The 288,358-nt window shown below is 34.9% G+C and overlaps 1 protein-coding gene across 2 annotated transcripts; it reads right to left on the bottom strand.

The window, feature by feature from the left end:
• Positions 1 to 103,374: 103,374 nt before the first annotated feature.
• LOC149548443 (ethanolamine-phosphate cytidylyltransferase-like) lies at positions 103,375 to 256,907 on the bottom strand. 2 transcript variants are annotated; one of them, XR_016354028.1, is made up of 10 exons: positions 256,280 to 256,751; positions 189,720 to 189,955; positions 150,520 to 150,701; positions 149,972 to 150,043; positions 140,098 to 140,165; positions 139,690 to 139,810; positions 112,657 to 112,722; positions 112,425 to 112,547; positions 104,505 to 104,688; positions 103,375 to 103,781 (listed from the first exon to the last, which is right to left on the bottom strand). XR_016354028.1 is itself a non-coding variant. In XM_089792512.1 (9 exons), the coding sequence occupies exons 1-9, from the start codon at positions 256,600 to 256,602 to the stop codon at positions 104,617 to 104,619; spliced, it is 1,263 nt and encodes a 420-aa protein (XP_089648638.1). In that variant the 5' UTR covers positions 256,603 to 256,907; the 3' UTR covers positions 104,337 to 104,616. The 2 variants fall into 2 exon arrangements, 1 of the variants encoding a protein (XP_089648638.1); XM_089792512.1 differs by lacking the exon at positions 103,375 to 103,781 and having other exon boundaries at positions 104,337 to 104,688; positions 256,280 to 256,907.
• Positions 256,908 to 288,358: the final 31,451 nt, after the last annotated feature.

Genomic DNA, 288,358 nt, shown 5'->3' with positions numbered 1-288,358 from the left:
TCGCTACGTGAGGCCTTTGCACCCCTATTTCTTAGCGCATGTCTTCGACACTTAGCCTTTCTCCATCATGCCTTGTCCTTGTTACCTTGGTTTGGAATTGGTCTTTGTCTAGGGGGCATAACTATGTTAGCTTTGGTCTCTTGGATGTGTTAGTCTTCAAGACACCTCATAAATGGTTTTTTTCAACACCCATTAACTTCAAGTGTTTTTCAACACTTATTGGTTTGGTCTTACCCAATTTTGTCATGTGATCTTACCTACTTGCAAGAATTTGGTCCTTGTCCTCAGAACTTAGTATCAATTAACACACTTAAATTTTAAATGCAACACTTACTGCTTGACTTATGTCACGATCTTTTCTTTTTGTGCTAACTATTATTGATTTTTGTTGAGTGTTCTTGTCTAATAAGTCTCTTCGTGATGCATAGGTAGAGGACTTGGGGCATGAGGCATGCTTTTATTTGTTTTCTGCTTGTGGGTGTGGTCCTGAACTCTAGAGTGTCTCTTGTTGTTCCCTTGAAACACTTAAGAGATTTGAGGCATTATCCTTGATTGTTTTTGCACAACCATTCTTATGGTCATCTTGGCATCTATGCCTTGATGTGAGCATGGTTTTGCTACATTAAATTGGGTAAGCTAACAACAAAGACATCTTGACCTTTATGTCTTTGATGCTTATGTTAGAATCTTTCCACATTACAATCCGATATAAATTACATTCATATCTTCATAGTTGCTCTTGTGACTAGTGATGATTGTGTAATTTTTTGATGTCTTTTAATAATGGCCCAATGATAAAAATAAGTTCTTTTGCATTCTCTAATGAATGATGAACACAAAAATCCTATGTTACAGTTGCTCTTTTGCAAGTACACCATTGTATTTTCATGTAGCTTGCATTATTAGACTTCATATTAGTTTTCATTTTTAGGTTGCATTATGATTTTGAGAGGGTTTTCCCTTCATCTTTATTGTGGACTTTTAATCAACTATGGTCATGTTTTGATCTTCATTTCCTTATCTTCTTTCATGATCTCAATCAAAATTTCTATCTTAAACAATTGATTGATTTTGGGGCATTTTCTTTTCTTCCTTCTATTTCTTTCCATATCTTCCAAACTCATATCTTCCATTTTCTTTTTCCTCCACTTCTTTTCTTCTAAATCACCTTTGGGGCATAATATTTTTTGCTTGATCTACTTTAGTTCTGTGATTCTTATATCTTTCATCTTACATCAAGAACTTTATATTTTGTTTGATTTGATCAAATTTACCTTTTTTTTTGTTTCTCCTCTATCTCATTTCAATTTCGATCATGAGCGATTAGTAATTATCAACTTCAATCCTTGATTCAGATTTATCAATTTTATCCTCAACTTTTTCAAGTCAAAATTTATTTGCATTGTTTGTCTTGATGTGTTCCCGAATTGACCACACATCTGGGTTGTTTTGTGATCCCAAATTGACCTCACACTTCAATTTCTTTCTTTGACTACATGTATTCCCAAATTGATCACACATTAGTTAAAGAGGGGCAAATGTATGTACCCTAAAATGGTCGCCTAGACTATGGGCCCCTATTATTCAATTTATCAATTTATCAAATTTCCTAAATCAATGGTGTGTAATATTTTATTAAATCAATTTCATTGATCAAATTCAATTATTCTATTTTTCTAAGGTTGATCATTTTATCCTAAGTCTTATTTAATTAAAATTAAATCTCCTCTTTTAATTAAATAAAATAAGTCCCCATTTAATTAAAAGAAAACCTCTCTTTTAATTAAATAATTCATCCACATTTAATTAATTAAGAGAAAACCCCCTCTTTTAATTTAATTAAATATCTCCTATTTAATTAAAAGAACTTGCTCCCTTTTAATTAAATGAAAATCCCACTTAAATATCTCTTTTTGATCAAAAAGGAAATAAAATAAATTCTTTTATTTAATTTCTCTAAACTTAAATGCACATATTTCTAAGTGGGACTTATCTTTCCACTTTCTTCTCAACCACTCCTCTTTTCTCATTGGTGGATCCTTATTTCACATGGATCATTATTTCTCCACCCTTGATTAAATCTTTTTCCTCTCAATCTAGATCGTCCAATCTTCTTTATAAGGGAGAGCCCTCTCCTCATTTTTGAGAGACCCATTATTATGCTATTGTTATGTTGCAAGTTTGGAAAGTGATTTTTGAAGAAGTTTTGAATATTAAAGCTTTTGTGGAGAACTTATATCTTCTTTTCTCATTCTCTCTTGCATGCATGGCTTCCATCATCATGATCCATACTTTGATTTTCATGTTAGCTTAGATATTGCATTGATAGATTAGATCTTGCTTTCATAGATTAGATCTGCATTGTTATTTCTTTTCATAGATTAGATTTCATTTCTTGCATTGTTTTGCATTGTTATCATTTAGATTAGTTTTTCATTTCCATTTTCATGCATATTAGATCATTTAATCTCTTTTTTTGTTGTGTAGTTGCATGGGCACAAACTAGGTCAGACTGAGGGCCTCCATTACAAACCCCTGTACCCCATGAATAGGGAGCTATGAGTTGACATTCGAGACCTCATTTTTAAGAAATCTTGAATATAATGAGTCATAGAAGTGTGCCTACATTTTAGGCATACAACCGTTAGGATAAATAAATCATTTTCCTCTTATCCAAAAAGAAGCATCATTAACTAACCTAATAAAACCTCCATCACAATCTTCAAATTTTACAAGCTTATCTGTATCACCAGTCATATGTTGTCAACATCCTCTATCAATAACTTGTTACTTCCCTTCTCAACATATGAAACCAAGGATTTTCCTCTATAATTGCAAGAAAAAAATAGATTCCTCACTAGCAACATATTCTTGATTAATCACACTTTCATTAATAGCATAATAACTTGGATGTCCCCTATATCTAAATTTCTTACATTTCCCCTTATACTTATGATCTTTAGTAATTTTATTAGGACATCTAGATGCAATATGACCAATCTTACTACAATTAAATAATTTAAGAGGTAGTATTATTTTCATACTTACTATATCCTTTAGGTAGCATTCTTTGAAATATATCTTTTAGCACATTTATCTTCCCTTCTTCTTCTTAAATCTCTTCCAATCTTTAACATATCTTCAGCATATAGAAAACTTTATGAACTTGCAGAACTTTCATAGTCAAGTATTCTTCTATCATTATTTTTAGTAGGACAATATTTTATATTTGAAAATTATGGATTTGAATGAAGTCTCAACCTTTTTAATTTCCTTCTCAAGGGTAGTCAACTCATATGCACAAAATCTTCTAACCAATGTGTCTCTAGAAATATTTCTAATTATTGTTAGTTTTTTAATAGTATCTTATCCTTATGTGGAGTCTTCATCTACAAAATCTTTTGGTTTGGTTAGTGCTCCTTCCCATAGAATGTCATCACCTAGGATTAAGGATCCTTCTTCTTTGGAGGTGCCTCATGCTCGAATTTCTATTGGAGTTGATTTTTCTAATCTACCTCTCTCTAGTTTTGAAGTTTCACAATGTTAGTGTTGATCACTTGGTTTTGGTTAGTGTGTGATCATCTTCTTGAGATCCCATTTGTTTTTGGATAGTCTCTCCCATATATCACACCCTTCCCTATTCTTGGGGGTACTTTCTATGATGAGGGTCTTTCTATGGATTCCCTCCTTCTATGAATTACAAGGAGTGGAGGGGGTTCATCCTTTGCAGTTGCATCCAAGAATCCCATTCATTCCAAGGATGTTGTTGGTTCATCCAAAAAAAAATTTGTAGGTGGGGGAGGTTAGTCTAAGCCTCCTCCTTTTGTTGATTGTCTTGATGGGTTATGGTTTTGATCTTTCCTATATTGATGGTATAGATTATGTTAAATCTCTTCAATCTCTTTATTTCATAGTTTGCGAGTCTATTGCCTTCAAGTTACCAAAGGAGACAAATTTGGGGATTTCTCATTATTCTAAAACTTTTCTCCACATGGGGTTACTTATTATCTTTTAGGGTTTATGGTAAAATATTATTCACTTCCATAAATGGATTGCCCAGAATTGGGAGCCTATACAATTTGGTATTATTCACATCTTCCCTATGGAAAAATGTTATATATTGCTAAATTTGATAATGTTGAAGATAGATCTAGGGTTTTGTGCACTCATTTTTTTAGGTTGGAGGATAAATACACGTTGATGATTAAGCCATGGCACCCTAGGTTCAATCCCTCTTCAAAACTATTCAACAAGTATCCTATCTGGGTTAGACTCTCCAATCTTCACCTTCATCTTAGGAAAGATTTCCTATTGTAGGAAGTGGATGAAGCATTGGGGGATTTTTTAATGTTGGATGATTTCTTTTTATGATATTTTTCATTCTAGATACACCTACATTTTTGTGGATTCAGATATTTCTAAGGGCCTTTCAACTGAGATTAGGATTTACTCTTCATTGGGTTCTTGGATTTAGCCTCTTGATTATGAAGGTATCCCCTAAATATACTAAATATGCTTCTATACTAGTCACATATCTTATCATCATGGATTACAAAGAAAAAAAAATTCTTCTTGGTGGAAGGGTGTCTCTTAAAAGCATTATACAATTCAAAAGAAGAGTTCTCTTAAGGTTGTTGAGCATGATTCACCTATGGATATTGTTATGGCTCAGTCTCCCCCTATTGAAGTTAGGTCTTTGGAGGGTATTGATTCCATTTATGTCATTTCTTTTGGACTTCTTGATCAAGATGTTCCTAATTGGTTCATTGTTGATCCCTCTAGTTGTCTCTATTTTTCGATGGCATGTCCCTAAAGCTTCTTCTTTCCCTTCTCATTCTTCTATTGGCTTAGCTTCCTCTTCTAGAACTTTTTTAAAAAAAATATTTGTCTCTTCTTTTCATACTTCTTCTATCCTTGCTACTTTGTTCTTGGCCACCCTCTCAGAGATGAGGTTTTATTTTGGATTTGATCTCTTTGTAAGATGTGATTGCTAAGGTGGAAGAGGGTTTGATTATAGTTAAAAGTAAGAAATCAAAGTCTCCTTAATCCTCTTATTATATGACCTTATGTTCCCATAATGGTAAGACAAAAGGGAAATCTTAGGTGTATTTGTTTCTTTTGGGTTGCATTTTGGTGTTTCTTGTTTATTTATCTTTATTTAGCAGTCATTTTGGTTCTAGAATGGCTTTTTCTCTATCTTGCCAATGTTGTTTTTAGTTTTATTCCTCTTGGGTTGTTACTGCTTATAGATCTTATATGTAGATAGGTTTCAAGTCCCTATAACTTATTTATTAACTAATAAAAAATACTTTGGAAAATATCTTAAAATATTATCTATAACTTCTTCTTTTGTTAAGGTTCCACCACTACATCTGATTGAACAAAATAGACCATTTATCATTTTCATAAATGAGGTAAAAGTTTCATTTTCAATCACTTTCATGTCTTCATATTTTCCTTTCAATTCTTGCAATTTATCTTGCTTCACATATTTATCACCTTCATAAGTAGTTTCCAATTTAGTCCATAACTCATAAGTTTTTCTATATCCATAGATATGTGAATATTCATTATCATTTAAGGAAATGATAATTGCTTCTCTAGTTTCCAACTTTTTATTTGCATGAATGAGGTAAAATTTTCATTTTCAATCACTTTCATGTCTTCATATTTTCCTTTCAATTACTGCAATGTATCTTGGTTGACATATTCATCACCTTCATAAGTAGTTTCTAATTTATTCCATACCTCATAGGTTGTTCTACATCCATAGATATGTGAATATTCATTATCAGTTATGGCATTAATAAAGGAATTGACAATTGCTTCTCTAGCTAATATGTTTTCTTTGAGTTTCTCCTTCTGTGCTATGGTAGCTTGTGATAAATCATTCAATACAAAATAACTCTTCTCAATTTTAATATGTCAATATTCATCTCTCATGCACATTAGGTAGGTAGTCATATGATCCTTCCATATCAAATAATTTGCACTGTCAAACTGTAGACTCTTTTCCTCAAACTTTCCATATCAAATCTCCTTCAAGTTGTTAATCTCATAGAAAAGGACTTGTCTTTGATACCAATTGTTAGTCCCAAAGAATGAAAAATCAATTAAGAGGGGGCGGAGGTAAATCTATTGTACAAACTATATGTTTAAAATCTCTCAAACATAAACAAATTTGAATGATAAACATTAAATAAAAAATATCAACACATAATACAAGAACACTAGTTTTTTCTTGAGGAAACTAGTGAGGAAAAACCTCAGTAGGACTCTAACCCACAAGATTATGGTCTCTACTAATAGTAGTTCTAGGTTAAGAGCATGAAAATAGAGAGAAAAAGTGTACGCATACACCCAAAGTCTTACAATTGAATAAAAAAGGATCACTTCCAAAATCTTACTGCTTACATTATAATCTTAGATCTATCCCTTGGTCAGGTTCAAATAGCTTAACACAATTACATCAAGATGGACAAGCAATCCATTATAACCAAAGTAAAAAATAACATCTTATATACCTATATAGTTCTAATTAAGTATAATTCTCTCTTTGCATATCATCCTATGATACTTTCACATTCTTTACTCTCTACACACACTCACAACTACAAAATTATCTCTCATTTATAAAAATTACAAAGAATAAGCATTCACTAGGTGTAATAGTTGACCTAACATATATTTAAAATCTCTCAAACATGAACAAATTTGAATGATAAACAATAAATAAAAAATCATCAACACATTATAAAAGAACACTAGATTTTTCTTGAGGAAACTATTAAGTGAAAACCTTAGTGGGATTCTAACCCACAAGATGATGGACTCTACTAATAGTATTTCTAAGTTAAGAGCATGAAAATAGAGGGAAAAAATGTACACATGCGCCCAAAGGCTTACGATTGAATAAAAAAGGATCACTTCCAAAAGCATAATGCTCACATTACAATCTTAGATCTTCCCCTTAGTTAGGTTCGACGAGCTTAATGTAATTACATCAAGATGGAAAAGTAGCCCATTATAACAAAAGTAAAAAAAACATCTTTTATACCTATATAGTTCTAATGAAGTACAATTCTCTCTTTGCATATCATCCTATGATACTTTCACATTCTTTATTCTCTCCACACACTCACAACTACAAAATTATCTCTCATTTATAAAAATTAAAAAGAATAAACATTCATTAGGCATAATAGTTGACCTAACATAGTAAAAGATATAACAAATATGCTCAATCACCAACATGATCCAAAATAAGTTGAATAGGACTTAGAGAGGACCCAAATCATCAACCATGAACACATTGCACCATCACCAGTCTAATATAAAGAATTGCAATACATTACTTTATTGAAATTAAGTAGGACCTAAATGAAGAAATATCCACATGCTACCAAAATATCAATTTTGATCTCTTCAATCAATAAGGACTACCACTTCAATCATTATATAATCCAAGAACACAAACGCATGTTCTTTCTAGCTAAGGGACAAAACTTCACAACATTCTCTCTAAAATATTCCTCAATTAACAGGATGAGCCCTTTGTGGAGAATGAGCCTAGAACTATTTTTCTTGTGAGCACTGAGGCTATTTAACAAGGAGAATTTCATGTAGAAAAGGAAAGAAACCCTATCCTTGTATCTGAAATAGTTTAAGAAAATAAAATGGAAATTATGCACTCTTTTAGACTTCTCATCAAGAATGAAATACCCATGGATGAAGGAAAATACATCATTCCATAGACCCTTAATGTGATCAAGATCGAAGAAATCTCCTCCTTAACCAATTTTCTTTCTTCATAGGGGTTTTTCAAAAACTTCTTTAGAGAAAAATTCAATATTTTGGTCTCTTTTTTAAATTGTATTTCCCCAATAGGGAGCCTAGTAATTTCTATTATAAACTATTCAATAATGGACACAAAAACCTCATACAAAGTCACTTCCTCCCTAGCCCAATTTTTTAAAACTTCTTCATTGATATGGGGTTTGTAGTCCTATAATTTCTCAAGGTGACCAGTAACCTTAACTTTGAGAAGAATTTTCCAAACTATCATTTTCTCTTTCTAGTGCTTGCAACTCATAGGCTCTTGCTTCCTTAGCTCACCAACCATATTGAAACCCATGCTAATAAAATGACTTCTAGGAAGAGGAAAACTTTTGCAAGAAAAGGACTTGCATATTTTCACCCTTATTTCCAAAATCACCCACAATACATGCCATATTAGGAGGCTAGTGATGAAGGGTACCTCCTCGTTAAATGATTACCACCATCATTAAAGTTATAGCTACCTTAGTATGTCAAAAAATTCTTAATTAAACTTTGCTTCCAGTACAATTGTCACATCAAACTATAAAAGCACCTTTAAATCAACTTCATTGCTTAAGTCATCTACCCATGATAATGACCTATCCCTACACACTTCTTTGTTGGAAATCCAATCAGATACCTATTACCTTCATGAGAAATATGGATTATGAAAACTTTTTCAAAATTATTAAGAAGACCTTTAATTTCCCGAATAATCATTTCAACATTCCATGTTATGGAATAGTTATTATTTAGCATGTTGACAATATTCAAAGAATCCCCTTCTAGCCATGAATTCAATAAACTAGTTTCCATAGCCCTATAGACAATAAATGAAGTTATTGACACTTCCTCCCTGTGACTATTAGAGGAACCAATAGGAATAGGCACAACATCCACCACCCTACTATTATGATTTCTGAGAACTCCACCATACCCAACTCTCTTTTGGTTTCCTTTGGTAGATACTATCAAAATCAACTTTGAGCCACCCAATAGAAGGTGATTTCTAGATAACTCCCTCTACTAGTTTTATCCTTGACATTTTTGCTTCTCATAGGGTATTTTATACGAAAATCACCTTTAATATTGGTTTGATTTAATAATTTTTCTTTAACAACCCTTAGGATTTTGTGGCCTACCACCCAAGCTAGATATTCTTTATCTCTAAAAGTCCTATTATTTCTTTCTTTCTAGAGCCCCCAACAGAGGTGAGGAAGAGAAAAATTCTAAAGAGTGCAAACTTTAGGACAACTTGTGGGGCATATCCAACTTTGAAAACATTCCAAATGGTTCTTGGGTTGGACCCATTGAAGATTCTAGTACTCAAGAAGGATATTCTAGATATTGTGACTAAAATTACAATAGATGAAGAGGTGATGACTATCTTGATTCACCTTCTTACACAACATAGAAAATACCGTTTTATGAAGATTTTCTGTAGTTAGGATTTTATTTTGAAGAAAAATCCAAAAGAAAATTTCAATCTTTGGAACAAGGCCCTTTATCCAAGATTTTGACCAAGGAGGTTGATTATCATTAATATTAGTCCTAAAAATAGAGGCCACTTTATAATTCCCACTTGGATCTATGCCCTACATTATATAATCCTCCTAGTCCAAGTTAAGGAAAAAGGGATTGAGAGAGATTTGGATAGAAATTGGGTTAGGCTTGATCTCCACTAGATTCACCCAACCATCATTCTTCCAATAATTAGAAACATAATACCCATAGATTTTCTTGCATCTTTCAATATCATGATAAATATGAAGTAAAGGATAATCCATGATCCAAATATCCTCCTATAACTTCACCTTTCTGTCATCACAGATCTTTTATATGCACCCTTTTTGAAGAATATCTTTGGCCCCTTGAATAGCACTCTAGATGGTAGAAGAGTTTTTTATCTCTGGATAATTTATAAAATTAAAAAGAGAAGGAAACTATAAATATATTTTTGCTTCCAAATAGTACTCCATTCCTTATCTTCTTGATAAACTCTCAATCCTTGCTTCACCAAAAAAGTTTTATTCATATTTTTTGTGTTCCTAATTCTAAGACCCCCGTCACATTTATGCTTGTAGACATTACCCTAAGCAATCAATGGAAGTCTTTTCCTTTCTTGAGTACATGTCCATAAAAAGTTCTTTTGGATCTTTTCAATTTCCTCAGCATATTTTCCTATAATTTTAAAGAGGCTTAGGGCATAGGTAGGAAGGCTTTGAAGAGAGGATTTGAGAAGAGTAACTTTACCAACTTGACTAAGCCTATTTCCTTTCCAACCTACTAGTTTCTTATTAAAATTCTCAACCAGTTTCTCCTAAAAGGAATCTATAGGTTTTTAACCTAGCGAAAGCCCAAGATAGATTCCCAACAAGTCACCAATAGAACATCCCAAAATATTAGCAATCTTCATTTACCTTGGGATAGGAGTATAAAGGAAAAATATAGAACTTTTCTCCAAGTTAACCAATTTCCTTGAAGCATCAAAATACAAGTTAAGAGCCCTTTTAAAGCTTCTAGTCTCCTTAATAGAAGTCATACCCAAAAAATGTTATCATCAACAAATTGTTCATAGGAGTAGGATTGAAGTTGTGAGCAAGGATTCATACCTTGAATTTCCCTAGTCTCCATAAGAGCTCTAATATACCTTCCCAAACATTCAACCATAATAGTAAATTTTTTTGGGAGAGATTGGGTGCCCTTGCCTTAGCCCTCTGGAGGGTTTTAAAAGGCTAGAGGAAGCTCCATTAACCAGCACAACCACAAAGGCCGTAGTAATTAGTTTAAAAATAAATTGTTAGCATCTTTCACCAAATCAAAAAACCTTCTTAACTCGCAAGAGGAAGCTCCATTCCACTCTATCATAAGCTTTCACAATATCCACTTTTATAGAAAAACCTTGGCTATTAGAGGAAGCATAGAATGAATGTTTTCATGCACCACTATGATAGAGTTCAAGGTTTGTCTTCTTGGTAAAAATCTATTTTGTTTCTCAACTATCAAATCGGAAGAATCTTCAAAATGTGCAAAGTAAAAACTTTAGAAATAATTTTATATATTGAGTTACAAAGGCTAATGGGTCTAAAGTGTTCCAAGGCATCTGCTTCCACCTTTTTGGGAATCAAGCATAAGAAGGTAGAATTAATCTACTTAAGAATTCTTCTAGCTCCATATAACCTCTTTACTTCATTACAAAAATCTTTTCCAACAACATTCCATAAAATCTAGAAGAAATAATTAGGAAAACCACTCAGACCAAGGGATTTATCCCCTTACAAAGATTGAACAACTTTCTAAATCTCTTTCTCAAAGCTAATAGAAGTTAATATAGAATTCCTCTCTTTAGAAACAATTTTAGGAATAAATCCAATTAGCTCTTCCTACTTAATTCTATCAATTTTTTGATCAATGGAGAGAAGAGAAGAGAAAATGGACACCAGTTCACTAGCAATCCCCTTTCCATTAGTGAAAACATTCAAACCCACTTTCAACGTCGTTATATGATTGGTTGATGTATGTTTGATAGTAGTCAAGTGGAAAATTTTGGAATTTCTATCCCATGTTTGTAGCCAAATAGCCCTAGACCTTTGCTCCAAAAGGTCTCTTCCTTTGACACAATGTTGTGAAAATTAACCATCTTTTCATTTCTTCCACTAGGAATTCCTCTGAATAACCTTCCATTTGAATTTTATCATGTGTAAATAATATTATGGTTTTGAAATTGTAGTGACAAAACACTTAGTCATCATCTAGCATAATTAATTGGTCATCATTGTAACTGAGCTAATATTTAGGTCGAGTGCATAGTGCATACTGAGTGATCAGAGCATGTTGAGCATAAGCCTTCAGATAATACATATCAAGTGATATGATAATTAGTGCCAATCACTAATAGGTGTCAAGAAATCAATATGTGTCAAGTCACTCAAGTACTAAGCATATAGTGTATGTCAAATAGTTAGTGTATGTCAAGTGGTTCAGGAGTCGAGTAAGCAACACAAGCGCACATTTAAGGCCAAGCATCATAAGCCTATTGATGTTGAGTAACTAGTCAATGACATAGATGTTTGTAATGGCACAAACTTCTATGTAAACAATTTTTGGCTTACATAATCTTAAATTTTTAATATGAAGAGATAAAGATCAAGTCGTGTCACACATTGTTATGCAATACATACAACAACTCAAAAATAGGGAAGCATTAGGAAGCAATAGCAATCAACCAGAGTTGCTAATTATTACCTAAGATCATCCTTAGATGCCTACTTAAAGAGGTAAACCCTAAGGGGCAGAATGTATGTGAAGGAGGATACTAAGGAGAGTATCTTATGTAAAAGATGCATGGAGAAGATGGATAATTGAATGAGTAGTAGACCAAAATTAGTTAAGGAGAACATATCAATTATGAAGTCAAGTAGTGAAAGGTCAAAGAAGATATATTATATTAGGAAGATCAGGATACAAATTGTAAAGAGGAGATTTGACATCTAGTAGAAAAGTGTTAACCAAAGGATTAGGTATTGAATCATTTTAATAGGTGATATAGGGTAAATCTCTTAACAAATTAGTCCTAACAAACTTTTGTAAATCTCCTAAGAGAGTGCTTACTTAATTTTGAGTTTAAATCCTTTAGTTGAGGTGAGACCTAATAGTCTTTACAAGCCTTTGATAGAGAAGACCTCTCATAGGATACATCATATATTATGATCAACACTTTGTAGCCATAATTGGCCACACTTTAATGCTACAGTAGTGAAGAGATGTGGGTGTTATTCCCACCCTAGTTTTACCTTCTCCTTGGAGGGTTTCAACATAACCAAAATCTTTTGTGTTATGTGTTGATTTACTTTATGCTATGGATGTGATGCATGCTTACATATTTTAGTTTACATGTTAAGTTATGACATGGGTGATGATGAAATGTTTTAGAGGTAAAAATTTTAAGTGTTGATTCACACCCCCCCTCCTCTCAGAACTTACATTCCCATTACTATTTCCAACATCCTGGATATCTTTAAGCTCTATCAATAACTTGATTTTTTCCTTGAAGATATCTCTAAACTCACTCATATTCCAATTGTTAACTTTTTCTTTTACCTAATTTGTTTTGCAATACAAAAGAGAGAAGTCCCATCCACTTTAATATAGAACCAACTTTTGCAGATCTAGGCAAAACCCAAGTGATGAGTCTAATGGGAAATTATTTTTACCTTTATTTGAAGTAGCCATAAAGACCAGAGGAAAATTATTAGAGGAAACCTTAGAAATAAAAGACAGAGGGCACATAAAATTCTAGACCTAATCAAGGGAAATAAGGACCCTATCCAAATGAGCTTGATTATAATGTTCCCCCACCCCCTTATTTGTCTAGGTGAAGCTAATATCTTGAAGATCTAGGCCCATCAAGCCTTCTCCATTAATAAAGTCTATCAAATCCAATCTTCCTTCCAACTAACTTGGGTTACCCCCATTTTTTCATGCTAATAGAGAAGAACATTGAAATCCACCATCAAAATCTAGCTACCATTATAATCTTTACTTTTAAGATTAGATAATCTATTCCATACCTCTTTCCTCATATTATTGTTGTTGGGAGCATAAATATTAACCAAATTCTAGTATATGCCCATATTTAAATGTTAAAACTTGATTGCTATCAAATTCTTGTTAGAATCAATGAGCTAGAAAGAAATAAAAGATTGATTCCACATAATCATAGTACATCCTAATACTCCTTTAGAACTACTAGCTAGCAAAATACAATTTTTGAAAAACCTTAGCTTTCCACTTTTTCTTTATCCATTTTGGTCTCCTAAATAACCAAAATATCGAGTTTATGATCTCTAACTAGATTTCTAACCACATCCATCTTATGGAGACTATTTAGCCCCCTTATATTTCATGAAATTATCTTCATTTCTTCTTAGGAGTAAATTCTAAAATAGTAGCTTGCTTTCAATCATCTATATTTTGCAAACTCTCCACTTCTCTCTTATTCTTGAGATACTTTCTTCCCACTTTACTTGGAGATCCAACATCCACCTTCACTTTAGGAGAGGTCATTTCCAATTTCTTCCTCATAGTAGAAACTCTAGATGATGACACTGAAGATCATGCTTCCTTCTCAGTTTTCTTCCTAATGCTAGACTTCTATTTTTTATCATCTTTGATGATTATTTAATTTGCTTGCTTAAAAAAAACTTCAGGATTTGTATCAGGATCTATTTCCCCCAAATCATCTTTAATAATAGGTTTTGATAATGCAAGGTTACCTTCTTCAAGAAATTTATACACACCATATCCCAATATCTCATTTTAATTCTCCTCCTGAATTTTCCCTTCCTTGCATTCATCCTCCAATACAATATCTACTTAGCATTCAATCAAAGTTTGGGACAAGTGGTCTAGATGAACCTATCCAATTTCTATCTCAGCATCATTCTTGATGGGGGGAGGAAGAGAAGGCTCCTCTATTCTTAAGTCCTTATCTACCTTCTCTTTATTTTATTTTTGTTTCCTTCTCTTTCCCATTTTTATTAGAACCATCTATGCTTCTCTCACTAATAGTGAAATGTTCTAGAGATAAAAATAAATAAAGTGTTGATTCACCCCCCTCTTCCCCCCCCGCTCAGAAATTACTTTCCCATTGCTATTTCTAACAATTAGTATCAGAGCATAGTTCTCTAGAAAGTAAAGTTTGACAACTTTTGAGGAAAGATCTTGAAGATGGAAGTCTACAAATTGGAAAAGACTATTGAGAACCAGAAGATTGAAATATAGTTTTCCCTACATCAACTTAATGAGGCAAGAGATGAAATGCAACATTCATTGAAAAGAATAAAGGAATTGGTGATTCAACAAAATGACACTTAATATAAAAAAGAAGACACTACTAGATTGTTTGAGGATAAGAACTCTAAAGAATTTGATGTAGAAATTGCAAATATGATGGAAAAGAATAATGCCCTAAATCAAGAAGTCGAGAATCTGAAAAGGGAACAAGAAACTCAATCAGTTATGTTGTGTAAGATTAGTGAACTGGAAAAGAAATTTGAGGAAGACAAAGTCATGATTGAAGAAGATAAAAGAATGTTGGCAAACTTGTCACATCCCCATTTTAAGATAGAATTTTAATAATAATTAGATAATGAAATGTTATTAAATAAATAATTAAATTATATTAATAATAATAATAAAATATAAAACAAGGAAAAAATAATTATTTAATATATATTATTAATAAAATAATATTTAGTATGATATTTTAAATAATTAAAAATAATAATAAAATTTTAATGAGTAAAGAAAGAAAGAATATTAAATACAAGAGACAATATTGTAGAAAGTATGTTAACTTTCTAAATAGAATTTAATAATAAATAAAATAAACACAAAGAAGTAAGTAAATAAATAATATAACATAGAATAATATAAATTAACTAAATCTAATGAAAAGTCAAGAGATGTTTAACAAATAGACATGACTCCTTAAAATTAAGATATAAAAGGGAGGAGAGTTTATTTTAGAGAAAGGGAAAAAAGGAGGAGGAGAGGAGAGGAGTTCAAAAAGGGAAAATAGAAGAGGAAAGTAATATGAAGAAAATAAGTGACTTTCTGAAAAGGTATCAATGATATTGAAAGGATGCAAACCATTTGAAAGAGTCATAGTTATGAACAGTTTTGACTCCTCAAAACTATTTTGATTATACAGTATTGGGAATTTTCCAAGGGATTTTAGTTATGAAGTGTTGTGACTTTTTGAAAGGGTTATAACTATGAAGTGTTGTGACTTTTCAAATGATTTGTATTATGAAAGGTTGTGACTCTTGAAAAAAAAGAAATGAAGAAGTATATTTTTTTTCCCTTACCTTATAATTAGAAAATGAAAAGTTTTGGAAAGTAAATATAGAGTTGAGACAAGTAGAAGGAATAATTCATTGAAGGGCCAACTAAGGATAGAGCCACATAGACCAAGAAAAGAAGAAGGTAAGAAATGTATTTTTATAAATTATATTTAGTTAATTATGTTTATGAATTTATTTATATTAATGAATATAAGTTAGTCAATTATTTAGTACATATATTTCTTACAAAATGATTAAGAACCCATAGTACCAACATAAGGACATTGCTCGCCTATATAAATGGCTTTGTGCTAGTATAGAGTCAAGAGTCATCTTTATATAAATGGCTAAGATGGGGATTGATGGAATCTTATAGTGCTAGTACAAGAAGTGAGATCCTCGTATAAATGGCTATTGTGCCAATGCGAGAGATGAGCAAATTGGTATAAATGGCTAGATAAGAATGAGATAATGACCAAAACTATGGCAAAAATAATATATCTATAATTGTTAGTATTTAAACCTAACATTTATTTTGAAGGTAGTAGTATTTCAAATCAACCCTAATAGTGGAGACATTATAGTGGTATCAGAGCATGATCTTGTCATCTTGTATGGGTAAAGAGGAGCTAGAAAAAATAATTTATATAAAAGACTAATGTAGAAAGTAAATGACTATTAGAAAGGATTCAAACATATCCATGATAGAAACTTAATAATTTGGACTAAACAAAATATATATTTCAACTCAATAAAAGAAATTATCTAATTGCTTGAGGACAAGCAATTTGAGGAAGGACGGACTGTCATATCCTCATTTTAAGATAGAATTTTAATAATAATTAGATAATACAATGTTATTAAATAAATAATAAAGTTATATTAAAACTAATAATAAAATATAAAATATGGAAATAATAATTATTTAATCTATATTATTAATAAAATAATATTTAGTACGATATTTTAAATAATTAAAATAATAATATAATTTTAATGAGTAAAGAAATAAAGAAAATTAAATACAAGAGATAATATTGTAGAAAGTATTTTAACTTTATAAATATAATTTAATAACAAATAAAATAAACACAAATAAGTAAGTAAATAAATAATATAACATAGAATAATATAAATTAACTAAATCTAATGAAAAGTCAAGAGATGTTTAACAAATAGACATGACTCCTTAAAATTAAGATATAAAAGGGAGGAGATTTTATTTTAGAGAGGGAAAAAAAAGGAAGAGGAGGAGCAGAGTTCAAAAAGGCAAAATAGAAGAGGAAAGTAATATGAAGAAAATAAGTAACTTTCTGAAAAGGTATCAATGATATTGAAAGGATGCAGACCTTTTGTAAGGGTCATAATTATGAATAGTTGTGATTCTTCAAAAATATTTTGATTATAAAGTATTGAAAATTTTTCAAAGGATTTTAGTTATGAAGTGTTGTGATTTTTTGAACGGGTTATAACTACGAAGTGTTGTGACTTTTCAAAAGATTTGTATTATGAAAGGTTGTGACTCTTGAAAAAGAAAAAATAAAAAGGTATTTTTTTCCTTTCCTTATAATTAGAAAATGAAGAGTTTTGAAAAGTAAATATAGAGTTGAGATAATCTAGAAGGAATAATTCATTCAAGGACTGACTAAGGATAGAGCCACATAGACCAAGAAAAGAAGAAGGTAAGAAATGTATGTTTATAAATTATATTTATTTAATTATGTTTATGAATTTATTTATATTAATTAATATAAGTTAATTATTTAGTATATATATATCTTACAAAATGATTAAGAACCCATAGTGCCAGTATAAGAACATTGCTTGCCTATATAAATGGCTTTGTGCTAGTATAGAGTCAAGAGTCATCTTTATATAAATGGCTACGATGGAGATTGATGAAATCTTATAGTTCCATTGCAAGAAGTGAGATCCTCATATAAATAGCTATCATGCTAGTGCGAGAGATGAGTAACCTTGTATAAATGGCTAGATGAGAATGATATAATGGCCAGAACTATGGCAAGAATAATATATCTATAATTGTTAGTACTTAAACCTAACATCTATTTTGAAGGTATTAGCATTTCAAATCAACTCTAATAATGGGGACATTACAGTGGTATCAAAGCATCATCTTGCCATCCTGTAGGGTTAAAGAGAAGCTAGAAAAAATAATTTATATAAAAGACTAATGTAGAAAGTTGATGACTATTAGAAAAGATTCAAACATATCCATGATAGAAACCTAATAATTTGGACTAAACAAAATATATATTTCAACTCAACAAAAGAAATTATATAATTTCTTGAGGACAAGCAATTTGAGGAAGGGCGAACTATCATATCCCCATTTTAAGATAGAATTTTAATAATAATTAGATAATACAATGTTATTAAATAAATAATAAAGTTATATTAAAACTAATAATAAAATATAAAGCAAGGAAACAATAATTATTTAATCTATATTATTAATAAAATAATATTTAGTATGATATTTTAAATAATTTTAAAAAAAGAAAAAATTAACGAGTAAAGAAATAAATAAAATTAAATATAAGAGACAAGATTGTAGAAAGCATGTTAACTTTCTAAATAGAATTTAATAATAAATAAAATAAATACAAATAAGTAAATAAATAATATAACATAGAATAATATAAATTAACTAAATCTAATGAAAAGTCAAGAGATGTTTAACAAATAAACATGACTCCTTAAAATTAAGATATAAAAGGGAGGAGAGTTTATTTTAGAGAGGGAAAAAAAAGAAAGAGGAGGAGAGGAGTTCAAAAAGGGAAAATGGAAGAGGAAAGTAATATGAAGAAAATAAGTGACTTTCTGAAAAGGTATCAATGATATTGAAAGGATGCAAACCTTTTGAAAGGGTCATAATTATGAACAGTTGTGACTCTTCAAAAATATTTTGATTATAAAGTATTGGAAATTTTCCAAATAATTTTAGTTATGAAGTGTTGTGACTTTTTGAAAGGGTTATAACTATGAAGTGTTGTGACTTTTCAAAGGATTTGTATTATGAAAGGTTCTGACTCTTGGAAAAGAAGAAATGAATTTTATTTTTTTTCCTTTCCTTATAATTAGAAAATGAAGAGTTTTGGAAAGTAAATATAGAGTTGAGATAATCTAGAAGGAATAATTCGTTGAAGGGGTGATTAAGAATAGAGCCACATAGACCAAGAAAAGAAGAACATAATAAAGGTATGATTATAGATTATATTTATTTAATTATGTTTATGAATTTATTTATATTAATGAATATAAATTAGTTAATAATTTAGTACATATATTTCTTACAAAATGATTAAGAACCCATAGTGCCAGTATAAGGACATTGCTCACCTATATAAATGGTTTTGTTGCCAGTATAGAGTCAAGAGTCATCTTTATATCAATGGCTAAGATGGGGATTGATGGAATCTTATAGTGCTAATGCAAGAAGTGAGATCCTCATATAAATGGCTATCATGCTAGTGCAAGAGATGATTAACCTTGTATAAATGGCTAGATGAGAATGAGATAATGGCCAGAACTATGGCAGGAATAATATATCTATAATTGTTATTATTTAAACCTAACATTTATTTTGAAGGTATTAGTATATCAAATCAACCCTAATAGTTAGGACATTACAAAACTGACTTGAGGAGAAGACATCAGATGTGCAAAAATTGGCAAACATGCAACTAGACATAATGAATCAACTATTGATAACAAATAAAGAGCTGAATAGGAAAGACATTGAGATTGAAACTATGAAATCATAGAATCTCCTATTGTAGAATGAATTGAAATTAGAAAAGGAATATATTGGAAGGTTCAATAAACATAGTGAAGCCATAAAGTACTTTGAGAAATTGATGAGCACGTCAAGGAAAAATGATGATACTACTAGATTGGGATATTCTACTGTTGAGGAAGAAGAATCATCTAAAAATGGTGAAAAAAGGAATAATAAGGGAAAGACCAACAAACCCACTTATCATCATTGTGGAAAATTAGGTCATACAATAAATGTCTAGAGGAGTAACATTAGTAATCAAACCCCTAAGTAGAAAAATAGAGGAAACTACTATAACTAAAAGAAGCAAGGACATCAGTCACATGAATGCAGGACCAAGACCATCAACACTTAGAAATTTGAATGATATTGTTAAAATTGTCAAAAGTATGGACACAAAGCATATGAATTCATATCTAAATCTAAGTGGACATAAAACAAGAAAACAAAGGTACATCATCATGGAAATTCTTACAATTGGGATTACAACACAAGGAACACTTGTCACTATTGTGGAGAATATGGTCATGTTGTTTTAAATTGCATCAGGATTTACTTTAGAGACAATTTCAAAAAGTGGTTAAATGGAGAGATTGTATGCTTTAGTTGTCTTAAGGTCAGTCATGCAAGTAGAAACCATCCAACTTGGTCACTTGCACCAAAAAATGAATTCAACAAAGGAAAAGAAAAGGTAGATGTTGAAAAGACAAAGATGTAGATGAATAAGAGATGGAGAAAGAAGGAAGATTGTAGTACATCAAGCCAAGATGAGGTCACTTTATCCAATAGATTAGGTGATCACATGACCCCTAACTAGGAAATCAAAGGTATGTGTGGAACTAATATCTAAAATGATATATTTTGTATTAGTTCCAAGCATTTGATGAATGAAAAGTTGTATCAGCATGAATTAAGATGCAATGAAGTAGTTAGAAGAAAGAGTTAATCTATTGATATGTTATATTTTGTGTTATTTTCAAGTATTGGAAAAATGTAGTTACCACCGAGTTATGGAGGTATTTCAGTGGCTATCAAGATTTCTATGTTAATTGAACATTTTGAAAATTCTTTAATGACTGAGCTTATAATTGTGTAAGCTCTAAGAATTTATTGCAAGATTTTCAAGGTTATATAGTCGATTTTCAAGTCATTTGCACTTACAAGGTGACTGAAGAGAAAGAAGGTGAATTATGAAGAGGATTTTAGTGACTACAAATGAGATTCTACTATAACATGACACTATTTCATTGATTCAAAAGGTATTTCACTAGCGTCGAGTTACATTATTTCAAGTTTGCAAAACCAAGATAGTGAAAATGGTAGAGAGCTCTTCGATGGTAGAGAGAAAGGAAGGTAGAGAGATTATGAATGTTCATTTAATAAATAATGATGTGTGGGAACCTCTAAATTTTAAATCCATACTTGAAATCACATAGAAAGGAGACTTGTTAGGTGCTATATCGATGATCCCATCAAAGGTTTTGATGATTCACAGTGTTAGGTGTTGTTATATGTGAAAGATTCATGAAGTTGGAGACCTAGAGATCAAGGAGACCTAATAGAGGTTATGTGAAAATTGAGTCTTGAATGAGGAGAAAAAGATTTTAGAATGCAAAGGGTTGATGCATGCCCTAGATTTCCCTTAGATGTTCAAGATAGAATGGATAAAGATAGCGCTAAGAATAATTCATGATAATCAACTATGGTTAGAAGATCATCCTATTAGAAGTTCTAAAAGAATTATTTATAGGGTAATAGGATATCCTATCCTAGATACACCCAAGACTATAAGGAGTGATGCCAAGGAAGTAATTGAGAAGAATACTGGATCAGTATGGAATAAGAGGGGTAGGTCAATGGATACTATTATAGACACTATAATTGCATTCGTAGTACATGTGATAGCACATAGATTTTACTAGTCTAGGAGACTCAATAGTATACCATGTGGTTTTGTGGACTTAGGTTACAAGATTGTCAAATTTGATCACAACTATGACCTAGCTGACCTACAACTTCAATAATTATTAGAAAACCTAGAAGCTATCAGAAAGGAAAAAAAATCACAATGTAAGTTTGGTTCAATCATTATTTGCATATTCTTCTATGTTCAAAATACTTTTCCTACATTTGGAAAAGTAGTTTAGAAGACCAATCAGTTAATTACATGAAAAATAGGGGAGTATATTGAGCAATTAGGTGAAAATTTTGATTCAGTAATGAGTAGCTATTTTTAAGACTTTAAGAAGTCAATGAAGTATAGATCAAGGATTCTTGTGTCTCTAATGGAAGAACATTATAATGATGTTTGTTTCCTAGTAGATGCCAACTATACATATGCTTAGGCAACTATTCCAAGGGTTATATGGTTGAGACAATTACCTTATGAGGTAAATGTTGATGAAGCATCAACAACCATCATTGCATTGTTGGCAAAAGAAATTGACAAGGATGCTACATCATTCGACAATTATGACAAAGCCAAGTTAAGAATTAATATAAACTGACAAACTACCACCATCATCAAAAAGAAAAAAACAATGGTAAAGAAACTAAAAGAGAATTTTATTTAAGGTGAAGAAGAAGTAGAAGAAGATGGTCAAGGACCTTTATAGATAACACAAGGACAAGGTGAAGATCAAGCTTTAGAGAATGACAAGGAATTCGAGCAAGGACCCAAAGAAAAAGGAAAGAAGAGAAAAGAACAATAGAAGAAAGAGTGGAAACCTAAGAAGATAACAAAGAAAATAGAATAGAAGCTAGTTGAACCTTTGACAAGGTCAAGCACAAGGGCTACCAATATACAAGCCAAGGAAGCACAATCTACAAAAGGGAAAAGTAAGGATTACACAACATAGCTAAGTTTACTTGCTAAGAAACTAAGAAGAAAGTATAAGCCATAAGAGGAATCAAATGATGAAAGGATAAAATCAAATGACATCAGCCAATTCAAAGTGGTAAGTCATAATCCTTCATCTGATATTGTCAATATATGTGAGAATGTTAAAGACAATGCAAATTTATCTGGATTTACACACATTGGTTTTGATAAATTAGATAAAGGAGACCAGAATAATGATGAAGAAGCTATTTATGACATGATGGCTACTTTTAAGAAAACTCCTTTAGGTATTGCTAATTCTATTCCAAAAAGTCTATATGAGAGAGTTGAGAAGAAGTGGAAATTTAGTATGGCTACTAAAAATTAGAAAATAGAGACAACTCTAGCTCAAGTTATGCCTAGTCTATACAAGAAGAAAATTACCAAATCAATAGAGAAACACAAAGGGAGATTTATTCCTAAATACAGAGCTTTTCATATTCTAAAGAAGCAAATTGAAGAGGTGGTAAACCAATGTACACTACTTTGGAAATCAATTTATGGTTTAACCACACAGACTATAGAAGATAAAGATAATATAGTGGCAGAAAAGGTTGAGTTAGTAAAAGAGAAAGGTGAAACAAAAAAAGTTATGGAGGAGAAGGAAGAACAAGATAAGGATGAAACAAAGAATGGCATACATCAGGACAAAAATGTTAATTTATCTGACATCAATACTCCACAAGGAGAGAAAGAGAGTCAATAGGACTTTGAAACCATTGAGTAAGTTCTTGGTAATTCTACATAGAATGTAAATCCACTAAGTGAAGATGATTTAACAAAATTGCAACAAGAATCCTTCAATAAAACAAGACCATGCATTAATCCTGTATTGGCGAGGATTGATGAATTTGCAAAAGCACCTACTAAGACACAATAGAAAGACACATCTATTGTGCCCCCACTTATTACAGAGGAAAAGGAAAAATATTCAAATGAACAAACAATATCACTAGATAAGGTTTTGGAGAGGAAATATGAGCTTAAAAATGCACCATTTGCAATGCCAACAATTTTCATTGAGATGAAAGAGAATGAGGTAGATACACCATCCATATCACTGCCTAATCTACAAAGTTTAGGTATACCAACACTTGTGGTAATTGATAAGGAAATGAAGATAATAAGGGTAAGGAAGCCATTCCTATACCCACCTCACCAAAGCATGTTGAAAATCAAAAGGAGGTTGATCAAGAAGAAGAGGATAATACAACTGCTGAAATTGAGGAGCAAGTAACAAATCAAACACTGGTCACTTTGCTAGTCTTTTTAACTTCTCCTAGTAGCTAGACACAAAGTACTCAAGCCACACCATTGCAGATATCAATGCCAAGTACAAGTACACCAAAGAGTGTTAAAACTACATCACTAGAGGATGTGAGTTTAGATGAGGTGATTGTTCTACCATAGTTTAATCCAACAACAATCACATTGGAAGAGATGGAGATACTACAAGAGGCCCTATAGAGTAAATCAAAGAAAGAGAAGCTTAGAAGAGAGCACAGATAAAAATAGGTTTTGCATGAGATAAAAGATATTTTTATTAATGCTTTTGATATTTCAAATTGGTTGTCCAATAAACCTACCTTAGAAAAACTTGTACAATAGTTGATAAGATTAAAGATTATGATATAGAGACGAGTGTAAAGTTATAGGAATGGTTTTAGATGAAATTTTGCACTAAGGTCATGGATAAGATATGAACTAAAATGGGCAATGTGAAGAAATTTTTGGAGAACATTTACTCTCTATATAATAAACTATGAAATATTGATATCTTTAACCAAGAGACTCATTAATAAATTGATACATTGCAAGGTGATCTTAGGTCTACTGGATCCTCATTGGTGACATTTCCTGGCACTAGTCAATTACATTTTCAGAGATTAATGTTGACACAAGGAAGGCTTGTCAAGTTGCAAGAAAAAGATGTAAATATAAAATCAACTCTTATCATCATATAGTCCATGTTGACTTCGCACATGGAAGTTTTATAGAAAGAACTAGCCTTTGCAGAGACATTGATGAAGAAATATTCCCATCTTTCTACACAAGAAGGTCTAGTTGATATAGCATAAAATCTAGAAATACAGATTCAATCACTTGATCCAACCAGAGAGAATTGGGATTCCACATTGGGAATCATAATTGAAGTACACAAGCCATTCTTGGATAAATTTATTGTTAGTGTACAACCCTCATAGATATAAGTGTCAAAAAAGGGGATTTTGAAGATTTTGAAGATATTGTCGAAGTAGATATCTACTCAAAAGGAGTCATAGAATAGAAATAAAGTACTTACTCAGGGGGAGTAAGATAACAAGGTAACAACATCATTATTTCAAATTTTGAAGATTTTGAAATTTTCTATAGACATTGAGTAGAATGTGTCCATTGTCTGACTTATGCATGAAGAAAGAATATGTATGCCATGACAAAGTTTTTTATCCACTCCTATCAAATGGGGAGATTGTCAATCTCATTATGGTTTTTACATTGTAGTGACAAAACACTTAGTCATCATATAGCATAGTTAGTTAGTCATCACTATGATTGAGCTACTATTTAGGCCAAGTGCATGGTGTGTCAAGTGAACTGGGTGAGCTGAGTGATTAGAGCATGTCAAGCATAAGTCTTCATAAAATACATGTCAAGTGATATGATAGTTAGTGTCGAGCACTAGTAGGTGTCAACTAGTCAAAAGTCACTCAAGTGTCAAGTAGATAGTGTATTCCAAACAATTAGTGTATGTTGATTAGTTTAGGAGCTAAGAAAACAACACAAGAGCATAGTTAAGGCCAAGCATCAAAAGCCTATTGATGTCAAGTAACTAGTTAACAACATAGATATTTTTAATGGTACAAACTTCTATGTAAACCATTTTTGGCTGACATTATCTTGAATTTTTTATATGAAGAGATAAGGATCAAATCATGTCACACATCCTATGAAATACATGCAACCAATCAAAAGGAGGGAAACATTAGTTGACAATAGCAATGAACCAAAATCATTAATTATTACCTAAGATCATCTCTAGATGCCTACTTAAAGAGGTAAATCCTAGGGGGAGGAATGTATGTGAAGGAGGATACTAAGGAGAGTATCTTATGCAAAAGAGGTGTGGAGATGATGGATAATTGAATGAGAAGTAGAGAAAAATTAGTTAAGGAGAACATATTAGTTGTGAAGTCAAGTAGTGAAATCTTAGAGAAGATATATTAGATCAAGAGGATCAAGATACAAAATGTAAAGAGGAGATCTAACATCTAGCAGAAAGGTGCTAACCAAAGGATCAAGTACCAAATCATTTTAACAAGTGATATAGGGTAAATCTCTTAACAAAGTGGTCCTAACAAACTTTTGTAAATCTCCTTAAAAAGTTCTTACTTAATTGTGAGTTTAAATCCTTTAGTCAAAGTGAGACATAATAGTCATTGTAAGCTTTTAATAGGGAAGACGTCTCACAGGGTAGATCATAGATTATGATCAAAACTTTGTAGCCATTATTGGCTACACTTTATTGCTATAGTAGTGAAGGGTTGTGGGTGTCATCCCCACCCCAATTTTACCTTCTCCTTGGAGGGTTTCAAAATAACCAAGACCTTTTGTGTCATGTGTTGATTTACTTTGTGCTATGGATGTGATGCATGCTTACATATTTCAGTTTACATGTTAAGTTATGAGATGGATGATGGTGAGATGTTTTAGAGATAAAAGTTTTAAGTGTCGATTCACCACCCCCCCCCCCCCCCCCCCCCCCCCTCCCCCCCCTAGAACTTACTTTCCCATTGCTATTTCCAATATCCTAGATATCTCTTAGCTCTACCAATAACTTGGATTTTTCCTTGAAGATATCTCCAAAATCACTCATATTCCAATCCTTAACTTTTCTTTGCATACCTAAGTTTTTTGGAAATATGGAAGAGAGTAGTCCCATCCACCTTAATATAGCACCAGCTTTTGTAGATCTACGAAAAACCTGAGTGATAGGTCCAAGGGGAAATTATTTTTACCTTTATTTGAACCAGCCATAAAGACCAAAGGAAAATGATTAGATGAGACCTTAGAAATAAAACACAGAGAGCACATAAAATCTTGGGCCCAATCAAGGGAAATAAGGACCAAATGAGCTTGATTATAATGCTCCCCCATCCTCTTATTTTTCTAGCTAAAGATAATACCTTGAAGATCCAAGTCCATCCACTAATACATTTGGTACCAAATTGCAATGGCAGCGCCGTTGTAGTTTTTTCGTCATAACATTGTCGTCGTCGTAATTGCGATGGTAGATCATTGCAATTGTGACGACAACAAGGTTGTGATGGAAAAATTGCAACGACACTGTCATTGCAATTTGGTACCAAATGTATTAGTGATCAAGCTTTCTCCATTAATATAGTCCATCAAATCCAATCTTCCTGCCAACTGACTCAGGTTACCCCCTATTTTTTCATGCTCATAGAGAAGAACATTGAAATCCTCCATCAAAATCCATCTATCATTATAATATTTACTTTTAAGATTAGATAATCTATTCCATAACTTTTTTCCTCATATTCTTGTTATTGGGAGCATAAATTTAACCAAATTTGAGTATATACCCATATTTAAATGTTGAAACTTGATTGCTATGAAATTCTTGTTAGAATCAATGAGTTGGAAAGAAACAATAGATTGATTCTACATAATTAGAGTACCTCCTAAGGCTCCTTTAGAACTACTAGCTAGAGCAATACAGTTTTTGAAAAATCTTAACTTTTCCACTTGTTCTTTATCCATTTTGGTCTCATGAATAACCAAAATATTGGGTTTATGATCTCTAACTAGATTTCTAACCACATTCATCTTATGGAGACTATTTAGCCCCCTTATATTCCATGAAATGATCTTCATTTCTTCTTAGGAGTAAATTACAAAATAACAACTTGCTTTCAATCATCTATATTTTGCAAAATCTCCATTTCCCTCTTATTCTTGAGACTTTCTTCCCACTTTACCTAGAGATCCAAAATCCATCTTCACTTAAGGATATTTCATTTCCAATTTCATTCTCCTAGTATAAACTCTAGATGATGATATTTAAGAACATCCTTACTTCTCGATTTCCTTCATCATGTCAAACTTCTATTTTTTATCATCTTTGATGATTACTTGATCCTCTTTCTTTAAAAAAAAACTTTAGGACTTGTATCAAGAACCATTCCCACAATAAATAATATTTAATAATAGGTTCTAATAGTGCAAGGTTACCTTCTTCAATAAATTTATCCACACCATATTCTAAAATCTCATTGTAATTCTCCTCCTGAATTTGCCAGGAATTGATATTTGGTCAAGCCCCCAGAAATTTTCCAACAAGAGTAAAGTCCATAGTTGATACAAAATAATCAACAATGAGGTCCAACATAGATATTTGGAACTCACATTTCTCCCAACAAGAATTTAAAACAAGGGGGAAAGAGGACTTACCCGCTAGTTTTCTACCAAAAAATGAGGACCATTTCCTACTGTCGAGATCTTCTACATTATTCTTCAACCCAAAATTACATGGTTTCTCAATCTCTTGATTGATCACATGTGAATGACCCTCTCTTCTATGTTTTAGAAGTGGGGCCTTGAATAGACCTTGGTCAACATGGTTGCAGAGGACATCTCTCTATGCATTCTGAGAATCCCCCTCTGACTTATCATCCTTGTCATCTTCTTTTTCCTCATTGATCCCTTCTATATTACAAGATACATCTCCATTTTTGTTACTTGCCACCACAATCCAACCTGCGACCACATCCCCACCTAGAATCTCCATTCAAAATTAGTCATTGTTACTCTTATTTATATATGATTGATACATCAACCTAGATTAAAGGATTTCAATACTGATAGAATGGTTAGAAAGTAATAGAAACTTGATCTAACAAATACAACTCACTTTACAAATATAGATCATAATTGAGTCCAAATTTTTGACTCATTGATTGGCCTCCATTAGCATCTCCATCACTAATTCACTTCGCATCCCTTCAAGAAATCACTCTTCACGTCAGCACTTAACTATTCATCCCTCTTCTCTAGTTTTCCAATCAATAAAATCAACAAATGTTCCAACCTTGTTAATGTCTTCACTAGTTCTGCTAACCTCTTCAATTTGATCCCTTGTACCTCCTTAAATAGGTAATTTTGATCTTTTTCCACTTATAAATCATCGTAGATCTTAGGTTTTCAATCAAATTCAAAATATACAATGAATATGTCTTGCTTCTTATTCATCTTCTTCTTTTCTAGAAACTTCTCTTTAAATTAAGTCATTGATCACTCACCTAACACTTTCCTTGTATTAAATAATCCAGGTCATCCATCCTTATCTTTAACATGCTTTACATATTCCAAGAAATCAACTATGTCAACTGGAAATCATTATGTCCTCATAATCTATCAAATGTTGTCCCTTAGCCAACACTAGGTTCTGACACTTGGTCATCACTAAATTACTTGTTTGCTACTAATTGTTTTGAGTAGCACACTCTCTAACACTCTATCAATACTAATACTTGGTCGACGCTATATTTTTCTCATCTTATACTACCAGTCAGTAAAAACTAGCATCACTTAATATAAACTTCAAGTTCCTTTATTCTACTCTTTTGCTTGGTCAAGCCTATGCATTTGGTCATTCTTTGATCACTTCTTCTAGGCTTTGTTTCAACTATCTTCCTCACTTGTATTATGATTAAACAATCACATTATCCTGTCAAAGTCTAACTTTTAAAGTGCCCATTTTAGTTCCTCATAACTCAAACTTTCATCTAGGTCATTTTGTTATGTCCTTCTCAAATCCTCTACATCAATCATCTTGATATGTCACTCTAGTTAGATAGAAATTGTCTTACCAATAAGTTTTGACATCAACGAAACATAATAATTATCTCAATTTTGGTTTTCAGCAATCTCCCTCTTTGGCATTGATGCAACACCTGTAGTTACCATGCAATCCAAAACATTTAATTTATTTGAGCTTCTCCCTTTGTATCAATATCAAACATTCATTAATATTCTTAATTTCATTCTGATTCTCATCTCAGTGTCCAACAATCTACCTTTTTTAGTTTCATTATGATTCTCATCCATGCATCTCTAATATGTAGCATATTAACTCCCTCTATGATATTAGATCATGAAATCAATCAACTTCTTTTATATTTGTGGCAACAACTTGCATACATTCTCCCTCTTTACAACATCTCTTATTGAATAACTCTCTCTTCATCTATATCTCTTCTCTCCATATGATAACTCTATATTATCTCTCCCTCTTTGGAAACAATGCCAAAGACACTTCATTTTTATCATACATATTTATCATGTAGATATCTTAATGTCATTTCTTCTCTCTTGATTACTTTAGGAAGCTCCTAAAGTCTAACTTTTCGAATCAACTTGTAAGATATTCTGATCATCTCATTTGATGCAAAGATCCATCTCAACTTAACCACCCTTAGCTAGGGGAATCACCCCTAATTTACCTCTAAGATACTCATGTACATCTTTAAATAAATCCTTAGTGAAAATATCAACTATTTTCTTCTTAGTATTCACATATTCCAATATCACTTCTTTATCTTGAACTAACCCTCTCAAGTAATGATACTTGATAGTAATATGCTTGGTCTTTGTGTGCATTATAGGGTTCTTTGATATATTTATAGGACATGTGTTGTCACAATAGATAATAATGGAATCAATAATCTCTTCCTTCATCCATTTCAACAATTACTTGATCCATGCAATATTAGAATAATTTATTGTTTCTACCACATATTCAGCTTCAGATGTTGATTATGAAATACAATTATACTTCATTCTTGTCCACGAGAATAATCTCTTTCCTAGAAATAAAGCTCCACCATTTGTACTCTTTATGTTATCAACATGGCCTTCCCAATCAGTGTCTATGTACACTTTGAGTTCAAACTTGCTATTCTTCTTGCAATATAAGCCATAGTCTTTTGTTCTTTTCAAATATCTCAATATTCCTTTCACTACCATCATATGATTTTCCTTAGGACTTGCAAAAAATCTTGCAACAATTTTAACTTCTAGGATAATATTAGGTCTATTATGAACAACATATTATAGTTTTTCAATCATTGGTCTAGTAGTTATAGGTGTGCTGACTAGTCTTGAGTTTTCCATCCCAAAAAAAGTTAGCATCTCCTTAATGTATTTTGATTAAGTAATGTAGATACCTTGCTTCATCTTATATACTTTTAAACTAGCAAACAATTTAATCTCACCAAACATAGACATTTCAAATTCCTTCTACATTGCATCTACAAATGATTTGAATAATGCAACTTGTCCTCCAAATATGATATAATAAACAAAAAATTCAGCTAATAGTATCCCTTTACCACCTTTAGTCTTCAAATATAGATTATTGCTATCATTAGTTCTTTCAAATCCAATCTTTACCAAATAATTGTGCAGTCTTTGATATCATGCTCTAGGGGCTTATTTCAATCCATATAGAGATTTTTGAAGTTTTTCTTCTTGTTGGGATAAACAAATCCTTCTGGTTGTTCAATGTAAACGTCTTCTTCCAGTATTCCATTCGAAAAGGGAGATTTGAAATTAATTTTGTACACTTTAAATCCTTTGTAAAAAAAATATGCAAGTAATGTTCTAACTCCTTCCAATCTTACAATAGGGAAAAATGTTTCCCCGTATTCAATACATTCTTCTTGTGCACATCCTTTGCATACCAATCTAGCTTTCTCCTTGTGAATTCTCTTTTTCATTTAGTTGGTTCCTCAGTACCCACTTGATTCCAATAACATTCTTGTCCTTAGGTCTAGGTACCAATGACTAGGTTCTGTTCTTTTCTATTTGTTCAATTTATTCATTCATTGTTTGAATCCAATCTTCATTATCCAAAGCATCTTTTGTTGATTTAGGATCAAACTCAAAAAGTAAACATGTATCACTTCTAAGTATTTTCTTTTTCATAAACCTATAATCTTTGTTTCAAATGATTTGTTCAAATGCATGACATTTTCTCACATACTTTGCTAGAATAGGTTATTTTCTTCTTTATTCTTACATAGGTTCTGTTGAAAATAATTCGTTAATTGTGTATTGTCTTTGATGTTATACAAAATATCATGTCTTTACTAGTCAGTGTATGCCAAGCTCACTTGGGTGATGAAGATAGTTTCTTGTATCTACCGAGCATTTCAGTGTTTTCCAAGTTCTAAAGGAAGTGTCTACCAAGCTCACTCAAATAACAAAGAAAATGTTGGATGTAACCAATGTTAACTAAGCTCACTCAGTTGTTAGTAAAGATGCAGTGTTAACTCACTTTACTTGGTTAACACAAGAAAATCATTTATGAGTTAGTGTTTACCAAGAAAGGTCGGCTAATGAAGGATTTTATTATTTTGGCATATTGAGTTCAATGGATTTGTTTATTGATTTTAATCAAGTAAAGAGATGAATTTAATTATTCTATGTTAATTTCAAGCTGACTTGACAATGGATATGATATGAGTATAAGGTCAAGTTAAGGATTGAATGTGTGCAAGTGTATAGAAGAATAGAAGATGCTAAGAGAAACCAAATCAGAAGGATAAGAATAATATCCTTGAGGAGCGGAAAAGACAAATTTGATTAGGAATGATCAACTCTTCAAGCTAGAATTGAGATCTGTAATTAGAAATTTAGTTGCATCATAAATTAGGTCACCTCATCATTACTCTCTAACCATTGTAGCATTGATCTAAATCTCTTAATAGAGTTGGCCTAATAGCTATTTGTAAATCCTCTAACAAGGTGGCATTTCTAGATTGAAGCGTCTAAAGACCTCTAACAAGGTCACTCCTAATAGAGTGATTAAATCCTCTAATAGGGTCACGCCTTAAAAAAATTCGTAACCTTTAATAGGGTTGGCTCCTAATAGGGATCACTTTAGAAGATTGAAAATCAGTAACTAGTTGCAATTGGTGGTTTTTTCCAAAATTTTCACATTAAATATTGGTGTCACTTGTGTTTATGTTATTTCTTTCATGTGTATGAAACTAAGTTAATTAAGGATAATTACATATAATATCCTAAGATTTACATATTATGCATTTACCAAGTCATATTTGTTATTTTAGTGGTTACTAAGTTACAACATACTATCATTATTAACCGAGTGCATGTGTGTTTGCCAAGAAACAATATTTTTTAGTGAAGTTTATATTCTATGCTGATATCTAAGAGATCTGGAATTTATTTTAGTGGTAACTAATTCACCCAACCCCTCTTAGTTACTCCTCTTATATTTCCAATAATTGGTATCATAGCTTTTGGTGCTTGTGGAGAAGGTTTCAAGGACATGAGATAAAGATTAGGATGTCTCATAGAAGGGATATCCCTAAGCTAAATAGAGAGAACTTCAAGACATGGCAGGAACTCATGAGACTGCATTAGGCAACCATTGGAGACTCAGGCCTAATGTACTTAGACACCAAATGTGTGACACCTATTGGAACTATGACTGTTGAAGAAATTGCAGAGAAGAAGATTTATAATATTATGATGATTGATATTGCTTCATCTCTCAACTATGCCAAATTTGGTGAAGTCAAAGATTGTTGAACTTCTTATAAGATGTGGATCAAGATGAAAGCCATCTATGGAGGAGATGATAATGTAAGAAGAGCTAAAGTAAAAAGTCCCAAAGGAGAATCTGATCAAATAAATACGAGACAAGATGAGCACATTGTAAAGTACAATGAAAAACTCAAAGCCAATGTTTGTACAATCAAAGCTTCAGGAGGAAAGATTGAACATGAGATAGTGGTAAGTAAGTTTCTCATAACACTTCTTCCTATATATGCAATCAGAGTATCAACAATTTGAGAAATGAGATGCAATCTAAGTAATGATATAACATTAGATGCAATAGTTGGAATATTGACATCATTTGAGCTAGATAACTATGATAATTATGTTCCTAGTTCTAGCAATCTTGAGTCTACATTTGAAGGTAAGTTCTCACTCAAGAAGAAAGCTAAATGGTCAAAAAGAAAAAAATCTAAAAGTGAAGAAGAAGATAGGTTTGATAGTGATCTTGAAACTATTGAAGCATTACTTGCAAGAAGGTATCACAAAGGCAAAGGAAAGTATAAAGGTAAAATTTCTTTAATTTGATTTTCTTGTGAAGAAGTTGGTCACATTGTTGCAAGGTACCCAAACAGAGAAGAAAAAGATGAAAAGAAGCACAACAAGTTCAAAGGAAAGAAGGATTTCAAGAACTTCAAGGACTATAAGGATAAAGGTAAGAAATCTTGTTATATGGTTAAAGATTCAAATAGTAATGATGATGATGAGATGGTCTGTATTGCTATAAAATATGAATTTGGTGATGAAGAAGATAAAATGACACTTATCTCTCATGTCAGAAAAAATGATACATGGATTATTGATAGTGGTTGTTCACATCATATGACCAATGATAAAAAAAAATTGAACATATAGAACACTATGTTGGTGGAAGTGTCAGATTTGGAAATAATGAACCATGTTGCATAAAGGGAAAAGGTTGTATCTCACTAATCAATGAACTTAGATGTGATAATGCTTATTGGGTTGAAGGACTAAAGAATAATATACTGAGTGTGGCACAATTGAATAACATTGGATTCAAGATAGAATTCATGAATGGAAAGGCCAAGCTGCTAGATGGAAAAGGGAATATAATTGGGTCTAGTAACCAAACAAAAGGTAACTTATTCTACCTAGATCTTAGTGAAAGTTCACATTTCATTGCTCAAATAGAAGAAAGTTGGTTACGACATAAAAGGTTGTGTCATGTAAACTTTGATAATCTTATCAAGATAAAAATAAACAAAAGAGTGAGATGTAGTCTTAGTTTGAGAAAAATTGATATGGGCCAATGCAAAAATTTTCAAATTGGTAAGATGGGAAAAACAAGTTTCAAAAGCAAGAACTATCATTCTGAAAAAGTCTTGGAGCTTATTCATACAGAATTATGTGGACCTATTGAAATTGAAAGCTATAGTGGAGATAAGCACTTTATTCTTTTTGTTGATGATTATTCTAGAATGATAACTATATAGTATCTAAAAGATAAGTCTAAAGCATTTCAAAAGTTTAAGTGGTATCTGACAAGAGTAGAGAAGGAAACTAGAAAGAAGCTGAAGTGTTTAAGATTAGATAGAGGTGGTGAATTTATTTCCAATAAATTCAATAAATTCTACACTAAAAAGGACTCAAAAGATAGGTATCAGTTGCTAGTACACCACAACAAAATGGTATAGCTAAAAGAAGGAACAGATCCATCACGGATTGTGTGAGAACTTTAATGATAGAAACAAATGTTGCAATCAAATACCAGAAGGAAGTAATCAGTGTTGCAGTGCATACCTTGAACATAGTATAGCTAAAGAAAGACTCAAATCAAACTTCTTATGAACTATGGTATGGTTGCAAACCTAACGTAAGTTACTTGAAAGTATTTGGCAAAAAATGTTATATCTTGAAGGAATCTAGGAAAGGTAAATTTGATGTCAAAGCTGATGAATGTATAATCCTAAGATATTCTTGCAAAAGTAAAGCATATAAATTTTTGAATTTATCCACTCATAAGATCATAGAAAGTGAACATGTAAGAATTGATGAGTTTGCAAAACATAGTGAAGAAGATAGCAACAAAGAACATGAGAACTATAGAAAGTTTATCTACTATGAACCTAATACATTGCCAAATCTAATTGGAAGTTAGCTGACTTCACCTCCCAAATCCCTAAAATATCTAGAAGCTACCGAGTTACATCTAATGCAACCCAAGTCATAGTCTAAAGGACCTAAGTCACAATCAGAGGCTACTAAGTTGCTATCAAAGAAAATTGAGTCTGAAGGACCGAAGTCACAAATAGTGGGACCCGAGCATGATACAAAAGATCATGGTGAGGCACTGGAACAAGTCCTAAATCCCAAGTACCTGGGTTGGAAAGATATGTCAGAAGGCACTATGTACTTGATCAGATCATTAGAGATAAGTTAGATGGAATAATGACAAGAAACAAATTGAAAGGTACATGTTTTCTTAATAAATTGGAACCTAGATCAGTTAGAGATGCTTTGGATAATGAAAGCTAGATAGACGCAATGACTAAAGAAATAAAATAGATAGAAAGGAATAAGACCTAGACTCTTTTTTCTAGACCCAAGGATAAGAATGTAATTGGCACAAAGTGTGTTTTCAGAAATAAGTTGAATGAAGATGGAGAAGTTTCGAGAGAAAAAGAAAGGTTAGTATGCAAAAGTTATTCTCAAGAAGAAGGTATTTATTATGGTGAAACTTCTACTCTTTTTGCAAGATTATAAGGTGTTATGGCTTTACTTTCTTATGTTGCACAGAAAGGATTTAAAGTTTATCAAATGGATGTGAAATCTACATTCTTGAATGGAATTCTTGAAGAGAAAGTTTACATAGAATAGCCAGAAGGTTTTTTTGATCCTAGAAAAGGGATATGGATTGTAAACTGCACAAAGCATTGTATGGTATCAAGCAAGTTCCCAGAGCTTGGTATGAAAGACTTCATAACTACTTGATAAATATTGGTTTTCAAAGTACAAATGATAAAAATAGCCTATACACCAAAGAAGAACCAAACAAGAAGATTGTGTTGGCAAATATATTTGTGGATGACACATTGTTCACTAAAAATGATGACTTGTGCAAAGCTTTTTCAAAATAAATGAGTAAGGAATTTGAGATGTTCATGTTTGGAGAGATTAAAAAAATTGTTGGATTGCAAATTCAATAGAAGAAAGATAGTATCTACATTACTCAATCCAAATATATCAAGCAGATACTAAAGAAATTTGGAATGAAGGATTCAAGACTAGTTGGAGCACCTATGTCTACTAGACATAAGCTTTTCAAGAATGATGTTTCCAAGGAAGTAGATCAAACCTCATACAAATCAATGATTAGTAAACTACAATATGTAGTGCATACAAGGCCTAATATTACATTAGTAGTTGGTATGGTGGAAAGATTCTCAACAAATCTTAAAGAAAACCATATGATGACAATCAAAATAATCATGAGGTATCTGAAGGGTACTGAATGTTAGAAATAGGGATTACTGGGGGGAGCGGGGGGAGGGGGGAGGTGAATCAGTAATCTACAAACTTTAGTCACCAACTAGATATCATTTCTTACTTTAAACCATATATAACAAAAATAATAAAGTAATGTTGAACAGTAATAGTAACCATGCACAAAGATAACTCATAACACCATATTTTGTTAACTAGGGAAACTCTAACCAAGGGAAAACCCTAGTGGGGATGATACCCACTAGATAATATACTGATATATAAATTCTTTGTTAGAGGATGGACCTTGTTAGGAGTCAATGAGAAAATTTAATATGAGTCCCTATTAAGAGACTTTGAATCCCTGTTAGGAGATTCCAACCCTGTTAGGAGTTTTCGTATAATAAATGCAAGTGATCCCACTGCCCATATAACACTTCCAATTACAAGAAGAGCTCACTACCCAAACAAGTAATTAGACTTTTGGAATATAGAAACTTTCTTAGTTCAATCATGAATCTTGAAATAGCTTCACAAACTTTGCATAAATCTCTTTCACAAAAGTTCACATACAATTGCTCAATATAACTTCTTCAAGATAGCATGATTACACACTTGAATCCACAAGATGTCCTTTTCATATATACCATGCCTTTATCGAAATTTTTGCTAGGTCAACTAAGACCAAAATGCACCTTTCCAACTTAGATTAAACATCTAGGATGTCAGCTCTAATTGGACAAGTAATTATTTTGTAAATAAAATAATCATTTCCTTCAATTCTACTATCTCATTTCATCAAAACACAAATATCTCTATTCTGTACAATTCGTACTAACTTCTAAGGTTATACACATCATCACCAACATGTATACTATCTCCATCTAACTTCACTAGTCATAACATGACGTCAACAACAAGTTATAAAAAAAAAAATACATTATTGTATATCAAATTCCACACTTAGACAATTTTCTGATTATCAAAAGCTAAGTATCTTTGTTTCCAAAGTTTCCTATAAGCATGTACATTATGTGTTTCCATAAATGAGAAAAATTGCATATCTCCATTAGCCAATTGTCAACACTAAAGACTATGGATTATGGTACAAGAAAGGAGGACATTTAGATTTAAAGGCCTTCATAGATGTTGACTGGGAAAGAAGTGTTGATGACAGGAAGAGTACTAGTGGTGGAGAGTTCTTTCTTGGTAAAAGACTAGTGTCTTGGAAAGTAAGGAGTAGAATTATATTTCTTAGTCTACAATAGAAGCAAAGTATGTTGCAACAACAGTTAATTTTTTCAATATTGTTTGGTTCAAGCAACTATTGGCAGGTATATATGAAGGTAGAAATCAAAGATCTAGTGGTTATCTTATGTGATAATAGCAGTGCAATTAATATATCAAGGAACCTAAGATGCATACCAAGACAAAGCATATTGCAATAAAATATCATTTTCTGAGGGAATCGGTGCAAGATAAAGAGGTAAGATTGTAATATGTGAATACTAAAGAACAAATTGAAAATTTTTTCACTAATCCATTACTTAAGGATGCATTTTTGTATCTAAGAGGTAAGTCAGTGGTTATTCCCCTATCTAAAGCTCACTAAATGAAGTTTAGTGATGCATCAACTAGTGCATGTTGAAGATCGGTCAAGTTGATGTAGTATGTAAAAGGGAAGATTGCATATGAATCATAACATGAGGTACATTGCTATTCACTAAATATTGTCTTTGGAATAAGATGTCAAATAGGGAGAGTTTTTTGTCATATTCACAGAAGTTTTATAAAGAGGGAGATTTCTGTGATGAGGGAGAATTCACAAAAATGTCAAAGAGGAAGAAGTTGGTATGGTATCAAACAAGGAATGTTTGCTAATAGAGGGAGAAACTAAAGGCAAAGGAAGTTCACATTGATAAAAGGAGTTCTCATAGATGAGAATCAAAATGAAACTAAGGATATTATCCTTACTATTATTTTTCTCTAGAATTTCATTGTATTATGACATGTTGTTTTTCCATCAAGGCCAAAGTGGGAGATTGTTGAAAAGAATTGGTTAATTGTGTATTTCCTTTGATATTGCACAAAATGTCACATCTTTACCAATAAGTGTATTTTGAGCTCATTCAAGTGATGAAGATAGTTTCTTGTATCTATTGAGCATTACAATGTTTTCCAAGTTTTTATGGTAGTGTCTACCAAGCTCACTCAAACGTCAAAGAGAAGTTCACAAAAGATGAATGTTAACCGAGCTCACTTGGGTAACAAAGGAAATGTTGGATGGAACTAGTGTTAACTAAGCTCACTTGGTTACCAAAGGAAGTTAGCAAAGATGCAATGTTAACTGAGTTCACTTGGTTAACACAGAAAAACCATTTTTGAGTTAGTGTCTACTGAGTAGGGTCGGCTAATGAAAGATTTTCTTGTTTTGGCATATTGAGTTCAATGAATTTGTTTGTTGGTTATACCTGATTGAGAATATGAATATTAATTATTCTAACTTGTATTCAAACCAACTTGAAAATGGATATGATAAAAGTATAAGATCAAATTGAGATTTGAATATGTGCAAGTGTGTGGAAGAATAGAAGATGCTAAGAGGAACCAAATTAGAAGGATAAGCAGAATATCTTTGAGGAGCTGAAAAGATACATTCAATCGATAAGGATCAAGTATTTGAGTTAGAATTGAGATCTATAATCAAAAATTCAGTTGCATCTAAATAAGGTCATCTCATTGTTACTCTCTAACTATTGTAGTAGTGATCTAAACCTCTTAACAGAGTTGGCTTAACAATTATTTGTAAATCCTCTAACAAAGTGGCATTTCTAGATTGAATTGTCTAAAGACCTCTAACAAGGCCACTCCTAAAAAGGTGATTAAATCCTCTAATAGGGTCGCACCTAATAGTGTGTTTTGTAACCTTTAACATGGTTGGCTCCTAATAGGGCTCACTTCAAAAGAGTGAAAATTAGTAACTAGTTACAATTGGTGCTTTTTTTCAAATTGAGTTTTCATGTTAAATCTTGGTGTCGCTTGTGCTCATGTTATTTATTTCATGTGTATACAATTAAGTTAATTAAGGTTAATCATAGATAATATCTTAATATTTTCATGTTAAATGTTTTCTGAGTTATAGTTTTTATTTTAACGGTTATCGAGTTACAACATATTATCAGTATTAATCGAGTGCCTATGTGTTTATCAAGCAACAAAATTTTTTGGTAAAGTTTATATTTTGTGCTAACATCTATAGTATATGGGATTTATTTTAGTGTTAATTGATTCACCCCTCCCCTCTTAGTTACTCCTCTTATATTTCTAACAACTTCATCTTGAAAATTAATTTCAAGATCATTTTGTATTTCTGCTAGTAGTTCTAGTTCAAGTTCTTCTTGCTAAGCATTTTCTTCCTAATGTTCAACATCTTCCTTGTGCATCTTAGCATCATTCTACTAATGTTTGAAACCTACAATATGTTGTTAGCATAAATGTTGATGATACTAGTTTGGGGGAGTATCCTAAGTATTGTAAAGTATTGACATGTTGCATTCATGACTATATTTATCATTGATGTCAACATAGTATGTTTTCTGTAAAGACTAGTTGAGTAGTAGACATTGATCTTAGTCATACAGACAATGGTTTGATTGTTTGGTGATGTGCGATCATGGAAATGTTCAACACAATATTCTGATGATGAGGTTCAATGCGCAGAGTCTAAGTCAAAGATGTACATAAGTTGTACCTAATTTATACAGAGTAGTTCAGAGATAGAGAATTTGGAAAGCGGTTCCTAATATTTTTTCACTATCTTTCATATGAAATGTAATCAAAAGATGCATAGTCAAGAAGTGACAATGAATAGTCTATTGATGATGTTAGCAAGTGTGTAAGCCTTAGTATCACACATGTGAAGTTTTGTATAGATTATAATCTAACATTGCTATTGTAATTATAATTAATTAATTATCTTATTATAAGTAATTAGGAAAGCCTCAAGGCTGACTCAAGAAATTATTTTGAAAATATGGTATAAAGGAAAAAGGTTTTCCTTGTACAAAAAGTGAGTATGAGTGTGATGATCATTGTATGAAGTAGGAAGTGTGAAAAGGAGTAGAGTGTTTGAGGAATGTGTGTAAGAAATTCAAGGGATTATTAGATGTGAGATTTGTGATCTAGTTACAAGATATGAAGGATTAGAAGTCTAGTTGACAAGACAAAGATAGAGGAAAGAAGTAAATTTCATTTCTATTATTCTACAAGGAATAATAAAAAGATCATTTGGATAGTGGGTTCATTAGTCTTAACCTTGAAGTTGTTTAGGCAGTGTGTCCAGCTTCTATAAATCCTAACACCATTGGTGTAATGCCTCACCAAGGGATCCAAAAGAATTAACTTAAAGTTTTACTAAGTTTTCCAAAAAAAAAAAAATTTGAATCATGAAAGATAAACCATTCCTATTAAACACATAGTAGCAAAAGCAATAATGTACCCCGGATCACGCTAGAGTTACCCTGGTAATCTCTCAATAGACCCCGGCGCCCTAGTGATCCCTATGCGGCCACTAGTATCCTCTTGTATTGACGAGGCATACTACGAAATGCAAGGTTGCAACCAAACGTTCTCTCTACTCCCATCCTAGTCTGTACTAGCACTCAAAGCATGAGCAAGAACATACAATTATCTTATTAGGTTAATTTTAATTCTTATTTAGTGTAATGTTTTCACTTATTAATAAAACTTACAATGAGTTACCCTGGTAGCCACTTACGGCCTTGGCCCCCATTGCAAGCCACTTCCCAACACTACAAGTAGATAACCTACCCTAGGCTCATGGAATCACAAATCATGAAATCACCTCAATCCTATACAAGCGACTGGAAAAATACCAAAAGATAATCCACAATAAGAACATCAAATCTCCATGAGCAACTAAAAAGCATCCATTGATAATCATGACCACATTAGTTCTCTATTAGCAACTGAAAGTATCAATGATAATCACAATATCCATCGATTCTCAACAAGCAACCAAAAAGGCATCTCAAAGCAAATAATACTGATTGAAGACTCTAAAATGGTTGAGTCAAAACATGTCACAACATGACAACATCAAGAATAAATCAACACTTCAGTCCCATCAAGGCCACTGGAAAGTAATCCAAGTATAACTGATTGATGACTCAAAAATGATTAAGTCAAGTATTTCATATACACCTCAGCTTCACACAAGAAAACTAGAAAGCAATAACAATCAGTAAATACAAACATCTCATAGAGCATACCATCACATTACCATGGTTGGGTTTTAAAAGAATTGACACCAAATAACATCAAAATGCCATCACATTCGCATAAACCCACGAGCCTCTAGTAGACATCCTATAACTGGTCAACAATCTAGTCAACCCCAAAACATGGATAGCATAAACAAACAAGATACAAACACATATTTTAGTTTGCTTTTGCAATCACATGGTTAAGCCAAATATGAGGTTTCAATTTTCATTCAAGTATATTTTCAAGTGTATTAAATTCATCATTTATTCTACCAATCAACCCATTTATCTCTTTGAATAAAACATAGGATTATCCCTCCATTATTTTAAAATAATTTTCTAAAAATAATAAAAGAATAATTATTTACTTATTTAAATCATTGAACTAGTTCCCATTGACTTTTAGATAAAATCAGTCACCTTATTTCACTAAAATTCAATATTACTAATTGAATAAAATTCCCTTTTTCTTTTTAATTTCACCAAAAACAATTAAAGGATAAGTAACCACCTAATATTAAAATTATAAAAAATATCGCTCTTTGATTTTCAAGAGATTCATCTTGACTCTATTATACCAATATAACAGCTTCCCTTAATTCTAAGAGCATCTCCCATTATGTAACTTAATTATTAATTTAATTTAATTAATTCTTTGATTAATTAAATTAATTAACAATTATGTAACTATATTAAAACTCTATGATTATCAGTCGACAATAATCTCATAGATTAAATTCAACTATACTCCACTCCATTAACATTCAAATTAGCAATTTAATAATAACTTGTTAATGACTAATAACAAGTTATATCAAAAATAAATCTACAATATCAATTTCATCATTATTGCTAATGAATTCTAATATCGATAACAATAATTAGAAACTTCAATTTATAACAATCCCTATCAATTAGCCTTAATTTAATTAAGCTAATTATTAATTCTACAAGCCAAATTTCTCAAATTCAATCAAACTAATCTCTCTTTTCAATTTAATAATAATTAAAAAATTATTATTAAATTAATAATTTATAGTTAACATTGTTAGTATATCAATTATAACATCTAACATTTATAAACAACAAATATTAATATTAATTAATGAGTATGTATATACGTTAAATAATATTTAATAACATATTTTATAACTAACAAATATACATTATCAAACTTAAACCTTTGTTAAACTTGATAACATTAACTTCTAATAATTAAAACAAACCATTAGTGCAAAGCGATTTCTAAATCACTGCAAGCCTTAATAATAATAATAATAAAATAGTTATTGCAAAGCGATTAATAAATATTAAAGAATTAATATCTAAACTTTATAATATAAAAAATCAACTTACATGCGATTCGAAAATCGCTGGAGGCTTTTTAAGCTATCGACCTAAATCATGATCCATGTAGCTTTTCCAACGCAAGTACTGCGTACGTAGCAGAATTCCATGCAAGTCAACAACGACTATGAGAGGAATGGGTCGGGAGGTTGGGATAAGTAGACCAGTCATTCAAAACAAGACGTGGAACATGATTGTGATATGTATGCACACTTATGCCATCTCTAAAGAAAATGTGATAATTCCATAATACTCAGGCTCCTCTCTTTTTCCAATTGCTTCTATATTGGGCTCTCTTTTTTTCTACATGCGTTAACAACTTAGGAAAAAGGATACACTACTTTTTACCCAAATGTCTATAAAAAGGATACATGGAGTGCAATATCAAGGTGAGAAATATAATTCAAATTTACCATCTCCGAGACCATCTAAGGCGCAATATCAAAAATCATGCATTTCTTGAATGAATATCTATATGTGTCCAAGCTTTGCTAGCCAACAATCATTACAACTGTGTTGACATTTTGTCAAACATTTCACACCCCTCTCTTGCATTTGGCTTATATTTTGTTTCCTATAAACAAATAATTTTGATACTTATGTTATAATTCTTTAGAATAACTAAGAGGGGGGGTGAATTAGTTATTCAAGATCCAAATGCCCTAATAAAACTTTTCTACAAATCCTTAATGGCACATAACTAAAATTATCATGCATGCACTTTGAACATTAACCAATCATGAAAAGTAAACATGCATCACACCATAACACCAAGAATTTGATAACCCAGAAACCCTCCAGATAAGAAGGTAAAACTGGAGTGGGGATGATACCCACAAAATAACTGCGTAATTGATTTTAACCACTTTTGATGGTCTGCCCTGTTAAAGGCTACAACACATTGTTAAATGTGACCTTGTTAGAGGATTTCACCATACTATTAGGAATGGGCCTGATTAAAGGACTTTGGAACACTCACTTGGAATGTCACCCTATTAAAAGATTTAAAATATGGCTATTAAACCAACCTAAGTCCATAGGATTTATCTTAACTGTTACAATTGCTAGAGAGTAACAACAATGGGTTTTGATCTGATACAACTTACAACATATCTTGCATATTACAGATCATACTTTGGTTCAATCCTTTGCTTGGCTTTAATCACTGCAGCTCTAAAAGCTTGTCATCTCAAGCTTCGTCATCTTGAGTCTTCTTACTCATCATACCAATGCAATCATATCTATGGTCACCTATTGAAGCAGATTATATGTGCTCTCTTCCACCTTAGCACCTTCTTTAGCACTTCATAATTTCATGCTTGACCACCACACTTTGCTTCATGACCTTATGACTCCTTAAATAGAAATTTGGAATACCTTTCTCGCTCAATTCTCCCTCTAAAACTTTAGGGTTTCAATAGGTTAGGTAAGATACAATGTACCTATCCTACATCTTGCTCTTATCTAGAAACTTCGTCTAGAATCCAATTGTATTTGCCAAAAATGGTTTACAAAGTGTTCTGTGCCACCAACTCATCATACTTATCTTCTATTTGATTCACAGAATTCTAGATAACTACCATGTCGGCTCAGATTTTGTGAATCTTTTATTTTCAAAATAATGCAGCAACTCAGCATTATTGATTTACTGATGCTTGGCACCTGAAGAAATTCTGTGAAACTTGACTCTTGAAATCTACTCAGCACTTCAATATCACTCGACACTTATATCTTGCTCGGCACTTATATCTTGCTTCGCACTTATTTATTTTATGCTACTCGGCACCTAAAGACCACTCGGCATACACCAAGTTGAACTTTACTCAGCTTCAACTAGAAATTTGTTCGGCACTAACTAGCTTGCTCGGCTCTTGATCTTTAATATATCTTGGTGTGTCCATCCTCTGTGTCTTAGAATATGTCATCAATACACTATTTCATCAATGGCTTAGCTGATCCTTACACTTCATTTCAACATCATAACTTCAACCTTTCTCTAGGTACTCTAGTTACATCTTATTGATTGCCACCTCCTTGTCAATCAACCATCTTATAGTATTTGGATCACTAAAGCAATTTTCATTCCTACAAGTGGCAAGTTTGACATCAATGACAAAACAATGATTGAGAACATTCTTTACCAGTTCCATTACTCTTTATTCATGAGCTTTTCAATCATTTCCAACAACTTACCACCAGTTTATAGGCTTTACGATTGTAACATATTTTGGGATGTTTGCATCTTAAATGCTAACCCTGATTCATCCTCAGTTAGTATTTATCATTCGCTTGATCATGTTCTACAGTTGGAAATGTTGATAGGTTTTTTTTTTTTTTAAGCTTCAAAAGTGCTCGAGCATTTTACACAATAACTTCGTGTTTGGGTTACCTGTTCTTCAATGCGACAAATCAGACTTCATTCTCTATTCATACCTTTAAGGATTCTTAGAAAAATTAGAAGAACTGAATAAATTTTTCTTCCTATGTCTCTTTTTGTGTGTTATATGTGTGACTCTCTGGCTCAAGCTTGAATCATTATTTTAATTTTTCTTGCTACTGGGCTGAAGAATTACTGATGTTCTCATCAAATGACTTTCTCAAGTTAAGAGTCTCAAGGATCGAGAACGTGGATTCTTTGGATACATCCCTTTGAACAATGTTTTATGAATTTCATCGACCATTCAAATTTTAACTTAGAATCTCTATTATAAATTTTCATTCCACTTTTAAATTCAACCCTTGTCTAATTAAATTCTCAATTCTATTTTAATTCAAACTCAAACCCAATTCAAAACCTAATTTCTTTCATAAGTGAAACTAGGGTCTTCTAATTGGGTTTTCCATTGATTTCTTTGCTCACAAGTAGAATCAACATGCATATCAATAATCCACAATATAGAACATTCATCACAAGAATTATCCAAGCAGTCATCTATCAAACACGATGAAGGCAGGAAGAGAAAGTGTGCAAATGGAATATGCAAAAATCATAGGTGCACCTGGATATTTGTGCTAATTTGTTATGCCTCATAAGTCCATAGAAAAATCCCTTCCTTCTCCAACATTTGTCATTCTTCCAAGAATAAAACCAACCAAAACCCCCAAGTGACTAGAAGTGCTTGTAGAAGCATATGAGCATGTAGAAGCATATGAGCTTCTTGAATGCATGTAAGCTTGTCCATACACACTAGGAGAGCCTCTATATAAAGGCCTCTAAGATGCATTAGAATGTGTCTAGAAAGAATTAGGAGATAAGCATGACAACTAAGCACATAAATTCCACAATAAGAAGATGAACATGATGAGGCGTATAGAATGTTGTAGACACCATGTGCTCAAATAATGCGCTGACTCCTAAGTGTAGACAACACGTGCATAATTAGAGTGCAAACTCATGTGTTGTCAACATGACAACTCACAAGTGTTCGCATACTCCTATGTGAATAAATATTAAAATAATGCACATTACTAATTAATATTCACTTTTATTTATTTACTATTAACTTATTAATTTTAAATCTCATGCACTTGTCATGTGGTCATGAAATTTTAATAAATTAATTTCTTTTCCATTTTTAAATTTATTTTTGAAACTTAATTGATAAAATATTTATTAACTTAAATAATATTATTTATCATTTATTTAAAAATAAACTCTAAATATATTATTATTAAAGTAAATTAATATTATCACATTCCAAATTTAAACTTATAACTTTTATCTTCAAATTTAATTCTTTTTATTCAATTAATTTTCTAATTAATTAAATAAAATAAAATATTATAATATTATAATAATTTTTCATTAAATTAAATCATTAATTAAATCTTTTAATTAGACTTAATTAATATAAATTCACTAAGAAAGAGTTCGGCAATGATAACAAAATGCAAACTAGGGTAGGCACTACAATTGGAATCTCCTAACAGGAACTCATATGTACTGAATATATTCATAGACTCCTAACAAGGTCCATCCTCTAAAAAGGAATATTTATTTTAGTACATGATTTTATGGGTACCATCCATTAGAAATAGAGATTACTTTTGGGGGGGGGTGTGGTGAATCAGTAATCTACAAACTTTAGTGGCCAACTAGATATTACTTTCACAAAAATTTGCTCACTTTCCAATTCACAATTACATAATCATAAGCACACTAGATACACAATAGCACACTCCTTATCACAAGAAGTCCTTTGCATAAATAGCATGCTTTTACATAAAATATTGTTGGGTCAGCTAAGACCACAATTCACTTTTTCAAGTTAGAGTAAACATCTAGGATGTTAGCCCTAATTGAACAAGTAATTTTTTTGCAACCAAAACAATTATTTCCTTCAATTCTATTGTCCTACTTCATCAAAACATGATTAACTTTGTTTCGTATAGTCTGTACAAACTTTCAAAGTTATACACATCATCACCAATATGTATACTATCTCCATCTAACTTCACTTGTCATAATATGATGTTTGCAATATGTTATAAACAAAACAATACATTGTTGTAAATCAAATTCTAAACTTAGACAATTTCCTGATAACCAAACACTAAGTATCTTTATTTTTGAGGTTTCCTATCAACATGTACATCATGTGTTGCCATTAATGATAACAATTATATATCACTATTAGCCAATTGTCAACAATCTCCCCCTTTGGCATTGATGGCAACAAAATAGGGAAAATTGGCTAAGTGACAAAAACAAACTATCAAAATAAACATTACATCTATTACAACTTTACAAATATGCTCCCCCTTTCAATATACTTCATACTGCATATGTATCTCTCCCCTTTATTATCCAATTTTTTTTCTTTCTAATTTTCTTTTGCTATTACTCTCCCTTTGACATAAATGACAAAAGTCTCAAAATGTCAAGATTCTGTCCAAAACTGTCAAAATTTCTTGTCCTTGCCTTTATGCTGAAATAATCTTCATACAATCATCAAAAATAGCCTTCAAACTGTCCATACCTTTGTTCCATGTTTTTTTGGTAAACTTTGTTGATGTGAGAATTGCACATAATGCATATGATACAATCTCAACTACATTGATATCTGAATACAAAAGATCTGTATATGTTTCTTTGGCCTTGACACATTCTTCTAGCTTCTTTTCAACAAATGATAACTTTAGAGCAATAGATTCTCAGAAATTAGATGTTCTCTTCAATGTATGCTCTTTCCAAAGTTCCATTTTCTTGATCTTGCTGTGATTACTGGTAACATGATTCTCAAAATCATTAATTTTGCTAGATGGGTGTTGGATTAGGCTAGATAAAGCCTCTAGCTCATCCATATTTGTCTCTATCTAATTGTCCAAGTCCTTAGTTAGTTTGTAAGATAAGGTACACTTAACATACAAAGCTTTCCCTTCCTACTGACATTTTCAAAGTTCTTTTATGCATGTATAAAGATTGACTAAGTCATTCTTGATATTCTGGAAAATGGTGCTAAACAAATTAGCGTCATGGGAAATTTGAGCTTTTACCTCTACAACATTTAGCAAATTTGTAAACTCTTCATCAAAAGACTTTAGCATTGCCTATGCTCTCAGTTCAGGATCTGACTTAGTATGTTATACAGTCAAAGTATTGTGCAATCTGTTAGTCACTTTCATGAATGATCTCTACAAACTCTTCACTGTCTTATTTTTCTATAGGATTTTGGTTAATGATGAAATCAGACCAGTCTGATCATCATCATTAGTGGCCAAACTAGCAAGAGAGAGCAGAGTAAATGAACTAGATGGTTTAGTCGCATCCTCTCTCTATTTTTTTGTTGCTTCCTTAGCTTTCCTCTATTCCTCTTCTTTCCTTTCATTTTCCTCTCTTTTTTTCTTCTCTTCTAATCTTTTCCTCTCTTCTTTCTTTTTTTTCTTTTTCCTATCTTCTTCTGTAACTCTGCTATTATCTTCATCTTTCTTTATTTTTCTTTCATCCTCACGCAATTTCTTCTTGGCTTCCTCTATCTTCAGCTTTTCAATTTCTATCAGCCTCTTTTCTTCCTTAATTTGTTTCAACTTCTCTTCAACATCTTCAGTATTAGGTACATTTGGTTCAAAACCACCAAATGGATTGGTATCATCAATGTTGATTATAACATTGGTTTTATCAATCTTCATAGTAGCCCCACTAACTGATACTTGCGTAGTTCTAGGAACTAGAGGAGTTGTTGTCTATGATTCTGACAACATCTAGCTAATAGTTGTAGTCTCCTTCCTCAATTTATCCTTCCCACCAACCATAAATAAGAATGACCTCAACTTATTTCTCAAGTATGGTGTATTCAGCAATCTCTTTATCTCATCTTCATCATCAATCTTGCAGATTATCCTTAGCATAGACTTCTGAAGTTCAAGGTCTTCTTCTCTTGTTGGAGTTTTCTTCTCTATGAGTCTCTCATAGGATTTCTAGTTCACTACTCCTTTTATATCCTTCATACTTAGATCATTTGTAATGATATGTCTTACAGTAGATATATCAATTTGATCGTTCTCAAAATTATTATAAAGATCATAAAATTTGTTCATCTAAAAAAAGTTTCCCTCATTGGCAATCATTTTGTTGATCTTCTCAATCTTTGGCTTCCATGGTTGCCAAGCTTTGTCTGTTGCTTGTTAGGTGGAGTCACCTATTTAGCTTACTTGGTTTCCTATTCCTCAACCTCTTCATCACTACTAGATTCAATTGTCAATAATGCTTTCTACTTCTTCCAAGTCCTATAGCCATCTGTTTGACTCTCTTAGTCTTTGTTGGTACTACTTTAGCCAATCTCTATGATTTTCTCTTATGTTCACTAGGTTGAACATCGAATATTGCTGCATATGGTATACTTTATCCTGAAGTTGTCTCAGCAACTAAAACTGACAAGGTTTGTATATTCAATACACCTTGTTTCATAGTCTGTCTCATAGCCTCAAACTCACTTTTTGTCATTCCGGCCTCAATAATGCCTTTTTCATTATTGACTCAACCTTCTTGTGAGATGCCTTCTCCAAGATTTCTTGATGAGCATGTTGTGTGACCTCATCATACATGCCAAATCTATATTCTGCCTTATCTTTCTCATAATTCAATAATAGATCAATGTAGCCAACTGCAACATCATCGCTCAACTCATAGCTCAAAGGATCCAAAAATGTTTCTTGAGGTTCTATTGCTTGAATGTATGTATAGTCAGTATCAACTAAAATACACATGTCTTTCTTGAACCTATCCACAATTGCAAGTGAGATCCTAAACCTTTGTTTCATCTCATTTTGGAATGTTCTTATAATCAAATTTCCACTATCCAATACCTTGTCTATAGAGTGTCTTCTACATACCTCTGATATCTTCTCCATAGTGCATCTATCACTACTCATTATATCTATTACTGAAAAGTAGGGAAATTTTTTCAGCACATAAAAGAACATGTGATTTAGCAATGATTGGAATCTAAATACACCATTCTTTGTCCTCTTAATCTTTTCAAGGTTCTCCAAAAGTTGCATTCTCAGAATTTCACTCAAATTCACTTGTTCTTTCTCAACACAAATCTTGTAAGTTGTGTATGTAAATCCTCATGAAAGTTCATCTATCTTAGAACTTTCACAAATTGAATAAGCTATTATTCAACTAAGAAATCTTGCATCATCCTTCTTGATGGAGCTGATTACCATAGCCTTCCCATTATAAACTGCCTTAGTGTAACTTTCTACTTTCTTCTCAACTAGTTTCTCTCCTATGGTTACACTGTCTTGTTTGCTAAGACTATTTACCTCATGAATAGGGTTGGTAGAGATGTCTTCTACATTATCTTGCATCCACAGCTTGCCATCATGAATCCTACACAATATGATTTGAGTCCATTCATCTGTATCTAGTTCATAGTAAAAATGATACTTAAACAAGTCCAATTCACTTAAATGTTCAAATTTGACCTTCACTATCATGTTATGGTTAAATACCAATTCCATATCCTTATTCATATATTCACTACCAACTGAGTCAAACTTGCAATTCAAATAGTTTTCTACATCTTCCAGATAGACTACGTTGTTCAAAGTGAGAGACAATGTAGATTTAGGGTTTCCTTCACTAGGTTTTATAGAAACTGCCTTAAACTTAGGTCTATCCTCATTCTTAACACTGTGAACAATTGACATATCCATAATTCTTATCAAAAATATCTCTTATAGAACAATTTTTTTGAAAAAATGATAAAATACCACTTTTCAGAAATAGGATTTTCTTCGAAATCACTATGAAAAGTCACTTTATAATGCTCTTCACTTTGAACATGTTCACAATAAAGTAAAATCAATTATGTACTCCATTTATGCATCAACTTGAAACTTGCATTAATTGCATACTTCACAAATATGAAAAAGTTGATATTTGCATTCTGCAATCAGATAACTATCCATAATCATTTGTTCGATCTTCAAATGCCACTCAAGATTTACTATAGCCTCCTTCCATCATGAAAATCATCCTCAAGACTTCACATCATGATATTCTCTGCAAAAATGTACTTTTCATCTTCTGTTATAGAATCAACTCTTACTGTAATACCAATAACTCTAAATTTCATTATAACTTGTTTATATGAGCTCCAACTCACAAGCAAGCTTAGTTACCATCTAAACACAACTAGATATACTATTTCCCAACTTCTCTACCTTTAATTCAGTCTTTGACTAATGTTTTCAAATTTTTATGCTGTGAACAAGCTTAATTCAACTTTATTGAATCAAACTCAACAGCTGCCTTCAATCTTGTTGTCTCATCATCATCTAACTTTTCTTTTGAGATATCTATTTCTTTCACGAATGCTTCATTAATATATTCATTATTTCTACTAGATTTAAATTTCTTTTCATGGTTCCTTCTGTCATTTCCAGAGATTCTTCCATCATTCCTTCTATTTCAGAAGTTTCTTCCATTGTCCCTTCTATCTCTAATGTTTCTATCTATTCCACACTACCTTGGTATGCATCTGAATTTATTGCATAACTAACATATAGGTGCTCTACTTCTAGGATCCTATTGATCATCAAGTGCATGACAATTCTGGGTAATGTGTTCCAAGTTTTTAAACTTATAACACATGATTTTTCTTTTCTCATCATAAGATCTTCTTTCTCTCAATGTCCTTCCATTAGATATTCTTCTATCGATAGGGTTAGTATTTATAGACATTGTACTATTTCTTCTATCATTATCATACTTATGTTTCCTACATTCAATTGCATTATGACCCATACCATGACAATTATGACAATAAAAGTCCTTAACATGATTAAATGACTTATTAGTACAATCTCTTTCCATATGACCTATTTCATTACATAAAAAGCACTTACCTCTAAATTCATACCTACTTGTCTTGGGGGTCTCCACTTACTTTGGTTCATCCAAGATTTCAACATCCTTGATTTGCTCAATTTCTTTAGTTTTCTCAGAAGATTGACTTGACTCAATCTTATCATCAGATTTTTCTTTTTCTTTTAGATCTGATCTAATCTTAGGTTTATTTGTAGACATATTAATTAAATAACCAAGATTAGTCTTATCATAAGAAGGTCTCTATATAGACATAGAATCATCAAGCTTTTCTCTTCTAGAATAAAGTTTCTCAAGTTGTTGTTTGCACTGTGTCAATTCATCTTTCACAATAGTATTGTACTTATGGAGTTCTTCATGATCTTCTTTTAATGTTTCAAACTCAGATGTTTTCTTTGCCAGATTGGCTCTCATATTTGCATTTTTAGTCTTCAAATTAGATTCAACTTTGCTAAGATCATTTTTTAAAGTCAACTTCAGATTTGTAATTTCCAATTCATGCTTCAAGATTTTATACTCTATCTTCAACTTTGAATATTCATCATCAATAGTTCAAGATTCGGTAGATTCAGGCTTGGATTTTAGATGTTCAATCTTTTGTTTCAACTGAGCAATGTATACTTTGGAGTCTTCATATCTGTCCTTTAGCTTATCTCTTTATTCAGTAAGGAGATCAATTTATTCAAGACCTTCTTTGAGGTACTTCATCAATTGTTTCATATCCAAAGGGATCTTACTTAAGCTATTAAGCCTCTTCAAAGTAACTGTGCTTTGATACCAATTGTTAGAAATAGGGATTACTGGGGGGGTTGGGGGTGAATTAGTAATCTACAAACTTTAGTCACCAACTGGATATTACGTTCACAAAAGTTCGCTTACTTTGCAATTCACAATTACATAATCATAAGCACACTAGATACACAATAGAAAACTCCTTATCATAAGAAGTCCTTTGCATAAATACCATTCCTTTACATAAAATACTACTAGGTAGGCTAAGACCACAATTCACTTTTCCAAGTTAGAGTAAACATCTAGGATGTCAGCCCTAATTGGACAAGTAATTGTTTTGCAAGTAAATTATTTTTTAATTCAATTTTGATATCCTGCTTCATTAAAACACGATTAAATTTGTTCTATACAATCCCTACAAACTTTTGAGGTTATACACGTCATCACCAACATGTATACTATCTCCATCTAACTTGTCTCTGCAACATGTTATAAACAAAACAATACACTGTTGCAAACAAAATTCTACACTTAGACAATTTTATAATAACCAAACACTATCTTTATTTCTGAAGTTTCCTATCAACATGTACATCATGTGTTTCCATTAATGACAACAATTACATATCACTATTAGTCAATTGTCAACACTATCCCCACTGGCTTTTTCTCTTTAATCAAAGGTTTCCCTAGTTAACATATCTACTGTTATTATACATGTATGAGTATCTAGTTGTTGTTTCTCACTATATTACTTATATGGTTAAAGTTTATTAAGGTTGATAATTGTGATATTAGTTGTATAACTAATTCACCCACACCCCCCCCCCCCCCTCTCGATTATATTAGTGGACTATATATTCTAACAATTGTTATCAGAACCTCGGGTCCTTAAAGGATAAGCCTAATAGCTTTGGGAGATCAATGGAGAATTCCTTTAGAAAGGATAGTTCTAGATTTATGGGGCCAACTGTAGTGCCTCTCCCATTTGACTTTTGTGAGTCATCTTGATGGATGCAACCTTGTTGATCTCTCCTTGAGATGGGATCATGATTGGGACCATGAGTAGTCTATACCGTAGAGGTGATTTGATGTGTGTTTCTATATTAGTTGCTTTGATTATGCTTATGAGATGATTTATGGTTCACTAAGGTGTGTGCCAGTGCTTACCAGGATTGAGATGGTATCATGAAGTTTTTCCGTGATTACCTTGAGATGTGTGCAAAGATTGCACTGTGAACTATTACCATGCTATACTAGACTAGGTTCTTGTAGAAATGGTTAGTCATGTTTATGGCTATGTTCACTTATGTATTTTAAGTGTCTTTTTATTGTTCTTTAATCAACCTTTATTAAATGCTTAAATGTTTAGAAATGGATTGTCCATTTGGATTATTTGGTAATGTGTTGCGGACATTTACCTTGTTATATTTTGATCTAAGAGTTACATGTTACTTATGTTTTTCATTTGAGAGGACATGAGGGTCAGATGTTATACTTTGATTTTAGTATCATAGATTTTAGACTGCTATGTTGTTCGGTTGATCATATTGCATGACGATGCCATTTTGAGATGATAATGTGTTTTATGGTGATATCTAGGTATTTGGTATTTGGACATACCTCTGATTATGTTATGTGATGGATTTAATACTATGGTTATTTACTTCATTCCTGTGTTCTTATGCTTTATGTGAACGTGAGTGATATAAATAGATTATTTTAATATAATTAAATAAATGGTTAAATTAGGTGATTTAATGCATTTATTGCTTCGGCTATGTTATTATATGCAATTGCACTTGATCGTGTTGTTTCGTGTGTAGGATTTATATCCCTAGCAGTGGCACATGGAGTTAGTGATTCAGCCATTTATATTTTACTAATGTCATCCTTGTATGGTTGATGTATCCTTATTTTAATTATTTAATTAAACCTTTCTGTGATTATTAAATCCAAACTCATTTTCATTATGTGATTAGACTAGTGAGCGTGTCTGTGCATTTAGATTTTCGAATTGTCGTGAAATTTGTTAAGGAAATTTACGTGTTTTTGTGTTTTCAAGCTTTTTAATTGATTTATTTTAATTTTTGGTATCTTTTCCATAGATGAATTCCTATTTCTAGGAATAGCATATTTTTGTTTGGGTCGATTCGAGGTTTAACTAGGTTGGCTAGTTAATTGCCCTAATCAATTATTCACTTGAAAAGTGAATAAATATCTAAAAAGGAATTTAATTCCTCACTTCTCACTTTTGATTTAGAAAGTTTGAGAGTAAAACTCAAAATCCTCTTCATGAGGATTTACTGTTTTGTTTGTTGTGGGAGCTGCAGGCATGGGATCATTGCGAGGTTGAGCTCGTTGGATACAGCTTGGAAAAACCTTGAATTGCCGTGATTTTTAGCTACTTCTACGGGCTATTTATTTTATGATTCAGATTCTTGTTTTTTCCTTTTGGCTGTGAGGTAGGACTTTCCTATTTTATTGTTTCTGCTCCATTTTTGCTTCTATTTTTGGTAACCATTTATTTGGAGGCTGAGAACTAGTGTTCTCCTCTGTTTCTGTATGCTAGTTCTACCCGGTTGGACAGGTATGAACATTTCCCTATTGTTCAGGATGAGGGTTTGGAGTTTTATGCCATTATGCTAGCCATTTTTACATATGGTATCCAAACTTGTTTATTTTTAGTTTTTTGGGGGTTTTGCACCCAAAGGTCAAATGGGTTTTAATTTTAAAGTTTTTCAAAATTTTGGAGTTTTTTACCTCGTTTTGCATGCCACCCTATTTTCTTGATTTTTTTTTTGGTACAATGTGGGTCATGGACCTGGATGATCTATTTAGATATTAGTTAGACCACTATTACACTTTTATGTTGCATTGGGATGCATGTCACACCTATACTCTTGACTTTGTGTTCGATTGAGTAATTTTATACCTAGTGTTATGGTTTCTTTTGGACCTTTGCTTTTGTTTTGTGGACACTAAGATTCATGTAGAATCCATGCTCTTGGATTGAGGCCAATTGAGTGAGTTCATGATTTTTGGTCTTGTTGCATCATTGGGATTCGTATAGAATCCATACTCCCAGATTGAGGCCAATAGAGTGATTTCATGATGTATGATTTTATTGGCTTTGGATTTGTGTAGAATCTATCCTTCTGAGTTGCTTTCGGTTGGGTATTTTGTTTTGCACTATGTTCTCATCCTGTCTTTGTGTTTTGATCTTCATGATGGTGGTGCACCACACATGAGTACGTGCGCATACATTTTTCAGGTGACTTGTGAGGCCTAATCTTCCATGGTACTTTTGGAAGTTATGATCATTGGGGTGGGGATGGGAGTATGCATTCCCACGGGCACTTGTCATAGTATGAGCATGGGTAGGGTAGGGTAGCATATGGAGGGGGCTTCTATCTCACAGCCCAGCAATCATGGCGCCATGGGTTGGCAGAGAGAGCTTTATATAAGTGATAACTAAATAAAATATGTGAATGGTAATAAAATTTAAGATAATAAAATGTTTGAGCACCCGATTAAGTTCGAGGACGCAATGTGTGAGCACCCGTTTAAGTTTGAGGACACATGATCTGAGCTTGGGCTTTTTGATGCCAAGCTACTCTCCATGATGTCATCCCCTACTTAGTAGCCTATTGAGTGTCTAACTAGGACTTGTACTCCTTGCAGTGTCTTAGGTTCTTGATTACAGCCATCATACTGTCTGGCGTGAGTGTTAGCCATGGGTGTTGTTTTATGTGTTTGTGGTTGGATCATTATCTCCATCAACATGATGAGTGTGTACCTATGGGTTCCACATGGTTGGGAGGCATAGCTACCTTCACCATTGCTAGGGACAAGTGTATAGAGATAGTTGTGTATCCTAGTGTGATCATCGCTAGATGTGTTCACTTGATGCTTCGAGTTTCAGAGTATGCTTTCCTGTGATTTATGCTTTCATTGAAATTCTTGGATATCATGTTTAGATGATGTTACTTTATTTGATGCATTCCCTATTATGATGATTAGCATGTGATAGGAGATTTTATCTACTTGTAGGGTTATCTTGTACTTTTCTACCAGCATGTTAGATTTCCTTATACTTATAGTGTAGCATATTTTAGTATTGATATCCCTATTACAATAGTATCGATGATCTGATCAATGGCTTGGGATGTTATGCGCGGGGATGGCTAGGATCCATGATGGTCTTATGATTCTATTGATAGTTGGGAGGAATCGCGTACTTAGTTTGGTTGTTCAATTATTATGGTGTTATTTTTGTACATTGCGATATTGTTTATGTTCACTATGATGTTTCTTTCAGTACATTCTATTATTTTTATGATTTAGATTGATAGATGTTCCTCTTTCTTATTCCTTGGCATATTGTTGATTATGCACTCAAGTGTTTGCTCCTCAATCTATGTGGATCCGGTACTCCCTAGTGTAGAGGTTTTGAACTCTGTTTTTCTCTGTTTTTCCCCTTTTGTGTTTTCCTTAAGTGTTTTTGTGTTTCTATGGGTGACATTTTATCAGCATGGTGTGACACAAAAATGTATCACATGCCCATTGAAACTTTTTCATACGTCCCTGATTCTATCGCATGACTCTTGGAGAATTATCGTGCGATACTGGAAAGTATTGCACCTCCTTATAAGATATGTCGTACGACACCCTTAAAGTGTCGCATGCCTTAAGGAGAAGTATCATCTAGTCCCTGAAAGTGTTGCCCTCCTTCTTTAGAAATGTCATGCAATACTTTTCTATGTTGTATTAAAGTATTGCCTAGTTTTTGTAAAAACCTGTGCGGGCAGGCAGTGGGCACTTTTTGGTTTGGTCTGAACTTTTTGAGAGTTGATTTGGATACCCTCTTCAGTGTTCTTCAACTCTATGGTATCGTATTTTGATTTTAGTTGTGTATGTTTCTATAGTCAGTCTTTTGGGGTTTAAAATATATCATTTTATGTCAACTTATACTTAAGATATATTTTAATAAATGCGACGATGCATTTGAGATAGGTTTCAGACCTCTCAGAGATAAGATAAAGATTCTAGGAAATTTCAAGGCTTCAAAAATCCAGACTTAGCCAATTTTCAAGGCTTTAGGATTTCAGACTTAGCCAAATTTTAGGATTCTGCATTCTGCCCCAACCTAGTGTTTTGTTGATGAGTGGTCATTTTTTTGAACCCTCATCTTGTGTGTGGTCGTTGTTGGCTTTTATTTGCGTGTGTCAGTTTGGTAGTGGCATTCAGAGATTTTTTGGTTGCTAGGATTGTGGTGAAGTCTTCTGTTGCGATCTTTGTGATCCCTATATGATGGGGTCATGTGCATTCATACTTGTAAAAAAAAAAAATCTTGGCTTGTATTGAATCCTTGTTCCAACGATCTTCGGGCTAGGCATTACACCAACTATGACGACTGAAAGGAGAAAAAGAAGACTCATTTTTTATTCATGGGTCTGGGTTATTGGATCTTGACAAAGAGTGGGAAGATGATTGTGAAAGAAGAACAATTTGAAGAATGTAGTGAGAGAGAGAGAGAGAGAGAGAGAGAGAGATCTATTTATGTAGAACATGAGAGCTAGAGAAGCTCTACTATCATCTCTTCCAAAGAATGAATATAGTCAAGTAAAGTCACTTCAAACATCTCATGAAATTTGGAAAGCAATAGAATTTACTTTTGAAGGTGATACACATGCAAAAAGAATTAGATTGCAAATTGGATATGTGCATTTCAAGATGCTAAGATGATAGAAGATGAATTTGTAAGAAGCTATTTTGGTGGAATGTTAGAAATTTTTGTAGGAATTCATTCTCATGGTGGAACCAAGGAAGAAGATTAGGTAGTATGGAAGATCTTGAAAAACTTGACACTTCCATTCAAGCAAGTAGCTCAGATGATTCAGCTATTGATACCCCACACTATGGATTTCACCAAGGAAATGTTGATTGAGAGATTAGAAGCAATAGAAGTAGATCTAAGATAGTCTGGAGATCTAGCTGGAGTTTGAACAACTTTATGTGCCCTGAACATTTGACCCAATCTGACAAGGAGTGCAAGCACATGTGGAGATTTTATTGGTAACAACAAATCTGATGAAGACAAGAAGATTGAGGAAGGTATAGCCATTCTTGTGAGAAGAGAAAAATATGGTAAGAAAATTTTTAAATGTTTTACTTGTGATGAATTTTGTCATCATGTATCTAAATATCCTAAAAGAGAGAAAAATTATAAGTAAAAGTTCAAGTCTACAAGAGATAGAAATTATTTGTATGCAAATGAAGATGAATAATCTGATGAGAGATGTCAAAGTGAAAGTAATGACGAATAGGGATTTGTGGCTATCAAGGATGATGATCTTGATAGAGAAATTAGAGAAGAAAGAGCTCTAGTTTCCCAAGTGGAAAAAAAATTGATTGGATGATTGATAGTGGTTGTTCACATCACATGACTAGTGATATGAATAAGTTTGTTAAGTTTAGGAATAATGATGAAGGCATTATTAGAATTGGTAATAATGCAACCTTTCATATAATAGGAATTGGATCCATTACTCTTGATGGTAAAACTAACACTGATGATGTTTTTTTTTAATGGATTGAAGCATAATTTTTTGAGTGTTGGAAAAATTTTGGAAAAGGGTTATCAATTACAATTCACTAAAAAGACCTACATTATCAAAGACAGAGATCGTAAGCTGATTGGAACGGGAACAAGATCCAAAGGTAATGTATTTTAGTTGAATCCTACTAAAATGACATGTTTGGTAGCTAAAGTGGACAATTTTTGGTTGTGGCATAGAAGATTCTATCACATAAATTTTGATAATATTATGAAAGTTAGTAGCATGTTTGTAGTCAGAGACTTGCCTAAGATAACAAAGCCTACTAATTTTTATTTGCAAAGAATGTATTTTGGCTAAATAGAAGAAAGTATCATTTCCTAGAAAGAATTTCACTACCATGGAGAAGTTGGAGATCATTCACACAAATCTGAGTGGTCCTTCAAGAATAAGAGGATTTTATGGTGAAAGGTACTTTATGATTTTTGTTGATGATTTCACTAGAATGATGTGGGTATCATTTCTTAAAGAGAATTTTGAAGCTTTTGAGAAGTTTAATATATTTAAGACTAGAGTTGAGAATGAATCTGTTGTTAAGATAAAGTGTTTGAGATTAGATAGAGGAGGAGAATTCATCTCTAGAAAGTTGAACATGTTTTGTGAAGAAAATGGAATCAAAAGGCAACTATCTTCACCTAGAACACCTGAGTAGAATGGGATTGTTGAAAGAAGAAATCAATCAATAGTAGAGGCAACAAGAGTAATGTTGTTTGAGAATGATGTTTCTAAGATATTTTGGAGAGAAGAAGTCAATATAGAAATACACACTCTAAATAGAGTATAGATCAGAAAAAGTATGAGCAAGACACCTCATGAATTATGGTTTGGTCATTCACCATTAGTTAAGTATTTCAAAATATTTGGGAGCAAATGTTACATTAAGAGAGATGATGACATTTGTAAGTTTGATCCAAGAAGTGATGAAGGTATGTTTCTTGGCTATTCATTGAAAAGAAAGACATACAAATGTTTTAACTATAGAACTAAGACAATAGTTGAATGCACAAATGTAAGGATTGATGAAAATTTTAGAACTATGGAAAAGATGGTAGATTATAATTCAGATGAAGAAGAAGATAACTCTAGAATTGTTAGACAAAATGTAGGAGTTTTCTTTAAGACTAACAATGATCTGCAAAATGATGTGCTAATTGTTGAGAAAAAGGAGAGCAAAGATCTGAACCTAGAGATGAAATAAGAGTTGAGATGAAAACTCCTACCCCTAACAAGAATCTGACAAAGATTCACCATCCTAAGCAGATGATCAGAAGAAAAGACAAAGGTGTGATGACAAGAAATAGAGTTAATGAAGAGATTATGTCTGATTTCTCAAGTTGAATCTAAGAGTGTAGATGAAGCATGTAAAGATGATCATTGGATTCAAGCAATGAAGGAAGAATTAGATCAGATTGAGAATAATGATACATGGGAGTTATTTCCTAGACCTAAAGATAAGAATGTGATAGGAACCAAATGTGTATTAAAAAACAAAATGAATGAGCAAGTAAAATTTGTGAGGAACAAAGCTAGACTTGTATGCAAGGGATATTTGTAGCAAGAAGGCATAGACTATGAGGAGACATATGCACCTATAGCCATATTGGAAGCAGTAAGGATGTTCTTGGCTTATGCAAGAAATAAGAAGATCAAAGTTTAACATATGGATGTTAAATCAGCCTTCTTGAATGGAGAACTTGAATAAGAGGAATGTATCAAGCAGCCTAAAGGTTTTCCTTTGACAAAAGACAAAGACATGGTATGCAAAATAAAGAAAGATTTATATGGTCTAAAGAAAGCACTAAGAACATGGTATGCAAAGTTGAATAGTTATTTGGAAAAGCTTGGATTTGTTAAAGGTACAACATATAGTAACTTGTATTTGAAAGAAATTGAGAATGGTTTGATAATAGTAATATTTGTTGATGACATCATATTTGGAGGTAGTGATGAAGAAAGTGATAATTTTGCTGAAGAAATGAAGAATGAGTTTTAAATGAGCATGTTAGGAGAAATGAAATTTTTCATAGGATTGTAGATTGTGCAGAATAGTGATGACATTTTCATTTCACAAGCTAAGTTCCTGAAATACTTGTTGAAAATATTTTGACTAGAAAGTTGTAAACCTATTGGTACATATATGATAACTAGTTACAATTTATCTAACAAAGATGAGACACCTATAGTAAAGTAGAGGAAGTACAGATCCATGATTGGAGGTTTGCAATATCTGACTCACACTAGACCAAATATAGAAAATGCAATTAGGATTGTAGCTAGATTTCAAGCTAATCCTAAAGAATATCATTATGCAATAGTAAAGAGGATATTCATTATGGTATTTGGTATGATAGATTGAGTGATTCCACTCTACGTGCATATACTAATGTGAATTGGGTAGGCAGTATGGATGATAGAAAGAGCCCCAGTGATGGAGAATTTTTTCTTCAAAGAAGACTGGTTTCTTGGCCAAGCAAGAAGTGAGATTTTATTTTGTATAGTATAGCTAAGGTAGAGTATGTTGCATAATAAATAGTTGTAATCAAGTTATGTGGATGAAGAAAATGTTGAAAGATATCAAAATTGAGTTTGCAAAACCTGTTATCATTTCCTATGATAACACAAGTATAGTGAGTATGTCTAAGAATCCTATATTACATTCTAAGAGTAAGCATATATCTATTAAGTATCATGTGCTAAGAGAGAAAGCAATAGAAAAGGAGATCAGATTAGACTATGTGAGTAGTAAAGATTAGATTGCAGATATCTTTACAAAGCCTTTACCTAAAGATACATTTGAGTACTAGAGAGGTATGCTTGGGGTTATGCCCCTACCTACTTCTAAGCAGATGATGTAGTAAGTGCATTAGTCCAGTGATACATAGCACTATTGTTAGACTGGGTTGGATGTTGATGCTTTCCATATGGAGGAGTAGCTGTGATGAGCAAAGTTATTGAGGACTCTTGGTATTTAGTTTTGAATAGTGTCTCTGGACACTCGAGTTGGTTGAAGAATTAGAACAGTGTATATTAACAATTGGTATTTTGCAATTGTTGAAGCATTTGACATTGATGTCAATGGGGGAGACTATGCATGAAAAACTCTCCTAAGTAATGGGGGAGAAGAACTCCTAAAAGCATGGGGGAGAGATATTTCTTTAGAGAGATTTAGAAAGATTCATGTGAGAAAGTAGAAGATATGTACCTAATGTGTTGAGAATTATTTAGTGTGTGAACAACTGATGTGAATCCTAGAATCTAGAGGATTTTAAATTTGGTTAAATCAAAAAGATTTGAGAAAATGATAGTACCAAAAATAGAATACTATTTGGTATATTTGGAACTTAGATGTTTTCATCTATGTTTTCATCAATGCCAAAAGGGGAGATTGTTAGAACGAATGATGATGATACTACTTTGGGGGAGTATCCTAGGCATTAGCAAGTATTGACATGTTGCATTCATGACTGTGTTTTTTATTGATGTCAACATTGTTGAGATAATGGGTGTTGCACACATTGCATAATATTGTTATATTGTATTATTTTATTTTATTATGTAATGTTGCACCTAGATGGGCATGCAATATGTAAAGATTCTTATGGGATGTATTTGATGAGTTGTATTATAACATTGTGATAATATTTCATGTAATTATTTAATATTAGGGAGAAGAATTAAATTTTTAATATTAAATGTGGGGTCAATGGTTTAGTTAGCACATAGTTTATTTAATACCACTCAATGGTTTTGTGGGACTTGCTACTACATAAGTAGCCACAAGGGTAGTTGTAGGTGTGAGAAGACAAAAAGGAAAGAGTCAAACAGGACAAGGCTTGATAGGTTAGCCAAGGGAGCATTTGTGAAGGTTGGAAGCATGGCATGGGGAATGTGGATTCATGCTTGTTCACATAGATTGCTTGGTAGTGGCCATGGCTTTGAAGGCTTCCATCGCTGTATTGCAATTTTTTTTTTTTGTTGAATAATACATGGTGATGGATGTCTTTGGAGGCTAGGTTTTTCCCTCAATGACAGTTTCTCAGGGTATATCTTGTGTCACTATATTTGTGGGTATATTGTATATTCTCTTGCATGTGAATTTCAATTACAAATTTATTTCATATCTATTATGGGTTATGTGGAAATAGTTATATTCTTTGTTGCAAATTTTCTTACAAGTGGTATCAAAGCTATGGTTGTATTATTGTAACCCTAGATTGAATCCATGAGAATGCATGAGAGGATAAAAGAAATCACAAGATATATGAGTTGTTTATTGGAGATATGAGGGTTTTGAGTTTGCTATTATGATGAGACATTAGTAGATTTTGGGCATGTGAAATTGTTGGACAAAAGAGTTTTTCAAATGTTTCATTTAAATGAGGGGTTTAGGGGGTAGCTTGTAGAAATGATCTCCTAGGTAAAAACAACCTTACCATTGGATCTGAGTCGACGTTTCCATAAATTTTGATATGTAATATGCCCTAGTTTGGTCATGTTCAGAGGAAATGAAAGAGTTTTTTAGTTTTGGCCCATGATGGCTGTCAAATTTAATCTAATTAAAATTTCCATCACAAAAAAAAATTGCAGTGAAAATGGTAAAAAGTCTATCTTAGTAAAGCAACCATAACTTTCTCTCAGGATATTAGATTTCAAACTTCTTACAAGCATTGGAAAGCTAATTCAAAGCACTACAACTTGGTGTAGGTTTGGTTCTATGATTTTGACATTTTTTTAGTTTTAAGAGCCTAAAAGTTAGATGTTATTTATTTTGAGCACAAATTAGGGCATAATTTGGGCATACAAAGTCAAATTTTGGACTTCGAGTCGTCAACAGAAAGCTCTTGAAGAGCTCTACACATTGGTATAGATTTAGTGCAGGTTTGACATAGTTTATTTAGTGATATATTAATCTGAATAGTTTATGATATATATTGACAATGGTAGTATTTTTGTGAGTTTATGACATTGTATGTTTGGAGATTTAGATTTGATGTCATTGTATACTCAGTTCATATTTTAGATTGGTCTCATGATGATATGATTATCAGTGTTTTGATTTGGATATGTATGATGACTTGTTGGGTCTACACTTACAGGTTGCATTTATGACTTGGTTATGGGTTGTCTTTGCCCACTGATCTTTCATTACTGATGCATATTCAAATTGGTGTCTTGGATTTGGGTTGTCTATTCCTTAAGTCACATGATTTGCTAATTTTTCATGTAGAAGGGATGAGATGTTGTTACCAAGTATAGTCATGGTGGAGGATTGTGGTTGACTATTTTATGCTGATAGGTTGGACATTGAGGGTCAGATGCTTGGTTCATGGATGTGATCATGGTGCCATAAATTTTGGCATGACATGATTGGATATATAGGTACATCCTTAATGTTTATTAGATTCCTAATTTGGTTATGGTGGTAAATCTTTTTGGTTGAGGATTGTGGTTATTTGGTTTCTTTTGAGGAGCTCATGATGTGCACTTTGAGTTCTTTGATGGTGTTGATGTCTTGGTTGATTCTCATGGTTAGAGGATGGTATTTTGATCATGATGTCATAGATAGCTTGGATACATAGTTTAGTGAGAGCTTGTGATAGTGATGAGGTAACAGTGCATGATTATGTAATGAACCCTTTTTGGAGGTCATTCGTTTATTTACGACTTTGTCTTTTATTTGTATCCTTTTTTCTATATTTTTCTTGATGATCCTTTACTCCAAATTTTCATTCAATATATATATTTTTTAATTTGAGGAGTTGTGACTTTTCAATATAATAATTATATTATAATAATATAATTATTTAATTATTATTTATATTAATATCACAAAATATAAATTATTTATTTATAATAATATCATAAAATATTTATATTATTATATATATTAATTTAATAATATATCAACTATATTATTAGATTATAATACTTTATTAATATAGTACGTTGCTATATTATATTAGATTATTATTATTATAACACGATATGATATTATTATATAATTATAATGTAATATTACTTTATAAAAATATTATTAATTTAATATCATTATTAATATTAATTTATATAAAACATTTATTTATTACTAATATGGGGGCATCACAGTCCTCCCCTCTCGAATTTGCTTGCCCTCAAGCAAAGACAACTTATAAGACTAACTACATGTAATGTTACTATCCTTATGATGTAAGAAAATATAAGCATATATTAAATATAAAATTGATGCATAAATACATGAAGCAAGCATGAAGTAGACACATGAATGCATGAAAACACAAAGCATACATGATGAAGATAGCTGATGCATGAAGGCACAAAGCATACACGATGCAGACATATCATACATTATTTGTTGATTCTCTATAATTTTATTTTTACAATGAAGTAGAGTAAAAGGAATTATTTATAAAATATACTTCCCCAATACACCTTTTGATCATGGATCCTATAAATGCAAATAATTATTAGCATATAATAGCTCCAAAGAAAGATGAGTCTTGTGATTATTCATTTTCTCATTTACATAATCTTTTGGAAGGAATCTTTCTCTCTCTTTATTATGATCATCATAAGATGGAAGACTTATAGTGCCAAAGGGAGCATGAAATAGACTACAAGTGGTTCCCTAGAGGATATCTATCATGTGCCCAAAATTACTCTGCCTCTCCCTCCACAAACTCCCTACCTTAAGATATAATAATGTGGATGAGAAGATGAGTGTTAATCTAATGAACATAATCATTTGGAAGATTTTTTCATATAGGGTATAGGAATATTTCTCTCTCCCTATTATGATCATCATAAGATGGAAGACTTATAGTGTGAAAGGGCGCGTGAAACAGACTACAAGCGGTTCCCTGGAGGATATCTGTCATGTGCCCAAAATTACTCCACCTCTCCCTCCACAAACTCCCTACCTTAAGATATCATAACATGGACAAGAAATAGACCCCTATGTACTAGGTTGAAATTTAAATGGTCGTTGGATTTTTTTGCTGCCCTAATCACACTAAATATTTATTATAACCTCACCAAGATCCACTGTATGTATGATATACATGGACCTAGGGCTCTCGGCTGACAGCCTTATTATTGGACTGATGTTTCTTTTTTAGGTAACGTACTTGCTTTATCAAGCACGAATTATAATGCTAGGTTGTATTTTCAAGCTATTCGTTGTTTCTTAATTCTTTTAACTCAGTCACCAAACATTTTCAAATCGTCCCAAAACTTCCACCGTATTTGCTAATGGTAAGCATCCCATCAATTAAATGATTTTTTATTACACGTCATCCAACGTACTTGCGCTAACAGCCCTATCGAATCCCACTTATTATGTATCCCTCCACGCCACCTTTTCTAGTGGTATTCATTGGGTGTCAATGAACTCGAACTTCGTACTAAGTTCTCACAAAGATTATTCATATACTCCATTGCACAAGTTCTCGAAGCTTCGCATCTCCTTTAGGAACCAAAATATTTTCTCTCTATGTTGCTCGGCTTCCCTGAAACTTTTTTCTTCATGTAATTATCGTAATATTTTTTGATCTCATTTTATTATTTTAATAAAACAAATTCATTGTATTTTTAATTTAAAACTCCTGGTGGCATCTGCAGGCTCCAAATATTTGGTATGAATATTGTTTGATCTTTATATTCATCGCTTTGAACATTTAGTAGCCCATGTATCTGATAGAATACTATGATTTTGATCGCTGCTTACAAAGTTCAAAAAATATTGACTTAATATTAAAAGCATTGAACTCGCTTTGTCTTTAAAAATACCCGGTGAGTCTAATCATTCGCTGCTTTACTAGTATTTCATTTCTTCATATGATTGTTGATGCATGGTCATTGAAGTCATTGTCTTTTTAATATTAAGGACGACGGCTCCTTTACACAACATTGCACATACTTTCTCATATGTTGTCTTCACAATTGCCATATTAAAAATGATTCCTTCTATCCTTAAAAACAATTTGTAATATCATTGCTATTCTTACATCAGGCTCCATCAAACTTTATATGTAGTTGTTGGATGATTATTTTATCATTGTATAAAATGGTTCATATTTTATTTTGATACCTTGTATTTCAATTCTACTACAATATGTCAATGGTGAAGACATCAATAGATTACTTTTCATCTTGCTACTAAAACTTGATAGTTCTTCAATCACCGCATAGAGGCCATATGTCTTTTTAGTCAATTCTCGTGTACTTTTGTAATGTGCTAATGTAACTAAGATATGCTACATCCTTTTTATTTATATCTTTCTATAAACATAAATATTTCTATTATGTTTATTAATAAAAGTGTTGCATGTATATTAAATCACATGTGTATCCATTCAATTTTATCTATTTGCAGTTTTAATTCTCTATTACTAATAAACAAGAACATAGACCCTTGTATTCGTCATGCAAAATATTCAGAAATCAATTAAAAATGCCTATCCCTGAGAGTATTTTGCTTTCTTTTTTCCAAATTGCCTTCTTATAGAAAATGTTTACAATCAAGAATACTCTACTTTTCATTCCTTTCCAGCTTATAAAAACCCTATCTTCTTCTAGCGCAATACTTATTGCCATAAAACTTCATTGTAAAATCTTTCTTATGTAATTATTTCCATTTTGAATACATATTTTTACGTTCATATTCTACAAGATGGAAGGATCATGCTCTGATACGATTTGTAATGAACCCTTTTTGGGGGTCATTCATTTATTTACGACTATCTTTTATTTGTATCCTTTTTGCCATATTTTTCATGATGATCCTTAACTCCAAATTTTCATTCAATATATATATATTAATTTAAAGAGTTGTGACTTTTCAATATAATAATTATATTATAATAATATAATTATTTAATTATTTATTTATATTAATATCACAAAATATAAATTATTTATTTATAATAATATCACAAAATATTTATATTATTATATATATATATATATTAATTTAATAATATATCAACTATATTATTAGATTATAATACTTTATTAATATAGTACGTTGCTATATTATATTAGATTATTATTATTATAGCACGATATGATATTATTATATAATTAGAATGTAATATTACTTTATAAAAATATTATTATTTTAATATCATTATTAATATTAATTTATATAAAACATTTATTTATTACTAATATGGGGACATCACAGATTAGTTCTCGGTTTGGTTTGTATCTTCTTGGTTTGGAGATCTTGGTGCTCACTTGGTACTTAAAATTTGGTTGTGTGAGTGTAGACCTGGAGGATCTTTATGTAGGAGATAAGTTTTATGATGCCATAGGTGACTTGGTACCATGGTTGAGTGGGATTTTTTTGGCATTGATATATTTATTGAGTGTTTGCAGGTGTTGGAGATATGTCTTAAATCTTTTTGCTACAAAAGCATCTTTAACATTTACATGGTACACTTGGTTATCTTCATAGTGTGTGAAGATTGTTAGATCTTGAGGACTCATTGGGTTCTTGGTTATCTTCATGGTGTGTGGAGATGGTTCTTCATGGTATGTGGAGATAGTTTTCTTCATGGTGTGTGGAGATGGTTGCATCTTGAGGACACATAGGGTTCTTGGTAAAGGTGTGGTTTATGCTTTCATTTGACATGTTATCCTTGGTGTTAAGATGGTTTTATTTTTATGTCATGATACACTCTTGATACACATGTAGAGTTTTGACATATTATAGTATGTTCGTATGGAGCATGTTATCTCTTTGTTTCAAATGGTAATATCATGTTGTCATGTTTATGTTCCTAAGGCCATGGTTAGAACTTTGGCATTGATCTTGGTTCAGTTTCTTGGTATTGAGCACATTGATCAAAAGTTGGATAGTTCATGATATTGCTATGTTGAAATTAGAGTTTGCATGGATTGATTGGTTACAGGTGCTTATGGATACGTAGAAACGGTGGTGATGCTATTTTTCTTGGATTAGAGAATTATTTGTTGGGATAGTTGATGGTTTCAATAGGAAGTCCAAGGGGCATTCACCTGATATGGACTTGAGAGGAGAATTTTCTTAGATGAGTCTTGGTTAGAGACTTGGAGATCATTCTCATTCCCCACTCTTGGTCTACTTAGTGGTTTGCTACTTGACAGGTATAGCCCATTGTTTCTCTAAGGTGCATTATATTTATGCTTATATTTCATGGATATGTATCTTGAGCTATGATACATGAGTTAGTTCTAGAAGGTTCATTTGAGAGATTGTTTAGCATTGGTTATCTCCTTGTGCATATATTGTTATGCTAGTTGAGTTTGGGAGATGGTTGTATATTGGGCATATTCCTTGGATTAAGAATGGTTTATGAGTTTGATCTTCTTGTGAGAGGCTTACATCCATGATTAGTTATATGGTATGGTTTTTGTGTTGTTGTGGCTTCTTGTTGGGGTTTTATGGAGGAGATCATACTTGCACAGTTTACATCTAGAGGTGTGTGTAGAAGGACATGATACAAGTTATAATTTGCATGGTTTCTCTTTGGTCTTGGTTATATTCCTAGATGTTCATTTTTTTTTACATTGGATTTGAAATTGGTTAGAGATTGTGATCACTAGTTTGTGCTCATGTATGTAATGTGAGAGATGACACGGTTATTCCTTAATCTCTTTCCTCTATTGGTTATGGGGATCTTGGGAGAATGTTGTAGATGTTTTATGAGAGTTGTTCTTGCAAATTATTGATTTATGTGTTGTTGATGTCCTTGAGACTACATGGATTCACTTCTTTGTGATGTTGTGAGTGGATTGGTTATAGATTTAGCATTACCTTTGTAGTGGGAGCTTCTTGGTATATATGTGGCAAGTATTGCTCTTGAGACTTGTGATTGCATGTTTCAGATTGGATATGTTGATGATGTGAGATTCACTTGGTATACCTTTGGAGGTATGGATAGTTGGATAGGTTTGGCACTTGTTGTGGGTGTTATTTCAGCTATGGACAACTATGGATACATATGATTACCTTTGGATCATATTTTTTGTGCTTGGCATTTTAGTTGGTATAGGATTTTATGATCTTCTGATGTGACAGGTTGTGTGGCTTTCTCTTTGGATGGCTGCTATGTATGTCTAGTGGCAGTGGCATAATAAAAGGTGGCTTCGTTCATGTTTGAGATGCTGGATACTTTAATTTTTTTGTGGATATTAGGATGGAGCACTTTGTGTACTTTGATCCATGATGGTGGATGTGCTAGGAGGGATTGTTCCCTTGTTCATTTATGTGGGTACAAATTGACCCTATGCAATTTATACAACAAGTGGGAGATTGTTGAGATAATGGGTGTTGCACACATTGCATAATATTTTTATACTGTATTATTTTATTTTATTATGTAATGTTACACCTAGATGGACGTGCAATATGTAAAGATTTCTATACTATATATTTGATGAGTTGTATTCTAACATTGTGTTAATATTTCATCTAATTATATAATATTGGGGAAAAGAATTAAATTTCTAATATTAAATGTGGGGTTAATGGGTTAGGTAGCACATAGTTTACGTAATACCACTTGGTGGTTTTGTGGGACTTGCTACTATATAAGCAACCACAAGGGTAGTTGTTGGTGTGAGAAGACAAAAATGAAAAAGTTAAGCAGGACAAGGCTTAGCAAGTTAGCCAAGGAAGCATTTGTGAAGGTTGAAAGCATGGTATGGGATGTCTGGATTCATGCTTGTTCACATAGATTTCTTGGTAGTGGCTATGACTTTGAAAGCTTCCATGGTTGTATTGCAATAGTTTTTTTTGTTGAATAATACATGGTGATGGATGCTTTTGGAGGCTAGGTTTCCTAGAGTATATCTTATGTCACAATATTTGTGGGTATATTATCTATTCTCTTTAATGTAAATTTCAATTAAATATTTATTTCAAATCCAGTATGGGTTACGTGGAAATAGTTATATTCTTTGTTGCAAGTTTTCTTATAAACATAGTATGGTTTCTATAAAGACTAGTTGAGTAAAAGATAGAGATATTAGTCGTACGGACAATGGGTTAATTTTATAGTGATGCATGGTCATGGACATGTTCAACACAGTGTCATAATGATGTGGTTCAGTGTGCAGAGTTTAAGTCGAAGACGTACAAAACTTGTACCTGATTTAGAAAGAGAAATTCAAAGACAGAGCATTTGGAAAGTTGTTCCTAATTTTTTTTCTATCTTCCATCTAAAATGTAATGAGAAGATGCATAGTCAAGTAGTGACAGAGGACAATCTATTGGTGACATCAACAAGTGTGCAAGCCCTAGTATTGCACGTGTGAATTTTTATATAGATTGTGAGACGATAGTGCTATTGTAATTGTAAATAATTAATTATCTTATTATAATTAATTGGGAAAGCCTCAAGGCTGACTCAAGGAATTATTTTGAAGATATGTTAAAAAGGAAAGATGTTTTCCTTGTTTAAAAAGTGAGTATGAGTTTTGTCATCATTGTATGAAGTGTGAAGTGTGAAAAGGAGAAAAGTGTTTGAGGAATGTGTCTAAACAATCCAAGGGATTCTTGGATGTGAGATTTGTGATCTAGTTAAAAGATCTAAAGAAGCAAAACTCTAGTTGATAGGATAGAGATATAAGAAGGAAGTACATTTCATTTCTATTATTCTACTAGGAATAATACAGAGATCATTTGGACAATAGGTTCATTGGTCTTAACCTTGAAGCTATTTGGGCAGTGGATCTAACTATCTTCCACAACTCCTAATAGGGTTAGCACAACTCCTAATAGGGTTGGAATCTCCTAATAGGGATTAAAAGTCTCCTAACAAGTACTCGTATGTACTAAATGTATTCATAGACTCCTAACAGGGTCCATCCTCTAACAAGGAATGTTTATATTAGCACATCATATTGTGGATACCATTCCCATTGGGGTTTTCCCTTTGATCAAAGGTTTCTCTAGTTAACATATCTGATGTTATTCTGTATGAGTATCTTTTTGTGGTTTCTGAATATATTTCTCATATGGTTAAAGTTTAATAAGGTTGGTAATTGTGATATTAGTTGTATAACTTATTCACCCCCCCCCCCCCCCACCCCCGCCAGTTATATTGGTGGACTATATATTCTAAAATGTGTTGCTTGGTAGCTTGTCACTGCAGCTCGACATTCATAGTTTGTTGTTGCTTGATAGTCTTTTTCTCTTTTTTAGATAAGTTTTAGGGAATACCTTCATTGAAATATATGAATGTGTTATAGTCTTCAAGTTTTTTCTTGCACTCAACTTCATTTTTTTTGCATATTCATCAACTTTCACATTTTCACTTTCCACAACTTTGTTAATATTAGAATTCAAAGACATATAAGCTTTGCTCTTAGTAGAGTATCCTAGGATTGTGCTTTCATCACTTTTAACATCAAGTTTTCCATTTCTATTGTCCTTCAATATGTAACACTTTCTTCCAAAGACTTCAAAATATTTCACATTAGGTGCATACCCATACCATAACTCAAAGGATGTAACATTTGCACCATTCTTGACTTGCACTATATTCAAAGTGTAGACTGGCATACTTACAACTTCACTCCATTACTTTTGTGACACATTATTCTCCATCATCAGTGTTCTAGCACAATCTATGATTGATATGTTTCTCCTTTTAGGTATTTCATTTTGGGGAGGGGTCCTAGGTGTTAGCATCTAACTTTTGTTTCCTCTATCATTTCAAAGTATGTTGATTTCATTAGAGATGAATTGTCCTCCTTTATTAGATCTCAAACACTTCATACTTTTACCTGTTTTCTTTTCAACTCTGGCCAAATACCACTTCAACAATTAAAAAGCATCAGATTTTTCTTTTAGAAACACTACAGTGATCATTCTAGATTATTCATCATCAAATAGAATGAAATATTTATTTCCACAGTATTTTTGCACTCTAATGGGTCCACAAAGGTCAGTATGAACCAATTCAAAAATATCATTAGATGAGTATGTCTTTTTCTTGAAACTAGACTTAGTCAATTTTTTCAATTGACATTGTTTACACATAGCATTATTAGGTTTCTTCTATCTTCATAATCTCGTACTCTTTTCATCTTACTAATACTTACCAAATTATCAAAGTTTACATGACATAAACTCTTATACCATAGCCATATATCATCATATATGTCTCAATAGATAAATCTAGATAGAACAAGTTACCTCTTCTCTGATCTCCACTTCCAATTAGTTCACTAATGGCATCAAATATATTTTTCTTACTATGATGAAATTCAATTTTATATCCTAATTTTCTCAATTGTGAAAGACTCAACAAATTATAGTTAAGTCCTTCAACCTAATAAATATTGTCACACTTGATCTTATGAGTCAATTGTATGTATCATTTACCTTTCACAACACATGGTGCATCATTACCAAACTTAACACAACTACCTTTGTATGGTTCTAGGGTTTCAAACTTACTTTTATCTCTAGTCATGTGATGTGAGCAGCCACTATCAAGTATCCATCTATAACCTTTACTCACATATGAAATTAATGTAATTTTCTTATCTCCATCAGAATCCTCTTTCATAGAAATATAGATAAATTCTTCATCATTACTATTGGACTCATTGGCAGTTTCTTCTTCAACAATATAATAAGATTTCTTACCTTTTTATTTGTAGTCATTGTTTCTCCTATTGTCTTGGGCATATCTTGTATCTTTGAACTGTATTTCCTTTCTCTCATCTTTTTCTTCTCTGTCAGGACATCTTGAGGAAATATGACCAGCTTTATCACATGAAAAACATATTAAAGAAAGTTTACCTTTGTATTTTTTCTCTACCTCTTGGAAGTCTCCTTGCCATAAATGCTTCAAACTCATCAAGATTTTCATCAGAGATATCACTATCACAATTCACACATTTTCCTTTTCCTTTCTTACTAATAACCAATTGAGATTTGAAAGAATAATCAATACTAGTAGGAGTGAAATTATCAAAATTTGACAATTTAAAAGAAGTAACCCTACCAACTACACCTTCCAAAGTTAGGCTATTACCAAGAGTCAATCTCAATTCTTGTATTGCAAAAAATCTAATAGCATAAATAGGAAGTAGGGTTCTCAATAAATTGTTGATCACAGTTTCATCATTAATTTTTCTATTTGATCCTCTTATAGCATTTACCACCTCTTTGATTATTGTACAATATTTTCTCCTTCTACCATTATCGTTTAATCATGTTTAGCTCTCAAGATTTATGATTTGGTCTCAAAACATTTGTGTCTACTTCATAGATGGTTTGCAGAGTATCCCAAAAAAAATTGTTTTCTTACATTATTTTATGTCATCAAGCTTGGCATAGCTTAGGGCTAATGAAATCTACAACATAGCTTGGTTGTGCTCTTGCTTCTCTTTGGTTTGTTGAGTTGTCTAAGAAGTTGGTATCACCACATATAGATGTTCCACACAGTGTATTGCTCCTTTTCCAATTCCTTCCATATGCAACTTCATCAAACTCTTCCATTTAGGGAAGTTCTCTTTCTTCAACCTTGGAACCTACTTTTTGTAAATCTTGATCTTTAGCTTCAAGTACCTTCAAATATTTCTCTACAAGAATCAGTGATCTAATACCAATTGTTAAAATGATTTAGAATAATTTAGAGGGGGTGAATCAGTTACCCTTAGGTCCATACGTACCAAATAAAATTTTAATCACTTCAAGTAATTCAAATCTAAACATTTACTAGCTCAACCTTTATAGAAAATAATCAGAAACATAAACTTGCAATTCACTATCCTAATAGTAACAAACTTGCAGAATGTAAAATATTAACAACATACCATCTCAGATAACATCCGCATAACAGGGATGGAAGGACCTTTCCATTATCTCAAAGGACCTCAAACCAATCATGATCATGCTTAATTCCTTATCCCTAAGCAGTAATAAGGATGAACTGGTTTGGAGGGATACTGCCAATGGGCTCTATTTGGTAGCCTCTGGGTACTCTACTTTATGGAGCTTTAAAGAGTCTCCCCCTTGGTCGAGGGCTTAGCTCTCAGGCCTCATGCCAAAAGTCAATATGTTTTTTTGGTTGGCTCTTCAAGACAAAACTCTCACTCAAGAAAATCCCATCAAAAGAGGCCATATCATGCCTAGCAGATGTGTTTTGTGCAAAGAAGAGTCAGAGACAGGTAATCATTTGTTCATTCACTGCTCTTACTCCAGGACAGTTTAGGGCTTCCTCACCCAAGACCTTGGGCATAGCTCGTGCTTTCCTTCCAACATTATAGACTTTTTCTATCAATGGCATGGCATGTTCAATGGGTCTACCTTGCAGGAAATTAGCTCTTGGCTCCTGCCCTATTTTTGTTGGAGCATATGGAAAGAGAGAAACAATCAGATGTTCAGAGATAGGGAGGAGCCAGCTTTAGTTGTTGGAAGGAAGATCTTCGGTAACATAAAGGATAATTTTTTTTGTGAGGAAGGGGGGAGTTTTTGAGATAGGAGGCATTAAAAAAGAGAAGGTAAAAGATAGAGCAAGGAAAAGATAGGAAGCCAAGTGGCTCCTCCCCCCTGAAGGCTGGCACAAATCCAAATTCGACGGAACCTCCAAGGGCAACCCTGGATCCTCGAGTAGTGGAGGTGTGATAAGGAATGAAAATGGAGATAGTATTGTGGCTTTTACTCTCCCATTAGGTTTCCAAACAAATCATTTTGTGGAAGCCAACGCAGCGTGCAATGTTGTAAAACTGGCTTTTGAAATTGGGGTCACCAATTTATGGCTTGAAGGAGACTCAAATAACATTATAAAGTGCATCAATGGTAATTCATATCCATCTTGGATGATTGCAAATCTTATTGATGAGACTAGAGAGACCCTTGCCAAATTTAATAGAATCTACGTCACCCATACTTTCCAGGAAGCAAACCTGGTTGTTGACAGGTTTGCGAATATAGGGGTCGGCACAGACCAAAAAATGACTTGGCTTCCCAAAACTTGTTTGCCAGTGGACGTTAAAAGTTTGATCAACTTGGATAAAATCCAAGGAAGTACGAAGAAAATCAAGCTTTAATTATGAATATGAAGGGGTTAATACTTTTCATAATATAAGCATGGGAAATCATAAATGCAGTAATCCATTATTGATTAATCGACACACTTTGTGGGTTGTTTATTGCAATCGCTACTAGGGAAACAGTAGGGTTATTTTTCTTTGTTCTTTTCTTACTCTGAAAGGTCCATTTTAGTCACAGAGTGAAGAGAACATGAGTAAAGTGGGTGTGCAGTGTGCAAAAATGGTTGGCGAGAGATGTAGAAAGGAGCTGATGGGGGATTTTGAGAAATGGAGAAGTAGGCTAAAAGTGTGGGAAAAGCTTGAAGAGGGTGGGGTTACTAATTATATCATGAAGTTGCATGGATTCGATCAAGAGGTGACCAAAAGCATGGTGGGGTCCTGGAAGGATGGCAGGGTGGAGGTGAATGGTATCCACTTCTAGATAATGGAGGAGGTGATTGCGGCTGTCATCGAAATCCCTATCGAGGGTTTTAAATTCTTCAGGGATAAGAAGCTCCCAGCCAATGCGGTTAGGGACTTTGTGGAGAAAGAGAAGGAATTGACAATGCTGAAAAAAATTAACACCTACTATGTCCCCGACTCCATGAAGAAGCAGTGGAGGTATGTTCTAAAAGCTATTATTGAGTACATTACTTTGGACCCTAGGTTTGATAGAGCCCGAACCCACCACTTTTTCATTTTGAATCATTTTTGGAATAATGCCAAAATTTCTTTTCCTTATTATCTGTTAACCTCAATGAGTAAGGTGGTGGATAGCTTCAAAAAGAAGCCCATCGCAAACTCGGCTCTACACAAGGGGCTGATGCTGCTTATCCATGAGCACTTCAAAGCTTAGACTATAAGCATCGCCCCCCCTCAGACAAAGAATGTGGAGTCTGGTAGTTCTAATTACTCCTCTGACTCGGATGAAATTTAGAGCCTCAGCTCTAAGAAAGGAGGGATCTCTTCTTCGGGGAAAGTGACAACTTACCTTGCTAAAAAATCACCCTCCCCCTTAACCCCTAGTAGAAAAAGCCCTAGGGATCTCGGGTAGAAGCCTTCAGAGAAGGCAGAGGAGGGAGACAGCGATGATGAGGAGGAGCTAGAGTCTAAGGAGGTGGTTAAGGAGATGCAGGAGGAAATTAAGGAGGAAAGTGGAAGGAAGAAAGGCAAGAGGGAGAGTTTGGAGGAAGTGCATTCTCAATATGAGGAGGCATCTGTGTTGTCACTTTCTCCTGTCCATCTCCATCTTGAGGAGCAGAAAGAGGAGAAAGCTAGGTATGCAAAAGGGGAAGTGTAGACTAATGACAGGAGTAAAATGTGGATCAACTCCAATGTCAAGACTTCCAAGATGGGCATCTTCAAGGAGGCCATAAATCCCCAAATCCTCGTGGATAATCAAGAAGAATAGCGGCTGGAAGAACTCATTGATCCAGCAATTGTGGCTATTTCAAAAAAAACCAGGGAGACAGGGATGAACCTCTTGAATAATGCTCGTAACAGTATGATTGATAATTTCATATCAATCAAATAGCTTTTCCATGAGCTCGAGGAGGTCAAAGATTAGGTGAAACATATTGAGGCAATGAGGAAAGGGATGAATGCCAACAAGAGGATGGATTCGGCTGACAAGCTCAGTCTGGCAGAAAAAAAGATACACAACCTAGAAAACTACAATCACAACCTTGTGAATCAGATGTTCTCCTTGTTAAACTCCATTAACAACAACATCATCTCTCTCATGGGCTAGATCAGAGACAGAGAAATGCACAATGATGAGGATGGAAAAGAAAGGGATGAGACCAGAATGGAGGATGACTCTGCAAAGGACAACTCCATTCCTGATCAAGACTAGGGGAACCAAAGGGCACAATAGATGGAAGCAGAGGAGAATCAACTAGCCTTTGAGGCTGCTCAGGTTATGCAAGAAAGGGAGCGAAAGAACGAGGAATAACTCTCGCCTATTCTTTTGTTTTTCGTTGTCTTTTGGCTTTTTGTTCTGGCTTTAGGCTGTGGCTTTGCTTGTCTTTTTTTCCTGGTCTTTTCTCAGAGCTCTTTCCTTTGGTTGGGCTTAATGCTAATTATCAGCCTATGAACTTAAAAAATTTTGGTTGGGCTTTCACGCTTATTATCAACCTTTTTTTGTATTAACTATTGGGTTTCAGGTTCGCTGTAAAACCTGTTTATCTAATCAAAAACATCCACATAAGTATAACACTAGGATTTAACGTGGAAATTCAATTTGGGAAAAACCACCTTCTGAAGTGGCCTCTATTAGGAGCCAACTTTGTTAAAGGTTACAAAACACAATGTTAAATATGACCTTGTTAAAGGATTTAATCACCTTATTAGGAGTGGCCTTGTTAGAGGGATTAAGAACATTCCATTAGAATGTCACTTTGATTAAAGGATTTACATATGATTGTTAGGTTAGCCCTAATTAAAGAATTTCAATACTGATACAATGCTTAGAAAGTAACACCGAGTTTATCTAAAAAATACAACTCACTTTGCAAATATAGATCATAATTTAGTCCAATAGTTGACTCACTGATAGGTCTCCATCAACATCTTCATCAAAAAATTTCTTGGCATCCCTTCAAAAAATCACTCTTCATCTCGACACTTAATTGTTCAACCTTTTGCTCATGTTTATTAATCAATAAAATCAACAATTGCTCCAACCTTGTTAAGTTCTTCACCAGTTCTACTAAGCTCTCCAAGTTTAGCCCGTGTGCCTCCTTAAATAGGTAATTTTGATCTTTTTTCACTTTAAAATCACCGTAGATCTTAGGGTTTCGATTAGATTCAACACACACAATAAATATGTCCACCTTCTTATTAATCTTCTTCTTTTCTAGAAAGTTATATTTAAATTAAGCCATTGATTTCTCGCCTAACCCTTTACTCACATTAAATAATCTAGGTCATCCATCCTTATCTTCAACATGATTTACATATTCCAAGAAATCAACTGTGTCAACTAGAAATCAAGATTTTCTCACAATCTGTACAATGTTGTCCCTCAGCCGACACTGTGTTCTAACACTCGATCATCACTAAATAACTCGGTTGCTACAAAGTGTTCTATTCAACACACTTTCTAACACTTGGTCAATACTAATGCTTGATCAACACTATATTTTTCTCAACTTATACTGGCACTCAATCAACTCTAGCATCACCCAGCATAAACTTCAAGTTCCTTAATCTTCTTCTCTTTTACTTGGTCAAACCTATGCATTTGGTCATTCTTTGATCACTTCTTCTAGGCTTCAGTACAACTATCTTCTTCGCTTGTATTATGATTAAACAATCATATTATCTTGTCCAAGTCTAACTAATCAAGTGCCCATTTTAGTTCCTCATAACTCAACCTTTCCTCTATGTACTTTTGTTATGTCCTTCTCGAATCCTCTTCATCAATCATCTTGATATGGCACTAGTCAGATAGCAACAATCTTACCAATAAGGTTTGACATCAACGATAACATAACAATTGTCTCAATTGTAGTTTCCAACAATCTTTAGTACCAAACATCAATAGCATTGAAATGTCAAACTTAATCAATTCAAATGATAGCTTGATGTACTCATAATCATGAACAATTACAACTACAACTACAATGATAAGGCACAATGGTAATATTGGCATCACAACCTCTAAATCATCAAATCCAATTCATATAGAACCAAATATTCAACCTCTAGACATTGGAACACTATAACACCAATAACCAAGAACTTGATCAAAACTCATTTACACGACCATGTGAACCTTTGTAAGTTATAAAACATCAACTCCAAACATCTTAGAGTCTCCAATAAGAATAGCATATGTAGATCTTCACTTTAATGGTTGAAACGTCCAAATTATCAATATTTGATACACCTAAATACACTGTCTACAATAGAAATTAATATTTTGACATAAATGAAAAAACATTAATGCCTTGGCATATCACAATAATGTCCATCAAACATTTCTTGAAAATATAAATCTCACCTCTCTTCTCTTGCAGTTTGAGTTTGGGCCTTTGAGTAGGGCTTAAACCTTTGTGCTTTGTGGTTGTAGATTTTTGTCTTTATAATTAGAACCTATTGTATTACTTGTGTTGTTGGTGGTGTGACAATTTTTTGTAAGATATTTCTTTTGTAAAGGATTAACCCCCTTATTTTTGGTCTCTTATTAAAACCATCTAACACATACATCTAACCATCTCCTCAACATATAGCAACAACATCCAATGAGATTATTGTGAAAGAAATAAATCTACAACACTATGCTCTCTTTTGAAATGATTCCTTGTTCTCACAAGGGAGGTACTAAACGAAAATTTCAATGGTTCCCTATTGCGATTATTAGTTGATTGTTGGCTTTTGTAACAATTTTGTTTCAGGTTGTGGGAGCTTGTTGATAAAACTCATTTTGTTGTCTCGGTTCCATTCTTTCTTGTTTGATGGGCCTTTGTGGTATATCTTAAGTAATCCATTTGTAAAGGTTCTTGTGTCCCCTTCAAAGCCTAATTTATGCTTAATGAAAATAAAAAACTTAGGAAAATATATCCATATCCTAGATACTGGTGTGACAAGTTTTGTTTTTTTAATTAAAATTGTGCTCTTTCTTTGTATGTATTTTGAAGTAATTAGCACTTTTGAAAAATGTTGATTACTATAGAAACTAAGTTATTGAAGTTATGTAAAAATAATCATGATTTAGTTTTAATATTTTTAAAAATAATATCTACACAAAAGAATTACAAATGATTAGTCTGTTTAATCTTTAAATTCTAAATAATTTAGTTTTTATACATGCTAGAAAGTGAAGTTTTAGTACAAAACTTTGATTTCAACATCAAAGTTAGCCAAGAAGTATAACCTCATATTATGGGATCAAATGGGAGAAATTACTACTTAATGAAGTATTGGGTAGAGTTTCTAAAAGGAAGGTATAAGGACAAGGTGTTATGTGATATCATCCATATGGACGTATGTCATGTGTTATTTGGTAGGCTTTGTAAATATGATGGAAAAATAATACATAATGGTTAGAAGAATATCTCTATTGGAGGATGGAGTTACTTACACCTTAGCACCTTTGGCAGAGGAAGATAAAGAACAAAAGATTGGCACAAGTAGGATGTTAGTGGGTCCAAAAGATTTTTTAAGTACAATAGAAGAGGAAAAGATAGGTTTTGCAGTCCTGATAAGACCTAGCATTATTATCACAACAAAAATTCATGAGTTTCCTTTGGAAATTCAAGAATGTTAAAGTTTACAAATATAGTTGTGGAAAAGCTTCCAAACTCTTTGCCTAAAATAAGAGATAACAATTCACATGACTTCGTGCCAAGACCTACTCTACTAGATAAAGAAAATGACACCCAAAAAAGAATCAAGAAATTAAAACACAAGTACATGTATTACTTGAAAAAGAGTTAATCAGGGAAAGCCTTAGCCCTTGTCCAATCTTAATTATTCTGGGACATAAGAAATGAGTAAGTGGAGAATGTGTACTAACTTTGGTGCAATAAAAAAATAGATATAGATTTTCACTACCAAGAATAGAAGATTTAATGGAGTGTTTGGGTGGGGCAAGTTACTTCTCGAAGATAGATTTTAAAAGTTGATACTACCAAAAAGGAACACATAATGAGATGAGTAAAAAACAACACTCAAAACAAACGAGGGCTTCTATGAGTGTCTAGTTATGTCATTTCACATTTCAAGTGCACCTAGTACATTCATCAGGCCCATTAATGAGGTCCTTAGATGAAACATTGGAAATTTTTTTGGTGTTTAACTTGATGACATATTGGTTTTGAATTCTAAAAAAGAAGGGCATTTATATCATTTCAATTTCGTGTTAAGTGGGCAATAAGAGAGAAAAAAATGTTGTTCAATCTCAAAAAAAATGACTTTACAAAGACAAAATTGTTGTATCTTGATCGTGTGATCTCCAAAGGGATGTTTAAGATGAAACCAAGCAAAGTAAAGGCAATATTGGAGTGGCCTACACGTAGATTATTCATAGAGGTAAAACATTACATGGCCTTGCAAGTTTGTATAGAAAATTTATCCTAAATTTCAATTATATATGTGAATCTATCATAGACATCATCAAGTTGGATAAGAGAATGAAGTTTATGTGGACTAGACAAGCTAACAAGAGTTTCCAATATCAGAAAAAGAGGGTTGAGCAAGCTATCTTGGTTTTATCTACCTTTAAAAAAGTCTTTTAAATAGAGTGAGATGTAAACAAAGAAGTATTTTGATGAGAAAATTAAATGAAGTGCTCTTCATATGACTTAAGAGATATATACTATAGTTCAATCACTACAAATATGGAGACACTCCCTTCTACCTAAAGAATATGTGATCTAAACAAAAAATCACGCATAGCAATTCATCAATAGCCAAGAAAACTAAATGAAATGCATATTATGTGGGTTTGATACCTACAAAGAATCACTTCCACAATAAAACACAAGGGGGATACTAACAAGGTTGTTGATGTTCTAAGTAAAAGAGCATTAATGTTGCAAGAAATTTAGTTACAAAGTGTTCAACTTGATGGAACCTTAAAAAGTTGTTATTCAAAATGATTCATTTCTCATTTTTGGAGCTTTGCAATAGGTAGAAGTGTAATTGAGCAATTTTTTGTTCTTTCAGATAGGAGAAATTTATAAGATAGTGAAGATCTAAAAATTTAAAGTATCAAACAAGCAATGAAATGGAGGTTTTGATTTCGCAATTTCAGAAGCAATGTAATCAAGCTTGTTTGATTTCACAATTTTGCTGAGCATTAGATATTGGCTTTCTAATTTCATGATTTTGCATCAAGCATAATCCTACTAGTATGCTTTCTTGATTTTGTGGCTCATCATTTACTAACATACCAATTTCGTGATTTCTTGAAATGAGAAGATGTATTGCTTTGATTTTGTGACTTCGCATGAGGGAGAATTCTTTAGAGTTGTAAATGCAAAAATCAAAGTTTAAAAGAATTATAGAATCATTTATTCAGTTTTATGACAAGACAAGCATGCAAAATAACTAGGTATATTTCATATGTCTTAAATTCTCACTAAAAAATATGTGACAATTTCTTTATACTTGTGTGTGTGAATAGGTGTTTGAATTTAATACATCTCCTGACCATTGTTAAAAGGTGTCATGCCTACACCTAGTTTTCTTTTTAGTTAGGCCAACTTTATGTTTATGCCTGATGATCAGTAACATTGTTTTCCAGATTGTTGGATATTATTTCATACTCGATTGTATGATGAGTTACTTGGTACTAGTTATTTCATGTATGCATGATTGATCTTTGGTGATGATACTTGTATACAGTGATTCCAATTATTTCATGATGGTGGTTAGATGGATTATTGGTATGCATTTTCAATGGATACTTGCTCCATACATGCATGTTTATGGTGTACCTATATGTTTACTCTATGTATGATGTTTCTAATATGGTTGAGGGAGTTATAGTCACTTGCTAGTTGGGTTAAACACAATGCACCACTTCCTACCATTGCCTGTTTAGTTTAAAATATATGTGTATATAAATGCGTGCAATTTATGCAAATTGCAGGTGCCAACTATAGACTTCCCTGAATTGCTAGGATGAGTGTACCATATCGCAATATCTCAATGGTAAGAGAGGGGACATAACTCTTGAATCTAAATCCTATCCTTAAGCCAATTTTCCTAGAAAGTAGCACAAGTACCTAAGTTGTCTACCCTTCCAAATTCATCAAGTGACATAAATTTGTGATTATAACCCTTGAGTTTGATCTAGTTTTTTGTATTTTATTATGGGTTTTCATTTCAGTCTTGTGGGTCTGTGATTATTTTCTGTTATAATTAAATCAAATTAAAAGAATAATTAATAATTTAATTTAATGGAAATTTTATAAGGAAAATTCAATATTTAATTGTATTTAATTAATTGAGAAATTAATTAAATAAAAGAATTAAATTTAAAGATATAGTTAAAGTGTAATTTTGGGCATATTAATATTTATTGAATTTAATAATAATATATTTAGGAGTTTTTTTTTCTTTTTTTCTTTTTTTTTAATAAATTTATTGAGGGGTAAATGCTTTGACCTAGAGCTATGAACCAATGATGCCACAAACAGGGGACCTCATCCCCATGAGATTCGAACCTTGATGGCAAGGATAACAACACAACAACTTAACCATCTCAACATGCCACTATTGGCTTAGGAGTTTATTTTTAAATAATGCTAAATATTATTATTACTTAAGTTAATAAATATTTTATCAAAAAATGTCTCAAGAATTAATTAAAGAGATAGAGAAAAATATGTAATAGAGATATTTTAATCAAATGGAAAAAAGGTAGTGTATTAATATTAAAATATAATTAAATAATAAAGGTAAAGGGCCTTTTTGTGTGATTGCACAATCAAAGCCCTAAATTGGGAAAAAAACTCTTTATTAGCAATTTAGAGTTCATTTCTCAAGAACTGGGTTTTGGAGAAGCGGTTTTCCAAGAACAAGAAAGGGGATTGTTTGTGTGCTTCATGCATTTGTTGTATTAGCATCAGATTCAGGTAGAATTTTATGGGTTATTTGCGCAATAGTTTTCCATTCTTCAAATTCTTGTCTTCTTCATGCTAGTATATTTGCTTGCAGAATTTTAGATTTGGTTGAAACCCTCGTGTTGAAATTATTGTTCTATGTTCTTGAATACCACTTTGTACAAATTAATTTAATTGAAACCCTTGTTTGATTGTTTTGGTAATTCGTAATTGAAAGTTGGATTCAGGTAGGGTTTGGAAAAGAAATCAAAATTTAATATACAATGTTTGATTGGATTATTCATATTTGTCCTATTAGATCTATATGAGAATTTTTTTTTAAATATGGTAATAAAAATTACCAATTATCACATATTTTGTGTTGGAAAAAGTGGTTATTTTTAAGAACTAAGGGGGGCCTTTTTTTGGGTTTGTTTTATTTTTAAAGGAAAATTTAAAAAATAATAGTAAATGGTGGGTGGTGCCACCAAACCCCCACCCACCCTTGGATCTCGTAGGGGTTGCATGGCAGCTACGATTGATGTCGTACCAACAAGTATTGCCTTTATGGCATTATGCTACTGCTATTGCAGCAGCAACGCTATCGTGGCAACTATTGCCTTAAGGCCAGCAAGCCATAAACATTTTTTAGATTTTGTTTTTTTAATAGTTTTTTTTTTAAGTATTTAAATTTTATCAAAATTTTATATTTTAGTAAATGTTTTTTATATAGTTTTAAAATTGTTATTAATTAAATTAGTTAATATAGTTTTAATTATTATTGATTAATTTAACTAATATTAAATATATTAATAAATTTAAACTATTTTTTATTAGATTATTTAAAAATTAGGGTTATTAATAAATTTGTATTAATTTATTTATAATTTGATAATTATTATTTTAATTAATTTAATAATTATTATTTAAATTACTTTATAATAATTAATAAAAGTATTTGTTTAATATGTTAGTTATTGCAAGTTTCTAGATATTGGATTTTGAATTGTTCATTATTAATTGTATATATTTGGATTTTATTTTTTAAATCTAATAGTGATTTAATTAAATAATAATTTATATGTTAAGGGGAAATTTGTCAATTTTGGTAAAGAAAATTGAAACCCTAGTCGTTATTGAATCTTTGTATCTTGAAAAATGAAACATGTAAACTTGAAAACCTTTGGTGGAATTTGAACTTATGGGTTTTCAAAATTGAATGAATTATGGAAGTTACATTGTGATGTACTTTTGTGATTTTTTTGTATGATTTGGGGGTTCACATTTTGACTTAGTTCTTTGACCAAATTAGGATGTTTACAAGAGGCTTGGGGATTTGTTTTGTGGTGTCATGATGATGTTTTCTATACGATCTTTTATACCCAACCTTGGTGATGTGTCCTGTGTTTCTATGATGAGTTTGATCTATTGGTGGTTATTGCTTTCCAGTGTTCAAGTGTGGAACTGAGGTGGATGGTGCAAGTTTTTTGATATAACCTTTGAGTCTTAGATCAATTATCTTTGGATTGCTTCCTAGTTGCTTCTATAGGACTGAGGTGATTATGAGTTATGGTTTTTAGGTGATGTCATGGTTTTTGTATATGTGTACTTGATTTTCAATCAATCCTGTTAGGATGATTGTATTGGTAAAATCTATGATTTTGATCAGTGATGTTTTCAGTACTTTCTAATTGCTTGTTTAAGAACAGATGTGTGGCTTCTAGTCGTATGAGACCTTTTTCCTTTACTGTGATTAGGGTAGTTTATTTGTATGTGATGTCGGGAAGTGACTTGCAATGGAGGTCAGAGACCTAAAGAAGCAGCATGGGTAACCCATTGTAGGTTATTTTAATAAGTGATAGCATTTCATTAAATGAGAGTAAAATGAATTAATAAGAGTCATTATTTTGTCTAACTCATGCCTCTAGTGCTAGTACATGCTAGAATGGGAGTTGAGAGGATGCTTGGTTGTGACCTTGCTTCATTAGTATGCCTTGTCAATACAAAAGGATACTAGTGTTGCATAGAATCATTAGGGGGGCAGAGTCTAGCCAAGTTGCTTGGGTAACTTTAGAGTTGGCTCATGCGATGACACTAGCCCGCTTACATAATAGATTCCTACGTGTCATTGTTGCCTCTGGGTTTAGATGTCATTTGTGCCTTGGTACCTTTGAGGCAGATTACTTTCAGGTTTTCCTTGACCTAGATGTTGGATTTGACTTATGAATTTGCTATCTTGTTTGGGACTTGAGACTATCGCCTCAGCGCGATGGGCGTTAACCCTTTTCAAGTTACCACGAGGTCAAGTGGTAGTGCTTTTTTCTTTTACCATTGAGATCCAACAGTTCAATGTCATGGTTGGAGTTCCTTGTTATGTATTTCCTTTCATTATGTTCTTGTGTGCTATGATGGATGGTTATGCCTATTGTATTGTATTTTATTTCATGGATCTTAAGTGATGATGCAATCAATTTTATTATGTATATTATTTTAATCTTTCATACCTAGTGACTTGTACAATGGATGATTGTGCATTCTAATTATTGCCAAGTGGCATTCGGGATAATTGTATATTATTTAAATGAATTTGTACTTATAGTTACTCTTTAATGCGGATGTGTTATATATTGATTTTCGTATTAATTAAACTTAAATGTGATTCAACGTCATGGGACCCTTAAGAATTGTAATTTTTTTTATAGTATGTGCTTATGTGTATGTTATTGCTTCCACTATTTTATATATGTTGTTGTTTATTATCTTTAAAAAAAATGTTTTGCAAACTTAGTGAAACTTTAGGTTATTTTATTTTGGGTTCCCTGACAGTGTGTTACAAAAGGACATTGTGAGGAAATTCACTAGCAACATTCTTGTAGTGTAGTTTTTTGTGTTTTCTATTGTGGTTTTTATAGGATATTACAATATGGGATTTTCAATTCAAGCATTCAATGCAAAAGATGACCCAAAACAAGTTATGTAGCCAAATTTAGCTTTGGCCAAGGAAGACCAATTGGACATTCTGAATAGTATGTATGCAACCACTTGGGAATTACAGACAAGCTATGAAAGTTATTCTAGTGACACCTGCAAGTTGGAGCTTGAAGAAGACAGGGCTGAAGTTCAAGCCATTTTGGCTAAGTTATGAGATCTTCAAGGCAACAAACATTTTAAAGAAATTCTTAACATAATGCAAGAATTACATTTTTCTTTAAAAAATTCTCAACTATATTGTAAATTTTGGTGAATGTTTACAATTAGTCATTAGTTAGTTTCTTTTGAAAAGGTCGAAAGCTTTTTGTAGCGTTTCATTTTCTATAAGAAAGGTTATCATGAACTTAGAAGCTATAGGATATAGTATCAAATAATTCGAACAAAAAGATACAGATAAATATTGTATGCAGTATAGGATATATATTGCAACTAGTCGTACCCTAATTGTACTTATTTTTTGAATCAATAAAAATGCCATATTTTCTATTCCAAAGATTGAGAATTGATCATCAATATTGCTATCTACAAATTGTCCTTAAGAATTCATATTATTGTTGATAGAATGAAATTGGAGCAAACCTTGAATAAGCAAAAACTCATATGCATGTGAATGTTTTGCATAATTGGTCTTCATCTTTTGAAGTTAAACTCAATTTTCTAGGGTTCTATAACTCTAAATTCTTTGTCCAACAATTGATGGTAGCACGTATGTCTTTAAATAGTTTGACATTTTTAGTAAATATTGTAAGTGACTTTATTCTCTTAATAGAAAAGGACTAATCTTTTGTTCCTTTCAAATAAAATTACAATTTTGTGGAAGGTGATATCCTTTATCTCATCCATTTGATCCATACTCTATTTCATATCATTATTTATATTTAAAACTTTCAAATTTGATTTCTCCTTGAGAAGATACTTGCCATCTCAAGAGCATCTTCTATAAAAATTTGTATTTGTGATTTTCTCCCATTTACAAAGGTTGGGATAGAAGGTACACCTAGCTAGGTTCACAAAGTGTGGATATTGAAATATTTAGTTTTGATCTCCGAAGTTGGCCAAGATTGTGTTGAGATTCCTAACATTGAGAAGGAAAGGCTCATAGGAATTCAACCAATAACTTTGAGAAACTAACAGATCGATGACTCTACTGGGGAAGTTGCTAACAACTATCATTATGAAGTTACCCATAAATTCTAGTTTTTGCAAACTAAAAAAAAAAAATTCATACTCTACTAGAGGGGACAGCCTAGAAGATCCAATGATTGATCCTCTGAGAAGAGGTGGAGACTTTATTTTTAATTTATGAACATATGTGTTCATGAATGATCAGATGTTAGTTGTTGAAGAAAAGTTAAGTAATAGACATCTATCCCTAAAATTTATATGGGGGAGAAGATCAGTTAATTTTGGAATAGAATATCTTGAATGCACTCCTAAGAAGAGGAATAGAAAAGGGGAAAAAAACTATTGATATGTCATTCACAGGATATAAAAAGTTTTTTGATGTAGAAAGAGAGTACTATGTTGATGATCAAAATAATAATGAACAAGAAGAAGAAAATCCATTTCATAATTTTGGTTCATTCATTAATCAGGAACAACCTAAATCTCATCAACTAGATGATGAAACTGATGAGGAATGATATGATGAAGATGAAATTAATGAAGACTTTCAAAAGATCACAAAATCTCTAAGGAATATTCCTAGTGAATTATTGGAAACAATAGGTCTCAAGAAGGATGATATCATCAATCCAAAATGAATGGGAGAGAAGACAAAAAAGGAAAAAGGTGAGTCCTCTAAATACATGCCTCCTCATAAGAATGGAAATTCCTCATTTAATATTGTATATAAGAATTCTTTGTATAATAAATGTGAAAAGACAAGTCATTTCCCTAATCAAAATAAGAATCAAAGGGATTGGCCTAATGGTGATTGGAGAAAAGATTGTACCAATAATCACAACAACATGATTAATAATCAAAAAGACAAAACTTTCACCACATAAATCAAGGAGTAAGGACCCTAATGGTTATTGAGAGATATAAACAATTAGATTTCACTGGAATAGTAGGTTTCTCAAACCCTATATCAAATTATTTTGTCATGCCCTAACTTTTAAAAGGCCAAAAACACAACCAAACATTTTTATTTTTATTTTATATATATATATATATATATATAACCACTTCAGGAAGTTGAATCTTGGCATGTGCATTTGCAACTAAGTTATTGAAAGGTTAGGAGTTCAACACACATCCACTCAAGGTATGCAGGTAGCAGTTATGCTCATAACATGTTGCATACCATTATCGAGAGTGATCTCTATATAGGATGGTCGAATGTCCAATACAATTTGCCATCCAGAGGAAGAAAAATTATTCTTTCAAGTTCATGATACTCATATTTATAAGGATCTATTAGTTTGTCAAACATGATGTATAGAAAATAGTATTTTTACAAGGTTCGATGGTATAATCACTGATAAAAAGGGTATCCAATAAGGTTATTATCCTGACCTTAAATATATGGTTGCATTAGCAAAGTATCATGTGAGAATTTGTTCTAAACAAGGATTCATAGTCACATTGATTGAAATGGTTATACGTGATAGCATCCATATTCATGTTGGACCTCGAACTCTATTAACAAGGTAGGGTTACATTATATGATACTCTTGTGATAAGATGCATGCATATTTGTCTCTTGCATCTCATCCTAGTTACTCAAGTATAGTTTTAAGTCCTATAGATAACATATTAATGGAAGTTTAATTTTAAGCAAATGAGTATATTAATGGTGTACACGCCCTATTCCTAAAAATGAATTACTATTAGTGTCACTGCATGCACTTATCGAGTGATTATATTAATGGTGTACTCGCCCTGTTCCTGCAAATGAATTACTATTAGTGTCACTGCATGCACTTAACGAGTTCTTATATACAATCCCCAATATATGCATTCCAAGAATTAACTAGGCACATCATATGACAATATAATATGTTGCATTTCTAATTCAACCCAATGTTTCTCATTACAGTTAAATAAGTGTATATAGAATGAGTTATACCTATCTAGGTTGACATTCTTATTAGCTTCATTAAGCAAGTGTAAAGTTATATACAATTACTTTTTGTGTGTTGCACTTTCTTTTATAATAACCTCCAAGTATCCTATATTATCATTATATTATTTTTATTATTATATTGTACCAATATTGAATAATACAATGGATATTTATCATACACTGATTTCAAACAACTAAGCCACAAGTTTATGCATCTAATAATTCTAAATTCCACCAAGGGGAAATAAGCCTATACTCTACTTATCACTTTATCATTTAAATAAGTCTTATCACTAGCTAATTAATACTCTCTACCCTAACCCATCTATCGTTCACTAACTACACATTATATTATAACCTCACTCATTAACACTAATAGTCTTCTAACTCACTAATAATTACAGCCCTATACCTAATATCCTAACCCCTTGCCAAGCACTCAAAACATGTCCCCATCTTTTAAAACATCCAACATGCCTCTACGCACGTGTCTCCACACTAAAAGAGGCAGCAACTTTTACTAGCCAACCCAGGGCCTTTTTAAGTCAGAGCAGGTCAGTGCTAAATGCGCTTGGGAATTTAAGAAAGCGTGGGAGGGGGAGATGGGAAGGTGGGTCCCCTCCCTCCCTCTTACCATTCAATTTTTTTTTAAAATTTACCAAGTGAAGGTCGTCTACTTTATAGGTTAGCACCTCTTGGTTTAATTTTTTTTTTTTCCTTGCTTACTATTTTAGTTTTTATGTCTCTTTCAACCATCAGGTCAACCCTAACTAGGGAATTGACTCCTAATTCCTTTCTCACTACTTATTTTAAAATGATGTTGATTTGTACATAACATAATAATTACCTTGGATTTCTTTTTCTTATTTGTTTTTTTCATTTAGGAGATACCTTGGCATATTCTCTTATTATTTTAATAGTCTGTATTAGCTGGGCAATATTTCCATTTCTTTATACAAATTCTACTGACTAAAATGTGCACCTATAGCCAGTTATATCTTACATCTTATATATCCAATACCATCTATTTGGTTTTCTTCTTCTATAGTCTAGGGTACTTATAATAAGTTATTTCAATGATACGTTAGGGGTTACTAGATATGTTATGATAGTCTATATTAATGAACTTATTGATTCATTTGGACAATATCTCCATACAAAAGCACATGCAGAAAACATAACAGAAATCTTATATGAACAAAATGTTTATTCTTATCTTGTGAATACTGAAATTTAGTAAACCAATTGCTCAAGATCTAACTTTGTATTCACATGCAAGGATCCATTTCAATGATGCATATACACTTATTATTCAAGAGAGTTGAAATGATGATATCATTCAATGAAACTAATTCTCATACTATGGCTATTCTTCCATGATAATTAAATTCAATCTTGCAATCTGCATAGAAGTATAGGAGCTCAATAACTTTAAAAAACAAGATAACTTATCTACTTGCACACAATACATGCTTCCTCCAATAATTCTTACAATGCACAAAAGGTGGTGAACTCTTCATAGTATGACAACACAATGGAAATGTTATTCACTAAACATGGATGTTTCACCAAATCTCCTTGTCAATGAGAAGCAATAACACTACTCTTGCAAAACATTCAAATGCCCACAATAAGATGGAGTTTGTTCACAGCCTCAACTCGAATACAACAAAGAATGTCTTCATCTCCTATGCACATGGAAAGACAATAAGAGCTCCAAGTTTTCAAGATCATCCAATAAGAACCTGCAAAAGAGGGATAAAAATGATGAACCATGGAGGCTCACCTCCCAACCTAAGCCTCAAGGAGGCCACCCACCGCGCCAAGGGAAACAAGGCTCAAACAGGATACATCCAAACAACATCTCAAACAAAAACTAACATGATCACAACATTTTGCAACACAGTTACAACCCCAACCAAGGTTTGCACTATGATTCACAAACGGAATCATAAACATTGGGTGAAGGTGGGCTCTCCAAATAGGAGAATGCCATATCCTTATGCATTAACAAATCTTGCAATTGCAATATGCCCAACAAGGCTTCCAAAAAACGCATGCCATCCAAGGCTATCAATAATCACATGCCTCAACAAGGCTATTCATACTTACTCTTTTCACATATCCTCACTTATACCTCCCATAGAACAATAAAAAGGCATATGGCTTCAATGGAGCCCATACTCCATGAAAACTATCCCCTCTCCAAGACGAGGATTTCTCAACTTCAATGTTGAGCCCAACTAACCCCTTCACCCCAAGGCTTCTCTTCCCTCCCAAGGGTGAGTGAAGCCTTCACACCCAACACAGCATTCAATCCACAACCACAATCCAAGAAAACAAAACCAAATGCAAATAGATCCAGCATGCTCACTCACATACACAACACATTTACAACATGCACCATATCAACACATAGATTCTACAAGATTCACTCTTACAATTCTCGTCTACAACTTCCATGAGATGAAAGAAAACATGACATGAAGCACTAACCTCCTTCCAAGCTATGGGTATGAAATGGTGGTCAAGATATTTCCTTCCTTGACTTCCAAACTTCCTCTCCCAAAACCCTATCTGTCTCTACAATTAGAGAGTAGGTGAACAACCACTAAGTTTGGCACAAGCTCCCTAAAAATACCTCTACTTCCAACCCCACCTACCCCTCTTACATCCTTGTACCTTTCTACCAATAAGAACTTAAGCAAGTGGAGGGGTGAGGAAAGGAGTCATGTGACACTCTGATTTTCGAATTGGCTTGAAAATGACTAGTTTAGAGGGTCTCCTAAGTCCCTTAGGCCAACTTATAGTTATATTTAGTTCCCCAACCTATACTACTACCATGTGAGTGACTTATTTTCACTAAAATAACACTTGGGAACCGCTTTTAGGCTCTCTAAAGCTCCTATCAAATTCTAATTTGAATTCCATCATGAAGGTGACTCATCCTAACACTCTCCAAGATGGGTTTACTTAATTTCATAATGGGGATTAAATTTAGGTTAAGTGACTTCATGCCCAAAACCTCTATATGACATGTCATTTACACATAGACAACACAAATGTCAAATGACACACACTAAAACACTTTACACATCACGATGGCATGTCTCCAATTAGCCATGATCTTTAAACTTATAACACCCATGCTCAATCACATTACGAAATAAACACAATACAACAAGGTTTTGAATCTTCCAAAGATTCACCTTGGCTTTACCATATTCACATAGGTTTAAATCTTGTTTCCCCGAATAATTCCATGGTTCAAGTTTCCTGCACACTCAACTTAAACGTCAGTAGTTCAATGGAAAGATATAGAAATACATGCAGAATAATCCATTATCACATTAACACATACAATTGATTCTCCTTTCTAATCATTTCCATAAAATATTCAAAACATTGCAATATTAACATATGGGTATCAACCTTTATCTTCGTTATCATAACAAAACTACCATTGTAAACACTATCACCATACCTATAATCATGAAACACTGAAGTCGTATATACTAAATCATTAAAACATATAAAATGGATTTTAGTATATATGTCCTAAGTGAAAATCACTATTATGCAGACTTGTTAACTAGTATCCTTCCAATCAAGTTAAACATAGTGACATTCCTAGCAATACCACTTTATCACATTACAAGAGGTTTGTGTGAGTTTCTAAGGTTAATTCCTCAGACTGCTAGAATGTTTCCATAACTATGTCTTCATAATTTAAAACCAATTTCCGAATGTAACATATGTCTTGTTGTCATCATAACCTACATTCATTGTTGTTCTTACTAGAGTGAATGTTAATTTATCCCTTCCTATTTGCCTTGTAGATCACACCTTGAATCTCGTGACCAAGTTCTTAGCTTGAACATATTAAGTCTCGTTTTCATGTGGTCTTATCTTATCGACCTAATGTTATTGGACAGGGTATCAACCTTATAATAGTCAAAATCTACATTAGTCTCTAATAGGATCTCATAAATCATTGTAAATAATGAAATGTCAATCATGGCCTAATTAACTCCTAATCATATTCATTCCTTATGGTTTATAGTAGGGTACAAGTGTGGGCCTCACATATTTGAGAACTGCTATACCAAAATTTTCTAGAGAAGAAAATCAATCTACTAAAACATATGTGATTAATTTAAAGAACATTGTTGAAGAATTTTAATAACATAATGAAGATTTTTTTATGAAATTATTTGTCCAATCATTAACCAATGATGATGCTAAATGGTATAGAGGGCTCCCTGAAAAATCTATATCAAGTTGGCAAAAATTTGTTGATTTATTTCTTGACCAATTTGGAAATCATATTGATACTTCTTTTGCCTCAAATGAATTAACTGGCATCAAGAAAAATATCAATGAATCAATATTTGATTTTTATTTTTTTTAATTATAAAGTTTTAAACAGAATACCCCAAGATATTAGACCTATTAATTCATTCCTAATAAACTTTTACCTAAGTTCTTTTGAAAGTAAGACCCACTATGAGATAAGGTCACATAAAAAAGCACATTATAAGAAGCCTTTAAGGTTGCAATGAAAATTGAAAATGATAGAGAGGTTGCAGGTAAGTTTGGTAAAAGAGATGACCCAAGATTATTTGATCCTAAAAATCCTAAGCCAAATAAGAAGGGAGATAATATCAATAAACTTTTGGGTATGATCAAAGATCTCCATGCTAGGTATAATAGGCATTAGGTAACAAGATCTAATAGGAATGACAAATCATATTAAAAGTCAGATAGATATAAACTAGTAAAGAGAAATGAAACCCTTGATCCTTCGAAGAAGAAGAATAATTATGTTGAAATTGGTCCTTAGAGTGAAGCGTGTAAACTACCTCATATCCCATAACAATGTGTGGTAGCAAGAACTATATTGGAAGAATAAATTCATCATGGAGATGATCAACAAACAATTAATGCATTATCATCTAAACCTTTTTGCACAGAAGATGATTCACCTAAAGAAGAATACATTCCTGGTGTTTGTACAAATAGAATAAAGCATCACTAAATTCAACAAGTTTTTTCTAATAATGATGAAAGGCTTGTGATAAGAACACCAACTGAAGAAGAAAGAAGGGATTGTATAGTTGTAGCAGTTGAGAAAGTAAGGAGTAATTATAGATTAAGAAACAAAACTATAAACCCAAATATAAGTAAGAAGACTGAGATGTCCACTCAACACAAAAAGGACAACGATAAAGTGATGCCCTGAGATCAACAATAGACTAACCCCTAACTAACTCATTCTTTGGTTGGTAAGCAACTAGGAAGTAGTAACTCAATCATTTCTAATGCTTTGCAACAATTAAAAGTTTCAATGCCATTCTTAGAAATAGTTAAAATTCCTGAGTATGGAAAAGAAGTTATGAGTATTTTGTTTGAAACTAACAAATAAAGCTATACTAATATTATGGAGACATTGGTTGTTTATATTGGGACAAATATCAAACAAAATGCTCCACATGACCCTTTTTACCTAACTCTATAGATTAACAACAAATTAGTTAGAAATTGCATGGTAGATTTAGGAGAAGCTACAAACATAATGTCTATTGAGGTTATGAAGGAATTAGGATTGGAAGTAGATATCCCTTATGGAAAGTGTTATGCTATGGACAATAGATCAATACTTGTAGTGGGTGTGATAAAAATGTTGATTTTAGATTCCCAGCCTACTCTAATCTCCTATAAAACAAATATTATTGTGGTGAAGTTCCTACCTATTATGGCATGTTACTTTCAAGAATGTGGTCGAATTTAGTTGGACATATACTGTAGGACTTGTCCTATGCAACTATTCTTATAAATGGTCAAAATATCAGAATTGATAATGAGCCAAGGTATGAATATATTGTTGAAAATCTTCACCTTGATAATGGAGTAATGTTTTGTCAAACTAGTGTTGATAACTTCAAGTGAGTGTAAGTAAACATGTTCAAGTTGTAGAAGATAAGGTTTTAATGCAGGAAGAAGATAATGAGATATGTTAGATGCATTTTGATGGAGTGTACAGTAAAGAGGGCAATGGAGCTAAAGTAATCCTTACATCACCATCAGGTAAAATATTTAGGCCTATTACTTTTTATTGAACTTTGAATGCACAAATAATATTGTTGAATATGAAGCCCTAATTCTAGGATTATACATTGCTAAGTTTCATAAAATAAAGTTTCTTTCAGTATTTGGTGACTTGAAACTAATAATATATCAAATTAGAGATAAATTCATGACAAAAAACTCAAGTTTGAAAAGATACATGAATTATTTGAGGGAGTTACTTGAATTTTTTGATGCATTTTCAATTAGTTGGATTGATAGAACAAAGAATTTCTTGACTGGTATGATGGCTAATTTAGCCATCAAACAAATTGACATTCCATTGCAAGAAGTGGTTCAAGTTGAGATGAAAAATAGACGGTTTGTCCATAATAATGTGCATAATTGGAAAGTCTTCAGAGATGATAAAGATCTATTGCAATTTTTGACATGCAAGGGAGGCTATAAAGATGTTGATCTTGATTGGAGTTATCTTGTTGAAATTCAAGATGAAAAGGAAACTATTTTTGGGGAGGAAGTTATGCAACTTAAGTCAAACAAAATACCAAAAGGATTGGTAGCTCTGAAACACATCTTTCATGATCAACAAAATCTCAAGAATCATACACCTATTGATAAACAAGAGCGGATTGAGAAGGTTTATCTTGGGAATGCTCCTTCTCCTATAGAGGTTTTTATTGGAAAGAATTTATAAAACAAAATAAGATTAGAATTAATTGCTTTATTGAGGAAATATAGGCATGTATTTGCATGGTAATATGATGAATTAAAAGATTATATAGAAGACTTGTTCCAATATGAAATACTTTTAAAACCAAATGTCAAACTTTTTAGACAATAGCAAAGACCAATAAATCCCATGTTAACCCCTAAAATGAAAGATGAATTGGTTAACATGAGACATGTTGGGATAATTAAACCGAATACCCTAATACAAGAGACAAGCACCAACCAAAATATGAATTGATTAAAATAATAATAAACCTTAGACCACCACACAATCAATTAGGACCAAAAGCCAATGCATTACTCCACAAGTAATAACATGTTCTCTATTATTCAACACACATTCTACTGGCCCAATGAACATGCACACACTTCCTTCAATTGCACATACTTTCTCTAGCACATCAATCTAAAACATTAGTGCATTCAATCATCTAACACAAGGATTATTTTGTTACATCCATTTTCTTGTAAGTTGAATCTTAGCTTGTAGAACTCTAGAATATGATACTCATTATGTAGTTCTACTTAACTTCCAAATTGAAATCCAAACAACAAAATTGCAACGAACAACATGATAATACAACTATAAATATATTGTTTTTGAGCAATCAACTTAAAAGCCTACCACAAACGCTTTAAGCTCGAAGACCATATGAAACTTGACTATGTGATTTCCAAAACTCAAATGCTCTAATATGACATGACAATAACTACAATCTTCTAGATGCATTAACATCAATGATAGTATTGTACAATAACTTTGACATCAATGGAAACCCTTTGCTCAGCACCCTCAAGATTTTTTGATAAAAATTTTAGAAGCCCCCGATGAAGTATCTTGGAACTAATTAGAAACAACTAGTGGATTATAAATGTGTCATACGATTACACTACTCATTCTACAAGATGTAATGTGAAGAATCATTTAGATTGTTAAAATCTCATAGCATGTCACATGACTAGATTTTATGTCCCAAGTACTCTCATTGGCAATGAGCAAGAAGTACTCACATTGGTGGCAAGAATGGGTGACTATAGTTGTCGCACTAGAAAATCAATTCTAGATTTATCCATGTATAAGGTCCTCAAAGCAAATATCACAATTTATTAGTGGTTCAAAATCCCCAAGAAACTACTTGATCATTATTATGATAGTGATAGGGTGATCAATGTGCTTTATTTGATGCCCTCGAATATAATTATGATATAATACCTAATGGTCATGTCATTGAAGTTTTAGTACATTTATGTTCATGGTTACTTGGTTTTGGAAAAAGTTCATATATACTAACAATCTAAATGATTCTTCACATTACATCTTGTGGAATTATCTCCTACTTATCAAAGTTCATATATGTCTGGCATTAGATTATCTACGCTTTCCAAGATAAATACCTCTAAGCTTGACAATAAAAGGTGAAATGAAATATCTAAAAACATGTATAAAGGTACCCTAAAAAAACTTTCTTTACTCCAAATTAAATAATTCCACGTTTCTCACTTGTAATTCCACACAATTGTTCACTAGACCTAATTAAAAGGGTAATTAAAATTCTATATTTAGAGCAAACAAGTTCAAAAAGAAAATTATTTTGCATTGTAAACTAGGATCTACCAATGTATTAAGAAAGGTTTTGTATCATCAAGTTATATATACATTCTCATTGTGTTGGAAACAACAAATCCAAGCTTATCATCTACATAAAAGTATTCTCTACTTTTACCTTGTGCATTATTACCACCAACTTAGTCTAGTCCATTTTTATTTTACTCTAAGTATGTAATTTCATACACTCATCATCTAAAAGTGCATCTATGTTACAAGACTAAAATTATTTTTTGGATCCTTAAATTCATGCACAACAATATTAGTCTTCTTTCCCTTGATTCACAATGACCACCCTTCATCAATGTGGATTCACAATTACAACCCTTCATCTATGTGTGTGTGTGTGCACACGCGTGTGGGTCTGTGTCTATGCGCACGCGCGTGTGTGTGTGTGTGTGTGCCCGTGCGTGTGCCCGTGCCTGCATGTGTGTGTGTGTGTGTTTGTGTCTGTAAATGTATATGTGTGTGTATAATACATATGTTATATTGTGATTTATATTATTAATGTATATTAATTAATAATGATTAATCATAGAGACATGTCTCTTCATGAAACATGTCTTCTACTCTTATGTCTATAAGAGATTGGGATCTACATTTGGAACATACCAATTACAATGGCAGTGTACTTACATTTGCAAAAACCTATCCATGTTACTCAACATGATATTGGAGTTGAACTACATATGTAATGAAAGATTGGATAAGATCATGATCACATGCCATCCACTGCCTATCATAGTTCTTGTCATAGTTTCTTATAAGTTTGTGATCACACTGCCTATCATAGTTCCTTCAAAAAATTTCGTCAACAATCAACCCAACTTGGTCTATATCACAAATGCAAGCTTGGGCAAGTCTGTGCATACAATCATGGTGACATTCCATAGATACCAAGGAAGTATCAATTCTTTTACGCATTTGATGCACCTACTTTATGCAAGGGGATTTTTTCATTACTTTTGCTAATATGGAAGGGATCATGTGGAGCATATTACATGCGAATGAGGAAGCAGGAGAAGGCTTTCAATTTTTTTACAGTTCAAAACAACTTCGAGGAAGCGTAGTAGTGTTGCAATGACTATGCTCTTTTTTAGGAGCATCTGGTTGCTAGTCTCACATAGAAGGTGTCTTCCATCACTCGTATTATCAATGAAAGCTTTGTATCTTGCACACACCAATTGGCCCTCACTCTTCAACTGCCCAGAGTTCTCTTCTAGACATATTATGTTGTTGTATCAATTACCTAATGCATAGTTGCTTCTTTGCCAAGGGCATTTGAACCATCTACAAATCTCTCCTTGATGAATGAAACTCAATGTATGAGTTGTAGATTCATTCATGTGGCACAATCTTACTCAATCAAGATATTGGCATACTACGGACAAGTTTGAAAAAATGGAAGGACAAGTTCACTTCTATTGTTAAGTTAAATGAATGTTTGGACCTTCAATGGACGAAAAGAGCAAGTTAGAACATAGAAAAAAGTTGTTATATTGATAAAAATATTATTCAACAGTGTAAAAATAAGTGGAAATTTTAAATTGTGGGGAGAATAATAGTCAATCTTCCATTCCCACTTGAACATTATTTAGAGGGGAGATGTTCGATTCTCAAATAATCTAAGACAATTTTTGAATCTTCATGTGCAGATAAGTATTCTTATCCTTTACATTTATCTACTCTTTGTAGTCTCTCTTATTTGTAATTTTATACATACTATAACAGTTATTTGTCTTGATCATTTCTTTTATGTTGAGGATATTCTTACAGGAAAAGAATGTTGGTACCTTACGTATGCTACCAAATATTGTGCAACCTCAATCTAATGATAGTAGCTCCAAAGACCCTGATGATCAAGATGGATAAAAAGAGGCTCTTGAAGAAAACATCTTTGATGATGAGCTTATGATATTCTTCTACATTAAGGGGGAGTATGACACTTCTTCTAAAGCAATGCAAGAGCTTAATACTCAGACGGTGTCTATAAATACATGTATGTGATTGCATAATTTTGATGGGCCTACTCCTATGTATATCATGAGGAAGTGATGACTTTTCACCAAAAAATTTTATATCAAATTCAGAGTGAGTCTGAAAAGAATCCTTGGGGAAGAGGGCCTCTAAGGGAGTAACCACTAGACCTGACTTCCCAAGATCATTTTTCAAAGTGAGAATTTTTGAGGTGCAATCCTTTGTGAATGATATCTTCTATATGAGAAGTTCCAAGTGAAATTTATTGTAATGTGTTATTCTCTGTGAGAGAGAATTGAGGTGAAAGCCCTTATACCACCCCCTCACTTGGTCCATGGTGGTTACTATTTCACATATGATATGTAAAGAAGGTGGCAATCTTTCATTGACATATATAAACAGAAGGTAAGCATTGTAAGATGACAATTTTTTAAATTGTAGACCTGCTATCATGATAAACTTCATTAAGTTGTTGTCTTAGAGTGTTGAAAGTCATGATAACGAATGTATCATAACAGACTTCGTTAAGTTGTCACAGAAAGATTAAATTTTTGCAATTGTTTGTTATGAAAGGTGATGATCATTCATGTGTGAGATCACTATCGTAAGGTGAAGACCATATCAATAGTTGATCTATTTCCTAACACCAAAATGTGTTAGAGCAAGTGTTATCATGATTCTTCGAGCCGAATTTTGCCGAACACCTTGATAACCAACTTATCATGGTTCTTCGGGCCGGATTTTGTTGGGCACCTTGATAATCAACTCATTATGGTTCTTCGGCCTGGATTTTACTGGATACTGTGAAAATCAATTGTTATGGTTCTTTGGACAGGATCTTGTCGAACACCATAACTTAAATCTGTCATAGGCCACTTAAAGTGGTATTTAAATCTTGTATTATAATTGTTTCAATTTTTTTTACTAAAGTGGGAGTGTTGAGAAATTTATCCTTATAGTGAATTGAATATCATACTAAGATGATATCTCTTCATATCCTTAAAAACATAATGTGTTCTACAAATCCCTCCTAACTAAGAGGGAGTGTTAAGATTATAGCTACAGTCGGATTGATTTAATCATAAGATAGATATATATATATATATATATATATAAACTAATAATGATTAATCATAGAGACATACATGTCTCCTACTCTATATTTATAAGAGATTGGGCTCTGCATTTGGAACCATTTCAATAAATAACAATGGCAGTGTAATTACATTTGCAAAAAAAACCGATCCATGTTACTCAATAGAAATCCTATCAATAAATCTTTCTCTTGGAAATCCATTGTCCACTGTATTGTTTTTCTTAAATGTACATTTTTTTTAATCTGTGATTTGACATAAAACAATTCCTCCTATGAAAATCTAGTTAGTTAATATAACAAACTCCACAATCTCCAAAGATAATTAGATTATGTTCATACTAAACTATCTATAATTCTTAAAAATGTAGAATTCATTAGAACATGATTTATTTTTGTGCTACCTGAATAAAAACAAATGACAACACTAAAAGGCAGTAAACATTCACAAAATAGATAACGATAAAGACAATGTTAAAAGAATAAAAGAAAAGGAAAAAAACACCAGATAAATTCAGAGTTATTAACGCTCAAGAGCAAGCCCATGAAGTGGATTTAACTCAAATTTTACTTTATCCTTGTTTACTAGCTCACAAACTCATTAGGAGCATAGCTGAAATTTCCTACTTCAATTTATGCAGTGCTCACTCTTGACTACAATGGTTCAATTTGGCCCTATTTATAAATGTTGGAGCATCTCCTTCCACAGCTAGGAGGATACGAAACAGAATTGGATCACTCATTTTAAAATTTGTTTCCCTAGTCATGACAAAACCATCAGTAATCTTCAAGAGGCAGTTTTACAGGCATTGCAGCAATTTTAAACCACCGCAGCTAGTTCACTTCCACCATGGCGTTCTTGCCCTAGGAACAAAACCGTGATCTTGTTATTGGGAAAAAGATTGTTTATATGACATTTTACATGAAAATACATAACCATGGCATATACTAATTAGCTACATTATCACGACAGTATTTTGACTACCTTATTACAACCTGGGTAAGAAAAAAAAATTATTTACAAACCTATTACTGTGTTCTTGAGCTAATTGGGTACGGAAAACAATAGATTTACTAGTATGCTTCAATAAAGTCAACAACTAGAGTTAAATGATTAAATCAAGCATAAACTACAAACGTATACGGGACGTCACTAAGTAGAAGACATGAACCTTAGCCCCAATGCATCAATCAAAATTTGTGCTTACACTGCAGAAAATGCAATGCATGTTGACAGATCCTCATTATTTCTGAGTGAGCATAAGAAACTAAAACGGTTACTTTAAAAACTTATGTATGAAACATTAATATTGTAGCACAAACCTATTTTTACGTACTTGCCTGCTGTACAAAACTCCAAAATGCATCAAAAAAACTATAAAATGTTGCAAAATATTATAATCAAATCCTAAAGCTCAATTTGCGTTAACCTTCCTTTCCGACTTCATAAAAATAAAAAATTTGAAAAAGTGTGAAAAAATTGTAGTGGACATTGAACTGCTGCAAATTTTCATGAATTCCTCACAAGAATAGATGCAAAGAAATAAGCCTTTCCTAATATATGACAATCGCAAACAAAATTCTTACAAGATTTGCCCATGGGTCGAACAGGTAGATGCAAAAGTGCATCAAAATGAAATGCCACAGCCACCATGCCACATGAGATTTCAAATTTAGTTGTAGATCTTGCATCAATATACTAGTCACCACTAACGTATGTCTTATCTTCATAATACCTCTTCTCGCTTTCAACTTTTTTCTCATTGCGCTTCTGCAAAAACAAATTATTAGATCCTTTACAGGAATAACATTCTCTACCACTCAAAAAAAAACATCCTAAACAGATAGAGATCAATACTATCGTTAACATTTTGGTAAGCTAAAAGGTGTCATAAAATTACAAGAATTAGTATTTAGACAATCATTTATCCATCTTGTTATAATGTGTAATCAGTATTTTAGATTTTCAAGTGACCCTCTAGATCTTACATAAATTAAACAAAGAAAAGAATCACTCAACAAATTCAATTTCTGGAATTTATCTACTATATTTCATAGTTCCTGAGACTAATGAAGGGTCTGAGACATTGTTTCAACCTCATAAGAAAGAGTTGGGCAAGGCAGAAAACGATAACTAAGGTGATGAATGCCACAAGTTGTGATGTATGTCTAGAACCGTAAAATACTTTAGTCAAATGAAAAAACAACTGGATAGAACACGGTAATGTTTGTATTTGAGTTGGTAGCAATTTTGCATGGGCTGAGGTTGGTTATGCATATGTCATGAAAATTTTCACTGTAGACGAGTGTTTTTTTCGTAATATAAGTGGCCATTTCGCTTGTTAACAATGAGTAAGAGTAACAACTGGAGTCAGTACCTCTTCAATTCCTTGTTGATTGGGATCTCATCATATAGATAATTTTGCTCTTTCCTAGCGTCATGGAAAAGTCAATGCAAAAATTGTCAAGGATAAACTAAAGAAGTCCTAAAGGAGAAGAAATTGCAAGACTAAGATGGCTTAAGGCAACAATCAAGCATGTGCCCTTCTCAATATAAAACTTACGGGCTTTGATCTTCACTATCAAGTGCACCCCTAACACAATCACATGCACCTATACACTAACTTTTGAACAAAAATTTCTTTATATGGGTATGTCCTTTATGCTCACACACCTAAAAATGGGATTTTAAAACTTCGATGTAAGCTAAAAAAACATTCTTTTTTGAGGTGTGCACATGAGAAAGGGAAATGATACAATAATTTAAAACATGATTTTCACTTACTGAGTTGTGCCCTACTCCACAAATGTGCACCATTGCATTGAAATCAATTTTTATTCTGAAATCATCTATAAAGAGATCTACCCCTGCTCCACAATTGTGCACCTTTGTATTAAAATCAAATTTTATATAGAATTCATCTATTTAGAGATATGCCCCTGCTCCCTACGCATGCATCTGTGTTCTGCACTTTTGAATCTTGATCTTGAAAACAGATTTTCACCTCTGCTGGACTCGTACCTATTCTCCACACACACCCCTATTTCCTTATTTAAAAGTGTCCCCCTACCTATTATGTGCACCTTGTATATTACTGAAATTTACGATTCCTTTGAAGGCATGCACCTATGCATGAAACTTATTGATTGAACACTCCAGAAAGTCAAGGAACCTTTGATAAAGCACACACTTTGGGAGTAAGCATGCAGTTTGATACCATATTTTGTATTCGACTTTGGAACCACTGATTTCCTATAATGAAGTGTAGCCTCACATCCCACTCACACACCTAGAAGCGTGCCATTGAGTGGACAGCTGATGTTTTAAACTGAAACTCATCTCCTTTTACATGTGTGCACCCACTTTAAAAAGTTTTTAGCAGATTGAAATTATCCCTGTTCTGAATGTTACCATTTTATAACAATCATTGTGTTGAAATTGGAACAAAATTCCCTTATCAGGGTGCTCTATTGTCCTCTTTTTCATGACGGTCAACTTTGGGGGGATTAGCCTATTTCCTAACCCTCTTAGGCTAGTGGAGTTGTTTAGAGGGCCCAGTTGGTTGAGCTAGAGGCTCTTTTCTCACTCCAATGTCAGAGATGTTCAGAATTACTCCTCATTTGTGTTTGGTGCGCTTACTATTTATAGTAAGTGATTATTTCAGGAAAGTCAAGGTTACTATTCTAAATAGGACACCTCAACAATTGATGGTAGCATGAAGTTGCGGGGACATCAACAAAGCTTCCAGTTTGGGACTGGCTATTTATAGTAAGTCCATTGATGGTCAGTGCTATTTTTTGGTAGGGCATCTAGGTGTCTGAGTCAGGCAGTGAGCACCTAGATTTGGAGCGAGTTCTTAAGAAAGTTTAATGAGCTATTAAAGCCATTAATAATCATTAATTGAATTCCATTTAATTAATGATTAAATATAAAGTTCATATAATAAAGTATGCTCGAGTGAATGAAATGCTTATTAAACCATAAGTATTCGGAGAGAAATATAATAAACTATTATGTTTCAAATCATGCCAAGAAAAGCAAAAATGTTCAAATGCCTAATTTTTGTTTTAAGGCATGAAAAGAGTAGTTTAGAAGCTACTGATCGATTGGGGTTGATGGTTATAAATGCATTCAATGCAAGGTGGAAAATCATTCTTTTGTGCATTTGATGTTTTGATGAAATTGTGAGATGTGTTTGTGACAACGGTTTACAGAAGGAAGGGCTTGAGAAACTGGGAATTTCTTCACCTGTTGTGCACTTTGAATTAATTGAAAGTGAAAACATACCAATGAATTGTGCTTGGAAGGTCGTTCATTCCAAACCCATCATTGTGCTTACATTGTGATTGAATCGCGGATTGATGAATTTGCTTGTTTTCTTTCAGTCTCTGACTTTTTTCAAGGGTTTCAGCATTACTGGAGAATTGGGAATTCTTCACAATTTTAGCACTCTGAATTGGTGAAATACTGAAAGCTTTTGTGCAATTGAGAAATGGTTTCAGCCAGAAGTAATAAATGAGCTTGAATTCAGAGTAGTTTGGTAGATTTTACGACTAGTTCGAAGGATATCTGCAGGTTTCAATTGTTTAAGCCTTAAGGTAGTAGAATTAAGGATCAGAGCTTCTATAATATATATTGGAGAATTGCAGTCTCAAAAAATTGTTCGTCAAGTTGGAGAATCAACTAGCCAATGGGTTGAAGAGGTGGTTCATTAAGGAGCTATTTCCCTCATTGTGGAAGAAGATGAAAGAGGTGCCTCTATCTTCGTGCACTAATGCCTATGATTTGGGCAATGGACATTGGAAGTAAAAACAAGACATCTTCCCAAGGGAGGAGAACAAAAAAGGTAGCACAGAGAAAGATTTTCAAAATGGTTTAAGCCTAATGATAAGATATGATGAGAATGATGAAGGAATTGAAGGTGGAGAAAGGAACCAATAAATATACTAATCAGCTATAGTATATTCAGGGAAAAATCAAGAATACAAAAGGTAATTGTCCAAAAATGATGTTCCCTCTACTTGCCAAGGGATGGGTCATTCAATAAAGGAATGTCCTTATAATTTGAGGACTAGAAGTACACAAATACTCAAGACACAGGAAGAGTTCACTCCATCAAAACCACAAAATGTATCACCAAGTAGTTATGGAAATGAACAAGAGTGAATTCAAATACTATATGACTCCAAAGGACATCCTATCATATAGTTTGACAATGTAGCAAATGGGGCCACTTTGAGAGAGACTCCCAAAATAAGAGAGAACATACATTTTTGTGCAACTAGCGTGGCCCAGGTGACATTGTAGCCACCTACTACTTAAAGAAAAAGGGCATTAATATGTTGGACATGTAGGAACAAGACAAGGCAATTTTGGCAATCACGACAACACAAACAAAGAAGGCGGTGTATTCAAACTCTTTTAAGACAAAGAAAGGACTCCAAGAAGCCAAAGCATAAGTAGAACAAGTGTTGATGAAGTAATGAATAACCTCCAATGGACCTGCAAGTATGTCATAGTGATCAAAGTAGGAGAAAAAACTAGGCAATAGGTTGGAGAAAAACATAGGCAATAGGTGCAAGAAACAACCCTTTTCAAACTATGTTGCAACTAAGAGTGCCCATTACAAACACAATAAATGACAACATGATTAGCCAAAACCAAAGTAAGGCATGAGAGAACATTGAAACTACCACTCAATGGCAAAGAGACCATTGGTCCCATGTTATTGATGGCGAGCATCGAGAGGAAATCAATTCTCATCAAGATGGAAATAATGGGGAAGAAGCTGACAAAAACCATCATCAATTGAGGCTCAAGAGTAAACGTACTTCCAAAAGATACTTGGAAATGCCTCAAAGACCAACACTCTCCTCACCTAACTTCCACTTGGCAGATGTTGTCCAGCACAACATCAAGACATTAGGAACATTGATGGTAAAACAAGTAATCATTGGGACAACAATTTCTTTTGGTCATGATAGTCATCGCATTGCAAAAGAGGCAAACAATGCACTCCTCGAGTGAGGATGGCTAATTAATCCAAGGCGGATCACCAATGGAAGTAGAACACACTCTCAATCGAGGTGAAGGGAAGAAGTACATCGACCTTAAAAACCATGTTGTGTGCAAGAACTCGGTGTCCTCCAAATCAGATTTTCTGTCAACGGAGAGTTGAGAATGGAGAAAATAAGGAAAGGCAATCAAAGGGGTGCTCGAGCTAGCATAATGTTCTAAAGATGAGATGAGTTCCCTAAATGACCTATTACATAGGCAAATAGAGGACTATTAGGTATTTTCGTTAACGTGTGATTTTTTGGAAGCTACAAAGACGATAAACCAATGGAAGCATGTAGAATTAAGGATGATACATCAAACAATATGAATAGAAAAATACGTAAAGTGGAGTACATGAATGATTGTCAAGAGAAATCAACTTCACAAGAAAAGAAAAAAAAGAATGAAGAATATGTAGAGGCCATCATTGAAATGATAAATCCCACTCTCTGCAAGGGTTTGTTTATTTTTTGTAGAAGCAGTAGAATGCATCCTTGGCAGTCGTACAACACTTACTTTAAGCCCTTTGAAGTTGTTTCAGTAAAAGCATAGCTTCACCAAATCCAACCAAAGCAGTGCCAACAAAAGTATTATTGCACCTATACAACCTAAGGTTCTTGATGTATGGAAGAGATGGCATCTAACTAGTACAATTTTTGCTCTTCTCATATTGTGTACGACCTTATCACTCTCTACATCGTATGATTTTGTCAATACAATACTTCATCTTTAGGTTCCTTGTATGACAGCGTAAGCATACACATTAGTCCATACCTCTATTGTGTAATGTTCGTCTCTCTACATAGTGATCATCTTGTTCAACGAATGACAAGAAAATACCAAATTGTGCACTGGAGCTCATCTTCACAATATAGCATACCAGTCTGAGGGTAGGAATCATCTTCCCTTATGGCATACAGGCTCCATGGTCGAACCTACACAACATACAGTGGCTATTGATAATGCTCCTTGGCGTATGACTATGGACCTTCCTCACAACAATGTATGGCATGGTCATTAATCATACAAAGAATTCAAGACAGCATAGTATGGCATCATTAACGTTTCACATTGTATGACAACAACTCTATTCTACAAAAATCTTTTCCTTGTATGACATCATGTGTTCATTCATGCACGTCTTCCACAACTTCTATATCACCCCTCCATACAACTTAAGCATAGAGTGGAACAACATGCCCTGAAATTTAATTGGATAATAGAACTTGATCATGAATTTGACATGAAATCTCCATTTTCCAAATTCTTCTACATTATTCTTGGCATCTCAAAAAGTCACGAAAACAATGTGCAAGTTGAGACATCGAACCCTATGAATGGCACTGCCCCTCGACCTTTGTTGGGGATGCTGCCCCATGGCCACCAAATGATTTGTGAAGTGTGTTACAACTTTTAATTATATTGCCTGATGTATACTTGTCATCTAGAAGATGACTTTTTCTTTTGGGAGGATGATGCAATTAATGTACAATGCCTATTGCTATGTTTGATAACATTAGTTATCTACCAATATATTAATTGTCAAAGTTCAGTCCATTGTCACTCTTGGTTAGTTATATGTGTCAATGGGTTGACATTTTTGTTCCTCTTAACAACCATCGAGTACTCCAAATATGTTGTGTCGACAGGGAAGGTAGTATGGTATAGTCAAATGAACTAGAATCCTTGGCTGATCTCTGTAATTATTTCATAAGAAAATAAAGATATATTTTAGTCCTATATCTGGTATGCACAGCCATCTTTATTCTTACTTCGTGCATGTAATTTATTCGATATAGTAGTGAACAGTTAGTTCCCTGGGTCAAATTTTGGTGATCTAGCCATCATGCTGAATCACACACCCTAGAGATATTTCACTGTATACCAAAAGATAGTTCCCATTTCTGTAAAGAGAAGCCACCATTCCTCGGGAACTTGGAGGGGACATCTCCTTTTCTCAGGGCTTAATAATCTGCTTCATTTGGTTCTTTTCTTAAATAACAAATAAGATGACCTTTTAAGGAAAATAACCAGTGTAACAAAGGGATGCGTCCCCCCACCAAACTGAGATGCACCCGAGACAGGGGATGGCGTCTTGACGTCTTGAGCGGCGCCACTTAGAGCACCACCTCCACCGGAGACAGCGAGACATCTCTGTGTCCCCTATGGGTGCAGGGGGATGTTAGGGGGCGACGCTGGGACATCTCCTGTAGCAACAAGATGGGGGAAATTAAAAAATTAAAAAAATAAGGCATTACTTCAATATTTTTCTGGTTCTACTTTTGTTATAATGGGATGTGAGGCCCATTCCTTCCTCCTCCTTTGTTCAAAAGCCTTCTATTCCTTATTTTTATTCACATTTGCATTTCTATATCTGAAGATTGATATATATTATAAATTTAAAATTATATAATTTGACACTCTTTCATTTGCTGATGTTCAATGTTCATTGTTTTTCATTTGATTATGAATCATGATGTTCTAGTTCAAAACTTCAATGCAATGTTCAATGTTTAAGTTTTTACATCTTTAATCTTATATTGTATAATTGTAGTACATCTTTTCATAACTAGCATTTGAAGTATCATATGTATAGTATATAGTATATACACCCCTGCTCCGCCCGCCACCCACCCCCACTTCCCCTGCTATTGTCCCCAAATCAAGGCCCCTCTATCCCCCCATCTCAGAAACTTGTCCCGCCGTCCCCCCATCTTGCAAGGCCGTATAACTATGAAAATAACATTAAAACCCCCTAAAAAGAAAAAAAGAGGATAACTATCACTGCAAATTCAGTTTGTTCTGTTTTACTATTCAAGGGTTTGTTTCTATTATTTTGTTTAAGTTATTTATATAGCCATCATTCCTGCTGTCTTCGAAATTCAGAAAAAACTTTTGCCAGACCTAAAACTGTCTCCATGTCTTTAGCTCCCCCATCCCGGAAATTCAGAGAAACACAAAGGGAAGTAAAACTCTGTTTCAGAATTATCATGGGTTAGATTTCACATTTCCTTTTGCAATTTTCTGTCCATGATAAAACTGCACACAGCCTTTGCATTATGTGAAATCATTAATATTCTGTTAGAATAAAGAAGCCTCCTAACAGTGTAGGCATTTTGGAAAACTTTTACTCTCCATATAACCCCTCCGACATCAAATTCTTCAATAGTTTTTTGTAATAATCTTTAAAACATTTCTTCTTAGCATTAAGTAAAACAGGGAAAATGATATGTTGATGAAATTTATTGTACTAACAAAAGACAAATATTCATGCACAAATGTTATAATCCAAGTTTCAATCTATGGATAAATTTCATCTCTATCATAATTATTTTCCTTGCTCTTTCAAAGATATGATAGTTTTAGACCATTAGAAAACAAAGCAAAGAATAGCAGTGCATAAGTGTATAAAGTTAGAAAATGATGCAAGGATACAAAAGGCAACAAACCTGATAAGCTTCACGATTAGCAACAATCCTTTTGATAATTGTAGTAGTTGTTATGTCCAATGGGCTTTCTAGTATCTTAAATATTCCCATACTCTGAGGTGCTTCATATGGATCAACTTTGCCCTGAAAATTGGTTTGTAAAAAGGATCATCATCCTGGCTTCAATATAAGTACAAGAAAATCCAGAACAAGTCTGTTTTGAACATATGATTCAAATAATGCCTTCACTCACATTCAAAGGATTTTCAGTCTCAGCAACCGTGCCACAGACAACTAATGAGATGTTGAAGGTTGTAATCTGCTCAGACATAATATGAATTTTTTTTGCAGTAAGCATTTCTCTACATTTGAAACAAGCAAATTAAACTGGTGCATATAAAGTTCTTTCCTGCAGTTATCCAAATTTAAAACCTCACAAAAATTATAGCATAGAACCTAAAGTATATTTGCTTCTAGATTTTAAACAATGTACCAGGAAAGCTTAACCAGTACTTCAAAATTTATTGACTAAGATTTATTTAAATTTTATACCTTTTTTCAAAACAATTTGAAAACAGCCATACATATATACTTACGTGCATAGGTACATATATATAGGCACACACATAAGCATCATGGGTATAGCATGGAAGAAAGAGTAAGTCACTAGGTTCACTAGAGGATCCTCTGTGGTTAACATAAAAGATTTGGTTCAAGCATGCTAAACAAATGTGAGCCCAAAGTATTCAAATCCAAATGCCAGTCAGAGAAATTAGCCCCAAAAATCAAACCTCTATAACAAATCAGCAGTCTCAAAATATTTTTTTCTGATATTAACCATAGTAATTAACAGATGCAGGCAGGAATAGAAGCGAAGATGCATTTTCAAACAAAGGATCAGAGGTTCAGGAATAAGGGAACAGCTATCATATGTAAACCTATAGTTACTAGGAGATGTGTGTATGCTTTGGGGAGGCAGGGACCATCCCCTGTACACCCTAAAGGTTGAATGCATTTCTCCATGGCTGGGACCAGTCTCCTACCACTGAAAATGTAGATAAGGATAGAACAGATGCATTGAAATTTGCATCCTTCTATTGATGCTCTATCCCTTACTTCTATTTTTAATGCAGGCATTGGTTTGGTTGTATAGATGTCACATCGATATATCATGTGAACTATGACATTATGAGTTCTGATGATTTATAAATTATTTTGAGTATTAAACCAAAATGTTTCTATAAATAACTACAGGCTGCAAAGTTGATCAGTGCATAGCATACTAACGAGAATTGCCATGAAATTGCCTAAATCGCCGGTTTGGCAATTCCATTCATGGTTCCCGATTTTCTTAGAACCAGTGAACCAGAACAGCAATTTCATTGCATGAATTGCCAAATCATGCAATTCATGCAAAAAATCACCTTTGTGAATCGAGAAAAATCGGTAACACGAGAAGGCAAAAAGTCAAGTCAGATTTTAATAAAAACACATCTTTTTTTAATCTTTTTTTTGCCTTTCCTCTTTGTTTTAACCCTGAAGGCCCTTCTAATTGTTTAGCATGAGTAGAAGAGAGGAAAAGTGAGAGAGTAGAAGAGAAGAAAAACCACAGGTTTGCAACCAACAAGAAGGACGAGAACCAAAGAGAACAAGAATCCATTTGGGCAAGCCATAAGATTGCATTGGGAGCATTAACGAGTCAATAGCAACACTGCTCAACTCATTTGCAAGAGGTAATTATTGATTTTGTTCGGTATGTTAGTGTATTGTTCATTTTTTGTTCTTTTTTTTTTTAATTTTCATTTGCAAATCTTGAATGTTTTTTAGTTTTACTAAATTGCAAAGTAGGCTTTGCTATTTTGTTTATTACTTTGAAGCTTTGTAATGTCCCCACTTTAGCAGTTGACCAAGTGCGTGCGCGTTAGCCTTGTTCTATATGGTCCCGAAGGCTAACGAAGGGTTTAAGGGGATCCTGGAGTGTTTTGGCCTAGTCATTTCCAGTTTGGGCCAAAACGAAGTTGATTTACTCAATCTCAGGCATACTTACTATTTTTAGTAAGTCAGCAGGTCACAGTGGAGGTCAGTTTTGGTGATGGGATTTCATACTCTTCGGCGAGAGCTTTCCGATGAGCTATCACTCGCATTATTCGGAGTCCGATTGCTAATAGATTTTAATGCCTGAAGTTTTATTAAAGTAATATCTTATTTAATTGTAAAATATTAAAGTGTTACTTTAATATTTATTTTATGGGGATGTGTACCCAAGGGAGACATAAGGGGATATTATAATATATATTTTATATTGCACAACTTTTATCCCACATTGCCCATGTGAGTTGAACGGACCCTTGGAAATAGAATAAAAGGAAGCGTTTGTGGTTTCATTCGACATGGAGAATATGAGAAGAAATTGGTGTATGAGTTACAGATTTGCTCTTGGCATTTGAGGACGTTCATCCTCTCTTGTGACATTCTAGACGCCATTCCCTTGGGGTTTGGCCTTTGGAATTCATTGCTCTCAGCTTCCTTATCAGGCAGTTTGGGCGCATTTCTAGCTGAAGACAAACCATTCCTGTAGCGCAACACTGTTCAGTTCCTGTAGCACGTCACTGTTTGTGTTCCTGTAGCGCTGTACTGTAGCAGCGCGTACTGTAGCAACAGCGTACTGTAGCAGCGCGTACTGTAGCAGCGCGCACTGTAGCAGCTGCATACTATAGTTTAGTTGGCAGCAGATTAATGTTCTGGCCAAGGCCATCACTCTTTGAAGTGAACAATATACGCGCCATTCTATTGCTGGAGTATTTAGTGAGTTGTTTTATTGCCAATATTGCACTTAATTTGAAAATCATTATAAATACAGTGTGCTGGTTATTTTCAGTTGTGTGTTTATGCTTTCATTTTCATAGTTATGTTACATGCATAGATCTTTGTTAAAAGAGCACAAAAAGGCAACAATACAATAAACCATCCCGGAGTCATAAGGGTTGTAACACAAAACAGAGAAATTAAGGGCTGCAAGCAAAGTGTTTGACGGAATTCCTTTATAGCTGTGATTTTGTTTAGAAGTGAACTTTGGGGTATCCATTACAGTGGTATCAGAGCAGAAGATTCTGCCATCTTGTGGGAAACTTTCTCCAAAACATATTGCAGAAATAAACAGGTCCAGAATGTATGGTTGAGCATGCGACAGGGGCCTTATAATTTCCGCAATACCAAAGCAAGGCAAAATAGGATTTCAGACTTGCAGAGCGAACAGTCTAGTTCATCCGTGCAGGTGGACATAGAATCCAGTCATACAGACACAGAGGAGATATTCTTTGATCAGGATAGCGACATGGGTGACCGAGATGACAGGAATACAGGATTAGGCGGAGGCAGGAATGTCGGTCCAGATCAGGGGGAGGTAATGTTCAGACAGTTACTGGATACATTAGAGCAGGGGCAGCGTATGCAGCAAGAGCAGAATAGGCGAATGGACATGATGTTGCAGCTCATGGCTAGACAGATGGGTGTCAATATTAACCCAGGTGATGCCAACAACAGAAACAATAACAATGAGGGAAACAATAACAATGGAGGCCAAGGCAACAACAATGGTCCTGAGAATAACATTAATGGTAATAACGGACACGGTAACAATGGGAATGAGGCTGATAACTTTAGACACATTGCATGCCCAGCTCGGACAGCGAGCTCGAGACCTCTTCTACCCACCTTCCCACCTAGAGATCCGGTTCAACCAGTAAACGAACCGCAGATTACCGAGTTACAGGACCAGTTCAGGAGGGACTGGGAGGCTAGTGGACCAGAGTTTCAGGCGGATATTTCCCTCAGAGATTATATGGACTTGAGGATGAGACACATGCCTAGAGCAAGAGGGAGGAATCAAAACTTTGAGCTGAGAAAGAAAGTTGGAAAACTTTCTTTACCTTATTATGATGCTTCAGGGAAGACGACTGCACGAGCTTGGGTGCAGAAGGTATATACATACTTGCAGCTCAATCCTATGCCTGAGGAGGAGGCTATCAAGTATGCGGCTATGCACTTGGATGGCGTTGCACATGAATGGTGGCATCATGGCATGGTGACTCTAGGGCATAATCAGATTACATCCTATGAGGAATTTACCGAAAGATTGATTGAGAGATTTGACACTAGGGACCCCGAGTTACATTTCAAGGAGCTAGCACAGTTAAAACAGTCAGGTTCTGTGGATGCTTACATTGCTGAGTTTCAGCGCTTGTCTGTACTTGTTACTGATATCTCTCCTAGGAGATTGGTGGTGTTATTTTGTGATGGGCTAGCTGATCCATTACGAGGTTGGGTGAAGGGACATGATCCACTCACTTTAGCTGAAGCAACTAAAAAGGCACGAGATTTAGCCCCTTCAGTATACAAAGGTAAAAACCATTCAACAGATTCTTCCTACCGCAAGGACAAAGACAGAAAACCATTTCAAAAAGAGTATAACAAACCCAAAGAAGGATCAAAAGGACTTGACAATGAAACCTTGAATGAACTTCGGAAGAAGAAGCTGTGCTTCCACTGTAGAGAGCCTTGGGACTTATCTCATAAATGCCCTCTCAAGGCTAAGGCAAATCAAATGGAATATTTTTCAGCAGAAGAGTTAGAGTCAGAAGGGGAGGATCAGCACTCTGATTCGGATGAGGGTAACACTATAGAGGAGAGCAACATTCCTAAGGATGATAGATCATTGGCACGCTTGACAGGGGCCCAAAAGGCAATCACATTTAAGGTTAGGGGTACTATCCAGGGGCAGAAAGTGATATCTCTCATTGACACTGGGGCTACACATAACTTCATAGATGCACAGTTGGTGGCCAGGAGAGGGTTACAGACAGAGGAGCATGATGGGTTTAGAGTCATGGTGGCGAACGGTGACAAATTGTTGTGCAATCGGAAGATATCTGATCTTCGCATTAGGTTTGGAGATGGCTATGAGTTTGAGGATGAGTTCTATGTTGTGGACATGGGAGATTATGATGTCATCCTCGGCATGACATGGATGGCTTCGCTAGTTGAGTTCACACTCAACCTAGCGAAATTGGAGATGAGATTCCAGCATGATGGTAGAACTGTGGTACTTAGAGGACTTTCGGATGGAGGTTGCAGAGTAGTGTCCTTGAAGAGAATGCAGAGACTTTTTCGTCACGATGACATAGAGTGGGCAGCAGAGTGCTACATTATGCCAACTTCACCAAAGCCACAGGAAAAGAGTCATCCGCCAGATATCCAGAAGATACTTGATAGACACGCTAAAGTATTTGGCGATATTCCTCATGGGGTTCCTCCTGATAGAGGGATAGAACATGTTATTGAGCTCGAGGAGGGAGCCAAACCAATTATGATTACTCCCTATCGTCATCCTAAGAAACACAAGGATGAGATAGAGAAGGCGATTAAGGATTTGCTAGAGATGGGGCATATCAGGCCTAGTAAGAGCCCCTTTGCTTCAGCAGTAGTATTGGTAAAGAAGGATGGGACAATGCGCATGTGCATCGATTACAGGGCACTGAATAAGAAAACAATTAAAAACAGGTATCCCATTCCTAGGATTGATGAGCTGATTGATGAGTTACATGGGGCATGCTTCTTCACCAAAATTGATTTGCGATCCGGATACCATCAGATCAGGATGAGAGCAAAGGACATTGAGAAAACGGCTTTCCGATGTCACTATGGTCATTTTGAGTTTTTGGTTATGCCATTTGGACTAACCAATGCACCCGCTACATTTCAGAGTTGTATGAACCAGGCTTTCAGGAAGCAGTTGAGGAAATTTGTCTTGATCTTCTTTGATGACATCTTGGTCTTCAGTAAGACCTAGGAGGAGCACTTACATCATCTAGAGGAGGTGTTATCTATTCTGGAGAGCGAGTCATTGTATGCCAAGGAATCTAAATGTGAGTTTGGCATGACTGAGCTCCTTTACCTTGGGCATATCATTAGTGCAGATGGTGTTCGGGTTGATCCCGAAAAGATTAGAGCTATTGTAGATTGGCCTACTCCCACAAACCTTACACAGCTTAAGGGGTTCTTTGGTTTATGTGGTTTTTATAGGAGGTTCGTTAAGGGATTCTCACAGATCGCGGCACCCTTGACAGATCTTACCAGGAAAGAGGCCTTCGTGTGGACAGGGGCAGCACAGAGGTGTTTTGAGCATTTCAAGCAAGTAATGTCTTCATGTCCAGTTCTAGCTCTACCGGATTTCACGAAGCCTTTTGAGCTTCATTGTGATGCATCGGGTGATGGGATTGGAGCAGTATTGATGCAGGAGAAGCATCCCATTGCTTTCGAGAGTAGGAAGCTCCGAGGAGTTGAGAGGAGTTATTTTGTCTATGACCGGGAGATGTTGGCCATAATGCATGCATTGGCCAAATTCCGATCATATGTGGTAGGTGGGCGTTTTGTGATCAAGACTGATCACAACAGTATTAAATACTTCATGAGCCAGCGTGATCTTAATGATCGGCAACAAAAATGGGTTACTAAATTGCAGGCTTACGACTTTGACATAGAATTTGTCAAAGGTAAGAAAAATATGGTAGCTGATGCCTTATCTCGGAGACCTCACTTATGTGCTCTAGCAGAGATTTCAGGAGACTGGAGAGATCGGATTATAGCAGAGTATGTCGGAGATGCTTGGGCTTCTGGATTGATCTCAGGTACCATACAGGATGATCGCTATGAGGTGATAGATGGATTGATCAGAGTTCAGGACAGGGTTTATTTGATTCCGTCATCACATTTGAGAGAGGCGATACTGAAGGCATTTCATGATGCACCCACAGCTGGACATCCAGGGGTCTTCAAGACCTACAGGCAGATCCGAGAGCGGTTCTCATGGAGAGGGCTCAAGGATGATGTTCAAAGGTATGTCAGGGAGTGTGCGGTTTGTCAACAGAATAAGGGAGAGCACACATTCCCTGCAGGTTTATTACAGCCCTTGCCCATTCCTGATAGGAAATGGGAAAGTATTTCGATGGACTTCATCACTGGTTTACCACGAGTGCAGGGAAGGGATTGCATCTATGTGGTGGTGGACCGCTTGACGAAGTTCGCTCACTTCTTTGCTATTCCATCCACTTACACAGCAGCACAGGTGGCAGATCTTTTCTTTAGAGAGATATTCAGGTTACATGGGCTGCCCAGATTCATTGTCAGTGACCGGGACAGTAAGTTTATGAGTGTTTTTTGGCAAGAGTTGTTCAGGTTGTGTGGTACAGATCTTACACCTAGCACTAGTTATCATCCGCAAACAGATGGGCAAACAGAGATTGTGAATAAATGGGTGGAGGGATATTTGAGGAACTATGTAACTGCACAACAAAGGGCTTGGATCAGATGGTTGCATATGGGAGAGTATTGTTATAACACCACTTATCATATGTCCATTAGGATGACTCCTTTCATGGCTCTCTATGGTTATGAAGCACCTAGCTTCATGGACTTAGTTTTGGGGGATAGTAGAGTGCCCAAAGCCAAAAACTTATTGCAGGATAGTCAGAATATCCTGAAAGTGCTCAAGGAGAATATACAACAGGCCCAGAATCAACAGAAATTGTATGTTGATCAGCACCGAATAGAGCGCAGCTTCGAGGTAGGGGATATGGTTTATTTGAGGCTACAACCATACAGACAGTCATCGCTCAAGAAGAGCGGAGCTGAAAAGTTGAAACCTAGATTTTATGGTCCCTACAGGGTGATTCGCAAAGTGGGCAAAGTCGCCTATGAGCTTGAGCTTCCAGAGGGCAGTCGGGTGCACAATGTGTTTCATGTGTCTAGGCTTAAGAAAGCCATTGGTCAGAGTGTAGTGCCTTCTGCAGAATTACCCCCTTTGGATGAGGAGGGGAAGCTTGTGTTAGTACCCGAGGCTATTCTGGACACTAGAGAGAGGAGGCTTAGAAACAGGATAGTGAAGGAGTATTTGGTCAGATGGAGAGACTTGCCGGAGGAGGATTCTACATGGGAGAGTGAGCAGGTTATTCAGCAGGCTGGACTGAGATTGCTTGAGGACAAGCAATTTCAAGGGGGGCGGACTGTAATGTCCCCACTTTAGCAGTTGACCAAGTGCGTGCGCGTTAGCCTTGTTCTATATGGTCCTGAGGGCTAACGAAGGGTTTAAGGGGATCCTGGAGTGTTTTGGCCTAGTCATTTCCAGTTTGGGCCAAAACGAAGTTGATTTACTCAATCTCAGGCATACTTACTATTTTTAGTAAGTCAGCAGGTCACAGTGGAGGTCAGTTTTGGTGATGGGATTTCATACTCTTCGGCGAGAGCTTTCCGATGAGCTATCACTCGCATTATTCGGAGTCCGATTGCTAATAGATTTTAATGCCTGAAGTTTTATTAAAGTAATATTTTATTTAATTGTAAAATATTAAAGTGTTACTTTAATATTTATTTTATGGGGATGTGTACCCAAGGGAGACATAAGGGGATATTATAATATATATTTTATATTGCACAACTTTTATCCCACATTGCCCATGTGAGTTGAACGGACCCTTGCAAATAGAATAAAAGGAAGCGTTTGTGGTTTCATTCGACATGGAGAATATGAGAAGAAATTGGTGTATGAGTTACAGATTTGCTCTTGGCATTTGAGGACGTTCATCCTCTCTTGTGACATTCTAGACGCCATTCCCTTGGGGTTTGGCCTTTGGAATTCATTGCTCTCAGCTTCCTTATCAGGCAGTTTGGGCGCATTTCTAGCTGAAGACAAACCATTCCTGTAGCGCAACACTGTTCAATTCCTGTAGCACGTCACTGTTTGTGTTCCTGTAGCGCTGTACTGTAGCAGCGCGTACTGTAGCAACAGCGTACTGTAGCAGCGCGTACTGTAGCAGCGCGCACTGTAGCAGCTGCATACTATAGTTTAGTTGGCAGCAGATTAATGTTCTGGCCAAGGCCATCACTCTTTGAAGTGAACAATATACGCGCCATTCTATTGCTGGAGTATTTAGTGAGTTGTTTTATTGCCAATATTGCACTTAATTTGAAAATCATTATAAATACAGTGTGCTGGTTATTTTCAGTTGTGTGTTTATGCTTTCATTTTCATAGTTATGTTACATGCATAGATCTTTGTTAAAAGAGCACAAAAAGGCAACAATACAATAAACCATCCCGGAGTCATAAGGGTTGTAACACAAAACAAAGAAATTAAGGGCTGCAAGCAAAGTGTTTGACGGAATTCCTTTATAGCTGTGATTTTGTTTAGAAGTGAACTTTGGGGTATCCATTACAAGCTTTGAGGTTTTACTTGAATTTTCTTATTGCAGCAGTCTTAACTTTCATTTTCCACAATAAGTAAAAAAGATGAATGTTGGAAATATACTGAAGAGTTTTCTAGAAGAACAAAATTTCAAACAAAATGTACACTTTAAAAAGATTAAATTCTGATGGCATTTATAGATCCAAATATCACATTGTTGCTATACCTGGACATGATATTACAATTTGCACTAAACAAACTGCTGAGGAAAAATGCTCCTATTTAGTGGCATTAGAAAAATATAAACAAGAGAAGCTAAATAAGAAAAGCCAAATTTTAGTACTTCTGCAACATTCTATTTATTGCAGCCAAGTAAATTAATTTCTTTTTTATTTGTTTTATTTAAGGTTAAAGTAAAATTTTAATTATATCTACTTTATAATGATTCATTGATTAATTATAGATTCACTTTACAAGTTTACATAATGATTTGTCATCTATCATAATCTATTTGTGATAGTGGCATTAGAAAAATATAAACAAGAGAAATTAAATAAGAAAAGGCAACTTGAAGGGTTAAGGGCTATTCCTGTAGCCGCATTTGCTTCTGCATCGGCATCCACATCTGTAGGCTGCGTTGGAGAGGGTTCTTCCAGGCCTCCTTTTCGTCCTGGTGCTAGTGTTCGTGCTAGTGATGGTGCTAGTGTTACTTATTCTTATATTGAGATTATGTCCAAACCTATTGCAGACTAGAGAGGAGAAGAACAGCTTGGATAGTTACTTTGTGCCCCGCACTACTCCTAGCTCACTGATGCTACCAAAAAAGAAATGTGCAAATTTTAGTACTTTTGCAACATTCTATTATTGCAGCCAGGCAAATTAATTCTTTTTTATTTGTTTTATTTAAGGTTAAAGTAAAATTTTAATTATATCTACTTTATAATGATTCATTGATTAATTATAGATTCACTTTACAAGTTTATATGATGATTTGTCATCTATCATAATCTATTTGTGATAGGGCTCCTTACTGGCAAAACATGATAGATGTCGTTGCTATTTGTGGTCCGAGGTTTAAAGCCCCAACTGAGGTTGCATTGAGTGAATACCTCTTAGATGATATGGTCGAGGATATGAAGGTTGAGCTTGAGGACCATCAAAAAGAGTGGACCAAAAAGGGTTGCACCATCATGATTGATGGTTAGACCATAGTAACGAGACTCGCTGTGAGTTGGGCGAGTTGTCAGAGTCCGCGAGTCAAGTTACCTCATCTAGGTCAAAATGACCCATGACCCTGGCTCGGCAAGTCAACTGAGATAACTTTCCTTGCCTAACTCGGTTGGGTGTCTCGACTAGGTCACCTAGGTGACTTGGCTGACTCATCTGACTCGGCTGATTTTTTAATTTTTTGCCTTTGTAGCTACGCAATCGATGTATGTTATGTATGTGATCAAATTACCTTCTATTTTATGATGTTATTGTGTCTTTAATCTTTATTCAATAATGGGTGCATGGAATTAATTTAAATCCAAAAAAATCTCTAAATTTTAAGGGTTTTATCACTTTGTCGAGTCACAAGCGAGTCCAAGTCGGGTCACGAGTCAAGTTACCCTTGCCGAGCCCGAGCCGGGTCCGAGTCTCATTACTTTGGGTTGGACGGATAGGAAGATTAGAACACTCCTCAATTTTCTTGATTCCCATGGAGGTAATTGATCATTCCACTTTCCTACATGCATTGTGATTTGTGAATCATGATTGAATAATTTAAATTTTGATTTGTTTATTGTTAATTTGTTTATGATCCATGATAATTCATTGTTTTGCGAGATATAACATGTTCCTCAATTCCATTGATGCTTTTGCTCATATAAAAAATGCCACATAATTATGTGAGGTTAATGAAGAAGTCATAGCAAAGGTGGGGGAAAAAATGCGGTGCAAGTGGTGACGGATAATGCAGCAAGTTATGTTGTTGCAGGTAAACTTTTAACTTTTCAAGTTTTAAAAGTAAATTTATTTGAATTTTGAACTTTTTCTAATTCTAGGTTTCCTAACATGTTTAAATTTCTAATTAATTTAAAATAGTTGTAGGTAAACTCTTGATGGAGAGGCACCCTGTCATGTCCCCTTCCACGCAATAGTTCTATGGCGTCGAGTTAATCTATCTCCACATCTGGATAGATTAATAGCATCAACAATCAGGATGCCTACCAATCACATGGGAGATTTATCTTAAGTTCATCATTTAATAAATTAAAAGGTCTTTGATAAAGTTACTTTTGTTTTAAAAGTCATTTACTTTATAAAGTGACTTAAGTGACTATAGGACGAAATTGTTGTTTTATCCCACATCTCTTATTCCAACACTTTTCCCTCACTTCAAAGTTATAAATAAGAGACTCCACCTTGGGATTTGAACGCACAAGAATTTATGAATTCAATACATTGACATTTCTGATTGCTTTAATGTGACTAGCCAAAAACTCTGAGGACGAAATCCCTCAAGTTTAGTTTTCCAAGGAAGTTGGACGTCACCCCAACCCCTCATATTGGACTGTCGTACAATTCAGGTAGGATTTTGGTTAAGAGCAATAACTTTGTATCTAGCTGGGAAAAAATTCTTATCACAAGAACATAGTGGGTGAACTTATGCAATGAGCGTATGGTTAATGGTTGCTGTTAACAATTTGGACACAGGAAGAGGTACTAAGTTCTCACTCTATGCCGTGTAAAGCAATGTCTTATCAATACAGAGCACGAGTGCCAAAATAAGTAGAGGTTGGGACTAATAGAGAACCACAGGACTGGAAGGTTTGCTGAGTAATGGTCTCATAGCTAGGCGTGATGCATAGGTTGCGACTGGAGTTGAATGCAGGTGGATGTATCTAGGGTCCCCATGGCATATGCAATTGACCACGGCAATGATCATTCTCCCCTTCATGGGTTGAGTTGACTCCCTCCATCGGTGAAGGCAGCATTTGAAGGTGTAGTAGACAGCAGTTAGTTGGAATATCGACAATGGTGACGGGTTGAAGGTTAATGCAGTCACAAGCCTCCCCACCATTTACACCAACATTACAGGTCTGTCATCTTTATTTGCCTTCCTCCACTTTTTTAAATTTGCCAATACTGTAATACTGTTATTTTATCTTCTGAATATAGTTGGAGGATTATTGCCTTACTGTCATCAATTTTGATATGAATATTAAAATTCTAAGTTTAGTCTGATCCTACTTGGTGGCTTCTCAGAATATTATTGGTTAATCTTATCAACTTATAGCATTTCAATCAATAAGAAGTGGTGTAGTTTTTAAAGAATGTATATCTACTAAAGGAATTGAGATTGCATGATAACTGTTTGACAAAATACCCCAATTCCAAATCAAAACTCAATAGTCAGAATTAGTAAAGTTTATTACAGTGGTATCAAAGACACAAGACCTGCCATCTTGTGGGAGAAAACAAATTATTTGCAAACTATTTTTTATCCAAAAATGACTGTCGGGAATGAGTAAAAGACAAGATAAATTCAGTCATCTACAGCCAGAACAAGCTGATTCTTCAGAACATATTGAGATTGAAAATAGTTATTCAATGGATGAGGAAGTAATATTTGGAACAGGTGAACAGATTGATCTTACTAAACAGGTTGATCATTTTGGACAGGCAGAACAGGTAAACAACATCCAAATGGCACATCTTGAAACTGAACAGGCTAGGGAAGTTCAGGAAACATTGCGGGCTATTAGAGATGGGCAGAATAACATAGCTAATGCACTTCAACAACTTGCAATTAATATGCAGCAGTTAGCTCCTATTAATAGGAGAGCCCCAAGCTATCACAATGGAGGACATAGTGTAGCTGGGTCACCCCGAGCTATTAGAGCCCCCATACGTAACACAAACAGAGCTTTAATGCCAGTGTTTAATGCAGAAGAAGAGGCAACACCCCCAGCAACACCAAACTTACTACCAAACAACGCTATGGCATTATATGATGAATTGGATTTGTTTCTCAATCCTATTAAACAAAATTTGATCTTTGTCCAGTACCTAAATCAGAAAAGAGAGCCTAATAGACAATAGCAGGATAGGAGACCTCGAGCACCAAACAGGGACCTTAAACATGCTATGAACAAGTTAACTCTCCCTACCTTTCATGGCAGCAGTAAGACATCCACGAGAGCTTGGATTCACAAGCTTGATACCTATTTGACACTCAAGCCCATGGGAGAGGCGAAAGCCATCAGATTTGCCAGAATGCACCTTGAGGGAGCAACGTATGATTGGTGGCATCACGGTTTAGTCACCCAGGATCATAGCCTCATAACTTCATACGAGACTTTCAGCTCCAAGCTGATTACTCGTTTTGACAAGAAAGATATTGAAGTTTATTACAAGGATTTGGCTCAATTACGACAGAGTGGGTTCTTGGATAACTTCATTGATGAGTTTCAGTGTATATCAGTGATGGTACCGGATATGACAAAGCAGCGTAAGGTGATCTTGTTCACAAAAGGGTTACAAGAAAGATTTAGGGGTTTGGTTAAGGTCCTTAAACCATACACCTTAGATGATGCAATTAAGATAGCCCATGATTTGAATTCACCCTCTTTACTACTGCAGCCTCCGAAGAAACCCTATAGAGGGTCTACAACATCCCAAGGGAACAAAAACCAGCAGAAACCAAATTCTCCGAAACTGGATTTTGAGACACGTAATGAACTTTGGAGGAAGAAATTGTGCTTCACTTGCAGGGAACCTTGGACTCCCGATCATAGATGCCTTGGTAAAGACAAGATTCACTATGTTGAAGTTCTTTCAGAGGATGAAGGAGAGCAACAAGAAGGTAATGATGTTGGGACAGCGAGGAGGAAGAAGTTGAGGAGCAGCCCCTTAAAGATAAAAAGAAGAAAGCCACTACCAAATAGCCTCTTGTTATAGCCACCCTTTCGAGTGATCCAGCATGTCATCCTTTCAAGGTAAAGGGTGTTTTTAGGGGATAGCACATTGTTTGTCTTTTGGATACAAGAGCATCCCATAATTTCATCAACACACGAATGGTATCTAAGAGAGAATTGCAGACAGTCGACATACCCGAGTTCGAAGTGAAGGTAGCAGGTGGTGAAGTTTTGAGTTGCACGGAGAAAGTATCCAGTCTTTAGATACAGTTTAATGATTATCTTTTAGAGACTGATTTTTGTGTTGTTGATTTGGATGGGTTGGACGCCATTCTAGGTAAACAGTGGTTAAGGACTCTCTGCAGGTACACATTTGATCATGAGACCATACAGTTAGAATTCTCACAGGGTGATCGGTTGGTAGTCTTAGAAACCATACCAGATAGTGGACCCAAGTTAATAACAGCTCACAAGATGGAAGTCATTTTGAGGCACGATGATATCAAATGGGTGACATAGTGTTTTGTCTCCTCTAAGGAGACACATGATAGAGGACAGCAGTACCATTGTAACATCCAAACGGTGCTAAACAAGCATAGGAGGGTATTTGAAGATTTACCCCCAAGTATTCCATCGGATAGAGGGTTGGAGCATATCATTGAGCTAGAGGGGGGCGCCAAACCTATCATTACCACTCCTTATCATCACCCCAAGCATTTCAAGGAAGAAACAGAGAAGACGATTAAGGAACTTCTAGATATGGTACATGTCAGGCCAAGTTCAAACATTTTTGCCTCTTCAGTGGTGTTGGTTAAGAAGGATGGCACCCTTTGGATGTGTATTGATTATCACGCCCTTAATAAGAGAACCATTAAAAATAGGTATTCAAATACCCGAATTGATGAGTTACTAGATGAGCTTCATGGAACTGTTTATTTCTTGAAGATAGATCTTCAATCAGGATACCATCAGATATGAGTCTGAGAGGAGGATGTGCATAAGACAACTTTCAGATGCCACTACGGACACTGAGTTTTTGGTGATACCATTTGGCCTCACTAACGCACCAAGCACTTTTCATTCATGCATGAACCACATTTTCAAAAAACATCTACGAAAGAGTGTGTTGGTTTTTTTTGATGACATATTGGTCTTTAGCAGGGCTTAGGAGGAACATTTGCAGCACCTAGATGAGATCCTTAGCCTCATGGAAGAACACTCTTTATTCGCAAAGGAATCTAAGTGCGAATTTGGATTAACTGAGATTCTCTATCTGGGTCACGTGATTGGTGCAGAGGGAGTTAAGGTACATCAGGGAAAGATACAAGCAATCTTTGTTTGGCCACCACCCAAAGATGTATCTGAGTTGTAGGGCTTTCTTGGCCTTTGTTCCTATTAGAGGCGATTCGCCAAAGGTTTTTCCCAGGTAGCGGCCCCCCTTACCGATCTAACATGGAAAGGGGCATTTAGCTGGACAGAGGATTCAGAGGCAATCTTTGATAGATTGAAACAGGTGATGAGCACATGCCCAGTTCTAGCACTTCCTAATTTTCCTAGACCCTTTGTTTTGGAGTGTGATGCTTCAGGGAGCGGAATCGAGGCAGTTTTAATGCAAGATCGTCATCCCATAGCTTTTGAAACAGAAAACTTAGGGGCAGCAAGCTATTATATTATACATATGATAAAGAGATGCTGGCCATAATGCACACCTTAGCCAAGTTTAGACAATACTTGGTGGAAAGTAAATTTACAGTAAAGACTAATCATAACAGTTTACATTACTTCCTAGAACAAAAGGAGTTAAACAAAAGACAACAAAAATGGGTCAGCAAGATCCAAGCATACGATTTTGACATTAATTATGTCAAGGGGAAAAATAATATAGTTGCTAATGCACTTTCCCCAAAACCCCCAGTGTTAAGAGTGCTATACCATTTCCGAGATTTCAGCAGATTGGAAATACTAGCTATTAGTGGAGTATTCTAAAAATATTCATGCATGTCAGATTATGGATGGTATACTTCAAGATGATCGGTACAAGATAATGAATGAAATTATATATTATAAAAATAGAATCTAAATAGTACCTAGATCTAAACTTAAAAGTGATATTATGCACACTATGCGTGATGCACCTTCAACGGGTCACCTAGGTTTTTTCAAAATCTACATGTAGATTAGAGAGAGATTCTCATGGAAGGGGTAAAGGACAACATTTTGCAGCATGTTAGAGAGTGCCAGACTTGTCAGCAGAACAAGTCAAAATAGGGTTTTCCCGCAAGGTTACTTTAGCCACTCCCTGTTCCAGCTCAGAGATGGGAGAGTATATCCATGGATTTCATTCCAAGGTTGTCGAGGGTCTAGGGCAAAGATTGTATTTTTGTGGTGGTAGATAGATTAACCAAGTTCACGCACTTCTTTGCTATTGCACCGGACTAGTTAGCCTCTCAAGTGGCAGAGTTGTTCTTTCGAGAGGTTTTTCATCTTCATGGATTACCCAAGACCATCGTGAATGACAGAGATAGCAGGTTTCTTAGTAGCTTTTGGCAGGAGGTTTTTAGACAGGCAAGTATCGAGTTGACACCCAACACCAGTTATCACCCACAGACAGATGGTCAGACCAAAATAGTTAATAAATGGGTGGAAGGGTATTTGAAAAACTACATTGTAGGTCAGCAGAGAGCTTGGGTCAAATGGTTGTATTTGGGGGAGTATTTCTATAACACCACATACCATATGTCCATTCAAATGACTCCCTTCCGCGCTCTCTATGGCTATGATCCCCTCTCCTTCATTGATTTGGCATTACAGGACAGTAGGGTGCCCTTAGCCAAAGATTGGATTTTGGATCAGCGGGATATCCTCAAAGCCCTTAGGGATAATATTTAGTAGGCACGGAACCAAAAGAAGTTACATGCTGATCGGCATTGTATTGAGCGGAGCCTTGAGTTCAGTGACATGGTTTATTTTCATCTAAAGCCATATAGATAGAGCTCCCTAAAGAGAAGTGGGTCTGAAAAGCTTAAACCCAAATTTTAGGGACTTACTGCATCACCAGGAGGGTTGGTGAGGTTGCTTACGAGTTGGATTTTTTAGGTGACAGCCGAATCCACAACGTATTTCATGTTTCATGCCTCAAGAAGGCCATTGGCCAGCAGATTGTTCCTTTAGAGGGTTTGCCTCTGCTTAATGAGGAGGGTAAGCTTGTTTTGGAGCTGGCAGAGGTGATTGAGACCAGGGAAAGGAAGTTGCGAAATAGGTTCGTCAGAAAATATCTAGTTCGTTGGAAAGACTTACTGTATGAGGATGCCACTTGGGAAGGTGAGTCAATTTTGCAACATCCAGCATTGAGATTGCTTGAGAGCAAGTAATCCCGGGAAGGGAGGACTGTCATGTCCCCTTCCTCACATTAGTTCTTTGGCGCCAGGTTAATCTATCTCCACATCCAGATAGATTAACGACATCAACAATTAGGATGCTTACCAATCACATGGGAGATTTATCTTAAGTTCATCATTTAATAAATTAAAAGTTCTTTGATAAAGTTACTTTTGTTTTAAAAGTCATTTACTTTATAAAGTGACTTAAGTGACTATGGGAAGAAAACTATTATTTTATCCCACATCTCTTATTTTAACACTTTTCCCTGACTTCGAGGCTATAAATAAGAGACTCCACCTTGGGATTTGAACACACAAAAATTTATGAATTCAATACATTGACATTTTTGGTTGCTTTAATGCTACTGGCCAAAAACTTTGAGGACCAAATCACTCGAGTTTAGTTTTTCGAGGAAGTTGGACATCACCCCAACCCCTCATATTGGACTGTCGTACAGTTCAGGCAAGATTTTGGTTAAGAGCAGTAACTTCGTATCTAGCTGGGAAAAAATTCTTATCACAAGAACATAGCAAGTGAACTCATCCAATGAGCGTATGGTTAATGGTTGTTATTAACAGTTTGGACACAGGAAAAGGTACTAAGTTCTCACTCTATGTCGTGTAAACCATTGTCTTATAAATACAAAGCACAAATGCCAGAATAAGTAGAGGTCAAGACTAATAAAGAACCACGGGACTAGAAGGTTTGCTGAGTAATGGTCTCATAGCTGGGTTTAATGCATAGGTTGCAACTGGAATTGAACGAGGGAGGATGTATCCAAGGTCCCCACGGCATAGCAGTTCACCAATGCAATGATCATTCTCCCTTTCACGGGTTGAGTCAACTCCCTCCATCAGTCAAGGCAACATTCAAAGGTGTAGCAGACAGCAGCTAGTTGGAATATCGGCAATGGTGATAAGTTGAAGGTTAATGCAATCACTAGCCTCCCCACCATTTACACCAACATTACAGGTTTGTCATCTTTATTTGCCTTCCTGCACTTTTTTTAATTTGTCAATACTGTAATATTGTTATTTTATCTTCTGAATGCAATTGGAGGATTATTGCCTTACAGTCATCAATTTTGATATGAATATTAAAATTCTAAGTTCAGTCTGATCCTACTTGGTGGGTTCTCGGAATATTATTGGTTAATCTTATCAACTTATAACAATTGAATCAATAAGCAGTGGTGTAGTTTTTACAGAATGTATATCTACTGAAGGAATTGAGATTGCATGATAACTGTTTGACAAAATACCCAAGTTCTAGATTAGAACTCAGTAGTCAGAATTCGTAAAGTTTATTACACCATATTTTGGTCTCCTTGTGTGGCACATTACCTTGACCTCATGGTGGAGGAAATTGGCAATCTTGAGTGGGTCAAATCATGCGTAGAAAGGGTCAAAAAAATATGCAAGTTTGTCTAAAATCATGCATTCATCCTTAGCAAAATGAGGGACTACATAGGAGGCAAGGAGTTAGCTCGTCCAAGAATCACGAGGTTTGTCTCAAATTTCATCACACTGCAGTCCTTGTTGACATCAAGGGCAGATTTGAGGAGCATGTTGGATGGGTAGGAGTGGACTACATCTTCCTATGCTACGACCACTGCAAGGGTAGATGTGCAAATCGCATCTTTGATGAGTATGGTTTTTGGAAACCTACTCAAGAAATCCTTGAGGTAAATTTCTTACAATTGAACATTTAGTATTTATTATTTAATTGTTTAATGATTTAGTTTTACTTTAGTTTTATATTTAAGTTTTGACTCAAATGTTTTTTTACATTGTATCCATGTCACTAAGCCCCTCGTATCTCTCCTACGAACTGTTGACAGGGAGAAGCCCTCCATGGGCTACATACATGAGGGCATGGATAAGGCCAAGGAGGCCATTAGAGCCCAATATGTAAAAGTGCAGGAGAAGTATGCCCCTATTGGGAGATCATTGATAGGAGATGGCAGAAATATACTCTTGAATCTTACATTTATGGCTTATGAGTTGTGCATTTTAATTTTTTATTTTGTAATTTTAAAGTTGTAAATGAGACTAATTGTTTTTGTTTTCCCTTATTTCAAATAGATGGTGGCAAATGCTTAGCCCACAACCCCAGAACTTCAAAAAACTTCCATCCGTATTCTGAGTCAGCCAAGCAACATTTCTGGATGTGAACACAGTTGGTCCATATTCGAGCATATCCACTCGAGGAGGAGAAATAGGTTATCTGGGCAAAGGTTGAATGATCTTTTCTTTGTTCATTACAACCTCTGTGTTAGGATCAAACAGATTTTGGGCATTGACTCCTCTCCAATCATTCTGGAAGAGATTGATCCAAAATCAAAGTAGCTAACTAAGGCTGTGGATCTAGTCTTCACTAAGGCAAACCATGAAAGGGTTGACCAAGAAGATAGAGAGGCTGAGGTTGTGGCCATGGCAAAGGAGGCAACTAGAGCACATTCAGGCATTGCCAGATGCAAATGCAGACGCACACGCACAGATACAGGCCTTCATGATGTTCTTCGTGGGCCCATCTTACATGCAGGGCCTATGGCTTAGCAGTCCTATAGGACTTGCCTTAGACACCTTTATAGAAGGCAGACAAGATACTCAGAAGTTGAGCCTAAGGCTACGACCGAGCTTGAGGATGATGACGAGGCTTGCAAACTACAATTGAGACAATTGTTATGTTGTCATTGATGTCAAACCTTATTGGTAAGACATTTTCTATCTAATTAGAGTGTCATATCAAGATGATTGATGAAGAGGATTTGAGAGAACATAACAAAAGGACCTAGAGGAAAGGTTGAATTATAAAGAGCTACAATGGGCACTTGATTAGTTAGACTTTGAAAAGATAATATGATTGTTTAATCATAATACAAGTAAAGATGACAGTTGTACTGAAGCCCAGAAGAAGTGATCAAAGAATGACTAAATGCATAGGCTTGACCAAGCAAGAGAGCAAAAGATTAAGGAACTTGTAGTTTATGTCGAGAGATGCTAGAGTAGACCAAGTGACAGTATAAGCCGAGTAAAATATAATGTCAACCTAGCATCAGTATTGACTGAGTGACAGTAAATATGCCGAACAGAAAAGTTAATAGTGATCAAGTAATCCAATGATGACCGAGTATCAGAACACTGTGTTGGTAAAGGGACAACATTTGACAGATTATGAGGAAATCATGATTTCTAGCCGACACAATTGATTTCTTGGAATATGTGAAGCATTTTGAATATAAGGATGGATGACCTAGAGCATTTAATTCAAGGGAAACCATGTTTGAGCGTTTCTACGTAAGAATTCAAGGAGAAATTTGGAGAAGTTTATAGAAAATAAAAGAGGAGACGAAATGATGGAAGTATTCGATGAATCTGACATAACACTAAGATCTGCACTGGTGTTTAAGCGGCAAAAGATCAGAATTGCCTATTTAATTAGGCACAAGGGCTAACCTATTAGAATTGGAATAGTTGTTGATGTTGTTGATTGGCAAACTTGAGCAGAAGGCTGAGAAGAGTTGTGAAGAGGTGAAGAATGATTGCTTGAAGGATTGTCTAGCAGATCAGAGGCAAAGATGATAATGGAGGTCAATCAATAGATTGGCATATGAACTGAATAGTGATCTGTATTTGCAAAGTGAGTTGTATTTGGCAGATCAACCTACTGTTACTTTCTAACCATTGTATCAGTTTTAAAATCCTTTAATCAAGGTTGACCTAGAAACATGTATATCCTTTAATCAACGTTGCATTCTAATGGAATGTTCTTAAGCTCTCTAATAAGGCCACTCCTAACAGGGTGATTAAATCCTTTAAAAATGCACATTTAACAATGTGTTTTGTAATCTTTAATAGAGTTGGCTCCTAACAAAGCTCTCTTCAAAAGAGTGAAAAATTGATGACATATTACTGGTGGTTTTTCCCAAATTGGAATTCCATGTTAAATCCTAGTGTCATACTTGTGTGGATGTCATGTGAGATGTTTTACTGTTGATGTTTTGCACTCTACAAGTTTTTTACTATTAGAACAGTGAACTGCAAGTTTATGTCACTAATTGTATGCTATAGAGACCAAGCTATTAAATGTTCAGATCTGAAGTATTTGAAGTGATTAAAAGTTCAATTGGTACATCTAGACCTAAGGATAACTAATTCACACACCCCCCACCCCTCAGTTATTCTAAATCATTCTAACAGAGACTTGAGCTCGAGGCTTGTTTTTTCATTTTGTTTACAGATACTAATAGACATACGTTTCATGGATCTTCATCTTATATACATTCATAATTTGATGCCTTATAGATTTTCATCTTCCATACATTCTATGACTTGACTCATTATGATCCTATGATTTCTACTTACTTCAGCTACAATTTACATTTTACGTGTAACATGTGTGATGGATTTATCATTTATGTTCCATGTTCATGTATGTTGGCTTCTATTTGATGATGTTATAGTGTGTTTAAGTTATGATCAATAAAAGGTGCATGAAATAAATTTTAAATTGTTAAAATCTCTAAATTTCAAGGGTTTTTTAAATTTGCCGATTCATGGCCAATTCGCGATTCAATTCAGCCTTGCCAATTCTGATCCGATTCCGATTCTCGTTACTTTTCTGCATAGTACACCTCTTGAACATTCAAACTGCACATCTAAGCCATCAAGCTTCCTAACCTTGTATCAACTTAAAACCAGTTTTTGCACCATAATTGAGTTTGACTGGCAAAGCAAATGAAATAGACCAGACTGAAAATTTCTTAAGTTTCCAAATGTAAAATGATTATGGGCTTGCTAACAATATCATTCCACGGGTATATTTTCGTACTTTAAAAAATTAAATCGTAAAAACTTGGGAAACAAAGTCATCTGAAAAAACTATAAAAAACAATTTCTCAAAAACAATAATTTGTGTTCTAATAGAATCTGCTTCTGAAGAGCAAGACGATTTAAAATGAAAAATAAAACAGTTATTAATAAAGTCTTGGTTTGTTTGTAGGCAAGGAAGCCTACCCATCCTCCGAGAATAAGCAGATTTTTGTTCACACTCAAAAGTGCTTTATATCAAGAGTCCTAGATAGAAACATTGGATACATACAAAGACACCAGAATACAAACAGATGTCTCAAAGCACACTGTTAATCAACTGAGAAGTGCATGCTTAGACATGGAATTTCAAAAGGCATTGCCTGCTTAAAGGACAGATTCCTGTTGTGGGAAGCTTTGTGGTTAAAGGACAGATAGGAGACGGAGAGGGATCAGCACCTTGGGCACTCTGACCACACCTTGCAAAACATTCATGATGGTGTAAATGAGTTTATGCAAACAAATCCGATATATCAAGAGCAGAGGTGTCACAAATGAAATGGAACATTTAGCAAACAGTATGGGTTCTGTGTAAGGTAAAAATGCAAAAGCAGGATTACGATCCCAAATACAACAGTTGAATCTCATTCCCTGCTCAAGTGAGTTTCTGATACTTGCCCTGTGGTAGGAGATGATTAGTGAAGAATACAAATTTTCATGTCATAAACTAATAAGAAAAGTTAATGTAGTAGCCACAGCTAGCGGATTTGCACTTGTGCATAACAAAAATTTGGCCAGAGAATCTAAAACGGTCTATAGAGATATCCCCTAGTGTTGAGGATCTTTTTATCCCACCACATCAATAGGTGCAAGCTAGAGGTTGTATCTATCTTGGGTTATGGCCCACTATTATCATGCGATTTTTTATTAGACTTGCCACTTCAACTCTGCATGGATACATGTTTTCAATGGATTTGAAATCTGCTGGGTCAATTCTAGATGATAGATCTTAAAATAGATAAGCTGATGCATTCTTCTTCAACATACATTCTAGTAAAATCAGGCACTTCTAAAGGGTTGTCTGAGACATTTTGGTTTTAAAGTTGGGTGAGAAAATGTGGAGTCAAGTTTTAGACTAAGAAAATACCCCATTTAGATGCAAGTGTTGCTTTGAGGTAGGTCATACTGCTGCTAAATGCTCAAAGGAGAAGCCCAAGAATGCGAAACAGGTGACATGGCTCCAGACTTGTCAAGTGAGGTGGAAAAGGATAGAGTGGGCAGCTATGTTGAGGACATATGATCTAACAAAGCTATGCCTATTCCACTGTACAGTTTCGTTACTCATCTCCACCCAAATCTCAGAAACAATCACCCAGTCTCAGCCTCTAGGGTTGCAATCTCTGGTTCAGTCTTATCAGAATGGAAACATAAAGCCTTCATGGAGCTTGGAAAGAATCCACAGCTACCTGTCATTGTTCATGTGAGGAAATATGTGCTGTGTCCTTTATCTCCAAAACTGACAGCTGGTAGTAATTTAGGGTGAGAGTGACCTCTTACTTTTTTGACTGAAGAAGCATGGGTTGTTGCCTTCCATTTTCAAGAATCTCTGCTAGCAGCATGAATCAACAATTATTGTATAAGGATTACTCTTTTATGCATTCTTATGTGGATGAGAGAACGTGTGGATGGAAAGAGGTTAAGTGAAGTAAGAAATCTATTAAAATTCAAACATCAGCATCTATAGTGATGCGATCACAAAGCAAGAAAGGTAAAATTAAGAAAATTCAATTATAATTGCTTGTTAGCTTAGCTTGTGGAGTGCTTTTATGTCTATAAATGGTTGTAGTTAGGATGGGGCCCCATATATTAAACCACAAATAATATACCAAGAAAACTAAAATAAAAAATAATACAATTGATGATTTTAGACTTTTCCAGAGTTTCTATCTCAAAAGTTATTGTTTTTTTTATGGGTAATGGGTCCGAAGCCTAGATTAATTGTTATTTGTTGAGATTACTTATTATAATTTATTAAGGTTGAGAAGACTCGAACCCAAGACCTCCCAGCTGAAAGGCAAACAACTTACCATTGTGGTATAGACTATTGCCCCTCAAAAGTTATTGTTAGGGTCCATTTGCCATGCAAATTTGTGCAGAGTGAATATCAGAACATAAAACAGAAAATAGAGTATTTCATAACATAAAACCACAAAAATGAACATAGATTAAAAATGCATAAAAGCTCGGGGAATGCCAGCTCAGTGAAGTAAAAAAGGATGCCTAAAGCTACTGAAAAGTCAAATCAATAAGAAAATTTAAAGATCTGGTGTATAGTTATAATTATGTACAACAAGCCAATAGTGGCATGTTGTGATGGTTAAGTTGTTGCATTTTTATCCTTGCCATCAAGATCCGAATCTAATGGGGATGAGGTCCCCCATTTGTGGCCTCACTGGTTCATAGCTCCAGGTCAAAGCGTTTACCCCTCTTTTAAAAATAAAAATTACACACAACAAAAAGAAAATTGTTTGGTGCACTGGTCCACTTCTTGGTGTTGTTTCCAAGTGCAAAAGGAAGTAAAAAAGGATGCCTAAAGCTACTGAAAAGTCAAATCAATAAGACAATTTAAAGATCTGATGTATAGTTATAATTTCATACAACAAAAAGAAAGTTGTTTGGTGTACTGGTCCACTTCATGCCTTGTGTATCTCCCTAGAGTCTTTCAAAGTTGGTTCTCACCGTCTTCGGGCTCAAACCGACCATCATGAGAATGGATCTATAAGTTATGTAATTTAGCAAAGGTTGAGATGGAGACTGACTTTATTTTTTGTTGCCCATCTTCTATGAGATCAGAGAAAGATTTTATTGTTTGTTCCGAGACTTTTTCTCTTTCAGCTTTCTTCAGTTACAGTGACCAGCGGTGTCTCGCACTATATCTTCAAGAAGCCACCCTGCTCCGTGATAGTACTTTACAATCACTACTTCCTCACCAGCATACCTCTGATCAGCTCATTACTGCCTCTTTCAAACCCTTATCTCCTTTGCGAAGTATGAAAAGGCCATCTACTTCTACCAGTTATATTGGCCATTCCAGGTCTGCCAGACCCCATAGAGGCGGTCTCTTATGTCAGCGCCACTCCTCCATGAGCTCATAGAGACAATTCTGGGTTCTTGTTCATTCGCAGTCTTATCCTTCTATGACTGATTTCTTTTTGCCAAGAGAGGACTCCTAGTCTTTGTCTTCACCTCTTTCTCCACCTCTCTCTTCTTCTTCTTGTTTATTGCTATTTGCTCTTTCTCGGACACTGTTTGGTGCTCCTATTGTTGTCAGCTGTCTTGTTGTAAACTCTCAGTCCCATAGACCTTTTTGTGGTCGTTTGTCAAACATTAATATTATTATATTTTCTTATCTTATCCTATCTTATCTTAATAGTATTGTTTTGTGATAATGGACACGGTTTTGTGACATGTACAGTAGTATTTTATAGAGTAGAACCATCGAAGTTGCCATGGTAAGTAATTACTAATTACTCAAAAACTACTGAGATGATTGCTCAAATTCATGGAAGTCAATTCTCATTGTCTTTCACAGCCATTGGTATAGTTTCATAAATACATACAAAGAAGTTCACTTCAAAATTATACAAAGCCATGCATACTTGCAATATGTGCAAGCCCTAAAGTCACTATTCAAACATTAAGCAACACAAACTACACAGCATAGTTGGCAGACACTGATTCGGCTAAAGCTCGGCAGACCCAAACTTTGTGACTGAGCAACTCAAAAAATTGCTCAAGTTTCTTTGAACAATGAAAGCAAATACATTTCACAAAACTCAATGACAAAAAACATCCACTAAATCCATGAATGAGCAAAAAAGAGTTTTTATTAAATTTGAATACTAATTTCATTACAAAATAAATCATCATGCAGAATCCTAATACAATAGATAGCTAACAAGTAAGAGTGTGCTCACTTTTGAAACTCAAGTGTAAAACGTTGGAAGGTGGAAGCAAATCCTGTTTTACAGAACAGAATAAAAATGTTGATATCCTTAAGAAATCTCAGAACCAAAGAGCTATGCAATCACTGATTTGAGAAGTATAAAACTAGTTGGCATGATCAAACCGAAAACCATCTTTAATATAGCCCAGGCTGCTATTAAGTATTGGAAAAGCTCTTCTTGCAATAAGCTTCAGTAGCTGAAGTGGAAATGCAAAGTTTTATCTAAGCTGTGCAATCACTTTTACCCCAAATTGCAAATAATAATACATATTTTTGTTTCCATAGCTGCCCTACAAAACTCTAGGTAACAACTGAAGAACAAACAGATTTTTAGAAATAGCCTATTCCTAAGAAAGAATCTACCAACGAGCACAAGAAGAATGCAGAGCTTCATTGATCATGGCAAACAAAGTCCAGTAATGCACCTAAAGTGTATCATAGCAAAAAATTAACTGAATAACTGCATAGAAATATATCCTGTGATATAAGGAAGTGAATCACAAATTAAAACAATGATATCAGGAATTTAAGTGGGAGAAATGTATTACCATGATAAATGCCAAAGATCAATATATAAAAGAGCACATTATCTTAACACTGCTAGTTAATTTGTTATTATATATATATATAATAACAAATTAACTAGCAGTGTTAAGATAATGTGCTCTTTTATATATATATTCCTTTCTAGAAGCAAGTAATTTATAAATTACAATGGTACTATAAGAAAGCTGCATGGAAGCAATGTATTACCATGGTTAACGTGGAAGATCGGCAAATATATAAAAGCAGCAATTATCTAAAGATTGCTAGTTGTTTTGTCAAATCTTCTGCATTTATAATAACTAGAAAGGATAAAAGGCATAAATTAAAAAACAGTACATAATATCACAATGGAAAATAACTGAAGGAAAATGCACAAAGAGAAATGAAGGGAAAATGAATAAACCATATCTCTGGTGATCTCCCATGGAGCCCCAATAATAACCTCATCCACATATCGACAAGCTAGCACACTGAGGCTGCGTTCATGAAGATTCATAATAGGACGATGAGGCCCTTGGTGAACACTGGGATAACACAAGGGCATAGATAAGAAAATAAACAACCAAGCCAACCGCCATAAGATTAAAAGTCTTTTTGACATCTGTTATAATAATTTACTATATTTGTGCAATCATGAATGAAACTAGGCCATATACAAAACATAGAACTTATGGTCACTTATTCAAGCTATATCTATTATCGGAACAAACCAGACATGATTAAAAAAGACTAGTCAACCTCTATCCAACAACAAACAGAAGAATCAATTTGGAATTTTTCTTCATGCACAAAGATACCAAATGAGGTTTACCTGACAGTCTGATCTGTGTGGATACCAACAAGCAAAAAATCCCCAAGCTCTCGAGCACGTTTTAGTATCTGCATAAAGAACATGAATTTTCAATTAAAATGGGTACCTATGACTTCAACGACTCGGCATGGGATGAATTCTCTCTACTCAACCGGAAAAATGACTCATTTTTCTAGCAAACTCCAATTTATCCTTTCGTGTAATCCCAACTATGATATTTGTCAATTGACCCAACAAAATTAGGCAAGTTTACATCCTACCCACCTTTCTCCATTATATCGTGGACAGGTGCACCTTTCTACAATTGTATCAATCCAAAGATTTAGTTCCAAAAACTGAAACACACACACAACATGGTGCCTTTAAAATACTCAAAAGAGAACCGCAGGTTGATACTCCTCAAATCAAGACAAAACTAAGCAGGTGACGGACAGAAGTATGAACTACTTTGGGGCAAAGATTTCAGGAGTTTCATGAACAGCGAGAATAATAAATCAGAAATCGGGAAGCACATCTCAGCCTAGTCAAAAGAAAAAGCAGTGTTGGTTTCTTTCTCTTATCATAGTTGTACAAGTACATGAGTCACTGGAGGAAGTGGACATGATGAATAAGAAAGAAGAGAAAAGCTTAAGGCTTTATGTGTCAAAAACTCAGCCCCAAAAATCATGAAAGTTCAAGGTCGTAAGAAAGAATGTGAAATCTCCTCCACATATGCAATAGATTCCAAGGTGGACTTGCATTATTTAAATTTTATCCAATTCCTTCTTTCACTCCCACTCGATTTTTGCTACTCCAACTGCACCCAAAGATATATCTACATACATTTTCAAAACCTTTCCAATATCCCTTTTCTTCTCCACCACTTCCTTCTCAAAAGCCTCCTCCAATCCCTTCTGCTGTCCCTTTTCTTGAACATCCCACCATCATCATCCCGTGTCCTGCAATAAGTCCCCCTCAAAAAATCAGACACAAGTGGAAGAGGCACTTGAATGGATATAAACAGAGGTTTCTAGGAAGACAAAAAGTGGAGCTTTCATGTCCCCTTGGTATTATATCAAAGTTGCATTTGGCATTGAAACTTCTAAATTTCAGGTTATACGTATTACAAACAGACATGGGCACATGGTTGGACAAGAATATCTATATTTATTTCAAACTGCTTCAGAAAACATCAAGGAAAGCAGTAGACATCTAACTCATAGTTCACATAAGGATAGGTGTAGCCGACTTGCAGCTAGCATAACCCTCAATTAAGTTATATGATGACTTATACAGTCTAATATAGATAGTTAAGTCAGCTTGGTTGGCAGCAGTAACATTAGAATGGTGTCAATAGGAGGTAGTTGTTAGTTAATTATCATCATATTGTGTATTTAATTCTTATTGAAGACTAATGGAAGCAGGCCCCTAGAAATAGCTCACGTTTGGAGGTTGCCCCTCAAAGTAGCTTAATATTATCAATTATTTGTAACATATTTTCCTATTATATTCTTGTCTTGTGCAAGTTATTTCATTACAAGAGATATCAAGGCATGATCTTGAAATTTGGAACACAAGAAACAAGGCAAAAACAACATTTCATTTAGAAGTTTGTATTGTAAAGCGCATATCTTTCAACTTGTGAAAAAAGGTGAAAACTTTTAGAGGGTTGATCAAAGACATATCAAACCTACTACTATCCAAACTTGAGGTCATATAAAGTAGTTTTGATGTATTTACTATGATATTAAGGTGTTCAATCAATTTTTGAAAGATTTTTAAGAAAGTGAGCTCTAGTTAGACATAAGTTATAGTAAATATTTCGTCTTATTTTGATTTGTTTTTAAGTGCCAAAAGTATTTTGAAGATTGTGAAGGGGTCACAAACAAGATATTGAGGCAAGAACTCATGTAGTAGGAAAACTATCCACGATAGGAAAACATCTAACAAAGAGGACATGAAACCAAAAATGGGAATCGAGGGATCTCTAATTGAATGAGCTTGGGAAGAGACTAGATGAATGGTTCACATCTCCTTTTTGAAATGGGGTTTTATAAAAATTAAAATAATAAATTAAAAAAATATTATATTTCAAATTAAATCAAGTTTGATAAATAGCCAAAATGCATGAAATGAGTTGCAACTGCCTCCAACATGAGACATAAAGGGTGGTGACTTAATTATTACAAAAGGTAGACACTTTCATGGTTCACCAACAAGATACAAAGGGGAGGCAATTTCTCGGGAAGAGGAATATCAAGGAAGGAAAATTCTATATTGTAGCTGACGGGTAGAATAGTATCCAAACGAGCGCATGACAATTGAGTCACCCCTTCGAGAAAGTATATGTACACCATCCAGAAGGGACTTTGGAACATGAAGGTAATCATCAGAATCATTGTAATCATCAGAACCATATTGTAAGCAGTGAAGTGCATATTGTGTATATGAATAAAGTATCTATTGTGTTATATCTTACTATACTACATGCGATAAGTATCCTTTTACCCTATACGGTAAACATTTGGCGCCGTTGTCAGTCGAACCTGGAACGAAGAAAGTGTTATGAAGATTAATGCCTAGTTTGCTCAATAAGGATAGAAACAAGATAAAAGATAAGAATGAAATATGCACAGCACGGGAAGTTTTAATTTTCGCACAATAGGCGGAGCACAGACAGAAGCTTCAGTAGATTGCCGACAGACACCGAGGGAGTGAAGGAGCACAAACGGCGGGAGTGCATTCACCTAGTAGACCGAGGAGAGTCGAGGAATTGCTAGAAGAGACTCGACAACGATTGAATTTGGTGGAAGAGACAAGGGAGGAGTTCCTCAACTTGTATAAGCCGAGGGTAGAGAATCTGAACAGAAGGGAAGTAACTCACACGGCTCGAAGTGCCAAAGGAGCACGAGCATGGAGTGACCTCTTCATTCCCGATACACCCAACGAATGGATACAGGCAGAGAATCGAACAAGTTCACTTGAGGAAGATCTTTTCTCACCAGGTAACGCGGTTGTTGGAAGTAGGACAGTTGTTCGAAGCAACACGAGTGCTCACAACAACACAGGTGCTCAGAACAGCGCGGGTACACAGCAAGTACCACAGAATCAAATGAGAGTAGCAATAGCAAGACCAAAGGAGAAATTGTCGAAGTTTAATGGTGACGAGACAGAATATCCGATTAGACACTGCAAGACATGTGAAACAATATGGATAGCAAATGGTGTAACGGATGAGGATGATTGGGTCCAGCAATTTTCAGCGACCCTATGGGACATAGCAATTGATTGGTTTGTAGACGCAGATGCTCAGAAGCTAACTACATAGGTAGAAGTTAGGAAGGAGTTAATAGCAGAGTTCTGACTGCTAAGGGACGATAACGAGATTGTAGCAAAAATATACAACACAAAGCAAGGAAAGAACGAAACAATCTGTGTCTATGCAAGAAGGCTAAATGAGTTGGTGGAAAAGATGGAGTACCCACCGGCTAACTAATTAAAGAAACGATGGTTCGTTGAAGGGCTATAGCTAGCTCTAAAGAAGAAAATGAAGATTGTACCTCCAGCATCGTACGCAAATGCATATAATAGGGTGATGGATCTAGAGAGTGAACAAAAAAAAAGCAAGAAAGTTTGAGTGTTGCAGAAGGATATGTTACGAATGATGAAGGAATTTAAAAACCTGAAAAAGAATCCTGACTCGGTTGAGGGGGAATTGTGGTGTACGAACTATAACGAGGAAGGCCACACAAAGGGCTCATGCCCAAAAACACAGTTCTGTGATATCTACCAGGTTGTAGGACATTCCATAAAAGAATGCCCGTTTTATATGAAGTCAAAAGGACACCAACAAGTGTTACTGATGCAGGAACTATCTGCCAGAACAAACATGAACAACAATGCAACCTCAGGAGTATATCGCAACAATAACCAGCGTGGAAGGGGTGGTAATAATAATAACAATAATAACAATGGAGGCCGAAGTCGGATACAATACGATGCGAGTGGTCAACCGATGATACAATGTCGTGCGTGCAGCCTCTAGGGGCACTTCGCCAAAGATTGTACCACGAAGGAGATGCCACAGCTATTACGTAGATGGTATGGTCCGAGAGACCACAAAGATTCAAAATGCCCGAAACAAGGGGTGAATTTATTAAGCATCAAAACATGTGATGAGGAAACACTAGCCATTACATGTGAGCAAGCTACGAAGGCAAAGTACCCTGATGCAGAGGAAGAAAAGAAGAGGTTGCAACAAGCACGAACACAGTTGGAGAAACAAATGGAAATAGGAAAGTTGCAAGCAAAAGACACTGCCGACACCTCGAAGAGGAACCTGGCAGAAGAAACATGATAAGGCATGTAATGCAGATAGAAGTTCCTATAAAATTAAATGACCTTCTTACGATGCCTTAGTTATGGACGGCGATTTTGAATATGACACCACTTCCGAAAGTAATGGAGGAAACAGGAAAGGAGGGCAGCGGAGCGACTGCAACAGACCCAATGCTACTGGCACTCACAATGGGAAGGCATTTGACAGTAGTTGAGATGGGTATCCTGGGAACAATACTTATAAACACAATTGTAGACGGAGGGTCAGGTGTGAACGTGTTACCAGAGGATATATGGAAAAAGTTGGGACAACCTACATTGTGGCCACCTACATTCCAGTTACTCACAGCGGATCAACACAGAATCAAACAATTGGGAACCTTGATGGCACAACCGGTAATTATTAGAACACAACCATTTTTATTAGATTTTGTGGTCATTCTACTAAAAAGAAAAGGGTATGATGCTATCCTTGGATGGGGTTGGTTGATGCAAGCAAAAGTAAAACATGACTGGAAATGAAATACCCTATCCATGGAACATGGAGGCTGAAGATTTATAATTGACCTACACACACAGATGGTAGGTGAGGAGGTAGCGTTGTCAAATTCCAAAGGTGAAGGTGAAGGTGACGATAAAGGAAAGATGAGAATGGAACTGAACAAAGGAGTACTGAGCTTAGGAGGGTTGAATGATGACAACCTAGACTCGGTGAACGGCCTACTCCATTGGCAGATGGAGGACTACGAGCTCTTTCAGAGCTGAAATATGTTAAGGGTCAATGAAGGTAATAAAGGAGAGGAAAATGAATGTCCAAAGGAATACAGAGAAGCGAAGGAAGGAAAGGCGGTTACGATTGAAGCTGAAGGAAAGAACATACCGTATGGCCAATACAAGAGGAAGAACATACTGTATGAACCAAGAAAAAGGAAAGATTCCACCGTACGATAAACGGTGAACGAACTGCGCGGAATGAAAAGGTTATGCCGCACCACGGATTTAGTAGAAAGGTGTCGGCAGCAAGGAAAACACATCGTACGGTTTGCACAGGAAACAAAGGGGAAGGGCTTAATAAAAACTTCAGCAGTATGGAGTGAAGGTTCTAGAATCAAGAATACAGTTGTTGACGGAAAGGAATGGCAGCCGACGGAATTCATGGTACCAAGTTTGAGAATTGCGATTGAAAATAAGCTAGGAGATATGGAAAGCCTGAGAGAAAGATTGTATAACTTGAATAAATTGCATGAGCAACAACTGCAGGCACAATGGGCCACGAAGGTTACTCAAAATAAGCATAAAGTATGGGATGATAAGCATCTAAAATTGAATAAATTTCAACTAGAACAACTAGTTTTGAAGTATAATGGGCAGAACGAGATTATACCAAGAAAGTTCAAAGTGAAGTGGGTAGGGCCATATAAAATCTGCAAAGTGGGCGATAACAGAGCAATAAAATTATAGACGCTTGACGGGAAGGAAGTAGCCGATGCAGTGAATGGGTCGAAGCTGGAAGTCTATCATGAAAAAAATAATGCACCTCCATGGACGAGCAACTGAGACATTCTAAAAATAATAAATATTGGTGTATATATGTAAAATAAGTGTAAATAATAATAAAGGATTGAAAATTTTCATAGTAGGCATAAGTAAGAATATGATAGGAGGCATTGTACAGTCATTGGGAGCCTTATATTACAGTATCGTATGGCCTAGAAAGACAGGGAAAGCGAGGAAACATTAATTCAGCCGTATGGTAAGCAATAAACAAAGAGGAAAGTGCATATGATTCATCTTGTATGGTCTACAAAAGAGGGAGAGAGAGTCGTACGACAGTATACCAATGCACAATGGAATCAACTTGAATCACCATAAGGTCATAGACAGGAAGTTGCAAGGCTGTCGTACCGTACGATCACGTAGATAGAAGGAAAATATGGAGTGTCATACAACTATCTAGGGAGCACCGTACGGTTATGACATCTAGAGTCAGGAGCTACCTTTTGGTTGATAGGAGATAGACAGGAGATACTATACAGCCAATTTAGTGGACCGTACAGCCTTGGAAGGAGCTACCAAAATCTATCGCACGGCCAGTTGAGGTGACCGTACGGCCTAAGAAAAGTACAGCAGCCAAAGAGCAAAAGAAAAGAACCGTACGGTAATGAAGAAGCATACAAAAAGCAGAGACATCACCGTACAGCCATTGCTAGGAGATAGGAATGTTGTAGATACCATATGAAAGTCGTACAATCACCCAATTGTTTGAAATGCACCGTATGATCAAGAAGGTTGACTGAAGGAAGTAGACACTGTATGGCCTTCAAATAGAGCAGAGGACAAGATGACGTGGGAGGCACTCACCATACAGACATGAAGGAAATACCATACAAAACTCTATCGAAACACATGAAAAGTAGACTGTACGGCTATATGGACAAGAAAAACATAAGATTTGTATAATGGACCGTACAACCTTGTATGGGGCCATCAGGAGATCACATAAGCTTCACCATGTGGCCTAGGAGGAGCACCATACGACCTTTTACGGGGCTATCAAGAGATCACATAAGCTTCACCGTACGACCTAGGAAGAGCACCGTATGGCCAGTCAGAAGGTTAAAGGAGATAGAAAAAAACCATAGGGCTCTAGGAGAAAGCACTGAAAACATCGTACGCTATCAGGAGTATGGAGTGTCATACACTGTACAATAAAGGCAGAGAGATTGCAAAGAAGTGGATACCGTATGGAGACAAGGTGACACAAAAGAAGGGTGACAGGAGGATTTATTAAAAAAAAAAAACGACAACAAATAAAAACAGTTGAGAATGGAAAACGTATGGTACCAAAGGGAAGGGGAAGACATGAAAAGGTAATAAAACATAAGCGGTTAGCAGAAAGAGTATGGGATTGGAAGAAAATCAAAAAAATTGTGTTCCATGGACGTTTGTGTGGGTTTGAGGGTGCTCATTTGGTCTTGGCGGCAGGGGCGTTGCCCCCTAGACCCTCGGTCAATTCAGTTATCAGTCGTGGGAAGTGTGACCAGTTGATGAGACTTAGAGCTGCTGTAGGCATAGTGTCTGTATGTTAGAGAGCACTGGAGCAAGCCTTTCAAGGGGGGTGCTACGCTTTAAGGCACTCGGAGTAGGTGTTGGATGTGAGGCTATCTTGGTGGATGCATAGAGAGCTCGGAGGAGCTGACCATCCAGTTTGAGGCAATAAGAGTGACATTTGGCTCAATGTACCCAAAAGTTGGAAGCAGAGAAGTCAACACGGGTGGCTATCAGGGTCAGCTTGGCTAAGGAGACAGTATTGTGTTAACAAAGGCTATAGATGCAACGTGTTTTGGAGACCAATTCGAAGAGGGCTCAAGAAGAGTCAGCTGCCAAGCTAGCCGCGGAGAGGGCAGCCTTGTTAGCCAAACAGAGTCAACTACAAAATTGGCAGCGGAGAAGGAACAGTTAGCAGTAGAGGAGCGAGTAGCAGATGAGGAGATAGAGTTGGGCGAGATTGCTAGGATGATGCAATCAGCTTTGGAGCTTCAGATGGAGGTAAGTTGAACAAGTTTAGGACACGGACGGCTACTACTCCAGGGATGCATTCCTCTTCTTAATAACAAAAATTGATGTAATTAGTTGTTTATTTTGAGTTTTGTTGTATTGTCGTCCAAAGATGACTTTACATTTTGGGGGGGATGATGTTGTTGGCAAATTCTATATTGTAGCTGACGGGTAGAATAGTATTTGAACAGGCGTGTGACCATGGAGTCACCCCTTTGGGAAAGTATATGTACACCGTCCGGAAGGGACTTTGGTACATGATTGTAATTATCTTAATAATATTGTAAGCAGTGAAGTGCATATTGCGTATATGAATAAAGTATCTGTTCTATGTTATATCTTACTGTACTACATGTGATAAGTATCATTTTAACCTGTACGATAAACAAAAGGGAGAATCATCAACTAAGAGAAAGAGAGAGAAAATAAATTGGAAATAAATTTTCAAAAAATAAGGGCAGTAACTCATTTTCTTGTTAAGGGAGGTGACTACCTTGCACCTACTTACTCACTTTGTTAATGCTAAGCAACCTAAATTAAAGATGTAACCAAAATCTAAATTGTAGGGAGTTATTAGAATGGATTTCTACAAAGGCTGCTTTTAATTTGTGTGGAAGATACTAATATCTTGTGATGCAAGATATTCTCTTCTACTAACATTTGGTATAACAGAAATAGCAATTTATTTGGCATTAGGCACAAGGGAGGGTATACTTGAAGAAAACATGGTCAGGATTGTTTAATGTGGCATGGCCAAAAAAAGGCCAGATATTTTCGTATCAGAAAATCTTTTGGAATTAGACGGGTACTAAGTGTTCTCATTATAACACTTAGCCATAAAGAACCAATAGGCTGAGGAGTTGTTAAATTCGTTTTATTACTTCTTTTCATTATTGTAAAATAAAAGTAAAATCTGGACATATAACTGAGGACCCTTTTATCCTCATCTTCTCTTATGGCTAATCCAGGGCAGGTGTTGTATATTTGTAATTTGAGGATCCCAACTGCATAAATCTTGGGCCAGACCGGAAGTTTTTTTACTTCGTTCTTTCCTACCAGTGTCCGCACTAATTAGAGTTTGTATTGTATTATTTTGAACATATTAACAAAATGATCTTCTGGCTATGGCCTTTTACTAGTCAAATAAAAGTGTAAAAAACCTAGGAATAGGAGAATATATGACCAGTAGGAAATACAAACAAACACCTACACCTCCCCTTTTGTGTATCATAGGTGGGTGAAAAGATAATGGGTCCCAACAAATGAGACCACACCGTGTACCATGTACAAAGAAGTCCCCACAAGATAAATACAAATCCTCCCAAAAATAGAAAGAGAACAGCCCCCAAAAAAGAGAGAGGACTAAGAAGCCATGCACCCCCCCTCCACACCGCCAAAGTGGACACTTGTCCACCAGAGAAGTTTGCAAGTAAAGGAACTTGTTCTCAGTGAAAGTTTTGGTAAAAATATCTGCAATCTCGTACGATGTCAGACAATACCTGAGACTGAATTAGCTCTTTATTGAATTAGAGCCTGATAGATAGCCTTATCAGGCTCAAAATGTTGCTTAATTATCCAATTCTCCTACCTCTTACAAGCTACCCTGTTCTCTCTAGTTCTGTGCTGGCACTTCAGGTTTGTCTCAGCAAAGATGTGTTTCATCACTAACCAGCACTCTGCATTCAACGACTAACCTTGTTCACATCAATAATGGGTTCTGAACCTTCCTATTGGCAGTCAACTCATTGTCAACCAGAGCTGTCTTTTCCTTGTAAAAAAAAAACCATTCAACTTTTGCTTTCTTCTGTGTTTCTTTTCCTCATCATTTCATAATGATCAAGGCTGTCAATTATTTCTCTCAATGCAGAATATTGATTTATAATTGAAATGGAGTATTTACTGCTCACATTTGATATAAAGTAATATTAGCATTATTCAGATTGGAACTTCACAAAATGAAAAAGTAGGCCATATGCACTAAGCAATGTATCTGCAATACCTCCACATGTCCAGCATGAAAAAGATCAAAAGCACCATCAATGTAAATAATGCGTGCATCTGGTCCAGGACCCTGCAGAGTCGAACAATACTAGATTTCAGGCATAAAAACAGAAAATCAAAGGCCAATGATGTACCCTGGGAGCTCAATCTGGTAATTCACTTCATGCTTCAAACACTAAGTGACTTTTATTATAATAACAATAATAAATAGCATGTGGATCTATAACCATACAAACGATTGATGCAGAAGAGGGTTCACTCAATTAAAGAAACAAATAATGCATTGAATCATCAACTACATACTATAAATAAGTTCTCAAGAAAAAAAATGTTCTTTGCAGGGGATTAGCATATCAGACAAGCAAGAAAGGCAGAATATAGGATATATCAAATAAATGCAGCGTCAATGAATATTCAGCTTCATGTCAGATTGTAGCATGCATGAGAGCATATTTGATGACAGGGAGTCTAATATTCCTACAAGAACCAAGGTATGTTAACTGAGATAGCTAAAGACAACTAGTAATAAAATTCATAATCATATACCTTCCCATTGGAAAACTGAACAATACGACGAGATGTAGGGAGAAAATGGGATATTCGAGTTCCATTTGAAGAAGCGCCACTCTCAGTCTTCTGGCTGTGCCCATGACTAAACTGTCGTTGTAAAGAAGCGTGATTATGACTGTCACTGTTGGGCCTGTCTCTGACACAAAGCAGCATTCGACCTGTACAGCAAAATAGCAATAGGAAATAAGCATTGATATAAATGACTCTCTCTCTCTCTCTCTCTCTCTCTCTCTCTCTCTACATATATATATATATAGATAGATAGATAGGTATTATAAACTGGAAACTGTTTGCCATAAAAGGTCAGCAAGAAAAACTTATCAATCTTCAGAATTATAAATCTATCTGTCAACTTATGAGACTGGCCATGTAAAATCTGGATTACATGAAACCTAATTCCCAACCTGAAATATAGAAAGAGAATCTATATAAATATAAGAAATGTATTATGGTACTCGCAACTTACATCTATCCCCATAGTTTTATACAGAACATCCAATTGAAGGAAAGTTTGCATGTAAGTAAAATGGAACCCATCTTGCACCTGGTCATCGAGATTCCAAGAGAAAAATCCCTAGAAATAGAGTCAGTGAGTGGGTATAAAAGCTGGATAATATAGAAACCAACTATATGACAACAGATCCACAACACACCAGTTGATTCTACTTGACATAAAATCTGAATGGCATAATCCTTCTGAAATTGCATGATCTAAAGGTTATTTTACTCATTTATTGAATTCTAGACCAAGAACCCAAAAGAGGGATTTTGAAGACCCTAGTGAAATCACCTAGTATGTGTATGATGCAGATCTGCTGATTGGCTCAACTGTCCCTATCAAAGCAGCTCAACTGTCCCTATCAAAGCGGGCACCATAAAAACCAAATTGATTCAAATCATAACTGCTTTGTGTGACATCTGCAAAATATTCTCTGTGACAGCCTTTCTGTATGGCTGCCTTAATTCCATGACCCTCAGCTTTATTGGCACACGATATCCTAGATTTGGTAACAGTTAAAATCTCTAAAATCAGAGTGGTGTTACTCTTGGCATCTCATTTTGCACCGTCCACCTCTGTGTTTTAGCTATGAAGTCAGGCCCGGCCCTGCAGGACCCTGACCCTGGTCTTGTTCAAACCTGGACTGGGTCTAGCGCCAGTCCACCTGTGGACCTAGAAAAGATCAGTGCCCAAGGCAGCCAATTCAATCCAGCCAAACCCAGTTCAAGCCCGGGCTAGACCAGAAGGAACTTATCCAAACCACAAGTGGAACAAAAATGCCCAACCTTTTTTTCCAAAATTAATAAAAAATTCATATTTGGAACCCTATAAAGTGGATTTCAAATTACTTATGTTTGTTTATACTTGGATACCAATGTGGGCCTCCTGACCACAAAGGCAGAGGAGGAAGCAACTGGAGGCAGAGGCAAGAGTGGAGGTAGGCAGAAGCTGGCCAGAAGCCACTCCTAGCTAGCTGTTTGGCCCATGTAACCTCTTTAAACCCACGCAACCCCTTTTTGACCTTGTTTCAACATGTCTAAGGCTCCTTTTGATGGGATCTCTGCTCGATAGGATTTACCTTTGTTTTCTTTTTTGCCCACATCTAGAAAAGACTTCGGTGCCTTCATTTCTTTATGAGCAACAACAAGGCTCACATCATTTTTTTTCACCTTGTGCACAACCCTCTTGCAACTAGGGATTATTGCCTCTATCCCTGCGATGATCTTGCTTCTCTTTGTGATGAGTTCTTTGTACCTACAATGGCTCTATGGTGACATCGGCTACGGTTCTCAAATGGGCTTATAATTTATCCCCATAAAATTATCTGTTTGGTTTTTGAAAAAAATTCCTTACAAAATATTCTAAAGGTTTTAATATTTTTTCCTTAAAAAATCATTCTCTGGGCTATGAAAAATAATTTGTGGGTTTAATATTTTTTCATTATAAAATATTTTGTTTTGGCTTTAATAATTTTTCCTTAAACATTATCTATTGGGTTTTACCATTTTTTCCTCATGAACTCTATTTTGCTTTTGCACAAAACTTTTCCAATTAAGTTTTGCATTTCTTTGAGATAACTCGTTATTTGATTCGGAAAAAATGATCAAACGATTGTCACCAATCCACGTAATGAAATATTTTACTGAAGGTTCTCATCAAGTTTTTTCCATTTTTTTAGTTTGTTAGCCTATATTTGATTTTTTAGACCTTCAAAGTCCCTTTTGCGTTTTTAAGTGTTTGTTTTGTTTGTTTTTTTCCTTTTTGTTTCCTTCAATCTCTTGCTTTTGCTCATACCTTTGATTCGAGATATCTTGGGGCTTAAACAAAGTTGTTAGTCAAAAGATATTAAGGATTAAGTGCCCAAAAAGTGGGGTTTACAACGTCCATTCCATATTTAAATTGTTGACCTTATATTTTAATGTTGAGTTGCAGACCTTATATTTTAATGTTGAGTTGCACTTTTCGAAAAATATAACTTAAAATCACTTTATGTTATGTTTCTAAGTTACTTTATCACTTCAATGATTAATCTTTAACGTCACTATGTTATGTTGTAATTTGATGTTTAGTTGCTTTTTAATTTATCACTTAAGTGACTTTATGCACTTTGTAGTCCAATTTGATGTTGAGATTTACTTAAATGTTTTTACATAAAGCATTTAAGTGAAATCTCACTAAATGAACATATTTACACATAAATATGTTAGTGTAAATATGCCATGTTCCCTTTAGTTCCTAGAATGGGGACGGCAGGGGTCAGCAAGATGGGTTTACGGGACCGTAAAAAAATTTGCCAATATTGGGGACGACAAATAGGGATGGCTATACAAATATAGGAAAATTTTAAAATATACACTTGAAATTTGCAAATATACATGTCATTCGTATGAAACTAAGCACAAAGTATAGCATTTAAAAATTATACAACCTTAACATGCACCACTCAAGTGCCATCTACAAAATAATAACCGATTGAGTACTAAATAATAGAATATGTATTAAAATTTAACTCTAGTCTATTATGCGTTCATAAAACAGTTTCAATTGTCAATGTGCAATTGTGCATATCAATATGTGAAAAAGAAAAGTTTAAGAGTGAACAATATCATAGAAATCTGAAAATCTAAATATGCCCAAAAGCTAGAGAGCTGCCATTAAATTTCATCATCACGTTCAAGTTCAACTTTATAATGCCATAAATATATTTCAGTTCTATTTTTGATGTATTAGCTCTCAATTTTAAAGTTCGTTTTAACTATGCATGGTTTATATTTGTTAATAACAACTGAGCAGATTACCTATCAATAACTTCCACCAAAACCCCTTTAGAAATTCAATCATGTCAATAAAATAAGGTTTCAACCATAGTAACGAGAATCGCGTGAATTGGCGATTCAGCGATAAGATTCAAGGTGGGCGATTTTTTTGGAGTCGGGAATCGCCACACCCGATTTTTTTGGATGAATCGAATGAATTGCCAGTATCGGCGATTCATCAAAAAAATCGCATGAATCGGATGAAAAAATCGGCAAGAAATCGCCTATGGCCAGAAAAGTATGGAGTTGTAAATTTAAAAAAAATAACTTGGTTTTTTAACTTTCTTTTTGACCTTTTCTCTTTGTTATAACCCTAAAGGGCCTTCTATTTGTTAAGCATGAGTAGAAGAGAGGGAAAGTGAGAGAGAAGAAGAGGCTTGAGCTGGAGCCTTGTTTTTATATTTTGTTTACACTGTATAGATATTGATAGTGATACTGAATCACTGATAGACATACATTTCAAATTTCCATGGATCTTCATCTTAGATTTATACATACATTTATGATTTGATGTCTTATAGATCTTTATGATTTCATCTTACATACATTCTATGATTTGAATCATTATGATCATTTGATTTTTATTTACTTCAGCTAGCCTACAATTTACATTTTAGTACATAATGATAACATAGTTACGTATGTGATGGATTTTATGTTTCATGTTTATGTATATTAAGTTTTAACTTTTATTTGATGATGTTATAGTGTGTTTAAGTTATATTCAATAAAGGGTGCATGAAATAAGTCTTAAATTGTTAAAATCTCTACATTTAAAGGGTTTTTCAAATTTGCCGATTCATTGCTGATTAACCGGCGATTCACCCCCGATTCACGATTCGATTCGGCCGTGCCGATTCCGATACGATTCCAATTCTCGTTACTTTGGTTTCAACATTTTTTTAATTTTTTTCGGTGCTTTAACGTTGGGGACAAACGTTTGTCCCTAGTACAATTGGGTGATGTCTTTGATGTCCCTGATTGTACCAAAGACGACTAGTCATCCCCCATTTTTTCCCATTGTTTACAAGATGCCTCCTGCAATTTTTTCAATTTCGGGGACATGGGGAGGACATCCCATACCCGTCCCCCTGTCCCTAGGACATCCCAATCTCCAAAACTTGGTGTTTTTGGTTGGGGACAAGTCTTTGGGTTACATAGTAAATATGTAATTGACCCTTTCAAGTTTAAAGTGAGATTCACTTCAGTGAATCAATTACATGTGTTAAATAGAAAACTTAAGTGATGCAAGTCATTACATGTTATTTTTTAATGAAATACATGTAATTGCTTCTCCAAACCATAATTTTGGCTTGCAAACCACTAGTTTCTCAACAAAACTACTTTGATGGTTTTACTTGCAATTTTAAACATATAATGCATCTTGTAAGCCTTGATTAAGTCTTAGCATGCATTTGCATTACATGTAATGGCACTTCTAAACCACGATTTGTCAAAGGGTTACATTTATATGTAAATTCAAGTCATTTTAAACATGCATTGCATCTCCAGAAACCCATTTTTGGTCTAAAGGGGTGTTTTTATGCATTTACATATCATATTTTAAATATGTAATGGGCCTCTAGAAACCTGATTTTGGTCTAAAGAGCTAAAAACGCCCATAATAATGGCATTTCAGAACACATTTTAAGTGCAACTTGCTCAGGCATTTCCATTACATACAATGACATCAACGAAACCCAATTTTAGTTTGCACTTGATTATTTGGAATTCATATTTTAAATAATGTGTTTGGACTTGTAAAACACGATTTTGGCTTGAGAGGAAAAAATGTCCCATGCATTGCATCTTGCAAAGCCCGATTTTGGCTTACATGCATATGTATGCACATTTAAAAAATGTGTTTGGACTTGTAAAGCCCGACTTTGGTCTTCTAAAGGCAAAACGCTTTATGAAAAGGGGTTTTTATATCATTTCAAGATAAAACACTGCATGCAATAGGGCCTCCAAACCCTGATTTGCCAAGGAACTTGAAAAGAAAATCATTTACAACAAGTTATTGCATCATTATATGCACATGCAATGCAAGGTTCAAAACCCAATTTTCTCTTGGGAAGGCATTTTCAAACACACGAATCACTAGGAGAAATGCAAGCTGCACTTTGAAGGGCATTTGCAACATCATTTTGCACATACATTTGCATCTCCAAACCACGATTTGAAACTAAGGTTTGAATCTTTCAAAGGCATTTGGTTCTTACATGCAAGCACACTTGTGAAACCCAATTTTAGATAGGACAAGTTCATTCCAACTTCTTCTTCTTCCAAATTTTGCTCTTTTCTCTCCAAATAAGTGTAAAAGTCCAGTTTTGCTTGCATTTCTTGATCATTTTGCTAATTTGTTGCAGTCTTTGGCTCATTATCATCCATTTGTTTGAATGCAGCCCTCCTTTTTTGCTTCAAGTTATTTAATTAGTTTGAAACTTTCATTTTTTGCAAATGCAAAAGGTCTCTCATTTCAAAAACAAAATTGCATGCAAAGTGAAGTTTTGGAACTTATTAATTTTGAGTCAAAGCAAGAGGTGTGTTCTTTTTTCTTTTTTTTTTTCCATTTTTGTATATAGTTTATTTTGATTAGGTACAAGCTGGTTTGAAGGGGACCCCAAACACCTTTTTGTATATAGTCTATTGCTTGTCTTTGCTTGTTTTATGAAGAAAACTTGCAGATCTTCCCTCAGAGAATGCAAGTACCTTTCCGTGTTTTCATCTTCCATATTCCATCCATCTCCACCTTCACCCAAATTCCTTATTCCCAAATATGTAATGGGACTTCCAAAACCTGATAACATGGTTTTTTTTTAATATATATCGGTAGAAGGCTTTTGCCAATATATATTAATTTTTTAATTTTACGTGAGAGACAAAACTTAGTACATCATTATTGCATCCTTGATCTATCTCCTTTTTACATTACTAAAATTTGACTTGCATTCTCATTATTAAACAGTAAACTTCTTTTTGAAGCTTGATTGTTTTTTAGATTTCCCACTTTATTATGTCCTCACGATTCCAAAGTTTGAAATTGAAGTCACTAGATGTGCTTTCCTGCATACCTTCTATTGGCTAAGATCCTTGTTGGTAGTAATGAATCATAAAAATCACACTGAATCGAAAATATTGTTGTAAATAGCATTTTTCTTAACAGATAGAGAAAGTTTTTTTTTTAAACCACTTTTGAAGTTTGAATTTATTTTATGATAGAGTAAAAATTGAATTATTAGTAAGTTTCTATTAGCAATGTGTCGTACTAAGAGGCACTAAGAATCCTACACAGCCCAAATCTAGAAGAGGAAATGCAATCTATGCAATATCACAATATAGAAACAAATTACAATCAAATTAATGACAAGTGGCTATTTAAAGATAAGGCCTAAAAGCAAAACGAAAAAAGACACCATAACTCAAGACATCAAAAATCCTACTTATCGCATAGAACCTATGAAAGGATTGTTCATCCTAGAGTGATAAGTAAACTAATCAACTATTAATGCACCAAATGTGAAATACATTTGATCCTAAAGCTTTTATCCTATATTATTCTGCTGAGGACTATTACAAAGCCTGATTACATGTTTACACAAGGTAAAAATGATGAGTTTTTCACCACATATAATTGCATCTCCAATACCTGATTTTGGTAAAAACTCACATTTTTTAACATAAAGACTCTCATCCTACGCACATCCATGTGCTTCCAACTTGCATTCTTAGCCATCCAAAGCAAAAGCCCCATTTTTCCCACATGCAATCCACTATCCAAACCCCAATTTTCTTAATTTTTGCCCAAAATAAAAGCTCTTCCATTCATTTGCAGCCTTCAAAAGTGTTCAATAAGTATCTAAATCATAACTAGAAAACTTATCCTCCATGGATTCGTCATCAATTCTCTAAATCTTGAAACCCTTATAGATTTAATCCCATTGAAAGATGTTTTCCCTCTTCGGAATTCTCATTAATGCAGCGAATTCTTCAAGTCAAGATATGTCAATTCTTTTTCAAAGAATAGAGACATGCTATTGAGAATACATGCTTCGAATCTAAAGAAGCAATATTCATGGGGTCTCCACTTTCCCAATGGCAACCTTGGGTCCTGAGTTCATGTGGGAATGTGCCAAGCACTTTGATCCGAAAAACAAATTTAAAAACAAATGGAAAAGTTGTTTTGGGTTTACATTGAAACATCATTGAGAAGGTTTTCAAAGTGTCGGAAACTCCAAATTGTCCAAATTTGACAAAGAAAAATTCACAACTGTAGAATGAGGAAAAGCTTGATTACATCAAGTTTTCAAATAACTAGCAATTCGTCACATAGAATGCAATGGTGTGTAATATAGGAGCTCCTGATCCTATGATCATCCACAATTGCATCACCAAGTACAAGGCCTTTGCCGACAATCGATAGGATTGATTCATTCCGAATCAGCAATTTCAACATTTTCTTCAAGTGTATTTTCAGTTTTGTAATTTCAGAAGATAAATTGTGTGTAATCCATGTGCATGTAATCTGATTACACAAACCTTCAATCATGTAACCCACTAAATCTTCTTTCTTAGTTTGACTTAGTCAAGGTGGTTGAGTTTCTCCCACCTTTTTCTCCTTTATTTCACTCCTTTGCCTATATAAAGGAGTGTCCCCTCCTTGTAAAAATCATATTTTATATATGCAAGAGAGCTCTACCAAACTTGTGCAAGCATAAATTTGATTGTGTAGTGCAAATTTGAAAGAAAAGCGAATAAAAAGAAGCAGTTGGACTCGAAGCTTTGACTAGAAACAATTGTGATAGAATAAATTGCAAGTTGTGATTGTGATTTGTTTCTATTATCTTGGATTCGTGTTATTATTGTATGTTTACTAGAGCACAATGAGTACAAGAAACAATTGGAGCCGAAGCTTCAATTGGGAGCGATAGTGATAACAAAGACTACAAGTTCTGACTGTAGTTTATGTTACTATCTCATATTCATACAAATTGTTAGAATTAAGTTATAGCTTAGAAATCCTCTACTTATGAAATATTGTGTGCCTCAATGATAAAGATTTTTCTTATAAATTAGGAAAACTACACAAAGCTAAACCAGCATGCTCTCAATCAGCCTTTGAGTTGGTCTTTGGTTTTGGTATCACTGTTTCCAACTGTTAGATAGAAGTGTAGTTATAGAGATTAAACCTTGCCTATTACTCGCTCCATGAGTAAGTGGATTCTTTCTTGAAATAAGAAGAAAGAATATTGGTAACATCCCTTTACAATATGTCTTAACTTCTTGCTTGCCTTGAGTTGATCCAAGGACCGGTGAAAAGGGGGAGCCTTCCCTTACAAGTAAGATAGACTCTATCTCATACGTTGTGGCTGGTCAACCTATTTTAAGACTGAATTTACATAAATTGTCGGATGCAAAATATCCACCCAACAGTTTTAGGCAACTCCATTGGGGACACAACGCGCATTTGAAAGCCTCATGCTTTCATTTGAAGCATAACTATCCTTTTTCACTGTAAATATTTATTATTATTTTATTTCTTGTAATTGTTTTAAGCATTTATCAACGATCATTGAATCTAGCTCCACCTCATACGTTGTGGCTGGTAAACCTATTTTGAGACAAAATTTGCATAAACTGTCGGATGCAAAATATCCACCCAACAATTTTAGGCAACTCCGTTAGGGACACAACACGCATTTGAAAGCCTCATGCTTTCATTTGAAGCATACCTATCAATTTTCACTGTAAATATTTATTATTATTTTATTTCTTGTAATTGTTTTAAGCATTTATCAAGGATCATTGAATCTAGTTCCGCCTTTACATGCTCTTCCTGATGGCTCACGAAAGAATTTTCACAAGTTCTTTGGTGATGAAAAACATCTTGATGAACATATTGCTGCCTTCTACATTGTATGTGGTGTTCATGCTATTGGATATGAGGACATCTCTATAAAGTTGTTCGTGTAAACTCTCCAAGGCATCGTCATTGATTGGTTTTACCATTTACCACCACATATTATCACAAATTGGGCTACTCTCATAGTCAAGTTTGAGGAAAGGTTCAGGCTTCTTAGAGATGCTTGTTTATTATTGACCCAACTTACTCAGTTGAAGAAGTCGTCTCACATGCCTATCTGTGAATTTGTTGCTCATTTCAACAAATTGACACGAAGAACTCCAATTGTTACTCAACCTACAATTGCAAATTTGAAGTGTTTCTTTGTCAATGCTCAAAAACCTACAGTCAGTTTTCTATTTAGAAAAGCAGCCCCGGTTACTCTTACAGTTGCAAAGACATTGGCGATTGAAATTGAAGATGATCTTACTCTAGCTGGGAAGATAAGAATCGAAGCAAGTGGGTTTGAAGAAAATTATCATTCTTCTAATTCATCTTCTTCTTTCACAAGGACAAATCCTGAAGTGCAGAGGTTAGCAAATGAGTGACATGCTCTCAAAAAGAAAATAGTTAAAGGCATGTTCTTCATTCCTTACGAAGATGTACAAAGGAGGCCTCTTCCAACTGTTCCTGATAGTTCTATTGTTGGGAATCAGTAAAAGTTGGTTTGACCATCAAAGAAGCTTCCAATCAAGGAACCATTACCAAAGACAACAGGTAAATGTAATGTCCCCGATCTAGAAGGTTCCTGGAGTTTGGATTTTGTCAGCTCATCAACACGACCCTCGTGAGTTGACGTTTGGTTTTGGGGGTCTTTGATATGGATTTTCTATTTTTAAACTTACTATTTTTAGTAAGTCACTTTTGGCCAATTTCTATTTTGGTCAAGGCAATTCTGAAAATTTTGGTCACTTTTCATTTTGCTTTTGGGCTATAGATGAATTGATTTGGTGAAATCATATTTATTGCAATTATAGTGGGACTTAATGATTATTTAATGCATTGGTAATTAATTATGGTGCTTTATAATACAAAGTATTTGGACTTTATATTATAAAGCAAGGTTTAAGTGACAAGTGTCAAGGTGAAGCCAGGTTGCACAAGGTCTTATAAATATGACTTTATTTCGAAGAGAAAAGCATCTTGAATAGTATATATTTTGTTTCTCTTTCACTGCTTGAGGGTTTCTGAAGAATTTTCTGAGATTCATCATTGGTAATTGTGCTGAAATAAACAATTATCATTATTCTCCAACTGTAATCACTGTGGCTATGGAGATCAATATTCTAAAGGAAGTTGATTGTATTGGTTGCATACTGGCAATTGATTTGTTATACATTTCAAGGTATTGGTGACTGTCGTTTCATACTGGGGGGGTTCGCATCTAAGATTTCCATCAACTTGACGTTGAGCTTGTGGATTCAATTAGTTTGTTGGAGGTGTATTTGTGCTGGGCAGAATTGTATGCAGATGGCCCTCTAATTTGCAACCAACGGTTGTTTGTAGCTGGACGTCCTTTAATACCTGGCCGCAATTTGCATTTGGTATATTCCACGCTAACTCCAAGCTGTTATAATAAAGTCTCTTCCCTACGTTGGAGATAATCATGGTGGCGTGGAATTGAGGAGTTGCCTTTGATTCATATTTTGGGTTTCCCTTCAGTTGGCAAGCACAAAGAAGTTACACTAAGGAGAAATCGGGTTTCTTTATTGAATTTATGGCGTAATTTGATCTATGTTAATTGTATTTCTTTTCCACTTAAGTTATGAATAATGCTGAAGTTATGTGTCATTATTCTTCCTGCACTTTTAATGTATTTTGAAAATTAATCCTAAATAAACAAAGAAACATAGCAACTTGTTCATTGGCACCAAAAATTCTATCAGAGCATACATTGAGTTTTTACAATGGTATCAAAGCAGTTTCCTGTCAGCCTACAAGAATTGGGCTCAGAATTTTCAAAGGAATATTTCTGTTGTTCTGCGTCTTGAGATATGGATGGTGATTGAAGGTTTGTGCCAGGCATGCACTACAACCGACGGGATAAGAATGTACCTCCCGGAGAGGGAGAGCCAGAGATTCAATTCGGCTCGGTGAGTACTCCGGGTGGTTCTGGTGGCATCGAGCAATGAGTTACAAATGCTCAGGTTGATAGAGATGCCTTGCAGGAATGTAGGAATATCATAGTCAGGCAAGAGAAAATGACAAGTGTTCTCCAACAGTTGTCTAATACCTTGCAGCAGTTAGCTTTGCCTCGAGATCGGGGTAGAGAGAGAGATCAAGATGTTTCTATTGGTTCCCATAGGTCAAGTGTGGATACAGGGCCCAGGGCTGATAATAGGCATAGGATCAAGGATCATGTCAGAATGGATGACAAGGTGAACAGGACAGGCTATATTGGTGCTTAGGACAAGCCACAGAGACCCACCTTCTTGAGACATGAATTAGATGCAATTAGCACTACCTCTGACGTTGCTCCATTTGTTGATGATGTACTGACTCATTTTCATGAGTGGAATGCTCCTCCTTAGGCATTAAAGGATAACTTGAGTTTTGACAAATATCTGACACAAAAGCGTGAGCATTCTAGGGGTAGGCCTGCTACTGACAAAGAGCAACCCAAGTATGCTAAGCTCCAACAAGCAGCTAGTAAGATGACATTGGCTCATTTTGATAGAAGCAATAGAGTGACTGCTAGAGCTTGGGTCCACAAGCTCGACACCTAACTTGCTTTGCGTCCTATGACTGAAGAGGATGTTATCAGGTTTGTTGTGCTACACCTTGATGGAGTTGCCCATGATTGATGGTATCATGGTTTAGTATCTCTCCATCATGATCAGATAATATCATATGAGAAGTTCGTTGACAGGCTGATAGAAAGTTTTGACAAGAAGGATCCTGAGATATAATTTAGGGAGTTGGCTCAATTGCGACAGACAACTAGTTTGGAGGCATTCATCAGTGAGTTTCAAAGGTTGTCAATGATGGTGTGTGATATATCTGAGCGGAGGAGGGTTATGCTTTTCATTGAAGGTTTGTTGAGCCACTAAAGGGTGGGTTAAGTCATTAGATCCTCGTTCATTGCAAGAGGCAATGAAAAGGGCTTGTAACTTAGAGGCTTCTGCACCTAGAGGCAAGTTTGTCTCGAAGCCTACTACGTCCTCCTATGATAGGACACCACCTCAGTGAGAGGAGAAGACAGAGGGTAAGCGTCCTGCTACAGCACCTTTGGACCGTGAAACCATTAATGATCTGAGGAGGAGGAAGTTGCATTTCTACTGGAAGGGTCCTTATGATGTTGACCATGACTATCCTATGATGCCTAAGGGTAAAAATAGGATGATGGAGTGGTTCTACGACGATGATGGTAGTGCTGATTTTCAGGAGCAATCTAGGATTATGATCAGCATCAGCATAGAAGTCATGATGTTCATGATGAGGTGGATGACTCCAACCTCAAGGTAGCTTACTTATCGAGTATGAGGAAGGAGGGAGCTTTTAGGATGCGTGGGCTTCTTGCTGGACAAGGTATTGTTGCTTTATTTGATACTAGAGCTACTCATAATTTTATTGATGCACGTTTGGTTACTAGGAGAGGTATGCAGACTGAGGATTTTGAGGGCCTACGGGTATAGGTAGCTGATGGTTACACTTTAAAGTGTAACAAGATGAGTACGGATCTTCCTGTGAAACTTAATACATATACTTTCTCTGCTGATTTTTATGTGGTTGACACAAGGGGAACAGATATAGTCCTTGGTATAGCCTGGTTACACACACTTAAGGATATTTACTTAAGTAAAGAGAAGATGGAGATGAGATTTATTAAGGACAGGCAGCCCCAGGTTCTTAAAGCAATTCATAATGATGAGCTGAAATAAATCTCTCTTAGGTGTATGTAGCATTTGGTTCAACATGAGGATATTATTGATTGGGTAGTCGAGTGCAGGATTATGCCTACTCGAAAGAATATTGAGGAGACAAAATGTCATCCAAATATCCAGCAATTGAAAATTAAACACTCTAAAGTCTTTAATGATTTACCCCCTGGTAGGCCATCAGATCATGAGATTAAGCATATTATTGAGTTGGAGGAGAGCACTAAGCCTATTATGATTACTCCCAATCACCATCCGAAGAGGTTCAAAGATGAGATTGAGAAGACCATATAGGAGCTACTTGATCAGGGGCATATTAGGCCAAGTAAGTTCCCATTCGCTTCTTCAATTGTTCTGGTAAAGAAGAAGGATGGCACCCTTCAGATGTGCATTGACTACTGAATGTTGTATAAGAGGACCATTAAAAACTAGTATCCGATTCCACGGATTGATGAGCCCATTGATGAATTGCATGGAGCTGAGTATTTTTCGAAGATTGATTTGAGATCCGGCTATCATCAAATCCGGGTCAAAGAGCAAGATATAGAGAAGACAGCATTCAGGTGTCATTGTGGGCATTTTGAGTTTTTGGTCATGCCTTTTGGTCTTACCAATGCTCTTGCCACTTTTCAGTCTACTATGAACAGGGTGTTCCACAATCAGCTCCGCAAGTTTGTGTTGGCTTTCTTTGATGACATTTTGATTTATAGCAAGACTTGGGATGATCATGTTGTTCATTTGGATACAGTCTTGGGTATATTGGATAGGGCTTCCTTGTATGCCAAGGAGGCAAGTGTGCTCTCGGTATGACAAAGTTGCTTTACTTGGGGCATATTATTAGTGCTAATGGAGTTCGCATGGACCCAGATAAGATCCGTGCTATTGTGGAGTGACCTACACCTAAGACCTTGACACAGTTGAAAGGGTTTATTGGACTTTGTGCCTTTTACCATAGGTTTGTAGCCGATTTCTCACAACACATTGCTCCCCTTACAGATTTGACCCATAAGGGTGCTTTCCAGTGGTCGGTTCAAGCACAGGAATGTTTTGAGAAGATTATTATGACTTCATGTCTAGTATTGGTCTTACCTAATTTTTCTAGGCCTTTCGATTTGCATTGTGATGCTTCTGAAGAGGGCACTGGTGTTGTTTTGTTCCAAGATCGACATCCCATAGTTTTTGAGAGAAGGAAATTGTGGAGTCCTAAGAGAACTTTCAATATTTATGATAAGGAGATGTTAACTATCATGCATGCCTTGGCTAAATTCAGGCAATATTTGGTAGGCAGCAAGTTTTGCATTAAGACTGATCATAATAGCTTGAGACATTTCCTGGGGCAGAGGGATTTGTATGAGAGATAGTAGAAATGGTCAACAAGCTACAGTCGTATGATTTTGATATCTCCTATATCAAGGGGACTCAAAATATAGTCACAGATGCTCTTTCGAGGAGACCTCACCTTTGTATACTATATGATATTTCAGAGGATTAGAGACATTCGATTATAGCTGAGTATGTCAGGGATCAACAGGCAACAGGTATTGTGGATGGTAGTATTCAGGATGATAGATATTCGTTTTCAAGAGAGTTGATTATCTACAAAGGGAGGATATATTTGATTCCAAAGTCAGATATACATAAGATTAATGATAGATATTCGCTTTCAAGAGAGTTGATTATCTACAAAGGGAGGATATATTTGATTCCAGAGTTAGATGTGCATAAGATTATCCTGCGGGCATTGCATGATTCTCCTATCGCTGGTCACCTTGGTTTTTTTAAGAATTATAGACTGGTTCAAGAGAGATTTACGTGGAAGGGATTGAAGACTGATGTTCATCACTGTGTCTGAAAGTGTTCGATTTGTCAGTAGAACAAACATGAACACACATATCCTGTTGGTTTATTACAGCCACTTCCTAATCCTGAAAGGAAGTGGGAAGGAATCTCCATGGACTTCATTGTGGGCTTGCCTAGAGCCCAAGGACAGGATTGCATATATGTAGTGGTAGATAGGCTCATGAAGTATGCTCACTTCCTTCCTATTACCACTACCTATTCAGCAATGCAGTTGGCTGAATTATTTTTCAGAGAGATCTTCAGGTTGCATGGGTTACCTAAAACCATTGTGAGTGACTGTGACAGCGGATTTATGAGTCATTTTTGGCAGAAGATTTTTAGATTGTGTGGGACTGAGTTGACTCCTAGCACCAGCTACCATCAGCAAACTAATGGATAGATGTGTTGATGTTAGTTTTTGTACCACTACATAACATATTAGCAATTGAATATTTGATACGGAGTATCAAACACACAATTCCTCTCTTGAAAAGTTAATACTTATGAAGACATAAGCAAGAACTCCAATGTTCCTTACACCTGTGGATACTAACTCAGTATATCGATGTGATTTGTTGGTAATCACGTAGGCGGCCTTACGCTGTTTGTTTGAGGATGACTTGGACTTTGGTGGAATGATGGTGGTGGTGATTCCGTGTGAATGCTAGATGATGTTGATGGGGAAGGTGATGGTGATGGAGGGTAAATGTTCTTATGACTTACGCTTTCCTAACTTTTCTCTTCAAACTCCAACTCGTAAACTACTTGCTATTCTACTCCTACTCCTATGGATGGAAAGATTAGCAAATGGATGGGGATCGAATCTAATGAAAGTTAACCGGCGGCTCCACCTCCATAGATGCAATGATTCAAAAGAAAATGAACTAGTTTACTACACAAGGCTTCCCAACAAGCCACTAGGATGCTAGTGGCCTAGTTATAGATCCCTATCAAACATCCACCAATGCTACCATGCAACTATTCATCTACTTTACTCTTTACTTAACAACTTGAAATGCAATCTACTTTAACAACTTGAAAAGAAATTATACTCTAACTATTTGGAAGTAGAAACCATGCAACAATACCAAAAGCTCTTAATCACCATGCAAGTCACAACAATAAGAAAGAAAAGCGATTTTTTGGCATTATCTTTGCAACAATTTTCTTCAGCCATTACAAATGAGAGAAAATGGCCTTATATAGAGGCCAAAATGTACAACCGAAGGTAGAGATAAAGAGGCAAAACCGACGATCTAGATTGAATCCTAGAAACCCTAATTAGGGTTGCCACCCCATCGGCCAATGAGAAGATGCCACCTCGTCAACGGACCAATAAAAAAAGTGAAAAAGTAGCAACCAATGAGAAGGCACCAAAATGGTGGCCAATCAGAATTAGACACTTGTCCTACCCTAGCAGAAAGAGAAATTGTCACTTGGGCTTACATCAAATGATCTTCTAATATAAATCTCCCTTTTTCTTTCGTTCTTTTAGCTAAGGTAATGAACCTAGCTAGCCCTCCGTTGACTTCTTCCATGAGAGGGCAAGGTGTATGCTTTATCTTGAGCTCAGCCGATTTCACCATGCTGTTTGTTGCTTGTAGTGTCTTCTCATGGTCCCTCTCATACTCTTTTGCATATCCAATAAAGGCATTGAGGGAGGAAAGGGTGCCCAAATGTTTCTTCTTGATAGCAACCTTTCCTAACTCATCCAATCTTGATCCAAGCCTTGTCTCATTGATGTCCTCTTCTCTGATGTCTTCAAAATCAAGTACCACCCCAACGTTGCTCATCATGGTTGAAATGGAAGTGTCGATGCCTGGGTTGTGTTGTGCAACTACATTTTGTATCTCCTCGAGTGTTCTCAATCTAGTAGTCAAAGTAACAAACCAAGACTCAACCACACTCAATCCTCCTTCATCAATCAACTTGGCCCTTTCCAAATATTTCTCTGGTAGCCCAATGAATGCCTGTAGCTTGGGAATAGCAAAATCCTTGACTGGAAGGAAATCCTTTCGCTCCTCTTCAAATACTCTGAATTTGTTTCTAACAGTCACTAATGACCGGAATGTCAAGATAAAGGAAGGCAAGAAATTTCGCCCATCTTGGATTGTATCATCGATCCAATCCTTCACTTCATGTAGCTGAGCCACTATATCTTCCATATTGCTCTCGCTGTCTCGAGGAAAGGTTCCCTAGTACAACTATTGGATAGGCTGGCAATCTCTCCAATATTTGTTCTTGGCCTCCAACTTCATGATCCTTTCATTTTCCTTCCTCAACCTTTCTCTGATTGAAGCTATACCTTCCTAGATCTCCTCACATTCCATGTCATCTGTGTTTCTTCCCAAGTTGTGCTCTACTATTTCATATTCTTGAGCTGCAATTTCATCCAATGCGTTATTGACTGTTGGTATAGCAATCCGAACCTTTCAATGACCATCATTGTCGTTCCTGATTACCTTTGCCATTTGCTTTTGGTTCTCGCTATCACCCTTTTCTATTAATCCTTGGATGTCTTCAACTGTTCAAGCAGTTACTATCTCGAATCTTGGCATAAGCATTTGCCTAAACCATCATGGTGTGTTGCATCTCCCCAAATCTGGATTTGGTTCAACTAACAAAGCATCACCAATGGCCTCAGGCACCTGACTTATTTCCTCAATATCAATTGGTTCATCTTCTTCTCCACTAGCAACTGCCATGTCATCTCCTTGTTGGTTTTCTAAGAGAGGAGAGTACTTAGTGCTATCACTGTAACCACTTGACTCTGAATCAGAGCTCACTTCTACTGCGGTCCTTTGTTCACTTGTGTTATCTTCTTAACCTCTAGCCTTAATTATACTCTCTCTTGACAGTGCTACGTGCTGTCTCTTTGCTAGAGGTTCCGGATGTTCTTTGTTTTTCTCAACCTCCAAAGCTCTCTTCTTGCCTCTAATTGCTTCTTTTTGCCGGCTACTTCTCTCACCTTTCTGTCCGACTAATTCCGCTAGACCCTCCTTTGGCTTCATCTTCTCATAAGTAAGGGGTATCCTTTGACTTTGTAGCTTCCTTAACTTTCCATTATACCACAACTCGATATGCAAATTTACTTTCCTTGTGACTACTTCCAAGGAAGGATCCTGATGGTCATCCCAATCTACTGGATTTAACTTTGTTCCCTCTACTGTAACATAATCTTCTCTCAGCACCTCTCCATCATCTTCCAATTGATCGGGAATATCGAGGCCTCTCCTTATGATATCTCTCATCATGTTCACCGAATTGAGAAAGCTAGCTTTCTCACATGAAAGTCATCCTTGGCACTGCCCCAAAAGTCTTCTATAGTGGGAACTTGTTTAAATGCATTTCCGTGAGATACCTTGATAAGACCATTAGGATCAAATCCTTGTCTTTCTCTGTACCATCCTAGATGATACCATTCCAATTCCTTCTCTGCAACTGCAAAGGTGACATGATTGAGGCAACTATCATTGCCAATTCCAAATGAGAAGGTAATCCCTGTCTTACCTTCGAGTCTCATTATTCTGTCATAATGCTCAAGTTGCCTAGCCAATTCCATCAAAACTACCTTGTCAGGTGGGTATCTTGGAAGCCTCTTGGGACAAATTGTGCTTCCTGCTACTCTAATGTAGGTGAATTGCAGAAACTGGATGAACCAACTCCCATATTTCTTTATCTTTGCTTCTGCTTCCGATGAGAGCCTCCTAGCAGGTGTCCCTCGTAATACCCTTCATGTCTTCATGGCAAAGACATCACAAAACATTTTGTAATCTTTGTTGTTGTGCAAATGAAGCTATGGATAACATTCATGCACCAAATATTGCCTCGGCCTACTGCCAATTTCTCCTAAGGCCTTAAGTCTTGGACTTTTATACAATCTAGCAATTAGGTAAAACAGATAAGATCCCATGTAGAATTGCTTTTGGTATTGTACAATTCTAAGTTGAAACTCTAGATTCTCGCTTATGATCCTAGCCCAATCAAATCTTCTTTTTCCTTTTTCAATTTTGTCAATAATGAAGTACATCTAGTTTTTGAATTGCATACCTTGAGCTAGGCCCATGATCCAGCAGAGGAGCACAATGAGATTTCCATATTCTAATTTGAAATCTGCCACTGTGAGCCTCAATGATCTGGTTACTCCTTTCTTTCCCTCATGTAGCCAATCCTATTTTAGATGCATGAAATAAGCTTCTTGGTTATCCTAAAATGACTTGGTTGTTTAATCCATCATCACCACTGTCATGCTCTTGTACTAGGGAATGTTAAATGCTTCTTCGATCACCTGTCCGCCAATGTTGGCCAACACCCTCTTCCCTTCATCAAAAATGATGGATTTACTGATCAGGTCAAGCCTGGATGCGCACTCCATAACCAATTCTAGACAAGGCAATCTAGGAGGAAAAACTGCTACGTGTACAATCCCACTTCTGTATATCTTCTTTGCCATGGGGGATTGTCCCTCCTTTATTCTGTCCTTTACCTCTATCATATTTACTGTACCGACATTGGTATCAGTTATTCGCCTCATTTTCGAAAAGAAAGTTGTTCTGAGCATCATATCCTCTTTGTCTTTTTTAGTGTGTGTTCCCTTAGGATTCTTGTTCGCACTAACATCTACCATCCTAAACACTTATTTCTACCCCTTTGTTCTACGTGATATGGACTACCCTTATCGATCTCCAACCTTCTTTCTATAGATGGATTCTAACTTATTTCTGCCTCACCAAGTTCTATCACTACACTTATCAATCTCCAATCTTCAACCTAGAGGTGGGACTACCACTTATTTCTGCCTCTTCGTGCCTTAGAATGGACTACACTTATATCTTCCAACTTCAACCTAGAGTGGTCTAGCTTATTTCTGCCTCTTCAAATGTCCTATCATGGATTCTACCCTTATCAATCTCCAATCTTCAACCTATAGATGGGATGATGAAGTGGTGGATGATGAATGCAAGAAAAATCAAGAGAAACAAAACTAGAGAAGAACAAAAGAGTGAAATCCACTTAAGGACCACTTTCAACTCTAAATGAATTGAATTTATCTTTACCAATGGTTGGGTCTTCTTTTGAATTTCAAATCAGACCTAAAAATTTCAAGCCCCTTGCAAATATTGATGCCCTAGCTGAAGAAATCAGAATTCTGTCCACTTGAAATTGCCCATGCATGTGTCAAAAAATCAGATTTACTCACTTGTTTTCTTCACCAACCCAAATCAGCCAACCAATAGGAGAAAAATCCCAACCCTCTAGCAAAAATCAAACCTAGCAAAAAAATCACCAAGCAATGAAAAGATTCAAATCTACCCCCCTCAAGTCATCTAGGGCACAAATCGCAACCCTAATGGAAGGAGAAAAATCTCCCAACAATGCAAAAAACTTTGTTGCCACAAAAAAATGGCCAAGGTCTGAAAATGTCCACAATTGCAAGTAAAATCGCTAAAAATGGAGTGCAGATCTGCCTTAATAAGAATTGCCAAGGAAGAAGAGTTGCTCCTTGAAACAAATCACCAAACATCAAAATCTGTCCTCTGCCAAAAAAAATCGTCTAAGCATGGAAGAGGAGGATGGAGTGAATGAGGAAATAAGGGGCAGGAGCTCCCTCTTATACTCAATTCACTTGCCTTCTCTAGCTAGCCGACTTGCACCTAGGAGAGAGAAAAAAAAAGAAAACATTAAGTAGTGCACAATCTGGTCCCAATTAAATGATAAGCCAAAAATTAATTTTGCCACAACGAAATTTGCATTTTTAAATTGCTAGTTAGACCAAAATTGCAAAAATAAAATAAATAAAGCCTTGGAGATGCTAAACATTTTTATTTAATGACAAGTAGTAATCGATATATCATTAAAAATCAGATTTGGCAAGCCGAGATCGATTTTTTCAATTTTAAATTATTAATTTATTTAAATATTTTAAAATCTTCAAGGCAAATTTAACCCATTTAATCCCAATTTTTGCAATTCAATCTAAATCAATTTTTGCTATGCAATTTTTATTTTTTTTTTAAATAAAATCATTTCTCTACAGTCTGAAATCAATTTTCCTATTTGATTTCACCATCACAAAATTAAATTTTTCACCAAAAAAAATTCAAGATTTTCCAAAAACCCCAAATCTAACAAATTTCACTTCTTGAAAATTACTCAAGTTTATACAATTATATCCAAATTTTCAAAAAAAATCGTCTAAATACAAAATTCACAATTTTATCTTGCCAAGTGTTGTTCTTTGAAATTTGTTCGGCCTAAGGATAAAATTAGTCAGTCCGGAAAACCAAACTTAAAACTAGGTGAAAAATAAACCTAAACCTTTCTCCCTCCGAATCTAAAGACGTCCAAAAAGTAAAATTTTCTAAGATCGAAAATTTTTGGACAACTTCAAAAATTATTGCCAAGGCGACTGAAAAAGGGGGTCCCCAAAATTTTGGGGTGATGGTGTGAGAACCTTATAACAAGATGGAAAAAGTAAACAAGTGGATAAAAGGATATCTGCAAAATTATGTCTCTTCTCACCAAAAGACTTGGATAAAGTGGATTAACTTATGTGAATATTGTTACAATTCCACTCATCACATGACTACTCAGATGTTGCCTTTTAGGGCTCTATACGGGTATGATCCACCTAGTTTTATAGACTTGTTATGTGGTTGTTACATCCCAAATTTTGACCTAATTTTATATTTGCTCATAGTCATTGGATTGAATGAGTTTTTCTTTCATAATCATGTGAAGTAGGTAGTTATTTATATTTGTTGTATTAATTATAAGTGAATATGGTCGTTAACTATTATTTGTTATATGATGTTTAGCAGTTGCTTGATTTTGAAATTATGATTAATAATTTAAATTTTTTAAATATTTATATGAAAATTATTATGGAACTTGTTATTATGGTGGAAGTGTTTCATGAGTAACTATAGGAGAAGATAAAGGGGGGAAGCATTGCTAAACAGGATCAACGGAATGGGGTACTAGCTTATAGTTATAATGTCCCCTTTTTCGTGAGCAATGGAATTCAAAGGAATTAGCCTATTCCTGATCCTTGTAGGCAAATGGGACTTGATAAGAGGATCTTGAGGCAATTACCCAACTGCTTGGTTGGCTCATTTCTTGGTCATATGAAGGTTTTCCTATTATCACCATGGATGTTTCTAATTTTGGAAACCTTATTTTATGTTATAATGTTATATTGCACTTTAGGAGTTGGGTTATATTTTATAATTATAAAGTGCAATATTAAAAAATATATATATATTATAATATTCCTTCTAGAAGGTGATTTGAGAAAGTTCTAGAAGGAGGTCGACCTATTGAGGAAAAAGAATAAATAGGCATTGAGGGCTCATTGTCTATCATCCAGATTTGTTGTTGATGTTGTTGTTTGTTGTTGATGTGCATTGTGGAGCCTAGGGTTTCTGCAGTAGTCACAATTGGCCATTGAGAACAAAAACTCTTAATTGGTACACAATTTTAAGAGTGTGAAATATCACTTGAATTATTGCAAAGTTGAGGAAGTTGCTTCAAACTTTCTATTTGTACTTTAAAGCAAATTTTATGACCCTTGGCCAAATTTTTGGTGGTATCGATTTGAAGAGATAAATTGGCGCATTGCTGGAGTCATTTTGGTGTATTGAGACTTCATCCAAAATTGTTATTCAAGGTTCAATTTGCATCTTTATCAATTTTGGAATAAATTACAATCATATATATCAGCTTGAGGGAGCCATGATTTAGCTTATTGCAGCAATAACATCCATTGATCTTGGTCTTGATTAGTAGTGCTTGACTTCAAAAAAGATGGAGATCATTATTGAAGCTGGAGGAGATCTTTAGAGGCTGATTTCTATTTATTTTCTGAGGTCTGCTAGAACAGGGGCGAATTTGGCTGGGAAGCACAAATAAATTCATTAAAATTCATAAACTTGTTTTTGGCTTATGGGTATTGGAGCAATCAATTTCTAGAGGATGGACAATGATGTTTGGTGATTAAAATTAGAAGTTGCAGCTGCTATTATTTTATTTTTGAAGTCTGAAATATCCAGCAGGGGCGGCTAGGGCTGAGACATCTTCCATCACTCATAAGGTGCACTCTCCTTTGTTCTTGTTTGCTACTTCATCCCCAATCCAAGGCAACTTCATCCCAGGTTCTTTTTGCATTGTTTGGAGCTCATTTACATGTCATATTTGTATATGTTTGAAGTCTGATTTTGTACTCAGAAATTAGCAAACTCCAGAAAAGTTGTAAATTGCCAAGAGTCTTGGCAATGTTTTGCATTTTGGTTTATAAAACAAGTGCTGGAGTTTCGTTTGGATTAGTAACATTATTCATAGTCTTCTAGATTCTAGATGGATGCATTCCAAGTGTTTGATAAAAAGTCACTTGGTTGTAGGTGGATATTTCACATGTAGAAATCATTTAATGGGCATCGTATTGAGTCTTTGTATTGCAAATTGGAGATATAGGTTGTTGATAAGTTGTCAATAAGCATTTCCATATTATTATTCACACTCAGATTTAGCATGCATACCAACTGTTTCTGAATATACCAGTTGGCTGTAGGTGTTCATTTCCCATGCTTAGATCATATATATGCATTGGATATTGTCAAATTAAGTTGCACATTCATGCTAGGACATTGTTTAGTCAATTTAGAGTCATTTGTAAGTATTCTCATTGATGCTAATTGAAGAAAAGAGTCATTGATGCTAGGACATTGTTTAGTCAATTTAGAGTCATTTGTAAGTATTCTCATTGATGCTAATTGAAGAAAAGAGTCATTGTAGCAAACTGAAATGTTATATCAGTCATATGACCCTTGCATGTGAGTTGTTTGATGAAATTCCTTGAGCCTCCAATCAGCATTTTGAGGTCAAATTTGAGCAGGGTCATTACATTAGTCCAATCAATAAGATTGACAAGTATGACCTTAAACTTCTTTGATAAGGACCTAGCGACTTGAACTTCAGGATACATCTGTAGGACTCACATGAGCTATTAAATAAATAATTTAAGAAACATAACATAATTTAATTAAAATATAATACATACCTTAAAAGATTTTGAATGATCTTTCTCCAATTATTATAATATATACCTATGTACGTACACAGATATAAAAATAAAATGACACCATAAAATGATGTCACCCCACCAATATATCTACGCGTACATAGATAGATATAAACCATAATATTTTTCGAATTATAACCTTCAAATCTTCTTCCATCCTTTTTATTCTTTTTCTTGAGTGAAATTGATTGAACACTCGGCATTTTTAATTGGCGTTCAAAGAGCCAAGATATTTCTTTATGTTGCGAAAGCCAAGGGTCACATTTTTTATTTTTTTTTAATATAGAAGTCAAGAGTGACAGGTGGGGATATCTATTCAAGCACCCGACTTCCTTTCACAAGACCGACTCCCTCTCTCATTTCCAATTTCCATTCATCAATCAATAACCTGCAAATATCATCTCAAAATCATTGCCATCCATAGCATTCCAAGCCTTTTTTTTTAGTCTTGTTTGCAGAAGACGTGGTACATTTATACACTAGATTTTTGCGCCTGAAGAACGTTTGTGGAGGGGCTGAATCATAGCGGCCACCTAAGCTCATACTCTCCTTTCTTTCCAAAATAGTCTCAGGTTATGTAAACAATCATTTTCCAAGCTTTGCTGAATATTTTCTTGTCACACTACTAGTTTCTGACTTCCATAACAGCTAGACTGTAAATATATTCATCTTAGATATTATCGGATAGAACCTCTTGAGAAAAGAGTTATTTAAATGCAATAAAATCCTGAATTCAATAATATTTCTGCTAGTCATAAAGAACATATTCTTTCAAGTCACAGTTTGTGATAAGATTAATTTTTCAATGAATCCTTTGAGAATTAATTAACAGAGCTGATTGCTCTGAATTTTCAAGCACCTGGGACTCACCGGTTGTATAGCCATGGAAAAGGTGAAGAGGTGAGATAAAATTTGCAAGGACACGGAAGTGGAATCAAATATGATAAAATAAATTAAATAATTATACTTAATAGCTCATGTTTGTCTTTATTGTTGTTTCCCTGTTGTCAAGTCGAGCGGTGGTGATCGGGTCATTGAACCCATCAGAAAAAACCTTGGCCAAGGTAAAAGCATGTTTACCATCTATTGATCACTTGATGTCAGTGGTCCCAGTTATGTAGACATGTCCGTCCATAACTATGCGAACATTTTAAACACCAGAATGCTCAGGTGGCTAGACTAAGAGTATCTTAGGCCCGACTCCGAAGTAGGGAGGGCTTTTCTAATTCAATAGATTGTGTGGGGATAAATATGGTCCGAGGTTGGGAGGTTAAGCCTAAGTGAATGCTTCTCCTCTTACCGAACGCTGAGGCTTGCACAACCAACTAAAGACTAACCGGATCATACTTGTATATTTCCTTCTTCTTCTTTCCATGATAAGCATTTACTTGTATGTAGAAAAAGGTAGTTAATCATTATTATAGTTATTGTTAATTACAGTTATTTTTAGTTAATCATTAATTTAATTTTTCAGTTGAACATTGATATAGTTATCTCAGATGAACATGGTTATTACAGTTAATCGTTGATGGTTAAAACAATTAATGTCATATGAAAAGGAGTTCAGTTCTCTATTCAATGATTGTTGGGAAAATCTCTTTTTAAACCGTCTTTATTTTTTATATGAAAAACCGTTTGTTACAGTGGTAATACAAGAGTACCAAGTGCAGGAGATTTATTGCAGGACAATCAAGATGTACTGAGATCTTTGAGAGATAATATACAAAGAGCACAGAATCAGCAAAAACAGTATGCTGATCAGAAGAGAATAGTTCGGACTTTCTAGGTGGGTGAAATGGTCTACTTGATGTTGCAGCCATATTGGTAGTCTTCGATCAAAAAGAGTGTGGCTGAGAAACTTAAGCCACGTTATCATGGCCCCTTTTGGATTGTGCGGCGGGTTAGTGAGGTGGCGTATGAGTTGCAGTTGCTTGATGATAGCAAAGTTCATAATGTGTTTCATGTTTCACGCCTCACGGGGGCTTTGAGTCATCATGTGATACCTTCACCTGTATTGCCTCTGTTAGATGATGAAGGAAGATTGGAGATGATTCCGAAAGTGATTCTTGATGCTAGAGAAAGGCAATTGCTACAGAGGACCACTCATGAAGTTTTGGTTAAGTGGAAGGATCTTCCAGATGAGGATGCCACTTGGGAGCTTGAGGATATTCTATAGCATCCCAAATTGCAATTGCTTGAGGGCAAACAATCTTGGGGAGGGAGGACTGTAATGTCCCTGATTTAGCAGGTTCCTAGAGTTTGTCAGCCGACTGGATTGTCGTCGATGTTTCTGTAGCCGACGGGATGATTGTCGTTGGTGTTTTTGTAGCCGACGAAGTGATTGTCGTCAGTGTTTCTATAGCCGACAAGTAAATTGTTTGTAGCGGACATAATATTTGCGGCCGATAGACTCCTTCTAGAAGGTTCGGCGGATAGTATTTATATCCCATCTGGGATCATTGTAAATGAAGAATCATTCATCTTCTACTATTTCATCTTATTAAGCATAATGTAATGTTCTGGCATATGCGAATAATCTAAAGAATTCTGTTGTTCATGTTCCATTATCTGTATACGTTCATTTATTTTACCTGTACGGTAAACATTTGGCGTCATTGCCCTATGAACCTGGAAGGTGGGAGGAATGAAGATTAATGCCAAATCAACTTAACAAGGATCAAAATAAGGTCAAGGGAAAAGATGGAATCTGTACTGCACAAGAAAATTTAATTCTGGCACAGCAAGCCGAACGCCGAAGGAGATTCCAGAAGATTGCTGACGGAAACCGGAGCACGGAAGACTTGTTGAAGGAAAGTCGGCAGCGGATGGAATTGGTGGAAGAAGCACGAGAAGAGTTTTTGAATTTGTGTTCACCGAGGGAAGAGAATCCAGACGGAAGAGCATCAACTTGCACGGCTCGGATTGCCAACGGAGCAAGAGCGTGGAGTGAATTCTTCGTTCGGGATATACTTCCGCAGGGGACAACTTCAGAACATCCTTCTTCACCAAGGTTCGCAGTGAGGGAGTGCAGTCCGCTGGAGTGGGAGTGCAGTCCGTCGATGTGGAAGACCAGTCCGCCGGTGTGGGAGTATAGACCGCCGGTGTGGGAATGCAAACCGCCGATGTGGGATTGAACAACGCCAGTATTGCAAGACCGAGCAACGCTTGTTTACAAAAACCAATCGTGATGGCGGGACCGAAAGAGAAACTACCTAAGTTCAATGGCGATGGTACGGCCGATCCCATTCGACATTGCAAAACATGTGAAACGATCTGGAAGGCAAATGGGATAACTGATGAAGACGACTGAATGAGGCAATTTTCGGCCACCCTACGAGGCGTAGCAATTGATTGGTTCACTGATACAGATCCACAAAAGCTAAACAGTTGGGATAACATTAAAAAGGAGTTTTTGGTAGAATTTAAACTGTTGCGGGATGATAATGAAATTGTAGCAGAGATCTTCAATACTAAGCAGGGGAAGAACGAAACCGTCCGCGTTTACGTCAAGAAATTAAAAGACTTGATAAACAAAATGGAAAGTAAGCCGGCAGACGGACTTCAGAAAAGATGGTTCGTGGAAGGCCTACGCTCGAAGTTGCGGAGGAAAATAAAAATTGTGCCACCATCGTCATATACGGAAGCTTATAACAGAGCATTGGACCTCGAAAGTGAGCTGAAGACAAAGAAGAAGACGAAGACTAGCTCATCTGATTCGGATGACGATGAGCCTGCCGGAGGTGATAGCAGCGACGATGAAGACAATAGTAAAAAGGTTTGTGCCCTACAGAAGGACATGATCCGCATGATGGAGTTTAAAAACATGCAAAAGGAGCCAAAAGGCAGTGAGCTGTGGTGCACGAAGAGTAAGACCGACGGTCATACTAAAAGATCGTGTCCAAAGAACCAATTTTGTGACATTTGTCAGATCATGGGCCATTCGACAAAAGAGTGCCCCTTGAACATGAAGACAAGAGGATCTCCGCAGGTGCTTCTTACACAGGAGGCTTCCCCGTCGGGTAGTAGTGGAAATACGAATAGCGCAGGTGCCACATCCGGAGGGTACAGGAATAATAACAGAGGGCAAAATAACAACAATGCGAACAATAACAATAATAATGAGAGCCGAAGTCGAACCCAGTATGATGCAAACAGACGGCCAATCATTCAATGCCGAGCATGTAATTTGTGGAGTCATTTTGCGCGGGATTGTACAATGGCAAACACACCGAAATTATTATGTAGATGGTGTGGACCCGGTGACCATGAAGATGCCAAGTGCCCAAAGTATGGAGTAAAATTGATCACTGCCAGCACTGATGAAGAGGAGGTTCTGGCAATTACGCAGAGGCAAGCAAAACTGCTAGCGGAGGAAAAAAGAAAATTAGGGGAAGCACAGGCAGAAATTTGAAAGGCATTGTCGACAGGGACATCTCAGTTGAAGGACATCACCGGCACCTTGGCAAGGAACTTCGCAAAACAAAACATTGTACGGCAGATCTTACAAACGGAGATACCTGTCAAGATAAGTGACCTCCTTCTCATAATGCCCCAGTTACGGACGGCCATTTTGAATCATACACTGTTTTCGAAAGCAACAGAGGACACAGGAAGGGACAGTAGGGAAGAGACGACAACAAACCCAATGCTGCTAGCACTCACATCTGGACGGCATCCGACGGTCGTCGAGATGGGGATTTTGGGAAATGTTTTGACAGACACAATTGTCAATGGAGGGTCCGGCGTGAATGTGTTGTCGGAGGATACTTGGAAGAAGTTGGGAAAGCCGACGTTGTGGCCACCTACATTCCAATTGCTCACGGCAGACCAGCACGGGATCAAACCATTGGGAACCTTAAGGGCGCAACCGGTCACTATTGGAACACAGCCATTTTTATTGGACTTTGTGGTCATTCCATTGAAAAGAAAAGGATATGATGCTATTCTCGGACAGACTTGGTTGGTGCAAGCAAAAGTAAAACATGATTGGAAACGAAATACCCTATCAATGGAGCGCGAAGGCAAAAGATTCATAATTGACTTGCACACACAAATGGTAGGTGAGGAGACAGCATCGTCAGACTCAGAAAGTGAAGGTGACAGTGACGACGAAAGAAGTGATGACGAAGAAAGAAGTGATGACGAAAGAAAGCAAAGAATGGAACCGGATGAAGAAGGAATATTGAAACTAGAAGGGGGATCAAATGATGACGACCTAGACTCGGTGAATGGCCTTTACCACTGGCAAATAGAAGACTACGAACTCTTTCCGTGTTGTAATATGCTAAGGGTCGACGAAGGTGAGAAAAAGGAGGAAAATGAGTGTCCGAAGGAATACAGAGAAGCAGATGACGCAAAGGAGGTTACAACTAAAGAAGGGAAGGACATACAATACAAACACAAAAAAAAGAAAAATTCCATCATCTGGTACACAGTGAACGGACCGTACAAGAAGAAAAGAATGCATCGCACCATAAAATTAGTTGAAGGGTGCCAACAAAAACAAAATAATCTAAATGTGCGATGACCGCAGGCACAGTGGGCGACGGAGGTGACATAGAACAGGCATAAGGCGTGGCATGACAAACTCAACAGGTTTCAGCTGGGGCAGTTGGTACTCAAGTACGACGATCGAAATGAAAGCAAACAGGAAAGGTTTAAGGCAAGATGGGTTGGACCATATCAGATCCGGGAGGTCGGCGAAAATCGAGTGATAAAGTTGGGGACGTTGGACGGGCAAGAGGTACCTCACGCAATCAACGGATCCTACCGTGCCAGGAAGATGTCGTCGTCGTCACCGTCAAAGAATGATCAAATGATTCCCTTGTCGTCGTCATTGCAAAATGGTGACGCTTGGAGGCAAAATTGAGGTGTTGTTCATTTCTTTAAAATAAAATAAAAAAGTGAATAAAAAATCAAGCTGAGTAGGCCGCGGGGAACTCTCCGCGGGAGAGACCCCACGGGCAACTCTTCGCGGAGAGGCCCCGCGAGCACATGTCCGCGAGTAACTCTCCACGGGAGATAGCCCGCGGGCACATCTCCGCGGGAGACTACTCCGCGGCCAACTCTCCTCCGGCCCTTTCCACGGAAGGAAACTACGGGGTTGTTTTCAAAACACAAAGTAGCCACGGGAGGTGCTCCGCAGTAGCTTATCTGCGGGGTTATCTTGACCGCAGAAGTCTGCATTAAAACTTCTTCCGCGCTGTATAACATGTCCGCGGGTGTTTTTTTCTGCGTTGTATTTGGAACGACAATTGCCCTTTTCTCTTCCTCCTAATTCTCTGATCCTTCCACCATTGCTGCTCAGAGGAAAGCTCGGGGTGACGTCTGGCGATGACTCTTTAGTAAGAAGCTCTCATTTTTCTTTGCTTCGTGCGCCATTGTTTCTCAGAGGAGAGATGCGAAGGACGAGGTTTTTTCTCATAGGAGGCTATGGGGACTTATAACTCGCGACCTTAGGATGGACAGGGTACACTGAGCGGCTATTTAAGACATTTAATCGATCCAGCGAATTTTGTGGACTTCCAAATTCATGCTCGACGCAAACTAGATTTTATGGTATTTTGCCTTCGAAGGGTTTGTTTGTTGTCGGGAGATCTCAAAGCCAGCGAGGATGGGAAACCAGAATGTCGATGCATAATATCGATGGAGTAATAGTGGAAAATAAAACAGTGATTTCACTTCTGCTGATGTGATATTTTGCGGTGACCAGCGGCACTCCTCTCCGCAGCCTAGTCGACATCAATTTGCTCCTGCAGACAGCGACAAGATCACAGTTGAATTTTCTATAGCTTTGTTGAGCGTTGAATCTCCTCCAGGGGTTTGATAGCAAATTACTCTGCAGGGCATAGGCAGGGGCAATTTGATAGCATTGGCAGGGGTGCTCGAATTTTTTTGTGTGCTTGGCTATCAAGCTCAGCTTGAGGAGACAGTATTGTGTTAGCAGAGGCTACAGATGTAACGGGATGAATGTGAAAGTGATAGGACAGAAACAGATTTCTCTTGTTGTAGTCACTCTGTTAATGTATTTTGTTTGTTAATTTGTTTAAGATATTTTGTAATTGTCGTCCGGAGACAACTTTTCTTTTTGGGGGGGATGGTGTCAGCCGACTGGATTGTCGTCGGTGTTTCCGTAGCCAACGGGATGATTGTCGTCGGTGTTTCTGTAGCCGACAGAGTGATTGTCGTTGGCAGATTTAACGGGATGAATGTGAAAGTGATAGGACAGAAACAAATTTCTCTTGTTGTAGTCACTCTGTTAATGTATTTTGTTTGTTAATTTGTTTCAGATATTTTGTAATTGTTGTCTGGAGACGACTTTTCTTTTTGGGGGGGATGGTGTCAGCCGACTAGATTGTCGTCGGTGTTTCTGTAGCCAACGGGATGATTGTCGTCGGTGTTTCTGTAGCCGATGGGTAAATAGTTTGTAGCGGACATAATATTTGTGGCCGACAAACTCCTTCGGGAAGGTTCAACGAATAGTATTTATATCCTGTCTGGGATTATTGTAAATGAGGAATCATTCATCTTTGACTATTTCATCTTATTAAGCATAATGTAATGTTCTGGCATATGCGAATAATCTAAAGAATTATGTTGTTCATGTTCCATTGTCTGTATATGTTCATTTATTTTACCTATACGGTAAACAGAGTTTGGATTTTGTTAGCTCATCAGCGCGAGCCCCATGAGTTGATGTTTGGTTTTGGGGGTCTTTGACATGGATTTTCTATTTCTAGACTAACTATTTTTAGTAAGTTACTTTTGGCCAATTTCTATTTTGGTCAAGGCGGTTCTAACAATGTTGGTCACTTTTCATTTTGCTTTTGGGCTATGGATGAATTGATTTGGTGAAGTCATATTTATTGCAATTATAGTGGGACTTAATGATTATTTAATGCATTGGTAATCAATTATGGTGTTTTATAATGCAAAGTAATTGGACTTTATATTATAAAGCAAGGTTTAAGTGAGCAGTATCAAGGTGAAGCCAGGTTGCACAAGGTCTTATAAATATGACTTTATTTCGAAGAGAAAAGCATCTTGAATATTAGATATTTTATTGCTCTTTCATTGCCTGAGGGTTTCTGAAAAATTTTCTAAGATTTATGACTGGTAATTGTGCTGAAATAAACAATTATCATTATTCTCCAACTGTAATCACTGTGGCTACAAAGATCAAGTTTCTAAAGGAAGTCAACTGTATTGGCTGCATACTGACAATCGATTTGTTATACATTTCAAGGTATTGGTGATTGTCGTTTCATACTTGGGGGGGGTTGGCATCTAAGATTTCCATCAACTTGACGTTGAGCCTGTGGATTCAATTAGTTTGTTGGAGGCATATTTGTGCTGGGCAGAATTGTATGCAAATGGCCCTCTAATTTGCAACCAGCGGTTGTTTGTAGTTGGACGTCCTTTGATACCTAGCCGCAATTCGCATTTGGTGCATTCCGCACTAACTCCAAGCTGTTATAATAAAGTCTATGCCCTGCGTTGGAGATAATCATGGTGGCGTGGAGTTGAGGAGCTGTCTTTGATTCATATTCTGGGTTTCCCTTCAACCGACAAGCACAAAGAAGTTACACTAAGGAGAAATCAGATTTCTTTACTGAATTTATGGCAGAATTTGATCTGTGTTAATTGTATTTCCTTTCCACTTAAGTTATGAATAATGCTGAAGTTATGTGTCATTATTCTTCCTGCACTTTTAATGTATTTTGAAAATTAATCCTAAATAAACAAAGAAACATAGCAACTTGTTCATTGGCACCAAAACTTCTATCAGAGCATACATAGAGTTTTTACTGTAAAGCATGTTGTACTCGAAGCTAGTGATCCTACTATGCTCTTCTAAGAAAAGAAAGAAGAAATAGCTAGCGACTCTTATATTTGGTACGCACAGTCTTAGAAGGCCAGTGATGAAAAGATGAGGAAGGGAAATTATTCTTCCAAGGTTCAAACTATCACGTTATAAAAGCAAGCATGCAAGCAACTCTTGGTCGAGCTGAAAATGATGAATTTGTGTCTCAAGGTCACAAACTTGGGCACAGGTTACATAAATGTTCTACCACGGTGCTTGAAAAGGAATTTCTCATAAATTATAAAGACTTTCCAAAGTGAGAAGTTTGAGGAGCAAAATGTTGAGGTAGGCAATATAGTCATGTCATCAATGAAATCACATGAGCAAGGTTTTCTTGATCATCCTAAACCGTTGGTGATTGATGAACCAGTCAAGCAAGTTGTTGTTGGTAAGAAAAGTCCAAGATTTGTTCGATCGAGGGGATGTCCAATTCAGCATCTTGCTTGGTTGGAGGCTAATGGAAAGTTACACATTCCACATGTATCTGAACATACAGATACAATTGAAGAGGAAGTCAAATAAGCATGTTCAGTTCTCAAGGAGCAGTTTCAACTCATGGACCTATCTTGGAGCTGCAATACACATGATTCATCTCAAAAGGTGAATTCTTCCATCTCTTTGAAGAGGTGTTACATCAGGCGTTGACATTATTGCTCCAACTATTCGTGTTCCATCTATATGAAGTTGCCTGTGAACATGCAAGGTGTTGTAAACCGCTAAAAAAAGGTAGCTATTTTGTTGAGCCAGCAAGTGGTTTCATCTAAAATTTGCATTATCTACTAGCTTTAATTTGGTAGGTTTTTCTTTGTTTTAATAAGTTTTTATTTTAACAAAGATTGCTTTACATTAGTTGCATTAGATTTTTTTTGTTTTTAGTCGCTTGACTCTATAGCCCAATGGAGTGGATTGAGGCACTTAGAGAACTGGATTCCATGTCACTCATTGTTTCTAAGAACAAACAATTGACATTCGCCAAATAGAGTCAATTTTTGTCCTCCATTTTGTCATCACAAAATGGAGCTGATAGTAGGAATCTTTTCCAATTATGTTTTGCATTTCTCTGAGATAATTCATGATTTGATTGGCAAAAATTAATCAAACGATTGTCACCAATCTATAAAATGAAATGTTTTATTGAAAGTTCTCATCAAGTCTTTTCCGTTTTTTCAGTTTGTTACCCTATACTTGATTTTTGAGACCTTCAAAGTCTTTTTTGTGTTTTTTAGAGTTTGTTTTGTTTGTTTTTCCCTTTGTGTTTCCTTCAATCTCTTGCTTTCAGTCATACCTTCGATTCGAGATATATTGGGGCTTAAAAGGAGTTGTTAGTCAAAAAATCATAAGGATTAAGTGTTGATCATAAGGATTAAGTGCCCAAAAGTGGGGTTTTTAACTTCAATTGCATATTTAAAATATTGGCCTTATATTTTAATGTTGAGTTGCAAGTTTTTTTTAACATTACTTTAAATCACTTTATATTATGTTTTGAAGTTACTTTATCACTTAAGTGATTAAAGTCATGATACTGCACTTTATGTTATATTTAGATGTTCGGTTGCTTTTTAATTTTTCACTTAAGTATCTTTATGCACTTTATACTCTAATTTGATGTTGAGATTTACTTTATTGTTTTAACTTGAAACATTTAAGTGAAATCTCACTTTTTGATCCTTTTTACACATAATATTTGAAATATGTTAGTTTAAATATGTAATGGGCCCTTTAAAGTGAGATTCACTTGAGTGAATCAATTAGACATGTGCTAAATAGAAAGCTTAAGTGATACAAGTCCATTACATGTTATTTTTGAATGAAATACATGTATTTGCTTCTCCAAACCACAATTTTGGCTTGCAAATCACTAGTTTCTCAACAAAACAACTACTCAGATGGTTTTACTTGCAATTTTAAACATGTAATGCATTTTGTAAACCCCAATTTTGGTCTTTGCATGCATTTGCATTACATGTAATGGCACTTCTAAAACACGATCTGCCAAAGGATTGCATTTACATGTAAATGCAAGTCATTTTATACATGCATTACACCTCCAAAAACCCAATTTTGGTCTAAGAGGCATTTTTATGCATTTACGTGTCATATTTTCAATATGTAATGGGCCTCGAGAAACCCGATTTTGGTCTAAAGAGTTAAACACGCCCATAATAATGACATTTCAAAACACATTTTAAGTGCAGCTTGCTTGGGCATCCAAATGCATGTGTTTCCATTACATGCAACGATATCAAAGAAACCTGATTTTAGCTTGCATTTGATTACATGTATTTGGAATGCATGTTTTAAATATGTGATTGGGCTCATAAAACCCAATTTTGGCTTGAGAGAAAAAAACATCCCATGCATTGCATCTTGCAAAGCCCGATTTTGGCTTGCATGCATATGTGTGCACATTTAAAACATGTGTTTGGACTTGTAAAGCCCAATTTTGGTCTTCTAAAGGCAAAACTCTTCATGAAGAGGGGCTTTTATATCATTTCAAGGAAAAATGTTGCATGCAATAAGGCCTCCAAACCCCGATTTGCCAAGGAACTTGAAAAGAAAGTCATTTGCAACAAGTTATTGATCATTACATGCAAACATAATGCAAGGTTCAAAACTTGATTTGCTCTTACGAAGGCATTTTCAAACACAAGAATCACTTGGGGAAATGCAAGCTACACTTTGAGGGGTATTTGCGACATCATTTGCATCATTTTGCACATGCATTTGCATTTGAACCTAGGGTTTCAATCTTTCAAAGGCATTTGATTCTTACATGCAAGCACACTTATGAAACCTGATTTTGGAGAGAACAAGTTCATTCCAACTTTTTCTTCCAAATTTTGCTCTTTGCTCTCCAAATAAGTATAAAAGTCCAGTCTTGCTTGCATTTTTTAATCACTTTGCTAATTTGTTGCATTCTTTGGCTTGTTATCATCCATTTGTTTGAATGCAGCCCTAGTTTTTTGCTTCAAGTTATTTAATAAGTATGAAACACAATACTAAATAAGTTTTTTTGCTAACTGGATATTTTCCCCAAATATTCTCAAAAACACAATATAGAAATTTAACAGCAACTTTGCATGCAAAGGTTTCCAATTCATTCAGTAAATACCAATGTGCAACTGAAAATATATGTTTTCCAAAAACAATATTGCTTTACAATTCCTCAGCATAACCAATCTTAGAAATAGAAATATAGTCAAATTGGCAATATGAAAAGAAAGATTTGAGCGCATGTGAGATGGTTGTGTGATATCTCCAGTAAGACAATGGGTTTCCATCCATTGCCTCTGAGCTCGAGGGTTTTAGTCCTCAAACTGACTAAAAATTGAAGCTTTTGAAACTCTCCAAGAGAGAAAACTGCAATCCAAAATAATTAACCAAGTATGTTGAAATGAACTCCTTTTAATTACAACTAGGTAACCCTTCACATTCCCTCTTCTATTTCTTAATTTCCTTTTAAAAATAATACTTTTTCCCACTAAGGAAATAAAGCATCCATAATAATAAAGTGATATTTAACAATGTGAACTTATTTTATATAGTTACTTTATTAATTAATCAATTAAATCTTCAAGCTGATCAGATGGACTTGGATATAGCTTGCCAGAAAGGTCTCGACCAGACATTTCTAGTCCAACCTTGAAATGCCAAGAAATTAAGAATATTGAGCTTGTTGAGTTACTAAATATAGTAAAGTGTCTAAAAAACCTATTGAAACGACCCTAATTGGCCAACAACTAAAACTACCTACGCCAAAAACTAAATTGATCCCAGAGAATAATTGGTTAGCCTACAGGGTCAAGGGAAAAGGGGCTAACGACACAACAAAATTCACTGACCTAGAAAAGAGGACATGAAATTGAGACAAGAGTATCGACAGTTTCAGATGGGTGGAAAGATGTAAGAAATCGACCCTTAATCAATGTCATACTGATGTCCCCTAATTGTGAGGGACAAGTAAAAGATAGGCAATTTGTTGCTAATATTCTCATCTCTCCCATTGAGTCAGTGAGACCTAGAAACATTGTTCAAGTCATAAGGTACAATGCAAAGAATTGTAGAGTTGTTGGTTTGTTGGTTCAAGAACAATTTTAGCATAATATTTGAATACCTTACTCAATCTTATGCTAAAAAAGATTATAAGTAAAATTGGGTGGATCAAAGAAGTGTATGCAGAGGCTGAGAACATCCAAATGTTCATCATAAACCACTAAGCCACTCAAAGAATTTTTTTTCTCACTTTGGAGTTGTTGAAGGTAAGTGAAGTTGAACTTGAACATGAAGTAGTAATTTAAATATAAATAAATAAAATAAGTATTTTACATTTTCTGATTTTCAAAATTTGATTGTGTGATGTGTATTATTTTTTAAGTTGTCTATATTTAAATATTTTTTTTGCTTTAATTTCTATTATAGGTTGTTGAGACATGTTTTGCATCAAACTTAATCGCCTTGAGACAACTTGTAAAAGTGAAAGTGGCACTTTGTGATATGGTAATCAGCAATAATTGATCAATGCAAAGTAAAAGGAATGTTGAAATGACAACAAAAGCTATGAAAAAAAAATCAATTAACTCACGGTGGAAACATGTAGAGTATTTTCTTTGCTTCACCAAGCCCATTATGAGCTAGCTTCACTACACTGACATGGATAGGCCTTGCCTTGAGGAAGTACATGATAGTATCAACTCAATGGTTGAAAATATGAAGAAAATCATAAATGACAAAGACCCTAAGGAAAAAGAATGGAACAAGATTACCACTTTTCTACATATACTTGCCTAAGCATTGACACCAACATATTATAGCAATCAATATCTTGATATGTCAGTAAGGATTCCACCATATAGAGACTTAGAAGTGCCTAAGGGGTACAAGGCAACACTCCTTAAATTCTTTCTTGATGATGATAGGCAAGATTTAATTATAGATGAATTCATAGAGTTTGTGAATGCAAGAGGTCTAAATAATGATGCTCTTCGTCGTCGGTTTAGAAACGATGCTCATAGTTTGTGGTACCTCCATAGCCAATGATTGCAATTGCTACAACTCCTTACAATCAAAAGTATATCACAAGTTTCATATATAATTTTAATTTACTTTGCAAGTAATTTTATAGCTTTAACAATTTTATTTTTTCATTGTTTTATCTTCAAAGATTGCTAGTTCATCTGCATTAGAAAGAAACTGGAGCACATAATTATTTCATCCACTCAATAAAGTGTAACAGGTTGCAATCAAATAGAGCTAAGAACTTAGTATATGTGCATTCCAACTTGTGTCTCAATTCACACAAGCAGTATGAATACAAAGAAGGGGAATTGGAAATGGGGATATAAATGCAAACCATGCAGACTTGGATGCTTACACTTCTCAGCTTGCAATTGCTGAACTGGAGGAATTGGACAGCAATAACATTATTGGTGCAGCTGATCCCATGGTTTGGAACTATTTATGAATCACAACTGATGCCATTGGCATTGAAGACGAAGGAGAAGAAGAGTCAATCAAATGATTGGAGCTTTGTATAAAGTTCCAATTGTTGCAAGTTGAATCAATGATACTTGAACTTGATTTTACCATTTTAATGTCATTTTGATGTTGAACTTGAAGTATATGATGCTATGATTACAAGTTTATGTTTATATGATGTTAGGCAGCATTCTGTTCTTAATTGATGTTCAGAGGCTGCATGTATATGTAATTAAAAAATTTACATCTTTTTGTAGTAACAAACCACCTTTAAAAAAAATTTCTTACTGATGAACCAGTTCTTTGAACCCGAACCGGCAACTTAGGCTTTTTGTGACCTGCTGCATAAGCAACTTCCAACTACCTAAATTTTACTACAGAGATGTTTCTGGATTTTCTTTTTTCAGTTTCTAGGATGTTTCATATTTACACAAGATAAAGTTTGCACTAAAATAGCTCCAGTGCAATGCTTTCAAAATCAATACTGGCTCACTTACAAGGAATCACCAAAGGAAATATTTTTCTAAGAAGAATAGTGATTTGGGGAGAAAATGAGCTGTAATATCTTGGACTACTGGTTCTGCAGAAGATGTCTAAATTTGCAATTAGTCAAGTTGGCAACGAGTTGTCAAATTCTCACACAAATAAGGACAGATAATTGGGAAACAGGTAGCCTTAAACATAATCCAGGGTCATAATATTATACGGAGAGAACTGAGATAGGAAAATACTAATATCGGTACTACAAACAAAATTTCGATTGTTTCAAACATAAAATAGAACTGCAAAACTATCAAATATGATTAGAAAGGTGATTGGCATTACCAACAATATCAGTGCTCGATACACCTTCTGTTCTCTTTATCTGCTTATATCGTCCAGCCTTCTTAGCAAGAGCATAAGCATCACTGCCATCTGGAAGTAAACATGGATCATCTCCATGTATGATGTAATCAATCTTATACTCATTGAACAATTTGTTCATAAACTCTTCATTGATTGCATAAGGAGCATCTGCAATAACCTCATCCACCCACTTAATAGCACTTATCATCACCATCCTGCACCATGATAACAAAAAGCTTAAAAATTATAGAAGTCAATTAAACTGTTAAGTGTTGGGACAAGCATCTAACTTTGGAACTTATTACTGGGAATACCAAATGCCTACAAATTGCCAAATTTATTGTTAATGAATTTTCAGTTTGATAAATCAATTGGCACTACTAGTCAAAAGTAAACCATATGAAGCCAAGTTAGTAAAGGAAATGTTCGTTTTGTCCTTCCAAGAAATATCATTTTGAAGTAAATAAATAAGAAGGAAAAAAAACAAAAGAGTCAAAGGCATAAAATACTTTTAATTGCTATAAAAGATGATAGAAACAAAATGTAAGGCCCACCCATGTGTGTTTGCTACCAATTCCTGATTCTGATGTTTGTGTGAGAAAATGTTTGTAGGACTTATTTGGTAAACAGATTATCGTGTGATGTATGCACTGGATTTCTACCATTATAACTATGTTTTTTCTGACCTTCACTTAGTATTTGTTGTTGGTTCATGATTATTTACATGCATTAATATACATCGTTTAGAGCAGTGCTTAGATAGTAAGATGCCATTCTGTGCATTATGTAAGTTTAATTGGAGTATCACTCATACATTGCTGGAGGAACTAACCAAAATTGCATTTTTCCATAATTGATATTACATAGATTAGAGATGATGAATGTGATATCATGCTTTGATACGAACATCTCAATATATTGGCCTAATTACGCTTCCACAATACTTTTGTTATTGAATTGGATATGCAACATGGCCAATGCAAAATATGTGGAGAAGAGCATAGATATCCTTAACTTCTTGCATCACTTATTTTAAGTTTGAGAACTCTTTCCATGTGTTGACGAGTTTGCCTAGTCTCTTTGGTCTGGTTAGTGATCTTGTCTGTGCTTGCTCACATCTCCAATTGGTTTGTACAACATCAGTATGAACTTTGGATGATTTCAATTCTTCTTGGATAAGATTGGAAAGAATGTTATTTTTTATTTAAAATTTTGAGCGAATTTTGGAATTTAAGTCCCTTTAGTTACTTCTATTTGATTTTCCAGTTCCTAGATTAGAAATTGAGTTTTAATTTATGGGAAAATGCTCTAAGCATATTTCGATTCCTTTATATCACTTTTGCCATTTTTTATTTTAATTATTTTAATTAAATAATTTAGTTGACATCTTGGAATTTGGGGTTAAGTTTGACTGATTTCTTATTGAGTTTGGATTTCTCCCTTATAGGAAATGGAGCACACTACATTAAGGATTATTCTATTTTTGGGAAAAGAAAAGGTGATAGGAAAAGCTAAAGAGGATCTCTAATGGAGTTTGAAGATTTAGATAGCCTTAGAAAAAAATTCTTTCACAAGTTGTTGTATGAGATTTGTGAGGCTTTGCAGGGAATGACATGCCTCCCATCTACATGTGGAAGGGCTAGTGGAGCTTGTATTAGTTTCCTTTTTGTTTGAACAGATTTTTTCTTCCTTTTTTATCAGCTTGAAGCTTGATGGAGCTCAACTTGTGCTTTGTGGACTTTAGTTAAAGGCTTAGGAGAATTGGAAGTTGGCTCTTCATTAACTTAACCTTTGGAAGCAAAGCAAGGCACCCCTCTTAATTTATTGATTTTATAGTTTTTATTCAATTGCTTTCCTCACATTTTAAATATCATGATGTTGTGGGTGGTCGTTTATTTAGCTGGTATATATTACATCTATAGAACACTTAGTAGGTTAGAAAATAAAGTTAGCATGTTAGTGAATAATTATGTTTTCTATGTATTATAGAAGATTTGAAATCAGCACCATCTAGGTGCTTACATCATGGACTTTGCCATTAGAACAAAGTACCCTCGGTAAATAATAATGCTAGTGTGATGGAGCTAAAAAGAAAATAATAACATTAGCATGTTGAATAACATTGTTAGTATTATATTGTAGAGTGTGGTAGTTTAGGTTAGCAGTGTACATGAATTTCTTCTTAAGTAGTTCAAGGGGTTACCCAACAGAAGCTTTTAAAAAACCAGTGCAATACAATGAAACACTACATCACTAAAAAAATAAAAAATAAATTTGTGCCTGTCTATGAATTATGTTTGTAGTTTCAGTTTAATGGTCTTCATTTCATTATTGTATCAAAGTTTAATTCGCCTAGCTCTATGAATGATTGACCAATCCATGGTGATGAGAACCATCATTAGATAATGCTACAAATATAAATAAGTCTTTTCTCTCCCTTGTTGGTCTCTTGTTGGACATTAATATCATTATTATTATTCTCGAAACTAGAATGCAATTAAGTTGACAGGCTTAGAGATGGAATAATACTTTTAAACATTTGTGAAGAAACAAGTTTAGCACATTCAATTCTTCTTGTGAAAATTTGAATTAGTACTTTAAATTTTTGTACCATTGAATATTATTATTTTATTGTTCTCAAAATTTGGAACTGTGGGTTTGTGGCTTGTGCGACAATATAAAAATCACTGTTATATTTGTTGGTAATCCAAAGGCCACATAGTGCACGCATTAATAGGCTTGTTGCACTCTAATTGTTCACCATTTGCCCTTAGAAACCCAATGTAATGTCCCCTTTCTTAAATAATATTTAATAATAAATTATTTTATTTTATTTTGATCGATAAATGACCAAAGCCTTGGATTATAATGATAAGATAAAATTAAATTACAAGTAGCTCTTTTCAAACTGGCACTGGTAGGAAAGAATGGAGAAGAAAACCTCCACTTTGGCTTGGGACCAAGGTCCTATACAAAATACATATTTTAAAAGGGCATACCACAATAATAGTTTTTTTATAGGGCATCCTTCATCATCTTTTTATACTTAAAATCTTCATAAGAACCGCCACTATTGATTAAAAATATGAGCATTTTCCCTTATCCCATTTGTGATCTTAGGAAGACTTTCCTCTTTATTTAACTTTATTAGGATTATCTACTTAGTGATACAGTGCTCTTTTGATGTCAAATTACATGTCTTGCTCCATTGCAGTGACTTAAGTTTAGATATTGTTCCTTCCTGTTTCATCTACATTTTCTGAAAATTTCATGCTCACAAAGAAGTATTAGTCCTTGGTTACTATTGATTATTTTATAAATTAGATATCTTACCCTTTCTTAACTTTATCTCTTGAAGAGTTGTTAGAATTTTCATATAAATTTCTGATTGAATAGAATTGTTGTCAACAATGTTTGATTTAACCTCTTATTCAGAATTAAATATAATATCTAAGAAAGAGTAAACAAGTAATAACCATTTACAAGACTGTAGGGAAGAGGATAAAGCAATAAACTCTAAAGTGAAAAGGAGAGGACCAAAAAAGGAAAACTACCAACAAACTAGCCTTAATACTGCCATCTCTGGTTTAGAAGTATGAAATACATTCAGATTGGGGTCAAGATCAGATCTTTCTGCCACTAAAAATCATCGTCAATCTAGTAAAACAGAAGATACCTTATTGACCTTGCTTCCTTAATCCTGATACAAAATTGTTACTATATTAATCATAAGAATCTTAACAAAATATTGAGAAACAATAAGAGAACTAAAAACTCGGACAATGTCTAGCCAAGAAGAAATTCTAACATGAATTAATAAGAATACCCAAAAGGAAGATAACAAATCATAAAATCAAGTCATAGCTTGCAAATTTCTTTATATTGAGTATCCATTAATTACATATGTTTCATACTGAAGATATCGGATCAGACCCCGAGGGCCATCACCATTAACCTCCCTTGGCTAGATTTACAAATACCAAGACACTGGGGAGGCAAAACGGAGGCAACGAGGGCAAAATAAGCCAAACCAGTACTCAAGTGAAGCCTATAAGAAAACCAGACAAACCAAGGGCTAAGAAAAAGGGCCAAAACCAGCCAAGCACAGTCGCAAACAAGGCACAAGACCAAAAGAAAGCACTGGACCCATATCCTCCAACCAAACACAAAGAACCATATTAGGCAGCTGCGAAATTCTTAGCAGAGACAAAAAGGAAACCTATACCAGCATACCCCTAAAGAAATCTATATTAACCACCAAAAAGGAGGCAGAAGGCATTACATATCTTCCTCTTGCTTCCAAAAAACCATGACCATATCATCTGCTTCCTCCAAATCTGCTATCATGGCACTCAGAGCTAGAACATAGGTCGTCTTCTCCCTACTAGATTTATACAAATTCAGAAGGGAGAAGTCTAGTTTGTTGAGGTCGTCAAACTCTACGTCTAGCTCAATGGATGGGTCAAAGATATGCAGATACTGAAACTACCATGCATTATTCAAGCCCTCGACAATTCCCCTACAACAAAGCAGAACTTTTAAGCTAGCTTCCATCTTAAGGCCATACGAGGTTGAACTGATTAACATCTCTGATATATAAAATGGGACACCTGACGACATTGCCTTGTCCCAAACTACCTAGAGGATTTACCATGTATATTTTTGCAAATGCGATTTCCAAATCCCTATTGACACTCAAGACTGCTTCTTAAAGGCCCTCTAACTAGATAGGATTAGATATATTGTAACAAAGCCAAATAATCTGCCACTGACCTACATTTGTCCTAAACAAGCAGGCTATGAAAGACCCTATTACATTACTGTTGGTTCGCCATATACACCCCTAATCAAAGGACCTTTCCTCTAAAGCCCTAGACACAGCGACCCTAGTCATATCATCAACAGGGTTAAGAATCATATTCCACTACTCTATACCCATAAATGCCATAGTTCTAGCTTCAGACGCATGATACAGAGATATGGTTGACTCCATTCTTATTCAAATATACCAAAACAAAAGGAGTAAGAACGATAATGACATGAATCGAGGTAGAAGGTATTAAATAGATAGTTTTATTTTCTCAACCTTTGATAAAAATCTAGAAGTTTCAAGACTGGTCATCATAAACTTAGTCGCTTCACATTAATCCATATTGTATCATGATGGCGCACCTTTTGTAGGACTTAATTGGAATTATAATTATTAGTTAACTTGTTCGTACAATCTTTTAATCGTTGTATTATAAAGTCCTTGGATTATATCGAAGTTGGCAATATAAGTGTCTAATGAAATAACTTGCACAATAGAAGAAATAATATGAAATATTATATAAATACTTGACAATAACTGAGAGTAATAGGCCACTTCGAGGGGGCAACCTCCAAATATCTCCAATAAGAACACACTTCACCATATGATGTTGCAATAAGACTCACAAACTCCTATATATACCTAATTATGCTTAGGTTGAATAGACACAACCCCACATAACACCTAGGCCAACCTACCTACCTAAATAATAATATAATAATGATAACATGACTTAATTAAGGATTAAGATAGCCACAAGTTGACTATTCATAACCCTATATACACCAATATTAAGGGTGTAACATGCCCCCTCTCTTGAAAGAAGCATTGTCCTCAATGCTAACCAAGTGTGGATTCTTTTGAATGAACTTCTCATCCTCCCATGTGGTCTCTTCAACTAGTAAGTTCTTCCATTCGATGAGATACTGAGTAAGGTTCTGTTCTTCACGTTCTGTTCTTCAGCTTCTTCATGCGTGTTTGAAAAATGCACTCTGGTTCCAAATTTATTCTTCCTTCTTCATCAAGTTCTAGTAGTATTATTTGAGTAGGAATATTATGCTTAATTACCTTCTGAATGTATCTTTGTTGTTGGTGGCAATTGAAGCTTGTAGACAATACTACCAATCTTTTGCATGATTTGGTATGGTCCATAATATCTTCGAGACAACTTATTATTCTTTTTTTGTTGCTTCATTGAGATTTATTTATAAGGTTGCAATCTCAAGAAGACCCAGTCCCCAACTTCAAAATTTCTTTCACAATAATGTTACTTCGATTGTTGTTTCATTCGATTTTTGTGCCATAGCTAAATTCTCTTGACTCCTGAAAGTATCTGTTGTTGATGAAGGAAGTGGTCCTCTACTACCTAAACTCTTGGTGACACCTTTAATGATGATGTGATGGAAGGAGGATGATATCCATAAAGTGTCAAAAATGGAGACATTTTTTATGACCTATGAAAAGAAGTATTGTATTACCATTTTGCAAGTGGTAGCCAATCTACCCATTTAGATTGTTTTTCTGAAGTGAAACAATGTAAATATCCTTCCAAACATTTATTAACAACCTCAATTTGCCCATCTGATTGAGGATGGTATGAAGAACTATGAGCCAATTGAGTACCCAAACATGAGAATAAATCTTTCCAAAAGTGACTAGTAAAGATAGGATCACGATGACTAACAATAACCTTAGGTGTACTGTGTAGCTTTTGGATATTCTCCAAGAAATCATTTGCCACTATACTTGTTGTAAAAGGATGTGATAATGCAATGAAACGTGCATATTTAGTGAGGCGATCAACTACTACCATAATGACATTATGACCTTCAGATTTGGGAAGCCCTATGATGAAGTCCATGGATACCTCTTCCCAACGTTGGCTAGGAATAGATAAAGGCTTCAAGAGACCCGGTGTCTTAATTGTTTCACCCTTATTTCTTTGACAAACTAAACATTCAGCCACAAATTTTTGAACATCACCTTTTAGACCTTCCCAAAAAAAATCTTGCTTGACCCGATGATATATCTTAAAAAATCCTCAATGACCACCAATTGGGGACTCATGTAGTTCTTTGAGAATCTTGTGTTTAAGAGTGAAATTCTCACATAGATACAAGTGCTCTTTATACCAAAGAATATCCCCCTTTAAACAAAAACTTCTCTGAACTACTAGGGTCACTTTTTATTTGCTGGATGAGATTACTTGTTGCAACATCATTTTTCCACTCTTCTTTGGCTTCTAACGCCCAATTTTCTCGTAATATTAAAAAAGTACACAATAAGGCTTCATCTTTTTCATCCTTTCTAGAAAGTGCAACGGCCACAATATTTTCCTTCCCTTTCTTGTATACAATTTAAAAGTCATATCCCAACATCTTAGCAACCCATTTTTGTTGCTCTTCTGACAATAGTATTTATTCCAAAAAATATTTTAGGCTATCATGATTTGTCTTAACCTTGAAGTATCGACCCATTAAATATGGCCTCCATTTTTTAACTACATGAAGGATTGCTAGCATTTCCTTCTCGTAAATAGATTTAAGTTGATTTTTACCTTTTAATTAACAACTCTCAAAAGAAATTGGTCGAGCTTCTTGCATGAGGACTGCTCCTATCCCATTTCCAGAAGCATCACATTCCACAATGAATTTCTTGGTGAAGTCTAGAGTGGCAAGCACTGGAGTTGTACACATAGCCTTCTTCAATTACTCAAATGATACATTAGCAGATTCATTCCAATGAAAAGAATCCTTTTTCAATAGAGTGGTAAGGGGTGTTGTTATATGACCATAATTCTTCACAAATCTTCTATAGTATCCTGTCAATCTCAACAAACCCCTCAGATTCTTAATAGTTTTTGGAATAGGCCATTCCATGATAGTCTTAATTTTGTTAGGGTCTATCTTTACTCCTTCATGTGAAACTATGTGTCCCAAATACTCCACCTACTTAAGACCAAAAGCACACTTTGATGGCTTAGCATAGAGTTGATGATCTACGAGCAATTGTAATGCTTGATCTACATGTTCCAAATGTTCTTCCCAAGTCTTGCTATAAATTAATATATCATCGAAAAACACTAACACAAACTTTCTCCAGAACTTCTTAAAAATGGAATTCATCAAACTTTGGAATGTAGATAGTGCACTAGTAAGACTTAATGGCATCACCAAAAATTCATAATGACCCTCATGAGTTTGAAATGTTGTCTTACAAATATCTTCCTCCTTAATCCGAATTTGGTGATAACCCGATCTAAGATCTAACTTGGTAAAATACATAGCTCCATTTAATTCATCTAGAAGATCATCGATGACTAGAATAGGAAACTTATCTGTAATGGTGTACTTGTCGAGCACTCTATAATCTAGACACATACGCCAAATTTCATCCTTCTTACGCACCATTAAATTGGTGAGGAGTAAGCACTTTGGCTATGCTTGATAATTCCTGCCTCTAGCATTTCCAAAACAATTTTTTCTCACTTTTTCGTATGTGTGGGTACCTATAAGGCCTAATGTATGGTGGTTGGCTCCCTGGAACTAGTTGTATGGCATGGTCATGATCCCTCTTGGGAGGAAGTCCTTCAGGCATATCTCCAAGAATCACTGAGTGACGATCAATTATTGCTTGTAAATCTAGACGAGTAGGAGCATTAGATTGAGAGACTTATAATGAACATAGGTGGGCCACAAATCCATCCACACCTTTCTTAAGAAACTTTTGCATTTGATGAGAGCTTACCATCTGTGGGGATTTTTCCTTCAATCCCCTTAGATCCACTACCTTTCCTTCTGATTGAAATCACATTAATAGTTCTTGGAAGTTCATCTCAATTGTTCCAATGTGGTAAGCCATTGTACTCCCAAGAATATCCACCACACCCATGGATATCGCATACATTGGGGTATCAAGTTGAAAATCTCCCATGGATAATTTGATGCTATGACACTTCCTTGAACAACTAACTGTGTCCCCATCTACAATCAAAACCTAAAACTCTAGGGTTGGATATATAAAACAACTTAGAAGAGTTGCCAACTTTTTATTGATGAAATTATGAGTACTACCTAAGTCGATCAACATTATTACTTTCTTCTTCTTTAAGAAACCCACTACCTTGAGAGTTTGTGGTGCACTAAAACCTGAAAGTGCATGACAAGAAATGACTGGTTGAGAATCATGTGATTCCTCACCTGGCTCCCTATCCTCCTCTGATATGGGCTCATCCTCTTCTTCCTCACTTGGACCTTCAATATAGAACAATTTATTTTCACTACATTTATGTCTTCGACTATATTTTCTATCACAATTGAAACACAACCCTTTTGCTCTTTTCTCCTCAATTTGTTGTGGAGTCAACCTAGTAGGTTGAGGAAGAGAAGGTGTTAAATATCTTTTTTCTCTTGTCACATTGGCCCGTTGCTTTCTCAGAATCAAAAACTTCTCCTCTACCCTATGTGCCAATATAAAAGACTCATTTACTGAGTTGGGACAAAACATGCGTACCTCATGTTGAATGTGATCCTTAAGACCACCCAAGAATAAATCATTCAAGTTCTCCTCTGTAATTGTATCCATTCTTAAGGATAGATTTTCGAATTTTTGAATATAATCCTTAACTAATCCTGTTTGTTGAAGCTTAGCAAGTTGGCTAAAGAAGTTTTCTGTCACACTATTGCTATATTGTGCTTGGAGTTCTTCAAAAATTGACCATCATACAGTGAGACCCTTTTTCCTCCTATGAGTAAAAAGCCAACGATACCAAATGAATTGATCTGGTTCTAGATATAAGGAAGCCACCGTGACCTTTTGTCCATATGGGATTTGATGTACTTCAAAAAAAATCTTCGTTTAATTTATCCATGTTAGAGAATCCTTGCCATCAAATTTGCGCATATCCACCTTTGGATAGAGATTCCTAGATCCCATAGGATTATTATAATTTGTCATTATTAGTCAACTTGAAGGTTTCACCTTGATTGCTTGAGAGCTACTTGTTTCATTCATATAGGTGCTTAACATGCTTCGTATATCTGATATATTTCCTCGTAGGTCACACATATCCCTCTTAACCTCTTCCTTGAACTTACTAAGTTCCTCATTGGGATTACTATCCTCTATTGCTTCCCAATCTTGATCAGAGGATTTCCCCAGTGTGGTAGCATTCTTTTTGCCTCTTATTGAAGGCCCTGTCATGATGGAAACCAATCTTTTTTGAAACAAATCACAAAAATGAAATGTAAATTCTCTGATTTTTTAATTTTTTTTTACTGTAACTTACTAGGGCCAAGATACCCTTACTCAGAAAAAATCCCAGAAAAATTAGTAAATTTGCTGCCTTGAGAGAGAATTATCCTAATTTTGCAATATCTTGCTTTTTTTTCAATTTCTCCAAGCTTTGAAATTTAGGCTCCTCTACTATATATTCAAAAACCCAATACAAGTTATATTCCAATTCGGCAAGATGTGAGAGATATGAAGATCTCAATAAATTGTGTAGAAATAGTAATTCTACAATAATTTTCTCAAATTTGCTCCAATCCCTCTAAATTTTGGAATATAGCTTCTTTAATGTGGTCTTCAAAAACCCTTTAAAAATCTTTGAAAAATTCGCTTAGATCCAAATGTTATGCTCTTCCCAAAATCGCCCCAATGTTGAGAAAAAATCTTGCCTCTATGGTGCCAAGATCATGCTCTGATACCACTTGTAATGAAATAACTTGCACAATAGAATAAATAATATGAAATATTATATAAATACTTGATAATAATTAAGAGTAATAGGCCACTTCGAGGGTGAAACCTCCAAATATATCCAATAAGAACACACTTCACCATACGAAGTTGAAATAAGACTCACAACCTCCTATATATACCTAATTATGCTTAGGTTGAATAGACACAACCCTACATAACACCTAGGCCGACCTACCTACCTAAATAATAATATAATAATGATAACATGACTTAATTAAGGATTAAGATAGCCACAAATTGACTATTCATAGCCCTATATACACCAATATTAAGGGCATAGCAAAGTGAAAAAAGGGCCAAAGAGGCTAAGAATAATAAGTCCATAATATGATATATTAAATAGAGGATAAAGCAAACAAGAGGCACTAAAAGTATACATCATAAATAACAAGGAAGAGATAATCTCATACTACTGAATATTTTTTGACGCCTTAATTGTGATGTCCTCTCCATTCGCCCCCCTATTTGCTAGGTAGTCTTTTTTTTAATTACCTTCTCGATAAATATGTTGATGTCTCTTTTCCTCAAACTTATCTATGAGCTTAAGGACAGTCTCGAGTTTTGAGTTAATAATCCAATTCGGAGTCAACCTTTTTCTTAAGGCATTAATGATGATTTAAGAATCTCCTCCTATGATTAATCTCCTTATTCCTAATGTTGGGCTCAAATTGAGCCCTTCCTGTAGTGCTTCTAGTTCAGCTATAATATTTGTTGCAATGCCTATTGGCTTAGCCCTCTTGAGAATCCATTTACCTAACTCTAAATTAATGATGCATCCTATGCCTGTCACCCCTAGATTTCCTCTTGATGCTCCATCAAAATTTAGTTTTCTGCACCTAGCTGACGACGATTCCCATCTACAATCTTTTCGAGCCTGGAGATTTTTATTCTAATAAGTTAAAGGAAGATTGATTAAATTGATCCAATTCTTCATTTCTACATCTCAATTTGAATAGGATCCTTCTTCTTTTACATCTTTTCTTACGTGGCTATTCATAACCTTTGTTCTACAAGTTTCCAATTTATTGAAAAGGGAGGGAATATTAAGTTCCAAATTTACAAATATACGCCTATTTCTTCCCTTCCATATTTCCCATAAGAGGATAGAAGATGAAATATTCCATAATTTACTATATACCTTACGTTTGTTGCCTTCAGACCAACCAATTAGATGGTCCTCTAAATTCTTTGGGAATGGAGAAAGACCAATTTAACATTTTGCGAAGCCAGCTCCAACATACTTGCGTATATGGACATTGATATAATATATGTTCTGTTGTTTCTGAATTTTCTTTACAAAGAAAGCATCTCAAGGATCCCTCAAATCCCATCTACCTGAATCTGTCAGCTATTAGCATTCTCTTTTGAGATGCTGCCCAAAGAAACATTCCTGCTTTTGGCAAACATGCAGAGTCCCAACATAGCTTGAGAGGAGTGTTCACTTTCTCCCATCTTGGTGATGTGGTGATTAGTTTGTATCCTTTCTTTACACTATATTGACCATCTTTTGAAGCACCCCAAATGAGTCTATCCTCTCTATTTTTATGATTGATCTGTCATTGACTAAGAAGTTGCTCAAAGATAAGTTTTTCTTCATTTGTTAATTATGCACCTTCTAGGGATCTCCGTTTCCACATATCCTCTCCATTTACCCATTCCAATTGTTTGTAATTATCCGCTTACCCCATTGGTTCACTAAGGAGTTTTTGATATTTATAGGGACATTGAGATAGTCTAGAGGAGGATGACCGTCCCAGGAATCCTCCCCGAATAAAGCTTCATTACCATTTCCTGATCCTAGGTTACAAATTTGTTGATAAGATGTCAGCAATTCATCATAAAGTTCCAAGCCTCTAACCTTTTTGGACTAAATAAGGATGTTGGATCGGTGAAGATTAAATATTTATGATACAGGATCTTAGCACATTTACTATTTCTTACTTGGTACATTCACCATACTAATTTTGCACCTAACGCTTCATTCTACCAATTCAGGTTCTTAGTGCCTAATCCTCCCAATTCTTTGGGTTTGCATATATTTTCCCACTTTATTAATGCTAATTTATTTTTCTCTTCCAATCCTTTCCAAAAGAAATTTCTAAGTTTTCCTTCTAATTTTTTATTAACATTCTTAGGGCAGGGTAGACATAACATAAGTTGGGATGGTTGATAGAACCGATTTAATTTTCAAGGTTTTTTGTATGTTGTTCTAAATATATCCCTAGATACTTACATGGGAAAGAACCCTTTTTGAATCCCATTTCGTTACATATGGCATCTTCCACTTCCTGTGATGTGTTGATGAAAAACATTTTTAACTTTTTTGCATTCACCTTTTGTCCAAATGCTCTCGTATATTCTTGTATGATATGTTTGAAATTTTGTGCTTCTGTTATTGTAGTTTCTCCCGATAGAATTGTGTCATCAACAAATTGTTTGTAAGAGACATTAGAGATTTTTTTGCTACCGTTACTCTGTTAATTTTCCCTTCTATCTAGGCTTTTGTGATTACTCAACCGAATGCTTCTGCCATGATGATGAACAAGAAAGGTGATATAGGATCTCCTTGTCTAATGCCTCTGGATATATTAGAAAAACCATCTGAAGAGCCATTTATCAGAAGTGAAATTTTTAGTGTTGATATACATTTAAAGATAATGTTTATCCATTGACGAGGAAACCCAAAAGCTTCTAATGTCTTACATAGGAAACACAAATCTACCATATCGTAAGCTTTTTGTATATCTAGTTTCATTAGCATGCAAGCTTCTTTGTTTAGTTTTCTTGAGTGTTTGTTTTCTTGAATGATTGTTATGCCATCTAAAATCGATATAACTGGTACAAAGTCAATTTGTTCTTCAGAAATAAGCCTAGGGAGGATGCTCTTGAGTCTAAAAGCTAGAGTTTTCGATAGGATTTTATATATCGTATTACATAATGCTATAGGTTTGAAATCTCCAGGTCATTCATAATTTGGATTCTTAGGTATAAGCATTAAATAGTATGATTGATCTCTGACAAAATTGACCCAGCATTCCTTGATGCTTCTAACGCTTTCCAGAGATCTATTCCTATGATATCCCAACATTTCTAGAAGAAAAATGCTTGAAATCCATCAGGTCCTAGTGATTTGTCTGGACTGAGACTAACAAGAGCTCGTTTGATTTCCTCTAGAGTGAAGGGTTTATTTAAAAATTGGTTGTTTGTTGTTGTGACTAATTGGGGAATTGTTTTCAGCATTGTTTCTTGTGCTTTCAAGTTGGAATAGTCAAAGTCGTTTAGAATATTCTTGTAGTATTTTACGAATATCTTAGCTATCTTAGTGGTGTCTTCTTCTTCATTCCCTTTGCTGTTTTTAATTTTTAAGATTTTGTTTACTGATCTATTATTTATAGTGCTATTATGAAAAAAAATTGTATTTCGGTCCCCTACCTAGCCAGTTCTCTCTTGATTTTTGTTTTCAATATATTTCCTCTTTTGCTAGTATAATTTCCTATTTTGTTAATAATTCTTTTTATTTATTATATTTTTCATTATCCATTCCTTTTTTGATAATTTCTTCATTTAGTTTTTTGATCTCTTCTTCGTTCTCTAATTTTTCTTTGAAAATTTTGTTAAAATGTGATTTGTTCCATTTTAGAATATTTTAAATTTAGAGAAAAAGCAATACATTCTCAATCCTTTAAAATTTCCTTCTTGCCAACATTGTCTAATGTTTTCCATAAACCACATTTTTTCACATTTGAATGGATTCCTTGTTGGTTTAATCGGTTCTATTGGTTCAACTATGACGGGAAAATGATTTGAGCCTGCATAATGGAGGATTGTAATGTCAGCTCCATGTCACTTAGGTCTCCTTTGACAAAAAATCTGTCAAATGTTTTTGCTATATAAAAAAAACCTTTTCTTTTTTTGTTTCGAGAATATACCCCATTATTGGTGGGTATGTCCATTAAGTTATTATTCCAGAGCCATTATCTAAAATCTATGGTTAATTGATTTATTGTTTGTATCCCACCAAATTTCTCTTCCAGTTTTAAGATTGCATAAACTCTCCACCAACTATAAAATACTTGTCGTGATTAGATTCGATAAATTTACTAAGGTCATTCCAAATTTCTTTCTTATCTGCTGTTGGGTTGGCCCATAAACATTAATGAGGATAAATTGTAAGTTATGTCTCAAACTTTTAATTCTACTCCCCATCCAATTGTTCTTAATGATTATTTTAGTGTATGCATATTTCTGAGGGTTCCTGATTATTCCTATGTCTCTTGAAGCTCCATTAGATTCTATTAAATCCAGACTCCAATTGCTCAGTTTCTTTTCTAGTTTATTTCCTTCTTTGTTTTGTTTGGTTTAGTAAATTACTGTGATATCTAATTCAAATAAAGTTAAATTACACTTTAACAAGTGTTTTTTGCTAAAGGTGTTTAATCCTCTAGCATTCCATGTTGTTATCCTCACTGATCTGTGGAAAGGTTCTTCCCCTTCCCTATGTTCATAATTTCAATAATCTTTTTCTGATCCTTAGTTTGTCCTATTGTTGTTCTCAACTCCTTGAGTGACTTTATCCCCCTCTTAATTTTTCCTTTGCCACATTTTGGATTCTTTAGACCTTGATTCGTTGCTATTCCTAGATTTTCCAAGTAATTTTGGTGTTTTATTATGCTATCAGAGATATTCACTCCATCTAAATCTCTTTCTTCATCTTCTATCTCCTTCAATACCCTTTCCTCTATATCAGTTTCATCCAATTCTTGGTCCCTATCCCTTTCTTGTCCTTGATCTATATTTTTACGTGTCGTCTTTTCCAAACATTGCTCTTCTTCTATTAAAATTCCAAATTCTTCTCATGATTGATTGATGACTATCTGATCATTATTACCCATCCCCTAATCCTCCCATGCATTCTGATCTTCTATACTAGCAGCCTTTATCTTGTCAAGGAGGGTTGCTACTTCAGTTCGCATTTGAATATCCTCTTTTTGGTTAGCTACCTTTTGATCTTGTTGTTTTTCATTGTCAATATTTACCCAAGGGTCTTTTCCATTTTCTTGACTTTTCCAGAATTTGTATGATCTTTTCTTTATCTTGTTCCTGATAGTCACATTACCCCAATGATTTGAAGAAGCTGGTGGTATGTTGATTTCCTGTATGTATTGTTCTTTGTTGAAGGTTATATCTGTCAAATCTTCTTTGCTTTTTTTTCCTTTATTAACTTTTGTTTGTATTGGATTTTCTTTTTCTATCCTATGTATGTTGTGATCTTCAATGTTACCAGTGTTAACCATCTTTCTCTATGCAGTTGAGTCCTGATTCTTTGTTGTAGCTAGTTTCTTTGTCTTTGAATGGGATTGGAATTCATTCTTCTTGATTTCTTGAAAGGATCTATTGAAAGCCCTCTGATATCCTTCTATTCCAAATATTTTAGAGTCCTTGTGATCTGAATATATCATCTCCCATAATTCTAACAGATCATTACATCTGCTTCTATTAGTAACAGATCATGAATTTTCTTATTATAATCTTTTACACTCATCTCTGTTTCTTTTGATTGTATTTTCTTTTCTAGACAAAGCTCACATTCTTGTAGGATTCTCATTTTTTGATAGCACTCTGAAATATTTGTGACTAAGATACGTTCTATTTCATTATCTGCAGTGCTTTCTATCTTTTCTCCTTCTACTCTGTCTAAAGATTCCCCCTCTTCTCTTCCTCCTATTTTCATCTCACACATTTTGTAGCTGACTCAAATCTGAACTCTTCTCCACTCTTACTTTTTCCAAACAGTTCTTTCAAATTTGAAGTCCGTTTAAGGTGTTCCCGAGGATTAGTTGAATCCAAGTTCTTGATTTTCTTAATCTTACCTTCATATTTCGCAAATGTTAAGTTATATAGAGACCTATTTGTAATGATCTTTGTGTTAATTTCCATAGATCCCACTTCTAGATCTAGAAGAAATTTGATGTCGCTTGATAGGTGATCTCCTACTTCTAGTCCTATGAGATTGCCCAAATCTCTTCCTATTTGTTCTAATATTTGGATTCGATTTAATTTAAGGGGCATAGATTTGCAAATAAGCCATGTTGGTGCCTTAACTTGATTTACCCTATGTGCATTTAGGTTTGGCTCCCATGAAAAAAAATTTAGATAATAACCCTTAAAAAACCACTGAGAATTAGTGATGATCTGATTTCTCATATTAATATTACTCCAATGAAAATAAATCAATCTATTTGATATGATAGATATACTTACCTAATCTTTGCATACTCCATGGATCCAACTTATCAGACTGGGAATTTTCCTTCCTGGACCACTCCAATATCCATATATCCCAACTTCAAGACATTCAGCCCGCCTTTGTTCTCAGTGTTGGTTGTTGATAATTTGGATTTGGGGGTTGCTAGTGTCTGGGACTGAGGATTGAATATCTGCTACTGTATTGATGCTACTGTTGAAAAAAATTTGGGGAGGGTTCGCAAAGGTTATTTTATCCTCTAAGATTTCTAACCTAAAAGACCCAAATTTAAGTTGGGCTGGTCTTTGAAAAGTAGTTTTCCTATGCGAAGGGATATATGGGCCAAAGTTTGAGGTAGGATTAATGAGATGTATTTGAGATTGGAGTTTTTTGGATCCTATAGGTACTCTATTTGTTGCTGATACTATGGATGGTTTCGAAATTGTGACAGACTGAGATATTCTGCTTGGTTGTGTCAAGGCTCTGAGATTCTGGTGGGATTACCTTAATATTCTTTGATGCCAAGGCCACATATTTTGTTTTTGCATAGAAAATGTTTTGTTTATCCACCCTTGCCTTTGCCTCTGAGACTTTGTTTTTCATCTTTTCTCTTTCCCTTAAACTATCTGGTTAAAATTGTATGTCTTTTGAAAACCTTTATTTCCTGGTTTTTTGGGGTTTCGGACCATTTTCCATCCATTCTCAGTGGTGACTCCATTTGTAGAAGTTTTTATAATCTTGTCATTTTGAGTAGATTCTTCATTTGTTTGAAAGGGGATCTATGGAAATTGTCATTGCTGGTTCCTGATCTTTGAGTTATGTTCTTCCTAGTGTTTAACTAGTGCTTCAAAACTGTTCCATACCACTGTTTCTATAAACGTTGTTGTAAAAATGCCCTAACAGGTTGCCCTAGCTCCTTGGTATACGACATTTTTTGATGCCCGAGCTTTGAACAAAATGTTTTTGCCTTCTTGTCGACTGCCTTTTTCGCAGAAATGACTGCATTTTTCGCTACTTCGACTCTTTTTCGCCATTTTTTATTTAACTAGATCAAGTTCTATTTAATAATAATTAATTATTAAATAATAGGATTTTATTAAATAAATAATATAGTTACAACACAAATGAATAATAATATTACCAATCAAAAAATAATAATATTAGAACATAAAATAAATAAATAAATTCTCAAGCAATTAAGATAAATCCAGTACATTAATGTGAACATTCAACTAAGAACATGAACACCCAAGAGTAGAATAAAATCACAATCATTGGCTTATCACAAGGAACTAATGATTAGAGGATACACTATAAATGTTGATTATAATAAATAAAGATTAAAGATAATCTAATTAACAATTGATTTGTATATATCAGAGAAGAAATATGTCATTCTAATTAGCCATAATCAATGATTTGTTAGAAAGGATATGAGGTGACTTAGGGGTGCAACCAACATCTACAGAATTATATTAATACTAAGGAAAAAAAAATTTAAGAATGGTTGCGTATTAATAAAGAGAGAGATATATCTCTTAACTCTATTAAGGACACAACCATTTGTTAAACTAGGCATTAGTTTGTATTGATGTTGATCAAGGATAGTATCCATATAAGATAAGGTAAATCAATTAATGTCCAATAGGAGACCACAAAGAGAGTCTAAGGGACTAACAAAATACAATCAGATAAGCCAGCCAACAATAGGAGCACAAAATTGTGTCCTAGGGAAAAGCAGAACCAACAACTGAAAGCAAACAACAAGAGGCAACCACCAACAACAAGCTAGCTGTCCCCACCAAGGAGAAGAAGTCTAGAACCAAATGATACAATCTAGGGCGAGAGGAAGATTGTCTGCTACTAATGAGAGCCTCGAGGTGTGGAGGGTTCAGGCCGTAAATAGCTCCTATGAGGCCTCACAGACCTAATGTGCTCAAGGGTAGGCGGACCAAGCAATCACATGGTACCCTAAGTCGGGGAGACTACCAAGAATAAGGATGTGATGAGCTGATTTGTGGTCTTTCTCGAGGGGGACCAAATCTGCAAGGTTTGGTCCTGACGTCTCCTAAAGGTAAAGGGCCAGGCACTGTTGATTGATATACTCGAAGGAGAAGAGAGACCAGCAACCTCTAAAAAAATAGTAGAACCTCCCTCTGATCTCATAGTAAACAGGGCACCAAAAGATAAAGTGTCTCCATCTCAAGTTCCTCCAAGCCGCAAAGCCAACAAATCAAGTCCTCCCTAGCAATTAGGTGATTTGTTTAGATACGAAACTGGTGAGAGCCAACCCTAAACGACATTATGAAGATGCAAAGCGCGTAAGTCCAACATTGTGAGAGGTATGAGGGTCACATAATGACCTCATCCTAAGTCAAGAAATTGTTGTGCATAATAGGCCATCCTTGGTTGTAACACCCCCGCCTCCCCCCAGAGGGTCAATCCAAGTCATACGATTAAACTACTTGTAAATGTTCACCCTAAAATGCCTATTCAACTCCTGATGAGGGGGGAAGAGATGAGAAAGCACATCCAAAGAGTATTGGAAAGGAGGAAGTCAGTCAATCTCAAAATTGCTACATACCTTTGCAAAACAAAAACCTGGGGAAACCAACATTGGGGCTGGCCAATGGGATTTGTGCTAGCAATCGCCTCTGAGGACCGATAAGCCAAATAAGAGTATATGTGTCCTCCCTTAGTAGAATTCATGAAGCACCAAAGACAATGGATGAACCAAACCAATTTGATAATGGCCCCAAGTCTAAAAGGGTGTGCTCCAAACTCGGATAGAATAATACTGTGGGAGACAAACTGGTGACATTTGATGATACGCTTGAGAAGAAGGGTTTGGACCCTCTCTACCGAAGCCCAACATGACTCAAGGAGAGAAGCCCCCCAAACAACAAAATCGAAAAGCACCATCAATTTGATAAGAGTGTCCAAGAGGGCCATCTTGGGCAAGGTGTCCTAAAAGTGATGCCAAAAGCATTGTCACTAAAGTAAAGCAAGGGAATCATGCCCCTTGATGCAGGGTAGGACAAGAAAACTTTACCTCCATATAAGTGCAGGACACCTCCACCTCCACAAGGTGGAAGAAGTGGAGATGGGAGGTCTTCAAACAATTGAAGACTAACACTCGAGTCTTGCCCAGGATAACCACCAACTGCCAAAAGTCACAAAAGGAAGCTAGGTCGTCAAGTGGTCGTTGAAGACCCTCCTTAGAGGATGCTAAGAGAACCATGTCATCCGCGAAAAGAAAGATGGAGATCAAGGTCTCATGTAAGAGGCAACCATTGCCTTGGAGCAAGTTTTCCCAAACGAAAGTCTTGATAAAACAAAGAGAATAATAGTAAGAACAATAGCAGATAAGTCAGCATCATCAATAGCAGAATAACAAATAAAATGACATAAGAATATTCGCCTACAGCATTCGGCTCATCCATAAAACAAAGTATATATTAGAACAATAAGCACCAAACTAAAGACAAATACACAAGTACAACAATACATATTCTAATGTCAGCGACATATACTCTTGAATACAACAAACAATAATAATATGTGAGTGTTTATCAGGCTGTATCAGCAGTTTAAATAAGAAATATAAGGCCACTGCGATAGTCTCATTGAGTTACAAAAAAAACATTTTGGGCTCATATGGAGACATGGGAATTATTGACTAAAGGACATCAGTGATACACAACTAATTTCCATACAATATGTAACTGCGACAAAACTTATATTGAAATTGATATTGCCTATTGTGGTGATTCATTAACAGGCAATGGCTGTGGCTGGATGTAAAATAATTAATACCAAACATTACATAGAAACAGACTTTTGTATAGAAGACTATTTTGGCAGTGATAAAAGATACTAATAGTACGCTTAATAATAATGAATAGTGATGGAAAGGAAAAACTGTAGAATAGAATTATAAGACACTGACAGATATAATACATGGATAGTAGGTTCAATGTAATGACAAGCAGAAAAAATAGAGTTCATGAAAAGAGAAGTCAGATAATATAAGTGCCACATAATAAGCCTTTAAGTGGTGTGAGTCTTTATAAAGAGTGATTCCAGATAGGTGTGATTTGTTGTTCGCACCTCCCATGAAGGGGCATACTGAAGATATAAAAATATTGAGGACAAATGGAGCATGCAGGGAATAAGGGAGGGCATAAGAGGATTATAATATACAAGGAAGCATTGGCTAAGAATAAACATCAGAACCAACAACATCAAGCATGACATAAGAACAATCAACCAGCCATCAGGATAACACAGAAAATGCCTTTTAGAATACAGAGGGAGAAGGACATTGATAGCAAGAAGGAGTCTGTTAGCAGAAAGCAAGAAGGCTCGAGTAAGGAGATTGAGCACCAATATGAGGGAATTTCTATAGCAAAGATCAGCCATCGAACAAAAACTCATACAAGAATTGGAATAAGAGAATACATAATATATGTTATTCTTCATGAGGAAGGGATAAAGGAAAGAAATTAAGTCTCACATGTCTTGGGAAAAACAAAGAGATGATTAAGTCGATGAGATCCACACATTGCAGAACAAATATACACTATTCATGGCATCAATAGAATAATGATTGTATGAGTTGAAGATTTTATTTATAATCAAATACAAACTATGGTCCTTATAAGAGCCAAAATAGTATCATAAACAGACATACGAATAATAAGTGTATATCAGGATTGGTCCCGCTAAGTCATAGAATGCATGAATACATTGATAGTCGCTTGAGACAAGGATCAGACTTTTGTTTGACCAAGAATCAGAATAATAACAGACTTATCATTTCAATACAAGGAGAGTTATAATTTGGCTACCAATTAAACATTCATCTAACATAAGGTTGCTCGGGGATTAAAGTTTAAACATATTGATATCAGTATTAAAGTTATAGATAACATTCTCTAACTTAATAGGTTCTTTAAACTACAAGTTCCATTGGCCATCTAAGTTATCTATTCAAGGTAATTGGTAATTCAAGGAAATTTTCCCGAATTCCAAACCATTTTGACAAGGGACATTACACCGAACAATAGGTAGAGGGAGTTTTATGACAAAACGTTTCAACAATCATTCCCAATTTAACGGTGCACATCATTTGATTGTACATTCACATCTCTTGGTTTCTAATGGTGCACTCCATTTGACTCTATATTCACATCTGTTGGCGGTGTATCTATATGTATCTAACTCTTGCTTTCCTATGAGCATTTCTTCTACATCATATACATATTGATCATGCCTAATGCAATTTATTGATCTTTTGTCTATTTGTGTTTGACTTCAATCTCTTAGTCTCGCATGACTTTCACCCCCAAATCTAACCTAGTACCAAAGCAAGAGGCTCCTAAAAGCTTGTTTTGTTCTTAATACTGGGTATGCTCTTCTCTTGCATCCTTGGATGATCTAGACGCTAAAACCTAAGCTAGACACTAAGTTCATAGTATTCAAGAAAATCAAATTTTCCTTCCATTGTGTACAAATTGGACATTGGAGGCAAGATCTACAAGAATTTTAATTTTAAAGGTGCATGTCAGATCTAGCAAGTATCTAATCTTTCAAAGCATTTTAGGTCACGTTTGACCCGATCATATCCAAAAGGCCCAAAAACCTATAGATGGACCATAAAATTGTAAGAATTGAAGCACACGGCCTATCTCATTAGACAAACCATACCATAGAGAATATTCTTGATACACCATTGTACACACTATACGTAGATAATTTGTCTATACAAGCAACATATTTCCCATGTAAGCAAAGGCAGGGGCCCTAAAGAGCTACACAAAGAATTGTATTATGTTCTTAAATTTTGGAGTTTAAAAGGTTAGAGTACCCATACCATTACAGTAAGCTATGATGCGGGGCACTTTCCATGTGTGAATTCCCACTCATCCTTACAAACATTTCAAGCCTTCATATAACTACAAACCCATTCCATACAAGTCATTTACCTTGAAATTTTACAACACCCTTTAATTGGGTAGAAACCCACGTGAAAGAGGATTGTGTGGCCTTATAAAACTATAATTCTTGCTCTAAATTTGGCAGTGGTAACAATAGTTGATCCTCTGGTATATTTAGCAATCACCCATATAGTTAATGACAAGAGTGCAACTAGCTACACATGCCAACCCCTTTGGCAATTCCACCAATCTAGGCCATTTCACTATTTCTAGTAAGGATCCTCTACATTTAGTGGTGCAACTAAAATTGTGAAGGTGTGTAATTTATCGAGATCCACTACATTTAGCAAACCTCAAAATCTAGTGCCAATCATAGCAAAGTTAATAGTGATGTCATGTAACGACAAAAAATGCATAACCCAAATTGGCCTCCTTCACGAGTGAGCTCCTAAATTTTGAGCCTATTTTCAAAGGCTCAATTCTTAAGAATACAACCTCCTTTCGCAAAACAAATATTTTACTTGGAATATTTTTTTGTGCTCAAATGATGCATGTATTTTTTGTATTGATATATTGAGGCTCCATTTGGATATATATAGTCTTCTTTGAGTGCATCTAGTACACATCGATCACACTTAATGCAATCTATAGAATTTTTAATCATTTGTGCTTGACTTTAGTCTCTTTATGTAATGCCTCTGCATTCATTTTCCTTACGTTGTTTACTATCGACATTATATTTCTCATTATGTATCATGGGATGCATAGGTCATGCTTGTGAACGTTTTTTTAATGCTTATCAATGTTTTAGCTTCATCATTTTCATTAATAGTCATGTTTAGACTATTGTTTATGCATTGGCGAGCGTGCTTGCCAAATGAGGAGTTGTAAGTTTTGATGACCTATTTACATGACCCACTTGTTTAATGATGATGTTTCTTTTCATGTTGCTTGTTCGTATTACCTACATTTTGATGTGTATATGGTGTTGTGACAAGTTCCTTGAGAGGACTTCATGTATTTTATACATGTTTGTTGTGACGATGTGAGGGCCTTTATGCTTTGAAATCAATTGTGTTTCTTGTTTCGTGTCTAAACTTCGATGAGTCCTTTGAATGCCAAAGAATCCTTGAATTTGACATTCTATACGAGCAATTTGTTATCTTCATGCCAGTAGGATGTCCGATAGACTAACTCTACTTGGGCTAGATTAGTGGATACAAGAAAGTCTACAAGTTATATTTCACTCTTGGTCAAGAGTAGGCAACCTTCAAAACACAACTACATTATCTTCCAATAAAGTAAGGGAATATTCAATACTCAATACAGGGGTGCACAAATGTGAATTGTAAGGCTATTCATTGGTTTTTCATTGGATCAAACTGCAGCAACCTCATTTTTCTATGACAACCAAAGCCTTATCTAGATAGTGAAGAAGCTCAATCTATCATGTCAAGACTAAACATATTGAAGTTCACAATCATTACATTTGGCAATTGGCTGATAATAAAGTCAAATATCAATAGTATTGCCCCATAGTGGACCAAATTGCAAACATTATGACTAAACCACTTGACAAAGATACATTCATCAAGTTTAAAGATAAACTTCTAAATAATTATGGTTTCGTCGCTAAGCTGGGTTAGTCGATTAATATAGATCAATATTAGCAATTTAGAGTACATGTTAGGATTGTTGGAATAAGATATTGATGCTATCACTGTTGTTGTCATTAATGGTTTTCATCGATGTCAACATATCCTAGGGTTGGATGTGGATTAGTTGTTTGGTAATCTGATATATTGTGCTCTAAATGATGTTCCATAAATATTTATCTTTAGCCATATTTGTGCTGGTCCCATTAATCTTGCAACATAATGTGGTTCGTGTCTTTGGGTCTAGTCCTATCTGGAAAGTGGTTATGGTGTTTCAGTTCAAGTGTTTTCTTTGTAACATGCAGATCCTATCTATTGATGCCAAAGTTCACATTGTATATTTAGAGCATTGTTATGAGCAAGGCATGTTGTATTGAACGAGAAGAATCTATGTGGTCTATTTCATTCCTTATCACCGCAGGAATGGTTCAGTGTGACTTATTTGAAATAGTATTAGGTTGGCCTAGTTGTTAGCACCCAAGAAATTCAAACAATCTTCAAGAATCTATCTGCTACCACCTTAAGCTATCATGTTTACCATACATTAGAGGCATTTCAAATCATATCTTCGTCCCTATTCCACATAACTACACTATTGCATGGATAGTCTCCAACTACACTTGCAGGTTTAGAGATTTCACCGTTTCTCAAGGCTGCATACAGGTACCCTATGAAATAGAAAAATAACTTTGCACCATTTTGCTAGAGTGAATATTGGTATGTTGTGAAATAGCAAAACCATCGCTATTTTGCAAGATGGAAAACAAGCATGTTGCGAAATGACGAAACAACTTGTTCAACACAAATGGCTTTTTGCCATTTCGCGAGGATGGATTTAGGTACCCTACAAATATAGCAAAATCAAATGACATTTCAAAACTATCAACCCTGTCACTGATTTGCATAATAGAGGGACTTGATCTACACATGATATCCATGTTCTCAATAAATCTTACAATCAAAATATACACAGATGACTTCTAGAGTTTTCCAAACCTTAAATGATCTCTTTCATCTAACTTCAAGTCAAACCACATCTAATAGTTTTAGATACATTTTGAAAGCAAATAAATCCATGCATGCAACAAAATGGTTGAAAACTCCATGAAAACGGTCTACCACTTGAACTAGGGAAAATATTCCAAACAACACCACAAGCAATTTATCATTCCTGTCAAAACAAGTTACAAAATATGATTGTGGAATTGCTTGTCACTTCTTTGATTAACCCTAACTTCACTGGATTATTTACATCTCCAATTATCTTGACTAGACCCTACTGCAGCAAGGCAACCAAAGGGATTTAAAGTGAAACTTTCACATTTTAATTGTGTTCCACGGGGCCTTTTTTGACTCATCCCCGTACTAGGTACGAAACAAAGACACAAGTACCTATTTTCCCCATCCCCTACAACGTCCCAAATCCACGAAAAACCATCCCTGAAACACGAAAACAAAAAGTGTTGGAAACAAGGGTACGTAATCTTGTACTAGGGACTCTGTACCTGTCCCTTGACTGTCCCCGAGTACAAACGTCGTCCCCCTTTTTCCAAATCGGCGACGGCTAAGGAAAAAGCAAAAAAAGAAATTTAATACTATTTGACTTTTGCCCAAGCCCCACATGGACGTTGGGGAATACTAGACTAATGCAACCCTAATGTGGCTTCAAAAAACAAAAGGTGGAAGTGTATTGTTCATTTGGAGTTGTTTGCAAGTTGGGAAGAGGAAGAAGAAAATAGCAACAGCCAAAGAGGAGTGCATTTTGTAAGTGCAAGAGGAGGTTTTGCCTTCATTTCTTCTTCATTCCAGGTATGTTCTTTATTTTCTTTTTGTTTAATTCAAATTTTATTGTTGTTTGTTGCCATTTTTCATTTTCTCATAACATAGAGAGGGCATGTTGAATGGAACATTGAACTGTATTTTTTTCCATAACTTGAAGCAGTATAACACATTGTAAAATCCAAAGGCAAAAACATGAGCAGCAATGAGAGTGAGGGAAGTAGTGATAGCATGGATGTTGCCATGCAAGAAACTCAAGAGTCACATTTACAAAGACCAAGAAAAAGACCTTGGGCAGCCATGGATGATTCTTCAACTGAGCCTAATGTAGATGTCCCTATGGAAGATGCAATGCCTAATCCATTTGAGTGCCCTTCCAAAGCCCTAAAAAAAATGTTAAAGGCCCATTCAACCCTAAGAATGTCTCCTACAATTTCCCACAAAAGTAGACAACAATAAGAAGAAAAATTTGGGTAGTAGGGAATGAGATTGTCATATATGTAAGAAACATTGTTTTGGGAATTACACAAAAGTGTATAGTCATCTTTTATGGATAGGTGGGCAAGGGGTGAAAGGTTGTAAATAAAATTAAAGCTAGTGAAAAACTTGAGGCCAATAGGTTATATGTGGAGGGGGAGTTATTGAAAGCAAGAGGTCCTATAGGTACCACACCCACACCCTCATTCACTCCCACACTCACTCCCACTAGCACTACTAGTAAAGGGAAGGGAAAGGCCAAGAGAGATACCAATGTGGCTGAATTATTTAACATACAAGCAAAAGAGAGAGTTGAAGAGTCCATTTGCAGATTTATGTTTTGCTCATGGCATACCATTCCATGTTTCTCATTCCTCATTCTATAAACAAATGTGCAAAGATATTTATGTTGCCGGTCCCTCATTTGTACCACCAGGAGAGACTAAATGACACACCACTATCCTTAATAAAGAGCACTCACAAATAAACATTTTGATTAAGGATATGAGACAAACATGGATGAGTGATGGATGTTCTATCATCATGGATGGGTGGACCGATATTAAACATCAACCACTCATCAATCTTATTGTCACTAGTATAGCAAGGGCCTATTTTCTTAGTCATTGATTGTTCAGGGAAAAAGAAGGATACATCCTTCCAATTTCAGAGTTCGAAGGATACATCCTTCCAATTTCAGATTTCAAAGGATGTTATAGAAGAGGTAGGGACTTCAAATGTTGTGCAAGTAGCCACTAATTCAGCCTGGATGTGTAAATCAGTTGGATTGATAGTAGAGAGCACCTATAGACACATTTTTTGAACCCCATGTTGTGTACATGCATTGATTAACCCCTTGAAGTACTTTGTGAAAATTGATTGGATAAAGGCTACAGTGTCCAAAGCCAAACACGTGCAAATGTTTATTTGCAATCATCACACATATCTTGCATTATTTAGGACATTTTCCAAAAACAAATTTCTTAAGCCTGCGGACACTAGATATGCTAGCTATTTCATTTTTTTGGAGAGGATGCTTGAGGTCCAAGAGGCCTTACAATCCATGGTGGTCAATGCAAAGTGCAATAGATGGCATGAATCAAGCACCCCGGATGGAAGACTTGTCAAATTAAGAATCCTAGATGAGAACTGGTGGACCACAATGAGGTCAGAAACTTAAATAATTAACATCATAATTGTTATTGCTGATTTAATAAAAATATTTATGATTTAAGCACTTGCTGATTTTTTTTAAATTATGATGTTTCTCACTTGCAATTTTCTTTCATTTGCAAATATATTTGTTCCTTCATTGACCCTATTGTGCAGGTTATTAGATATGTTGATACTAACTCTCCTAGCCTTGGACAGATCTATGAGACCTTTGATAGCATGTTTGGGCAGATCAAGCAAGCTATTAAAGACAAGGATGCATTGCAGATTGATGAGGATGACACACCTCCAGGGCTACTTGGTGTTTCATTGGATGAGGACCCTCTCCCTACCCCTGCCAGTGATTTAGAGGAAAAGGTTGGAGCTATCTTGATTTAGATTTAGATATAGATTTAGATTCCTAGAGGACATCCATATATTTTGCAATCTGCTTTGTAGATACTCAAATACATTATTGCTTTTAATTATTATGGAGTTGGACATCTCATTTACACTTCTAGTATTTACTTTCATTATGTCATTTTGATTTCAATATTAATGCATGATAATGATAAATTGATACTTTGAGCTTTTGGGCGTTTTTGCTAATTGTATGCAATATTCGGATATATCATATATCATATTGTCATTTTGATTTGAATCTTGACAGTTTTCAATTTCCATGTATTGATCTTCTAAAATGTCTATGAATCTATGGTGAATGGTTTATCAATGTTATGATATGCATATTTGAATTCTCTCTCTCTCTCTCTCTCTCTCTCTCTCTCTCTCTCTCTCTCTCTCTCTCTCTATATATATATATATATATATATATATTTTTTTTATTTTTTTTAAATTCCCAATATTTTTAATCGTCGTCCCTTGAGGTCCCGTCCCCTAAATTTTGGCTTTGACCCCTACCCGCACCGGAAACATGTCCCCGTCCCCTAAAACGTCCCCGTCCCCGTCACAGAAACTCTGTGGAGCATAGAAAAAAACCTATAGTGTTTTGTACATAGGGGTTTTGCTCGAATTTTGTTGCAATCTTCCTATCAAATCTTGTATTTTCCATATTAAGTCCTTATGTTTCTGCCACTTGTACCTACATACAGAGAAGTGGAGAAGAAGTTCGAATAGAGGGATTTGCCTCAGTCAAAACCTTGTTTGGAATCAAACCTTGAAATGGGAATGAAATGTGCTTGAAATGAAATATAGTTGATAAGAAATAGAAGGTAGATCTGAATCATAAATCACCTTGTACCTTGATGACACAATGCACCTTTAGATGTAATCATACATATTAATGCAAAGCCCTTGACTCCACACAAAAACCTCAAAAGAATCATGAAAGACGAGATTTTGCACCATGAATGTCGTAGTTTCCCACAATGCTTGATGAAGGAGAAGAATGATGCTTTAAAGCTTAATGGCTTAGATGTTTGAAGACCTTGAGAATGCTTGGATGTCAATTGCTTGATCATGATTCATGATAATGGATACCAAAATCAGAAGAAATAGGTCACTTATATACCTCTTCATACATTTCGAGATTCAAAATTGATCTAGGCCAACCACAGGATCTAATTAACACAATATTTGGTGAGTTTGAATTAACACAATACTTATAATATCAAATTAAAAGTCTAATGAGCATTAAGAGAGCGTGAAATCAATGTAGGAACCCATATATGCTAAAATGGGGCTAATTTGAACATCTAATTATAGGTGCTAACCTTTTAGGACAATACAATATCTTGTATAATCTGTTGAAAATTTTAAAATAAACAGTGAGACACATTATTTCCAAACTACTTATGAACTAAGTCCATTCTAAACTATTGAAGGACACTTCTGATTTCTATCAAAACACTTATCTCTATGTTATGGATATTGTTGACGTTTTGGTAGCTTTAGTAGGATAAACCTGTGAGATCAAAGAGAAATTAATATAATTACAATGAGATATATATATATATATATATATATATAAAATTAAGTTTGCTATTATATTAATTATATTAATGAATAGACATGTCCCATGAGGGATATGTCTCTTCTCGGTTTATTCCTCGTACAAATTCAAAGAAATCAATGCATTTGGAAAATGCATACCAAAAACATGGCAATGCTATTACATTTGCAATAGTCCTAAGAAAATCAACATGGTATCAAAGCCTAGTTGTAGATGTAAATCAAATCAACGTTGATTAGAGAGAATATAAATATTGTTCATATGACTATTCATACATTTATGTGGTGAATGACGACCTGTAATGGTTCCATTTACAAGTCAAGGCAATAGAAGCATACATTGATCTGCAGACTTGGATAACACCCTCATCATCGCATCGAGCATCGCACAAATTGTTGTACCCTTCAAATGAGAAGAGGTCAACTCAGGCCTCCCATTCATGCCAAGTTGATCTGACATAGGTGAGAAGATTGTCATCACAGCACGTAGATATAGTTAGATCCCGTCATCGTGGACTTGACACGACAAATTCGTGCGGCTTCATTCGTCATTGAGTTATCGATCTGGCTCATCTCACTTAAGCACCCACATGCGATTCCTCTACAACGACATTCACAGAGTTGGGGGTTTCGGAAGATTTCAATGTCTCATTGACACAGTTTTTTGAGATTCAATTTGGCATTCCCACCTCCACCCAGAACATGAACGCCATTGGTGCATGAGCCAAAACTCTCACCATTCTCGAACAATAAATAATATTACACAACAGTTTAGTGCTATATACTACAGTTTCTCCAGAAGATACAAATATTTAGATGTCTTCTTTAGCAGAGACTAAAAGACTTGGAAGCACTAATCATGTAATACAAAACGCAGCAGCATAATCTGAAATTACAAAAGTGATAAGGAAAATCATATTTTAAAAAAATTGTTAGTACCCACCGTACAAATATATGAAGAGGGCATCATTTTATTAGTGTGACCCATTACTATGTTTGACATTTTCTATAAAAATGAAAAATAGAAAACAAGAAAAAGTAGTATAGTGGAAAAGGGTGATCGGCTATTAAATTCCATGCAGAAAATGGTGTATTGAATGGGCAATATGAAGGTGTTACTAAATCTTCTAATGCAACCACCATGACCAATATGGACCCACCCAACATACAGAATGGAGGAGACGAGCAAAGGCACGTGGATGCCACCAATAACCATCAATCGGAGGTAAGTACATAGGTAAGAGCAACCCAGATAGTTTGGGCAATTAAATGTTATTATTATGATTATATATGTATGAATGGTAAATTAATATAATGGATTTGTCATTATATAAATAATGTTTACTATTGATATAATAAAGAGGCGTGATTTTTGAAAAATCACTATCATAATATAAAGAGTTAGAATAAAGATATAAAAATATAAGTGAATCAAAAGGAAGTGAGAAAATGAGAGTATGTGAAGTAGAGTACTGATGAGGAGGAACTCTCTTAACTAAAGCCAATCTCAAATCCTAAGGGGATTCATCATTTTGGCGTCATTCTTTGTCTACATGAGATAAGTAGTTATTATTATTGAGTATTACATTTGTCTACTCATTATTTGTGTTTCTATCTATGAGTTATTTGCCTTGATTGTTTCCTCTACGTATGTTTTTGCAAGAAGAGGGAGATTGAGATTCAGAGGGAGGTTGACATTTCCGGCAACCTTGAAAGAGAGGAAGCAGATAGAGAATATGATTCAGTCCACCTCAGTGATCTCAGTCATATTGATTCAGAGGGAGTAAACCATGTTGAGATGGATTCACCAATGATCAATAAATTGTAACAGTCAAGAGGACTATGATTCATGAATATACCTCATGCCTATGCGATTTTTAATGGGCCTACCCCCTTTATATATCAAGACGAAGTGATGACTTCCAAATGATGTCACTTGTATTTGCAAAAGTTACTATAAGGTGACGATCTTACAATAACTTGTATTATGAGATCAAACAATTGAGTATATGGTGAATGTCTTGCATCTCAACATTCTGGGAGATCATTACTCAAAGAGTATTTGGTGAATATCATTGATATTTTGAGAGGCCAATACTCTTGATATCAGATGTGATATCAAACCTTATTTTAAGAACTTGGTAAATATCATTGATATTCTGAGAGGCCAATAATCTTGATATTAGATGTGATATCAAACATTTTGAGTAATTAGTGAATATCATCAATATTCTAGCAGACCAATACTCTTGATATCTAATGTGATATCAAACCTTATTGCGTATTTGGTAAATATCGTTGATATTTTAGATGCCAATACTCATGATATCATATGTGATATCAAAACTTTTTGAGTACTCGGTGGATATCGAATGTCAATATTCTAGGAGACCAAGACTCGTGATATCAATTGTGATATCAAAATGTTGAATATCTTCTAATCAAAGATATTTGTATATTACATTGAGTTAATATATTGTCATGTGTTTATCCTCCCTAGCTAAGAGGGAGTGTTGATGTTTTGGTAGCTTTAGTAGGATAAACCTGTGAGATCAAAGAGAAATTAATATAATTACAATGACATATATACATACATATATATATATATATATATATATATGAATAGACATGTCCCATGAAGGGACGTGTCTCTTCTCAGTTTATTCCTCATAAAAATTCAAAGAGATCAATGCACTTTGAAAACACAAACCAAAAACATGGCAGTGCTATTACATCTACAACAGTCATAAGAAAATCAACAGATATGAATTTGAGGTTACCAAGATTACCCTAGAACCCTAACTACAGCTAAAAAATAGAATAAAAATCAGACTTCCATGTACATTTCGTTAGGTAAGCTTAAATTGAATTTAGATAGCAGTTGGTAGAAAGAATATTTTTTGGTTGTAAATGTTGTAAACATGACACGAGGGGAGTAGAAAGATCAAATAGAATAGAAATAAATTATGTGCAGCTAGTGCTCAAATATGAATGGAAAGGATATAGTTTAAGTAACATATTGACCAAATTAAAGGAAGATGATTTCTCAAAAGATTTGTAAATCCTACTTTGAAAGTAGCTCCAACTACACCCTAAACCTCTATCTAAAACATAGACGTAAGGGTACTTAACATCCTTTTCAAGTTGCAATAATTAGCTAAAGCTTATGTCTAGACTAGCAAGGTCAAGAGGAAAGTAAAATTGCTACGCCCTTAATATTTATGTATATAGGGTTATGAATAGTCAACTTCTGGCTATCTTAATCCTTAATTAAGTCATGTTATTATTATTACATTATTATTTAGGTAGGTAGGTTGGCCTAGGTGTTATGTAGGGTTGTGTCTATTCAACCTAAGCATAATTAGGTATATAGGAGCTTGTGAGTCTTATTTCAACATCATATTGGAAGTGTGTTCTCATTGGAGATATTTGGAGGTTGCCCCCTTGAAGTGGCCTATTACTCTCAATTATTATCAAGTATTTATATAATATTTCATATTATTTCTTATATTGTGCTAGTTATTTCATTACAGGTGGTATCAGCATTTTTTCTCAACATTGGGGCGATATTGGGAAAAGCATAACTTTCAGATTTTAGTAAATTTTTCAAAGATTTTTAAAAGGATTTTTGAAGACTATATTAAAGTAGCTATAGTCCAAAATTTAGAGGAATTTGAGCAAATTGTTGTAGAATTACTATTTCTACACAATTTATTAAAATCTACATCTCTCACATCCTGCCGAATTGGAGTATAACTTGTATTGGGTTTTTTAATACATAGTAGAGGAGACTACATTTCAAAGCTTGGACAAATTGAATCAAAAATAATCACGTTATTACAAAATTAGGAAAATTCGCTTTCAAGGCAGCAAATTTGCCATTTTTTTTGGATTTTTCCTAAGGGTATTCTGGCCCTAGTAAGTTATAGTAAAAAATAAATTTTAAAAAAAATCAAAGAATTTATATTTTATTTGTGTGATTTATTTCAAAAATATTGGTTTCCATCATGATAGGGCCTCCAACAAAAGGCAAAAAGAATGCTGCCACACCAAGGAAATCTTCTGATCAAGATTGGGAAATAATAGAGGTAGTAATTCCAATAAGGAAATAAATAAGTTCAAGAAAGAGGTCAAGAGGGATATGTGTGACCTACGAGGAGATATATCAGATATATGAAGCATGTTAAGCACCTATAAGAATGAAACGACGAAGTTGTTGTCAAGCAATCAAGCTGAAACTTTCAAGCTGATTAATAATCCCACAAATTTTAATACTCCTATGGGAACTAGGAATTTTTTTCCAAAGATGGATATAAGCAAATTTGATGGCAAGGATCCTCTAACATGGATAAATCAAATGGAGAATTTTTTTGAGGTACATCAAACCCCATATGGACAAAAGGTCACGATGGCTTCCTTATATCTAGAACCGGATCAATTCATTTGGTATCGTTGGCTTTGTACTCATAGGAGGAAAAAGGGTCTCACCGTATCATGGTCAATTTTTACAGAACTCCAAGCACAATATCGCAATAGTGTGACAGAAATCTTCTTTAGCCAACTTGCTAAGCTTCAACAAACAGAATCAGTTATGGATTATATTCAAAAATTCCAAAGTCTATCCTTAAGAGTGGATACAATTACAGAGGAGAACTTGAATCATTTATTCTTGGGTGGTCTCAAGGATCACATTCAACATGAGGTATGCGTGTTTAGTCCTAGCTCAGTAAATGAGTCTTTTATATTGGCATGCAAGGTAGAGAAGTTCTTGATTCCTAGAAAGCAAGGGGCTAATGTGACGAGAAAAAGGTTATTCAACACCTTATCTTCCTCAACCTACTAAGTTGACTCCACAACAAATTGAGGAGAAAAGAGCAAAAGGATTGTGTTTCAATTGTGATAGCAAATACAGTCAAGGACATAAATATAGTGAAAAGAAATTGTTCTATATTGAAGGTCCAAGTGAGGAAGAAGAGGATGAGCCCATATCAAAGGAGGATAGGGTGTCAGGTGAAGAATCACATGATTCTCAACCAATCATTTCTTGTCATGCACTTTCAGGTTTCACTACACCACAAACTCTCAAGGTAGTAGGTTTCTTAAAGAAGCAGAAAGTAACAATGTTGATCGACTCAGGTAGTACTCATAATTTCATCAACAAAAAGTTGGCAACTCTTATCAATTGTTTTATATATCCAGCACTAGAGTTTCAAGTTTTGATTGCAAATGGGGGCACAGTTAGTTCTTCAGGGAAGTGTCATAACATCAAATTATCCATGGGAGATTATCAACTTGATACCCCAATGTATGCGATATCCATGGGTGCGGTAGATATTGTTTTGGGAGTACAACGCAAATTAACGTGACTCAGACCTGGCTCAGACTCGACAAGGGTAACTTGACTTGTGACCCGACTTGGACTTGTTAGTGACTCGGCAAAGTGAAAAAACTTCAAAATTTTGAGATTATTTAGGATTTAAAGAACATTCCATGCACCCATTATTGAATAAAGCATAAAGACACAATAACATCATTAAATAGAAGATAATTTGATCATAATGCATATACTTAAAAGTTAAACATACATCGATTACATAAGTACAATACTACAAAGGTAAATTGCTAAATACTAAACAGTAGCTAAAGGAAATATTAAATAGATATATAAAATGATAAATCCATGCAATCCATCAAAATGTATATGAAATCCAACACATCAATAGTCATCATCAAATGTTCCAAATTTCGAGCATATGTTAAGCTAAACAAAAAGTTAAAACAAGACTATAGCTATGGCTCCTAGTCCTCATCCTCATCCTCATCCTCATCCCCAACCTCAACCTCAGGTTCAGTATAATCTATAAAATGCCTCTTAGTAAGGCATCTAAGGTAGATCCTGGATGACTGATTAGCCATAGCATCAGCCTATGAGGTGCCTCTAGGATCAACTGTAGTCTTTGGCTCTGCTAGTGCTTGTGAGGTGCCACTAGGAACAACTAGAGCTCTCTAATCCTTTGCTGCCATAGCCATGGCCTCAACCTCTCTGTCTGCCCCGTCAACCCACTCTAGGTCCTCATCATCAAAGACAGGATTAGTAGCCTCAGTGATCCACTCAAACTCTGGATCAACCTCCTCTAGAGTAATTGGAGAGGTGTCACTATCCAAAATCTCCCTGGTCCTAAAGCGCAGATTGTAATGCATAAAGACCAACCTATTCATTTTCTCCACAGACAACCTGTTACGCCTCTTTGAGTGGATGAGCTCAAACATGCTCCAATTGCGCTCACATCCAGAAGCACTACTTGGCTAGCTCATTATGCGGATGGAGATTTGCTGAAAGTTTTTGGTTGAAGGCCCAAACATTTGCTACCATCTATCTGAATTTTGAAAAAAGGAAAAGAAAAAAATATTAGTCTCATTTCAAAATTTGAACTTTAAATCTTGAAATTTAGAAACTAGATTGTATAAGGCTTAAGCTGCAATTTTTACCTGGCTGCAATTTTGTATGACCACCTTTGCAAATTTGACTTGAAAAAATGGGCCATGATGCATTATTATAGGCATCCATCTCAAGCAATATCTCTGTGGCATTAGAGACCATTTAAGCATTGTATTATATGAAGATCTAAAGTATAAAAAAAAAACTCATAAACATACAAAAAAATTCATCCAAAAAACTTGGGAGACTCACTCGACTCGCGGCAAGTCACGTTATACTAGTACAATGGCTTACTGCATTGGGAACAATTGAGATGAACTTCCAAGAACTATTAATGCGATTTCAATCAAAAGGAAAGGTAATGGAGCTAAGGGGATTGAAGGCAAAATCCCACAGATGGTAAGCTCTCATCAAATGCAAAAGTTTCTTAAGGAGTGGATGGATTTGTGGCCCAGCTATGTTTATTAGAAGTCTCTCAATCTAATGCTCTTACTCGTCTAGATTTACAAGCAATAATTGATCGTCACTCAGTGATTCTTGGAGATATGCCTAAAGGACTTCCTCCTAAGAGGGATCATGACCATGCCATACAACTAGTTCTAGGGAGCCAGCCACCAAACATCAGGCCTTATAGGTACCCACACAGACAAAAAAGTGAGATAGAAAAAATTGTTGAGGAAATGCTAGAGGCAGGAATTATTAACACTCTATTGTGAGAAAGAGAGAGAGAGAGAGAGAGAGAGAGAGAGAGAGAGAGAGAGAGAGAGAGAGTCATTGTTTTGTAACCAACTGAAAGGAAGAGGAGAAAAGCTTGCCTTTATAACATTGGAGCAACTATACGCTTGCATTTAGATCATCAAGGAGTTTATAGTAACTCTTCTCAACGCATTTCAAAGAGGTAAGAGTTGATTTTTTAGATTTTGATGATTTGTTTCTCTATGCATATGGGTTTTTTGGATGAATTTTTTTTGTATATTTATGGTTTTGTTTTACTTTAGATCTTCATAAAATACAATGCTTAAATAGTAATATTTGATCTAAAATGTCTTATTGCAGCAACCTTAACATTTTTTCTTACTCATAATAACTCCTGGAGGTAAAAAACCCAAGCTCTCTAAAGGCAATAAACAAGATGAGTTCTGGAAATACACCATAGACTTTCCGGGTAGAGGTAGAACTAAAACAAAATGCCTATTTTGTAAGGTCGTCAATAATGGGAGGATAAATAGATTGAAATACAATATTGTTGGCATACGTGGTCATGATGTTGAGCCTTGTAAAGTTGCAACTGTTGAGGCTCAATGTTTTTGTTATGTTGCCTTTGAAAAATATAAACAAGAAAAGGAATTAAAACAAAAACAATTAGCAGAGTTAGCTCACATTGGTTCTAATTCCCTTCTACGCTCATCTGGAAATGTTCCTGTATCTAGTTTTACACCCGGGCTAGGTTTAATAGGTTGTGTTGGAGAAAGGTTTTTCCCTTTCCCCCTATCGTCCTAGTATTTCTACTAGTTGTACTTCTTCTACATCTATTTTTTGCACTGCTAGTGGTGCTGCAGCTGCTGCCGTTCTAGTAGTACTAGCTTTACCTTTCGTTCTAAAGTCAGAAAATCTAGGTTGGACAATTTTTTTGTACCACGTTCCACTCTTAGTGAACAACCCTCACTTGAGAGCTTGGGCTAGAATAGGAAGATCCATGAAGCTGGAATAAGAGCAATTTGCAAGTTTTGGTTTTTCTATAACATTCCATTTATAGCAGCCAGGCATTTCAACGTTATTTATATTTGATTATTTTACGTTTTAAACTTTTAAGTTTTAATTCAATTTTATAATTTTAACTTGATGTTGAAAATTTGAAATATGCTAATTAAAATGTTTTTATAAATGTAACAGGACTCCTTATTGGCAAGGGATAATTGATGCGGTTTCCATCTGTGTTGCGGGGTTTAAAGCCCCTCACTGGAGATGAGTTGAGCAGCCCCCTCTCACTAGAAATGGTTGAGGAGATGAAACCTGAGTTGGAGGACCATAGAAAGATTTGAAGCCAAAGGGGGTGTACCATTATGACAGATGCATGGACAGATAGGAGGAATAGCACCCCCCCTAAATTTTCTTATTTTTAGCGTAAGTAATTCATCATCCTCTACTTCTCGAAGTCTAAAATTTAATGTATTATTGAATAAATAAATAAAAAAATTATTGACTATTGATTCTTGAATGATAATTATTTTGTTTAATTTTCACTTTCAAGATCCACCATGTTTTTGAAGTCTATAGATGCTTCCTCACATGTCAAAAATGCAAAATTCTTATGTAAGGCTATTGAGGAGGTCATAAGGGAGGTGGGGGAAGAGAATGTTGTCCAAGTGGTGACTGATAATGCAGCTAATTATATTGCTACAAGTAAACTTTAAATTCTAAAAAATTTATTTTAGTTTTTCATTAAATTTTGAATATTAAAAGTTTTTTAATACCTCAAAAAATTTCATTGTTCACTAACTAATTTAAAATTGCTGCAAGAAAACTTTTGATGTAGAGACACCCAAGAATCTTTTAGACTCCATGTGCGGCCCATTGCCTCGACCTCATGTTAGAGGATATTGGCAAGCTTGAATGGGTGAAATCATATGTTGCTAAGGCCAAAAATCTTCACAAGTTCATCTATAACCATGCCTTGGTCCTCAGCATTATGAGGGAATACATGAAGGGAAAGGAGTTGGCTCGTCCCGATATCACACTAAAATCCTAGCTGAGTACAAGGTTAGCTTTGAGGTGCATGTTTGTTGGTCCACAATGGAGTTCCTCTTCCTTTGCCACCACCCCTACAGAGATAGATGCAACAAAATGCATTTATGATGAAGAAGGTTTTTGGGAGCCATGTACGAAGATTGTGGAGGTAATTTAAATTTTAAAAGCGTAAGTCTTAAAATTTCATAAATTAATTTATTTCATACATATTTTTGTTTTATTTTCATTGTGCAACTTTGCAAAGTTTCATCATTCACTAAATTGTTTCTTTTGTTTAATTATTTTGTAGATCACTAAGCCCCTTGTAACCCTCCTATGAGTTGTTGATGGGAAGAAGCCCGCTATGGGCTACATATATGAGGGCATGGATAGGGCCAAGGAGGATCTTAAGGCCAAATATGTAGGAGTAGAGGACAAGTATGGCCCCATTTGGGACATAATTGGGCAGATGGCAAAATCAGCTTCATAAGCCCATCCACGCAACAGCCTATTACCTCAATCCGGCATACCGTTTCCGTGAAGATTTCAAGGCAGATGAAGAGGTTCTTAGTGGCCTATACACTGTGATATCGAAGATGGCCACTAATGCCATAGATATATTGCATGAGATGGATGCCTGTAATAATGCATCAGGGCCCATTTTTTCAAGTCAAATTTGCGAAGGTGGTCGTACAAAATTGCAACAAGGTAAAAATTGCAGCTTAAGCTTTATACAATCTAATTTTTAAATTTCTAGCTTTAAAGTTTAAATTTTGAAATGAGACTAATATTTTTTTCTTTTCCTTTTTCTAAAATTCAGATAGATGGTGGCAAATGTTTGGGCCTTCAACCAAAAACCTTCAGCAAATCGCCATCTGCATAATGAGCCAGCCAAGTAGCGCTTCTAGATGTGAGCGCAACTGGAGCATGTTCGAGCTCATCCACTCATAGAGGCGTAACAGGTTGTCAGTGGAGAAAATGGATAAGCTAGTCTTTGTGCATTACAACTTGCGCTTTAGGACCTGGGAGATTTTGGATCGTGACACCTCTCCAATTACTCTAGAGGAGGTTGATCCAAAATCTAAGTGGATCACAAAGGCTATTGATCCTGTCTTTGATGATGAGGACCTAGAGTGGGTCGACGAGTCAGACAGAGAGGCTGAGGCCATGGCTATGGCAGTAGAGGACCAGAGAGCTCTAGTTGTTCCTAGTGGCACCTCACAAGCACTAGCAGAGCCAAAGACTACAGTTGATCCTAAAGGCACCTCACAGGCTGATGCTATGGCTAATTAGTCATCCAAGACCTTAGACGCCTTACTGAGAGGCATTTTATAGATTATACTGAGCCTGAGGTTGAGGTTGGGAATGAGGATGAGGATGACGATGACGATGAGGACTAGGAGCCATAGCTACAGTCTTGTTTTAACTTTTTGTTTAGCTTAACATATGCTCGGAATTTGGAAAATTTGATGATGACTATTGATGTGTTGGATTTCATATACATTTTGATGGGTTTCATGGATTTATCATTTTATATATCGATGTTTTACTTTTCTAATATTTCCTTCAGCTATTGTTTAGTATTTAGCAATTTACCTTTGTAGTATTGTACTTATGTAATAGATGTATGTTTAACTTTTAAGTATGTGCATTATGACCAAATTACCTTCTATTTAATGACGTTATTGTGTCTTTAAGCTTTATTCAATAATGGGTACATGGAATGTTCTTTTTATCCCTTAAAATCTCAAAATTTCGAAGTTTTTTCACTTTGTTGAGTCAGTACCGAGTCCGAGTCGGGTCACGAGTCAAGTTACCCTTACCGAGTTTGAGTCGGGTCCGAGTCACGTTACTTTGGTCCAGATTATAGAGTGCTCAACAAGTACACCATTAAAGATAAGTTTCCTATTTCGGTCATCGATGATCTTCTAGATGAATTAAATAGAGCTATGTATTTTACCAAGTTAGATCTTAGATCGGGTTATCACCAAATTAGGATTAAGGAGGAAGATATTTGCAAGACAGCATTTCGAACTCATGAGGGTCATTATGAATTTTCAATAATGTCATTCAGTCTTACCAATGCACCATCTACATTCCAGTTTGATGAATTCCATTTTTAAGTTCTTGAGAAAGTTTGTCTTAGTGTTTTTTGATGATATATTCATTAAAAGCAAGAGCTGGGAAGAACATTTGCAGCATGTAGATCAAGCATTACAATTTATCGAAGATCATCAACTCAATGCTAAGTCATCCAAGTGTGCTTTTGGCCTTAAGGAGGTGGAGTATTTGGGACACAGTTTCACATGAAGGAATAAAGGTGGACCCTAACAAAATTAAGGCTATCGTGGAATGGCCTATTCCAAAAACCATTAAAAAGTTGAGGGGTTTCTTGGGATTGACAATGTACTATAAAAGATTTGTGAAGAATTATGGTCGTATAGCAGCACCCCTTACCACTCTATTGAAGAAGGATTCTTTTCATTGGGATGAATCTGCTAATGTAGCATTTGAGCAATTGAAGAAGGCTATGTGTACAACTCCAGTGCTTGCCACTCCGAACTTCACCAAGGAATTCATTGTGGAATGTGATGCTTCTAGAAATGGGATAGGAGCAGTTCTCATGCAAGAAGGTCGACCAATTGCTTTTGAGAGTTGTCAATCAAAAGGGAAAAATCAACTCAAACCTATTTATGAGAAGGAAATGCTAGTAATCCTTCATGCAGTTGAAAAATGGCGGCCTTATTTAATGGATCGACACTTCAAAGTTAAGACAGATCATGATAGCCTAAAATATTTTTTGGAACAAAGACTATCTTCAGAAGAGCAACAAAAACGGGTCACTAAGATGTTGGAATATGACTTTGAAATTGTATACAAGAAAGGGAAGAAAAATATTGTGGCTGATGCACTTTCCAATAAGGATGAAAAAGATGAAGCCTTATTGTGTGCCCTTTCAATATTACAAGAAAATTGGGTGGTAGAAGCCAAAGAAGAGTGGAAAACTGATGTTGCAACAAGTAATCTCATCCAGCAAATAAAAAGTGACCCTAGTAGTTCAGATAAGTTTCATTTAAAGGGGGATATTCTTTGGTATAAAGAGCGCTTGTATCTCTGCAAGAATTCCACTCTTAAACACAAGATTCTTAAAGAACTACATGAGTCCCCAATTGGTGGTCATTCAGGATTTTTGAAGACATATCATCGGGTCAAGCAAGATTTCGTTGGGGAAGGGCTAAAAGGCGATGTTCAAAAATTTGTGGTTGAATGTTTGGTTTGTAAAAGAAATAAGGGGGGAACAATTAAGACACCAGGTCTCTTGCAGCCTTTATCTATTCCTAGCCAACGTTGGGAAGAGGTATCCATGGACTTCATCACAGGGTTTCCCAAATCTAAAGGTCATAATGTCATCATAGTAGTTGTTGATCGCCTCACTAAAGATGCACATTTCATTGCATTATCACATCCTTTTACAGCAAGTATAGTGACAAAAGTTTTCTTGGAGAATATCCAAAAGCTACATGGTACACCTAAGGTTATTGTTAGTAATTGTGATCCTATCTTTACTAGTCACTTTTGGAAAGAGTCATTCTCATGTTTGGGTACTCAATTGGCTCATAGTTCTTCATATCATCCTCAATCAAATGTGTAAATTGAGGTTGTTAACAAATGTTTGGAAGGATATCTACATTGTTTCACTTCAGAAAAACAATCTCAAAGGGTAGATTGGCTACGTCTTGCAAAATGGTAGTACAATACTTCTTTTCATAGCACATCAAAAATGTCTCCATTTTTAGCACTTTATGGATATCATTCTCCTTCCATCACATCATCATTAAAGGTGTCACCAAGAGTTTAGGCAGTAGAGGGCCACTTGCTTCATCAACAACAAGTACCTTCAGGACTCAAGGAGAATTTAGCTATGGCACAAAAGCGAATGAAACAACAAACGGACCAACATCATAGTGAAAGAAATTTTGAGGATGATGATTGGGTCTTCTTGGGATTGCAGCCTTATAAACAAATCTCAATGAAGCAACAAAAAAAGAATAATAAGTTGTCTCCAACATATTATGGGCCATACCAAATCATGCAAAAGATTGGTAGTGTTGCCTACAAGCTTGAGTTGCCACCAACAACAAAAATACATCCAGTTTTTCATGTTTCTTGTTTGAAGAAGGTAATTGGGCAGAATATTCCAACTCAAACAGTACTACCAAAGCTTGATGAAGAAGGAAGAACAATTTTAGAGCCAGAGTGCAGTTTTCAAACACGCACGAAGAAGCTAAGGAACAGAACCCTCACTCAGTATCTCATCGAATGGAAGAACTTACTATTTGAAGAGGACACATGGGAGGATGAGGAGTTCATTCAAAAGAATCTATGCTTGGTTAGCATTGAGGACAATGCTTTTTCAAGAGAGGGGGCATGTTATGCCCTTAATATTGGTTTATATAGGGTTATGAATAGTCAACTTGTGGCTATCTTAATCCTTAATTAAGTCATGTTATCATTATTATATTATATTTAGGTAGGTAGGTTGGCCTAGGTGTTATGTAGGGTTGTGTCTATTCAACCTAAGCATAATTAGGTATATATAGGAGGTTGTGAGTCTTATTTCAAGATCATATTGGATGTGTGTTCTCATTGGAGATATTTGGAGATTGCCCCCTCGAAGTGGCCTATTACTCTCAGTTATTATCAAGTATTTATATAATATTTCATATTATTTCTTCTATTGTGCAAGTTATTTCATTATAGAAACTTTGAGTAGGGTGGTGAACCAAGACTACATGGGCAACTTGTTTGTTGAATGAAACCTTGGCCCAGGTGACACATTGCTTAGCGCAATTGTTCGTTTGTAAGAAACTACACCTCTAAGTCAACAAGATCACACTAGATAGAGGTTTACCTAGAGTGTGACTAACTAGATTAGTGTGCGGCCTAGACACCAAAGCTCAGCTCACATACAAATCCATCGGTTGTTAGGCACTTGAGTAGGGTTGTGCCATCTCGAGGTGGGGAATGTGCGGGGAAATCATTTGGTTTGTGGTTGGAGTAAAGCACCTCAGTGATAATCCCCCCCTCTTTGATTGATAGTCAGCTGCACTTAGAAACACCTCACCTTGATACAGAATTTAATCAAGTTTCTATCTTCACTTTAGTGCTTATTTCAATACTTATTTGCTTATAACTAGCAGTAGTGATAGCGAAAAATATTTATTTGAATTCATATGAGTTTCTTGCTACCATAATGAAATGTTAATTGTTAAATGTAGAACAGCTTTTACACTTACTTTCTTTTCAAAATAAAAAAATTAAGCTATCTACCTAGATTAAATTTACTACAAGTAATGAGGAGTTTCTTTTATTGCAAAATAGACGTATGTTACATACAGTATCAAAGCTACCAATTTCAACACTGAACCTAGTCGTTAAATAACTTAAATTGTAAATTGAAGCTAAGCATTTTGGCTGAATTCAAGATGTGGATACTTACCAGCACACAGAAAAGGGTTCGAGACCCAGTCGACTTTGGCCACTTAAGCTCAAACATGACTACTCCTATTGTTCACCTCTTTCTGAAGTGGAAACTATGGCCAAGGTTGTAGCACATCCTCACAAGGAAGGACATTCATGGACAGCTTCTAATAAGGAAAAGGTCAAAGCATCCATCAAGCTAAACCAGGAAGTCCTCTTAAGGAAACAACTAAACAAAGGGGTCAAACAAACATGAGGAAGTAACCTTGGATAATCAACATGGAAATCTCTATGTAACTGATGGGCATGACAAGCTCGAGAATACACAATGTAAAAAGCTTATTAAGAAGTTTCAGATGTTTTAGTTAATGCTAAAGATATACATATAACAATGTTTTGATGTGACTAATATGAAAGACACAATTCCATTGTGTTAAGATAAATGTTATTTAATTCTGGTATAATGTGTTACTTTCCTAATGTTGAAAAGAATGTTTTGTGTTGTCTCCCCTTCTCTTCTTATAGCTCTTGAGCAAGGCTTGGTCTAAATCTTTTTACTATTTCTAATCCTGCACTCTTTCATCCTGATGATGGATCACCTAGAGTGATCCGAAACATTGATGCTAAAAAATACACACAATCAAATCCAGAAATGAACTTGCTTTACAAATGGATTGTGGAAATTTGATAATGTTAATTGAAAACAATTCTTAAAAAGGAATTTTGGACCAAATGATATTTATTATAGGAAAACAAAATCTGATTATGGAACATACAGGAGATAATGTTGAAGGATTTGGGCATCTAGACAACCCAGTAGAGAAACTAAACTAGTTACTAGCCGTGATGCAAGAGACTTGGAGCAGACATAGAACTTTAGATCAACAGGTGTTAGAACATAAAGGAAGTGTAGGAATCTCCATTTAAGGAACATGTTAGCAAACAAAATATTACTACCCAAAATACATATTGTAAGGAACAAACACCCGTACCTTTACCAAAGCACAGTTTGATCGGAGTAAGCAATTGGTAAGTGACATATGCCATGACATGAAGAAAGTCAAACCCCCGAGTTTGAGGGTTAGATATCTATAGAAAATTGCCAAATACTAGCTAACTGAAATGGAAAAGCACTTTGAACTAGGGATTATACAAAGAGTTCCAAGGCAACATGGGGTGCTTACCAATTGACTGGTGAGGTATTTATGTGGTAGGAAAACAAAAGGGCAAAGTCAGAGCTTAAGGCAACCAAAATCACATGGGACCAATTTGAACACACCTTAGGCAAAGGTGGTTACAAAGCTGTTCTTTGACTATAAGGCCCTATAGATCCAAAACCTTAGACAAGGGGCATAAAAAGTCCATGAATACTAGGAAAAATTTACCCAATTATTCAAGTAAATGCCCCCATACCAAAATGTGTAATGTCCCATTTTTGGGATTGCCCTAATTTTTGCCCTAGATTCACAAATTCCATTAAAATAGGAGTTGTAAGATGGTTAGAGGTATAACATTACCATTAAAACATCTTTTAACAAGGTAAACCCTGATTTAGGTCTTGCAATCACAAAATTAGGGAACAAGTATATGCAAATTGACTATATTGTTAGTGTAATATGATCTACTTATATGGTTACAGATTCTCACAATAATTCTTCCACTATCCTTCACAAATAGTGCCTTTGTATGATCTAACTCATGCCCATTATGCCACATGCCTTATTCCCTTATCTTTGTATGATGCAGCTCATGCACATTCCACCACAAGACTCTTGCTTGTGTATGATGTAGCATGGTCCATTCCACCGCAAGACATACCTATCTTGCGAAGTATTAATACTACTTTTCATTGTTGTCTTTGAGAATAATATACTATTCTCCCAATTGTTCTCCCTATCTTTTATTTCTTCTTCAGATGGAACTTTCTCCTCCTTAATATCTCCTTTGAGTGTAGGGAGTCACACACTTTCGTTTGTTAATGCCCTTATGAAAGGATCACACTCTTTGGTTATGAAAAAATACATTTGAATGACAACTATTGCCCCTTTCACTCCTTATTTAATCTTCACCTATCTCTTAATAATCAAATGTCTTTATTACTTTTTTAATCAGCACATATCCCAATAAGGTTTATCCTCTTCTAATTTTCTTCTCTCAAGTTTTATTTCAGATCCCTCATTATACTTCTCTAAATATGTACTACATCTCCTATACTCCATTTTTCCCCCATTTCATTTTATCCTTCTTCTCCATTATATATTCCCATGTGAGGGAGAGGTCCCACCTCTTCATCATGTATGCCCTTAAGCAAGATTCACTAGCATTCATTGTTGACCCTCTTTCGATGAGTCACAAACCTTCATAATCATAACCCTTTTGAAGAGTCACAACCTTCATAATTACAACCCTGTCAAAAAGTCACAACCCTATCGAAAAGTCACAACCCTTACAAATTACAAATGTTCACAAACCTTCACCTTTTGAAAATCAATTCCTTAATTACTTAATCCATGCTATAGTAGATAACCGTCAAGCAGAATTCCATATTAGTCCTACATTATTAAGTTTCTTAAAAGAGTTAATTTTAAGGCCAACTCTTGGTTGGTTGACTATGCTAATAAGTTGAAAGCTCAAGCAGAGCAATATTTGTTTCAAGCCAAAATTGAGCTTCTCGGCTTCACAACATAAGTTAATTTGTATGTAGCACCTCTTAAGTTCATATGATATTATTTTACGAATGACAGGCTATGGAAACATAGGGCTAGAGTTAACTATTGTGAAAAATCAATAGAATGCCTTGATGACTTTGGAAACTAGATTAGAATGCAAGGCATACAACGAGAAGTCAGAATCTAGCAACTTTTAGGCAAGCAATTAAAAAGAAGTAGTAGGAAAGAGTGCTAGGTGTTTGTTGTCAAAATAAAAGAATTAGCTAGGTCCAAGAAATTAGAAGGCTTGAAGAATTAATAATCTTTGAAGTGACCACCCAAGAAGAGGTCAAATTAGAAGAGACTAGTACATCAGAGGAATATTTTGCAGAGAAGTGTCCCTGTGTTTGAAAACATAGGGATGTATTTATTGAAGAATTACCAAGATTACCACCCAAAATGGTATTTGATTTCTCAATTGAATTGGTTCCTAGAGATGAACCAATCTCTAGGGATAACTACATAGTGACTACCACTTAAATTATAGAATTGAAGGCATAGTTACAAGAACTATTAAGGGGTTCATACAACCCACTGTGTCACCTTGGGGTGCCCCTATATTTTTTGATAAAAAGGATGAAGCCCTTCGCTTGTGCATGGATTACCAAATGTTGAATAAGGTAACCATAAGGAATCACTGTCATTTACCGTGGATTGATGATCTATTTGATCAAATGTGTGGGATGAAGGATGAAGATATCTATAAAACTGCTTTTAGAATGTGATATAGACAATTATGAGTTCACATAATTACCCCTTGCACTCACTAATGCCCTTGCAACATTTATGAACCTCATAAATGGTGTGTTTGAGACTGCTTGGACAAGTTTGTATTGGTATTTCTTGTGACATCTTAATTTACTTAAAAAATGAAGAGAAACACTATCAACACGTTCAATAGTGTTGCAGCAATTGCGTGAACATAAATTGTATGGGAAACTGTTCACATAAATTATACAGGAAACTGTCCAAAATGCACTTTCTTCCTAAAGGAAATGCAATATTTAGGGCATATCATATCCGCAAAGGGAATACTAGTGGATCCTACAAAGATAAAAAGCTATAATAGAGTAGCCAACCCCTAGAAATGTACAAGTAATAAGTTTTATGGGGCTAGCAAGTTATTACCGAAAAATTGTTATGAATTTTTCTCGGATAGCTTACCCTATCATCTCACCTCAGAGAAAGGAGGAGTAATTCGAGTGGACGGAGAAGTGCCAAGAAGCCTTCAATTTACTGAAGGGGAAACAAGTCCTATATGGAAACCATTTAACCCAAAGGGACATTTTATAGTGGTTATAGATGCCTCAAGGGAAGAAATCGGAGGAGTATTAATGCCAGATGGATAAGTAATTTCTTACAAGCCTCAAAAGCTCAAAAATTATGAGACAAACTATGATCTACATGATCTGGAACTTGCAAGTTTGCAACAATTGTGCACGTGCTACAAGTTTTGCATCATTACCTATTAGGCAAACCATTTGAGTTGTCATCCAACCACAAAGATCTGAAATATATCTTCACTCAACCAAACCTCAACATACACCAAAGAAGATGGTTGGAACTGATTTCAGACCACTACTTTGAGATCAGTTACATTAAGGGAAAAGAAAACTGGGTCATAGATGCATTTAGCCGAAGAAGACATACATCTTCTATGGCATATGTACATATAGATTCCAGAATTTCAGTTCTTCAATAGCTGAGAGAGGATGGATACTATGGACAAGTGAAGTGATGAATACTGATTAGCCTTCAGTTGGTGATTGTTCTCAAAGAAACATCAACTTTGTATTTTCTAGAAATATGTACATATTCATTTTATTGTGAATACAAGAAAATCCCATTAAAATAACATGGTAGGAGAGTGGGAAGGATTTTGTTTTTAAATTATGGTCATCCTAAAAAATTTATCATAATATTTTAGTGAAAAGGTTTTCAAAGGCCCTTTGGTCATCCAAAAACTTTTATAATAATATTTAGTGATAAAAGTTTTCAAAGGCCCATGAGTTCTTTTAAAAACCTTTCGTTTTTCTTCTACATAGATCGTTCTTGTGCAGGTATGAAAGGTTGTATCTGTGTTCATGTTTTCTACCCATAGGTTTCTGCTTGGAGTTCTTTTTCTTTTCAATTTTTTTTTGTAGGCCAACAACTCGCAGCTTGTGTGAAAGGTTTTTCTATGACTATTTCCTTTGCAACTGCAATATGAATGGCACCGGATTTTATTTTTTAGCCCACATTCCTGCTCAGTTTACTTTCACACAAGGTACCTTCTCTTTTCTATGTGACATGAGTTTTGTACTCAAGGTCTGTACACTATTTTTTCGCATATGGGCGCCCTCCTCAAATTTGCTTTGAATTCAAACCCATGAACCAAGATTCCTATATTTGTGGTAGTTTTGTCATTTAAACCTTATGGCCTAGGGTTTTGAAGACCAAAGGTTTATGCATTTCAGCTGGGGCACAATTTTCTCTGTGTCTTTTAATGTGGTAAGGGTTTCCAAACCCTTTTGTGGAAGTTTGGAAATTAATTTTGGGTATTAGAATATTATAATGTTTTTTTAATGGTCATCTTAGTTAATCTTTAGTTTATTAGGTAGTTTCTATTTTTGTCTTTATTGTTCGTTTGAGAAACATCGTCTTTGTAAATTTCTATAAGGAGTTTTTATCTCCTCTATTTAATAACATCGATTTATCATAACATGCTATCAAAACCGGTCGATGGGATTTCATAAAATTTGGTGAATTTTAAAAAAAATGAGCCTCTTCTAAATATGGAATTTTTTCCCAAAATATATTTTTTGATTTTTTGAAATAAATATTGAAGATATTTTACAAAAAAATTGTGGTTTGTCTTCAAGATTTTTGCTAAAAATGACAAGCTTGGTCAAGAGTTTTGTTTGCGCGATTTCTTGGTTTCAATAAGAATCTTTGATTTTCAATAGTTGCATGTACTTGCATGTTGCTTACATGTACTTTTTGTGAGTTGCATGTTCTTGCATGTGTTGGTTTACCAAGAAAAGTCTCATGGTTTTGGATTTATAATTTTTTTCTAAAGAATTATCTAATGGATTTATAAATTTTTTGTAAAAAATTATCTGATAGGTTATCATTATTTTTTCCCTTAAAAAAAATTTGATGGGTTTTAATAATTTTTTCCACAAAAAATATTTAGCAGGTTTATAGTTTTTTCCTCAAAAATTATTTGGTGAGTTAATTAACTTTTTCTCAAAAATTATCTAGCGGGTTTATAATATTTTCCTCAGAAATTATTTGGTGGGTTTATAATTTTTTCCTCAAAAATTATCTTAAGGGTTTATAAATTTTTCCCCAAAAAATTATCTAGAGAGTTTGTAAATTTTCCCTCAAAAATTCTTTGTTGGGTTTTACCATTTTTTCCTACAAAATGAAGCTTTGTATTCTCTGATCCATATCTCGAATTTTGTTAACTGGTTTTGATCGGTTTTTCACCTCAAAAATTGAGTCTGATTTTTCTAATTTCCCTCCTAAAAAATTGTGACTTTTTGTAGTTTGTTCTAGGGCATCGTGCTCATCTGCAAAGTTTATAGGGCTTGTCACTTTTTCATCAAAATCGTAGCAGTTTTGGCTATGTTTCTAGCTATAGGGAAGGGCAGCTTTATTATTCAACATTAGGTCAAATGTTTTGTTGATTCTAGGAAGGTTAGTGGCAGACTTGTCTCAATGGTAGAGTCAGTGGCAAGCTCGTCCCTTTTTGCAAAGCTTTCTAAAGAAGACACCCTTCTCTATTCTTTTCTGGATGGATTTTGGCTTCTTGGTCATTAACATTTTGCAAATCCACGGAGGGTCTCAACAACAGCAAAATGTTTTGAAGAATTTGTGACAGTAGTTAAACAATGACCATTAAGCGAGGGTATTAGAATATTATAATGTTTCTTAAATGATCATCTTAGTCCATCTTTAGTTTATTAGGTAGTTTCTATTTTTGTCTTTAGTACACAACTACTTTTTAAGAAACATTATCTTTGTAAATATGTAAATAAGCAGCTTTCATCTCCTTTGTTTAATAACAACACTGATTTATCATAACATTTGAGTGACATTTGACCTTTTTTGCATTGGTACATGTGCCAACTTATTTTATCTTAGGATGTGTCTCAAAATTTGCATTTGTTTTTTGTGCATTAGGACCTAAGTCTCAAGTTTTCTATGATCAAAAAAGGCCTCTTCAATTTTCTCATTCTTTATGCCTTGAAAAGCATAAAAGATGGCTTTTTTGACCAACATAATCTTGGCAGGCAATCAAAAGTTTAATGGCTGCAATTACAACACCTAGAAGTAGCAAATGATGACAATTTTTGAATATCAACATCTTGACCAAATTGTTCTAGGCCATGCAATGGTAGGTGCAGATTAGGACAAATTTGATTTGCAGAAACAAGAAGTTGTGGTGCAAATTGTCAATCATCAATGATGAGCTGCCTTAAGTACCCTCAACCAAGACAGTAGCTGAAATTTGGGATTATTTGAAGGCCCAACATGAAACATCCGACAAAAGTCATGTGTTCTTTTTGAAGACCGTGCTTTTTTTTATGGTGATGAATGAGAGGATGTCTCTGAAGGAGCATTTAACAAAAATTTAGGACATTCATGATCAATTGGAAGCAATTGGTCAGAAGATGGAGGAACAAGACATGATAGTCATCACTCTAAAGAGTCTACCAAAGTCTTATGAGCAATTTATTGAGACACTCGGCATTACCTCAACTAATGCTGACTTGAAGTTTCCAAATCTTTGCAACAAAGTTCTAGAAAAATTGTTGGAGACAGCAATTTGGTAGTGATGCTACTTCAACCTCCACTAAACAAATCATCACAATGAAGTCCTCTACTAAGGACAAAGGAAACAATAAACCCTCTCAGCTAAAAGGCCCAGGTCAATCTGTTGGTTCCCAAAACCGCAAATTGGAAATCCAAGAGCTTGTCACTTCTCCAATAGGATTCCACAATCAATTTTGGCCAACGAACGAGAATCACCTTGATTCCCTTGCACTTTATGCTCCGCTACACCTAGTCAGGTAGACCTTCACCTCAGACGCTGATTGCCTAGCTCAAGGTTTTTCTATAGCGAATTTAAGCTTTGAGTTCTTCGGTTGGTAAGGTCCTCAAACTCAATCAAGATGAATGCTAAGTGTTTGAATTGAATGAATTGTATAAGGTTTTAACAATGGATTTGAGGGTTGTAAGAAGGAAGTTATAGATTTTCTAACTTCAAATATATATCCAATACTTCAATGATAAAAGACCAGTGCTTTAGCTTATTTGAGCAACAAAGTCCACTACAATGAAGATTATAAGGTACAACTTTATAATGTCCTATGCACATAAACTATAAACAGTTTAGTAATCAAGATCTAACGGATCAAATATGTATATATGCAATTCTAAACTAGTCTAGATTGTGCTTTAACTCCTAAGGTCGAGGAGACTGACCGGACACAGATTTGGAAACAATTAAATATTTCACAATATCTGCGATGGTCGAGTTTAAAATGTCGTAGATGACCTTGTCCACTTATCTAACATAAATTGTTTACAAAAAAAAATTTTAAATGATTATAAAGGACGAATCAACTACTATTTAAATCTCCATGCCTCCAATAAAAATAAACAAAGAACATTTTATTTTATTATTAAAATAAAATATTTCAATTTACATTACAAAGCCATATTAAAGCTCCTTATTCCTCCATACAAAAATATATTTCATTTCTAAATGCTTATGCCAAATATCTAATGTGTCTTGTTGCTTCTCCTTCATTCCTCATTTATACTTAATAAATAGAAGATGGTGACTTTTCAAATCCAAAAGTCATGTCTTCAAAATAAATCGCACCTTCTTATTTTTAAATAGTCTTGATTATTATTTTAATAAATCTTCCTTAATCTTAATCGCATGGCTCATTTTAGCCATAAGCTTTAATGATAATCAGATAAGGCAATGAATTTATTAATACCACTGGTTTATTATCCCCAGCATAGCTCTTTTTATATATATGTTTGCTATTACCATTGATGTCCCGTGAGAGGCTTGGTCATCCATCCTGGAATTCTTTATTCCTTCATGCTCAAGGGCTGATTCATCATCAAAAACTTTTGGATTATGGCCAAAAATTTGGAATTGGAAGCATCATTCAATATGGAAGCATCGAGCTAGAAGATGCGAGTATGTAATGTTGCGAGAAGCCCCTTTGAAGACAGAAAACTATGTGCTACTTGTAATCTTCGAGAACAAAAGTCTGAAGCGATCAATATAAAGTAGACTCCATTTTCTAAAATATGATACCAGTGGACACTACCCGTAACTATGGCTCCTTTGTCATGTCACGATACACATACAAAATTGGGCAATACTAGTATTCCAAAAGTCAGCCTAAGCATGTGATGAACAAATTTATAGAAGTATTAAACTCTAGGCATCGACAGGAGAAGTTTTGCAGATAATATTAATATTCGTACTAATTACCGATGGTGGAGAAATCTAGAAGACACATAATTCATCTAGCAATGATCGTGTGTTGCATAAAACTTGCGATTATAGATAAAAAAAAGTATTTTATATTTTTGCTCAGAGGAATAAGGAGCTTAAATATGACTATAATATAAATTCATTTATTTTTATAATAAAATAAAAGGCCCTTTGTTTATTTTTATTAAAGGCAAGGAGATTTAAACTATAGTTGATTCTTCCTTTATAACATTTTTAATTCTATAAACAATTTGGTCAAATAAGTGGACAAGGTCATTTATAGCATTTTAAACTTGATCATCGCAAATATTGTGAAATATTTAATTGTTTCCTAATCAGTGTCCAGACTGTCTCCCCGAGCTTACGTGTTAAAGCGCAATATGGACTAGTTTAAAATTGTGTGTATATATTTGATCCGCCGCGTCTTGATTATTAAACAATTTATAGTTTGTGTGCATAAAACATTATAAAGTTGTACAATATAATCTTCATTGTAGTTGACTCTGTTGCCCGAATAAACTAAAGCACTGGCCTTTTATCATTGGAATAATGGATTTATATTTGAAGTCAGAAAATCTATAACTTCCTTATTACAAACCTCAAATCCATTGTTAAAACTTTATACAAATCATTCAATTCAAACACTCAGCATTCAATTTGATTGAATTTAAGGACCTTGCCAACTGAAGAACTCGCAAAGCTTAAATTCGCTATAGAAAAACCTTGAACCAGGCAGTCAACGTGTGAGGTGAAGTTCTACCCACCTAGGTATAGCAAAGCCTAAAGTACAGGGGAATCAAGGTGATTCTCGTTCATTGGCTAGAATTGAATGTGGAATCCTATTAGAGAAGTGGTAGGCTCTTGGATTTCCAATCTACGGTTTTGGGAACCAACACAATCCCCAAACAGCTCCATGAAGAAGAATATTCAATGCAAATTGGTGCCACAAGTATGGCCAAATGAAGAAAAATTGCCAGCATCACTTGGCTTTTGGAAAGGAAACGCAAGAAGGGTCTCAACAAAAAGCCAATGTTGCGGAGCATACTAAGCAGAAGGAATCTACCTTTGACACCTTTATGGCTAAAAGACCAATAAATCATGTTAAGTTCTTTGTCTGGTATATTGAATCAGGTGCTTCTCGACACTTCACTCATTAGAGGGACTGGTTCATAGAGTACATGTCATTCACCAATTCAATGATATTTGGAGGGGAAGAGTATATGGTTGTCGGCACAGGCAATGTGCAAATTGAATCTAGTGAGCGGAATTTAATTTTCCTCAATGTATTCTATGTTCCAAGCATAGAACTCAACCTTCTCTCTGTCAGTTAGATTATGAGACACTCCTTGGCTATAGGTTAATCCAAAGACAACTCGATGAAGAAGAATATTTAGTGCAATTGTTTCTACAAGTATGGCCACATGAAGAAAGGTTGTCACCATCGCTAGGCTTCTAAAAAAAGGCAGGAAGGGTCTCAACAAAAGGCCAATGTTGCAGAACACACCAGTAAAAGCAATCTATCTTTGACGCCTTTATGGCTAAAAGACCAACATACTATGTTAGTCCTTTGCCTAGTATATTGATTCAGTTGTTTCTCAACACTTCACTCAACGAAGGGATTGGTTCACAAAGTACATGCCAATCACCAATTCAGAGATATTTGAAGGGGAAGAATATACGGTTTTCAACACAAGCAACATGCAAATTCAATTGTGGGAGGAATTTAATTTTCCTTAATGTATACTATGTCCTAGGCATAGAACAGAACCTTCTCTCTATCAATTAGATTATAAGACACTCTCCTAGGCTTGATGTGGTATTCAATTTGCACAAATGTAGCATTTCTTATCAATAGACTCAGAGACTCACTACAATTGAAGTATTGAGGATCATGGTCTTTATAGACTTGTTAATACTAGTAATTCTCACGATCATGCTATGGCAGCCAAAATCAGCAATATGGGCATCTAAAAACACTCTCTCTCAGCTAGTTCGCAAGGATTTGGTTGCTGGCTTAATAGAGATTCAAACTCAAAATCATGGAGTCTGTTAGACTGGAAAGTAGCATCAAACTCCATTTCTGGAAGGTGATACTTGGCAAGCTTCCAAAGTATTACAATTGGTTCATGTTGATATTTGTGGGTCAACGAATACTCCTTCAGTTACTAGGCTCAAGCATTTTATATTATTTGTTGATCATCTTAGTGGCAAAAAGTGGGTGTATTTTCCTAAACAAAAATCAAAAGTGTTTAGCATGTTTCAAAAGTCTAAGACCTTAGTAGAAAAAGAATCTTGTCATCAAATAAAGACTCTTAGGTCAAATAATTGTTGGGGTAAAATCCAGATATGTAAACTAACGAAAGCACTTTACAATCTCAAATCAACTCCTCAAGCTTGGTACATAAAGATTGATAAGTACCTTGGTGATCAAGGCTTACAAAGGAGTTCTTATTCCAATATGTATGTGAAAACTACTTGTGGTGATATTCTTTGGCTTGTCCTCTATGTTGATCATCGATTACCGATTATGCTTCGTAGTTTAGCACTTTTGAACAAGCAGATCAAACAAAATTTGTGCCAGTCCTTTGACATAACAAAATTAGGACTTTTGCATTATTGCTTAGGAGTTCTATCCCCCAACATATTCTGGTTAAAAGGAATACTTGAAAAGATAAGGTTTGATAGGGATGCCTAAGTAACATCAAGGTTTTGACAAAACTGTTCAAAACCCTTAGGAATCAATTGAATACTAGTTTAGCATATCATCCAGAAATTGATGGTCACACTAAAAGGGTCAATCAGGTTCTAGAAGAACTTAGAATTTATTGCATGTATTACTGGTACAAATGGTAGGACTACCTAACCTTTTGGAGTTTGCTCAAAATAACTCCTATTAGGCACCATTTGAGGCATTGCATAGAAAGAGGTATAGAACTCCTATCAGCTAGGACAATTTGGGGGATAGAATAAGCCTTGGACCCAAAATGCTCTTGGAAATGGAGGAGCAAGTTAAACTAAGCAAGAAAAGGGTAGTTGAAGCTAACGATTGGCTAAAAAGCTATGTCGATGCCAAAAGAACACTGAGACACTTTGTGGTAGGAGACTTAGTACTCCTAAGGTTCAAACCTCAAAAGAGTGTTATTAAGTATGAATAAGTCCTCTAAACTTGTGTTGAGATATGTCAAACCGGTTGAGGTCCTAAAGGTTATCAATTTGATGACTTACAGAATTATTCTACCACTAGCCCTCACCCAGTTACACAATGTTTTTCATGTATCATATCTTAAAAACACATGCCAAACTTTCAAATATGCTAGATTTGAATTCATTGCACGTGTAGGACCCAGGGATGGTCACAATTGAGCCCATCAAAGTGTTCAAAGTATGTAAGCTTCACTAGTGAAATAGGAAGATAAAATAGTGTAAGGAACACTGAGACCAATGCACTAAGATCTTTGCAACCTAGCAGAATTATGATGAAATCTACCAGAGATTTCCTTAGCTATTTAATTTTTATAACAGCTAAAAACAATTTTGAAATAATGGATTAGACAGTAGCTCCATTTTGTTGTGATACTACTTAAATCATCGAGGACAATCATTCACAAGGGGGAGAATAAGTTACACCCCTATTTTGCTATGAGATTAGACAGTGCAACCTAGGAGGATTATGATGAAATCCATTAAAGATTTATTTCTTTATTCAATGTTTATATAAGCCAAAGACTAATAGTAATAATGGTTTAAACACTATCTCCATTTTGTTATGATACTACTTAAATCATCATGGACGTTGATTCACAAGGGGGAGGAAATGTTGCACCCTATTTTGCTATGTTATTTTGCTGTGGTATTTCACTTGGACAGATGCGCAATGGTTTAATAATGCAATGCTTTTATATTTTTTGAAACTGCAATGATGAACAAATGGTTCAATTGTGATAAATTGTGTTAATGTGGAATGATGAAATTGATATTGATCAAATGAATAGGTTTAGGATTTATATGTATGTTTAGATAAGTAAGTGTACAATCTATAGTTTTGAACATGATCAATGTTCTCCAAATTTAAAAGACGTCAGCCAACTACATGTTATGCCTATGCAAGTTAATGCAAGAGTCCATTGTCCTTCGAGTAAGGAGGGGGGGCCAACATCAAGAAGTTGTAACATCTAAATAAGTTGCCATCTAAAGATCTTGGTGAGTGCCACGTCTAGGACTTAAGGCTAAATCTCCTAGAATCCCTAGAAACTACCACATATAGGCTTTGGACCTAGTTCTGCAATCAAGGACTAGACCTCTATGGTGTCACCTAGAGGGTTATTTGGAAGCTAGGGCTATTCTATTGCCTTACACAAATCATTTGAATTAGAATAGCTATATTCAATTAAGTTTAATAGAAAAAACGCATATAAATATTGAGGTCTCATCATAGAAATCAAGTTGATCTTCTTTTTAAACTATTTGAACTAAGTAATGCTTACATAAATATGTATGTAAGAAAATTGAAAAATGAATGCAAGCATGCATGTATGTATCTATGCAAGCGTGTATACATAAACTCATTCAATTTATGTCAGAAAAATGCATAAGAAATTATGATTTTATAGGTGAACATATATAGAAACTCATTTAGTACATACTCAAGAAAGTAATTAATTTTAAATCAAGAGGAAAGGTATTCCATTTGATTCTCACATTACTAAAATATTAACTATAAACTACTATCAGCTTTAATAGCCTTAAACCACCTCATAAGTGAGAATCAAGGAAAGATATTTGCATTTCCTTAATTCATGACACGAGGGAGTTAATTTGGTATCAAGCCTCTTTAATTCAAAGGAGTTTGGAGGCCCTAGAAAGACATCATTCCAATTTGTAGGAAACCGAGTTAGTATTGACTACCAGTGCATTACAATATAAATTTAATGAAATTGGGGAGAAATGTTGAATGTCATGACATATGCATAGTGGAAGAGGAAACCTAGCGGAATGTAACAAAATCAATAGGAAATTAAATGAAATTTGGGAAATGGTTTTAAACGGAGTAAAAGTAACGAGAATCGCCCAGAAATTGTGTCAATCACCAGTTTGGTGATTTGATTCGAGAATCCCAAATTTTTTTGAATCGTTGAACCAGATTGGCGATTTCATCGCCATGAATCGCCGATAAAGTGATTCATCCAAAAAATTACCAAAATCGCTTGCAAGAATTGTGAAAAATCGGCCTGCGCAACTTAATAAAAAGTCAAGTCAATTTTTTTTTATTAAAAAACCCATCTTTTTAATGATTTTTTTGCCTTTCCTCTTTGTTTTAGCCCTAAGGGGCCTTCTAATTGTTTAGCATGAGTAGAGGAAAGGAAAAGTGAGAGAGAAGAAAGATAAAAAAAAATCACAGGTTTGCAACCAGCAAGAAGGAAGAGCACCAAAGAAATCAAAAATCCATTTCGGAAGGACATAAGATTGCATTGGGAGCATTAAGGAGTCAATAGCAACACTCCTCAACTCATTTGCAAGAGGTAAGTGTTGATTTTTTTTTGTATGTTAGTATATTATTCATTTTTTGTTAAACTTTTTTAATTTTCATTTGCAAATCTTGAATGAGTTTTACTAATTTGCAAAGTAGGCTTTGTTGTTTTGTTTATTAGTTTGAAACTTTGAGGTTTTATTTGAATTTTCTTATTGCAACAGCCTTAACTTTCATTTTCCACAATAAGTAAAAAAGATGAATGTTGGAAATATACCAAAGACTTCCCTGGAAGAACGAAATTTCAAACGAAATGTACGTTTTGTAAAGATATAAATTATGGTGGCATTTATAGATTCAAATACCAAATTGCTGCCATACCTAGATATGATATTGCAATTTGCACTCAACAAACTATTGAGGCAAAACGCACTTGTTTAGTGGCATTAGAAGAATATGAACAAGAGAAACTAAACAAGAAAAGGTAACTTGAAGGGTTACGGGCTATTGGCTCCCATGCCCACAACTGCATCTGCATCCATAGGTTGTGTTGGAGAGGGTTCTTCCAAGCCTCATTTTTCGTCCTTGTGCTAGTGCTTGTGCTAGTGCTTGTCGTTCTTATACTGAGATTGAGTGCAGCCTAAAGTGCAGGGGAAAAAATTGGATAGTTACTTTGTGCTTTGCACTACTTCTAGCTCACAACCCACACTTGAGGGCATGGGTTTGAACAAGGAGATTCATAACGCTTCCGGAAAAAAAATTTGCAAATTTTAGTACTTTTGCAACAGTCCATTTATTGCAGCTAGGTAATTGATTCTTTTTTATTTGTTTTCTTTAAGTTTAATATTAACTTTTAATTATATCTACTTTAATCATAGATTCACTTTACATAATAATTTGTCATCTAAATTTCTAACCATTAATCTATTTGTGACAGTGCTCCTTATTGGCAATAACATAATAGATGCTGTTGTTATTTGTGGTCCGAGGTTTAAAGCCCCAACTGAGGCTAAGTTGAGTAGATACCTCTTAGATGAAATGGTAGAGGATATGAAGGTTGAGCTTGAGGACCACCAAATGGAGTGGACCAAAAAAGGGTTGCACCATCATGACTAATGGTTGGACAAATAGGAGGAATAGAACACTCCTCGATTTTCTTGTTTCCTATGGAGGTGATTGATCATTCTACTTTCCTACATGCATTGTGAATTGTGAATCTTGATTCAATAATTTAAATTTTGATTTGTTGATTTGTAATTTGTTGATGATTCATGATAATTCATTGTTTTGTAGGATATACTATGTTCCTCAAATCTATTGATGCTTCCACTCATATCAAAAATGCCACATACTAATGTGAGGTTATTGAAAAAGTCATGGTAGAGGTGGGGGAAGAAAATGTGGTGCAAGTGGTGACAAATAATGCAACAAGTTATGTTGTTGCAGGTAAACTTTTAACTTTTTAAGTTTTGAAAATAAATTTATTTAAACTTTTCTAATTTTAAGTTCCCTAACATGTTTAAATTTCTAATTAATTTAAAATTGTTGTAGGTAAACTTTTGATGGAGAGGCACCCCACCATACTTTGGTCTCCTTGTGCGGCACATTGCCTTGACCTCATGTTGGAGGAAATTGGCAAGCTTAAGTGAGTCAAATCATGCATAGAAAGGGTCAAAAATATATGCAAGTTTATCTACAATCATGCATTTGTCCCCAGCACAATGAGTGACTACAAAGCAAGCAGGGAGTTAGCTCATCCAAGCATCACGAGGTTTGCCTCGAATTTCATCACACTACATTCTTTGTTGACATCAAGGGCTGAATTGAGGAGCATGTTTGTTGGGCAGGAGTGTACTACATCTTCCTATGCTACGACCACTGCAGGGGTAGATGTAGCGAACTGCATCTTTGATAAGGATGGTTTTTGGAAACTTGCTATAGAAATCCTTGAGATAAAATTTCTTACAATTTAACATTTAGTATTTATTATTTAATTATTTCAAGATTTAGTTTTACTTATAATTTTATATTTAAGTTTTGACTCAATTTTTTATTTTATTATATCCAAGTCACTAAGCCCTTTGTATCTCTCCTACGAACTGCTAATGGAGAAAAACCTTCTATGGGCTACATATATGAGGGCATGGATAGGGCCAAGGAGGTCATTAGAGCCCAATATGGAGGAGTGCAAGATAAGTATGCCCCTATTTTGGGAGATCATTGATAGAGCATGGATAGGGCCATATATAGGGAGAAAACCTCTACGGGCTACAAATATGAGGGCATGGATAGGGCCAAGGAGGTCATTAGAGCCCAATATGGAGGAGTGCAAGAGAAGTATGCCCCTATTTGGGAGATCATTGATACGAAATGGCAGAATCAGCTCCACCAACCCATCCATGCAGTAGCTTATTATCTGAATCTAGCATTTTGCTTTTGTCTTGACTTCAAGGCAGATGAGGAGGTTCTCACCAACCTATATACAATGATCTTCAAAGGTTAAGTAGTGATGAGGATAGTGCAACTGCAACCATTGAGCTAGACAAATTCAATAATAAAGAAGGGCCAATTTTCTCTAGCAGGAAGGCCATTGATGCTCGGACAACAATACAGCCAAGTAAAAATAATATATTCTTGAATCTTAAGTTTATGGCTTATAAGTTGTGCATTTTAATTTTTGATTTTGTAATTTTAAAGTTGTAAATGAGACTAATTATTATTTTTTTCCCTTTTTTTCAGATAGATGGTGGCAAATATTTGGATCCACAATCCCAAAACTTCAAAAAATTGCTATCTGTATTCTAAGTCAACCAAGCAACACTTCTCAATGTGAGCACAATTTGTCCATGTTTGAGCATATCCACTCGAAGAGGAGAAATAGGTTATCTATGCAGAGGTTGAATGATCTTGCTTTTCTTCATTACAACCTCCATCTTAGGATCAAACAAATTTTGGGTGTTGACTCCTCTCCGATCATTCTGAAGGAGATTGATCCGGAATCAGAGTGGCTCACTGAGGCTGTGGATCCAATCTTCATTGAGGCAAACCATGAGTGAAGCAGACCATGAGTGGGTTGAAAAGGTAGATAGAGAGGTCGAGGTTGTGGCCATGGCAGAGAAGGCGGCTAGAGCACATTCAAGTATTGGCAGATGCACACATGCACACACAGACACAAGCCCTAGTAATGTTCATGGGACCATCTTACATGTGGGGGCTATGGCTCAACAATCCTCTAGGACCTACCTGAGATGCCTTTGTAGAAGGCAGACAAGATACTCAGAAGCTAAGGTTAAGGCTAAGGCCGAGCTTGAGGATGATGATGAGGCTTGAGCTACAGCCTTGTTTTTTCATTTTGTTTATAGATACTGATAGACATATGTTTCATGGATCTTCATCTTACATACATTTATGATTTGATGTCTTATGGATCTTCATCTTTCATACATCCTATGATTTGACTCATTATGATCCTATGATTTCTATTTACTTCAGCTACAAGTTACATTTTACATGTAACATATGTGATGGATTTATTATTTATGTTCCTTGTTTATGGATGTTAGCTTCTACTTGATGTTAGAGTGTGTTTTAATTTATATTCAATAAAAAGGGTGCATGAAATTAGTTTTAAATTGGTAAAATCTCTAAATTTCAAGGGTTTTTTTAATTTGCCAATTTGTGGCCGATTCGATTCCGATCCATGGCCAATTCGCGATTCGATTCAGCCTTGCCGATTCCAATTCTCGTTACTTTCAGTTAAACGCATATATGGAAAAAAGGAAAAAGAAATCGTGATTGTGGAGAAGGCACAATGGAAAGAAGGGACAAAGAGGAAATAGCAACTTGAGGAAGTAACTACAGCTGTCTCTGAAAATTCCATCATATTTATTCAGGCATGAAAAGCACTTCCATCCCTTGTTTGTTTTTCTTCCACTGAATGAGATGATAAACTAGTCTAGACTTCTTATGACTGAAAAGAAATGCGTAAGGATTCCTTGAAGGAATTTTTGTAAGGAAACATGCATGGTTTCTTAAACCAGAAAGTTCATGCTTTAGCTAAAACACTATTAAATATCGTTAAATTAGATCCCATTCTGATCAACTTCAGAGGTCATAATGCTGTTACAGAAGGAGATTTTATGAATTCCTTGCACAAGTTGGAAAACAAGAGTTGCAAATAGAGAGCTTACTTTGACAAAATAACTACAGAGCATCATGGAAAAATGTGTGAGCTAAAAGCTCTTGAAAACCAGTAGAAGATTATGAGTTACTTTCACAGATATTTGTATGAATGGTAATTGGCGATAATATCATCTTTTATAATCTGCTGAATTTTTTAAATAAACAGCGAGACCAATTATTTCCATGTTACTTGTGGATTAAGTTCATTCTAAGCTCTCAAAGGACACTTCTGATTTTTATGAATTATCTCTGTGTTCATATGGATATGAACATGTGGTTATCAAGATTACCCCGGAACCCTGACTATAGCTTAAAAAAATGAAGTAAAAAGCTGAGTTACATATACATTTGGTTTAGTAAGCTTAAATTGAATTTAGACTGTAGCTGATAGAAAGTGTAAACTCTGTTGTAAATGTTGTAACAAGAGGGCAGTAGAAGCTCAGATAGAATCAAAACATATTCTGAGCAACTAGTGCTCACACATGAACAAAAAGAATATAGTTGAAGTAGCTTAGTGACCAAATTTAAGGAAGATGATTTCTAAAGAGATTTGTAAACCCTACTCTGAAAGTAGCTCCTACTGCACCAAAAACCTCTGTCTAAAACATAGATGTAAAGTTGCCATAACTGTGCAAAGCCTAGGTCTAGACCAACAGATCAAAAGGAAAGTAAAACTTTGAATAGGGTGGTGGTAAACCCAAGACTGTGCAGGCAACGTGCTTGTTAAATGAGACCTTGGCCAAGGTGCGCATTGCTTAGGAAGTGTATGTCCATTCATAAGACTCAGCTACACCTCTGAATCAGTGAGGTCATACAAGATGAGGGTTTATCTAGAGTGTGACCGACTAGAGTAGTGTAGGGCCTAAACACCAGAGCTCAGGTGGTAATTGATCCATCAATCATTACATCCTCAAGCAGGGCAGGGTCATTCTCTAGTTGGGGAAGGTGCAGAGTGTGATTTCGTTTATGGTTGGGAGGGAATGCCTCAATGATGCTCCCCTTCTCTGACAAGTGGTCAGATGAAATTGGAAACACCTCATCAGATATGAAATTGTATCAGGTTTCTATCTTCACTTTAGTGCTTATTTCAATACGTGTCTACACATAAACTATAACTATTGGTAGTGATAGCAATAATAACATGCTTCAGTCAATTCATATGAGTTTCTTGCTGCAGTAATAAAATGTTATTTGATAAAAATAGAAAAATTTTGCACTTACTTTCTTTTCAAAACACAAAATTAACTATTTGGTTGTTTCTGTAAGCTTGAAGTAAACCATGCTCATTGCATTTTATAAAGTGCTTGAATTGTATTACATATAATTTGTCTTTGATTTAATTTACTACAATTAGAGATGAGTTTCCTTAGTTGCAAAGTAGAGGTATGTTACAATGACATTTGAAAATGTATTAGGTTAATAGAAAATGGAAAAGGATGGTCTGAATCAAAAGAATGCAAATGAAGGGCTCTCATTTTTTCCCATTTAACCAATTGGGCCCAAAAAACCAAATAGCTTAGACAATCTTACAGATAGCAATGTTTCATGGATCAAAACAAATGGACTCAAGCTTCAGACTTTATAAAGCTGTAGGCTAAAAATAAGCTTGAAAAGGCACAGCCAATCAAAGACAAATTATATATAAATGTAATTCAAACACTTTATAAAATGCAATGGACATGTTTTACTTCAAGCTTACAGAAACAACCAAATGAGGGCATATAACAAGCATCGGAGACATTGGAATAAAGCCATGGACTAATGGAGAACAAAGAAAAAAAACTATGCCAAAAATGTGAAGGAAGACCATAATATGTGAAAATGACAGCCTTGTTATCTTTTCTACTGGGTAAAATCACAAGATTTTGGCAAATGACTTCATGAAAAAATCTGGCTTAGAGGAGACAACAGCATAAAGGCATGGACTAACAGGAAAAAGAGGAAAAAAAACTATGCCAAACATGCGAAGAAAGACCACAATACATGTAAATAACAACCTTATTGCGCTATCTACTGGGTACAATTTACAAGATTTCGTGAAAAAATCTAACAAGGGACCCCAAATCTTCAAGGATCATCAACCCCCACAAACACAATATAGCCACTGGCATAGAAGAGATTTGGTAGGTGATTGTGAATTATGACACCTCTAAACCCTAATTTATGTGGAAAGGTTGCTAACATGCTTCAAACAGCCATGAGACACCTATTTGAAATCAAGGATGTTCCGAAACAATTAAAAGAAATGTACACTGACATTTCTAATCCTGAATTAAATACAATTCTCTAAAATGTATCAGCAATGGGCATTCCCAAATAAATGTGCATTGAGATATCTAAATCAGCAATAAAAGTGAAACAACTGAGATGTGTCCACGCTGCAAATTCCCTAAGTCTCATGCTAGAATACAGGTCGAAACGTACACCAAAGAATATCAATTCTCAATTACAGTGCAAATGTCTAATAAAACATGTCGAAGGGACATAAGTCATTGAATCGTAGAAATTATGTGCACAAGGGAGCTGCTTAGACTCGGATTGGCACGAGATGCTAACACCTTCAAGAGTCATCTAGAATATGGAACTGAAATACCGGGTACAAGAACAGGTGTTCCAGCAATATATATGTTGATAACAAAAAGAAATAACACAGTGACTCCAGAGAGCAAAAACCTAGAAAACTCTTCCATACAATTTTGAAAACTATGAGAGACCTTTTAAAAAACATATCTCCGTATATTTCTTTCAAAAAACAGAAAATCAGCGTGCCAAATGAACGTAATTCATATTACTTGAAATGTAAATCCACCGAATGAATTGGAATCATATTACTTGTCAGGGATTCATATTACTTGAAAATCTAAAACCCACTGGATCAACTGGAATCATACCATTCCTAATGCAAATCCATGGCCAAAAACAAAACTAGGGTCCTTCATAAGGGACTCAAAACTTTCAAATTTACTGAAGTCTCGAGCAAAGTTTTCGAGACTAGCTAGTATACAACATGCCACTGTGAAGAGAGCTCAAGGGGCAAAGCATCAGGATGTTCTAGAGTGGTGAAATATTGAAATTGGGACAAAATACCCAATCCAACGTGCGGCAATAACATCGAAACCAACACATCCCACTCAATGGAAATATACCAAATTAGAGAGAAATAAAGAAAGAAAATCAAAAACCCTGGTAGTTCGGATCAGTTCTGAAAAATGTAAGAAGAAGAGAGATTTCACCTGCCTTTCACTCAAAGACATGACAGGAGGCCCTTTGTTGGCTATGATTTCCTCGTCGCTTACAACACCGACGACGAGTTCATCGCCGAGTGCACGAGCCTGTCTGAGTGCATTGCAGTGGCCGTAATGCATCAAATCGAAGCAACCGTCCATGTACACCCTCACGCGCTTCTTCTTTCTTCTCATCCGCTTCGCAAAGGGAATGAAAGCTTCAGGGGCCAAATACACTCCCAGCAGCGCTGCAGACACCAGAAGTCCACCCACTACACGAGGCACTGTCAATGCCATTAATCTACTGTTACTGCTGTTTTCATCTGTTGATCCCATGTTTCAATTGTTCCTTCAGTATTTTATAAGTTCAGCTCAGGTGGTTTTATAATGATCTGAGGGATTTCCTTTCGTATATCTGGGCCAGAGCTTGATGCACGCCCACCAATATTCAACAGAATGAGAATTGTAGGTTTCTAGAGTCATTCCAGTCTTAACTTTAAGGACTTTGTTTAAATAGTCTTGCTTCAATCTCTGGCAGAATTTGTTCTGCTACACGTTGGATTCTTCTTATTTTAACTTAGCGGTAATCTTTCTGTTATTGTATGAAATTTGAAATTATGTTTCAAAATCAACCTGTTGTTCGATTTTTTATTTTAGTTAGAATAGGCCCTTGTGTTTGTCCTTGTATTTTTGCTTTGATTAAAGCTGATTCTTGATGAAACTACTTTTATCAAATTGTTCTCTACATTGGATTTGTTAATATGGTTGAAAATCAATAGCTATAGTTTATTGTTTCATAAATTATATATATGTAATAATAATTGTAATAAAAATTACGTTTTCTAGATATATGGGTAAAATATGTCTTTATTTATTCATGAAATTAATTTCAGTTCATCTTATTGTCTATTATCTTATCTTCTTTGATGATACACAATATATTTAAAGGACCTAATGGTTGTTAAGAAGAACACAGTCGTCAACAACCAATGTGTATAAGTATCTGAGAGTGACAACAAACTTAATACTAACATTAAATGTATTATCGGATAACCCATATTAGCAACATAACAATAGGCATTGTATGTTGTCTACATCATCCATCCCCATCTTCCCAAAGAAAAATTGATCTTCTAGACGACAAATATTCATTCAAGGAGACTAACAAAAAATCTACAGACAATGACTTATGATATGCAAACCCCAAGCTACAGTGTACTTTAAAAATCAAACGGAGATCTAAGGATAATGCCCTCAGCAGGGTCAATGAGCAACACCCCTTGCAAGGATCAAGGGGTTGCACCCCTCATGAGATCGTGTCCAAGCACAAATGAGGACCTTTAGAACTACACAAAACTCTATAGTGCACATCATTCCAATGGTTTTATAAGATGCCAAAAGCAATACTAATAAAGCCAAAAAATAATGACTTTGAGGCTTTCAACCTAAATAGGCAGCATGTCATGAAGAATTATTTTGTTTTATTGTTATGGAAAGACATCATCAAGTGGTGAGGATCTATCAATGAGGTTGTACTGAGTTGTCGGGGTGAGGTCGTACCAAGTTGAAGTAAATGTCATACATTGTTGGTATGTCAATGCTATATGGTGTTAAGAGATTTGTCTCAAAGGGTGCATTTGTACAAAAGGGCAGTACATAGATGAATAATTATGATGGTGTACAAATAGAGTTTGTACAATAAATGACGTAGGCATAGAAGAGGAATGCATAGTCTCTAAAGTAATTGTGGGTAGTTATTGGAGATGTCATGCAATATTTAATAAGTTGCATTCTTCATACAAAATGTTGCAAATGTTGTGTAGAAGGAAAAATAAGATGTCATAGAAGAGACCAAACAAATCACATGGGAAAAATGAAGACCCATTTAAGATAACTAGATCATCTAGATGTACAAATTAAAGATATTATTTGTGCATGAGATGTGAATTGCATGTCATATAAAAACAACAAATGTTATGATGGAATAAAACCCAAGATGTTGCATGGACAATGGTGTATGACACACAAAAATAGTACATCTATATGTTCTAGAGGATTAGTAGAGGTTGTACAAGGGACTATGGAGTCCATACAAGATGGTTTCTCGAATGATCGATGTAGCACTAACTCTGCCCTCAATTTGTACAAATTGGGGCAGGAATATTTTAGCCTTCTTTACTTTGTTCTATTGAGTTCCTAACTAGGTAAAATCTTGCCAAGGTTGTCTTCCACTAGTTCTACCGAAAACAAACATACCATCACTCAATGTGGGAGAAACTCATTGAGAGTGTGACTTAAATAATGTTTTTTGCATAGCCTTCATTATTGTTTGTCTTTTCACTTTCCATCCCTCATTATTACCTTTTTATTTTCTTCTTAATTTTTGGTGAAGTGGATTTCCCTTGACAAACCCTTTATACAATACATATTACATTATCTACTCTTTGTATTGGTAGAGGTATCAACCATAACTTTGCACACTTTCATTGACTGCTCTTCACAAAGATATGTGGCCTCATGGAAATCACATTTTGACAAGAATACCTCATAGTCTTAAAGTAAATTGTGATTTTATTCATTCAAGGAACCTATCTCATCTTTAGAATAATTTAATAGCTTAATCACCTATAAATTGCTTGGTTTGATGTTTTTCCTTCCTCTTTACATGCCCGACTATTTGTACTCAGACTCTAATTTGAAGGATGTTGACTCCTCACCCATTGAATCATTTCTTAGGTCAGTGATTTACTTCCCTTCTTTACTTTCAATTGAGTGCTTATTTTCCTTCTGTTGCCCCACTTTTTGTTTTCTAAATAATTGGCAAAAGTGAGTTTTGTGTAGTAGGTGAAATAAATCTAGTTCACAATTGTGTTTGAGTCTAAATCCCTAAGGCTAGGTAATCTCTATCGGATTTTCCCTTTTCAACTTCTCTTTTATTTGAGCTTAATGGGTTTTTTTTTAACCTTGCAACTAGTCAAGTAAGTTAGTACCTGGTCTGATAGAGATTAAAAGTGCTCATTTGACAATCAATCTTGTTCCATATTCACTCATGATGTACCACTCTTTGATAAGTAGGCATTGGCAAAAATTTGAAAATCATCTTCTCCTCAGTAGGTTTCTAACCCATGAAGGTGATTTCCCATAATAACCACTTGAAGGCACATATGGATTAAAAACATGCAAAGAGTGAAGGATTCTACATAAATTAATGTTTGAATCTAAATTAAGATTTTCAAGCATTGTTTAGATTCATTGTTACTCAAATATTTAAGCCCTGGCGAAAAACCTGAAATTGTCTTCTCCTCGGCGGGTTTCCAACCCATGAAGACAGTTTTCTACAAAATGGCTTGAGGTGAAAAATAAGATGTTTAATGACTCTCAAATAGGTCCTGACACCTTAACCAAGCATTCCCAACTTCCAGAAATGCAATTATCGAAGATAAGATCTAGAAAGAAGCATTGGTGGAAAAATAGAAACCATCTAAACTCCTCAATAGGTTTCCAACCCATGAAGACAGTTTTCTGATTTTTCAAGAAAATCAAGTTAATGATTAAGTTTGACCCCTGTACTAGATTTAGAGTATGTCTAAATGATATTGGAATGGATCAAATCATCGAGGAAGAAGAAATATAGCAAGAATCTCATTTAACAGATTTTCCTCAACGGAGTACCCTAATGGTAACTTTCTGAAACTTATAGGAAAATGGAAAAGTAAGCAGTGGGCATATAGAAAGTTATTGTCGAGTTCAACGAAATAGTGAAAAGACCCCTAGATGTCCGTTGAACTCTTGCATTTACTATCCATCAGGTATTTCCTTAATTTTTTTATCCTTGTGGCATGAGTTCTAAAGATCAATGGATGAATTGAAGCTTTCATATAAAGATGCACAAGTAGTTGAATAAGTTATAGCTTTTTCTTTGATTTTTCATTCTATCAATACACATAGCTTTTGGAAAAACTATGACTATTGCATTCATTGTCTCATTCACTTTCTCAATTGAAAATCTTGTTCACAAACTCATGGCAACCAAGTTCGCAGGTTTTGATGGGTTAACTAGGATCAAGTCCCAATTGCAAAACTTCATGAATATTTCCCTTTGCTTCTTTGACATGGCAGACTTTTAGAAAAAGGTGAGATCTGAACAAATTCATCCCAATATTGAGCTGCTCCAAGGATGCAATTTAGTCAAGGTCATTGGTTTCCCGATTGTAGTCCAAGCTCCTAAGTTGATTTATGAATGCATTCATCACTACAACCCATAAACTAGGAAAATTGTGCTACTTAATGATATGGTGCTAATCTCAATTAATAGGCAAATAATGTTGAATTGCCTTCATGTGCTAGAGTGAGAGGAGTTCTTTGATTTAGGCTTCGGTGGAGCCGTCTCAAAATTCTCAGCAAAGAAGATGATTTGGAGGAAAGAAATCATGAGGACATGGTTCCAGAAACCAAAAAGTGATAAGAGTAAAGTTCCCAAAACCTTGTTTAGATCAACCTTAAGCCAGAAATCATTGATATTTTGGTTCTCCTACATAGGTTGAAAGGTGAGGTAAAAGCTTTAAATTTCATCGAGCAGTATTTCTTTTTAGTTCAAGTAATTTGCTCAGATACCCAATACATTGATTGGACATAAGAGGTAAGCAAAATTTTGTCTAATGCTCTCTGGGTAGCCAAGTTCTATAATACATTATACATATCTTCCTTCTTGATTTACATGTTTTCCTCATTGCAATTATGGCCCAACCTCCCAAGATTAGAGAATTTCCCTGATGATGTTAAATCTTATGAGTTTTATCCATGTCTACAATTATAGAATAGTTATGCGGATTATGTTAAGGTGAATGATGCATTTACAATGAGGATTTGCAAGGAGCTATAGGGATGCCTGAAAAGGAGATTCAGCCTAGAAGCCATGGCTTCCATTAGTCAATTTGGATGTTACTTCTTCAATTCTCATCATTTTCTTATTTGTGTCTTGTAGTATTTTAACAGATTTCCCTTAAAGCTACCGAGCTATCTAAGTGACATGATCGTGTTGATCGAGATCATACGTCAAGCCCTACAAGTGAATATACTAAGTGAAAGCTTGAAGAAGAAAGCGTATGAATTCCCCATGAAAGTTGGAGCCTTCAGTTGCGACACTCGATCTGACGCCAAAAACATGATGAAGGTGTTCGAGAAGAAATATAAGTTGGACATGTATGAAGTCTTGAGGCCCATGTTTGACCTGAATGGTTATACCAGAGATGTCTTGTAGATAGAGAGTGTGACAGAGCACATCACTACCATTGAAGACTATTGAGACGATTGCAAAGATGAGTTTGAGAGTCGTGATTGAGCCTTTTCCAGATCGAGAGTTGACCAAGTGAAGATGTATAAGATTAGCATTGATGTAGAAGGAGTTGAAGATGATGGTCAAAATATTTATAGCAATACTTACTTGACCAAGCTAAGGAGTACTCCCATAAGTTCATAACCTTATGAAGATGTTGTGGAAGACCTAGATTTGATGATGACCATAATCTACAAAAGAATTGGAAAATGGGTCGAGTGGACCACAATGTGGCAAAGCAAGAGAAAAGGTGTGCCTGCCCAATCATCCCAAAATGTAATGGTAGCCTCATCTTTAAAGTAGTGCCTCATGCACAATCTTTCCCATCACTCAAGGGCTTACTCAACCAATCGATGGAGGTGACCAACCTCCTGACAAGAATATCCCTCTTGATAAAACTTGTCAAGATGGTTCAATACCAGTGATTAGAACTGAAATAAAGGCCGAGAAGAAGAAGGTGGAAGAATTTAAGGACAATGCAGTCACGATGGCTCTCTCACCCCACAGTAGTTTGATTCCATCTATAACTATTGCATTACTCCTGCCAAGTATCCCCCAAATAGAAGTAGTGGACCTTGGAGATTGTAGGAGTAGTGAGAGAAAATCTACTAAGTCTGACAAAGCTACAAAGAAGACTACAAAAATAGAGAAGGGTCTCGAAACTTCAAAACTTATTTCCCAGGCTCCAAAGAATTCTCTCTTTAGTTATGAAGACATTAACTCCAGTCAAGAGGAAAATGTTCAATGTAGATATGCTTGGGACTACATCTAAGGTGATTGTCACTGAGTCATGGCTTGAGGATACCTTGGATAGAAAGAGGGAGAGGAAAGAAGAGGGAGCTCCCAACAAAAAAACTTTATCTCTAGTTGTTTGTTCTGGATTGACATTGAGTAAAGTTTAGAAGTAGAAGACCCTGTCAATTCTTAGACAAGATCCTGATACATGACACTTAACTATGGAGATTGCTAAGCCCACTAAGGAAGGAAGAATTGAAGACTTGAATACAAAGGACTTCACATTGCAATCTGTAGACCTCATATAAGTTAGACATGACACTAAAGTGGGCTTGTGGAAATCAACAAATGATATGATAGAAGGACAACTTGAAAGTCTCAAACTAGCTAAAGTTAGAATGAAGGTGGAGATTCATGAGCTTGATTGCTTCATTAGGCAACTAGTCACCCTGTTGGCAAGCATTTTAGGAGTGTCAACCACCAACGATCCTATAGTCACAGACATTCAGGCTATCATCTCCCAACTGCAAGAAGACAAGAACTTCAAGCAAATTGGTAGGGAGTGGAGTGAAAAACTCAAACCTGATGGACTTTCGATCATAGAGCAACTCAATAATGTAGTACTAAGGCTCAAAACAGAGGAAGATAACATCTCGGCTAACCAGGCTACCCTATCAACAAAAAGGGCCAAGAGTGAGGATTGTATTTCCTTATTAAAAGTGGTCATCCAAATGAAGGTTAAGGAAACAGTAGAGGCAAAGATTCTGCCTAAGGGAGATAAGTTCTTATTTGAATGGCTACAGAGCATGCAATTCAAATATGAAATGATTATAGTGGTAGAAGAAGGATTAAAGGAAATGAAGATCAAGGTCAAAGAGGAATGAGACAAAAACTACGAATTGATAAAGGGCCTACACACTAACTCCCAAACCACTGAACAAGGAAAGGGAATAGTCAAAGTTTCTATTATGCATAAGAACTTCTCTAGTTATTTAGAAAATCTAACAGAGAAATCTTCTGATCATCAGAATAGAGTGTCGTATCTCTAATGTCTCAATAGGTGTGTACACGTGGCTATGGAGGAAAGACAAGAAAGGTTGAGTACTATCAAAGACCTAGCCCAAGAGCACTCCAAGTTGCTCTTGAGATACACTAGCATTCATGTTCACTACTATGAAGATCTTATCCCTATCATTGTTGCTGCTAAGACCTATAGGGTGAATTCAAAAAAGGGAAAGAAGGCAAAGTGACATATCTCCTACCCTTTCATATTTTGATGAGCATTTGTAACCAATATCTGGCTCCTTGTCATTTGTCAATATTGAAGAGATGAATCGATTAAGTTCTTTTTTGTAATGATCATCTCAGAATGCTATATGTATCTAATTGAAGGATTAATAAAAGGTTGGCTAAATTTTGGTGTGAAATACTTCATGTTGTAGAGAAAAGTTGAATGTGTTTTATATCAATTATTTATCGTTCCATTATTTGTGATAGTTTAAGATATCTCAGTTGAATTGAGTTAAGGAATAAACAGATCTTTATTCCCCTATTCAATATAGAAAACTGAGGATAACAATAGTGTTATTGAAGGTTAAAAGAGATTTTGTCTTGCATAATTATTTAAGTTATTCCATTTCATGTTAGATTCAGAAGCATTTTGTTAAATAGATAATTCATAGATGGAATTCATTATTGTATCATCAAATTTTGTAGGTTCGTAAGATGTATGAGTTTACAAATTTGATTAGCATTAAGACCTAAATCTTTGTCTACGTTAGTTCCTGTTTAGGCCAAAGTTGACAAAACCCCTTTTTAGAATTAGGAACAAACAGATTCAGTGTAAATCATAATCATAAGGGAGTTACACCTATTAAATTTAGAGGAAAATCAGTCATTTAACCACAATTTCCCAACTGTTGTAATCAGTCATTGTTTAGAAGTTTTGGGCATTCAAAGAGTTAATAAAGGTGAACAATCTATTTACCAACACCTTCCAATAGTGATATGTTTTGGTAGCAATTGACTATCTCTTGAGTAGTGTGTTGCACACCATTTTTGTAATTAGATGACTATGAAGTTGAAACAAGATTGTTGTTTTCTCATTGTTGCTTTTTTTACCATCAATATTCCTAACAAATTTATCCCTTTCTAGTCAACACTTCCCAAGGTAACATCAATGACCATGGTGTTGATCTTTTCAGGTACTTCCAAGTATGTTCTAGTAGTATAATTACTTTTGAACCTCCATTGACAATGGTATTTTTAAATTCTTCCCCATTACTTCCATCTCAATCATTGTCACCTTCCTCTTGATGCTTGTTGCCAATAATTAGGGATCAATGTTTTGGTTACCTTCAATTGGTGGTTTCACTATTAATTCGTCTCATGACTTATATTGGTTTTAGTGAGATGTTTTTTTTTTTCCGTGCATATTGATAATTCTCACTCTTGGTTATGGAATAGTTTGAAGAAGGCATGTCACCTGATGGGTTTGGTTGTTTGTAGCACCTATAGAACTAGGTAACTCGATAGAAGTCATGGTTTTCATCCTCTAAGGCCCGCAAAAAAATTTGAAGAAGCATCTCAAGCTTCCTATAGGAAGCCTTCAAAGGAGCCCAAAAAGAGAAGTTAGTAAACATGAGTAACTGATAGAACTTTAGAGCAAATATGTTACTACCAACAAGAGAAAATGGCTTGGTAATCTAGTAAGAAAGATTCTTCTCTATTTAAAAAATAACCACATTTTAAAGACCTACAAAGGATCCTTGAAAAGAAAAAGGAATTCCTAAATACCAAAAGATTTCCTCGTGCTTGATTCCACTTCCACCTATATTGGAGAAGTCAAGGTTGAGCTATGAGAAAATATTTCCTAGAAAACTAAGTTTCTTCTAGTGCCAATTATGTTGAGTAGTCATTTAGGATGATGATAATGACAAAAATTATCACGAATCTCTCTCTTGAAAAATTGATCTATGACCAACTCCAAGGTTTCAGATGACTATTTTTAAACCTGTTGGGTAGCTGAATTGAAGATAAATGTGAATGTTCAGAAGGAGCCCTTTGTTGGTACCTATCAATTCTATAAAACTTTGAGGAAACATAAGCACAAAGTTAGCAAAGTTTGTATTTATTCATTTTATGATGAATGTGGTTTCTAATCAATGCAACTACATGAATTCCTATTTTAACTACATATTTGAAAAGAAAATAATGAAGATAGAGTACTGAGAGATTTAAAGCAAATTACTAAAAGGGAAATTCCTAACAAACATAAACCAAAGAAACAACACATCTGCAAATTAAATTATCAAAAGGACATGGTGGGAAACTAATTAAATTAGGAGCAACACTTCCTCAACTGTACTGATGCAATCATCTATGGGAACTTTATTGAAAACTAAAAGATGTTTCATGATTCATCAAACTATGCAGCCACGAAAAGTGTGCACACACAAGATAAAACACTATGCATAAGCAATATTGATCCTTTCTCCAATTCATTAGAATGACATAATCTATTAGCATAAGGCAAACACCATAACTAAAAGATCACACTATTATCATAACACAATAAAACTATTGGCCCCATTATCATTTATGAATGTAAATTCATAAAAAATAACACACTCAAAAAAGAATTACTATACTCAAAATGAGAGAATTAATAACATTTATTATTGCACCAAAATATCAGCCCTAAATACATATTACATTCATGTACTTATAGCGTTCCATCTCCTTCATAGGATGCTAGGAGTGAGGGTTCTTCTAATGCAAATAGTAGGCTAAAAACTAATAAAATAAGCTAATTATATACAAACTAACTCTCTAAATGGTGCTAAATAGGTGTCTACCCTTGTTTATATCATTTAATGGGTGTGTGAGCCTTTAGATGACTTAAAACAATAAAAGAAGAAGAAGAGATGGGATAGATATCTTTGAGTACAAACTAGAGCTTTTGAGCCTTCCAAATATAGCTTCTTACCTTCCTTTAAGCTTTAACTACCAATTAACCATCACAAATCATCAAAAAATGTGTTTTTGGTGCAGGAAAATGCTTAAAAATAGCAACTGGTAGTTAACTATCACCGTAGACACAAGTGTTCTAGAATCGACACACTTGCGCACCTTGGGACTTGCACACTATCACACCTTCACACCTTTGGAGGTAAAATGATTTCCTCAAAAACTTCAAAAGTGCATCTTTTCACTTTCACACGTAGCACACCTTTAGGGAGTTATGCAAGGTGCTCAATTTGCTAAAAAATCAAAGTTCCCATATTTAAAAATGATTTCTAGATTTTTCTCAAATGAGGTTTAGGACCACTCCTATGTACTTATTTCCAATATTTTTGATATTTATGCCCTCTTTATAGTCCAAAAATTTCATGGGCTTCAACTCCTTTATTTCTTCTATTTGAAATTCCAAGCCATTTGTATTGAATATGCACATGCAATACCATGGTAATATTTGTTGCTACAAATGATGAGGATGCTATGATGACCTACACAAAAGATAAAAATTAGTATATTGGTACTATGGGATAAAAATGACTCGTAACATCTAGACTTGACTGATGAAAAAACTAACAAAAATTGGTCAAAAACTGACAAAAGTCACAACTGTGTACTAGCGCACCTACATAGGTCAGCTAATTGGGTCAAGTGCCATGGCCTATGCACCTAAAAAGGGGCACACCAAGCACAACTTGGGAAGGTGCACTTCTAAGAAATTGCAAAATAAGTTAGGGCTACTTACATGGCACACCTTGTTAGAGTGCACATGTATGTTGGCTGCACTTGTTGGCACCTTTGGCCTTTATGCAAAACTTGACTTTCTGACTGGTAGATTTCAAGTGACACTAATTGGACTAAATCCTAAACATGAACTACAAAAGTTTCACTCCCTAAGGCACCTTGGAAGATACCCTTTTATGAGGAATGAGCTTCTAGGAGTCACATTAAAAAGGGGGGGTTCCCATTTCTGAAGTAAAAAATGGGTCATGTGTTGTCGAACCACAATAGGCTGCTATGTGGATTCCATATTGGTGTGACATCATGTAAGCCTCTTCCCTGTATTCAAAAATCTATAAATAGGAAGCCTCGATCTTTGCAAATAATCTCTCTTTTTTTTTTTGCATTATTATCATACAAGAATAGTTATAGGATTTCATTGTTATTTCATATTTTTAATCTTAGTTCATTATTGAATGTAGATATCTTATGATAAGTTTATGGTGAATGAATAGACTTTAAGTCTTGTAATTTCATTCTATTTTGTAGTTTGAATCTTCATTACATCATTGATGAAATATTGAGACAATTTCTTCATACTTGTTTTTTATGTAAGCAATAAAAACTAGTGTGCAAGAAATACAAAATTAAAAAAGAATTCAATAGACAAATCAATTACTACACTTCAAAAAGACAATGAAAATAGCATGACACAATGAAACAAAAAGCTTACAAAATGCCAAGCTCATTTTGTTTTGTAGATGTTGTCCAAGTGACAGAATGTACACTTAATGTGCTAAAGCTTCAAGTGAGGATGAGGAGGATTCGTAAATGGAGGATGAATGATGAATTGTGGGATGATTCTGGCATAATAAGGGTATGGTAGTGATGTTTTATCTTTCAAATGGGCATGACAAGTTTGCTCTAAATTGTGGATAATTTTTGAAGGGGAGAGGGTTTAATTTATAGGCAAGGAGAGGTAATAATAAAAAACCATGATGTAAACTTGAAGGATTCTTATCAGTGGTCAAGATTCTAGGAAGGGGAGGTACATGGTTTGTACTTTATAAAATGAAAAACCTTGAGATAAGTGTCACAAGGAGAATGTGTGTGAGGGGATTCAGATTTTTGGGGGTAATGTGACCATTTTGGGGGGTGTGAAGGGGGAAAAGGTGTAAGAGGTGGATGAGTGTGTGAGAAGGATGTAATTTGGTTGGGGAGTGGGAGGACGTGACAAGAATTGGCTTGGGTTTGGGTTAGGATTTTTTAATTCTCATACTTAAAGTTGTACAAATGATTAGGGTTTGATTAGGCTTGGATTAGAGGGTGAATTTTATGCAAGTAGAAGTCTTAGGAGAATGCAAGTGGGATACTTAATTAACTAGGGTTAATTGTTTAATTAAGTTGGATTAGTATGGGTGAATGAGTTGGCTTGTGTCTAAACTTGGGGGTTAGGATTATGTTAATATTAGGCTAGGGTTAGGATTTAAAGGGTATTATTTAATCAAAATGGATTTTGGGAAATAAGTTAAATATGTTTTGTGCAATTATTTAATTTAATAGAGGAATTGATGTTTAATCAATAATGAGACCAATAGTTGTCAAATTGATTTATTAATTTGACTATAGTTAATTAGTTGGATTAACTGACTAGGGAATGACATAAATTAATTAAATGTTAAGTACTTAATAAATAATGCCTTAGGAGAGGACTAAATAAGATTACTTAATTGTGTAATCAAAATTAGGTGTCTAAGTTTTGTCCCTTTTTGACAAACTATTGGGACAATATTATTTTGAAGATGTTTAAAATAATAGACGATGGTGAGAATTTTTTAAATCAACTAGGCTACCCCAATCTTGAGAGGAAGATGAAAGACTAAATTGGGTGATGCCCACTCGAGAAGGTGATGAGGAGAGAAAATGAGGCTCAAAGGTATCTTGATAAGAAATAATCCCCTAGAGGAGAAGAAGACATAGACATGAGAAAAGGGAATTAAAATTACAATCATATGCAAAAATAATTAGGGAGGGAAAGAGGGGGTTTCCCAAGAGAGAACGGTGAAGAAGGGCTCAATAGGGATCCTAATTATTTGATAAGGGGGCTTAAAAAGGAGCTCATTTGCATTCATATCTGCTACAAAGTTCTTATGATTTGGATCTTTGACTTTGACATGCGAGATGGGTAGAGGATGACATCTAAGGCACCAGATAGATATGGTGAGGAGCACATAGAAACTGTGTAGGGAGGATAGATCAGTGCAATTGGGAAACCCACTTAAAACTTTTTGTTCTAATTTTATTTTTAGTTTTGAATTTTGGAAACTCATTCCCATTTGGTTTGGTTTGGCAGGTTCACAACCACAATAAGCAAGATTGTGATCCTAAAAAAGATTACAAGGGACCAAGGGTTTTAAGTAACGTGCTAGGGTTTTTTGTGGGATCCCAAAATAATGGGCCAAGGTTAGAATTTGTCACATAGGAATGTGTTCCCACTTAGCATTTTTCACGAGATAATGTTCCTAGAGAAAATTCAAGAGTAGAGTAGGTTAAAAATGCAGTCTCACATAGGCTAGGGGTAGAAAAGGTCATTCATGGGACTCCATTCCCATGTCTAATTTGGATTTGGGCTTGGGTTTACATTCTCATAATGATGAGAACACCAGGATAAGGGATTCTAGCAGGATTTATTTTCCTAGACAACATGATCATAAAAAAGGGTTAAATTGAGGGGTAAATGAGATAAGGGGTATGGGGAAATGAGGGGAGAAATGGGATATTATTAGTAACTAATATAAATTTGACTAAAACTTAGGTTCTTGGAAGCAATGGCCCGTGGATAGGCTCATTTTTCAAGAGAGACACTCTACAATTTTGAGGGCAATAAATGTAGTTTATGCTTGTTGATTGGCATGAGTGAATGCGATTGGATTGGGGTATCTAGCCATTATGACCCATATGTGGATGAACATGGTGATTGTGACAACCCTATGTGAAAACTAACATTTTGAAATGATGATGTTTCATCTCTCAACAAGTAAGGTAATTGTTACATTAGAAGATGTTTATAGAATTTTTCAATTGCCCATTTGAGGGCCATAAGTTATTATTATGGATGTGACACAACCAATGAAAGTTTAGCATTAGTTGGATTGGGAGTGGTGCCTATTATACATCATAAACAGTTGGTTTTGGATCATCATCTTAATACGACACCTAGGAGGCATATTTATTTCTTTGTATGCAAACTAGTGTCAAGCTACATTGTGCACAAGTGGGACCATTGTAACTTTAGGCTTGATTTCAATGATTATTTAGATAATTGAAACATGAGTGCTTGCAACCTATGGGATACTCATTTTGGCAAAGATATATAGGGATCTTCATCAGATAGCCTATCATGGAGACCAGGCTTAAGGGTTTATTACCAGATTTGTATAATTGTTACAGGTGTGGGCATGTGAGTATATTGTAGTGCTTAACCCCATTAATATGTGAGATAGCTATCTGTATGATCCTGTTATATATTTTTGGGATGAACCTTGGACATACCATGGCATAGAGACTTGGATTGTTGGCAAGTAATCATTAACACCATTAGAGATGGGATTACTTGGTGACCTTATATGAGAGTGGGTGCATGACCAGAGAACCTAGTATTATTACCTTATATGATATTGTATGATACATTACAGGGTGATTATAATATATTTTAGAGTCATATACGCTAGATTGGGTTATTCAATAATATAGATACATATAGGGGGTTCTTGACCTAAGAGGTCTAGTTTCAATAAACTATTTGGGAGAGATGGGTGGAGTTCAACCGAAGATTGGATAAGAGGGGGTTATTATGAGCATGGTAGGGCATACAAACCATTCAGTGGGATTGGCATGGTAGAGAGGTAGACACTACATACACTTAGGAGTACCAGGATTAGTTTCAAATAATTACCTTTATAGGGAGAGTTGGACTACCTCTAGTGGTAGAAAGGCTTAGGAGAACTACCCTAGCAACCACAAGGGGCATAAAGGAGGACATGTAGGTAGGGAGGACATACTGTAAGGGTGGTGCTAGTTAGAGTGCCAACTAAGAGAAGGTTGTGATAGAAGGCTTATGGAGAGGATGTGGGAGGAGGAGATGGAGACCATATGGATGTGGATATGGGACAAGGTGGAGGGGGAGATGATGGTGGTAATGACACAAGATAGGGTCTATATGTGTTTTCTGTTATACATGCATTGATTAGACGATCTTGGTATGAGGAATCTTCATCTGGTGGTGGAGATAATGGTATAGTGATGAGGCTAGCATTCTAAGAGAAGATGCATGTATTAGTCAAATAACTTATGCAAGATACACATGAAGAAAGGGACAAGTTAGTTGGATAGGTCACTTAGCTACATGGGGAGAGGGACACAGTGGAGGATGACTTGGGGTGGACACTACTAGAGGAGTTGGAGCTCATTTAGGAGTGTGATAGTCTCCAGAGAGATCAGAATGACATCCAAATACAGAGGGACAACCTTTAGTGGGAGTGAGATTAGCTAGTTTAGGATCTAATGGTGGCAAGGGTATAAACACTAGTATAGGGTGAGAGGTTATTGGCTGACATTGAGCAAATTGCTTTCCTAAAAAGATCATGATCAACTATAGTGGGTTATTATGGGTGTAAGGAAGAAGGTGGGTTTCTACCCAACCATTTATCATGTAGTGGATCTAAAGGACAGGAGGGGGCTTTTCTAGAGAGAATCTCAATCACAAGTGACTAGTACCAAGACACAACAAAGGCTAGAGAGAGAAAAAACCATAGGGTAGGGTCCTTATAGAGGAAAAAGCAGAGAAATTAACTAGGACATACATCCAAACAAGAACAATCAACTAGTGGTTTAGTTTAGATGCAAAAGGTGGAGATCTCAAGGAGGGGAGATGCCTCAAAGGGGGGACATGGAGGAGAGGGGGAGACAGTGATAAGGCCACCTTAGCTCAACCAAGATTTAGAGTGTCATGTGGGAGTTATTTAGTGATATAGTGTACATACTAGTGACATGTGAGGATTCATTTGATACAGTCACCATTGCCAAATCCAAAAACGAGCTACTCTAGTACCAGATCCAACAAGTGTGATAGTTGCAAATCTAGATCCTTCGAATTCTAGCTACCCACCCCTGAGAGAGACACATGGGTAGTGATATGTTATATTTTAGGATGTACTTTTTTGACATATGATGTACTTGATATATTTTTGAGGATACATGACCCTTGTATTGTATCATAGACATTGGATCTTTGCTTATAGAAATCACTAGTATTTGTGTGTAACGCCCCGCCAAGGGATCCAAAAGAATTAACCTAAAGTTTCACTAAGTTTGCTAAACATTTATTTTTTATTTTTTTTAAGTAAGAAAGTATAACATACACATCAAACACATAGTAGCGGAAGCAATAACATGTAATCATCGACAAACATACATTGTAAGTTACATTTCTTAAAGATCCCAAGACGTTGAGTCACGTTTAAATTTAATTAATTCTAAGTCTAACAACTATCACATACATATGAAAGAATAATCAGAAAGTCCCATGTCCATAATATACATTTGTTCTGAATGCCTCTCGGCAAATTAATTCAGAATGCTCAATCATCCACTGCACAAGTCATAGGGTATGAAAGGCTTAAAAGAATATACATATGTAAAAATAAAGATACAACATCCTCAAATTCATGATACAAAGTACCATAAAAATATATGAAACTATTCACCTTACATGATACATCCATACATCCATAATGATAAAACATCTATCATAAAATCTAACCATCCATCATAAAATCCAAGAACATAGTGACGATAAATGCCAATCATGAAAACTCTAGCCACGGTGACCACGAAACAGATCTCAATGGTAAGAGTAAAAAGCACTACCACCCAACCGCATGGAACCTAAATGGTCCACTCCCACCGCGCTGAGGAGATAGTCTCAAGTCCCAAACAAGGTATCAAAACACAAAACACAAGTACTCTCTAAGTCTAGGAAATCCTAAAAGTATACTAACTCAAAGGTTCCAACATAGATAGACATCTAGACCCAGAGGCACCACAAAGACACGTAGGAAACCTAATATGCAAGCGGGAAAGTGTCATTGCAAAAGTCACGTAGAAGTTACCCGAGCAATCCCTTAGGAATCTCGGGTCCCTACTGATCCCTGCGGCCACTAGTATCCTCTCGTATTGACGAGGAATACTATGGAATGCAAGGTCGTAACCAAGCGTTCTCTCTACCCCATCCTAGTTTGTACTAGCACTCAAGGCATGGGAGAGAACATACAATTATCTTATTAGGTTCATTTTCCCTTATTTAGTGTAAATGTTTTCACTTATTAAAACAACTTACAATGGGTTACTCCAGGCAGCCTCTTAGAGCCCCGATCCCCATTGCAAGCCACTTCCCGACTCTACACATAGATAACCTACCCTAGGCTCGTGAAATCATAAATAAAAGAATCATAATTAAACCACCTCAGTCCTATACAAGCAACTGAAAAGACATCATAAAAGATAAGCCACAAAACTACATCAGTTCTTCATGAGCAATAGATAAGCACCAAATAATAATCATATGACCACGACAGTTCTCTATCAGCAACTGAAGGCATCAATGATAAATCACAAAATCCAATGGTTCTCCAATGAGCAACCAGAAAGTATCCCAATAGTAAATTAGAATACTGATCGAAGACTCCAAAATGGTCAAGTCAAAACATGACATCATCAAGAACATAACAAACACTTCAGTCCTCTCAAGCGACCGAAAAGCAATCCAAGTATAACTGATCGAGACTCAAAAATGGTTAAGTCAGGTATCTTAAATACATACATCTCAGCTTCACACAAAGAAACTAGAAAGCAATAACAAACAGTAAATACAATCATGTCATAGAGCACTTCATCACATTACCATGGTCGGGTTAAGAAAGATCGAGACCAAATCATCATGACATCACATTCACAACCCCGAGCCTCTGGTAACAACCTAAACTGGTCAACGCTAAACCAACCCCATAACATTCAAAGCACAAGAAAACATCAAGGTCTCAAAGATTGGAATTGAAAGTATATTATTGAGTTAAGGTAAGGTTTATGTTTCAATTTAATGTCGAATTTCAAGTAACTAAGTTTTCATAACTATCCTTTACGATTAACCCATTTCTATAATAACTTCCATTAAGTCAATAATCCAAATCTACCATTTAGTCAAATAATATTCATTATTAATTAACTTTAATTAAACTAATTTTAATTAAATCAATAATCACTTGCTCTAATTACTTATTTTAATCTATTTATTAATTGTTAATTTATTAAAATCTAACCAAAATTATTAATAAATTAATATTATCAAACTATGTTAAATGTATTAATATTTAATTATTAAATATTAATAAAGATTAAAATATTTAATAAGTAAATATTTATTAATTAATATATATATTAAAAATTTATTAATAAAAAAAAAATTTAAATAATAATAAAATTTTGTTTGTTTGTTTGTTTGTTTTTTTTTTTTTTTTAAAAATTTATAAATAATAAAAAAATTATAATAAAACAAAATTGAATTAATCAAACCCTTATCATATACGTTTAAAGCCCGTCGGCTCTGCCGCAGGCTTGCGGCAGCAGGTACTGTCGGTCGTCGGCAGTGGGGGGTGGGTACGGGTGATTCCTTCCCCCCCCACTTAAAACTATATATATATATATATATATATATATATATATATATATATATATATATATATTGTATATATATATATATATATATTTTTATAAAAGCAATTTTTTTAAAAATCGTTTTCTATAAATAAAGTCATGTATTATTTATCGATTTCAAGTAAATTTATTTTATTAAATTTTATCAATCATAAAATTTAAATAAAATAAATCAATCATATTTATTTTCCAACTTAGAGTTTTCTTCATCCAATTTCAAAACCCTAACCTTATTAAATTTCTCAAATTCCATTTAATTCAAACTCAAATCTTGATTTAATTCTTATTTATTTCAATTGTTGAATGAGGTTTGTAAACAGTTTTTCAATCTAGATTTACAAATGAAAACGAATAGCAAAAGATTCAGAACGAAGAAATGACACATTCGAGAAGACAAGTTCTTACAATCACGGAGTAGACAGGAATATCAAATTGCATAATTCAATCAGTGATCAAAACACAAGACCCTACCTGAACCTGATGCTAATACACAAACGCACGAGAATTTTGAGAAGATTTGTCTCCAACAGTCGCGTCCAAATTCGTCTCTAACATTCATGCCCAAAATTTTGTTTCCCCAAATTCATCTCCCAAATTTGTCCCCCAAATTCCCCTGTTCAAAATGAACCTTCCCCCTTGTGATAAAAGTTTCTCTCTCCTTAAATTGGGGAACTAATTGTGCGTTCACCCGAGAAGACTCTTTGCACAACTCAGTTAACTCCAAATTAACCTTTATTATCTTTTCTTTTATTTTGCATTCATCTTTCATGCACATTCAGTTGATCTATTAAATAACTTTATTTAATATTCCACTTGACTCCTATTTTAGATTAATTTATTACTTTAATCTCATGTGCACTTCATGAAATTAAAATAACATTATTAATTTCTATTATTTAATCTTTTAATTTATTTCTCAAATTTAAACTCATGCTTAGATCATGCGATCTAGAATCCTTAATAATTTAATATCTTTCAACTTTTAATTTATTTTAGAAACTTAATTGACAACATATTTAATTAATTTAAATAAAAATAATATTTAGCATTTATTTAAAAATGAACTCCAAATATATTATTATTAAATTAAATAAATATTATCCTGTTCTAAATTTATCTTTGAACATTAATTTCCAAATTTAATTCTTTTATTTAATTAATTTCTCAATTAATTAAATATTAAAGACATCATATTAATTCTCCATTAAATTAAATCATTAATTAATCTTTTTAATTAGACTTAATTAATAGAAAACACATCAAGGACTCATATAACAGCATACGAAAACCCATCATAGAAAAACTCATACTAAATCAAACAAAAAGGGTTATAATCCCGAAATTACATCATTTGATGCATTCAGAGGGTATTTAACTCAGATACTTGTCCTAATTATCAATTAGGACAATTGGCTAAAGGGTTTAGGAATTGGACTTAAGAGTTTATCTCCCCTCTCTTACCATTGAGACAATGCGATAGGGTACGCTCATCCTGGCAATTCAGGGAAGTCGATACCCAGTACCTGCAACCTGCATAAAATCCACGCATGTACAAACACAATATTCTAAGCTAAAAAGACAATGGCAGGAAGTGGTGCATCGTGTAGATCTCGACTAGCAGGTGACTACGACTCCCTTCCTTAACCACATCAGAAACACCATACATAAATAAAACAAACACGCACACCATACACATGCAGTATGGGGTAAGTATCCATAAGAAAGCACGTGTGATAATAAACCATCTAACTAATCATCATTGATAACTGAAAACATTGAATAATCATAATACATGCATGAAATATATAGAGTACCAAGTAATCTCATCATATAATAAACTGAGTGTAAAACAACATCCGATAATCTCTAAAATAATAATACTAATCATCAAACATCAATTGGCCTAAAAGAGTTTGGCAATGATGACAGAAATGCAACTTAGGGGCAGGCACTACATTGTGATGAACATTTTTTATTCTTTCATGAGGTTGAGATGTATTCTTTGATTCTTTTATGGGACACTGTGTGTGCTTGAGAGAGAGAGAGAGAGAGAGAGAGAGAGAGAGAGAGAGAGAGAGAGAGAGAGAGAGAGAGAGAGAGAGAGAGAGAGAGAGAGAACATGCACCTCATTTTTCATGATGATTATGATGTATTTATGTATATGATTATGATGAAATACATATGTGTGTGATTTTAGGATGTGATGCTTTTATATGATTTATGAGATATGTTCTAACGGGTTCCTACAATATGAGGTGCATTTATGACTATTGTGTGTGCCATGTTGTGTGTGATGTGATTTAATGTTACTTTACATGATGTACATTTTGTGATTCTACGTATAATGCAATATATATGATTTATGATGCAACTTATGCATGTGATGATGTAGATTATATGATTTTATGTTCATAGAATGTATGATGTGATGTATGTGATGTGATTCCTATTAGATGCATGTGATGATGCTTTATTTCTATATGATAATATAACATATGATTTTTATGATGTACGATTATACATGTGATGCAATATTTGTGATTACTTGTTTATATGATGGTTAAATGGGATGCAAAGATGCTCATGATGAGATGTATATTTATGTATCTATTATGTCTGCAAAATGATGACATGAATGCTCATGATGATTTAATATGCAAATAAACGAGTTTACTATGGATGTTTGTGAATGAACCTAATGATAAATGAACCTTAATTGAGATCAATGAGCTTAATGCACTTAATGAAATGCAATTTAATGAACTTAATGTACATGGATGTAATTGTGGTGCAAGGAATATGCAACCTAATCCAATTAACTAATGAATAAAATAGAATGAAATTAATGAAATGAAAACAACTAGATGTAATTAATGAAATGAATGTAACTAAATGCAATCATAAAATGAATGCAACTAAATGCATTTTAAAAATGAGTGCAAATGAATAGTGTAACATATCATTGATTGACTATACTATCTATGGGGTAGTAGGATAGGGGGAAATTATTTGAACATAGGGATTTATGGAGAGATAGTAGGGGGAATTTTCTATTTAAATTGAACCCTCAGGGTATGTGAGTTGTGATGAGTGGGATCTAAATTTTTTGGATGTCTTAGGACTGTAGGATTGATAAGATTTGATTTGATGATTTTGTATTGACTTGATTTTTCAGATCTTTTGAGATTATGATAAGATTTATTGTATGTTTCCTTGATGGGTAGTGGGATCCTTTGAAGCTTGAGCACGAGGTACCTCATAATGTAGTACCAGTATGTAGTTGAGCACTTAATTTGACATAGTAATATTGGGGACTTACCAAGGTTACCAAGAACATCAAGGCCTTGTCACAAATATTGCATATGACTAACTCAAAATGGACACACAAGGATTACCCCAACATCAAATTAGAGTGGAACTGAAAGTGGGGAATTCCTACTTGTACTATGCAACCACAAGTGATCATATGTTTTGATATGCAAGATTCACATATGATTGCCTTACAAGGAAAAAAAGAAACAAGCAAAAACTTACCAGGACCTTGCTTTTAGATTGCTCAATTTGCAAACACCATGAATAAGGGATCATGCGACCTTGAGGAGAGAATGACCAAAGTTTTTGGAAAAGATAATCAAGAACCAACATTTAAATAAACCATTGAAAAAAAAAATCATAATTTTTTTTTTTGCGAAAGAGATCAGTGGGACATAATCTTAATGGATCAAGGCCAAACATGAGGAAGGATGCATCCTACAAGGACCTATTGATATGATCTGTAATCATGATTATCTAGAAAATTAGAATGTTTAGGACAACCATTGATGATGAAGCATCTCATATGAGGACTTTTTGAAATGTATAGCTAAGAAAACTTAAGATCGTGATCAGACACGAGATAACAAAAAAGTGGGATATATAAAAGGGGACCAACTAAGGACTAACTATAAAGGGCTATGTACAACTAATGAACCAAGATATTTACATGGATCACTATAAAAAATATTAGTATGAGAAGATAACATAGATGTAGTGTATAACATAATTTGAATGCATAAGATAATACTACAATATGTTTTCTTTTTTTCCAAGATTAGGAATTGGAATAGTGATGACTTCTTGTTTGTCATGTCCTATGATGCTAGAAAATATAAGGAACACAAGTGAATAGATCAATGAATGTTGTGGGGATTTGTGATGGGATTTTGATAGATAATGAGAGGCTCTAAGTACACATGGTGCATATTGCTAGGTTTTCACTAAGGTGCTTATCCAAGGCAATTGAATTGCCAAGTTTTCACTATTGAATTCTTATTTATCTTTACTAATTTTTTTTTCTTTCTTGATATTTTGATATTTTGATTTTTTTTGTTTGAATTACTAGTTTCTTACCTTGATGGTGATTTTTTTAGGACTTTTATTTAAAAAAATTATAGTTTTTTCATGATTGGTGAGGTATACAAGTGGCTTAAGTGTAGACATATTGAGATGAATGATATTTATAAGATCATTTAGAGGTTCCCCTTTTGGAATTGATAGTTGATAAGCTCCTAAGCCAAACTAGATATTCATGACATATGGACCCAACCAAGTGGGATCAAACTTTCCCTTCCTTTCTTTGTCTTCTCCTACCTTCATGTTTTATTTTAAGACCTTGTATCCCACTTGGAACCAGCAGGGATGAACCTTTTTATTGAAGCTTCTCTTAAGCCTATTCTGATACACAACCAGATGATCATATGCTTGTTTCCTTTTCTTGTCTAACAAATCTAGTTGGGTGGTTAGACTACCCTATAATCCTCTTCAATGATTATATCTCTCAATGATACACATAGGGATGAGAGTTTGACTTTAATTGCTAAGAAAAATTTTGCACCACAGACTAGGGAATATATAGTGGTTCTCATTGGAGTGTGACAGGACCATAGGAAAATATTGGTTTAGATATATTGGTTACAACTAGAATCACCAACAATCTTCTTGAATATTTAAAGGATGGTTTTGTTGGTATCATCAGCTTGATCATTGCCATGGAGAAAATATGGACTAGAAAAATGATGGTGGATGCGGAGGGACGGATATAGATATTTTGTATGCTGGGTTTTAAAATTACCTCCATGGTTTGTAAAGATGATAGGAGGAACACTAAAATGAAAAAAAAATGTGGTAGAGGATGAATTTTGAGATCTACACTCCAATGGAAAGGATGAGTTGGATAGCCTCAACCCACTTGGTAAAGTATTTAGCTATCATGATAATCCATTTGTGGCCATTTGAAGAGGACACAATGATCACACCAATGAGGTTGAAACCCCAACATGAGAAGGTCCATGGTGGTGCAATAGGATAGAGATCATATGATGGATCATGTATTAGGTTTGCATGATGTTGATAGGGTCAACAACTCTTGATGAAGGTGCAAGAATTATGCTCTAGTGTGGGATAATAATACCCAACTCTTAATAGCTTTTTGGATAGTAAATGCCACTAATGTGAGAACTAAAAGTCCAACATGAACTTCTTGTAGAGTCATAGTGGCATTGTTAAAGTCTAAACACCTAGAGAGGTTTTATGATAACCTCAATGATATAGGGTGTTAGCTATGAAAGTGTATTTGGAAGCTCTATGAATAAGGTTTTGGTGTTGGGTATTTGTGAGGTGGAGGATATGATGCCATCTTTTAAGTAAGCATGAATATTGTGGTACCATGAAGATTGGGGATCAACCAAGATGAACAATTTCTGATTCATTTTTTATCATATGTAGATGTATATAATTGCTTGACTAAAAATTAGTGTTGTGGAACATCTTAGAGAATCTCCAAGAGTGAGCCAATAGTGGCCATTACATTTATAGCCTTGTTCTATAACTAAGGAGCTTGTACCAACTAAATTTTGAGGAAGTATTTCTTTATTTTATCTACCATTTCCTTTTATGTCATTATCTTGTCATCCTTTGTCTAATATTCATTGAGGACTTGTTTGATTATCAAATAAGAGTCACAAATTTTTTATAACTCTGTGATGTGCTAGTGGATCATTGTTTTGAGTCCTACAATGAGAGACTCATACATTTATATATTTTATTTGTGCATTGAAATCCTAATTTGAAGAACTTAGGGATGCATTCACCTTGAGGTGTGATGAAGACTATCCCTACTCCCAATCCATATACATCAACGTAAAGCTTCCATAGAGGTTGTTCCTCAACCATGCATAGGTTCTCATCTAGATATTACATAACAAGAGGATAGGTATCCACTAAGGGTGCCTTGACTAGTTGATTTGGAATAGCTTTCCCCTTGATTTCGTTTCAATTGGTGTATTGGATATCAAATTCATTGATTACCATAATCCATTTATCCATTCTTTATGCAAGATTTGTGCATGAGATCATGTATAGTAATGACTCTACCTTGGAAATGAGCTTGACTGCATGGATACACATGTAGTGGAAAAGATTTTAAGTGGCAATAACTATTGTTGAACATGCTTTCTCAATGAGATTGTAGCTGAGCTTATAGGTGACAAGGGTAAAACTAATGTAATCAATTTCTCATTCTTTACTGTTATCATCCAATTAGGCTAGAAGCACCCCTAGTACAATTGGAGTCATAGATATGTACTTAATTAATGGCCATCTTGCTACAAGTGGAACCAAGATGGGAAGGTTGGCCAAAAATTCCTTGATCTTTTCAAATCTTTTGATAGATGGGATCCTAATTGAAGTATTGATCCTTTCGTAATAAATGTGTGAATGGTCGGTACTTGTTGGTGAGCTATGATATGAACCTCTAGACTTGTTACAAAATTTCATGAAGGATACATAACTATCTTAATGTTCTATGAGGTGGCATTTCTATAATTTTTAAAACCTTTTTGGGTTTGAGCTCTATCCTTCTTTGTGATACTATAAAACCTAGAAGTTTTACTGACATGATGTCAAAGAAACTTTTTTGGATTTAGCTTGAGATGGTAATTGTTAAGATAGTTAAGGATCTCTTCTAGGTCACAGAGGGATTATGTTCTAATAGAAGTAACCTATTAGAAGTAACCTAGGGGATTATGAATGTTGTCTTATAATAATATTCTTATGCTATATATATCTTATTATATCCTAAGAATTTGTCCATGAGAGACAACAACTGATATTTGACTGTAAGGTTTAACATCATATTGATGTTGGAGAGGGGAAAGTCATCCTTTACATAAGCCTTATTGAGATCCCCAAAGTTTGTGAAAATGTGAATCTCACATATTGGATTTGATACTAGGGGTGTGTTGTAAATCCATTTATAATAATCTATGGCCCAAATGACTTAAGCATGTAGTTGCTTCTGTAGTTTTACCTTCACTAGTAGTGCAACCTTAGGATATATCTTGTGTCGCTTCTATGTCACTGACTTTTCATTACAAGCCACAAAAAAATGGTGCACCATTAACTCTAGATCCAATCTTGGCATGTGTTCATAAGAGCATGAAAAGTTTCTAATGTTTTCTCTAAGGAGCTTAGGGAGATAGTCTGCTTCTGCTTTTGATAATGTTGTTACAATGTAGTTGATTCTTAGAGTCTCTACTATACCAAGGTTGGCAAGCTTTTTTTCTTTGATCAAAATGGATGATGCATTAGGATTGTAGTCCTATAGAGGAAGGGAGATATCTCCATCCTTTAGTGCCTTAGAAAGGTTTTCACCATCATAAATATCCTTTATTTTTTAGTTTTTCTCTATGTTAGATGGTATTCTAGAGGAGTTTATTCTAGGAGAATCAACTATTTTCTATTTATGCTTTTGATTTATTTTTTATGAGTGGAAATTTATTCCTACTTGAAATATCTCTTTGGGTCCAACTTGTAGATGCAGAATTTGTTTTCTTTTGTGATATTTATCTCTCATAAATTTTAGGAGTGCAATGTCACTTGGGAACTCATCACTGTGGAGTATGCTTGTTTGGTTCTAATCAATGATTTTAGGATGGATTAAGGGTAGGCCAATGAATTTGATGGATAGTTCATAAAGCATTGAGGCTCCTACGAAAAATTCATCCTTTAGAATATCATTGTAGGCTATATTTTCTTCCTCCTTGGGTATGTCCTAAAATTCTACAAGTTTACATTGGATATTTAAGAAAGTAATGATGTTCTCATTAGTTCTCCTAGTCATGGGTAGTCCAAAACCAAGGCCTATATTGTATGGCTAAATATGGGCCTCTAAAGGGTTTCTCATACCAGTTTATTCATGACTTAGACTACTTCCTTGATAATCCCATTTCTCAATGGTTAATTTGTGTAACTTGGGATACTTGTCTTTGAAATAGATGAGCAATTCCTCATCCCTTGGAGGGGGGTCTCTATAAACCCAATTATTGATGTTGGGGACCATCTCTTTAAAATTAAAAATGCCATTGGGTAAAAATGTGGATGACTCCAACTTCTTTAGTTGAGGTTCTTTGTCTTCTTTTGGGCCTTGATGTAAAGGGAACCCTTTTGTGTGAGGATCAAGGGGCAAGGCTCCAATTATAAATGTGTCTAAAAGGATATATTCACCATATCCTTGGGGTATTATCTTGATAGAGGAGAGGGTGGATACAAGGATAATATGGAGGTTGTGGAATTTTTTGAAGGAATTTGTAATATAAGTGTTGATTTTAATTTGTGGACAATGGTTTTTGTGGGGATAAGAGGCTTCCAATGCATGATGATAGGTGAAGAGTTGTGGATTAGCGTGAATAGTGACCTCAATGCCTTGATGCAAAAATTTAATACACTAATGGTAAGTGGATGGAATGAACTTCATTGAGTGTATCTAAGATTGGCCAAGGAGGACCCAACCTGTTAAAAAAATTTAAAGGTACATAAATTAAGGGTTGACCCATTATCTATCATGACCCTTTTAATGGTGAAGTCACTGGCCATGAATGCAATGCGTAGTGGATGACTGTGATCAGGTTTGATGAATGGTATGTTTGTGGGTTTAAATGATAATCCACATGATGTAGATAGGTGTCCCAAAAAGTTTTGGGTTCAGTGGAATTTATGTCCATGGAGTCATATGACTCTTAAAGAGCCTTATTTAAGATATCTTGATGAATTGGGCTTGTGTAGAGGAGATGTAGAATCGAGATTGGGGATGGTGTGTTCCCAAGATGTTGCAAGAGGCTATTTTGTACACCCAAGGAAATAGTGTTGGGTGTCATACGATGGATATCCTACCTCATTGGGTTGTGATGATACATTGGATTTTGGAACCCATGATGTGTATTATATTTACTAAGAGTTCAACTTGGGATATGCACCTGATAGATTTATCATAGTCCATGTGTGAAGTGATGTAATATTTTCCATAGCTATTTTTTCACTTTTTATGTGTGATTTTTATTTTTATTATTTTTGTTGTTGTTTTTTGTGTTGTTGGTGGTGCTCTTGTTGGTGGATTATTTTCTTGTGTTGTTATGTATTGAGGAAACACATATCAATAGATTAATAGTCCTCCATTTAGGGAAGCTTGTGTAGGTGCATCTATAGTGATTTCCTTATGGTCAATGAGATCTACATAGTGTTTCAACTTCATGCATTTGATTTTTGCATGCCCTTTAATATGGTGATAGACACAATACTTATTATCTTTATACCATGTAGGCTTGGGTTCACTTTAATCAAGTGATTGTGTCTGCAGGTATACCACAAGATTATCTTTAACCATCTTATCAAATATGAGATCTAATATTTCACCAATAACAGTAAAAGTCCTCTTTTTATTATTCATGACATGTGGATTCTATTAGAATATAAAGTCCACCAAGATAACTAAGGGGCGGGGGCGGGCGGGGGGTGAATTAGTTATCCAACTATTAAAACATTTATCAACCTTAATGATCTTTAACCATGTGAGAAATGTAATCAACAACCATAAGAAAATACACATACATAATACCACAAGATATGTTAACTAGGGAAACCCTTGATCAAAGGGAAAACTCCAGTGGGGATGATACCCACAAAATGATGTACTAATATAAAAGTTCCTTGTAAGAGGATAGACCTTGTTAGGTGTCTATGAAATACATTCAATACATATCACTCCCTCTTAGGAGACTTTGAATCCCTGTTAGGAGATTCCAACCCTATTAGGAGTTGCGGAAGGCAAATGGACCCACTGTCCAAAAACTTCAAGGACAAGATCACTGAACTCAATGTCCAATTGATCTCTATGTTATTCCTTGTAGAATAATGATCTTGTACTTATACTTTCTCTTCCTCTGTCCTTTCAACTAGACTTCTCTTATTCTTCTGATCTCGATACCAAATCACCAACTCCACATCCAATAATCCCTTGGATTGCTTACTCACATTTACCAAATATTCCACTCTTGTTTGCTTGTCTTTTCTTATCAAGTTGCATTCATACTTTTTCCAAACAAGGAAAATATTCTTCCTTTATACCATGTCCTCAAAAAAAATCCTTGATTCATCCATGAGGCTTTCTTAATTAATTATAATAGGACCTCAATAAGATAAACACTTATTTTACAATTACATATTACTGTCGGCTCATAGTCTTTACAACTTCTCACACATGTAATATTTGATCTTGCACACTCGACCACATTACCAAGAGATTTTCTCCTTCCTATGTCTAACCCCACATGTTTATCTCATATCCCTATTAAAAGATATAACCTAACAATTATATGCCACTTTTTCAATGCTCTATTCAAGAACAATCTTCACTAAACATCACATAACTTCAAAAGGTTTTCATATCTCTTCTTGCATGCTTAACTACATACTTAGGACTGATTAAAAAACATGGCCTTAACCCCATAATACTTCATCTAATAATTACAAGATGTAATAACTCGATCTCTGTCAGTTAATCTACTAGCCTTCTAAGAATCAATACTATGTTGACATCAATGATAGACATAGTCATGAATGCAACATACAATCATAATAACAATCTCCCCAACTACTTAAGATACTCCTTAAAGGGATACCACCAACAATCTTTGCTAATAATCTCTCCCTTGGCATTGATGGAAACATAGATGAAAAACATCTAAGTCCATGAATACCAAATTAGTCACTACTACTGTAGTCTTATTTTCAAATCCTCTTCACTAATAAAATCTTTTCAAATCCTCTTCATCAATCAAATATTTTCAAATCCTCTTTATCAATCAAACCTTAATCCATGCATACTCTCCACCATTCTGCTAGAGGATGTTTTATATCATCTCCCCCATACTAAGAAAGTTACAAGCTCCCCCATACTTAGAAGATTTTTGTTTTTTTCATATGCATATCTCCCCCATTGACATTAATGACAAAGGTATCATTATGTCAACTTGTAATCTCAAAGTTCAAAATTAGACCAAGTGTCCAAAGACACTTTTCAATATTTTACTATGAGTCCTTGCTAACTCGACTCATCCATATATACTCCCCCACATAGGAAGCATCAACATTAGTCCAATAGTGCTCTGTACCACTGCACTGATGCAATATCTACATCATCTACTCAAAGGTAGGTAGGGGCATAACCCCAAGCATACCACACAAGTACTCAAAAGTATCTTTCAGTAAAGGCTTAGTGGAAATATCTACAATATACCCCTTTGTATTGACATACTCTTATTTGATCTCTTTCTCAGTAATTTTTTGTCTCAACACATGATACTTAATAGATATATGCTTAGTCCTAGAATGCAATACTAGATTCTTAGACATACTCACTGTAATTGTGTTGTCACAATATATAGCCATTGGTTCAAAAAACTTAATCTTGATATCTTTCAACATTTTCTTCATCCATATAACCTAATTATAGTTATTTGCTACTACTACATACTTTGCTTCTATGGTACTTTGTGAAATACAACTATTCTTTTTTCTTAACCAAGAAACCAATCTTCTTGCAAGGAAAAATGCTCCACCACTACTACTTTTTTTGTCATCCATACTGCTTGCCCAATCTGTATTAATATATGCATACAAAGTAAAGTTATTTGATATATCATACCATAAGCCATAGTCAGGTGTTCCCTTCAAATATCTAAAAATTCTTTTGATTGCTACATAATGTGCTTCTCTAGGATCTACTTGAAATCTTGCAACTATTCCAACTACATTTCTATATTTGGCCTTGCATCAGTCAGATATTGCAATCCACCAATCATAGATTTGTACTTCTTTTGCTCCACTATAGGTGTCTCATCTTTGCTAGACAACTTGTGACTAGTTATCATAGGTGTACCAACCGATTTACAACTTTCTTCTCCAAATCTTTTCAACAAGTCTTTCAAGTACTTATTTTGAGACATAAAAATACTTTCATTGTTTTGTACAATTTTCGAACCCAAGAAAAATTGCATTTCACCAATTGTTAGCAAAAAAACTTTCCCTCTTGAGAGTTGTTATTTCTTAATAACAAAAGAAAAAGTAACTTACCACGAATGAGTCTTGTTATTAATTCAACAAGAAAACAAAATACTCTCTCTATTTAAAGGCACAACTCCATTTTTGAAATATTAATCATGAAAAACATTTATTATAAAATAGCTATGCATAATGGTTCTTTAAACCTGAAAGAACATAAGGAAATAAAAAAAATCCTCTTATAAACACAAAAGAATGTTGTAGATTCAAAAGATAACTATTCAGTAATTTATGCACACAACATAAATCAAAATGCTATTATGATTTTCGATCAAACTTACTAAACTACAAAGGTAAATACATGCACTACTTCAAAAAATCAATGAAAATAAGCCATCATAGTGAGATTGAATTCCATATGAAATTATAACCAATTCAAACAACCATATGATCGTATGAGTGATAATCATAGAATAACCATATGATTAATCACTATTTGCCATTAATTTACTATAAAAATGTAACTAAAAATGTTTACTACTATATCAACAAGGAACTATTATCAATATTTACATGTTTAGAGAGTCGACCCTAAACATCTAACAAAAAACAAGTGAAATAGCCACATAATGATTTTAAATTAGTTTTAGAAACTAACTCCTTAAGGAGTTATTAACTGTCAAGTAAACCAAGTCTTAGGAAAACATTAACCAAAAGAAAATAAAATCACTATGGCTCATGGCCCCTAGATCCCTAACTAATTGCAAGCATGATTTCTAGTGTTAGCATTATGTTCCTGGGTCATAGGAAAACCATTGCCAACTTGCTTCCATGCTTTGTGGATGACCAAAAAGAAAATTAATCAATTCATTTTGTTGAGGAACTCTGATTTTCTCTAGGTGCAACTTCTACATCATCATAATTTGATTGACGTGCTCCAATTTCTTATCATGCATTTCCAGGTGATCAACACAAAAGATCATCATTGAATCGACCCTAGTAATAATGGTGAGATCCTTGACAATAATTTCTTTCACCCGTTTCAAAGCCCCTATTTTGGAAAGGAAAGTCAATTCAACTCCTTTAGAAGTCTTAACTTCTTGGTCAATGTTTTCCATTATCTTCACATCGATACATTTGATG

The sequence above is a fragment of the Cupressus sempervirens genome, chromosome 7 (assembly GCF_028749045.1).
Source record: "Cupressus sempervirens isolate cs-2001-9-10 chromosome 7, ASM2874904v1, whole genome shotgun sequence".
Lineage (NCBI taxonomy): Eukaryota > Viridiplantae > Streptophyta > Pinopsida > Cupressales > Cupressaceae > Cupressus > Cupressus sempervirens.
This window is presented reverse-complemented; position numbering and strand designations above follow the sequence as displayed.

Coding starts and splice junctions, on each gene's coding strand:
- LOC149548443 (XM_089792512.1), bottom strand. CDS start 256,602: ATGGGATCAACAGATGAAAACAGCAGTAACAGTAGATTAATGGCATTG. Junction 150,044..150,519: donor TTCAGTTTTCCAATGGGAAG/GTATATGATTAT, acceptor TCGACTCTGCAG/GGTCCTGGACCAGATGCACG. Junction 104,689..112,424: donor CTAATCGTGAAGCTTATCAG/GTTTGTTGCCTT, acceptor TTGTTTTTGCAG/AAGCGCAATGAGAAAAAAGT.